The sequence below is a fragment of the Mus caroli genome, unplaced genomic scaffold (assembly GCF_978045245.1).
Source record: "Mus caroli unplaced genomic scaffold, Mus_caroli_1 scaffold_13, whole genome shotgun sequence".
NCBI classification, from domain to species: Eukaryota; Metazoa; Chordata; class Mammalia; order Rodentia; family Muridae; genus Mus; species Mus caroli.
In genome coordinates, this window is record NW_028227268.1 from 72813705 (window position 1) to 73097144 (window position 283440).

The 283440-nt window shown below is 46.1% G+C and overlaps 6 protein-coding genes across 12 annotated transcripts; 2 read left to right on the plus strand and 4 right to left on the minus strand.

Annotated features, from left to right (window-relative positions):
* Positions 1 to 20321: 20321 nt before the first annotated feature.
* Ltc4s (leukotriene C4 synthase) lies at positions 20322 to 22539 on the plus strand. Its single transcript, XM_021177736.2, has 5 exons — positions 20322 to 20618; positions 21561 to 21660; positions 21737 to 21807; positions 21903 to 21984; positions 22288 to 22539. The coding sequence occupies exons 1-5, from the start codon at positions 20561 to 20563 to the stop codon at positions 22427 to 22429; spliced, it is 453 nt and encodes a 150-aa protein (XP_021033395.1). The 5' UTR covers positions 20322 to 20560; the 3' UTR covers positions 22430 to 22539.
* Positions 22540 to 23886: 1347 nt separating this feature from the next.
* Mgat4b (alpha-1,3-mannosyl-glycoprotein 4-beta-N-acetylglucosaminyltransferase B) lies at positions 23887 to 33859 on the minus strand. Its single transcript, XM_021177541.2, has 15 exons — positions 33447 to 33859; positions 28301 to 28486; positions 28065 to 28205; positions 27842 to 27975; positions 27205 to 27251; positions 26853 to 26966; positions 26614 to 26689; positions 26318 to 26432; positions 25922 to 26052; positions 25608 to 25715; positions 25332 to 25525; positions 24822 to 24900; positions 24652 to 24739; positions 24465 to 24577; positions 23887 to 24384 (listed from the first exon to the last, which is right to left on the minus strand). The coding sequence occupies exons 1-15, from the start codon at positions 33541 to 33543 to the stop codon at positions 24361 to 24363; spliced, it is 1647 nt and encodes a 548-aa protein (XP_021033200.1). The 5' UTR covers positions 33544 to 33859; the 3' UTR covers positions 23887 to 24360.
* Positions 33860 to 49021: 15162 nt separating this feature from the next.
* Sqstm1 (sequestosome 1) lies at positions 49022 to 59185 on the plus strand. 2 transcript variants are annotated; one of them, XM_021175520.3, is made up of 8 exons: positions 49022 to 49277; positions 51746 to 51841; positions 52023 to 52252; positions 52354 to 52495; positions 53557 to 53637; positions 56286 to 56506; positions 56717 to 56912; positions 58396 to 59185. In XM_021175520.3, exons 1-8 carry the CDS (start codon positions 49073 to 49075, stop codon positions 58551 to 58553), a joined length of 1329 nt encoding a protein of 442 aa, XP_021031179.1. In that variant the 5' UTR covers positions 49022 to 49072; the 3' UTR covers positions 58554 to 59185. The 2 variants fall into 2 exon arrangements, with proteins under 2 accessions (XP_021031179.1, XP_021031180.1); XM_021175521.3 differs by having other exon boundaries at positions 56717 to 56798.
* Positions 59107 to 86211, minus strand: Mrnip (MRN complex interacting protein). Its single transcript, XM_021175523.3, has 7 exons — positions 86085 to 86211; positions 84050 to 84109; positions 76740 to 76828; positions 64936 to 65011; positions 62130 to 62278; positions 61483 to 61567; positions 59107 to 59806 (listed from the first exon to the last, which is right to left on the minus strand). Exons 1-7 carry the CDS (start codon positions 86148 to 86150, stop codon positions 59321 to 59323), a joined length of 1011 nt encoding a protein of 336 aa, XP_021031182.1. The 5' UTR covers positions 86151 to 86211; the 3' UTR covers positions 59107 to 59320.
* Positions 86212 to 89774: 3563 nt separating this feature from the next.
* Tbc1d9b (TBC1 domain family member 9B) lies at positions 89775 to 128563 on the minus strand. 2 transcript variants are annotated; one of them, XM_085830057.1, is made up of 22 exons: positions 128359 to 128563; positions 124344 to 124454; positions 119705 to 119823; positions 114897 to 115125; positions 113829 to 114087; positions 112702 to 112909; positions 111044 to 111256; positions 109462 to 109623; positions 108872 to 109022; positions 108089 to 108303; positions 105760 to 105877; positions 104307 to 104592; positions 102774 to 102903; positions 102560 to 102658; positions 101598 to 101666; positions 99642 to 99882; positions 99226 to 99291; positions 97402 to 97473; positions 97089 to 97139; positions 93552 to 93608; positions 92970 to 93076; positions 89775 to 91109 (listed from the first exon to the last, which is right to left on the minus strand). In XM_085830057.1, exons 1-22 carry the CDS (start codon positions 128474 to 128476, stop codon positions 90399 to 90401), a joined length of 3792 nt encoding a protein of 1263 aa, XP_085686183.1. In that variant the 5' UTR covers positions 128477 to 128563; the 3' UTR covers positions 89775 to 90398. The 2 variants fall into 2 exon arrangements, with proteins under 2 accessions (XP_085686183.1, XP_085686184.1); XM_085830058.1 differs by lacking the exon at positions 97089 to 97139.
* A 12164-nt stretch (positions 128564 to 140727) lies between these two features.
* On the minus strand, positions 140728 to 237521 carry Rnf130 (ring finger protein 130). 5 transcript variants are annotated; one of them, XM_029483902.2, is made up of 10 exons: positions 236854 to 237520; positions 210058 to 210252; positions 202130 to 202183; positions 189460 to 189710; positions 174076 to 174147; positions 172422 to 172504; positions 166896 to 166992; positions 164730 to 164934; positions 161112 to 161205; positions 155945 to 156154 (listed from the first exon to the last, which is right to left on the minus strand). In XM_029483902.2, exons 1-10 carry the CDS (start codon positions 237098 to 237100, stop codon positions 156139 to 156141), a joined length of 1314 nt encoding a protein of 437 aa, XP_029339762.1. In that variant the 5' UTR covers positions 237101 to 237520; the 3' UTR covers positions 155945 to 156138. The 5 variants fall into 5 exon arrangements, with proteins under 5 accessions (XP_029339763.1, XP_021032341.1, XP_029339762.1 ...); XM_029483903.2 differs by lacking the exons at positions 155945 to 156154; positions 161112 to 161205 and adding an exon at positions 140728 to 141001 and having other exon boundaries at positions 236854 to 237521; XM_029483904.2 differs by lacking the exon at positions 161112 to 161205 and having other exon boundaries at positions 236854 to 237521.
* Between the last annotated feature and the right edge of the window lie 45919 nt (positions 237522 to 283440).

The window sequence follows — 283440 nt, forward strand, 5'->3', positions numbered from 1 at the left end:
GCACTGGAAAAAAAAATAATTAGGAGCCAACTAGGACCCAGTATGAGATCCAAATGCTTTTTTGTTGTTGTTTTGTGAAGTCCTGGAACTTGCTCTGTAGATAGACCAGGCTGGCCTCAAATTCAGAGGTCTTGGGGGCCTCTGCCTCCCAAGAACACTGAGATTAAAAGTATATACTGTATTACACATACAACCCCAAAGCCTTCTTTACACACGATGAGAATGATCCTCCTACTCCAGCACTCCTAGGTGCTAAAATTACAGACACACACCGCTATGCCCAGATGATAATTGCCTCTCATAATTAAATTATTCAGCCACAAGCATTTTGTTACAGGAACAGAAAATGAACTAAGAATTCATAAGCCTAGAAACAGGAACGGGAACACAAGGCACTGCAGGACACTGCCTGTAGGAGCCCATCTGAATGACCACCATTGCTAGATTGGAGGGAGGGAGGGCTTAGAGACATAGTAGCCCTCTGCTCTGATACAAAATTTGCCACCTTGGCAGAGCCCCCAGCAAGAGGTAGCATCAGGCTTGGCTCGTGGAAGCTTTGAGAAAGCCACCATCCTTCCGGAGGAAAGTCACAATGCAGAAGTAACTGAGAAGTAGGGAGAGAAGGCAGACACCAGAGATGCAGATACTGTGGGAGGAGTGCGCAGTCTTGATGGGCCCAAATTCACCAGCCAGGTACATCCAAGAGGACTCATGGGAAGCCAGCCTGGGCCTCTGCAAAGCTGTGTGCCCCTCCTAGGACCAGCCTGCCAGTAGCAGTGGTGCCCTGATAGCAAGAAAGATTCTGGATCATAGAGGAATGGGGCCAGGAGGCAGCTCAAGGGCTCCCAGAAGCCAGACCAGTTCAATTATCCTAAGCCCATGGGAGGCTGAGCCAGAAGAATCCCTGCCAATTCTAGGTCAGCCTGGGCTACATAGAGCTTGTCTCAAAAACAAAAAGCAAACACAGGTACTCTGGTGAACTCATCATCCGGTGTGTGCAGGCTGGAGGGGTAGCCTGCAGTTCCTGCCCTGTGCAGGTCTGGGGAGATGTCAACGGCTGGGAGTGGGATACAGCTTGCTCCCATCTAAGATGCTCAATTTGTGACTGCTCTGCTCCTCCACAGTGTGAATGTGATGTGCAGAGGAGAGGCTGCTTCAGGATCTGAGCTTGGGTGTCTTCCCAGTCCACCCACACACAGCACTGCCTTCTCCCGATGCTCGGCACTGACGCAAGTGCAACTCACAGGTGCTGCAGCATCCACGGAAAGAGCCGCGGAGGCTTCGCATTTTTGCTGTCGCCGAGCTGGCTATGTGCATAATAAATACATGTCATAAAATTAAAAAAAAAAAAAAACCAAAATACTCAAAAAGGGACACGTGGAGTCTGACCCGTGCAGCACATATCTAGACTCTAGCACTCAAAAGGCTGAGGAGAGAGACTCGTGAGCGAGCCCAGGAGTCTGAGGCCAGTTTGAGACAGCACAAAGGAATGAAGGGAAGGAGGGAGGGAAGAAAAGGAAGAGTTTAAAAAGGAAACATGGGGAGTGGGTAGTTGGCTCAGCAATAGATAAAGATCACTGGCTGCTCTTTCAGAGAATCTGGTTTCAGTTCCCAGCACCCACATGGCAGCTCACAACCCTCTGTCACTCCAGTTCTAGGAGATCCAACACTCTTCTGACTGGTGGCATCTGGCACACACGTGATGCACATACATACATACATACATACATACATACATGGGAGCAAAACACTCAAATCTTAAGACAGAAAAGATGGCACTGGAGCAGTAACAGGAGTGGAGAGAGAATCCGGGAGAGTCGGGGGCAGCTGGAACACTACTGACCTGGTACCATGGCAACCTTGGAAGAGCTGCAGCTGCCACAGCCAGCTGCAAACACCATCACCACTGCTATGAGAAACAAGGCTGATACCAGGTAGCCACCAGCTAACACCAGTTCCAGTCTCAAGCCTACAGTGGGGAGCAGCACTGGCCCACATGTCCTGAAGTCTGCAGTGCCTGGTGACAGGGACAAAAGGTTATCTCAACAAGGTTTTATGAACAATAGAACTGTTTGAAGTAAGAAGCAGATATGAAGGTCACACATGATGCCACTCCCCTTTGATCCTAGCACTTAAGAGGCACAGGTAAGTGGATCTCTGCTAGTTCAGGCTGGCCTAGTCTACACAGTGAAACCGTGTCTCAAGAACAGCAAAACTGCCGGGCGTGGTGGCGCACGCCTTTAATCCCAGCACTCGGGAGGCAGAGGCAGGCGGATTTCTGAGTTCGAGGCCAGCCTGGTCTACAAAGTGAGTGCCAGGACAGCCAGGGCTACACAGAAAAACCCTGTCTCGAAAAACCAAAAAAAAAAAAAAAAAAAAAAAAGAACAGCAAAACCGACAGCCCCGCGAAGTACCTCCAAACTAAGGACTGGAAATGGATTCAGAGGCAGCCAGTGTTACAAGCCCTCACGGAGGGACACTCCACAGCTGTACACGCAGCAAAGAGAGCCACTGTAGACACTATCCTCTCCCTAGAGGCTCTTCACAAAGTCACCAGCAGACAGTTGGGGAGTGAAAGGCCCAACCAAGGTCAGCAGGCGCCTCAACCTCAGCATCCACAGCTTCGTCTGCCCACAAATCCCAGGGAACCCCAAACCACAAAGGGCAAAGACAGAAGCCGCTGACCCACCAGCTGAGAGTCCAACCCCTACCTGAGGCGGAGCAGGACGAGGCTGAGCAGAAGCTGGCCTAACACATACCTCAGCCATCATCTGATTTAGTGATCTAAGAAGAGATATGTGTGCAATCCCAGCTGTAAGAAATGAACAGAAGACTCGGGTAGAAAACCTTCGGTCCTTGCTTTTTGCCCCATGGACCAGATACGTGAGAACTACTTACATCTCTACACAGCATGAGGGTTTTATTATTTTTACCAAAGACATCTTATAGTGACAATATTGGAATTTTGGTTTTATTTTTTTAAAAAAGAAAGAAAACGGAAATATTACAAGAATATGTTTTTGTTTTAGTCCCAGGTGTAGGATATGGGGCTGCTTCAGACTGTCCATGCCAGCTGATTATGATTTGCCTCGGGCTCTAGCAGAGGCATGATTTTGCCGGCAGCAAATAATTTCTATCACTAAATGGTGTTTGGAATTCTGGGGACCATTAGAGGAGATATAAATGCTAGGGTCCTGAGAGGCAGGGTCGGTTGTTAAGTAGTTGTGGGCAAAGAAGAAACAAAGAGAAATTAGATATCCTGCCCCCAATCAGCAGGAAGTAGTCTAAGGATAATGTTGCCCTCCTTCCGCTCTTTTTTTCCTCTCCTATCTATCGTTAGGGGGTTAAAAGAGTTGGAAAGAGGGTGGAGAAGAGGAGAAGAAAGAAGAACCCACCAAGTAAGCAAAGTTTTGCTACAACATCTCTTTTTGGTGATGATGGCCTATTGCTTTCCTGTTGCTGTGTTACACACCATGACATACACATCTTGGAGTAGAGGGGGTTTACTTAACCTTTTAACTCACAAGTCATACTCCGCCAAACTGAGAGAAGTCGGGGAAGGAGCTCAAGGCAAGGACTGAAGCAAAGGTCACGGAGGGACTCCACTCAATGGCTTGTACCCATGTTTAGTTATCCACCCCACCCAGGACCACCTGCCCCGGGTAGCATGATATGCAGTGGGCTGGACCCTCTGTCATCAATCTCTCATCAAGAAAATGCTCCACACACATGTCCACTGGCTTATCTGATGAAGGCAATTCAATTGAGGTTCCTTCTTCCTAGGTGACTCTAGTTTTTAACCAAGCTAACAAACGTCACACACAAAGCATCACTGTTAGACCATGACATTTCTTTCCTTGCGTGTACCAAGATCATGTTAATATTAATATCAAACAGTATAATTTTAGAAGTCCCAGAGACTTTAAAAAATTCAAATATTTAGCTGGGTGGCACATGCCTTTAATCCCAACACTAAGGAGGCAGAGGCAGGTGGATCGCTGTGTGTTCCAGGATGGCCAGAGCTACACAGTGAAACACTGAGAAAAACAACAACAACAACAACAACAACAACAAAATCAGAAAAGTAACTAAGAGAACCCCCCATTGTACTCTCAAAAGCAGTCGCATGAGGGAGGCTCTTACACATTTCTGTTTCTGCTTCTGGCTTGAGATGCAGCCTTGCTCTCTCCTCCCTCGACTGGGCCACAGCTGAAATACTTCCCAGAGGATTTTACCTCAGTGATGCTGATTAACGCCATATCCACAGTCCCGGTGATCCTTAACCCAAGTCACCACATGAATGGCGGGCCCTGGTAGTCTTTGCGTCCCTGTAAAGCAGCGCTTCTCAGCCTGTAGGTCGAGACCCCCGCCCAACTTCTCCCTGAGAAAATATTTGCACTGTGCCTCTGACCAGCAGCAGAGTTACGGTTTTGAAAATAGCAACGAGAACAATCTTATGGCTGGGGAGGTCACAACAGGGAGAACTGCAGTAAAGGGTCCAGGCACTAGGGAGGTTGAGAACACTGCCCTTAGAGCCTCAGGGCCCCACTGTGCATTGCTCTCCTGCGTTCCTTCTACCAAGTTCTGCTCTAGTTTCTTTCCTGTTGCTGTGATGAACTCTGTGACCAAAGCCACTTGAGGAGGAAAGTGTTGATCTGAACTTACAAATCCCAAGTCAAACTCCACTGCAGGGACATCAGGGCAGAAACCTGGGGGCAGGAACTGAAGCAGAGCCCCAGAACGACGATGTTTATTGCCTTGATGAGTTGCTTGCCAGGCCAACCCAGGAGGCACCTGTGCAGTGGTGGCACCTCCCAGAGCGGGCTGGGTCCTCCCTCCCACATCAACCCCGATCAAGAAACGACTTGGCTGCTGACAAAAACTAACCAGCATAAATGATAAACATATCGTTCTGTTTTGCTTTGAGACAGAGTACGTAGCCCTTGCTGACCTTGAACTCACAGAGATCCATTTGTCTCTGTCTCCTGAGTGCCGCCATACCAAAGCAGATAAACATATATTTATTTTTTGAGGGGAGGTGGGGGTGGGGAGTGTCGGGTGAAGACAAGTTTTTTCTGTGTATCTGTGGCTGTCTTGGAACTTGCCCTGTAGACCAGGCTGGCCTGGAACTCACAGAGATTCTCCTGCCTATGCCTTCTGAGTACTGGGATTGATAAACATATTTTTTGAGGTACAATTTTTCTCAGTACACCTGTAAAGGTTTTTAAATTTTTTCATATCTGATCGAGATGTGCTTTTCTTTTAAAAACTCCATTTTTAATTTCTAGTAAAATTTTACAACTTGACTTTTCAAAAAAAGCCACTTTTAATAAAAGACCTTGAATGATTTTTCAGAAACAAAAATTAAGGCCGGGACTGGAGAGATGGCTCAGCGGTTATGAGCACTGTCAGGTCTTCCAGAAGTCCTGAGTTCAATTCCCAGCAACCACATGGTGACTCACAACCATCTATACTGAGATCTGATGCCCTCTTCTGGCATGCAGGTGTACATGCAGATAAAGCATATATATATATATATATATATATATATATATATATATATACACAAAATAAATAAATCTTTAACAAAAATAAAGGCTAAAAATTTTCCTTTAGCCACACATGCTGAGCTACAGGAAGGAAGATGCTGTGAGCACTAAAGACTTGGGTTCTGTTCAAAGAAATGTCCTACTATGAGAGCCATGATGTTACGGAGCATGCCCTTGGCGTTGTTGTAAACAAGTCAATGGTTTTTGTTGCTGTTTTGTTTGTTGTTTTGTTTTTTGAGACAGGGTTTCTCTGTGTAGCCCTGGCTGTCCTGGAAATTGACCCGTAAAGCAAGATGACATCAACCTCAAAGATCCACTTGCTCTGTCTCCTGAGTGCTGGGATTAAAGATGTGTGCCAGCTGGCTTCTTCCCCCATTTTTGATACCCAGTTCAGTGGGCAGGTAGGTCGGTATATTCATAGAGTTGAGGGCCATTGTACATCAGTTATAGAACGTTTTCATCTGGCATCAAGCATATGTTAAACATTCTACAAGAAGAAAATGATGACACAGGCTGTGATCTCAACATCCAGGAAGCAGGGGCAGGGGGATGGCTATAACTTCAAGACTAGCTTGGTCTACATGTCAAGTTCCAGGGCTATATAGCAAGATCCTGTCTCAAAAATAAAAGCAGAAGCCAGCAGGTAAAGACAAATGTGGTAACATCCGAGTTCCAGGACACATGTGAAGGTGGGAGAAACTGATTCCTCAAAGCTGTCCTTTAAGTGTCATACGCACTGAGGATAGCTGCTGAGAAGGCTGAGCTGACTCCACGACAGGCTTCACACTGGCAGTTCAGGAGACAAGGCCTAACTCTGTTTCCAAGAACTGAGCAAGTCCAGGCAAGTCCCAGGCCTCAGAAGCTGCTCTGGCCTGAGGCAAGGACAACGGGTCAGCAGCAGTTTCCAGACTTCCACAGAAACAGTTTTCCAGCCCCCATGGCCTGGTAATGGCTCTGGAATGTCCCTAGAGATGGAGCAAGATAAAGGTTGCTGGGATTCCCCTGATGTGCTTGAAATCAGGCCTGCGAGCTCACTTGGTTGTTTCTCTATCTTGATAATGGAGACTCAAGCATGCTGGACTTCTGCAGAATAAAACACTCTGCATTTATGTACTATTTGAGTCTGGGGTGTCATTCTTCTGTGAATCATGAACACTTATGCTATGTGCACACAACAACATCACCACCAACAACACTCTAAGGGTCCACACAGCTTCTCAAAGTGGTCAGAAAAAGGAGGAAGCCAAAGGGAAAGGTATCTGTCCAGCTGCAGCCAGCCTGCTCCATCTGGAGCAGCACACAGGCATCTGGGAAAGCAGCAGGGCCACAGACCCTATTCCCTGGGCTGATGGCACAACGGGATGCACTGTAGACTTATGTTACTTGACACACAAATTAGAGGTACCTGAGAAGCGGAAACCTCAACTGAGAAAATGTCCTCATAAGATCAGGCTACAGGCAAGTCTGTAGGACATTTTTTATAGTGACTGATGGGGAGGGACCAGTCTACTGTGGGCAGTGCTATCCCTGGGATGATGGTCCTGGGTTCTATATGAAAGCAGACTGAGCAAGCCATGTGAAGCAGGGACAGTAAGCAGCATCCCTCCATGGCCTCTGCACCAGCTTCTGCCTTCAGGATCCTGCACTGTTTCAGTTCCCGCTCTGATTTTCTTTTGGTGATGAACAGCAGCAATATGGAAGTGCAAGCCAATTTTGTTTCAACAACAGAAAACCTAACTAAGACGTGTGTGGGACAGTAGACTGCTCTACCAGACAGAAAAACAGGTTGTACCAAGTTCAGAAATCATAAAAATCTCATAATTAAGAATGCTAGGCCGGGGGGCTGGAAAGATGGCTCAGTGGTTAAGAGCACTGACTGCTCTTGCAGAGATCCTGAGTTCAATTCCCAGCAACCACATGGTGGCTCACAACCATCTGTTATGGGACCCAATGCCCTCTTCTGGGGTGTCTGAAGACAGGTACAGTATAGTCACAAACCTAAAGTTAAAAAAAAAAAAAAAAGAAAAGAAATAATGCCAGGCCGGGCGTGGTGGCTCACGCCTTTAATCCTAGCACTTGGGAGGCAGAGGCAGGAGGATTTCTGAGTTCAAGGCCAGCCTGGTCTACAAAGTGAGCTCCAGGACAGCCAGGGCTATACAGAGAAATCCTGACTTGAAAAAAAAAAAAAAAAAAGAATGCCAAGATGCCAGGAGTTCGAACTCCAGACCAGTTTCCTGTTCTAGAGCACGTGATCACAACACCCCACTCAGAGGACCATGGTAACCAGTCACATAGCACAGAACCTAGAGTTCTCCATGCTAATGAGGTACCTAGATAGGCCCCGTGTTTAGCCAATGAGTTTCCCTTTCTGGGCATCCCTCCCTGCAAACAATAATGAATCTCTGGCTCACCATGAGTAAGGCACACGCCTCCTCATCCTCCATGAATAAAACAATTTGTACAAGCAAGGACTGTCTCCTTCATCATACAGAACTGTGCCTAAGTCTCCCATAGACGGCCCCTCTTCAAACCCCTCTGCACTTCTGGCACTCCGAGCTAAGCCAGATTCTGCCCCATCCCAGGCTCATCAAGGGCCCTCAGAACCCTGTTCCTAATTCCTTGTGGTCCTCAGTGATGTCTGGGTGCACAGGAGTTTGAGAACCACACCTGTCTCAACCCTAGTTGTTTTCACCCAGAGAAACACAGGCTGGGGCCTCTAAGACTGTGTCTCACCTCTCCTTAGTGGCACATCAGTAGCAAGGCAGAAACACATAACCACAGACATGGGTAAATAAAAACACTGGATTGTAAAAAGTAAAAATAGGGCTGGGCAGTGGTGGCGCACGCCTTTAATCCCAGCACTTGGAAGGCAGAGGCAGGAGGATCGCTGAGTTCGAGGCCAGCCTGATCTACAGAGTGAGTCCCAGGACAGCTAGGGCTATACAGAGAAACCCTATCTTGAAAAAACAAAAACAAAAAAAAAAAAAAAAAAAAAAAAAGAAAGAAAGAAAGAAAGAAAGAAAGGGGGGGAGAGAAAGGAAGAAAGAAAGAAAGAAAGAAAGAAAGAAAGAAAGAAAGAAAGAAAGGAAGGAAGGAAGAAAGAAAAAGGAAGAAAGGAAGAAAGGAAGAAAGGAAGAAAGAAAGGAAGAAAGGAAGAAAGGAAGAAAGGAAGAAAGAAAGGAAGGAAGAAAGGAAGAAAGAAAGAAAGAAAGAAAGAAAGAAAGAAAGAAAGAAAGAAAGAAAGAAAGAAAGAAAAAGATGGAGAAACAGCTCAGTGTATAAGAGTGCTCACAGTTCTTGTAGAGGACCCCAGTTGGGTTTCCAGCATCTATATCAAAAGGCTCACAATTGCCGGGCGTGGTGGCGCACGCCTTTAATCCCAGCACTTGGGAGGCAGAGGCAGGCGGATTTCTGAGTTTGAGGCCAGCCTGGTCTACAAAGTGAGTTCCAGAACAGCCAGAGCTACACAGAGAAACCCTGTCTCGAACCCCCCCCCCCAAAAAAAAAAGACTCCTCTCACCGGGCGTGGTGGCACACAACTTTAATCCCAGCACTCTGGAGGCAGAGGCAGGTGGATTTCTGAGTTCGAGGCCAGCCTGGTCTACAAAGTGAGTTCGAAAAAACCAAAAGGCTCACAATTACCTGTAACTCTGAGCCCCAGGGAGATCCCACACCTCTGGCCGCTTCAGGCCTGTGCACTTCAGGCCTGTGAACTGAAAGCAGTGCGTGGCACAGGAGTTCCTTGCCCCCACAGCACAGTACTGGAGCAACCAGAACTGTCAGGCTGAGGTTTGTTAGTCAGAGTGTTGTCAGAGCCTCCAAATTATCCTAAAATGGTCGGGGGGGGGGGGAGGGAGTGGTGGGGGATGTTTGCAAGAACATGCCTGGAGATGGGGGACAGGATGGGTGTCAACTGTGGTAGGAAGATAAGAACTCCGGTTAAAGGGAGAGCGCACACTATGGGGGACTTTTGGGATAGCATTGGAAATGTAATTGAGGAAAATATGTAATAAAAATATTAAAAATTAAAAAAAAAGGGAGAGCACAATTCTTTGTCACGTTCCTACACATTTTAAGCTTAGAATTATGTTTTTAAATCTCTTGTAGGCTGGGGGTTCAGCTCAGGGTAGAGCATTTGCATGAAATGTACGATGTTCCATGTCCAGCACCAGCTGCCGCAGAGATCATGCTATGGTTAGGAGCATTTGTTGGTATTGCAGAAGCCCTAGATTTGATTCCCAGCACCTACATAGCATCTCTAAACCATCTCTACAAGTCCACTTACAGGGGATCTGACTCCCAGCTCAGGCCACAGGCGCCAAGGATGTGTGTGGTGCACATACAACATACATGCAGTTGAAACATTCACACACATGCAATCTAAAATGATTCCAAGTGTCTACTTCCACCCCACCCCACCCACAAGCCTTTGCTCAAAGTTTAGGGGGAAAAAATGCAACCTCAACCTGACACATAAGCAAAGTCCTTGTGAGTTACAGGCTCGAATGCGAAAGGCGAAATTACTGTTAACCTTTGGATCTTAAATCCTCCCCCTCCCCCAACCCCCCAGCCTATGCTAAAGGTTGGTCGCTAGCCTATGGTACAACTGGGAGGTGGCAGAACTGGAGGAGGAGGATCCTAATGGGAGGAAGTGACATCCTCCTTGTGGAATGTGACCTTGAAGAGGTCCCCAACTCTATGCTTCCTTTTAAAAATAATTAATTTAAAAAAAAATAATAATTAATTTTATTTTATTCTTCATATGTGTTTTATCTGCATGTGTGTCTGTGCACCATGTGTATGCCTGATGACCAGAAAAGAGCATCATATACCCTGGAAGAAGAGTTACAGATGGTTCTAAGCTCCGATGTGGGTTGAGAATTGAATGTGGGTCCTCTGGAAGAGAGTGCTGCTCTTCCACACCCTGTCTTTGTTTCTTGAGCACCATGGTGAAAGTAGCTCTGCTTCTCCCCCTTAAGGAAAGCAAGCATAGGAACTAGGTAACCTGGGACTCCATTGGCTGTGCTATGCACAGCTCTTTTCTTTCTTTTTTTAAAAACTTCTTTCTTTCTTTCTTTCTTTCTTTCTTTCTTTCTTTCTTTCTTTCTTTCTTTCTTTCATGTTTATGAGTACACTGTAGCTGTCTTCAGACACACCAGAAGAGGGCATCTGATCCCATTACAGATGGTTGTGAGCCACCATGTGGTTGCTGGGAATTGAACTCAGGACCTCTGGGAGAGCAGTCAGTGCTCTTAACCGCTGAGCCATCTCTCCAGCCCACCTATCTCTTTTCTAATAATTATTTGGGCAGCTTGAGGCACACTCCACCCATAACAATTCACCAGGTAACTTGCAAGCAGCAGAAGACCTCACCTGCATTGGGCTGTGCTTTATGGGAAGGGCCAGGCATAGCAGGAAAAAACAACTGTATGACCTAATACATCAATCAAAATAGAGAACCACCTAAGCTCCAACTCTCAGCAAGAAGCTCCCGGCAGTCAGTCGGGCCCTGGAACATCTCTCCTCTACCTTGCTGCACTCTTGCAGATTGTTCAGACATGTTTAATTGTTTTGCTTTTGAGTAAAACTCATTACTACTTTGCAATCTCTGTGAGCTTTAATTTTGATCTTGAATAAGAACCTGAGAACCTGGAAGTACCCAGCCGAGTCCCTGCCCTCAGGTAACACCATACTGATGACGTGCCTCACCATAGGCCGAAGCAACTGACCACGGACTGGGTCTCCCGAGGCAGCCCTGGCTGACCTAGAACTCACTCTATCGACTGCTCTGCCCTCAGACTTGAGGTGAATCTCATGTCTCTGCCTCCTGAGTGCTACAATTAGTCACATACATCAACCCTAGCACCTTTCTTCTTTTTTAATTTTTTAATTTATGTGTATGAATGCTTTGCCCGTATCTATAACGGTGTGTCATATGTGTGCCTAGTGCCTGTAGAGGTCAGAAGGTTTCAGATTTCATGGAACTGGGGTTACAGATGTTTATGAGCCACCATGTGGGTTCTGGGAATAGAACCTGGATCCTCTGCAAGAGCAGCCAGAGCCTTAACCTCTGAGCCATCGCTCCAATCCTTTATCTTATTTTGTTTTAGATTTATTATTATTATTATTATTATTATTATTACTTTTGAGACAGGGTTTCTCTGTGTAGCCCTGGCTTTCCTAGAATTCACTCTGTAGACCAGGCTGGTCTCAAACTCAGAGAGATCCACCTGCCTCTGCCTCCTGAGTGCTGGGATTTAAAATGTGCACCACCACCAGCTATGATTTTCATCATTTTGTGTGTCTGTGTCTGTACACCATTTGAGTGCTTGTTGCCTAAGGAGGTGATGAGCCTCCAGGCTGATTCAGGGAATTGAGTTCAGGCCTTTCACAAGAACAAGTGCCCTTAACCACTGAGCCAACTTTCTAGCCCCACCCCTTCCATTTCTTTCTTTCTTTCTTTCTTTCTTTCTTTCTTTCTTTCTTTCTTTCTTTCTTTCTTTTTCTTTCTCTCTTTCTCTCTCTCTCTCTCTCTCTCTCTCTCTTTCTTTCTTTCCTCTTTCTTTTTTTAAAATAAAGATAGCATCCCAGGTTTTCAGGCCTCTTTATGTTTGGACTGAGGATGGATTTAAACTTCTGATCCTTCAGCCTCCACTTTCCTCGTAGTAGAATTACAGGGATGTGCCGTCAGGATTGCCTGTGAAGTGTTAAGGGTCAAACCTAACGCTTCAAACGACTCTCAGCATATGGTGCACAGATACACGTGCACACAAAATACCTATATACATAAAAATAAATTAAAAAAAAAATCTACCCGCCTCTGCTCCCCAAGCGCACAATTAAAATTGTGCACCATCGCCTGGTGGTGGTGGTGGTGTACGCCTTTAATGCCAGCATGCACTCGGAAGGCAGAGGCAGGTGGATCTATGAGCTTGAGGCCAGCCTGGTCTACAGAGAGAGTTCCAGGATACACCATCATGCCTGACACAAAGCCCTTTCCTGCTGAGCCCCACTCACAGTTGGCTGCCTTCCCTCGTGTCTAAGTGGGTCATAGTGGGATTCCCATATGTGACCCCAGAGAGGCCAAGCCTTATGCTCCCTTTTTGGTTAAGAGGTAGCACAAAAAGCCCAGTAACTTATATCTCCTTTGAGGGGGCATCTGACACTGCAAGGTGGACCTCACTGAGACCCTAAATATGTGCAGGGCTCCTCACCTTCTGCAGTGTTTGTTCTTACCAAGCCTCCAGTGGATGCATGTGGCCTTGCTTGCCTATCCTCTCATTGATCATGATGTTATTAATGCAATGGCCCAAACAGATGGTCTTGAGCCATTTGTGGACACACACACACACGTGTAACCCAACACTCAGAGGCAGGATTGCCACAAGTTGGAGGCCAGCCTGGTCTTATATTGAGTTCCAGGGCAGTCAGGGCTATACAGATACACCGTGTCTCAAAAACAAAACAATCAAGGCTAGCCTGGTCTACAGAGTGAGTACCAGGACAGCCAGGGCTACACAGAGAAACCCTGCCTCGAAAAACAAAAACAAAAACAAACAAAAACCTGCACCCAAACAAAAAGGGAGTTGCAAAATAGGGTGTAACTGAGTTGATAGTGTGCTTTCCTGGCATGCATGAGTCTATGGGTTTGGTTGGTCATACCACCACATAAATCAGGACAGAAGAACCAGGAACTCAAGGCCATCCTCGGCTACATAGAAACCTCAAGGTCAGCACGGGCTTGACCCTGTCTTAAAACAAACAACATCAACCTAACATGAACAGTTGTCTGGCAAGACTGTAAATGTGGAAGGCCGTTCATTCTACAAGCTGGAGCACTGTCCAATGAGAAGTGGTTTTAGGTGAGAAGGGATGGGACCACATCAATAGCTGAAAATCACACTCCCAGACCACACACGGCCCTGCAGCTGGCACCCAGCCTCCAATTGGCTGAGTCTGCACGAACCCACTGATTATTAATAAAGGCCTCCTCCGGTTCTTACAGAGGTCAGATGGTGAAAGAACTGAGGTCATAATGGGAACCACCCTTCCTCTGCACTCTTCAAGGAAGGTCAAAACGGGAGCCACCCATCCCCTTCAAGGGTGATGCTAAGTCTTAGCTTCCTAGGTACAATAATGTTTTGAGGGTTTTGTCTTGTTTTGTTAATTTTGTTTTTATGGTGGTGAAGATCAAAACCAGGCCTTGTGGGTGCTAAACAAGAGCTCTGCCACTGACAAAGTCTCACCATGTAACCCAGGCTGGCCTTGAACACATGATCCTCTTGCCTTCATCCATATCCAGCTTACAATATGATTTTTGAAACTACTTTCTGTCCACACAGGTTCCAGCTATGAGAATCCAACCAATCTTGAATGACAGCTATTCAGAGAACAAAAACTTGCATCTGTACCAGACGTGCGCAAGAGTTCCTTCCCTGGTCATTGTTTCCCCAAACAGTAAAAGTATTTACATAATGTTGGTGCTGTATTAAAAATTACAAGCCATCTAGACGTGGTTTAAAGACATGGGAGGACGTGTGTAAGTTCTATGTAAACACTACCCCATTTTATATAAGATTAAATGTTTGCAGATTTTAACATGCTAAGGTGTCCTGGGACCAGTCCCTGGTGGATAGTTAGGGATGCTCAAACTCTTCCCATAGTGAGTAACAATTCTGATCCTTTTTGACTGTCCTCCTCTGATACTTCTTAGTCTGAAAGCCAAGGAGCCAAAGTGGGATTCTGCCTGTGTCAGGGAGATCCTAGCCATCCCTGGTGGAGTATCGTAGTGGGAGGATACTCAAGTTATGACTCATTGTGGTGAAATGATGGGGTGTGCTAGAGATGTAGCTCATCAGGAAGCATAGTTGCATCGGGGTTCAGTCCCCAGGATCGAATAAAAACCAGACACAATGGGAACACCCAGAATGCCAGCTTAGGAGGTAGAGGCAAAAAGACCAGAGTTCAAAGTCATCCTTGATTACAGAGTGAATTCCAGCCTGGAAGACCCTAACCAAAGGGAGGGGTGGAAGACCCTAACCAAAAGAGAGGGGGTGTGTGGAGGAGGGGCAAAGAGAGACACACACACATGAGAAAGATGAAACACACACACATACACACACACACACGAGTAAACCCACCGGTGGGTCCCTACAGAGGAAACCAGAGAAAATAATGAAGACAAAGTGTTGCTATAACAACAGTGCAGAGCCGGGCATGGTGGCACACCATTAATCCCAGCACTTGGGAGGCAGAGGCAGGCGGATTTCTGAGTTCGAGGCCAGCCTGGTCTACAAAGTGAGTTCCAGGACAGCCAGGGGCTATACAGAGAAACCCTGTTTCAAAAAACAAAACAAAACAAAACAAAACAAACAAACAAACAAAACCAGTGCATACTACCAAAAATAGGTTTTGAAGAAACAGCTGAGGGTCAGAAAGGGGAAGTTTGTATCCAGAGCCACATGAACCGGAATCTCAAGGTCCCCGGGTGAGAGACTTCCTTCAGAGCCTGTCAACTGTGAACACTGTGTCTAGACATGTGACATCATCACAGATTTCAAAACTGGAGTTTGGTTTGACATCACTAAACCACCTTTTACTAGGTGTCGATTCTCAGCTGGGATACAAGATTCAGCCATGACTGAAGTCCTCCAAGAGGGTTTCCAGCCAGGGTGGTTCACAAAATGGGACCCCCTCCTTCCTCCCACTGTGCACCCAGACCAGCACTCAAAGTTCCACCCCCAATCGGCTTCTTATTTTGTATTTTGAGACAGGGTTTCACTAAGTTACGGATTTAGGATTTGTGGTCCTCCTGCTTTTGTCTCACCAAGTGCCAGGACTTTAGGTGTACGCTCCTCGCCCAATTCAATATTGGCTTTATTTTAATGATGATGACATAAAATACATTTTAAAGATTTAAAGTATTGATAGTGTTCAACAAAGACTAATAAATGGAATCTGGAGGTATACAAAATAATTATACACCATGACCAAATAGCAACTACAGTAAAAAAGTTAAGTTGGTTTAACATTATTGAATGAATGAATGAATGAAATAAACCAAACCAATGTATATAGCCAGGCATGGTAACAAATGCCTGTAATCCCAATATTTGGGAGATAGAAGCAGAAGGTTGGGAGTTTAAGTCATACTCAGTATGGGGTCAGCTTAGGCTACATGAATATATGAGACCTTGCCTCATCCCCCCTCACCCAATATACATTATTGATTACAAAGACGCTATACAGCATTAAGATCGTGAAAAACAAAGGCCAGGTATGGTGGTGCACACCTGCAACCCCAGCACTTAAGTGGCAAGTAGATCTCTATGTGTTCAACGCCAAGCTGGTTTATATTTGGGGCTACAAAGTAACCCTACAAACTAAACTAAAACAAACAGCCAGAGTGAGGAACGACAGAATTGTGTCTTACTTAGGAGGAAATCAAGGAAGCTTTTCAGCTAAACAAAACAGACCAGAAAAAGATAACCAAATAGGGTCCATGTTCCCTCCATGAACTTTGAACACACACACACACACACACACACACACACACACACACACACACACCAGAAGCCTGCAGCCCTCAACGACCTGTACAGCAGCCTGCTATTTGGACTTTGCGTCCCTAACAAAAGCTCTTTTCTATATAAAATAGCTTGCCTCCAGTAATGAGACCTAGCAATGTAGAGATCAGCTCACATCCATTCGTGTTAATTTACTGGGGTAACTGGGATTGGTTTGTTTTTTCAAGACAAGGTTTCTTTGTGTAACCCTGGCTATCCTGGAACTCTGTAGACCAAGCTGGACTCAAACTCCACCTACCTCTGCCTCCTGAGTGCTGGAATTAAAGGCATGTGCCACCACGCCTGGCTGTTAAGTGCTTAATTTTCTTAAAGGTGGTATTTGGGGAAGAAGGTCTGAGTAAAAAGAATACATCCTTTGTAATACGTCAATTGATTAATTAATTTGTTTGTTTAATTTCTTGAGAAGAAGTTTTAGTCTGTAACTCAGAATGCCCTGGAACCCACTGTGCAGACCAAACTTCAAAGTTTTGTCTCAGGGGCCTGAATCCTGGGAATACACGCCTGGTCCACCACAAACGGCTGGTACTGCTTTTAAAAACAACTTTATAAACATACAATTAAATTATTTTTAGTGTTTACCTAAATGTGCAAACAAAACCATCAGTTACTTTTACACCTTAGCCAAAGGCCGAGAAGTGTTCATACACCACTTTAAAAACATTTTGGGGACTGAGGGCAGACGGCTCAGAGTAAAGAGCGATTGCTGTGTGATCACAAGGACCAGTGTTTGGGTTCCCAACACTCGCATTACAAGGTAGGAGTCCAGTTCGGGCTGCAATCCCAGCTCCAAGTCAGAGCTTGCTGAGTTTTAACCTGAGAAATTGTGAGCCCGAGGTTCAGGGAGAGAGCCTGCCTCAAAGGAATACAGAGACTGACCAAGGAGCCTGCAGATGTCCCCACCCACCCATACATGTACATACATATGCACAAATGAGTAAATACTTCAAAATGTTTTAGCAAGTAATGAAGACTTTTTTTTTAAGGTGGCCTGGAATTCACGATGTAGACCAGGGTGACCTAGAACTCACAGAGAACTGCCTGCCTCTGCTTGGCAAGTGCTGGGATTGAGGGCGTGTGCTACCGCACCTCCCTTGATCTTTTAAGATGGTCATGGGCTTTCTGGTACAAGCCAATAATCCCGGCTGAGGGGAAAAGCCCGGTGGCCTGGGGACATAGCTCAGTGGTAAAGCACCTGCTAAGGACGTATAAACCCCAAATTCAATCTCCAGTACCTCACACACTGAACATGGAGTCGCCCCAAGGCTCTCAGCACCAGCTAATCACAGAATGCATTTTTCACCTTCTATCGTACAATTTGCCTTTTCTGGCCACTTCGTGTTTATAGAATCAAACAATATGTGGCTTTGTGTGTCTGACACAATGTAGCATCTTTTTTGAGCCCTTGGTACTCTTATTTGAGGGGACAATTGGAAGATGAGTAAGATCTGTAAATGGCCGGATGACATTCTGTCTGTGCGAATGTGTGGGTTTGCAGGCCCATATTCTGGCTATACAAGATAATACTTTAACACTGGAGGAAGTTAACACTAGTTTAACACTAGGGATTGGCATGTGGGAAATGTACTTGACTGGTTTTTTGAGACAGGGTTTCTCTGTGTAGCCCTGGCTACTCTGGAACTTGCTCTGTAGACCAGGCTGGCCTTGAACTCAGAGCTCTGCCTGCCTCTGCCTCCCGAGTGCTGGGATTAAAGGCCTGTGCCACCACTGCCTGGCCCTATGGGAATTCTTCCCTGTGAGCACCCGTCTCGCCAGCAAGAAAGACGCCACAGCAGGATCCTTCTGCACACGTTTATTGGGCTGCGCATTGACTGTGTAGGCGAAAGACCCCGAGCCCTGGGCCTCTCACTCATATATACTATCAGTTCTCATCCACGCACAGCAGGCCACATCACTTCACCAGGTACACAGCTTCAGCTAATCAGGGCAGCAGGGGCATATCTCCACCAAAATGGCTTCGCCAGTAACCTGGTACACCTGCGCAGCTCTCACGATGTTTGTGGCTTATATGAGGAAGTCAGGTGCAAGTCATACGACTTAGCTGCAGTCCCTGGCACCTTTGGGACTGCCGCCACACCTGCTCCCCACACTTCCCTGCTGTTTTTTTTTTTTTTTAATGAGTCTAAAATAGAAGCAGGCCTCTTATGTAGCCCAGGCTGGCCTAAGACTCTCCATCCTCCTGCTCCAGCCTCCGATGTACAGGGATCATGGGCACACAATGTACCTTTTACTTACAGCTTAGAGTCAAGGGCCTGACAGTGCACTGTGGCTGATGTCCAGTACAGTAGCAATGATTTCTTTCTACCCTCATGGTCCACTGACCTTTCCACCGGTCAGAGGTTAACCACGAACTCAGCATCCAGAAGGTTCCTCAGAGCCATTTAAGGATTGAGCCAGCAAAGGTACACCATGCAGAGCTCACGGGAGAAGATGCTGGTGCCTGCAGGACTGGCTCTTTGGTCAGAGGGTGGGCAGGTCCAGTGGAGCCCTTAGAAGCTAGGCAAACCAAGTACAAGGAGAAGAATCAAAGGATGCAGGGAGGGAGGCAAAGACCAAGCCCCTTGTCCCTGCCCTGAACATCTGCTCAGGGACTTCCTGAGAAGTTGCTGATATCAAGCCTCTGTTTCCTGTGGCCAAGCCAGAGAGAATGAACTTTGATGGGAGGACACGTGGGCCTGAGAGGAAATGTAAGGTTGGCAGAGCAGAGCCTGAAGTAACACAAGACAGAGACTTGTCTGTAGCCTGCACCCACGAGCACCCATGCTCACCGCAGAGACACGCAGAGATGTTCATTTGCTGACGGGCACGCAGACAGGCACACTATCCATATGGGCATATAGGAGCATGGCCTGCCAGCACCATGCCAATGCCTGGGTTCCAAACTTCAGGAGGCTGCAGACGGGGCAGCTTCCGGGAGGGAAGGCATTGAAAAGGCAGAACATAAGGATACAGGCCCATCTTGCCCTGGAACGCCTGTATCCTGACCATTCCTCGAGTTCAGAGCACCAGCTACTGCTATTACACGTTGGTGTACTGCAAGGACCAGCGTTGACCCAACTGTGACCTTGAGAAACCTGCAGAGCCCCAGCAGGGAGGCCTCAGACCTTCTGAGGACAATAATGAACAAAGAGACCGAAGGGGTTCTGGGGAGTCCACAGGGACCAAGGCCTCGGGCAACGAGGACAGAGGCTGGCTGTGGGGAAGCAGAACAGCTCCCAAGGGTGACCCTGTCTTATGACACCCATGATATGGCCAAGCTGGCTGCAGGGACAGGAGTGTGGCCTAGGACCTGTCGATTAGGCAGTTAGTTCCCCAATACATGCCCCTCTCCTAGCCTGTGCTGGTTCACGCCCTTCACCTATGGCTCTGTCCACTCTTCCAGATCGATCTGGGTTTTGCCGCTGCTGACCAAATCTACCTCAAACCAGCTTCATTGGAAAAGAGAAGTGGCTATTTCACAAGGAAGAACAGTCCAGGAGCACACACCACACAAGGTGGCCCCCAGGGCTTGACAACAAGAGTTTCCCAGCTTCCGTACTCTTAAGCTTCCTTTCCCAGACTGCTAATGGAAGTTTCCAGAACTGGGTCTCTCTTGTCAACCTTGGCACACATGACTACACCACAAGTGTGGCAGTGGGGGGTGGGGGGTGGGGGGGTGGGGAGTTGTCAGCTTTGTCTGGTGTGGGAAGGACTAGGCTAAGGAAGGGAAGGGTCAGTGCCTGGAGCCAAGTAGGATGCTGGGCAAATACACCAGCCTAGAGACAAGTATTTCTCCATAACCAAGGATAAAAAATATCATTCATGAGCCTTTGGGGCTCTGAGGGGGATGGGCCTCAGGATGCCAAGGAGGAAGAAGAACATGGGTAGGTCCATTGTGGCTGAGGACACCTGGACATTATGAAGCCATAGGGAGCTGGGAAGGGTGTGTCAGCACTTGACATTACAGAGTAGCCCTGGATGGGAGTACAGATCCAGTCATCACTGGGGTAAGGGGAAGTCAAGGGTGGGAGTCCAGGAGCCCAGAGCCCAGGGTAAACCCTGGATGAAGGGAAGTCTGAAAGGCCAGTGGGAAACTACCAAGGGTGCAGGGTCTAGATGATATGGTAGCTGGAAACACACAAGGCTAGAGGGGGCCTGGGTGAGCAGCATGAGTTCCGCCATCACAGGACTAAGCACGGAAAGGCCAGGAACAACTGGAAGGAAGTGGTCAAGCTGTCCACAGCCCTGTCTACCTTCCCAGCCTGGCCAGGCTCCCTGCCTGTGTGGATACAGTCATATCCCCACCCCTCCCCGCCTCTACGGCAAAGGGGTGGAGAGCCCGAGGCTCTTCCTCTCCTGGGCCAGCGTCTGAGTAGCACACACTGGGCGATAAGAACGCCGAAGCTAATTCTGCCTGTGGCTGGCAACATGAAGGACGAAGTGGCTCTTCTGGCTACCGTCACCCTCGTGGGAGTTCTGTTGCAAGGTGGGCTGGCTCCTGTCTGGGAGGTGGGTGGATCTTACATCCTGTAGCCTGCTCTCTTCAGGCTCCTGGGGTAGGGAATTGGGGTGCTGGCAGGCCCAGGCTCAGAAGGACAGGAGGCTTCTAGGCTAGCCTCCTGGTACCAAGGTCCAAGTAATTCAAGAACTGTTGGAGGGCCAAAGTCCCAGCTGAGGAGCCCCCCACCCCCCACTTCCCTGGAGTGGGTATAGACACTCTCTAAGGAGTACAGGGGAGGACCAGGTGAAGGATGGCCACCCTGCTGAGGGGCCACTTGAGGTGCCTGCCTTGTGGTGGGAGCTGGTATCTGTTTGGGAGTACAGTACGGTGACCAGTGGAATAGCTATGGGCTTAGGTTGGGAGAGTCCCAACTCCACGCATCTGGAGCACAGTATCTGCCAGATTTAGAGCTGGGTCCATGATGTCTAAACAGAAACTGAGACAAGAATTTATGCTATTGTGTGGTGGTACTGAGACCCAAGCTAGACTGACTCTGGCTTGGGGCAGAGTGAGTCCCTTCTGGCTGATTCTGTAGAGGGGAAACCAGGGTCCCTTAGCCACAGAATGTGTGCTTCCTTGTTCCTTAAAGAATACAGCCAATTTTGTCCTGGTCCATTGCCTACACAGGGGCAATGGACTGGGGTCCAGACCTGCAGAACGGGAGGTGGGCATTTGCCTGTGCTTTGCAAGTCAAATCGTTCAGGAGTAAAGTCTTCTAAGGTTCCTCCCACCGGCAGGTGTTTCAGCCGCGCATCACCTTAGTCAATCAACCCTCAGGCCTACAGGGCCTCTCCATTGAACACCACTGATGGGGCAGGTGGAAGAAGGGCATTAGAAGGGAGAGGCAAGGAGAGGGGAACTAAGGGACGGATCCCGCCCCAGGTCTACGGAGCACCACACCTGACTCCCACACCCCCACGGCCGCAGCCTACTTCTCTCTACAGGTGATCTCTGCACGAAGGGCTTTCCACGTGTCGCCGCCGCTCACCTCTGGCCCTCCCGAGTTCGAGCGCATCTTCCGAGCCCAGTGAGCGCGGCGGGTCCGGGCGGGTTCGGGTGTCAGCCAAGGCGGGCCACGCGCTCACCCAGCCTACCCCTCGCAGGGTAAACTGCAGCGAGTACTTTCCGCTGTTCCTCGCCACACTCTGGGTCGCCGGCATCTTCTTCCACGAAGGTGCGGGACAGCGTGGGGGCACACTTCGGGGGTGGGGGAGATCCCGGATGGCGGGAACTCGTGCTCACCGCGCCGCCTCGCCTCGCCTCTCGCAGGAGCCGCAGCCCTGTGCGGACTGTTCTACCTGTTCGCGCGCCTCCGCTATTTCCAGGGATACGCGCGCTCAGCGCAGCTCAGGTAACTCTGGCCGGACTTCCGGGAAAGCACTGCAGGGGAGGGTCGCTCCCCGACGCGGCTCTAAGGGTGGGAGGCGGCGATCGGCCACAGGGGACCCATGGAAAGAGATCTGGGGACAGCGGGTGGGCGGACCTAGCCCTAACGAGCTGGTCTAGCCCGGAGTGGGAGGGGCTTGAGCCTGCGGGGCAGGCCGAGTCTGGAGGGGTAGGGCCTAGGCCTGGGGGCAGTCCTAGCATGGAGGGGGCGGGGCCTTGTGCGGGGGGGGGGGGGCTCGGCTCCGCTCCCGCTGAGCGCCACCCGCAGGCTGACTCCCCTTTACGCGAGCGCGCGCGCACTCTGGCTGCTGGTGGCGATGGCTGCACTGGGCTTGCTAGTCCACTTCCTCCCCGGCACGCTACGGACTGCGCTCTTCAGATGGCTCCAGATGCTCCTGCAGATGGCCTGAGGCGAAGGCCCTCCGAATCAGCAGAACTGGAGATCTTCAAACAAAACGCTGGGGTGCCCGCCCCTGAATCCCAGTTTTTAATTAAAGTTCCCACGACGGTTCCGTCTGCATTCTCTGTGTCTGAGAGGGTCGCTTACCGCAGCTTGGAGAGCCCAAACCCTAGACAGATGCAGCCAGGCTTTGGGAGGCTTGGATAAGCCAGCATTGGCAGGCTTGGATTCGTTCTTATCACTGTACTGTCTTCTAGACAACACCTTGCCTGCGCAGCTACCTCTGCCTTGACATTTCTTTCCAGAGATAGCCACCCTTCACCCACTTTTCTGTACTTGGGGCTCACCTTCCTCTCAGGCTGAGCCTCAGGTGTTGGATTCTAGCTTGTATGCCTTCTTGTCCCCCAACACCCAGCCCTGACTTCACAACTAGAACCAATCAGTCTTTTCCTAAGTGAGATCTGGGCCCCCTGTTTTTGATCAGTGCTGGATCTCCAAATAGAGGTTCAGGACACCCCAGCTAAGATCACACAGCAGTGAGTGTGGCCAAAGATGTAGTCAGTGATAGGTTCTCTCAAGTGGATCTCTGGATGCTTGAAGAGGACCGGACTTAGGTAGGCCTACTGACAATACACCTCAAAATGACTTTTAACCTACCCGGCCAGCAAAAATGCTTCTTAAACAGGCCTAAGATGTGTAGGAAAGCCCTCCGGTGGGTGGAGATGGCCCATTTATTTTAGAGAAGACCACCGTATGAGCCAGGTGTTGTGGTTCAGAGGTGCAATCCTAGTCCTTGGGAAGCCGAGGCACAAATTCAAGACCAGCTTGAGCTACCGTGAGTTCCAGGGCTCCCTGACTGTCTCAGTCCCTTTCCAACAGTGTGCCTTCCCCCTCATTCACACACACCAAGATCCTATTATATGAGACAAGCAGAGACAAAGATACTAAGGACTAGGGGCGGGATAGGGGAAGGGGAGGGGATGATGTCAATTGTGGACACCCCCTCCAACCCCCCCCCAGGCACTCAGGGGCTCAGGTCTGTACAATAGTTGCGCTGGGTTATGTGATGCTAGACCAAGAGGATCTGAGAACTCGTTGGAGAATTCCTATAGGATAAGTAGGCACAACTTTGGGTGCATGAAACCCCCAGTTACAGACTCAGTGGTCACGACCTTCCTGCTAAGTAAAGATGACGTTACGTTGAGGTATGCCAACAGACCCTTGACATGGTAAAGGAGGGTCTGGGACTTAGTCCTTGGCATGACAGAGGTCAAACCATCTTCACCAAGTTACCTGCCGGTAGCCAGCCAATTGTGGATAAGAGTCTCGCAGCACAGGCGAGCCAGCCTCCCCCTCCCTATCCCCACCACCAGCAAGTTTTGGGAACCCAAGATGATAGGCCAAATACAGGCAGGCAACATGCAAACGCCTGGCCAGAACTGGGAACATTCACCTCTGAGACACATACTTCATTAACCCTTTATTACAAGTCACGCTCTTATAGAAGTATATGCGAACTTACGTGAAAAAATCAAATGTATCCAAGAATAAAAAACACAGCACATAAAGTAGTGTATGCATTCCAGTGTTTGCGCCGCACACGGCGGGCACCCAAGATAAAAGCTCTTCTAACGGCCTGGCTCAAGACCACCGGCCAGGGGCAAACGGTTCGGTTCAGTTCTTTTTGGGCGGCAGCAGGCCGGCCCTCAGGCACAGTGTGGGGGCCGCCTGCCTCTCCCGCGGCCCGGCGGGCAGGAGCAGCACCAGCTTCTGGGGCCTCCGGGCCAGCGGTGAACCCCAGGCCAGCCCGAGCCGCCTGCCAGGCAGAACCCTCCAGGTGGGGTGGATATGCCTGGTCCTCTGGGGTTGCAGCAGCAGTAGCAGCGACACCCTCGGAACCGTGGGCTCCAGAGCCGGCCACAGAGCACCCTTGGAAGCCTTCTAGTCGGCCTTTTTCAGAAAGATCTGGAAGAGTTGGGCTCAGGATGAGCAGGAGTCTTGGGACTTATGGTCTAGATGCTTAGTCCCATCCCAGCTGATCTTACCTCACTCAAAATGACCCACACCGGGGAGTCAGTCTGAATGGAGAGACGTAGTGCTTCCAGGGGGCCAAAGGCAGGATCCACTTCTCCTTCAGCTACACCCTTGTAGAAGGAGCCTATGAGAGCGCGGTGCCGAGATGTAAACAGGAAAGCAACACCCAAAAGCCCCACACAGGCCCGCCCTACTCACCAATCTGGAGGTAGCCGTCTGGGCTCCTAGGGTACCGGAGAGTGGCTGAGCGGCCCTCCTGAAGGGCCTCCTTCTCTGACTGGGGGTTCTAAAGGGCAAAGCAGCAGGGTTGGAGTGTCTGGCCAGAAGGAGGCGCTGTCAGCTCCCACCCACAGCCCGCCCATACTCACATCAAAGGGCAGCACCTCCACAGAAGTGTTGAAGAGCTTATCTTCTGGGTGCTCGATGTTCCCACTTCGGAAGAAGAACCTACAGACGCCAAGCAGGCCCGTGAGCTGTTGTAAAGATGAGGTACTGCCCAGACCCACTGTCCAGGCCCAGCAGAGAGAAGGCTAACGCCTGGGCTAGAAATATATTAGATGGGTAACCAAGTGCTGGGAGAGGTGAGGCACTATCTTGGACAGTCCACGGGCAGTGCAAGGAAGCCAGGGTCTTACCCTGTGACTGTGGTAACAGGTGTCATTAAGTATTAAAGTATTAAAGCTCTACCTGCCTAAGTCCACACAAGGTAGGACTATTATGGGTAGTGTGCTGTTCAGTAAGGAAACCGAGGCATGGTGGGGTAAGATGGGGCAAATAGTTACCTTAGGGGTTACAGAAGGAGTACCTAAAGACCCAGGAATATATGCTGAGGCCTCTAATCGGTGTTCACCCTGTCCTCTTTCCCAGGGAGTACTGACCGCTCAAGGCGCAGTGGCTGGAAGAAGCGGAACCGGATAAAGTCTCCTGCGGCAGGCGTGAAAGCCCAGAAGAAATCCTCCCGCAAGTAGGCCTTCTCCAGGGTGAAATGCTGGTACGTCTTGAGGCTTGTGCTCACCTCCGCCGGCGGGTTCACATGCTCCTTCCGGAGAGCATGCTTTCCAAAGTCTTTATCCTGGGGAGGTACAACAGGCATGAGTGCCACCCTCCAGTCCTGCCTCCACCACGTTCTCGGTCCACACCGCACCACACCCCACCTTCAGTTTCTGGATTTTGCCTGCCAGTGACGAGTGAGTGCCCACATGCTGGAAAAGGGACGGCTTGAAGCGGATCCGAAGGTTGGCCTTCTGCCGATCACAATGTTTCTGTGAACAGATTGGCGCCTTAGGGTTCAGCTCAGCCCACACTCAAGGTTGTGGGCCTTTCCTTAGGATAACCGGGGGGAGGGGGGACTTCCTCAGCCAGCAGTGTCCTCTCCTTGCTATAGAGGCACAGCCAGGAACACAGTGTGAGCTGGCAGCTGGGGACCTGCCTTCCTTCCCTGTGCTGATTTCTAGTGTCCCCTGCTCACCGCATCCTTCTCAGGGTTGCAGACTTTCACCCACAGGATGTGGTCCAGGAGCCAGTCTATGGGCTTGTCTCGGTAGAACATGAGGATGAACTCCACAATCAGGCTCAGATCCAGTGACTTGAACATCTTCCCTGAAGAGGAAGCCAGGGAAGGGCTCTGAGTGGGGAGGACCACTAACCCTGTTCCTTCACCCCTGTGGGGACCCTGTGGAATGTCACACAACAAACCTAGTGGGGAGACTTTGGGCACGTGTAGACCAAGAAAACAGGGCAGGGCTGGGGTCCCTGGGATGTCCTCATACAGAGGGCACTTCCAGCAAGGCTCACTAGCAAGGTACTGGGGCTGAGAGACGGTAGACAGAGGGGTGCAGCTGGGGCCGGCACAGGAGTAGCCTACCAATGAAGCCCAACTGCGAGAACTCCAGGATCATCCAGTCCTCGGAGGGCTGCTGGAGGGCAAAGTTCTTCATAGTGCTCAAGTAGTTGGGCTTGGCTACAATGTCATCCTCCAGCTGCAGAGAGGGAACAGAAGGGAGCTGGGACTCAGGATTGGCCAAGAGCATTAGTGGGTCCCTCACCCAAGTGGGACCCCGTGCAGAGGAGGCCAGGGCGAGCAGCAGGTCAAGGCTCACTGCTCAGGTCAGACAGGGTTCGGGGTGGGGGTAGGGGGCACAAGAAAAGCTTCAGGCTGACCTGCACATAGTAGATGCCTTTGGACTGTGCATACATCATGAGGAAGCAGTAATCGAGGTTCTGTTTGGTCCTCCACCTGGGGGCCAGGAGGAGGAGCCTCAGAGGCAGAGACAATTCCACCTCCAGTGGTCTACCGCAGATTGGAGGCCCACTCTGCCCCCTCCCCACCCCACCCATCACACACAGACCTCCGAGGAGACAATGATGGTAGCCTCTTGAGGGCACAGAGTATTAAGTACCTGACTCTCTCCTTGGGGTCCCCAAAGGACTCTCGAAGGCGGGAGAAGTCAGGGTAGAAGTGAGGGGAAGGGGAGATGACTTCCAGGAGCCCAGAATGGATCTCTGTGGGGAACCTAGGTGTGGAGGAAGACCCAGTGGGTGTGCAGCCTCCAAGGGCAAAAGATGGGTGGGAGCTCTCCAGACCTGCCTCTAAGCAGATGGCCCTCTTCCATTTGCCTACTGAGGCCCTGGGGCTTCAGAAAGGGCAAGGCCCTTACCTCCTTTCCCTCTTTTCACCCAGAAGGGAAGCCCCTCCCCACACAAGACAGACCACCCTCCCTCCAACCACCTTTCCCAGTTGTCTGTACTCACAAGGCCTTGATGTTCTCTGTCACTGCCGAAGTGTACTGTGGGTCAGTCTGTGGGAAGACCCAGGACATTTAGCTTAGCTAGCACCCCAAATAGTCTGGAGGGGGGGGGATCGGGCAGGAGTTCGGACTTCAGATGTCCCCATATACGGGAGTAAGGCTCCCTGTCCTAAGTGCCCAGTGGGGTGGGGCTGGGGGCCGGGCCTAGCTGTGGTTACCTCAGAAAACAGCCTATTGAGGTACAAGCAGGTGTTGAAGGGAACCAGTTTCTCCACAAGAGGGCGCAAAGATGCATCTTTTTTTTTTTTTAAAGACTTATTTATTTATTATATGTAAGTACACTGTAGCTGTCTTCAGACACTCCAGGAGAGGGCGCCAGATCTCGTTACAGATGGTTGTGAGCCACCATGTGGTTGCTGGGATTTGAACTCTGGACCTTCGGAAGAGCAGTCGGGTGCTCTTACCCACTGAGCCATCTCACCAGCCCCGCATCTTTCTTTTTAACTTTTTGTCTTGATCCATTTGTGCATGAAACTTATGACTACAATTCTGATTGTCATCCCCCCCTCCGCGACTCCCTCTCCCCCCCAACTACGTCATTTTTTAAAAATTCATATATCCCCAGGCCCCGGACTACTCGCCTCGGCGATCAGCACCACGATGACTGAGTCTTCCTTCTCCTGCGGGCTCAGCTCCGAGATGAGCGAGTGCAATGTGTCAGTCAAGTACGAGTGCACCTCGCGCCGTACGCTCGGAATGCCCATCACCACGGACACTGCAGGGGCGCGGAGGAGTGACACTGGACAGAGCTCCGGGGGACAGCCTCTCTGCCCGCCACTCGCCCCTCCCGGGCCACGCCCATACCTCCGGTGCGGCCCTGGCCCACTCGCACTGCGGGCTGCAGACTGCTCTCCTTAGCCAGCAGGTGCGGCAGATGGTGGAAGACGGTGGGCAGATGAAGTACGTGCCTGTGCGAGACGTTCCACGGCTTCAGTCGCGGATCCTCTGGGTGGTTGAGAAATGCACAGGTGAGATTTTGCTGGGTCTGAAAACAGCACAATTCTGCAGCCTTCCATCCACCCCACCCCGCTGGAGCTCACCTGTTAGGCGGCCCCAAGTGCGATTGCCTTCTCCGTCCCGCAGTGCTTGCCTCTCGGACACTGCCCTCTTTATTTCTTCCAGCACCAGGTTTAGCTCCTTGGAGCGCTTCAGGCTCTCTTGCTCAGCTGCGTGCAAACGGTCTCGCAGAGCCAGGAACTCGCGCTGGTAAATGTCCACCACGTCACCTGTTGGAGAGTAGGGAGGTGGCACACACAGGTTAATATCAGGAAATAGCCCTTCCGAAAACCCAGTTCCTGTCATCACTGAACAGGTTTGCAAGAGCAAACCTGTAAGGGTATGCCTGCTACACCCCAACTTCCTCTAGGCACATACCAGTTCATGTGAAGTTACATTGATGCTCAGCCTGGGGCTGAAAAGCCCCCAGCAAGAGGATTATCTTTCCCTCCACCCTGTTATCTCATCCTTTAATGTGGATATATAGGAATAAGGATACCTTGTATAAGGTGAAAAGGGGATATGATCTCCCAGTCCTAAGCACAGGCTGGAACAGCCTGACTGAATCCTCTCCACCCACTGGCTCCCAAAATCCCCTCTTGCTTTTGCAGCCTGTGCCCCTTGCTGGGAATCAGACATCTAGAGTCGCATCCAGAGTACAAGGACACTGTCCTTCCTCAAGGAACACCCAAACCCCAGCCAGCCTTCTACTCCTCTCCTGTCCTCTTTCAAGGTTTGGAGAACAGACAACCCCATTCTTAAGGCCCCATAATCACAGTCAGCCTCCTCAGACTCTAGCCCTCAGGACTGAGCCTGGGCATAGGACCTGTGACTATGTGTTTGGGGGGGGGGGGGGGCTGCTCATCGATCATGGTTGTCACTAATTGCTCATTCGCTGAGTTCTTTCCATCTCACACCCACCCCCAGCCCACCTGCATGCTCAGATCAACAGATGAAGGTGACTAGCCCAGGAGCCTCTAACTAGCAGGTGCCCCAACCTCAAATGACTCTAGAGCTGGTAGTTGCTGGGCCCAGATATGAGTAGTGTAGAAGTACCTGGGTCCCTAAGTGGAGCTGTGAGTGTGGAGAAGAGTCCCCAGGGTGAGAACCACCTGGCATCATTGCTCTAGCAGGGATCAAGAACAAGAGGGATAAACCATATTTCGGTGGCAAGGGGCCAGCAGCTCCTGCCAGCCTGGGCATTCAAGGCCTTTGGCTGGTTGGCTGGCTGGCTTCTGCCCTCTTTATTAGCTCTCACATATGCCTCCCTCTCCTTTGTCCAATGTCTAGCTTGTGCACACGCTGTTTCTTCTGTCTGGATCCCACATCGTCTGACCTAGCCTTCAAGGCCTCGTCTGTTAGTCTAGGAAGCCTTTCTGACTCCCATCCCATCCCCAGGCACCAAATCCTTGGCTGGGCAAAACATCCCCAGAAAGGCCTTAGAGTGAGCTATCCCTAGTGTCTGTAGGCCAAAGGTGAAGCTCAAGGTAAGTTGAGTCACTTCAGGACACACTTCCTCCTGCAAGCAACACGGGCAAAGGTCTAAGTGTACTTAAGCCACAGGCAAGGAGCGCAGAGGAAGAGAGGCTCGGAGACAGGAGAGCCAAATGGATTCGGATTCGATTGAGGCATCCCTTACCTGAACAGCAAAACCCACCCCCAATCTTATACCCTGTCTTATCCAAGGCTAAAGTTCCAGGCCATACCCAGGTTTAGGGACAGACCCAAAGGAGGAAGAAGAGGGAATCAAGTTACAGGGTCTGTGAGACTCAGAGCTGGGCTCAAGGGGCCAAGTTACCCTGGAAACCTGACCCCTGGAACACTGAAAGCCGGCCCCAAGCTTGCTCTCCCAGCACTGGGCTACACCCACAGCTGACAGGGTTGAGGGCTAGAGGTACCCAGGCCATCAGAGCCAGCCAGGGAAATAGTTCACAGTGGCATAGACAGACAGGTGCCTTCCACAGCCTGGATGAGAAGTCCCTGCTCTGTCCTCATAGTGAAGCTAATGGGCAGCCTGTGCCACTGGCAGGGTCCCAAGCAGCACTGAGCTGAGGCCGAGGAAGAGAACGGGGGAAGTAACACTGGTCTAACAAGAGTGTATGTTTCCACCAGACCTACTCTGTTCTGGAAGTAAGCCGAGTCCCCAGTAAACGGCCTCAGGTAGGTCATGGTGGGTAGCAGGTCCCTGAATCTTCCTGATCATCCAGGCCTGGACATCGCTGGATCCCTATCCTGGCCTCCCTTCCTTCTCAGGCCTGTGCTGTCTGTTTACCAGCAGGCAATGGGCCCCTTGGGTTCCTGGGCCTAGCTACCACCCACACACCAATTCTGCTGTTGCTTCTCAGAACCCCACAGGCCCTTTCCCTTAGCAGCTTATCATACTCTTCTGGCCCTGTGCTGCCTGCTCTTGTTCCCTGTAAGAGCCCGGTGATCTTATTCCCAAGTCTACTGACTTGGGAGGTCCCCTCTTGTCCTCGTACCCTACAAATTCAGAAACTCAAGCTGTGTGATTACCCCCTAAGGGTTGTTCTTTTATTTCTTTTCTTTTTTTCTTTTGAGACAGGGTGGGTGTGTGTGTGTGTGTGTGTGTGTGTGTGTGTGTAAATCTGGGTGTTCAGGAACGCACACTGAAGACCAGGCTGGCCTCAAACTCGGAAATGCACCTGCCTCTGCCTCCCGTGTGCTGGAATTAAAGGTGTGTGCCACCACCACATGGTCATGGGTTGTTCTTAAAGCTAGACCATCCTGGTACCCCACATCTCTAGTGGGCGGGATAGTGAGGTAGGTCAGTGGTAAGGGCTTGGAGACTCTTTGGTCTCTCTGGGTACCTGGAGCATGTCAGGATAGGCCTTCCTAGGAAGCAGAGGATTTTGGCTTCCATACTTTCCAATCCCAGGAAAGCAGGATGGACTTAGCCCCAGGTGAGGACTGCAGCAGTGACCATGCCAGAACAGACTACACAGAGTGTGGAACGTATGATGCCCTACAAGCAGGATAATTAACACACCCTGAGGACTACGAACCACAGTGCTCCACCTGGCTCTCTCTTGGCATCGAAAACAGATTTTGGAGCCAAGCTGGGGTATAAACTTTGTACATGTACTTAGAGGAAATAGGCTCAGGGCCATAGGAAGACCGCAAGCCCAGCCCAAGGTCTGCTGTAAACCTGCAAGAGGGAAGGGAGTCGAGGTGGAGAGTGGCAGGTGTCCACTCTGTCTCTGGGTCGTGCGGTCCCCAAGGACTCTGGGAGAGCAAGGATCCAGTGAGAGCATGGCCCTGACACTGAGAAGGACTGTGTGGCTCTGTCTCCCTGAGGTCCAAGCTCTGCAGCTGTTTGGCTGAGGCTATAGTTTGATCCCTGAATGTCTGGCTGCTTCAACAGATAAAAGCCAAGGTTGGATTTGAACCTGAGTCCTGAACCCTAGGTGCATCTGGCCAAGTCTGAGTCTTTCCCATTCTTGACCCCTGCTTCTGCTGCCTCTTTCCTCTCTGGCTCCCCGCCTACATCCTCCCTTCCGGTTCTTTTGCTCTTCCCCTAAGTACTGGACCCTCCTCTCCTGAGCCCCATATCCGCTACAAAGTGGAAAGCAGCTTCAATCTAGTGGCTGACTGACTGAGTTTGCTTCTGAGTTATCTGCGTGGAAGAATGAGAAAGGCCCACAGTCAAGATTCCTGACTTCTAGTGAGCTGGCCTTGCTGGATACCCATGGAAACAGTACAGCCCTCAGGGTACACTCAGTCACTTCTCTCTCCATGCATACAGGCTCCTGGGCTTGTCCTCAGGAGGAAGAACTCTATCTGAGCCCTACTCTTCTCTGATCCTCTTGCTCCCCAGGCCCTCAGAATGCTAGTCTCCTGGCTTGCTCCCTCGGGAGGTAACCTAACATCAGATGGAGACATGTGATTGTCATAGGAAGCACATGGGAACCACTACCAAATGAGGATGAGACACAGTCTAATGGCCCTACCCACAATGGGACAACCTGATCCCAGTTCTTCCGACATGGCTCCACCACAGCCCTCATAGCTTTCCATGGCTACTCTCCCAAGGGCTCAAAACGTACCCTTCTGGATGCCACACCCTACCTTCAGAGAACAGTCCCCTGGCCATACCCCCCTCCCCCCCATAGCTCATTCCATCCCACACTCTCTCTGTGCCAGGCCCTATCGAATCTCTCCTTAGAGTTCCTGACTTGTGATTCTCTCAAAACCAGTCCAGACCTTCACTACCACTAAAATAGGGAAAGTGCTACAGGAGGCGAGGCTGGGCTGAGCAGGCAGGAGCCTGATGCCAGGAGTTAGACTTGCCACACGCCTCTTCCTGGACCTCCCCTGCCCCATTTAGCATAACCTTGGGGAACAGAGAGCCTGCCTGAGGGAGGGAGAGAGCTAGCCCACCTCAGCCTGATATGACAGGAAGAACAGAAGGCAGGCAGGAAGGAAGCAGCTCAGAGCCTCCTGTGTCCAGGCTGGGTGGATCATGGTCTCTGAAATCCTCAGCTCCCACTCAGTTTAAACCATTCAACCTAGCTCAGGGGGCTTCCTAGCAGTGCTAGGACCTGTGTCCTTCTACTCCCAAGACGGCTGGCCAGGCTGGGAGGCCATAGTGTGGACTGGTCAGCAAGCCCAAGCTTCGAAGCTGCACCAGGAAAGGCCAAGGAAACCCCACAAAGTGATCACATATCAGGGTTTCTGGGCTAGCTGTTCAAAAGGCCCTACAGAGGAACCCTGGGGCTCGGTGCCATGGAGGAGGCTGTAGGCCCCCTGGGAGCAGCGCCCACGGGAGCAGGGCTGATGCAGAGCACAACAGTGGATGGGGCAGGGGGATGGATACCTTGGCTCTATCTCCTCACCTGTCTCAACAATACTGTATCTGCTCTTGTCCAAGAGCCTGCACCAGGTTCTCTGGGTACACTACCTCTGTGACCTTGTGTCTCTGCCCCTCTGTGGGAACTCCATAGGTCCTTAACTTGCCAGTGGGAGCGCCCGCCCCTGGCATGGGATAACCGCAGGCAGAGGCCAGTCCTGAGCGCCACACGGAGGCGGGGATCTGGTAACCACACGCTCCCCTCGGCCAGGCCTGACCAGGGAATTTCGTGATGCCAAAAGCAAACAAGTGGGGCGAGCATGGGAGAGGCTCAGGTGCTCCCGGTGCGGGCCTGAGCAGGCGGCGGCGGGGTGGGGGCTCACCTTTCTGGCCGCTGAGCGCTGCGTACCAGGAGAGCGAGAGGAAGGCGCACAAGCAGAAGAGCAGCAGCGTCAGGAAGGTGCCATTGCGGAGCCTCATCTCCCCCGATGCGCGGCGGGCGCCGGCGGGGCCGAGGCCGCATGGCCCGGGGGACCGGGGCCGGGGCACGGGGGCCCGGAGGCGGCGGGGGCCCCGGCCCCGGAGCGCGGAGGAGCTGCGGGCCCGGGAGAGGCGGCTACGAGCAGGGCGGGAATGGGGACGGGGTTGGAGGGTGCGTGCGAGCTGCTCCTCCGCGGTGCGCGGCGCTGGCGGCCTCGATCTGAGGCTGGGCCGGGGCCGAGCAGGGTTGGGGCAAGGCGGCAAGAGCCGCGGCCGGGCTGGATCCGGGACCGCCGCCGAGTCGACGGGCGAAGGGCGGGGCGGCCGGGATTTAAAGGGGCCGCATCACTCGCCGCCGCTGGGAGCACCGCGAGGGGGCGGGGTAGGAGGCCAGCTCCCGGGATCCCGGCGGGCCCGCCTTGGGAAGGTGGCACGCGCGTGGAATAGCGCGCCCCAGGAAAGTCGCGGCTACAGTGGTGATGAATGAGGGTCAGCTATTGTGCAGCAGGGACAGACGGCGGAGATGCCTGTTCCCCCAAGTCTCCTTTCAGAAGATCCCATGAGCAAGTCCCTACACCTAGACCTTCAAGCCCTCCTCCGGACAGAGAGGATCTGGCATGGGAGGGGCCCGTTGTAGCCAAGCTGAGGTTATCTCTAGCTAGCAGGCTAGCCAGAAGTGCCCGCTGCTCTCTCTTGCGCCCACCAGTACTCCCTTCTCAGGGCATTCTCTGATGTGCCTCGGAGAGTATGCTGCGGACCGGGGGAGGCGCTCCTACTCTATCGAACAAGGACAATGGGCCGCTCTCAGGAGTAACAGAGCCGTTGTTTGTAGGTGTAGAGCACCCTCCGGAGCCCAGCCGACTAGCTTCCCGGTGCCAGGCATGCTGTGGGCGGGAGTCAGGCTCAACCTGTAGTTTAGGGGATCACGGGTCCGCAGGGTGACCGGGGGCGGGGACGGGGCGCCTCTGGCTCCTATTTGTACAGCGGCGCCTAAGACTTTATTGCTGTCTCTTCTTGCATCTTCATAGAAGAACTTATTACAGACTTCCCTCCATGCTTCTGCGGAACCAGGAACTGGACACACAATGAAAGGACTCACAGAGCCAAGGCAGCCTCGGGGCATGCATTTTGGAAGCGCCAAATCTACTTCCCTTCTTGAATCTCAACGCCATTCAAAATGGAACCAGAAGCTACTGTGTAAAATGGAGCTACTACCTAAGAGCAGAGTGGTGACGGCTACTAAGCCTGAGTTCAATCCTTCAGAATCCACAGGGTGGAAGGAGTGAAATGACTGCTGCAATTGGTTCTCCGATCTCTGTATGGTGTCTATGGCACGACAGTGCCATCCACGTATGATGTCCCGAAAGACCCTGCTTGGAATGACCGTGAGCGCGTGCGGGGGTGGGGTCGGGGGGGAGGTGTGATCACACCCTGGGTGGGTGATGGTCTCAGTAAAGTAGAAGCTGCAGTGGTGATCTCACACACACACACACAGACACACACACACAGGCTTGCGTGCACAATAAAGTGACCCATACCCAGGAGGCAGGAGGATCCTTATGAGTTTAAGGAAGGCTTGGTCTACATTTAGAATTCTTGGCTAGCCAAGTCTGCATACTGAGATTCTGGGGGCAGAGTTGGGGTGGGGAGCTACAGAAGGCAAGGCACAGTCCAAAAGTCACTGTTTTACAGTTTGGAGTGACTTAGGGCAGAGTACAGCCTGATTTCCACACCTGATCTTGTTGGAACCTTCTGAAGGGAAGTATCCTGGTGTGTTTTCCTGTTTTCATAGGAGTCTTCTCTGTGGTGCAAAAAAGTAGTAGGTCTTCATTTTAGTAATATAAAGTCTTAATTTTGTTTAAAAGACAAAACAACAACAACAACAAACAGTGGAGCCAGTATAGTGTGTAACATGCCTCCAATGCCAGCAGCCAGACAGCAAAGGCAGGAAGAGCTCTGTGAGTTCCAGGCCAGCCATACATAGTGAGCCCATGTTGTCATTCCCCAAACCCCCAAAACAGTTTGAGACCAGCTTGATATACATAGAAAATTTAAAATTCTGAGCCAAGGAGAGCTATACAGTGGAACTGTCCTACAAACAAATAAGGCTAGAGAGGTGGCTCAGTAGGCCCCCATCAGCTTTATCAGGTGGCTCACAGCTACCTGGAACTAAGGGAAATAGACACCTCTAAGCGCAGTGTGTGGGTGTGCACATACTTAAAAAGAAATCTAGAAATCAAGCAACAAAAAGTATATTAGAGCTGGAGGTGTAGCTGAGTGGTGAAGCACTCAACATCAACTGAAGTGGATGATTTAAGGAAGATGCTATAATGATTAAACCAGTGGATCTGAAGGAGATGGACTGTAGGTGAGTACATGGATCTCCCCTCTCCCATTGCTACCTTGGAGTAGGGGAACAGGAATAAGAGAAGGTCCCTGATGTCTAGGGAGCAGAGCCTCTGTAGAAACAGGAAATTGGGGTTAGGGAGAGCCCATGTCTCAGGAGCAGGACCTCATAGCAGCCTGTCTACCTCCAGCCTCCTCCTTTGAAAATGGCAGCATTGTCTGGCACGTGTCCTGTTTTCTACAGTCTTTGCCTTTGTAGTAATTAATTAATCCGGGCCTGCTTGCCACCTAAAGTCCCTTCAGACACTTCCTGGCTCTGCATGTTGCCTTGCAGCTGGCAATATACCTTCACCTGAGGTTCAGCATCAGGTCCTAGGGACCCACTCAGGGAAAATGGAGCCATATGGGCCCAGAGAAATCCTGCTTTCCTTTTGAAAGTCAGCTGTAGGCCTTTCCTCCTTTGTTCTAGATTTTCACACAGTGAAAACACAGTCACACACACACACACACACACACACCTTACTTTTTCAGAGTCAGTGACTCACTATGAAACCCTGACTGGCCTGTAACTCACCATGCAGACCAGCACTGGGATTAAAAGCCTGTAGACACCCAGCTGTTATGATCACAGCCTTCAGTCCATGTTCTAGGACAGCCTTTGGAAGTAGTCTAGGGGTTCAGCCTTGGGGGTAGTCAAGAATAGAGCTAAGAGCTGGGCGTGGTGGTGCACACCTTTAATTCCAGCACTCGGGAGGCAGAGGCAGGCGGATTTCTGAGTTCGAGGCCAGCCTGGTCTACAGAGTGAGTTCCAGGACAGCCAGGGCTACACAGAGAAACCCTGTCTCGAAAAAACCAAAAAAAAAAAAAAAAAAAGAATAGAGCTAAGAGAAATAGAAGATCCATACATGATTTCACTAGCCTTCAAGTGAAATGGGTCCTGCTCTCCATTTAAGAATGGGAACTGCATCCTGTAGATTTCCCAGGCTATGTGACTGTCACAACAGAAGTCAGGGATTTCATCTACCTCAACTAGAGGTGTAGTGGGGCACTTCAAAAGAATAGTTACACTCATGTTAGTGACTTCATTTTTTTTAATTTATTTTTTGTATATGAGTATACTGTCCCTCTCTTCAGACACAGCAGAAGAGGACATCAGATCCCATTGCAGATGGTTGTGAGCCACCACATGGTTGCTAGGATTTGAACTCAGGACCTCTGGAAGAGCAGTCAGTGCTCTTAACCACTGAGCCATCTCACCAGCCCAGTAACTTCATATTTTTGATATTAGTCCTGCTCTAGATATTAAAGTTTAGAAGACTCACGAGTAGTTACATATGGTTTAAAAAGTGTTTTTCTGACATCTGCATTTCAGTTGTTTGTTTAGAAGGCCTTGCCTTCTAAGGCATGGGCCTGTGATTATGATGGGATTGAGAGGAGAAGGTAAGAGGTTTAAGAGTCCAGACGAGAGTGAATAGCTCAGCTGTTAAGAGCACTTCTGCAAGAGGAAAAGGGTTTGATTCCCAGCACCCACTGGCAGCTCCCAAGGGAATCAGCTGCTCTCTTCTGGCCTCCCAGAGCACTGCACACATACATTCACTCAAGAAAAACACCCAAATACATTTTTTTTTTCTTAAGATGAAAAAAATTAAAAGACAGTTCAGGATCATCCTTGGCTACAAAGCCAGTTCAAGGCCAGCCAGGGCTTCATGAGATCTTACACTTACAAACACACACTAAATTGCCCAAGAATAAGTAAAAGAGCCAAGCAGTTGCAGCACACACCCTTAATCCCAGCATTCTGGATGCAGAAGCAGGCAGAGCTTTGAGTTCAAGGCCAGCCTGGTCTACAGAGTGAGTTCCACAAGATAGCCAGGAGTACTCAGAGAAACCTTGCCTTAAACAAACAAACAAACAAACAAACATACACAAAAAAAGAATAATTTTTTAAAAGATCTATTTTATTTAGTGTATGTGAGTGCACTGTAGCTGTACTGATGGTTGTGAGCTTCATGTGCTTGCTGGGAATTTGAATTCAGGACCTCTGCTGGCTCCGGCCTAAGGATTTATTTATTATTATATCTAAGTACACTGTAGCTGTCTTCAGACACATCAGAAGAGGGTATGAGGTCTCATTATGGATGGTTGTGAGCCCCTATATGGTTGCTGGGATTTGAACTCAGGACCTCTAGGAGAGCAGTCAGTGCTCTTAACCACTGAGCCATCTCTCCAGCCCAAATAAAAATTTTAAAATGGTGACATATGCTTATAGTCCCAGTACTAGGGAGACTTCAAGAGGATTGCTTCAAGTTCAAAACCAGGTTGGACTGTATAGTGCATACCAGCCCACCTGGTCTACAAAATTAAACATTGTCTCTCAAAACAAACATCAAATCAAACACAAAATACAAACATGAATGCTTTAATGTTGATCCTCCCACAACCATGTTAGAACCTGTCCACCTTGCCCAAGGCCACAGTGACAAGGTCCATGGAAGATGATCAAGAAGATCCAGGGAAGAAGAGGTGGGGGTCTCAGTGTAACTGTTCTCAACATACACGAATAATTCTTAAAGGGACATGGCTTCCCTTATACACATACATCCTTCCCCATCAGGGTAGATACAGAGCTCAGTGAGATCCTGGCTTACAGAAAAAAAGAGTTTCTCTGTGTAGCCCTGGCTGTCCTAGAACTCACTCTGAAGAGCAGGCTGGCCTGGAGCTCAGGAATCCACCAGCTTCTGCCTCCCGAGTGCTGGGACAGTAGTGTGTGTGCCACTACTGCCCGGCCACGGCCAGAAAAATCATCTTTACTTATCTTGTCAGGGATTTATTTAGTTTTCTTTGGTTTTGTTTTGATACAATGTAACCAAGGCTAGTCTTCAACTCCTGACTTTCTGGCCTCTACTTTCCAAGCTGTGATTGTGGTATTCGTTGGTTTGAGGGCTTTGTCTTGAGATCAGAAAGCAGGACAAGGAAAGGGACCTGGAGTTTATACTTAAGTCTCAGGATGAGCCTCCCAGCCAGCGAAGGGCGGGGTTGCAGGACAGAGAGGCAGCCAGGAGCCCAGCTACAGCGAGATGCAGTTGTAGGTGAAAGAGTCCGGAATGCACCATGAAACCATCGCTATCGAGAAATCATTCTGAACTGAGAGCATTTGAGAACAGGCTTTTATTATTATTATTATTATTATTATTATTATTATTATTATTTAATTACTTTATTTTTTTTAGACAAGGTCTCTCTCTATGTAGCCCTGGCTGTCCTGGAACTCAATATGCAGGCCAGGCTAGCCTTGAATTCACAGAGATCTGCCCTCCTATGGCTCTCCAAGTGCTGGAACTGAAAGCTGAGCCCAGCTGAGAACAGGCTCTGACCTAACCTTCTTCATGTGCTCCAAAACAATCTCCCAGAGTGCTCTCGGCTGGAATTAGCCAGAAAATGAATCTCAGAGTCATAACACCAGACAAACACAGCCACACCCACGGGAACATTCTCACAAAAGGATTTACATGTGGGGGGCTGGAGAGGTGGCTCAGCTGTTAAGAGCACTGACTGTTCTTCCAGAGGTCCTGAGTTCAATTCCCAGCAACCACATGGTGGCTCACAACCATCTGTAATGGATCTGATGCCCTCTTCTGGTGTGTCTGAAGATAGCAAAAACGTACTCACAAAAAGTAAATAAATAATTCTTTTAAAAAAAGAATTTACATGGCATCTTTCCTAAAAGACATTTATTTGCTTGTAATTCACCCTCATTAAGTCAATAAACAATGGTGAGGTGGCTCAGAGAGCAAAGGCAGTTTCATCCCAAGGACCACAGGTGAGATAAGAGACCGGAGTCTCACAAGTTGTCCTCTGACCTCCACTTGTGCACTGTGGTGTACACACACACACACACACACACACACACACACACACACAAATATAATTAAGCCAAAAAAGTAAATAAAGTTGATACCTGGGCTGAGCACGGTAGCCTATGCCTTTAATACAGGCATTCAAGAGACAAGGACAGGCAGCTCTGAGTCCCAGCCCAGTTTATATTATATTATATATAAAATGAGCTCCAAAATTCTAACTGCCAAATACTACAAGTAGATAAAAATCTCTTGCCAGTCTGTTGCCAGGCTCGAATTTTTTTCCCTGGGGTTTTATTGTCAAGTTCTTATCGCTGGCCTCAACCCAGGATCCTTTGCCTCTGTCTCCCACATGCTGGGCTTACAGGCTTAATTCACAGGCCTACAATGACACACACACACGTGCAATGTCCAGCAGAGGCTCACCATTCTGTACCCGTATTTCCAAGAACAGCAGCTACCACCAGGGCTGGCTAGATGACTCAGCAGGTATTGTGGCCAAGCCTAAGGACCTCAGTTTGATTTCCCCAGACCCACATGGTTTTAGGAGAGATAAAGACTCCTGTAAGTTGCCCTCTGACCTCCACATTCACACCAACTTGTACACACATACACAGATACAAAGTAAGTAAGTAAATATATGTAATTAAACTTTTCTTTAATTTCACAGTCCTCCCAAATAGACTCGGGAGGGTAGAGGTCCCTGGATAGACACCCAGGGAAATTGAATGGGTCCGGAATGGGTGGAGGGGTTTTAATGAAAGCATGCTTGTTAAAGCTGTTTGTCCATCAAGGACTCTGAGTGCTCTGCTCACTTCAGTTCCTGCCCAGGCTTCAGGGACAGCTACTGAGATAGTGCTTTCCTGGAAGAAGAGAGAAAGCTCTAGAAGTTCTGGCATTAGCAAATAAAGAAACATTTGCCTTGTCCTTGGTCTGTGGCTTTTACTGCTTCAGGTCCTTGGCTGGAGCTAATCACATGGTCTCACATCGAGAGAGCTGGCTGATTTTATAGATATATAAAACTGGGTTTCCTGGTGTAAAAGATACATGAAGTTATTACTGTTGCTATTAGGAATTATAATAAACAGAAATTGCTGGTGGTTTGAGGGTCAGGGTGTAGCCACAGGCTTCTAGCTTGATCACTATGGCTTTCTCTGGAACTCTGCAGCTTGGATACAATTGATCCAAACCAAACCTGAATCAGCTAAGGCGTCCCGCACCTCTAATGCCTGCATTCAGAAAACAGGAGCAGGAGGATTATTAAAAGTTTGAGGCCAGCCTAGTCTATACAGTAATTACAGTAATTTAAGATTCCATCTTTAAAAAAAAAAAAAAAAGGCTGGTGAGATGACTCAGTGTGTAAGGACACTTGCCACCAAGCCTGATGACCTGAGTTGTACCCCAGAGACCCACATGGTAGGAGAGAACTGACTCCCAAAAGCTGTCTTCTTGTAGGGGATGTGGAGATAAATCTGGTGGAGAAAGAGGTGGGGGAGAGAGGGAGAAGCCACAGGCTCCTGAATTGCCTTGAGGAGTCCTCCTGATCCACTGCACACTGTAGGATCTGATGTGGGCTTCTGTGGCTTCCAGCATCCCGCATAGTGAGACAGCACGGAAGGCCCAGAGGCCAGGGCGGTGAAGGCTTCTCCAGTCTGCATGGAAATTTCCATGGGGGATTGGCCCCTCCCCCATGGGCTCATGGACAGGCCAGTTAGATTCTGCTAAACAATATAGGTTGCACCCCAATTTGCCCTAATTGGCTGAAAAGCTATATATAAGCTCCTGTAATAATAAAGTTAGATCTGCACTCTGATGCTGGTCTCAGGAGTCTGAACTGCAGGCATAGGCTTGGACTCTGATTCCATTCACCCTGAACTTCCTGTTCCCTTCCCACCGCTTCCGACCCTCCACAGGGAGCTGACAGATTCCATTTTGATTTTTAGTCTGGTCTACTGGGCCTCATGGAAGAGCCTAGTCTAAAACAGTGGCTACCACAATAATACTTTCTATACCTTTACTGTGTGTGCGTGCATGTGTGTGTACACACATGTGTATGTGTTATTGAGGATTGTATCCAGAGCTGCCTGTATGCTAGGCAAGTGCTCTACCAGGGAGTTATATGCCACGACTTTCACTTGCTTTTTAATTTTGAGAAAGGATTTCACTAAGTCCTTGACATTGTGACCCTCCTGCCTCAGCCTCCTGAGTAGCTGGGATTTGGTGCCTAACTGCAACTTTGATTTTTTTATTTAATTGGAGTAACATTAGCTAAACACCCAGGCACTTCACAAATACTGGTAAAGGTTCCCCTTCGTGCCTGCTTGGGAACACTCGTCAAACAAAGGGGTACCCACAGCTGGAGTGAGGTGCGGGACACAGGACTGTGGAGGCCAAACAGGGAGGAGTTAGGTGAGGGACAACCTGAGGGCCAGAGCTCAGGAGAGCAGATGGCCCACAAAAGGCTGCATGCAGCAGGGGAACTGAAAGTCCTGAGGGGGACAGTGCTTCCCTGGCTTGGGGCACTGTCATTGTTTCGAGATCTCCCTAGCTAGGGAGACATTGACTGTTCTCCCATCCTTACCTGCCCAGACCCCATTTCTCCTTGAACGGTTTTTCACTGGGGCCCCTCCAGGCTCTTTTGAGCTGCCTAAAACAGACAGGGTTTCTGATTTCCTCACAGCTCCTCCACCCTGGCTCCACCTTTATCTTTCCAGAATCTTTCGAAACTGTAGCCTGGCCCCCAGCCTTGGGAGCCTCAACCACAAGGGCATACTGTCAGATTAAGGTGTAGAGTTAAGAAAAAACCCAGAAAGGGAATAAAGTCATCATCTCCCCACCCCTGTGTTTTTCTGAGCCTCTGCACCTAAGGGTGCAGCAGCACCCAGGAGAGGCTGGGCACAGGTTCCACTTCAGCATCAGAGAGGAGGCCTTGCTTGGAAACAAGACTGAAAACCGGGTCAGTTGGTATTTACAGTTGTGAAGGAGACCACTACAGAAGCACACACACTTGGGGACAGTAGAGGGCAGCTTCCCCCACGTGGTTTGCAGCCCTCCCTCCAGGGCTCCTTCTCTGCCCTTTGGGGGTTGGCTCCCAAGAGTGACTAGAGTTCATTGGGAGTTTTCTGTCAACCTGGGGCACCCAGCTTTGTGTCTGTGGACTCACTTTGGGCCTTGCTCTGCCTCCCTTTTCCCATTGGGTATAGCTAACATCTTCTCCACCAAGCCTGTGTATTGTCCTCTGGGTCCAGCCTCCTACCTTCCTCCTCCTCTTACTCCCCCACCCTGAGTGTGCAACCCCAGCCTAGGGGACCTCTTTCATCCCAGTGGGTGGTCCAACTCTAGAGAAACTGAAAGCTCCCTAGATTCTACTGCCCCAACAACTTGGCATTAAGTAACTCCCTCGGCTGTTTTTCTATTAGGATAATCTTAAAAGCCTTTGGGATGTGTTCCCCTTCCTGCTGCAGAGCCAGACACCTCATGATTGTGCTTCTGTAAAAAGAGAGGCTGGGGATGCAGAGTGCTTGCCTAATATGCACGAGGGGAGGCCCTGGGTTTTGTTCTTGATACCACCAAGAAACACAGAGGCTAACGCTGAAAAGCGCTCATCTGGACTCTTGATTCCACCCACACCCAAAGAGTATCAACCAAACTTAAGAAAAGCATTGCGAAGCCATGAAGGAACCTGAGAAGGAGGTGACAACATGCCAGTCAGCCATAAGCAAAATGATATCCAATACTTGGAGGTGTTTCCTAGGGAGGTGTGGCCAGGGGAGGCGCTCCTGAGGAGATAAACTGCCCACCGTTCAGACAGAGATGGGTGAAGGAATGGGATCCGGACAGGGTAATAGCCCGGGAGATGTACCAGCTGGAATGTGTTGCGCATATCTGGGAACTTGGGGTGTGCCACTCCAGTGTGGGTGAGAAGAGCGTGACCGCCCTTGCCCTGGCATCCCAGCCATAGATGAGCACTCTCACAGAGAAACACATCTCACTGGGCCTGGGTGGAGTGGGGATCTGGAGGGGCTGTGCCCCTGTGATCTCCAGTCTCTGTAAGAATGATCTGAGCGGGGGCTGGTGAGATGGCTCAGTCGGTAAGAGCACCCGAATGCTCTTCCGAAGGTCCAGAGTTCAAATCCCAGCAACCACATGATGGCTCACAACCATCCGAGATCTGGACACTCTTCCGGTGTGTCTGAAGACAGCTACAGTGTACTTACATATAATAAATAAATCTTAAAAAAAAAAAAAAGAATGATCTGAGCGGGCTGGTGAGATGGCTCAGTGGGTAAGAGCACCCGACTGCTCTTCTGAAGGTCCGAAGTTCAAATCCCAGCAACCACATGGTGGCTCACAACCACCTGTAATGAGACCTGATGCCCTCTTCTGGTGCATCTGAAGACAGCTACAGTGTACTTACATATAATAAATAATAAATAAATAAATCTTAAAAAAAAAAAGGAATGGTCTGAGCATCTCAGCCTGAATCCTCAGCGGCCTTAGCTTCAGCTGATGAGCGAGCGCCCATACGGACTCCTCATCCCACAACTCAAGAGATTGCCATGTGACTGCTCCATTATTAGGGGGAAGATTTTTATTGTAAAGGAGAGGGAGAAAATATGCAGAGGCATCGGGAAGCGTTCAGGGCAGAGGAAACCAGAAGCAGAGTTGACATGGCTGGGGCTAGGGAGGCAGGAGAGGGAGGGAGAACAGTGGAGATAGCCATGGTCAGAGATAGCAAGAGATGCAGAACACAGAGAAACCCTGTCTCGAAAAACAAAAAAAAAAAAAACAAAAAAAAAAAAACAAAAAAAAAAAACAAAAAAAAAAAAAGAAAAAGAAAAAGAGAAAAAGAAAAAGAAAAAAGAGATGCAGGGGTTGGGGCAGGGAGAATCCTTGGTGGGTTTTTGTTTGTTTGTTTTATTTTTAAGAATTATATATTTATTTTATGTATATGAGTACACTGTCGCTGTCTTCAGACACACCAGAAGAGGGCGTTGGATCCCAGTACAGATGGTCGTGAGCCACCATGTGGTTACAAGGAATTGAACTCAGGACCTATGGAAGAACAGTCAGTGCTCTTAACAGCTGAGCCATCTCTCTAGCCCAACCTTGCTGTTATATAGACTACAAAAGGGTATCTGGGAAAAGGGGCCCTGGGCAGGTGAGAGGGGCCAGGATGGGGGTCTTTGAAATGTCTAACAAGTACTTATGTGTAGGGAGCCTGGAGGCCAGCAAGGGCTTTGATATGGATGTATGTCACTGGAAAGCCATGACCCTTCAGCCATGACTGCTTTTAGGGAATGGCTCCCTTTTAGGGGTAAAACCCATTTCCTATGGAACGCTGGCTTTTATCTTAGCACCAGAAATCCTTCTACAGTCCAGCTCGAGCTCATTCCTTTCCTTCTCTTTCCTTCTCCTTCCTTCCTCCCTTCCTTCCTTCAAGATTTATTTATTTATTATGTGTAAGTACACTGCAGCTATCTTCAAACACTCCAAAAGAGGGCGTCAACTCTTGTTAGGGATGGTTGTGAGCCACCATGTAGTTGCTGGGATTTGAACTCAGGACCTTTAGAAGAGCAGTCAGTGCTCTTAACCGCTGAGCCATCTCTCCAGCCCCCTTTTTTTTGTTGTTTTTTAAAGATTTATTTATTTATTTTATGTATGAATACACTGTAGCTGTCTTCAGACACACCAGAAGAGGGCATTGGATTCCATTACAAATGGTTGTGAGCCACCATGTGGTTGCTGGGATTTGAACTCAGGACTTCTGGAAGAGTACTCAGTGCTCTTAACCATTGAGCCATCTCTCTAACCCGAGCTTTTTTCTTTTTGGTTTTTTGAGACAGGGTTTCTCTGTGTAGCCCTGGCTGTCCTGGAACTCACTCTGGTTTTTTTTTTTTTGTTTTTTTGTTTTTTTGGTTTTTCGAGACAGGGTTTCTCTGTGTAGCCCTGGCTGTCCTGGCACTCACTTTGTAGACCAGGCTGGCCTCGAACTCAGAAATCCGCCTGCCTCTGCCTCCCGAGTGCTGGGATTAAAGGCGTGCGCCACCATGCCCGGCCGGAACTCACTCTGTAGAGCAGGCTGCCAAGCTTATTCCTTGACATATGGACTACATGAGACTTAACAACATGAATCAAGGGGCAGGAGAGATGGCTCAGGGCTTAAAAGCACTGACTGCTCTTCCAGAGGTCCTGAGTTCAATTCCCAGCAACCACATGGTGGCTCACAACCGTATGTAACAGGATCTGACGCCCTCTTCTAGTGTGTCTGGAGCTAGCTTCAGTGAGGAGACCATTGCCAAGTCTTGGGGCGGGGGGGGGGGGGGGACCCAAGGAGACAGACAGCAGAGGTCCTGGGCCACTCCTGCTCCTGTCACAGAACCTACCTCTTAACTCAGGCAGGCCACTTAAGGCCTGCACACTTACATCCCTGGTAGCTTCTATTAGCACTCCTGTGGGGAATCCCCTAGGGAGGGGCTCAGGTCCTCCCACTCCTGACACATTTCAAAGATGTGGTTAGTCACCTGTCCAAAGTACTATCTCTTGATTCGGGTGACAAGCTTTTCCCTTTCCTTCTAGTCTATGCTTCAGTGGGTAAGGGACAGGTGGACTCATGAACAAGACATCAGACATTGGCAAGATGCCTGGTCTGACTTATCTTGGCAACCTTGGCCTCTGAAAGTTCACTTTGCTGTCGGGTCCTCCAGAGACCCCTCCCAAGACCCTTCTCCAGATATCACACCCTCAAGGACCTTCTCCATCCTGTCTGCTGGCACTGGACCGGATGGCAGCAGCTTGGGATCCCCCTGTTATGACCATGATCATGGGACTCTGACTCATAGCTGCCCAGGCCACCTGACCACAGCAAGCAGAGAGGGCCCTACCAGGGGGTTCCCCAGCCACCGCCTTGTTTACCTCCCTGGCTGGCCTGGGAACTCAGGACAGAGCCTGAGTCGCTGTAGGCTGCAGGGCATGCTGGCCTGGCCTGGAACGCAGGGCATCTCCCCATTTCTCTTTCTCCCACTGGTGACAGAGTAAAGGAGTTCCCCACGGTTCCCCATTGGCTCAGATGTTCCATAGGAAGTTTGGTCTGCCTGAAGCTTTAAGGCTGTCAGGCCACTAGACTGCTGAGTCACGCTTGGCCAGCAGCTGACATCAGGATACAGCCTTTGCGTCCCCACTGTCCTCTGCATTAGCAGAGGGTCCTGCAGGATCAGGGGCCTTTTCCTGGGCTAGCAACTGTTGGAGAGGAAAGCCTAAAATTGAGATTGTCCTCTGGGGCAATAGGTGTGTACCTTCCAGCCACTAGGGAAATGGCAGTCACACCTGTGTGGCAAATCACTGTCCATTGCTGAGTCTTCCTAAAATTACAGATTTTTCTGCTCGCACAAAACCAATTCTGAGAGAGGTCCAGGGAAGACATGATAACTGGGAGAGGGACCCCAGGAAGCTGGTGTGGAAACCCTGCCTCAGGGAGACGACTTGAGCTCCAATTCTGCCCTGCATGTCTTCTCCCATGACTTTGACCTAGCAGGTCTAGTCCTATTGACAGGACCATACCTAGAAGGCCTTACAGGATGACATCCCTCTCAGCCTCTGGATTTCCCAGGACTGGGTTCCTGCTTAGAGCTCATTTTGCTTTATTCATTTAATTTGTGGTTTGTTTTTATTTCCCCCCCCGAGACAGGGTTGCTCTGTGTAGCCCTGGCTGTCCTGGAACTCACTCTGTAGACCAGGCTGGCCTTGAACTCAGAAATCCACCTGCCTCTGCCTCCCAAGTGCTAGGGTTAAAGGCATGTGCCACCACTGCCCTGCTTAATTTGTTTTTTTTGAGAGTAGGACTTGCTATGCAAGCCTGGCCGAGCCTTGAATTAGAATTCCTCCTGACTCAGCTTCCCAAGGGCCAGGGTTACAGATGTGTGTCATCATGCTAGCTAACAGGTCACTCTGGCCACAGAAAGCAGCATTTCCTGGTTTTGGCGTTTGTATTGGGGGTTGAACCTAAGATGTAACACATACTAGGCAGGTGCTCTGTCACTGAGCTATATCCCTACGCACCAAATTCCCATTAATGGTATCCCCCGGGTATATCCCTACTAAGCTAAATCCTCATGACCTGTATCCCTACTAAGCTAAATCCCTATAAGCTGTATCCCTGCTAAGCTAAATCCCCTGTATCCTTACTAAACTGTATAGTCAGACTCTTTATTCCCGCCCCCAGCACCCGGCTTATTTATTTATTTTTTTTAGAAGCCTCATGTAGCCAAGGCTGGCTTTGAACTCTGGAACCTCTGGCCTCCCAAGTACTAGGATTGCTTTCTATTTTGAAACAGTTTCACCAAGTTGCTCAAGCAGAATACCTTGAACTTGGTCTTTTCCTGCCTCAGCACCTCAAACAGCTGGAATAACCAACCTGTGGCACAGGACTGGCTATAGCTTCTATTTTGGTTCCTAGTTGGAGGGCAGGTGGTCTGATTCCTTTGTGCTTTGAAGCCACTAAGGCCTGAGATACATGTCCCTTCCCACCGAGAGAGAGAGAGAGAGAGAGAGAGAGAGAGAGAGAGAGAGAGAGAGAGAGAGAGAGAGAGAGAGAATATGAACATGAATTTGTGTGTGTCTGGGCTGCAGTGAGGAATCTCTGGTTGCAATGAACAGGTTGTGACTACTGCTGCCTCTGGAGCCCTGGCTACCCCTCCTACAGGGTGGGTTTGTGAGAAGTCACCAGTGCTTGTCCAACACCTCTCAACCTGATCTTTGTTAAATTGGGTGAGGCCTAAGATGGTGGGTGATGTCCCTTTTATTCAGTGAGGGGCTGGTCATGGTGGATGCCTGGAAGGGGGTGGGAGTGGGGGCTACTACCGGGGACACTATGTTTAGGAGGGTTGGAATGGCATCCTGTGAGACAGCCTGTTTGGCTAAAAGAATGGCTACCTGACAGTAGACATCTGTGTCCTCCTAGCTTCTGGGCCGTACATCCCCCCTGGCTTGGGGACGACACTGCTGAGTCATAGGCAGGCCCAAGCCTGGGAGGCACCTAGGCTCCGATACTTACCGGTCCTTTTCCCAACGACTTGAGGCTGAGGCTGGTCTCTTGTGGTCACCCATGTATTCGGTGGGAAAGAAAAGAGTAGGCAGTGGGGGCGTCTCGCCCCTGTACCTTTCAAGGGTCCCATCAAGGGGGTTCGAGCGGCCGCCCCAGCCTGCGGGGAGGGGCGGGGCTCATAGAGGCTCCGCCCCCACGAGGCGGGGCTCCCCCGTTTTCTATAAAAGCTGGGCTCTCGGCGCCGCCGCTGCCCAGCTGTTTCGTCCGTACCTAGTCTGCGGTTATGGCGTCGTTCACGGTGAAGGCCTATCTTCTGGGCAAGGAGGAGGCGACCCGCGAGATCCGCCGCTTCAGCTTCTGCTTCAGCCCGGAGCCGGAGGCGGAAGCCCAGGCCGCGGCCGGCCCGGGGCCCTGCGAGAGGCTGCTGAGCCGAGTGGCTGTGCTGTTCCCCACGCTGAGGCCTGGCGGCTTCCAGGCGCATTACCGCGGTGAGGGTCTGGGGCGGGGAAGCCAACCTCCCCCGCCAGGGAGTAGCAGGTCTGGGCGAGGACGCGACGGCGCGTCCTCTGGCTCCCCGCGGGGACAGGGTGGTCAGGCGGCCGCTCAGGTTACATCTAACATTCAGCGGTTCGCTTGCTCCCCGTAACGCCCGGTGGTGGGTTCAGTTAAAGCCCCGGAAGACCTGGAACCAGGCAGACGTGGAGGAGGGGTGGAGAGGAGTGACGCGGATAAATAAGCAGCGGGGGCGGGGTGGGGCAGCCCGTGGGAAGGGAGGTAGGGGACCCCGGAACTAGCTCAGTCTCTTGCGTTGGAGTGGCTGGTAGCTGCATGGGGTGGAGCTAGAGGTTGTTGACAAGAGACGAGTGGCCAAGACCCTCCCTATGGGAGGGAACGGTTTTGAGATCTCTTTATGGAGGACTGTGGGTAGGCCAGGTTGGTTGGGCAGTCTCTCTTTTCTGAGATAAAGCCACGTAGCCTGATTGGCCTGGCATTCACGAGTGGTTTAGACCGGCCTCACTCGCTTCAATCCTCTTGTCTCAATTTTCCAGTGCAGGAATCACAGGGACTACTGTACAGAAAATTTTCAGTGTAACTGCGTTATAACCTAGGTCCTGTGCAATTCACCCAGTAAAAGTGTATAACGATTATTCTGTCGTATTAGCAGAGACAGGTCTTACTATATGGCCGGGATGGCCTGTATCTCCAAATTGTCCTTCTGAGTCATCTTTGTGCTAGGGATCCAGTCCAGGGCCTCATGCATGTTAGGCCCTCGAGCAACTGAGCTACCTCCCCAGCTCCTTGCATTTAAAAAAAAAAATGAGTTGTATAACTATTTTCACATTTGGCTTAGAATCTCTTTATTGTTTTATAAATTTTATTTATATATTACATAAAAATTATATAACAATTATTGTAATAATTATTATTTTATTATATAATTTTTTTTCCTGTTTGTCATCTTGTATCCTTTCCAGTTCCAGGCAATGGCTGGTCTACTTTAGTATTCATTTTACTATTAGGAATTAGAACACATTAAAATGGCTTTTTTTTTGCTTTTTTCAAGACAGGGTTTCTCTAGGTAGCCTTGGCTGGTCTGTAGACCAGGCTGGCACAGTGAAGTTTCGTTCATTCACTTATTAATATGTCTAAGGCCCATTTGTAGTGTAGCTCTCACTAATACATTTCCCCTCCAGTACTGGGGATTGAACCTAGGGCTTTGCATATGCTAGTCAAGGGCTCTATTTCTGTACCTGGGCGGTACTCAATTGCTTTTTGTGTATGAAGAATAGTCGTCTTCGGGTATGTCATGTTTAATTTATCTGCTCTGTAGTTTATGGACACTGGCTGCTGTTACTTTTGAGGCGATCTCTCATCTCCCTTATGGTAGCTGTTGCTAAGTGGTTGCTCAGAGGCTCAGTCTAGCCTGCAGGTGTGTGGTTTTGGCCGGTATAAGGTTTTTGTACTGTATCAGGTTTTATACAGACTATTTGTACTGACATAGAAGCATATGTCTGTGATATCAGTTATTGTGTGCAAACAAAATGAAGCCAGATGGGTTTGAGAAATGCGTCAATGGTTAAAGCCTTGGCTGCTTTTCTAGAGGACCCAAGTTCTGTCCCTAGCACTCATCACAGCTGCAGGTCCTGGGGACCCAACACCTCTTCTGGCTTTTGTGGCACACACACACACACACACATAAATGTGTGTGTGTGTGTGTGTGTGTGTGTGTGTACATACATATGTAAAAGTAAATATTAAAAAAAAAACCTGGAAGCCTGGTTGCATGTTTGTAATCCCAGCACGAAGGCGGCTCATCCACAAGTTGTAGGCTGTCCTGCTCTAAGTAGTGTCAGGCCAGGTAGGGCTACATACTAAGATCCTGCCCCTGAAAGCAGAAAACATAGAATTGACATATTTAACAAACAACAACCTCAGAACAACTTAGCTGGAGCCTGAATGCAGTGGTTTCTAGCTGTCTAGTTGAAGGGAGGGGACAGATGGACTTATGTCCTTTACTTCTGAAGCCTGAGGCCTTTGAAGGGCTGGGCCATCAGGACGAGGGTGGGATCTCCCAGGTGATGGACCCAGACCTGGTTAGGCGTGGCCTGAGGGCACAGGTGGCCCAGTGGTTAGTGGCAGGAAGCTGGACCCTTATACACATACACACATGACATATGTTCTGCCTTCTGCATGCACTAACCTAGGACCTAGGTTGGAGCACATACTCATCCCGTATCAGAATGAACGGCCACCTTGCTGCTTGGCCCAGCACCCAGGTTGAGTGTAGAGCCTTAGTAGATGTCCCTTTACCACTGGGCTCTGTACACTGCAGCAGATGCTGGGTGCTTCTGCTGCCTTTTGGCCTCTAGTTCTGGGAATGGAACCTAAGGCCTCTGCATGCTCCACCGCCGAGCTGTGTCCCTGGCTCTGATGTATCATTTCTTGAACAATCTAGATGAGGATGGGGACTTGGTTGCCTTTTCCAGTGATGAGGAGCTGACAATGGCTATGTCCTATGTGAAAGATGACATCTTCCGCATCTACATTAAAGGTAAAGACTGAATCCAGGCGCTTCCTGTGGGGCTTTCCTCCAAGGCTCAGGAGTCTGCGTGGTGATGCTGTGGGGTGGGCGTAGCGGGGCTGGGAGTTGTCAGAGGCACAGAGGTCCTGGCCTCCTAAGCAGTTGTCCTTAGCAACTAAGTTCTGGATGGACTCTTTGACTCTCCCTGCAGAGAAGAAGGAGTGCCGGCGGGAACATCGCCCACCATGTGCTCAGGAGGCACCCCGAAACATGGTGCACCCCAATGTGATTTGTGATGGTTGCAACGGGCCTGTGGTGGGAACTCGCTATAAGTGCAGTGTGTGCCCAGACTACGACCTGTGCAGCGTGTGCGAGGGGAAGGGCCTGCACAGGGAACACAGCAAGCTCATCTTTCCCAACCCCTTTGGCCACCTCTCTGATGTGAGCTGGGGCTCTGCCGTCCTGGGCGTGGGAGGTATACAGGGTGGTGGGAGCTGGAAGCCCTGACCCCTCACTCTCCTGTCTTGCTTCCTCCTATTCAGAGCTTCTCTCATAGCCGCTGGCTTCGGAAGCTGAAACATGGACACTTTGGCTGGCCTGGCTGGGAGATGGGCCCACCAGGGAACTGGAGCCCACGTCCTCCTCGCGCAGGGGATGGCCGTCCTTGCCCCACAACTGAGTCAGGTAAGGCTGGTATTTGAACCAGCTTTTGGGTGTCTTAAGTAGCCAGCTAGTTCAGGTAGGCCCTTGGCCAAGCCATCCCCATAGCCTGAAGTCCAGAAGTACCCACACTAAGTTGTACGTTACACATCCCTTTACCTTTTTTTGTCTTTTGGGGGAATGGAGGTTGAACCTAGGGCCTTGCACATAACACCTAGGGGTTCCTTTGTTGTGCTACACTCTGTCCTTATCCATGGTATCAAACCCTCTTAACCCCGAAGAGACAAAGCATTTCTCTTTTACAAGTGGGTAAACAGGTGGCTGAATGCCTGAGCCCACTAACTTCCCTAAATGGCCAACCGTCCCCTGCCAGGCCGCCCTTGTGAGGCATGGGTAGGTGGCTGGATTTCTAGAATGTATTTTCTTTTGTTTTGGGTTAACTTTGGAATATCAGGGCCATAGCTGCTGAAATCTTTAAACAAAAAACCCATGGTCCCAAAGCCAGGTGTGGCAGCATGTACACTGTAATCTCAGGCCTCGGCATGTAGAGGCTGGAGGACCAGGAAGTCAGAGCCAACCTTGGTATAAGTAAGATCCTGTCTCAAAATCCTGAAAGCAAAGAACTCACAAGTGGGCGGGCCCACATTTTAGATTTGGGGTTTCTGCCTTTTGATTTTTTTTTCCCCCTCTTGAATCTCTCTATGGCCCTGGTGAGCCTAGAACTCACTGTGTAGCCCAAGATGGCCTTAAACTTGAGATTTTGCTGCCTCAGCCTCTTGAGGCATGGATTATAGACATGTGCCAGCACAGCCAGCCAGGCTCTGTGGATTTTGAGTAAACAGCACATCTAGGACAGGGTCAGTATTTATATATGGGCTGTACTGAGCCAGAGAGGCCCAACATGTGACCCACTAGGGGACCAAGCTTGCAGAGGGGAGGGAAGAGGAAGAAGTACAAAGTATGGTCAGGCAATCCCAAGCCAGGAATTACCTAGGTGATAGGAACCTTGGAACCCATGTGCTGGGACTGTGGTAGGTGGCAGTCACAGAATTTGAGGTCATCTTTCTTCTTGTAAAACTCGACAGCTTCTGCTCCACCAGAAGATCCCAATGTCAATTTCCTGAAGAATGTGGGGGAGAGTGTGGCAGCTGCCCTCAGCCCTCTAGGTGAGTGAGCTTCCTTGCCATCCTGTGAGATACCCTAGTGGCTTGATGACTGTCTTAGTTTGGGTTTCTATTGCTGTGAAGAGATGCCATGACCTCAGCAACTCTTATAAAGACAGCATTTCACTGGGGCTGGCTTACAGTCTGAGAGGCTTAATCCATTATTGTTATGAAGCATAGCAGCACAAGGCACACATGGTGCCAGAGAGACGGAGCTGGGAGGCCACATCTGGCTTGAGATTCCGAGCCCTCAAAGCCCACCCTAGTGACTCACTTCCTCCAACAAAGCCACGCCTCCTGATAGTGCTACTCCCTATGAGCCTATGGGACCAATTTTATTCGAACTACCACAGTGGCTCAAAGTGCAAATAGCCTTTGGCAGCCTTTCCTGGCACGGTGCAGAGGCCAGGGCAGATATGTGTGCTTGACTCCAGCAAGGTTTTGTTGCGTAAAATTAGCCTTTGCTGCGGACTGGAATGGGCTCCTGAAGGTTGAGCTCCTGGCTGACTTTGAGCTTTCTTCACAAAGCAGAATGAACTAGTAGGGGGAGATAGATTGGCAGATGGGCCAGCTGATCACAGCTTTGGGGTCACAGCAGCCTGCTTTTTCTGAGCCAAGTGCGTTGTAATCGTTTAGACTTGAAAGCAGGCCGGTGATTTGTTCTTCTTTTCTTTAGACAAGGCTTCACTGTGGCCCAGGCTGACCTTGAGCTTGTGCAATTCTTCCTTGGCCGACCAAGTGCTGGGATTTGTTTCCTTCCTCATTGGAGAAGTCCAAGCCTCTCTGAGACAGGGAGAAGGTGCTAGAGTAGGGGCAAGTGCTTTGGGTTCCGACAGGCTCCATGCAAAGGACAGTGGGGGTCGTGGCCGGTGTCATCTCTATACTGTGATCCTAGGCACTGGCTCTTGGACACACTGGTGTGGTTTAGAAGGTGCTTGCCCACATCTGGTTACCCTGTTTGCAGTGTTAGTAGGTGGCCACAGGAGCCTGTGCAAAGGCTGTGTCAGTATCCAAAGGAATGCTGATGAAGAGTGTCTAAGCCCCACCAATCTCCACTTCATCTCGTATCAGGTGTGACCACCGCTCGCTGCAGGCAAGGCCATCTCTACTCATGCTGCCCCAGGGGCAGCTCTGAGGCAATAGGAACATCCTGGCCTGGCAGTTAAGTTGAGCAGCTGAGGATGAGCTGTGCTGGAGCTCTGCGTAGAGTGTTAAGACCGTGTGTTCAATTCCCAGCACCAACACCAAGCACAGCCAAGGCAGTTCAGTCAGACCACGGCCTTAGCACTGGAGGAAGAGGCTCTTGAGAGAGCCAGGGCCCCACACAGCCAGCTGATGGCTTTCATATCGGGTACTTGAAGCACCTGATCCTTTTGCTACATAAGTTAAGGCACCAATCTGGAAGTGGGCATCAGAAATAAGCAAAGGAATAGGTGGCCCAGCATTTCAGCCTCACTGGCCTGACAACAGCTGAAGAATCCTTGTTGAGGGGAGGCCAAATGCCTAACAGAACAGCAGCTCCTGGCAGCTGGGTTTTCTTGGTGCCTGCCTCTGGATGCTCTATATATGTGAAACTGACAGTGGTCCTGGTCATGCCAACAGTGTCTTGCTAGTGTCTTTAGGATCAGAAGCCATATATGACTATCTCAAAGGGTCATCTGGGGGCCAAATCCCATATGCGTTGGGGAGGGCCTGACTACTGAGTGTGCTCTCCAAGGAAAAGCCAAACCCGATGGGTGCCCGATAGCCATGAACCACAGCAAATGAAAAAGACTCTGGAAAGAATCGGGAAGTTATAATACAGAAGGGGAGATGCACTCCTCACAGTAGCGAGAAGACCTACAAGCCCAGTGCCAGCAACATTTACACAGTGGTAGTAGTGTAAATACTGTTTTTTTGCTTGGTTGGATTTTTTTCAGTCAAAGGTGGTCTCTTAAAAGGACAGGGAAAGGGAGGTCAATATTGACAAGGTAGGAAGTAAACAAATGAGCTGTGGGGGTTGAAAGGCCCCCAGTGGGACTCAGGGTCGGTTGGTGTGTGGTTGGGAAGGAACTGTTGAAGCTGTGGGTGCTGTCCTTTCACAAGTGAACCTGCTGGGTCCCTAAGCTCCTCCCACAAACATGGGCAGGCTGCTACACTGGTTGGGTGATCTCCAGCCTCAGGGCCACACGCTCAGCTGAACCTTGGAGTTCAGATGTATAGTTGTCACATCATGAGGCCTTGTGTGTCGTGGTCTCCAGCAGTCATGGCTAGACATTCTGCCCATGTATAGTACTGGCCTGGCCTCTGCAGTCTGGTTTCTATTGGGTTGGGAAAAACAAGGTTTCTCCTGGGGGGTACTTTGTGGTGATGGGTGTGTTACCAGGGCTGGGATTGGGAGAAAGAGCTCAGCTTTTTGTTTCTGGCCTGTGGGGGTTGTCACATGGTCTGTCATGTCACATAGTCACCTGGTCACCTAGAGCTATGCGGTTCTGGGGTTGAGGCCAGCTGCTACATCCTTATGCTGGCCGCCCGTGTCCTAATCTGTATGCTCTGTTGGCGACTGAGTCTGAAAGCCCTTCCTCACTTCCTCAGCCCACAGTGCCCACATCACCAAGACAGATGCAGGGAAGGCCTCTGGACTTGACAGTTCAATTCTTTCTCCTCTCTAGGCATTGAGGTTGACATTGATGTGGAACATGGAGGGAAGAGAAGCCGCCTGACACCCACCACCCCAGAAAGTTCCAGCACAGGCACAGAAGAAAAGAGTAACACTCAGCCAAGCAGCTGCTCTTCGGAAGTCAGCAAACCTGACGGGGCTGGGGAGGGCCCTGCTCAGTCTTTGACAGAGCAAATGAAAAAGATAGCCTTGGAGTCGGTGGGACAGCCAGAGGTAGGTCAGCCTGAGGAATCCTGTCCTTCTGCTATCACCCTGAGCCTCCTGGTAGAACTCTGTAGAGAAAATTTACTTAGCTCTGGAGCTGTAACTCATCATACAGCTGGCGCCCATGAGGTCCCAGGTTCAGTCCCTGGCTGGGAACAGATAGTGAGGTTAGAGTTGTCATTGCTTAGGCTCTGATGCTCACAGCAGGTTGTATTCCAGGAACAGATGGAGTCGGGAAACTGCTCAGGAGGAGACGATGACTGGACACATTTGTCTTCGAAAGAAGTGGACCCATCCACAGGTGAACTCCAGTCTCTACAGATGCCAGAATCGGAAGGGCCAAGCTCTCTAGACCCCTCACAGGAAGGACCCACAGGGCTGAAGGAAGCTGCCCTGTACCCACATCTCCCACCAGGCATGTGGTCACCAGAAGTTTCCTTTTCCTTCTTTGCTTGCAGAGGATCCTGTCCTGGCTGGTCTTGGCAACACAAAAGGGTTGCCTGGCTTGGGATTTTTTTAAAGGAAGTACCTTACTATTTTGTGTACTCCAGGTGGCCTGCCTGCAGTGACGGCTGTCACTGTTAGCTGACATTAGAGAAAACTAGAACATGGTTCACACTTCTGTCTACATCAAGCAATACTAACGTCATCTCATTTTTAGGAATTCCTAGATCTCAGTACCCAGGGATTCTGAGAAGGCAGATGGGACAGGGAAGGCAACACTAGCTTTGGGCAGCCGTGCACCATGAAGTGGACTCATACTCTCCACACCATTTCCTCAGGGGGTTGTAAATCTTACTGGCAGGTGCCACAGCCCAGGCCCCAGCCAGGCAGCAGTGTGTGTAAAGTGCTGGACAGGGATGGGCAGTCCCAAGTGTATACTGCAGAGGAGGCAGCCCAGCTACCCCAGAGCAACAGGGTTCAGGCGGATGGCTTATGTCTGGGCCAGATCTGCTGTTTGGACTTGAAAGGGTATTTTCTCTGCAAAGAGCAAAGGGGCAGTGAACGGCAGCATGGGTGAGAGTCTAGGGGAGGTGCTCTGTCATGAGTTCAAGGGCACCCTGGCTACATTGACCTTTGTACTTTGGTGACAGACTGTTTAGCTCAAATGTGCAAGGCTCTGGGATGGAGTCACAGCCTGGATTTAAAACAAAACAAAAAACAAAAGGCAGGTTATGGGAGCTGTAGAACTGGCTCATCGGATAAGGTACTTACACTGCAAATGAGGCCCAGAATTTTGAGTTTCCAGAAAGCCAAAAGGCTGAGCAGTTCTGGCAGCTGTCTATAGTCCCAGGCCTTAGGAGGCAGACAGACTTCCTCTACAAGTGGCTCAGTGGGATTGGTAAGCTATTGGCTCACAGAGACCCTAACTCAATCAAGTGGAGAGCAATAGAGGAAAAGCCTTACTTCAGCTCTGGGCCTCCACACCTTTACACATACATGTTCACCCACGTGGGAACATGAGTACACACAACACATATGCCAAGTAATAATAGAGGGTGAGGCAGTTAGAGATTTTTTTTTTTTTTTTTTTTTTTATCTATAAAGGGTTTTGTTTGGTTGGTTTTGAGATGGCATCTCACTGTTGCCCAGGATGTTCCTGCTTCCTGCTCTTGAGTGTTGGGATTACAGGGTTGAGCTATACGTCTGTCAATAAAACTTTATAGGAAAATAGCTGCACTTATTTGTCTACATATCTTCTGGCTGTTTTGTACTTCATTGGCAGAACTGAACAGTTGTGACCAGGACTGGAGAGTCTGCAAAGCAAGCTGTCTGATCCCTTAGCCTTTGAAGGTCCCTATAAGGCCTAAGCAGAGGGGTAGGGTCTTCCTGGCAGGCAGGAGCTGCTCTGCTGTGAGTACAGCAGGATGCCTTACTTTGCTGTCTTGTTTTGGCAGAGGCTGATCCCCGGCTGATTGAGTCCCTCTCCCAGATGCTGTCCATGGGTTTCTCGGATGAAGGCGGCTGGCTCACCAGGCTCCTACAGACCAAGAATTATGACATCGGGGCTGCTCTGGACACGATCCAGTATTCGAAGCACCCTCCACCATTGTGATAGTGCTGTGGCCAAACCCCACGACCCACCCCCTTTGTCTTGTAGTTGCATCACGTAGAGCAGCAGGGCTTCTATAGATAGGCCCAGTGTCTTGGCTTTCTTGTAGAATCTTCAGGTGGGAACGTGTGATGCCTTTTCAGGCAATAGGAAAGTGCATGCGGAGAGTTCTGAGTGTGCATATGCTGAAGCCTGAGAACAGACCCAGGTACCCGTGGCTGAGCTGAGCTTCCTCTGCTTTCCCTAGGCCTGGCCTCTGCAGGGAACTGCGGCACACACTGCACTCCCACCTGCTCTTGCCGCCAGCATTGCACCAGCAGTCCAGAATTCCTGCCTGATAACCCGTGTTTCCTTTATTAAAAGTGATTAGTACAACTGCTAGTTATTTTCAACAAATAAAGCCGTTATGTTAAGAGGGGACTGCCCATAGTGAGTGAAAGGTGGCAGGCAGGGGCCTACAGCTCCTAGGGAATGGAGAATTCATGTGAAGGATCTTACCATATACTGTCCCCCTTTCTAATGGCCACTCTTTAGTGTTTGTGTCTAATGTTAATGCTTAAAGTTCAAGACCCCCATGTAGCTTCCTCTGACTTGGTTTTTAAGTAACCTGTAATAAAATGGCATATGCACTTTAACCAGCCTGTCATCCTTACTAGTGTAGCAGCAAGAGGACTCTGTTGACAGGCATGTTTATTGTTGGGTTATTTGTTCCAGAGCACCCCAGTCTGTGACAAGGAGGACTGGCATCGAGGGACACAGGACAGTGAAGGCTACAGGTCGTCATCAAAGTCCTCTCCAGTTGTAAAGAGGTTGTGCAGTTGCAAGGGTGGAGCCTTCTGGGTCCCTTGAGCCAAAGGCCTACCATCTGCTCGAGGAGTCCCCATGGCCCTTGGCTGCTCTCGGGTCTTCCTGTCAGGTCTGTCCAGCTGTGGGGTGGTAGTGTGAATGGCTTGAGGAGGCCTAATGGCAGGGGCTCTGCTGAAGTGGCCTTCCACTGGAGTCTTGTTCTCAACAGTCCCTTGTGCCAGGTCAGCTAGCATGGTGCCCTCCTGCAGAGGACTTGATGGTTTCTCATCCACTTGAGGACTACTTCCAGGTGACAGGAGAAACCGTGCCCATTTAGAAGATGGGGCATTAACTTGTGTAACAGGACTTGGTAGTTTCCACCTAGGAAAACCGAGCTCCCTGGTGTGGTTCGCAGCACTGAGGGCAGGGCTGGTGCCTTGCTGCTCTGTTCCAAACAGGCCAGTGGAGTCCTGAAAGTAAGCAGAGAAAGCGCTCAGCTTGGCAGGATGCTCAGCAAACCCTGCTTTCTGCAAAACCACTGCCAATCCCTGCAGACCAGGAACATGCTGTCATTATGAGGTTTAACAAATCAGTCTTACAATGCTCCCCGCCTTACCCTGACCTGATAAGTCCCATGACCACATTTTCATATAAAGAAGACATCCTACCACTGAGTGAGCCTTCTCTTGGGAAGCTTTGGGAGATGTGAGCAGGAAGGGGCCTAGACACTGACCACCTAAAAAGCTGCAGTCTTGTCATGCCTGCACACTCCCAGCTTGGCCAGGACATCTCAAAGCTGGACTGTGGTGCAGGAGCCCAGGTGGCTCCACTGAGGTCTCGGGTGTGACATGGTGCTAGGCCTGGCTTTCCCAGCTCAGAAACCAGAGTTGCAGAGGACACGGTTTCACTGCTTCCAAAGGACAGTGTGACAGTAACACTGGGTCTTTGCACCACAAGTGCCCAGGTAATGCTGAAAAGACTATGATGCTGGCCGCTGAACTTGCTGTGAACTCAGACGCTTCCAAAGTCAGTTCCTCTAAAATAGCAGCCTGGTGATACTGGACACTGACTCAGTTATATGTTTGGTCTAGGATGTGGTCCATGGCAAAGTCTCTGTAACTTACAACCATGATTCTGAGTCAATATAATGGGACTATACCTACCAGATCACTAGGTAGTTCATGAAACATCAAAATTTAACTCTGTCTCTGGGCATTGTGCCCTGCTCAGCATGCAGTCTGAGGCTGAGCTGGCGGCCTTTCACCTCTTAGAGGAAGAACTCTCATTCCTAGGGCTTCCATCGCTGTGCTGAATATACAGTGGGCCCACTAGGTCTGAGCATCAGCATACTATAAGCAATGTGTTTCCACAGTCAGAAGCCCAGGCAACTCTGTGACCAGGCTAACAAAGTTCCTCCACTCTACAGGGTTAGTCTTGCCTCAAATCCTACTCACCAGCCTTGGTTGACTCCAAGGTCTCAAGCTGTCCTCTTGGCTGTGAAATAAAGGCATGAGATAACACCCATGACAATGTCTTGCTGTGTGTCTGAGTGGCCTTGAATTGAGCTCTTCCTGCCTCAGTCTCCTGAGGGCTGGGATTATGGGTGTATTCCACCTGGCTCACGAATTGGTCTTTTTGTGGGGTGGGAGGAAACAAGTGTTTGCTATGTACCCTGGAACTTGCTCAGTATACTAGACTGGCTTTGAATGCACAGAAACCCATCTATGTCTCCTAAGGCAGAGATTAAAGGTATGTGCCACCATGCTTAGCCTTAGGACATAGCTTTAAGGAGAAAAGACATGAATCTCATGTTACAAGTTGTACTTTTTAGTATATAAATCTCTTATTAACTGTGAAGAAATATAAGATATCTAAAGTTTCATGTCTGCAGTCTTAGTGCTCATGAGGCACAGAGAAGATATTATAACCTGGGCCCAAAAGTTTGAGGCCAGCCTAGGCAATGAGGCAAGGCCATGTCTCCAAGAACAAAAACCAAACAAATAAATTCCATGGGGCTGGGAGCATCGCTTAGTAATGATGTTTATGCCTATCACAAGGCCCTGGCTTAAAGCCCTAACACTGCACATGTGTGTTTCTGTGTATGCAAATATGCATGCAATCCTACGTTGGCCTCACGGTCACTGACCTGGTGTTCAAAGTTGTCCTCAACACTGTCCACACCCTGGCCATGCAGGCTGTGTGCAGGCTGCCCTGTGCGCCGATTCCATCTCCTGGAAAAGGAAAGAAGCAAGTAAGCTCTCATCTCATCCAATGATCTCACAGAAAGCAACTGAGATGATCGATCATCTGGGCTGACTGACGGAAGGGATCATGAACTCTTACAGGTTCCTACACCACCTCCAGAGCAGTCCAGCCAGGCCTCTTCTTTGGCTTGTAGTTGTTAGACTATTCTTACTTGAAGTTGTAACTTCAATCTCCTTTGTCCTCTGAGAGTCATGCAACATCCTGAGCTCAACACAGTTTCTCTGGAAACTTACTAAGACACATGGAGATCTGGAGAAAACTCCAGGCCCACTGATTACTTTGGCCACACTTCCATGGCCAGCCTTGAACTCATGGCACTCCTACTTCAGCCTCCTCCTCAGGAATGGAGCTGTAGGCATCCAGGCTAATGGCTTAGCTAGCCTTCTGCTCCCCTCTGCCAGACAGCACACTCTGATGGTTAGCAGTGATGGCTAAAGAGTCCCACTTAGTGACTTCTGGGGCTGCGCATCCACCCCCCTTCAGGAGTAGTGTGGGCATGGGGAAAGCCGGATGAGACCCGCTTGGCACCTCTTCCTGGGTTGGGCTGGACTGCTTGGCCGCTCAGCACTGGTTGAAAGCTGTGTCTTAAGAGCTGGTCTCCCTCTGTCCAGCTCCTGGTCCTCGCAGCCCTTGTCCAGATACTTCAACCAACGGGACTCGAGGGGCTTAGACGGTGCCTAAATGCCAGAGCAAAAGGCAGATCTCAGAGTTTAAAGCAGCCTAAGCCCACCCCATAATGCTTAGGTCAGAGTTCTTAGGACCCATGTCTCTCTCTCATCACTAGGAATCACTAGGAAAGACTTCTAGTAGAGCAAAATGTGGACACAGCTGCCTGCCCTGAGACTACAACACTGGAACACTGGTTCTCAACCTTTCTCATGCTGCGACCCTTTAATACAGTCAGTGCCTCATGTTGTGGTGACCCCAACCACAACATTATTTCCATTACTATTTCATAACTGTCATTTTGGTACTGTTTGTTTGTTTGGTTTTGGTTTTTCAAGACAGGGTTTCTCTGTATAGACCTGACTGTCCTGGAACTCACTCTGTAGACCAGGCTGGCCTTGAACTCAGAAATCCGCCTGCCTCTGCCTCCCAAGTGCTGGGATTAAAGGCGTGCGCCACCACTGCCTGGCAATTTTGGTACTCATGAATTGTAATAAGGTATCTGATATGCGGTACATGTGATATGCAACCCCTGTGAAATTGTTGTTCATTCCCAAAGGTGTCTTGACCCACAGGTTGAGGACCAGTGCTCTAGTAGGCTGGTGTACACAGGCTTGTCACGGACCTTCACAGTGTCAACATTCTCCCACTGCTCACTCATGATGCACAGTGAAGAGGGAACTGCAAATAGCAAATAATTAAGACATGAAATTGGTGTACCAAGACACTCCAGATTTCTGTTTATTTTTGTTTTTTTCTAGACAGGGTTTCTCTCTGTCTCCTTGGCTGTCCTGGAACTCCCTCTGTAGACCAGGCTGGCCTCAAACTCAGAGATCTGCCGACCTCTGCTTCCTGAATGCTGGAATTAAAGGCACGCACCAACTGCCTGTTGACACTCTAGAATCCTCAAACATGAAAATTCCTGAAGACTATACAGTTCCAGAGAGGAGTCAGTACTGTTGCTCAAACCTGGGGCTAGTCACACAGACACCAGGCAAGTGGTCTACCCTAGGCTGCATCCCAATCCCCAGCCCCAGGTATTACTTGTAGTAAGAATGGCATAAAATAATCTTTGTAAAGGCCCAAACAGGGCTAGGTGTGATGGCGCACACCTTTAGTGCCAGAACTCAGAGAAGCCAGGGCCATACAGAGAAACCGTGTATCAGAGAGAAAGAGGGGGGGAGAGGGAGAGAGAGAAGGGGAGGGGAGGAGAAGAGGGGGAGGGGAGGGGAGGGAAGGAGAGAGGAGAGGAGAGGAAAGGAGAGGAGAGAGAGAAGAGAAAGAGAGAGAAGAGAAGAGAGGAGAGAGGAGGAGAGAGGGAAGGGAGAGGAGAGAGGGAGAAGAAGAGGGAGGAGGAGGAGACTGAGCAGAAGTGTATATACATGGATACACACACATGTTATATACATGGATACACACACATGTTAGAAGGGCTTTTTGTGTGCTTCTAAGTGCTTCCTTTGTTTAAAATAAACTATGAAAGCTAAGTGCAGAGAGATGGTGGCTGATTTAAGTCATGAGCAGAGGAGGGTCATAGCTGCAGATGTGTCGCAGGAGTTTCTATACACCACACTGGTAGTCACAGTGCAGCATCCTGGTTTAATACTATGTCAGTCAAGTTAGTCACTAGCCAGGCGAGGCGGCGCACACCTTTAATTCCAGCATTCAGAAGGCAGAGACAGGCAGAACTTTGAGAGTTCGAGGCAAGCCTGATCTACAAAGTGAGTTCCAGGAAAGTCAGGACTATACAGAGAAACCCTGTCTCACAAACAAATCAAAAAAGAAGCCAGTCCCTACCCACCCAACAGTGCCTGACTGGCTGAGCACCTATTTTGTAAGCCTTCTTCAGGCTCTAGGGCTAGAGAACACAGCTTGCCATTCCTGCTCTTGAGGAGTGAGTGTGCAGCAAGGGAGGGGGAGGGTAGGTGCAGCAGGGTGGAAGGGAGGCTCAGGGAGTTCTGCAAGCAGATGAGGGAAGTCCAGGTCATAGAGCAGGCGAGGAGGTATGCACCGTTGCAAAAGGACATGGTCTTTCACCGTTGTGTCTCCTGCAGCGTCACTCCAGTGTCTGTCATTAGGATGCAACAATAAGCATTTGCTGAAGCAATGACTTTCGTTGTTGCTGGGCATTGATTCCCCAGCCTTGGGCGTACGAGGCAAACACGTGACTAATGAATACTGTTAATACTTACAGTTTTGGGCTAGCCTGCACAAGATTCCAACACACCAGACTCAAGTGAAAAATCAAGTCACATGTGGTAACTTGGCACTCTATCACTAACTTGGAACTGAAATTTGTCAATTCCTGGAAAGCAGGAGAGACGGTGGCCCAATGCCCTAAGAGGCCAGTGTCTACGGATACCGCAGCAGCCCTCTCTTAGATGATGTTTAGTCCCAAAAGGAAGCTGAACTGAGCCATCAGTCTTTCCTGTGGTTCTGTCTCCCTGTCAACTTACAAAGGAAGCCACCTGAGGTGTCAGTTTACCTTCTGTTCAGCTTCTCCCCCTCAGCTTGTCTACTCAGCTCACTGGAGCACTCCTTCTGGTTTATGGACTGAAGGTCCCGCCTGACTCTAACAGGCAAATGAAGCCAACTAAGACCTTTAAATGCCTTGTAATTTGTTCTTGGGCGGCCCAGGGGACAGGGTGGGGCAGTGGCACTGGCTTACCTGCTGACTCCCAGCCTCGGCCTGCAGAGGGCCTGCATTTTCTTCTTCACTGCCATTTACAGCTTCCTCCACAGACCTTAAGGGAAGATGTAGGACAGGGAAGGTGAAGCAAGTGGGTACGAGACCTGGCAAGGCTAGGGCTGTCCTGAGGTGTCACGGACATTCCTGCTGCCCTCATGGGAGGCACTCACTTCTCAGCACTTCAGGAGGTGTGGGCAGAGTAGTTTACTCCTTGTGACTGAGGGGTAGGACAGCCAGGTAAAACAGTTAAGTACAGGTACTTCAGGTCACAGAGACCTCTACCTGCCTCTGCCTTCCAGGTTCTGAGATTAAGGACTTATGCCACCACCACCTGGCTCTTAGGCAAATCTTAAAAAGAAACTTTACATACATATAAGTAAGTGTAATAAAACTCTACTTTTCCTGGAGAGGTGGCTCAGTTGTGAAGAGTATAGTTGCTTTTGCAGAGACTTGGGTTAAATTCCCAGTGTCCACAGATGGCTCATAAGCATCTATGACTCACGATCCAGGGGGTGATGCCTTCTGAGCTCTGCAGGCACTAGGCACACACCTAGTGCACATACATACAAGCAACAACACACAAAATAAATCTAAATAAAATTTAAAACCCTTTACTTTTAAATTTTTTAAAATTAACTAATTTGGATATAACATTTATACTTAGTAAACCTAGCTTCGTGTTTGTTGCTTTGTTTGAGGGTTTGTTGGTTGTTTTTGATATGGGGTCTCACTATGTAACTCTGGCTATCCTGGAACTCATGTAGACCAGGCTGGCCTGACTCACAGAGATCCTTTTGACTCTACCTCCCCAGTGCTGGAATTAGTGTCATCGCCACCAAAAGTTTTGTTGTTGTTGTTTTGTTTGTTTGTTTGTTTGGTTTTTTGTTTGTTTGTTTTTTTGAGACAGGGTTTCTCTGTGTAGCCCTGGCTGTCCTGGAACTCACTTTGTAGACCAGACTGGTCTTGAACTCAGAAGTCTGCCTGCCTCTGCCTCCCAAGTGCTGGGATTAAAGGTGTGTGCCACCACGCCCAGCTATAATTCTGTTTCTTATTTGAGATATTTTTATAGTTATCTATGTTCTATGTACGTGTGTGTGCACATGTGCCAGCATGAGAGAAATGAGGGAGGCCAAGACAACTTCCAGGGGTCACGTGTTTCCTCCTCCTGCGTGGGTCCCAGGGATCAAGGCTTAGCTTGTCAGGTGCCTTTACCATAACACTGAGCCATCTCACTGGTTCTGGTACTTGGTTTAAAAAATCAACATCCGCCGGGCAGTTGTGGCACATGCCTTTAATCCCAGCACTTGGGAGGCAGAGGCAGGCGGATTTCTGAGTTCGAGGCCAGCCTGGTCTACAGAGTGAGTTCTAGGACAGCCAGGGCTACACAGAGAAACCCTGTCTCGAAAAACCAAAAAAAAAAAAAAAAAAAAAATCAACCTCCCAAGAGTCCACTGAATTCACAGAAACACAGTTTCACTTTGTATGGTGACGTGGCTCTGCCATACTGGTGAACCAGCTGCATTTGGTAGTCTTGTTTCTCAGACAGAATTTCCCTGTTTGCAGACAGAACAACGGACTTATGTTTAGCATTTAAATGCTCTGCTCTTATCAGTTCATATACTGCTACACACACACACACACACACACACACACACACACACACACACACACACACACACACAGAGTACTCAGGACTAAACTTAGGGCCTCTCCTATGTTACACAAGACCACTAGGTTCTGACCCCTATCCTACTTAGTCTCTCCAGCTGCATTTAATCTCTTGTGGCACTATGATCGAGTTACTTGGTTTTTTACTTTTTTTTTTTTAAAGATTTTATTTATTATTTTATGTAAGTACACTGTAGCTGTCTTTAGACACACTAGAAGAGGGCCTCATCTTACTACGGGTGGTTGCTGGGATTTGAACTCAGGGCCTTGGGAAGAGCAGTCAGTGTTCTCACCCACTGAGTCATCTCGCCAGCCCGTTTTTTTGTTTTAACTTTTTTAACCCTTGCCCATCGACTCATATTCCTGAGGCAAGATTAAATGCAGGGAGTTCATCCGTCAGGTCCCAAGCCCTGGAAGCCTGACCTGTAAAGACATATGTCTAATAAAAACATCTGGAAACTAACTCCAAAATAGTACCGGAAAAGGAGGACCACCACGTGCTGTGCTCCATATAGGTGGGGCCACTCTCATCCTTCTGAGAGTCGCCTCACACCCTCTCCTCCTGTCCTCCTCTCTCTGCTGCTGGCGACCACTGCTTCCCTCCTAATTTGACATGCACATAGCTGACCAGGCTTTTGTTTCTCCACAACTTGTCCTTTCATGACTGATCTGTGGCCAAGTTTTAGGCTGAGTCCCCCTGTGAGGAGCCTGAATATTCTCTGGCTCCAGAATAATGAGTAGCTACAAAGTGAACCCAAGTTTTACTTTGAGGAGTGTGAGGGGTACTCTGTGGGGTCACAGTTAAGGGAACACAGGACTCTAGGGATGAAGTGTGGCTGCCCCTCTACAGGGTCCATGTTGTCTTGCACCCCTGTTCTTTCTAACAAACCTCTAGGATCTACACTCTCTGTACCACCTCCACTGCTGTGGAACCCTCATTTTCCTCTGCTCCGGCATGGAGGCTCTCCTGGCTCTACCTCCCCTTCTCTGCTGGTGTCTATAACCCTTGCGTAATCTCTGTAGCCAATGTTTCAGGACTAGTGGTGGGGCCTTGAGAGAACTGGCAGATGCTCAACTGTTTTTGAAAACAATGAAAATTTTGCTTGCTGTACATTTGGGATATAAGCAGATAGAACAGAAGCATTTCTGGAAAAAGCCAAATGCCCCAAGTAGTCACACCTACTCAGACACTCGACAATACATTGTCTTCCCCTTCTGGGGACTGTCAAGACCAGGTTCCCTCTCTCTGGTAGGGCTGTCTTAATTCCTGCTGAAAAGGGCACAAGGCGGGTGATCGAGCTCCGAGGGCCAAGGCACCTCCTGCCCAGTCTGACAACCTGAGGTTGATCCCCAGGCTCTACAGCATGGAAGGTGAGAAACAGCCCTTGCAAGTTATCCTCTGACCTCCACACGTGTGCTGTGGCCGTAAGCTAAAGACTTCCTGTTTGATAGGTGGCCCTGGTCATTATCATTCTTTGGTGGCCACAGAAATAAATGTTAAAACAGGTTTTCTTGTTGTGTAAAGAGCAAGATAACCATTCTGGCAGAACAATGGGGCTACTAAAGGAGACAGAGACAACAGTGAAGCCTAGAGGGCGGCACAGCAGCATCTTAAATCCAAGAAAGACCCGGTTCTCGGGGCCACAGCTTCATAGGCCCTCATTACCATTAACTAGCTTCCTTGTAAGAAGAAAGTTCTATAAGAATGCAAGTGTGCTTGGTCCAGCCTGCTGTCACCGGACTCACAGCGAAAGCCACCATCCAGCCTGCTGTCACTGGACTCACAGTGAGAGCCACCATCCAGCCTGCTGTCACCGGACTCACAGCGAAAGCCACCATTTACTGTCTCCCAGTTCTTCAGAACTGATGATGCCTTTGTTAATGTTTAAAAATCCTTTCTTTGGCTCTGTGTGTTCTGCCTTTTCTCCTAAGATAATGTCATTAACTGAAGGTCATTCCGTGCAGGACTTTTATCATCTTGGCTGGCTTTTACTGGAATGTAACATTCTGTAATTCTTGGACTTTTGTGCGACCAAGAAGAAAAAAATGTTTATAATTTTTTTTACATTCCAAATGACAGTGAAGTCTGCCTAAGAGCTAATCAAGAACAATGTGCAGACAGCTCATCCTCAATGATTACATCACGTCATATAGATTCGGACCCAGTTCTTTAACATCCTGGCAAGTTTATATGTTATGCTGCTTCACCTCTTAACTAAATCTTCAACATGAAGTATTTTAGTGCATCACGAAGAAACCAAACAAAGACCAGTAAATAAGAGAAAACAGCATACAGGATGTAAGCATGAAAGTAATTTGGGGATTTACTTAAATACGGATTTTTGCTTAGTAAAAGAAGATTTTGTCCTAAAGTAAAATAACTTTGTTTTTCAGAATGAAGAAAGAACAGTAAGAACAAACGCTGAGCTATACCATAGAAAGCCTGTGGAAGATGACCCTTAAAGGGGCTGGAGAGATGGCTCAGTGGTTAAGAGCACTGGCTGTTTTTTTCAAAGGACCGGGGTTCAATCCCCAGGACCCACAAGGCAGCTCACAGCTCTCTGTAATTCCAGTTCCAGGGAACCTGACACACAGACACACAGGCAAACAGCAACACACATAAAAAAAAAATTATATATATATATATATATATATATATATATATATCATTAAGTGAAAAGATGTATAACCAAGTTAAAATTACCTAGGTCAAATCTTAGTGATATAGAAATAAAATCTAGGCTTTTTAAAACTATAAATAAAACTCTATTAAAATATTGATCTGTTCTGATGATAGCTAAGGAATAAATATTTTATAATTTCTTTTTTCACGTGTATGTGTATTGTTTGTTTGTGGGAAGGGGCATGCATGTGGAGGTCAGAGGACAACTCCTGGGGTCTATTCTCTTGTTCTACCATGTGACTCCTAGGGACTGAGCTCAGATCATCAGGCTCGGTGGCACTGAGCCAGCTTGTAAGCCCAGATTTTATGTTTTATCAAAAAAAAAAAATCTGTCAGGCTTTTAACTACTTAAAAATGAGTTAATAAAATCAATTTTTATTTTAAAACTTGTTTTTTCTCTAAGTTTCAATTAAATGCTACACAAGTTTAATTAACTAAAGTCCATTCCTTCCTCTTTAAGACTGATAGCACTGTCCTGGGTGGAGGCTTGAGCCAAGGAGGATGAGGATAAAAGGGTCAAAAAAGGACAGGCAGTGTTGGGGCTCCCTTCCCGAGGCTGGCCAGGACTCAGGGAACAACAGGACCGCCCCTAAAGCTGCCCTACAAGGCCAGTGAGTCACCTGCCCTCTTCTTCAGAGAAGCCACGGAGAAACGTGAGGTGGGACTCCAACCAGTATTCATCCTTCAGTGAGGAGAGTTATTGGGGGGGGTGTTGGGAAGTGTGGGGGGAGGAGATATGTACCCTGTACTTCAGTAAGACCCCACCCCTTCCCAACAGCTGACATCACGGGAAGAGGAAACATTAACTACTCAAATCCCTAGGATATTTGACTTTCAGTTTTTTATTTTTGTTTTAAATAGCCAGAAACAGCAGAGGCACAGGGCTTTAATCCCAGAACTAGAGAGGCAGAAGCAGGTGGTCTCTGTAAGTTCAGGCCATCCAACATTACACAGTTTATACTTTGTCAAACAAACAAACAAACAAACAAACAAACAAACAGCTGAGAAGGGGCTGGAGAGAGAGCTCAGGAGGACCCGGGTTTGGCTCCCAGTACTCCCATGGCAGCCCACAACAGTCTGCAGCTCCACTTCTGGGGGATCAGCACCTTTGCAGACATACAGGCAGGCAGAACATTAACACAACATCAGTGCACAGAAAAACAAATACATTTTTTGAATATTTTAAAGGGATTTATTTTTTATTTTATGTGCATTGGTGTTTTGCCTGCATGTATGTCTATGTGAGGGTGCCAGATCCCCTGGAACTGGAGTTACAGACAGCTGTGAGCTGCCATGTAGATGCTGGGAATTGAACTCAGGTCCTTTGAAAGAGTAGCCAGTGCTCTTAACTGTGGAGCTATCTCTGCAGTCCCAATAAATCTTTTTTTTGTTTAAATTAGAATTAAAAAAATTAAAAAAGGTTAATTTCTAGCATGTACCTGGTCTTAAAAGCCAAAAGGGAAAGTATAACTCCAAAATAAAATAACTCACAATGTTATAAAGTCAAATTCTTCTGTCTCGTGACCAGGACTCTCAGCCTGACCTGGTTGAGCCAAGAGACCTACAGTAAGAGTCAGGTGACAGGCTTCCGTCCATTTTAAAGGACCCTAAAGGGCAACTTCAGGTGCAGACCATGAGCCACAGCTCCGGACTCTACAATTATCCACATGGGAAGAGTTGTTGTTGTTTTTAAGATTTATTTTTATTTTTAATTACGTGTATGTTGGGGAAGGATGCTGAAGTTACTAACGGATGCTTGTGAGCCACCTGATGTGGGAGCTGGGAATGGAACTCAGGTCCTCTGTAGGAGCAGTCAGAGCTCCTAACTGCAGAGCCATCTTTCCAGCCCCCTAGGAGGTGTGTGGACTGTGCTATGCTTACCCTTACTGTGCTCCACCAGGCAAACCCTTCTCGGCTGCCATAAATCCTTTCAGGGTGCTTATTTGTCCATCAGAATAAAAATGTCTGCCTCTGTAGAAATAATCCACCTCTGGGTTTCTTCTATTATTGTAAAACCACCACAATCAAACCCAATCAATCAAAAGCAGCCTCCACACAGCTGGGCTGTCTGCTCATCTTAAACACCCACACTTACTTGGCCTCTCTCGGCCGATAGAGCCTCAGGCACCGCAGAAGCTCTTGGGCATCCCTGGGCCCAAGGCACATTTACTGACCATATTGGTTGGCACGTGTCTCCTATCTCCATTCTCTCCGTCATCACAGGGCTGACAGGAGAGTAAGATGCAACCTCAAGTCTCTGCTCCCTGTGAACAGCAGGCTCTTGCCTTCCTGCTCTCTATGGAGTGGGCTTCCCCTCCACCCTGTGTTTCTTCCTCCTTCACTGACAGTTTTCCATGGTTTGAATAGACATGGCTGTGGTTTGTCCTTCTACCAAGTCTTTTTTTTTGGTTTTTCAAGACAGGTTTTCTCTTGCCCTGGCTGTCCTGGAACTCACTTTGTAGACCAGGCTGGCCTCGAACTCAGAAATCCGCCTGCCTCTGCCTCCCAAGTGCTGGGATTAAGATTTCTTTTAAAAATGTTTTAATTGGGGGCTGGTGAGATGGCTCAGTAGGTAAGAGCACCCGATTGCTCTTCCAAAGGTCTGAAGTTCAAATCCCAGCAACCACATGGTGGCTCACAACCACCCATAAAGAGATCTAATGCCCTCTTCTGGTGCATCTGAAGACAGCTACAGTGTACTTACATATAATAAATAAATAAATCTTTAAAAAAATGTTTTAATTGTTTAAAAAATGATATGAACATGATATGGAGAGGATCACATGGAACAGCAAACACGTCGTGGGTCTGGCTGTCTCCTCTGACCTCTGTGTAGCTTCCGGTGTGAGAGGTCCCCAAGTTCACACTGCAAACACCTTACCTCCTGAGCCATCCTGCCTGCCCTCTCATAGGACTTCTTACTGTGTCCCACATTTTCAGTTACTGACCCTTCCCACACCTAGCCATATTTGTTTTTGGCAAACTCCAGCAGCCCCTTGGGTAACTCTCCCGAGAGACCTGGGTAACTCCGCCACCTGCATTTGGGTTAGTTTTGGCTCCACTGTCTTTTTTATTTGTTTGTTGTTACTTGAGACAGGGTTTCTCTGTGTAGCCCTGGCTGTCCTGGAGCTCTGAGACTGCCTGCCTCTGCCTCCCGAGTGCTGGGACTAGAGGCCTGTGTCACTACTGCCCGGCTGCTCCATCACCTTTTTTAGTTTGTAATTCTGCTTTATGGTTGGACCGCACTTCAACCTTCTGGAATTTTTCAGATCAAGTTCCAGATGGCTTTGTCACAGAGACATTAACGATTAGTACCACCAGTGATGCCTGTCTCCTGCCACAGAGAACCTCTAGGTCTCCAAATGATGTCATACTCTAGCCTTATGATAGCTACTCCTCTCTGCAAAATGCCTCTCAAGTGTCTACATCCTAAGATCTTGGGACCCTTGGACGATGAGTCAGCAAAGCCAAGAGGCATCTCTACCCACTCCTCTCTGAAGACGCAGAAGCCTGTTCTCAATGACCCTGTTCATCAGTCAGGAAGGAAAAATAGACACAGAAGGCCAAAAGTAAACGTAAAATCCCCATTTCTAACAATACAGCCATGATCATCTGAAGGCTGATCCCTAGTGATCCCTAGAGTTTGCAGGAATACCTGGAGCCTGACCTCTTCCACAGTAACATTTACTACTTGGCAAAGTAACAAGACACCTGCCTGTCCACCTACTTAGAGAGCTCTCACATACATCTGTCCTCTCAACTGTCATAAAGGACGTTCAATTCCCTTTCAGTCCCATGATCCCACCCTGAAACTAACCCTCTACTTCAGTGTACTGCAATAAATTCTCTCTTTGTCTATTTTTGCCTTTGGTAAATTCTTTTACCTCCCACACCACCCAACTTCCAAATACAGTTTCACATATCAAGAACGAAAGAGAACATTAAGGCAACAAGAAGAGAATGAAGCCCCTCATCTGAGCCTGGTTGAATTTTCTCAGCAGCTGAGACCTGAGAATTTAGAGATAACTAAGAAAATTCACTGGATATTGCTTGTATAAATACAACATTCAATTTTTTTTTTTTTTTTTTTTTTTTTTTGGTTTTTTGAGACAGGGTTTCTCTGTGTAGCCCTGGCTGTCCTGGCACTCACTTTGTAGACCAGGCTGGCCTCGAACTCAGAAATCCGCCTGCCTCTGCCTCCCGAGTGCTGGGATTAAAGGCGTGCGCCACCACGCCCGGCACAACATTCAATTTTATAGAAATTTCAAACTAGGATGTTACAAGGTGTGCTGGCCTATGTTTTTAATCTCAATATGCATGTAAACTCCATGAGCTTGAGACTAGCCTGGTCTACTTGGTGAATTTCAAGCTACCTAGGGCCATATAGTGACAGCCTGTCTCAAAAACAAAAACAAAAAACAAAACAAACAAAAAACCCAAACCAGACCAAAACAACAACAATAACAACCAAGCAAAACAAATGAACAAAAATATTAAAAAAAAAAAAAGATTTATTTCATGTATGTGAGTACACTGTAGCTATCTTCAGAAACCCCAGAGAGGGCATCAGATCTTATTATGGATGGTTGTGAGCCACCATGTGGTTACTGGGATTTGAACTCAGGATCTTCGGAAGAGCAGTCAGTGCAGACTCCATGAACAAAAATCTTAAGACCAAAGTGTACCTTTGAGTTTACTTGTTTCCTGTAGAGTCACAGGCTGTAAACCTGTAACTTTCTGTGACTCTTACAAACAAGAGTATGAACTTTGTCTACAGTAAACACATGCCTTGAGGCTGGCATATTGTTTTAACCTTTTACTGTACACCATAGCTGCAGAGGTGGATCTCTGTGAGTTCCAGGCTAACCAGGGCATGCTCTGTGCAAACAAACAAACAGTCCCTGTGGCCTAGCACAGCTAGAATTTCTTCAACCCTTTTGACCTATTGTTCTATTAGAGGGAGGGCAGACCGTGGATGTTGAGAAAGGCTGTCCCAGAATTCACTATGTAGACCAGGTGGCCTCAAACTCACAGAGACACAACTACTTCTGCCTCTCAAGGTCTGGGATTAAAGGTGTGAGCCACCACCTGACTAAAACTTAAAAAACATACACACACACAGACACACACACACACACAGACACACACACAGACACAGACATACACAGACACACACACACACACACACAGACACACACACAGACACACACACACACACACACACAGACACACACACACACAGACACACACACAGACACACACACACACACACACAAACGTTCATACTGAGTTGTCCTGAGAGCCTCTCTGAGGCAAAGAACCGCATGCTTCAATGGGCATGGTGGCACAAGCCTTCAATCCTGACTCTTGGGTGGTAGGGGCAGGTGGCTCTCTATGAGTTCAAAGCCAGCCTGGTCTACATAGTGAGTTCAAGGACAGCCAGGGTTATAGAGAGAGACCCTGACTCAAAAAACAAAAACCAAGAAAGAATCCTATCTTCACCTGAGTAGAACTCAGGGCTGCAGTTAGGACGGCAGAGATGTGTCTCTTGTTTCTAGGAGACATTTCCATACAGACCATCCAAACCAGAATTTCCCTTCCCCAAGGTGAGTCACAGAAACTCGAATCTTGGTTTGTCTTTCTGGTTGTAGAACTATCAGTAAATTCTTTGTCCTACCCTTATCTAGTAGGTCACCATGGCCTCTTCATCCTACAGGGCTCACGGCCCCACGCACAGGGAGGGGAAGGCTACACAAGGCTCTGACAGGCGTGTCAGAGTGGACAGGTTGCTCTGGGCTTTCTTGCCAGCTTATCAGCAATCATGTCTATCTACAGAAAAACCCAAGAGGCAGCCTTCAGAGAGCTCCCAGAACAACCAAATGAGAGGAGGCCCCCAGGGAGGTGATGAGAACTCACGCATGTGCCAGGAGGGTGGCACATTCTAACTCCAAGGGAACAGAAACTCCAGCCACTTGTGAGCCTTCCAGACCTCAACCACACACCTGTCCATATGGATGCTTTATTTTGAGACAGGGTCTCACGTAGCTCAGGCTAGCTCTGAACTCACTATGCAGTCAAGGATGATCTTAAATCTGTGTTGCTCCAGTCTCCATCTCCTCGGTGCTGGGATTAGAGGCACCCATGTCACACCTAGCTTCCACTTGGTTTTTTTTCCCCCTCTCTCGAGACTGAGTTTCTCTGTGCAGCCTTAGTTGTCGTGGAACTAGCTTTGTAGACCAGACTGGCCTTGAACTCTGCTTCCTAAGTACTGGGATTAAAGGTGTCCCCGCCCCCAGTTCCTCTTGGCTGTCTGAATCTCAGATTGCCAGCCCTGCACACCCTGCCAGCCCTGCCTTGTTTGTGCTTGAGCACAGTAGGCACATAATACACACTTGTAAGTTTTCTGTGTCCCACTCCTCTGACTGCTGCTCGTGCTCACACAGTAGCACTCAGTAGACTTTAAAGTCTGCACAGTCGTTCCCTGATCCTTTTGTTTGTTGGGCTTCTCTAAGGGCAGGCTGAAGATAGGCTGTTCCAGAGGAGAGCTACCCTGACCTCCACTTCCTGAGATAAGTGGAAATAAACTCGAAGCATGAGGCTCTTCAGGGTAAGAATAAAGGCTGAAGCCCATGGGAAGGCTTCCCTGTGTGTCAGTCTTGGAGAGGGATTTCTTCAGACATGTCAAGGTCAATGCAGGGCAAGCATCCTGCTGCACCTCGGGTCTTTTTGTGGCCCACTGTATAACAGGGCAGAAGCCTCCGGACACTCAGCTGCTTACAAGGTCCTCAGAGAAAGGCACAGTGGCGCACCTCTGTCATCTCTGTCCACAGGCAGAGGAAAGAGGAGCTAGTGTTTGAGGCCAGTCTCAATAAAGCAAGGAGAAGTGTTATATCCACACAGAGGACCACGGAATGAGATTCCATCTCTACACACAAGTAGGGCAGTCTCCTGCTGAATCCAAGGCAGTTCAGGCCTTCTGTCTGCTGTTTCTTGTGCCCCTCAGACACCCACCGGTCAGCTTGAGTACAGTCCCCAGTCCCTCGGTCGTGCTTCTGTGGACTTTGACTTTCGCTTCAGTTTTGACCTCTTAAGGATCCCTATTTTCTTGCTAGGCAGGTTTACATGTGAACTATTATAGGCAAAGTCTGGGGAGATGACTCAGCAGGTAAAGGCACATGCCTCATGAGCCCGTGCCCACACACAGGAAGAGCCAGATTCACAACCTTGCCCTCTGGTGTGTGCATATGCACACACAGACACAAGAGCAATAAACAATACATTTAAAACTTCTAACCAGTAAAAAATTTTAGTTATTTCCATTGAGAGCACTGCTCAGGGTGTTTAACCTGTCATGTTGTTGCACATGTAAGGAATTTATCCATTGCAAACTTCCATCCCCTAATCAACATACAAACAAGCTAAAACACTGTACCTGAGTGACAGCTCTGACACTTGTCCTTGCAGCAGATTTAGCTTTTGGACATGGCGTCTGCAGTCAGCACCAGAGCCTTCACCGTAAGCCTGAGAGGAAAAAAAAAATATTTTAAGGTGACAGCAGAAGGGTGAGAAATATTAGGATGGTATCCCAAAACTTGAGGAGGTGTTAAGAACACACAGGTCTAGTCAGGTGGAGGTGGTGCCCACCTTTAGTCCCAGCATTCTGGAGGCAGAGGCAAATGGCTCCCTGAGTTCGAGGGCAGCCTAGTCTACAGAGAAACTCTATGTTCTGGAGAGATTTATAAACAAATGGCTCTGGAATGGTAGCTCATGTCTTTCTGACCATCCCACTAGCATGCAGAATTTACTAAAGCCAAACTCAGCCTGCATTGGGAATCCAAGCAACTGCGGATGGAAAGAGCTCAGGGGGAAGACTGTGTCTGCTGGACATGTATTTGTTTGTTTGTCATTATTCCCCAAACCATGTACCATAGCACTGTACACAGCACACACAGTAAGCATCACAAGTCACTCAGAGGTGATTTAAACTCTACTGGAAGATCTGGGAGCAGGGGCACAAGCCTCTAAAGCCAGCACTCGGGAGGCAGAGGTACGAGGATCTCTGTGAGATCAAGGACAGCCAATGATATGTAGAGAGACCCTGGGTCTAAACAACAGCAACAAGAAAAAACCAACGTCAGGCATGGTGGCGCACGCCTTTAATCCCAGCACTTGGGAGGCAGAGGCAGGTGGATTTCTGAGTTTGAGATCAGCCTCGTCTACAAAGTGAGTTCCAGGACAGCCAGGGCTACACAGAGAAACCCTGTCCCGAAAAACCAACCAACCAACCAACCAAACAAACAACGAAACAGTACAAGAAAGGTGGTAGCATGTGTAAGTCCCAGATACTTGGGAAGCTGAGGCAGGAGGATAGCATGAGCACCGACAGGGTAATAATCCCACTCGTCACTGCTCAAGAAAGAACGCTGCAGGACATGCAGCGGTTACATGACATTCTAGAGAGGGGCCTCCCTGGTTACTGAGGGACGGCAGTGATTTGCACATTGACCTTTTGGATACAGATGAAGTCCAACAGAACAAGATGGTGTGTTTGTGAGCAGAGATGTGCTCTACGTGTCTATTGTCCCCTGCCACCCTATCTGCAGACAGAGTTCTCCGTGCATGCTGAGCAGAGAACTCCTGTGGACTCTTGGTGTGTGAGAGAACAGCATGGCCAAGTGTACTTCATGTGTGATGTCCACACTGCGAGGTGGGTGGCACTGCAGCCCCGGAAGCCAGGCTTTTCATCCGGACTAGGAACCCAGGAGGTAAGAATGGCTGAGTGCAAACAGAGCATGGCAGCACATGATTTTAACTCCACCACTCAGAACCACAGACAGGAGGCCTGCTGCGGCTCTAAGGGTAGCCTGGAGTACACAGGAGGCTATGTAGTCTCAAACGAAACCAAATTTAAAGAAAAAAAACAACCTAGCTCCGAACGGCTGACTTGAATCTATTTCGCCTGTCTACTATTAGGCACAGATGAGCTGTGAGTGATGAACTGTGTAATTTTGATGATGTGTACTAAGTGTTTTCATTTGTTTCAAGTTGGCGCTGCACAATAGAAAGGCAAACAGCAAAATTCATGGCATTCACTGTGAATATGACTTTCATCTGCCCTATGTAATTGTTGTCTCTGAAGCTTCTTGTCTGTCTGCTAATCTAGGTCTAGTCCTGGAAGTTTCCAGCCTCCATACACGCTCATCTAGACCTGGGATGTTTCCAGCCTTTGAGGCATAGAGCTGAATAAGCTCACCCTTTCTAGTTCTTCAGAAAGAACTCTGGCTGGCTGGTTCAACTCAGCTGTTCTGGCTCAAACTCCTCTCCAGGCTGACTGATTCAAACTGGCTTCTCTCAGTTTCTCCTGAATTGCCATTTGACCTCTAACTCCAGCAATCTGCTCTAATCTGGCTCCTTTTTATTCTCTGGCTCGTTCTGCTTTTACCTGTGTCTAGCTTGTTTTCTCTTCAATCTGTCTCTGTAAAACTCTCCATGTAAAAGTGCCTCCTGCCTCTTGCTCTCTACACAGCTCTTTCCTCTCTGTTCTTGTGAGAGTTGGGCATATCCTATTCTGTCAAATTTTTCTGATTTGTCCCTTTGTCTGCCAATCAACCAGACATCACTTCCAAACACGTGTGCTTCCTTCTACAAACTAACTTTCCCTTCATTGTTTGGGATTAAAGGTGTGTACTAAAGGCGTGTCTTTATTCCACTTTTAAAGGTCTGTGTTAAGGGCTGAGCCAGACCACCCTTAGAAACAGTTTTGGTTTTTTTGTTTTTTGGGTTTTTTTCCCCTAGTAAATAACACAATCTTGGAATTCACAGTGTGACCAAATATCCTGCAACAAGTGATTTGGACTGTTGCCTTGGGAAGAAAACACAGCTTAAGGCTGAGTGCTGGTTCTGGGTGAAACATGTAGCATGTGCAAGACCCCGGGTTCATTTTCCATTAATCCATTCCTTCAGGAAAGAAAAACCATACAAAGTTTCTGCCTGTAGTGGTTTCTTCCCTTGCCATTTGAACCAGAGACTCCGTATTTTCAGTCTGCACTCTTCCTCACAGAAAAGAAACTCAGGCCATCTGGAGAGTTCTGAGCAGAGCAAGGACACAACCCAGCACCTTCTTCTTCTTGTTTGAAATAGACTCAGGTACTCTAGGCTGGCTCTGACCTTCTCCTGGCTGAGGGCGACCCTCTTCTGTCCACCTCCTGAGCACCAGAATGCAGCTGTGTGTCACCATGTCCTTTCTAAGACTGTTTTCAGAGGATCCCTGTAGTTGCAGTGTTGGGAAGAGACTTGATGACAGAAATAGGTGGGTGAGTTAGGACGCTACAGCAAACAGTATAGGAAAAGGCCGTCTCAGCCAGTGAGGCTGGCTTAGGCCACTCTCAGGATCTATCTGAAGGCAGATACGCTGCTGCTGAAGAATATAAATAGGCGTCCAAGGCTTCAGTGCAGAGAGAGACCCTTGACACTGAAAGCTTGGGGATGACTGTGAAGTCAATCAGCGGCTTCATGAGGTCAGAGGTCCCATTTTTCAAATTTGAGGTGCTGGGGAGTGAAGGAACCTGTGTCGAGCTATCCAGGAGACAGATGAGTGGGGAAGCCAGGAGCCTGAGGACAGGCCTGGGACCCTCAGGATACCTGGACTCTACGTACAAGGCTCTCCCACTGAGCTGCGCTCCAGTCTTGTGAATGCTCTCTCTAAGGGAGTACAGCTAAAGAACAGGACAAAGGCGTGCAGTGCAGTGTACTCCAGTGTTTGGAAGTTGTGTGTTTGTGTGTGTGTGTGTGTGTGTGTGTGTGGGGGGTGTTTAGGAAACCAGTGAGAAGACTGAAACAACAGCCAGGAAGCTAGGAGCAGACAAGCTGCAAATCCAAGAGGAAATGCTTTTTTTTTCCTTGTTTTGTTTTGTTTTGAGACAGGGTTTCTCTGTATAGCCCTGGCTGTCCTGGAACTCACTCTGTAGACCAGGCTGGCCTCGAACTCAGGAGGAAATGTTTTAAGGAGGTGGAAGTTACAACCCATGACAAATGCTGCCAATAAGTTGTCATGTGAGGACTGTGAACTCAGCTGTTTAGCGACATGGAGGTGACTGGCCACAGCAGTCTGGTCTAGTAGAGTGTGTGGTCCTGTCTGCCGTATGTTCAAGTGAGGGTAGTAGGAGTTGGGCACAGGAGATGGCAGAATTAAAGAAGACTGGTAAACTGCATCTGGTCTAACAGTGGGGGTAAGCTCTCTGCTGCATACTGAGGCACATCCTCCTCTATGGAGACATACAACTAGACTTCATTCTCTAGTCTGGGGTAAGTGAGGGTTTGACACTAGCTCTCTGTTGCAATGTCAGCTACTTCTGAGCCCAGCCCTAGAAGCCTCCTGGGAGCTCCCCAGTGTTCGTGCTCCTTTGGCTAGAGGCAGCTGGATAAGCCTTATGGAATAACAGAATGTCAGCAGCTCCTCCCACACACCTCAGTGTCCTCTCTAGAGGGACAGAAACAATTTCTTGATGTTAAGCTGTCTGACAACCATAAGCAAGCACCAGGCCACAGGCACCACAGGTGAAGTCTGTCCTCTTGAAGAGCTTAAGATGCACACAGTAGCAATCACTACACGGGCACTCAGGTCTACCCAGCTAAGACAGCTCCTATCTTGGGAGTCGAGTCCCAACTGACTGGCACAGAAATGGGTATGTGTTAATCACATTGCTTCTCCCAGGACTCCATGATTGGAACTGGCTAGCCCACCAGACTGAGGGTGTGGTTTTGTGGATCCCCTCAAGGATGTGATCCTGTGTGCTGAAGGGAAGAAACAGGAAAGGTCAACAGACACCCTGAGAGCTGGGGACAGGGTGATGCCAGGCTTTGTTTGGGTTGGTGGGGTGGGGAGGGGCACAGTGAGCATCAACAGAACATCTTGAACTTATAAATCTGCGTTAGTGTCCTGAATGCAGGATGGCAGGCACGTGTCATTGTGTATGGATGGATTCTCAATCACAAAGCCACTGGTCAAGGACTCAGGCAAAATTCTGTTCTTTCTGACATGGATCACCTTGCTGTCGTTCTTTTTCTCTTTGTTTTTTAAGAGGGTTTGCTGTCTGTCTGGAACTCACTCAGTAGTCCAGGCTGGTCTCAAACTCACAGAGATCCAATCATTTTAACTCTGCTGAAGTAATTCTAAAAGAACAACAACAACAACAACAACAACAACAAAACATTTTTTCCCTTTTATTGAAACAAGGTCTCATGTAGTCCAGGCTAACCTGAAACTTTCTATGTAGCTGGGAATGATCTTGAATCTTTTTTCCCCTAAAATGAAATTTACTCATTGTATTGTACATGTGAATGCTTTGCCTGCATGTGTGTCTATGAACCACATATGTGCCTGGTGCTCTCAGAGGTCAGAAGAAGGCATTAGATTCCCAGAGACTGCAGTTATGTTTTGTTTTGGTTTTTGTTTTTGTTTTTTTTTTTTTTTTTTGAGACAGGGTTTCTCTGTGTAGCCCTGGCTGTCCTAGAACTCACTTTGTAGACCAGGCTAGCCTCTGCCTCCCGAGTGCTGGGATTAAAGGCGTGCACTACCACGCCCGGCTCGAGACTGCAGTTGTGAATGACTGTGATCCACCATGCAGGTCCTGGGAATCAAACCTGGGTTCTCTGTAAGAAAAGCAAGTGCTTGCTCTCAACTGCAGCACCATCTCGGCTGCCCCTCCAGTCTCTGGCTCCTCAGTGCGGGGATGAGAGGGCTGCACCTCCACATCCACATTTCAACCGTTTGGAGGGCCTCCTGCATTCTAGGTGAGCACTCTTACATCCTCAGCCCCCAAGGTGTTTCTGCCTGTCACTTCAACTACGTGACTCTTCCCGGAAAGATAACCTCTAAAACAGCAATACAGCTTAGGACTCTGCCCTAAGGAAATAGTACACAGTTGGCCAAGTGAACAAAGAGGCAGTCCCCTGCAGGTGCAGGGGACAGAGCTGGAAATGTAACTTTTATCCTTATACTTCTCCAAGGCTTACTGCCTCTATCTGCTAATGTAGGCTTAGTCCTGGAAGCTGCTAGCCTCCATACAATCTAATCCAGGCCTGGAATGTTGTCAGCCTCTGAGACTCACTGCTGAATAAGCAGCTCACCCTTCCTAGTTCTGACTGATCTCTGGCTGGCTGTTCTGGCTCAAACGGCTCTCCAAGCTGACCGACTCAAACTGGCATCTCTCAGCTTCTGACTGAATTGCTGTACTTGGCCTCATAATAACTGTGGCAATCTGTTCTAATCTTCTGGCTCTTTCTCATTCTCTGTCTTGTTCTGTCTTCATCTTTGTCCAGCTTGTTCTCTCTGCAACCTGTCTCTGTACAACTGTCTCAGGAAAAGTGACTCCCTCCCTCCCTCCCTCCCTCCCTCCACGCTGCTCCTCTTATGCTGCCCGTCTCCTCTCTGTTCTTGGGAGAGTTGGGCAGAACCTGTCCTGTCAAGTCTTTCTCTGATTCATCACTTGGCCTCAAAATTAGACCTCAAACACCGGGGCTTCTGCCTACAAATCCGCTTCCCCTTCACTGTTTGGGATTAATGCTGTGTACTAGAAGTATGTCTGCATTCTGGCCAGATCACAGGTCTTTGGATGTTGTTGGGTTAAAATTCCTCTACATATATATAGCTTTGTGGCAGAGTGCTAGTCTAGCATGCACGAGGCCCTGGGTTCAACCTCAGCACTGAAGAAAAAGTATTGTAAATCACAATAAAAACGACAATCCTGTCTCACCAATGTGGGACTGGTTATCTATCCACGCAGCTAAAAGAAACTGATGTTGAGCCCTGTGGACAAGGCAGTGCACTGGGCACTGAAGGCCCATCGGTACACAAGACAAGGAAAGCTTTTATTCCCATGGAACTCTCAGTGTGGGCTGGATAGTACCCACAGGAATATTCAGCTTCCACCAGGAAATTGACTTGAGCCCCAACAATGAGCAAAGCTTCCTAGAGGAGAGGATTTGTTTCAAGGTCAGAAAGTCCCTGTGGCTGCAGGAGGGAGCCATGGGAGATGAGGAGTGCAGATTTAGGGAGGAGCAGGCAAGGGAAGGAGCCAAGACAGGGTGCGACTTGGGCAGTGTGTGCTATCAAACTCCTTAGTCGCTCAGTCTGTAGAGAGTTGAAGAAATGTGCTGCTGGCCACAGAAAAGTAAAGTGTTCCCACATGCCTCCACTTCTGAGGTTGCTCCCTCCCATACCCCTCACCTCAGCCTCTACCACCACACTGCTGCCCACCCCTAGTTAGGTTTGGCATTCTGTCACTACAGATGGTTGCACACTGCCCAGTGTGGGAGGATGCTGAGAAACACGCCCTGGTCCTCTGCAAGAGCAGCAAGCATTCCTAAGCACCGACAAAGCTCTCCAGGCAGCCCTGCTCCCTCCTGCACTCCCCCGTGTTTTCAAGATGCTCATCTCGTTTTGAATGATGGATGTACATGTGTGTGTGCACCCATGTGAATTATTTATCCTTCCACAGAAGCACATCTGTAAGCCCCACAGTTACAGTGTTCCTACTTCCTATTGTCTCCCTGTGCCCGGCATGCAGAAGGTACTGAAGAAACCCTTGCTGAACAAAGGAGTGAAGGACAGACCCTGTGTAGTCACTGCTCCACCCACTGACGATGCAGGAGGAACCAACCCAGGGTGCAGCAGCTCTCAAAGGTGAACTGAGAGAGAAAAGGATCCTGGCTGTAGAAAGAGAGGTTGGGCTCAGTACTTACCCGAACAAATGACTGTTTCTCTCCACAAGCCTTGCACGTCCATTTGAGACTCTTCTTCACCTACAATGAAATATTGGAAATTATAGTTCAAACAACTTCATATGACAGGTAGATGTGAATAAGAAATAACTTAGCTATACCCCCAGCCCTGAAGGTAGCATTTTAGGTGAGGAAGGACTGTACTATTTAATAGGTGGGTGCTGGGAAGATTGGCCATTTGTATGAAACAACAAACATCCAGTTGGAGTTTTGCCATCCCAGGATCCAAAAAAGGAATGCCAAAGGGTAAAAGTTTATTTGCTGAGTAAGCACGAGGGCCTGAGGTCAGATCTCCGTAGCCACGTGAAAAAGTGAACAGAACTTAGGTCCTTTACAAGGGCAGCCAATTCTCCTAACTGATGAACCGTATCTCCAATGTACTAGCTGCCACAGAGACATATCTCCAGCGCTGGAATTCCTGCCCCACTCTGTGCTCACAGGACTGTCGGAGGTGGGAATGGGGTCAATGGGGACTGCTGGCTGCCAGCCTAGCTCCAGGTTCAGTGATAGACCCTGTTCCAGAGAAATAAGGTGGGAAAACAGAGCAGAACTAATGTTCCTTTCTGGCCTCCATGTGCTTATCTGCATACAAGCATGCATATAAGACAGACAGACAGAGACACACACATACATGCACATGCGAGCACAGAGTGGGGCAGGAATTCCAGAGCTGGAGATATGTTTCTGTGGCAGCTAGTACATTGGAGATACGGTTCATCAGTTAAGAGAATTGGCTGCCCTTGTAAAGGACCTAAGTTCTGTTCCTAGCACCAATGTGGCAGCTCACAACTGTCTGTAACTCTTAACTCCAGGAGATTTAAGACCCTCTTCTTGTTTCTGTGGGCACCACATTTTATGGGGTGCAGACATACATGCAAGGCAAACCATACACATAAAATAAAAATATTTTTTTATATAGATACAAAAGTTCCTTTAAGAAATGTCATGAAAGATTATGCTTAACTATACAAAGAGATCTAGGCTGATTCATAAGGCTCCTGGGACTGATGTGGCATTAGAGATATATACTCTTAGATATTTAGGAAGCTGAGGTCAGGGATTAGGAATTAGAGGTCAATCTGAAGTAAATATTGAAATTATGTCTTGGCAACACCCTCAAAACCAAGCCAAATTCCACCCCTTAAAACAATAAAACCACTACCACCAAGACTAAGATTTGGGTTGGGGATCAGTTCTGAAGTTGACTAATAAGGTTGAGGCAGGAGATCTAGAGCCTGGAGCCAACTCGTGAAACAAAGCCTCTCAAACAAACACCAACCACTCCCCTTTAACCATTTATGGGTTGTGCTGGCTCTAATGAGCATGGGGGAAACTCTTACCATGCAGATAAGGCTGCAGGTAGAGGCACCAAGTGACATCCGGGCCCACCAAGGGGAATGTCAAAATGGAGTCCAAACTGCTTATACATTATTCAGTTTTGCTTGTTTTGAAACAGGGTCTCTGAAATCTCTGGTTGGCCTCAAACTCGCTAAGCCCTCCTACCTTCAGTCATTCATTGCCATGCCTGATCCTATTTTTAGGCTGTGTGAATGTTGGGCGAACACCCAACCCTAGGGCTTTTAAAGCTCTCCATTCACTGTAATAAACTGAGAAGAGACACTGAGTGTAGGGCTAGGTTCTGCGTAGAGGACGCTACTCCTCAACCTGGATTCCTGACCATTTTGCTAGAATCCAATGGAAGCCGCCTCAGAAGAAACAACTACTGTGGATTCTACAACAACCATGCAAAAAACCGACACACACTGGGCTGGGTGGTAGCTCAGTGGAAGAGCGCGCCCACAGCTCTGAGCAGAACCCTCAGCAGCAACAACAGATAAACACAAACAAAATGGCAGAGGCGTGTTGTGAAGTGACAGCAACGAAGCACAGCCTTCAGCCTCGTCACTGTCATTTCCCATGGCCATTTGAGACGCGGCCCTCCATATCTCGCCCACCGTCCTGCTAGGAAAGAGGGTGAGGCAGACGCCCACCCCACCTGATGCGCCTGAAAGATGTGGCAGCTGCAGCACCGTAGAACCCGAGACTGCTGAGCCGGCGCCATTCAGGACTCACTCTCCCGCCGTGAGCTCGGGCTCTGCAATCCCGCCCAGGCTCCGCCCAACCTGCGCCGGTTCCGGCCCCTCTAGGCCCAGCTCCACCTCGCATGCCCTGGTGCGTCTCTCCGTTCTTCTCTGACGGCTTCGGCCCCGCCCGAGAGCTCTTGAGCCGCTCTAGCCCACTGTCTCGGTAGTCACTGTTCTCCTCTCCGGCCTCCTAATCCCGCCCCCATCCTCTGCTAAGCATAAAAAAACAAATCAAATCAAACTAAACCAAATCAATTCAAATCAAAACAACAACAACACAACCCGAGCTGGTGTTCCTACGTGTTTGGTCCATCGCCTTTGGCTCTCTGACTCGGAGCAGGGACGATGCTTTTCTACAGCCAGGACATCTTTGCATGGCTGACATTATAAACTATCTTGGTTTTGTTTTGTTTTGAATTAAAACTGTCGTGTGACTGTGATCTCAGCATTTACAAGATGGAGGCAGGAAAATGACAAATTAAAGGTCCTCTTTCGCCGGGCGGTGGTGGCGCACACCTTTAATCCCAGCACTCGGGAGGCAGAGGCAGGCGGATTTCTGAGTTTGAGGCCAACCTGGTCTACAAAGTGAGTTCCAGGACAGCTAGGGCTACACAGAGAAACCCTGTCTCAAAACAAACAAACAAAACAAAACAAAACGGTCCTCTTTCCCTTCAGAGTCTGAGGCTAGTCTGGGATACATATAAGACAACATTGTAGGAAAATGGATGGATCTGGAAAGTATATTAAGTGAGGCGACCCAACTTCACAAAAGACAAACAGAATCCTGCATGTTCTCCCACATACATCGATATACGTGCCTATAATATGTGTAAAACAGTGTAATTGTTGAGTATGGTCTAAATTTAGAAAGAAGACTAAGATTAGATATAGATAGATAGATATTTCCTTTCTGTGGTAGATGTGTGAACTTAAAAGAGTATTGAAGTAGAAATAACCATTTTGGCATTCTAAACATTTCCTCCATGTGTCATTTCTTTGAGGCAGTCATTGTAAAGCTGGATTTTTCTCTTTAACCCAGTTGCCTATTCCTGAACTGAACTGAACAGGACTAATCGCTAAATTGCCATTTTGACCCACTTAGAAATTGATTTTTGTTTTGTTTTGTGGGGAGGAATTTCATCGTGTGGAATTTCCCCTATATAACTTTTGTTTAATGCTATATCAAATCAGTGGAATGTGGTGGGGCATAGCATACCTTTAATCCCAGCACTTGAGAGGCAGAGGCAGGCAGATCTCTGTGAGTGTGAGACAGACAGAGCTGCACAGAGAGATCCTGTCTCGAAAAAAAAAAAAAAAAACCAAACCAAACCAAACCAAACCAACAGCAAAACTATATCAAATCCTTCTAGTGTTGGAGAAATAGCGTAGCAGTTGAAAGTACTTGCTGCTGCTCTTGCAAAGGACTTGAACTGGTTTTCTAGCACCCATGTCTAGCACCTTACAAAACACCCATGGCTTCAGGGAATCTGACACCCTCTTCTGGCCTCCTTGGGCACCCCACACATGGAATATGGAATACACTTATACAGATGTATGAAGACTTTTTTTTTTTTTTAAGAGACTGGATCTTACTATGTAGCTGTAGCTCGCTGGCTTTAACTGCTCTTGCAGAGGACCCATATTCAGCTCCTAGCACCTACATGGCAGCTCACGAGTATCTGTAACTCTGTGGGTGCTAGGCATGAACATGGTAAATATACATACATGCAGGCAAACGTTCATACTTATAAAATTAGTAAATATTTCAAAAATAAACAAAGCCATTCTAGAGCTCAGTTGTTAAGTCACAAGAGTCCTGTCTCTTTCCCCTGAAACCTAAGATTAAAGCATTCCCCCAGGCTGGCTTCTTTTCTTTCTTCTTTTTATTTTTCTTCCCTCTCTGTGTAGCCCTGGCTATTCTAGAATTCCCTCTGTAGACCAGGCTGGCCTCAAAACCCACAGAAATCTGCCAATTCTGGCCACGTAAGTGCTGCGATTAAAGGCATGCTCCACCACCACCTGGCTTAACTGGTATTTTGAAACCATAAACTTTACAAGATTGGTATTGAAGGATCATACTGTGAACCCCAAGAGTGTATACTGGGAAAAAACCTGTCTCTAGTCATGGTGTGGCTTAGCCCTAGTTCACACCTTTAACCCAAGAGTTTTGAAAGATATTTGATCACACTATTAAGATTGTATACTGGAAAAATCTGTTCCTAGTTGTGGTGTGGCTTAGCTCTAGCACACACCTTTAATCCAAGAGCTGTTACTTGTAAACAAGATTGAATAAAGTCAACCATAGGTAAGGAGGCTGAACAAGCAACCAGTTGACAGGGAGTGAACACAGGAATAAAACCATAGAAATTAAGAGGAAGTCAGGAGGATGGATAGAGAGACACACAAGAAATAGGAAGGAGGGACATTCGGTTGGAAAGGTTTTTAAGACAGTGTGGAGAAAGAAATTTTATTTTTCCCTCTGGGATGTGGGTTGAAGAGGTCAGTTGGGCACGTTCTCTTCCTTTTCTGAGCTAGTAGACTTTCACCACCATGTCTGGCTCCTGAGTCTTCACTTGGTAAAATCAAATGTTTGGGATTTTGTTTTACAAAGAACAGACTAGTGGTTGCCTGACGCTGGGAGTGGGAGCAAGAATTTACTGTAAGTGGATCTTCCTGGGCTGATAGAGACGATCCAGAAGGGAACAGGAATCTACTGTAAGTTGACCTAAGGGATCTTCCTGGGCTGATAGAGACGATCCAGAATTGTGTTCAGATGTTAACTCAGCAGGTTTACTAGAAATCACCGTTTTGTACTTTAAACAAAGTAATTTAAAAAAATATTTTATTTAGTATTTGTGTGGTGGTGTGGGCAGAGACCAGCATGTCCCATTTCATCGCTCTGCGTTATTCCATTAAGGCAGGGTCTCTCACTGAACCTGAAGCTGGCTATCTGGTTAGGCTGCCCATCTCTGATCACCAGCACTGGGGCACAGGTGGGCATGACTATGCCCAGCTTTTACATTCGTGCTGGGAATCAGCAAAGTTTAAAGTATTTTTGTAAATAATACCTAATGTCTTATTTATTTTGGCTTTTTGAGACAGGATCTCCACATGTAGCTTAGGGTTGGCCTCAAACAAGACAATTGTCTTACTTTATCCTCAATGGCAGGATTATAGACATGCCACCGCACTTGGCATTATCACATTTTTAAAAGGTCCCAGGATCCATTTGTTAGTAGAAGCAAAAGCAGCTCTTGAGCAAATGGATGCCTCTGCTCCTGCTAAACAAGCCAGGGCTAACTCATGGCTGAGTCCTGCTCTGGCCATGTCTGCTTCCTGAACCAAAGGGCTGACAACTTGGTGTGACTCAGGCCTGAGGATGTATCTACTATATTCATACATCTTTGGACACTGAGCCTAAGACCTGTGACTACAGTTACTGTGTACCATGGAAAGTCTAGCAATCCCCCACCTACTACGGGCAGCCAAGTGTCCTGAAATCCCCACAATGCTTTCTGGGCCATATACCTGACTTGGGATGAAAGTATACACAGACTGAGGTGGTGGTTCAAAGCCACAGGAAAGCACTGCACACAGTGTGCTTTTTCGTTCTTTCAGGGATTTATTAAGGCATTGAGCACAGTGTGGTTTTTAACCAACTAAAATGAAGGCAGGGTTCTAGAGGAGGACCTGAGGGGTGCACTTTCCAAGTTAATGATGCAGAGGAATGGAGACCTCGTAAGTTAGGAGTGCAGTGCAAGGCTCCTACCCATGCAACAGACATTCCCCTGTGTTCCTCAGTCCGAAGACGCAGGTTCAGGCTGAAGAACTTCAGAGGGCGTCTAGAAGGTTGCATCCTTTGGGGCCCAAGCACATGGCAAAGTGACAATTGGTGGCCAGGCCACATGGCTGTAGGTCTTTCCATAGATGGCGCAACCAGTGTAGTGTGTGCACAGCACAGGGTGCAGGGGCAAGAAGCAGGCAGGGGCAGATCCAAAAGCCTCTAATGCTATGGGAACAGGAGGCTCAAAGCAGGTCCTCCAGGTAACCAAGAGCAGGGAGGAAGAGGTTGCCCTGGCTTAGGGAATCCCTGTAAGGCAACTGGGTCTGCGTGGACCTGACCTTTTTTGCTTCCGTGACACCCTGCTCCAAGAACAGGTGTGTCTGTGAGGAGAAAACAGCGAGGGAGAAAGGAAAGAGACAGAGACCGACTTCCATTTCACAGTTCAGCCCAAGACCCCAGGGGGCTCCTGGTCACTGGAGGTGCTAAACTGCCTTTCTACTTTCTTTTGGTCCTTGATCTTGAGTCCAATGTCTGCCCTCTTCTCAAAGAAGTTCACTAGCACAGACTCTGTTAGGATGGAGGCCAGGATCTGCTCGAAGGAAATGCACCAGTCCGTGTCCACAGTGCCCCCCGTCCGTGAGGTGGTGGTGGGGCTACAGGCTCCTCCTCCCACCAGCACCGTGTCTTCCGTGAGGTCCTCACACTGCAGCGAGCCCGTGCTGACTACTGAGTAGGAGGACATGGACATGTCATCTTTGGCTTCATCATCAGACAAAAGCAGGGAAGGAGAGCCCTGCCCCTCACCACTGCCTCCCTCCACTATCACATGACTGTCCTGCAGTGCTTTCCCAAGATGCATGTCACCGCTGGCTTTGGCCTGCCGGTCCCCTGCAGCTGGTGGCTGACACTCCTGTGTTGGGTCCTGATGGAGTTTGGGTGTGGGTGGCTCATCCTCTTCTGTGGCCCTGTTGGGATCCCCACTGTGGGCACCATCCCTGGGCTTCTTGGTTGTCAGGGCCGAAAACTTCTTCCCCACCTCACCAATTTGGAGGAGAAGGCTGGCCACAGTGGCGATGGCATGATACAAGTCCTGTTCCATAGGGTCTTCGCTAAACATGTTGTAAAATGTTTTACACAGCTCGATGAATTGCTCCTTAGGGAGAAAGCAAGAAAGAAGCAAAACAAAACAAAACAAAGGTGGTTATAGGTGGTTGGTACACTCCCCTATAGCCAATGGAAGATACAGGCCACTCAAGTCGTGTTGGGATTTTGGTGATACAAACCCGGGCCGTGTCATTTCCAGGCTAGGAAACTGAGGTTTGGGGAAGGGTACTGTAAGGTAAGGCCTTTGTCACATAGTCCTTTGAAAGTCTTTCTTCCCAGTTGTTTGTTCGTCTGTCTGTCTGTCTGTCTGTCTCCCTCCCTCTCCCTCCCTCTCTCTCCCTCTCTCTCCCTACCTACCTATCCATCCACCCACCCACTCACCCATTTACTCCATATGTGGACCAGGCTGACCTCGGAACCTACAGAAGTCCACCTGCCTCTGCCTTCCAGGTGTTGGGAATAAATGTGGGTGCTGCCACACCTGTACCTTTAGCTTTTTATGAGAGAGGAGCAGGGAGAGGTGAGTGTGAGTTCATGTGTGTGTGGACACGAAAGGGGTGGAGGGGAGGGAGAGAAAAAAGCACACACACACACACACTCACACACGGAGATCAAAGGATAACATAATTTTTGGGAGTATCCTTGTCTTAGCAATTTGTTTTTGGGGTAGTCTCTTGCTTTTTTGACTAGCTAGCCCATGAACTTCTAGACATTTGCCATGGGAGCACTGGGATTACGGATGTGAGAACTGCAGTCATTTTTGTCTGTCTTAGTTATGGGTTTTGAGACAGGGTTTCTCACATATCCCTGGCTGTCTTAACACTCACTATGTAGACTAGGCTGGCTTAGACCTCACAGAGGTCCTCCTGCCTCTGTCTCCTGAGTGCTGGGATTAAAGGTGTGTGTAGCCCCAAGTGTTTGAATGCTTGACACACAGGAAGTGGTACTATTAGGAGGTGTGGCCTTGTTGGAGGAAGTGTATCATTGAGGGGGTTGGTCTTATGCTCAAGCTCTGCCCAGTGTGAAATTTCAGAGTCCCCTTCTGCAGCCTTCGGATTAAGATGTAGAACTCTTGGCTCCTCCAGCACCATGTCTGCCTGAATGCCATGATTCCCACTATGATGATAATGGACTGAACCTCTGAAACTATACGCTAGCTTCAATCAAATGCTTTCTTTTATGAGAGTTGCCTTGGTCATGGTGTCTCTTCACAGCAATGAAACCCTAACGAAGACACACGGGTTCCAGGGATCATGCTCAGGTCATCTGGCTTGCAAGCGCCTTTCCCCTTAGCCATCTCTGCGGCCCAGCTTTTTATAACAGTAACAGAAGTAACTTTGCCTATTTCTATGGAGCTCCAGAGGGTGATGTCAAGATAAGTGCATGCTGGGTCAGTTGGGTGTAAGTTAGAGGGAGTCCAAGATAAAGTCCCGTTCCATGGGCCCATTCTTCACGTCTGTGTGGAAAAGTGAGTGAAATCCAGGGCCTTCTCTGGGCACAGCTAGGGTAAGGCCCAGTCTGAGAGTTGGCTGGGTATTTGTGACAACATCATGACTGCTTTGGGTCCAGGAGGAACTGGAGTGTGGTGAATGTCCTCTTCTCAAAGGTTGTGAGTGTCTTTAGCTATTGGAGATTAACCTTCCCCAGTGCTTCTGCGCTTTATGGATACTGATTCAACCTAAGCAGGTAGTTACCATGGAAACACCATCCTGTCCAAGAAGCAGCTTTTCATCTTTCTGAAATCATCACTCACAGCCATTCAAGACTAAGAGGCTCTGGAGAGAGGGAAGAAAATCTCTCCCCCCCTCCAGGAAACTGCCAGAGTACAATGACCATGAAGCTGACCAAGCCCAGACAGACACAGGCAGAATTCTCTAGAAACATTCTAGATTCTGACTGCTGGTCCTACCTGGTTCATCTTGGGAAGGTCCTTAATGGTTTCCTTCTGAGCCTCTTTCTCCTTAGCCCACATTCGAAGGTAGTGTCGGTAGTCAGGAGGGCTGGTCCCCTTCTCCTCTGTGAGTTGAGAGAGAGAGAGAGAGAGAGAGAGAGAGAGAGAGAGAGAGAGAGAGAGAGAGAGATTAGTCTCCATCTGTCAAATGAGAGAAAGCAGGCTGTGGCTGGTAGCAGGGTGCACTGCTCTGTGACCTGAGGTTACTTGGGCACTATTACACAGTGATCTGGCACTTAGGGAGTGATTAGAAACACCCTCAAATTCCCACACATTTCTCCTAAGTTAGTGGAAGTAGGCTGGACCTAAGTTGATGAAAAGCCCAAACCTGACTTCTCCAAGATTGGAGAGAGGCTGCTGTGAGTCTGGAGCCCTGGTTGCACACTACGAGGGCAGCAGATTAGCCAGGTTATGCACGGAGGCATCAGCCCCTGTCAGAGCACACATGTGCCATTCCAGTGACCGGAGAGGGAATGTAACAAGCAAGGGTGGGCACAAGGTCCCACCGCCCCTGGGATCACCAATTGGAATGGCTTGTACCTCTTCTTTCTGGGGAGTCCTCATTTCCACTTCCTTCCTGCTGCTCCTGTAGCAGGGCTTCCATACACCAGAAAAAAGCAGAGAACATTCTTTTGACTACAAACCACGAGTCCTTACAGGTCGTACCCATGCTTCTGTAGAACCAGCCCCTACAGGGCCCCATGCTGCCCTCCTGCTTCGGTGGGCTCTGCCCTGTAACACTGTGGCAAGGGAGAGCTGGTCATGTCTTCACTTGGTTCCAGTTAAGGAAAGCCAATTGCTGGGGACTCAGCTCAGGGGCAGAGTCCATGGTGAGCAAGCTTTAAGTGCTGGGCTCCATCCCCAGCACCACACACGAAGGGGTACTCTCTCATTTTCAAAAGGAAAAGAGACGCTGGGCGTGGTGGCACACGCCTTTAATCCCAGCACTCGGGAGGCAGAGGCAGGCGGATTTCTGAGTTCGAGGCCAGCCTGGTCTACAAAGTGAGTTCCAGGACAGCCAGGGCTACACAGAGAAACCCTGTCTTGAAAAACCAAAAAAAAGAAAAAAAGAGAAAAAAGACTCACACACTGCCTCCCTCAGAATGATGATATGCATTGTAGGACAAACATGACAACTAATGAATTCTGCTGCAAAGAAAGGTCAAACTTGAGCAGGCAAGATGGCTCAGTGGTAAGAGCATAGACTGCTCTTCTGAAGGTCCTGAGTTCAAATTCCAGCAAACACAAGGTGATTCATAACCACCTGTAATGAGATCTGACGCCCTCTTCTGGGGAGTCTGAAGACAGCTACAATGTACTTATGTATAATAATAAATAAATCTTTGGGCCAGAGCGAGCAGGGTTGACAGGAGCTAGCAGAGGTCCTAAAAATTCAATTCTCAACAACCACATGAAGGCTCACAACCATCTGTTCAGCTACAGTGTACCCATATACATAAAAAAGGTTAAACTTAAGGGAGTCCCTTCTCTCTGAGCCTGTCACACGAGCAGGGGAGTTTCTGTGTAGGGCTCTGTGTTCAGCCTACCACCTTCTGTTTGTTCTTTACATTACTTAATGAGTTATCTGTGTGAATACACGTGCCACCACAGCACATGGAGCTCAGAGGTCAACTGTGGGAACCGGGTCTTTCTTTCTACCATGGTCCTAGGGACTGATTGGCAGCAAGTGCCCTTCAAGTTCTCCAAAAGCCAATGGTCTTCTCAGGCAGTGTGGCTGCTGGGGTTCCTCAAGAGATGACACCAGGCAGATCCCAGCTCTGGACCGTCCTCCTGGACGGTGCCGGTAGAAAGCAAGGACAGGTATTCCCCTGCTCAGGCTCCCAGTGTGGATCAAGCACAGCCCTGTTGTCTCAGGGCTCCGTGGGCCCAGGGACAGCTTTGTGTACCCAAGGCCTTTCCTAGGAGTAGGTGGGACATGCTTAGGGCACCCTCGTTTGCCCAGAGTTTGAGTGTAATGGAAGGTGCACTGGCTTCTGTAACTTGCATTTTCTTTTCTCTTCTTTTCTTTTCTTCTCTTTTCCTTCCTTTTCTTTTCTTTTCTTTTCCTTCCTTTTCTTTCCTTTTCCCTTTATTTTTTTCTCATTTTTCTTTTTTTTGTTTGTTTTTCGAGACAGAGTGTCTCTGTGCAGACCTGGCTGTCCTCAAACTCAGAAATCCACCTGCCTCTATCTCCCAAGTGCTGGGACTAAAGGTGTGTGACACCACTGCCTGGCTTTTCTTTTTTACATATGTTTTACTGAACTCAGTGAACCTGTCACATAGACCAAGCTGTTTTCAAAGTCACAGAGATATGCTGGCCTCTGCCTCCCAAGTGCCATGGTAAAAGGGCACATTACTACTCCTGGCATATTTTTTTTTTTTTGGTTTTTCAAGACAGGATTTCTCTGTGTAGCCCTGGCTGTCCTGGAACTCACTCTGTAGACCAGGCTGGCCTCAAACTCAGAAATTCGCCGCCTTTGCCTCCTAAGTGCTGGGATTAAAGGCATGTGCCACCACTGCCCAACCTGTATTTTTTTTAAACATTAAAAAAAATAATTTTCCTGGTATGGGTGTTTTGCCTGCATGTACATATGTATGCCTTGTGCATACCTGGTGCCCATGGAGCCAGAAGAAGGCATCAGACCTGCGGGAACTGCAGTTGCAGATGATGTGAACGGCCATGTGGCTGTCCTCTGGAAGAACAGCCAGTGCTCTTAACTACTGAGCCACGCTCTAAACTCTCTAATTTAATTCTTGACATTAAGGTCATGTTCAAGTTCCAGTCAGGCTTCAACACTGTCCACAGGACAGTGGTGACTTAGGACACTGTTTAGTGTCCCTTCAGTGTCACTTTCTGATGTATATCACCCACCTGGGAAAATGATTTTTTTGTTGTTGTTGTTGATTTTTGTTTTATATTTACTTGGACCAGAACCTGGGGCTGTATCTAACCTAGACATGAGTGCTACCATCAAGCTACATCCCCAGACCTTATTCTTGAAATTAATTAAATAAATTAACTCTTGTTGTTGTTGTTTTGTTTTTTTGAGACAGTATCTCAGTATGTAGCCCTGGTTGGCCTGGAACTCTTTGTAGACCAGGCTGGCCTTCAATTCATAAGATCCACCTGTTGCTACCTCCTTAATGCTCAGACTAAAGGTGTGAGCTTTTACACACTGGCTTAAGAAGTTTTGTGTGCATGTGTATATGGCATGTGTATGTGGCATATGTATATAGCATGTATATATGGTTCTCTTCTTCTACCATGTGGATTCTGGAAATCAAATTCTGGTCATGAGGGTTGGCAGCATGTGCCTTTACCCACAGAACCCTCTTTCCAGACCATTTATTTAAAAAAAAAATCACCATGAAACTAGGCTGACCTTGAGCCCCAGTTCCTCTTGCCACCTTGGCCTCTATTTAGAGTACTGGGATTAGGGGAATGCATCACCATACTCCAAATTCCATTCCCAGCCGCTCACGACAGAACCCTGGATCCCACATGCAAACCAAGTGCTCGAACACCGAGCTACACTCCCAGCTGTTATGGTCAGTTTTGTATCATACATGACCAGCTCACTTGCCAAACCCAGGGCCCAGAATGGCCTTCACCGTGTCAGACATTCCCAATGAGCATTGCATGCAGCAAAGGTTGAGTCCCACCAGGCACTCTGCATACGTATTTTCTGTGATGAAAAAAATCCTGTGAGGCTTGAAGAGGTTTCCCAAGGGGAAACATCTACCATCTCTCCACTCCTCCATCCCGTACCTGTCTCACAGTCACAATGACAGCACTCTGCATTCCTTTCCTACAAACGTGAGCTTTTTGCATGTGGGTGGGGAGGTGATGCCCTGGGCTTGCTCCGTGTCTCGTGTGCCATGCATGCATCCTCCTCACTGACCATCTACAGCAGATTGCCCCCACCAGAAGCATCTTGGGCTCTGGGTGTTCTCAGGATTTATCCCCACAGGAAAAAGTTCCGAAGAGTCCCTGGGGCATGAAAGCATCCAGGCTTCTGAGTAAAGGAAGATGAAGCCCAGAGGCAAAAGGGTCACCCTTGCCCTCTAGGGACTGACCTTGAGCCTCCCAGGGCAGGAAAAGATCCAGATCTGAGGCCAGAGGAGATGCTGGAAGGGACAGCAGAGGATGTGTAGAGGGCAGAGGGAGAAGCCCACGTCCAGGGAGACAGAGATGCAAGAGAAACAACAGTTGAGAATGTCTACAGGGGTCAGCCTGGCCCAGGAAGTGTGGGGCCCTCCCAGGGAGCACCCCAGGGTGGCATGCTCCCGAAGCCCACAGTGGGACTGCTGGCTCCTACACAGGCCCCATGGGAAGACGGAGAGCTGCAGAGCGCAGCTGGCTGTGCTGGCTGTCTCAGGAGTGGCTCACCTTCCGAGGAGCTATCCTCTGTGAAGTAATGGGCGGCCTCCAGGGCTGACTCCGCTTCCTCTGGGATCAGAGCTGTGTTCCAAGAGAAGCAACAGTGAGGACAGGGGAAAACTTCCAGTTCTAGTCAAAGAGGAAAAGGCCATCCTCGCCCAATCATGTCCCACCAGGCTGAACCCCATTCACTGTAACTCCGGACAGTTTTAGTAGAGTTGGTGACATACTTGTCGGTGAGGCAGGACCTCACGCTGTAGTACAGACAGCCTCTAACGCTGCACCCTCCTGCCTCAGCCTCCCGAGTGTGGGGTTACAGATGTGTTTGACTTGCTACCTTGATTTTGGCAATGTGGGGGTGTGTGCTGGGGACTGAACCCCAGATTATCTTGTATGGTAAGCACTTGCTCTATGGTTGAGCTAAGTCCCTGATAACTGTTTTGGGAGTTGCAGTACATGTGCTGAGTTAAGAAAATAATCCATCTGTCCAGGGCCTGGTGAACTTAGCTATCCTCCCACACAGGATGACCTGGCTCAGCGGATTCCTTTGGGACATTTTACATGCCTATGCGCGAGTTCCTGCGCACACACACACACACACACACACACACACACACATCGCTTGACTCATCTTACTTTATATTGTGGCAACTGTACCACATTAATATACCCCAGCCTGTCCCACACTCTACTTGTGCTGGTAGTGGCTGACTGCAACCTGAGGTTTCAGATCCCCAAGGCTGTGTGTCCATGTGACCTTACCATTCCTGCTGTATGGAGGGGATGTGGTAGGGCTTGGGGAGCAGGGCAAGGCACAGATGGGTGGTCGGACCCAAGCAGTCCAGTACCTAGATGAAGCATTGGGTGGTGGGCACAAACCCAGTTCTCTGATGCAACCCAGGCCTTTGGCTCTCAGCAGCTGCAAGGCAGCCTCGCTTGAGAGTTGTGCTCCAAGAGCCCCTTCAGCTCTACGCATAGAGCCATCACTGGGGGCTCTGATTAGTGAACTGAGCACACTGCACACAGTGAGACATGGGGTGCAAGGTGAGTGGCGGTTGCAGCCTTACAACCCCAGACTCACTCTGGGCCGACTCTGAAGGCAGAGTCTGTATGGGAATTACTCAGGGGGAGGCCCCAGACAAGAGGATTGGGAACCTAGGGTGGTTCCACCAGAGGAAGCGTGGTACCCTGGGCCATCACTGTCATCTTTCTGGATCTGGTTCCTGCTAAGGGAAAGCTCCTTTTTAGGGGCTATCCTGAGCTCTGGCCACACATGAAGGATGCTGGAGCCATGTGCTGGCTAGCTTCATAGAGCCTCTCAGCTTGGCTCACACCAGCTGCCCACAGGAAACTTCCCACCCTAACAACAGCTCCATTACTGAGAGGAAGGAAGTGGGGCCTCTGAGGACATGTGACAGAACCTGCAGGTGGCCTAGGCAGTGTCCCAGGCTGTCTTGGGACAAACAGGAACCTTTGGTTAACAATTACTTTAAGAACAGACAGTTTAGGACCCTGTGTCTCACTGGTACCTCCTTCATAGCCTCCTGCCCTGATGTGGATTCTGGGTCATGTTGCCCTGCTTGATGGGCTGAGGAGCTCAACTGGAATCTCCTCTCATGCCCTTTCCCTATCCTGGGCCTGTGCTCAGAACACCAGGGTGAACTTCAGCCCCAGACCCTCACCCCCACTGGGCCCTGGAGCCTCCCTTCCACTTAACTCTCTCCCTCTTGGCCACAACCATCCAGTGGCGTGTTGGCAGTTCCGTGGTATACATCCAGCTCTGGACAGTCTAGGGACAGAGAGGCCCACAGCAGGAAGTCTGAGGTCACTCACCTGGGGGCAGGTGCAGCTTGTAGAGCGCCTTGAGCTTCTCTGTGAGGTCTCCATGGTACATCCCACCTGTGGAGCAAGGTCAGGGAGGGACATGCTTGGCAAGGAGACTCCAGGAACACACTGCAGGCCATATCCCCAGACCCTTCCTGTGGGCTCTAATGGAGACTCCACACTCTGGGAAGGCTTGGGTCTTCCCTAGCCAGGTCTCTAGGAAAGATCAAATGAGCCCTGGGCCTCCTGCTTCCCTAAGACCCTATGGAAAAGCTTAACCTTCTTTGGGGCCAGAGCCCCAAGGAGAGGGACAGTAGAACAGTCTGCTGAGGTCTGGCATAGGCAAGGGCTCAAGGTCGCCCCCTGCTGGCCTCAGGAAGGACAGCTGCACTGACTGGTGCTTGAAAGATGGGTGAGACACTCACTCATCCCTGTCACAAACTCCTTGAAGTTGATCAGTGAGTCCTTGTTTTGATCCAGGAGTCGGAACATGCGGCCTGCCAACACAGGCGTGTGAGAGCCACAGGCCCAAGGCGTCAGGCTGGCAAAGAGCTCCCGAAACTGGCTGGCATCGATCCGGTACTGCTCCAGGTAGGGCAGGCTGGGGTCTCGGTGGACGGCTGCTGAGCGGTTACCACCCCAGTACTGGCTTGCCAGATGCTTGGCCTGCAGGGGACACCGTCTGGTGAGATGGCTTTTGGGGCCCTGGCTCTCAGGATTACCAGGGTGCCTTCCCTGATCTGTCCATATTCTTAGGGTAATGAGCTCTGGCCTGGTACCTCAGCTTTCACGGGATCCCTCACTCTAGTGCACAGCAGAGGAACTGAACAGGGCCTTGTGGACTTGACTGTTCTGACACAGTGTGGCCACCTCGGCAACTGAACCTAAGGTAGCTGTAAAGGACTGCAGGAACTGGCAATGTGGACCCACAGTCTCAGTACTCAAGAAACTGAGGCAGGAGGATCACTGGACCTCCAGAGCTCAGTGTGAAGCAAGTCTGGGCAATGCAGAGAAAACCCAGCCCCAAACCAAACAGAACAAATACCCACCCAACTACTCACTTGCTCCATCAGTCAACTAACCAACCCCACACCACCAAAACCAACCCAAACCAACCCCACACCAAACCAAACCAAACCAAACAGAGGGAGTGTGGACTTTCGTCTTTGCCCCCACGCCCCTCCATGCCCTTCCCTCTCCGTTTGATGCACCTGAATTTTGTGTGCAGACTCACCCTTGGGCTAGCGGTTATCCATCATCACTGGGTTGTTGCAGCCCAAACCACCCCTTAGCTACAGCACCTAGGTTGACTCATCCCAATGCCTGATGTGTCTTTTGCTAAAACTACTTAGAAAGAAAATTCTGTTTCCACCGGGGTCCCTGAGAGCCTGACCCAGGAGCTGCTCAGGACAGTCCTACAGGAAAAGCAGCCCAGAGGTTAACAGGGATGGAGGAGTGTCACAGCCAGTTTCAGTACCCTGACTCAGCCATGCCTGAAGCTGTATAACTTTCCAGTTAAATGAGTAGGTGTGTTCCCTCTTCTGTGTGAGTTGGGTTGAATTTTTGTTGTTGTTGTCTTTGGTTTTTTTCCCCCCTGCTATTTAGGAGTGCTCTGTTAGAGTACAGTCAGGAAACTGCTTGTCATGCAAGCATGAGAACCTAACTTTGGTCCCCAGAACCAACATGAAAAAGCTGGGGGTGTGGGACTGGCAACACAGCTCAGGGAATAAAGATGCTTGCAGCCAAATGGAATGCCATGAGTTTGATCCCCGGAACACACAGTAAAAGGAGAGAATCCACACTCACAAGTTGTCCTCTGATTTCTATACATGCACCACCATAAGTACATGTAACCATGAGATCTAAAAAAATAAAAGGTACACCAAGCAGTGGTGGTGCTCGCCTTTAATCCCAGCACTTGGGAGGCAGAGGCAGGCGGATCCCTATGAGTTAGAGGCCAGAGACTCTGTAGTGACTCTTTAGACTCACTCTGTCTACAGAGTGAGTTCTAGGACAGTAAAAGCTACATAGAGAAACCCTGTCTCGAAACACAAAACAACAATGGTGCTTGTGCCTTTAGAATCACACGCTGTGAGGCAGAAGCAGGGGGCTGGGGATCACGGGCCAGCCAGCCTAGCTTACTTGGTAAGCTCTTGGCAATGAGGGACCCTGTCTTTATAAGCAGCGGCTTCAGGAGTGACACCTGAGGTGCTCATGTGCACACTCTGTTCACTAATTGCCAAGAAAGATTAAATTCTGCCATACATGGTTCACAGGAACTGCAACTGGGGACAAGGAGTTTCCTGACTAGGAGCTGCTGTTTGAGGACAGACTTAACAGACTAGGTGTGGAACTCCACCCACCCCTGTGTTCACTGTCACCTTAAACACCATGTAAAGATCCTCCAGCTCTTCAATGGAGAAGCCGATGTCCCCTGGTATGGCTCGGACCTACAAGGAAAGATGAAATGTTGGTAGTGGAGGGCCCAAGTTCCTGCCAAAGTCCAGACAAGTGCTTGTTCTGGGAGACTTCTCATGAAAACAGTGTCAAAGGGCAGCAAGGGTGTGGCTGCCCTTTGCTGTCACCAGTGGCCAAGCACACGAGAGTGGGTCTACTCAGGAGAGGGAACCTGTGTGCTCACCCTTCACCACTACCTGCCAGGCAGTTCCCTTCCCTGGAACTCTTCCTGGGGTGGGTGCTTAGATGGGCTCTTTCTCTCCTGACGGACCCACTGAGGGACATGCGGTGATAGATGGCATCTTTGCTCCAGCTACCTGGAAGGGGTTCTATAATTTGCCAGGCAGGTCTTTTTACTTCAATTAGCAAAATGCCCTGAGTGCCTTGGAACCCTGACGGGAGGGTTGAGAATGTGGAGGCCGAGGGCAGAGACCAAGAACAGATTTAAACAGTGCATGGGATGGCAAAAGGTCCATCCCTTGAACAGCCTACGACAAGGGCTTCAGGCAGGGGCTTATGGTACAGGCTAGCCAGAGTGGCAGAGTGGCACTGTCCAGGACAGAAGTGAAGCTTACACCAAAACCAGCCCAGGAGGACTTAGTCCAGAAGACCTGTGGCTTAGATGTGCACGGTGAAAAAATTTCCACTAAGTGACCAGGGCCTCTTCCTATCTCCCCACACTAGTACCTGTGCTGTGGGTTTCCACACAGCATCCTGGCCATGACACAGACACCAAGGCAGTGCAGGGATAGGGTACAAATTGGATCCTGTACTCTGCTCAGGGAAGGATGGGGCTGAAGAGGGTACTAGGAAAAGCCATCCACTAAGGCTAGCCCTGAGGACCCTCACTGCCAGAGGTTACCACTGTCTGCACCAGTGATCATACCACGCTTCTCTTGGCCGTGTCTTCCAAGGACTGGATCACCTTCAGCCTCTGTTTAAACCGCATCTGTTCAATGTCGTCAGCCCTCAGGCTGCTGAACTTCTACAGGCCAAAGGAGAATCAGTAAGACAAAGGCAGAGGGTAAAGTCCCTGTGATCATCCAAAACCACAGGCCCTGGGGAACAGGCTGGCCAGGCTAATCCTGCAGGAAGCTGACCTCATAGGATACTCTCAGGAGGTCAAAGATGTCCACCTCCACAGGAGGGTCATCTCCACTGGTCAGCAGAGCATGGAGGTGTGGGATAGGTGGAGAAATGCTCTGCTTGTTGACCACATTGTCCAGGTACCTGCAAGATCAAAGGACAGCAGTAAAGGATCCACAGCCACAGCCAAGTACTGGGCCAGAGTTCAGGCTTGGGAGTCCTATAGGAAGGTAGTAGTGTGTCCACTGGGGCCTGTATTAGGCTGGGAGCTCCCATCAGAGTAATAGCAGAGAACAGATCTTGCTGCCCACTGACACCTGAGCACTAACTCTGAGAATGTCAGGCTGTCTTCTAGGAGCCTGTGGATTCCAGAGCCTACCTAGTTTAGGGACAATGTGCTTCCTCTCTACTAGGTTACCAAGAACTGGGCCAAGAATCATGCAGTGGACAGTTTCTCCATGTCCAGTGGACACGGACTTGCTTTGGCTGGCTAGTTTGGGTCAACCAGGCCTTTCCATCCTCCTAGGCTCTCCAGGATGAGCCTAACATTCAAGGCAGAAGAGGCTTTCTGGTTCCAGTCATCCCAGCGGGCACCCTGGTCAGGTGCCTACCCCACTGTAGGACATACACATGAAACTCAGGTAGAACCATGGTCACAACTAAGTGTCTTGAATATCAGAGGACCAAGAATCATATTATTTAGGAGGCAGACCACAACCTGGCCAATTCTGCAGGGTCCCACCAGCCCTGGGCTGGCTCAACAGGCAGGCGCAGCGTTCCAGGTTGGGCTATAAGGGATTCAGGGTTAAGTAAGAGGGTGAGGGAGTGAGTGAGCTGAAAGCCAGGTTTGGGACTTGGAAAGCTCCTTTGTGCAGAGGAAAACCATGAGAGGGGGGATGTCCCCATGCCCAGGGGAGGGGCAGGGTCAGATCTGACCAGAGTCCTGTGGGGTATGAAAGAGACTAGAGTGGAGACCCACATGATCACCTGTAGCAGGCCCTGGCCCAGAAAGGTTTAGCTGTGCACTGAGACAGCAGGGGTGCTGGGAGAACCTGGGTGGGACGAGCTTGAAGAAGCCAGGGGAAGTGTGAGCTTGGTGATAGGCTCCATTATCACCAAGGCATTTGTTCCATGCCACAAGCCTGGTGTGGGGTCTGCTCTGTCAGGGGATGGGCACTGAGCTTGGAGGAGATGACCAGGCCAGCTTTGTGAAACAAGCGCTTCCCTGCCTTGGCTAGAGGTTGGAGGTCTTGCTGTGCCACTGTCCCCTGACATGAACATGAGTGTCACCACTGGACGTCTGCTTGGGGTCAGTTCCTGCGACTACAGCTGAGTGGCAGCCTGCAGCTCAGTACACTCAGGCCCACCAGCTCTCCTGTTTGCTTCCAGCATCTTGAATTCCACCAGTACAGTTGTGCCCTGCTCCTGGCTCATCTCTCGACCTCGTCTAGTACTTGGCACATAGCATAGGATGTTGGCTGAGGGCTGGGGAGGGGAGGGCTCTCTGCCAGCTTCCTGGAAGCAGAAGCCGCCCCCAGCATGGTCACCTGCCCAGCACGGTCATGGCCTCGCCCTCGTCATTGCAGTCCAGCAGCTGCTCCACGTTGGCGTCCAGCACAGCCAGGGCCACCTGCAGGATCACCTTGATGCCCTCATAGAAGAAGCAGTCGACAATGACCACGGCGCTCTCAAAGGGCATGACGCTGAGGAAGAGGGTCAGGAACCAGGACAGCGAGATGCTGGAGATCACCCCCAGCTCTTGCATCTTCTCTGAGAGCCGGGGCAGGACATCTCTCGTGAGCTCTTCAAAGATGCCCTGGTCTACGAGGGCTCCTGAGGAGGACAAGAGGCCAAATATGAGCACCGCTCCAGGGGCCTGAGCAGGCACCCTGTAGAATCCCAGGGCCTGGGGTATAGGAACACTATGTGGTTCCTGTCCAAACTCAACCCTGCCATCTCAGCTTATAGTGAGGCCCTGAGAGGTGTGCATATGCAGAAAACAGAAAGAAACACATTACTTTGCAATCATTCTTTCTATAGCTTCCACGCCATTGTGTGAAAAGGAACACTTGCTCAATGCACAGTGGTCCCTTGGCACCCATGAGGATACACACAGGGGTATATAGTAGCGTCAGGGAGCCTAGGCACACACTGTGGTATACTGTAAGTTACTTCTGGATGACTCATAATACCTACTATGGTGTAATGCTACGAAAAGCCATACAGCTATTATACCCTATCTGGAGAAGAACAAGGGGACAAATCTGGGTGTGTTCAGTACAGATGGAATTTCTTCTGAGCATTTCTGTTCAGTGCTTGGCTGAATCCATGGACATAGAGCCTATGGCTACAGATGTCTGACTTTTGGGAAATGTTGACTTTACCCCCTAGAAACAACAGAAGTAAGCAGTGGCTTCCCTCCCCTCTCCCAATGCTCTGAACATATACAAAGCTGAAGGCCCCCACGAGTGGTGACCCTGGACACCAAACAGCAGAGGACAGCTGAGAGCTAAACACAGATGTGCTGAGACAGTCTGTAAGCCATTTCCTTTTGACGACATGGGTTTTACTGGATATGAGTGCCTGAGAGTAGAACTGGACCACTGACCGGGACACGGGTAGACTACATGCTCTAGTTCTGGAACTTGAAATGTCTGAGGCAAAGAGACCTAGGAAACATGGATGGAGATTTGGGCTCTAGATGGCTTTTAAAACCCACTGAATATGAGATGTCCTCTGACTCAGTCCAGTCATCCTGGGAACGACCTCACAAGGTCTAGGTGGGAGCTGGACCCTGGAGGCAGAGGGCTGGTTGTCTGTGCTTCTTTCATTTCTGGCAAGATCCTTTTTTAGCTTCTAGTCTGTAAGGTGGGAGCCTGCATGGTGGCCGTGAGGTGCAGGGAAGCCTCAGTGGGAACTGCTTAGGGTGGAGTGGCCAGGGGAAGGTCAGCCACACCGGCGTGGAGCTTCTGAGCTCCTGGAATACCTATGGACACTCACCCACTACCCTGGTGTTGTAGTAGTCGGGCAGCATGCGCTCACACAGGGCCACCAGCAGCCAGAAGGCTTCCTCCTCACTGCCGTAGAGCAGGAGCACGGAAGTCACGATGTTCATTGCCTGCCAGGAAGAGACAGTACAAGTGTGTCTCAGTGTGTCTGTCTCACTCTGCTGGCCACAGAGCAAAATGGCCTGCCCCTTCAGAGAGGTCCAGCACCCAGCAACAAGAAACAGCCCCTGACCAAGCCTGGGAAATCTGCCAATAAGCCGATTTGCAAGAAATCAATGAGACAGAGACAGACAGACAGCTCGGTAAAAGTGGGTCAGAAGGCATTAAGAAAACAGAGACAAGACATCAGCCAACACTTCCACTTAGTGGGCTGGGTCAAGCTGATGTGTGGGTGTGTAGCCAGGGCCCTGCAGCGGGGGAAGAGGGTTTACACAACATTAGCTGGTAACAAAGAGAAGCATAAAAGGGGGCAAGTTATTTTAAAAAGTTATTTCAAGCCAATCTGCTGGCCTCTATGAATTGGTAGCGTGATGCAGAACACTGGTCTTACAACAACTACGTTTTAGGAAGCCAGTTTCCTTGAAATCCAGAGACAAGCTAAGGCTGACAGAAAACCCTTTGACGTGGCTAGGAAAAGTCTACTAGATTCACAGACAAAAGCCACCAGAAACGTAAATCGAAATCTTAGTGAGATAGTCTACCACTCCTGTGTGTATAAAACCAGCAAGCGTTAAGAGGAACAGGACCCTTGTGACCAACTGGTGACAAAGCAGAGGCAACAGCTGCTGTGGGAATGAGGAAGTGTCCTAGAAGGCGCACAGATCGCCATGCAGCAATCTGACCTCTGGGGTCACAGCCAGTGGCCTGAAGGCAGAGACACTCATGCACTGAGCTTCACAGCAGCCTGAGGTGCAACAGTCCAGTGGTCAAGTGACCCAGGTGTCCATCAAGAGCCGGGGAGAGAAATCATATACAGCTACAGCGGAATAACATCCAGCTTTAAAAATAGAGAATTCTGATTCTTGCTGAAATGTGATGGCTCTTGGGGACAGTAGGTAAACAGCCAGATGCAAAAGGATAAATGATGGTCTCAAGGGACGCCGGGTCAAGTCTCACTCAGCATCTGTGGCTTTTCTCAGCATTTCTTGCCCCACCCATGCACTGAACCTCTCCAGCCAAGGGGCTGGGCTTCCCTTCCTTCCCTTCCCGAAGCTTCTGACCCCACCTCAGCCATTTGGCTTGGCAGTGTCTCTCCATCCTCTCAGCTCCTCTCTTTGCTCCCTCCCTCCCCTTCCTTTCTCAGTCTTCCCTGGCTCTCTCCTCTCACGGCCAGGCTTATTCTGCTGGCCCAGGTCAGGCTGGGCCCTTCCAGACGCCTCTGGCTGTGCTCTCCCCCTGTCTACAGTAAACACCCTCCTCCGTACACAGGAACAGTCCTGTCCCCGCTTTCATTCAGTACAATTACACTCACATGAGATAACACTGAACGATCAGATCCAGAGACAAACGGAGAATGGTACAGGGGAGTTAAGACAGTGGGACTGAGGAGTGGTGTGTGTTTGCTAGTACAGCCTTTGTGTGGGGAGATGGCTACCTAACAGTGTGTATGTACTTAACGCCACTGAGCCACACACTTAAGAGAGAATAAAATGATAAATTTTATATTATGTATGCTTTACTATATATACAGAAATAGAAAGCTCTGTCCAGTCTCAGACAAGGAACACACAGATGACAACTTTGGCACTGGGCTGAGGGGAACAGTCACCATTATCTCACTCTTGTTTAAAGATTATGTGTGTGGGTGTCCATGTGCGGGTGTGCTTGCGAGCACAGTGCCTTCGGAGGCCAAAGACATCAAATGTCCTGGAGCTGTTGTTATAGGCTGTCGGATGCGGGTGCTGGGAATTGAACTCGGGTCCTCTAGAAGAGCAGCGCACTCTTAACCTTAAGCCATCTCTACAGCCCCTTTAAAAACAAACTGGCAAGCAAAAACCAAGGTTTTGTGCCGCTCAAACTGGCCTCAAAACTCTCTGTGTGGCTTTGGTGACCTGATCCTCCTGCCTGGATTTCCCAGGTGCCCAGAGTCTAGGCACCAGGTCTGTTTTTGAGACAAGGTCTGGAAACCTTGAACTTGCAGCAATCCTCCTGCCTCAGCCCCCCAAGTGTAAGGATTACAGGCACTTGGCTAAGTTACATCTTGTGGGAGGTTAGGTTCTTCCTCCTGGATATGGACAGGACCGAGTGTATAGGCTCCCAGCACCTGCCCCTGGGAGGCTACGGTACATGATTCTCGCAGGGCCCCTGCTAAGGTCCCTTACCTGGCAGTAGCCAATAGTAGGGTTTCGGAAGGCATAGGCAGTCAGCACCCGCCGGAGCGCAGCGATCCCGAGCTCATTCTGGAAAGCAGGGTGCTCGGGCATGGAGCGATGGAGGTCCCGCTCTATCTCCTCGGTGGCCAAGCTGTACTTCCCCAGGGACTTCTCCACTAGCTCAGCGTAGTAGCCGGGATGGGTCACCATCTCGTTCCAGGCCCCTGGGGAGACACAGGTGGGAGCTGTCTTTCTCTTCTTCCTCCTGGGACTTGGGCAACAGGGATAGGGCTGACTGGAGACACAGATAGCCCATGGAGGAGAGAGAACTTTGCACTCAGTTACAAGGTGTGAGGCCGAGTTTCCCTGGTGACTCCTCGGAGAAATTCAGAAGGCCTGTCTCTTGAAATGCTCCAAGTGGCCAAAGGTATGAATGCTGTCAGAGCGTGTCCCAAGGAACACAGCCTTTAAGGGGATCTTCCTGCCTCTGATAGTGCTGACACCCACTGACAACACCCGGGCTGGCATCTGCTGTTCTGGGCCCTGTAGCTGTAGTCCTTACTCCCAGTTCTCTGAGAAATCTGGCAGCTCTTCCTCCACCTGGCTGACTGCAGGAGGCTGGCTCAGGGACCAGAGGAACTCACCTGAGGTGAGTTTCCTTTTGGTACTAGGGATAGAACCCAAGGCCTCGGGAAAGGTCAGGACATGCTCACTCAGGGCATCAGACACAGAAAACTTTGAGGGAGGGCTAAGGCTGGCCAATCCAAGGCTGGGGGCAATGGGGCCACTCACCAGAGAAGAGGAGCCAAAGCTCCCCTCGGAGGCTCTCAGGGATGCCTTTCAGGACCAGCTCCCGGGTTTTGGCTGTTCGGTACATGCACATGCCACGCCCGTACTCAAAGAAGTGGATGTTCCAGGATTCCTCCTTCATCTTCTCCTTGGCCTGAGAGAGGGAACATGGAGTGGGAAGCTGAGGAGAGTCTTGGTGGCGGGGCCTTGGTGGGCAGGCCTTCCACCTCTCTGGGCAAGGCTAGTAGTCTGCTGTGGAAATCACCCGTAGAATGAGGATACAAAGCTCGGGGTTCAGAGCCATGACTATAAAGGAGTTGAGGGCTTATCCTGGCCCCCAAGCTTTTCAGCAGTAGATGGCCCTTCCCGTTAGAGGCCCCGGGCACCCCCAACACAGGCCAGGCAGGGTGTTTGTCCCTAATCCTTGGCCGGGTCCACCTGACACTGCCCAGTGCAGATCAAGGGGCACATACACCCTGACAAAGCCATGAGGGATGGTGCTGGCCACAAAGGCCCAGCCCAGAGGTGGCTCCAGCCTTCCTCCTGAGGTCTCAACTCAGGCATGAGCTGAAGTGAGAGTGCTCAGGCCTTACCCCTTTGGCGCCAAGGTCCTCCATGGGTGAGTTCTTCTGGAAGACTTTGAGCAGGCCCTGGGAAGTAGTAGGAATTTCCTGCGTACTGAAACTTGGAGGGCTGCTGAGGGGAGAGGATGGGTTGGCGGGTGGCTCCGATGCCTCCTGAGGAGTTGGGAGAGACTAGAAAATAGAACAGGAGGGGAAAGTGCCTAAAGGAGCTGCCCAGGGGTCAGCGGGGCCAAGTACAAGGCTGCAGATAGGGCCCAGTCTGCATTTCCTCTCTGGCTGGCTGAAACCAAAGCCACCTATGAGAACCAGTGAGTGACTTTCACAAGCATCTGGCTCTCCCTCCTGGTGCTGCCCAGGTCTTCTCATGGTCATGTCCTGCTGCAGTAAGCATGCGGGAGGTGGGGTCCACACTTAGTGTGTGTGTGCAGTGCCATAGCACTTGTATGCAGGTCAGAGGACAACCTATGGGCGGCAGTTCTCTCCTTCCACCATGTGGACTCAAGGGACCAAACTACAGTCACCAGGCTTAGTAGCAAGCACTTTAACTGCTGAGGCATCTCACAGCCCTGAGAGTTTCTTTTAGAAACAGAAAATACACCCTCAAATTCTTACAGAATTTCAAGGGATCCCGTTTTTGTTTGTTTGTTTGTTTGTTTGTTTTTTTCAATCAATAATCCTAGAATATAACAAAGTCCACAAGCATATGAGGTTTTTGGTTTTGGGCCTTTTAAAGTATTTTTAAATTTAGTTTTTATTTAAGGTGTAGACATGCACTGTGGGTGCCTGGAGCTGGGGTTACAGGTGGCTGTGAGCTGCCTGAGGGGTGCTGGGAACCAGAAGAGCTCTTAATGACACAGCATCTCTTCAGTCCCCTTCATTTTTGCTTTTTGAGACAGGGTCTCCCTATGTAGTCATGGCTGTTCTGGAACTTGCTATATATTTCAAGCTATCCTTGAACTTGTAGGGATTCCCTTGTGTCTGCCTTCCTGGTTCTGGGATCACTAATCCATGGCCATGCTAATCATAAGAGCATGTGTTTTATCTAGCCTGGTTGTTGTTCTATTCTTGGTCCTTGGATAGACAGCTGTATCCAACAGAAATAAAGTAACATGCTGGATTAGGCAATGACCAGTGTTCTGGACAGAATGCCTGATGATAATTCTAGGCCTGTCATTGAGACATTGGGCCTGGTGAAGGTGGGCAGTGTCACTATCATGTCCCTTCCTTCCTTTTTAGTGATAACAGGAATGGAAGCCAGGGCTGTGTGCATGCTCTATCCCTAGCCCTTGGTTTTCCAGACAGGGTCTTACCAGTTCTCTGAGCTGGCCTTGAACCTGTAACTGCCCTATCTCAGACTGTCAAGTGTTAGAATCACAGAGACATGTCACTGTATTTGACTCAGTAATTCTTTGTAGTAGGACTGTTCTGTGCTCTACAAGATGCTCAGGTGCACCCCTGGTCTGTATCCTAGGCCATGCGTCACCCTCCAGCATGCGCCACGGGGTCAGGTTCAGCAGTAGCAGATGGCTGCACCTGGAGGCTCTTTATCTAGTCTTGCCCACCCCCTTCTGTTCCTAAGTGGCTTCCTCACCTCTGGGGCTGGGTCTGAAACACTGGCCTTTGTTCCCCCAACGCTGCTGCCCGTCTGCTTGGACGGTGTTTTCTGGAGGAAGTCAGAGATCCTCTGAACCAGGAAGTCACGGTCTTTCAGGTTGGCAAACAGGAAGGTCATTTTACTCTTGGTGCTGATAGACAGAGGGCTGGGGAGGACGCTGGAGCTGTCGGCTTTTTCAACAATGGTCACCTGAGGGGGCAAAAGAATGCTTTGGGGTGTTTGCATCTTATTTAGGATGTAGATAGAGCTGGGTGTGGGCTCTCATGGGCACAAGGCAGTGAAGCACTGAGTGGCCCAGCTGGACTGATGTCCTGCCACTTGTGTGTGAGCTGCACATGTGTGTCATGCAGGGGTGAGGGTGTGCAGTGGCCTTGGGCAGGCTCTGGGAAGATGATGTAAAGTGTAAATCCAGCTGCTCCTGCTGACTTTTCAAAATATGACCCGTCTATGTCATGTGTCCTCTACACCATGTGAGTAGCCCTTCAACTGCAAGGCATCCAAGGCTTCTGTCCCCAGGGAACTGTTTGAGGCAGCTCCTCCCAAAGCTTGGCTCCATTTGCAACATGTGGGAAGAGTGACATCGCCCCAGCTCCAGCAGGGGACAAACAATGGGCATCAGGCTAGGCCTAGTTATGAGGGGTGAGAGTTGGCAACAAGGAAGCCCAGGAAGTCATTGACTATTTGTTACTGAAGAACTGATCTGTGACCTGGCCTTACCTGGGCAAGAGACAGGACGGAGGGCATAAAAACCGCTCTGAGGTGTGCATGAGACTGAATGGAGGCATTTGTAGGCGCTGGAGCAGACTGGGCAGGGCTGGATGTATCTTTATCTAAGTGGGGTGAATTTATGTGTGATGAATAAACATATGGGTGTATACACCTGCATACATAGGTGTTTGCACACCTATGGGACATATGTGGATATGGGTATTTAGATGTGTGAAGGTATGTATAGAGTACATATGTGAATGTGTAGTGGATGCATGTGTATATGTAGGAACAGGTCTGTGTCGTATAAATGATGTGTGTGTGTGTGTGTGTGTGTGTGCATGCATATATGTGAATGATTGTACATGTGGTCATGTGCATGGTTGGTGTGTGGAAGCCTCAGGTGGTCAGATGGTGTACTGATGGTCTCAAGAGATCTCAAGAGGCAGTGGGGGTTTCCTGCACACAGGGAGGAGATGATGCACAGAGAGAAGATCCTAGGCCCCACACTCTGCCTGCCACCTTCAGTTCTGCTGGCTGCACTGGGGCATGTGTCCCTAATGGGTTAGATGTGGTTGGAACTTTCCTGAGGAGGCCTGAAGACAGTGGTGTCCTGTCTGGTGGCTGTGGAGAGGAAGGGACAGACTCCTGTCAGGACATCTCTGATTAGGATGATGCAGCTAACCAAGAAGCAGCTAAGACCAAGGATGACTCCAGGTCTACCTGGGCAATGGATGTCGGACTGTCACTTAGCCAAGGAAAGGCATGAAGGACATGTCTGGGAGTGAGACCTAAAGGCCAATCATGGAGCTCTCCTGAGTAAGAAGGCCTGGAACCACCTGGCTGTGGTGTGGAGGACTGGCCAGCTTCCATACTAAGCAGCTGTAGAGTTCTGCCCCAAGAGCAGCTAGAGCAGAGATGCTCACCTCCCTCAGGGGTATGATGAGGCGGCAGGCATCTTCCTCCTTGCTGGCAAAGCAGATGTAGTTATTGGAGATGAACATCTGGCCGGGGATGTGTAGCTTGTTAAATGGCGTCCATAGGGTGCAGCCTGTGTGGCCATCCAGCCGCTCGTCTTTGGGCAGCCGGAACGTGGCCCTGTAGCACTCATTCTTGGCTCGGGCATCTAGGTCTCTGAGGAAACAAAGTGGAAATTCAGGGTAAGGCAAGAATTTTCTGTTTCCTCACTAGATCCCAGATCCTTGGGGTCTTCCACTGAGCAACTCATGCCTGGGAACTGGAGCTCAAGAAAAGATATGGTTTTTATACACCAAGCATTAGGGAGGGACAGAACATAATGTTCCCTTGAGGCTGGATGCTTTGAAAGGCCATCCAGAGGCTCTGCCACTTGGTACTGAAGGACAGGCAGTCCTTGGAGCTGCTTGTGTCCTGCCTGGCTCAGGGCCAGCATGACATGGGCCCCGAGCTTCTTCCCCACACAGGGAAGAGCTAACACCACCTTGAAACCCAGACAAGACGCCCCAGCAGGGAGCAGTCGAGCTAAATCAAATTGTATGCTGGTTCTTGCAGAGAAATGCAGTCTGCTCTCTGTGGGTTGCAGCCTGATCATTCCTGTTCTGGGTCTATGACCAGAGACGGATCTTCCTAGCTCCCAGGACAGCTTCTCATCTGCCCTGCGCTGCTGGCACCCTAACCAGAGCCTGAACATGTACCCAGACGTACAGCTTTGAACACTGCCTGCCAAGCACTGCTGCTTATCTTTCTGCACGGTCACACTCCCATCAAGAGAGTGTTGCACAACATCCTGATTTAGAAGGTGCACGGTGGGCCTGCAACCTGGCCACTGCTTCTTAATGAGGGACTTCTCTGTCACTCAGCACCCTGATGTGAGACCAAGAGATGGTAAGACTCCCTCCTTATATGTGGCTCTCCCTACACAATACTGTCATGGTTGTCTAATTGCTGGCTTCCTTCCCAGGTAGTGGGCTTGTGAGGGCACGCGCTGGACACCTGGCAGGGTTTGTGGACCCAGCCCCAAAGTGACCATTCTCACTGCTGTGGGACCTCCCCACTCCTCGGGAGGTTGGCGTACCGCTTTAGAGCTGAGATGTTCTTATGTGGCCGGATAGGCCTGGGTAGGGCCTTGTCCTCCAGGAAGCCCTCGCTGTCCAGCAGTTGCCGCATGGCCAGGTTGGCCAGCTGCTCCATAAGCTTGAAGGTCTCACCAATGTTTAGGAACATGGAGAAAAACAGCTCCTGGTCCCGTGTGTCCACACGGATGCTCTCGGGGAAGAGTAAAGTGGCATTCTTCTCCAGGCGTGTGACGTCCACCCACTGTACCACCAGGCTCACTGATAACCACAGGGACAAACACACCATCCATTACAAGCCGGCAAGGAGAGACCCACCACTTGCTCTCAGAAGCTCCCTAAGGATACCGCTTCCTTCCACCCCTCCACGTCTGAGCCTAGTCACACTAGGACAAGAGATCCACAAAGAGGTACAGCTCGTCGGGTTCACTGCTGCTCCAAGCCTAACCTTCCTCAGTGAATGCCTTACCTGAGTGGATAAGGCCTGAAAGGGACAGATATGCAGAGACCTAGCTCAGATCCTGGCTGTGAGGAGCCCCACTGGGGTATGGACTGAGTCACAATATGGTAGGACTGGCACAGAACAGGATACCAGCCTCCACAGAGGTGGTGACTGGCCATTGCGGTCTGACAGGTAAACAGTAAGGGCAGGAGGAGGAGGGTACGGAGGGCTCAGGAACTAGTGTTGATACCTGCCACCTGGGCCGGCTACAGGAAGCTCCTTTTGGGGTGACAGCAGCAGAGGGAGCTGCCAGATATGCTGGGAGTGTGACTTGCCTCCCAAGGCCAGGGTATTCTACAGGAAAGGGCCATGAGCAGGTGACAGTGCTATGTACCTGAGGCTCTACAAAACCTACTGAAGAAAGATGTGTCAATGTGCACAACACTGGCAGCTTCAGCTACTGTGGAAGCCACTGTGGGCTGCTGGGTACAGGTGTTGCCTGGGTGCTCCCACCACAGGGAGACGGGGGCATAGGAATGTGGGTGCTTTGGATCAGCAGTGAGGTCAGGGAGGCTGAGGCGTGGGGGAGCTGGGCACGAGGTAAGGGGTGCCCTCTGCCCCACCTCACCTTCCTTCCCCAGCAGAAAGGAGTAGAAGCACAGGTGGTTGACGGTCAGGTAGAGCCAGCCCTGGCGTGGCACACGGCCCTTCCAGAAGCTACAGGAGTAGTAGTTGACCAGCTTCTCGCCCTCTGGCATGCCGAACTGCTTCCGCATCTTTAGCTCTGCCTCCTTGAATTTCCCTGGGTCCTCGTCCCCCTGGGGCTGCAGGTTCTTGTTCTCTTCTGCAATGATGCCCTAGAGGGACAACACAGTTTGGGCCACTGAGCATATTGGAGCAGTCTCAGAAAGGAGCAGAGGCCAGGAACCCAGAATCTAGGACTTTTTAAATTAAAAAACAAAACAAAACAAACAAACAAACAAACAAACAAAAACCCAACCAAAAAAAAAGGGAGGAGCTAGGAGTCTCTCATAGCCTAGGCTGACTTCAAACTCTCTGTAGCCAAACCTTGTCTTTTTTCTTAATTCCCAAATGCTGAGATCACAGGCACTCGCTGTCACACTGGTGGTTTATATGGTACCAGGATGCACAGCCAGCACGTACTCTAACATCAGAGCTACATTCCTCGCCCTCAATTAACTTACTTACTTACTTTCTTTCTTTCTTTCTTTCTTCCTTTCTTAGACATTTTCATTTATATTTCAAATGCTATCCCCAAAGCCCCCTATACCCTCCCCCTGCCCTGTTCCCCAACCCACCCACTCCTGCTTCCTGGCCCTGGCATTCCCCTGTACTGGGGCATATGATCTTCACAAGACCAAGGGCCTCTCCTCCCATTGATGGCCGACTAGGCCATCCTCTGCTGCATATGCAGCTAGAGACTCAACTCTGGGAGTACTGGTGAGTTCATACTGTTGTTCCTCCTATAGGGTTGCAGATCCCTTTAGCTCCTTGGGTACTTTCTCTAGTTCCTTCATTAAGGGCCCTGTGTTCCATCTAATAGATGACTGTGAGCATCCACTTCTGTATTTGCCAGGCACTGGCATAGCCTCACAAGAGACAGCTATATTAGGGTCCTGTCAGCAAAATCTTTCTGGCATATGCAATAGTGTCTGGTCGATTAAGTTTCTAAATTAGCATACAAAGGAGTGGTTTCAGGCCAGTCAGTGGTGGTGCACGCCTTTAATCCCAGCTCTTGGGATTAAAGGCAGAAGGATTTCATCATAGCCTAGTCTACGGAGTGAGTTCCAGGACAGCCAGGGCTATACAGAGAAACCATCTCGAAAAACAAAACAAAACAAGAAGTGGGTTTCATTATGACATTTCCTTTTGTTAAAGATGTATTTTTAAATTTGTGTGTGAATGTAAGGTATGTGTAAAAGCAATGCCCATGAAGGCCAAAAGAGGTTGGTGGCCTCCCTGGAGCTGGAATCACAGGTGGTCCTGCCCTTCAGGTGCCTTTCCTAGGTTCTGGCTGGTAGCGCTCAGTCTCTGACAGTTGAGGGGCCCCTGGGAGACCTAAAGGCAGGGAGCAGGGAGGTGCTCTCCCCGATGGCCTCAGTTGTCAGCCTTTAGGTGTCCTTACCTGTCAGCATCACAGGGTGGATTATGCGTTTGTGCGTGCATGCGCATGTGAGAGCGACTGAGCCAAGCCGGCTCTTCCCTCCCCTACGTGGGTTCTCAGAGCAGAACTTGGGCTGTGGGACTCACAGTTGTGCCTTTCCCGCTGCTTCCTCTCACAAGGCCTAAGCCTCCTTTCTTTTCCATTCTCAAGTAAGTCACATTAGAGGGTAGGGCAGAAAATGGCTCCCGCAGCTGGTTATGCCCATCTGTCCCTCTTTTCACCAGGCCTGCTCTACAGTTTCCACTTCCGTCTCCGTGGCCTTACTAAAGGCTCCTTGCCTCAGGCCCCATCTGCTTCTGGATCCACCAGCCTACCTTTCTATCCCTTGTTTTTTCTTAAGATATTAGCTTTTGCCTAAGAATTTCTACTTCCTTTGTCTAATTACCTGGTTTCTCTGGAGTTTCTAACTTACTAAATGGGACATTACTGCCACCCTCCTTTCTTTCTTAACATTTACAGGTCCCTTCTGTGAACTGCTGCTGCCAATTCCAACATAGAGCATTTCAACTATCATCCACACAGGTGTTTCCTGGTGTGTGTTCACAGGTGTGAACGTGTACTTGTGTGCACATGTGTGGAGGCAGGAGGCTGCTGCCACGTGCCTTCCCTGATTGCTTCCCACTTTACACATCAAGACTGGGTCTGTTACTTGGGCCCAGAGCCATTGTTTGGCTAGCCTCACTAGGCTGCTCCATCCTTCTGGTGTTGCGATTTCCAGAGCGCTGCCACGGGCCACTCAGCATTTACATGGGTACTGGGGATTTGAATCTCAGTCCTGGTGCTTGTAAGGTGAGTGTTTTACCTGCTCAGCCACCTCCAATTTTATGTTTCCTAATTTCCATGGGCTGTCTTGTGATCCCCAGAGGTTGAGAGACCTCATCCTTGTCACAGCATTATTATGGGTTGATGTGGTGGACCCGTAAGAGGGGGGACCAAGTGGGAGGTCATCCTGTCATTGGGGACATGCCTTTAAGAGCATACTAGGGCAACTGGGCATGGTGGCACTCAGGAGGCAAGGCAGGCAGATGGCTATGAGTTTGAAGCTAGTGTGGTCGTCGTCCTGAGCTTGAGTGTTCTTCTGATGTGTTTGTTAGGGCAAGCATTTAGGAGACACATGCTAAGGCTGCTTCATTACTACTACCCAACAGAAGAGGAACAGCTTGGCTTTGCCTGTTTCCCTGTAGCTATAAGACGACCAGGTCCTGCCTTGAACTCCAGTGTGTGCAAAGAAGAGCTCAGAAACTCAGTCCAATCTGCCCTGGTCTATGGTGTTCCAATACAGTGACTTCACAAGGCTTGCTGAAAGAAACTGCACAGTAAAACTCTGTACACCAAGGGTCCTCCTGGGAATCTCGATGTAGCCCAGGCTGGCCGGGAGCTCACAAGCTTCTATTTGCCTCCTGAGTGTTCGGATCACAGGTGTGTGCTATTATGCTTGGCTTCATAATCATTATTTGGCTATAAAATATTCCATTAAGTATACTACACATGACTTAATAACTCCCCTGAAGATAATGCACATAGCAAAATAAGGACTTAGAAAGTACTGGAAAACTCAAGTAAGACTGTTGTTCTCATACTACAGAGGAAGGAGACGCGTTTCCCTCCTACGGGTCTGGGAGGCACTGCTCCCAGTGTTTGAGGTAATCAAGGCTCCAGGGAGCATAGGAGTAACACATGTCAGTCACTCTGCATCTATCAATACGCCACAAAGCACACCCCAAGAATATCAGCATAAAAAGGTATGTATCTTTTAACTTGTAAGATACTTTTTTATTTGGTCTGGGTATAGTGGTGCATGTCTTGTTTCCAGCACTTGGATCAAGAGTTCAAGGTTACCCTTGACTACATAGTAAGTTCAGGATGAACTTGAACTATCTAAGCTTGTATCTCAAAAAACCCAGGAGAGGGGCTGGTGAGATGGCTCAGTGGGTAAGAGCACCCGACTGCTCTTCCGAAGGTCCAGAGTTCAAATCCCAGCAACCACATGGTGGCTCACAACCATCCGTAACGAGATCTGGCGCCCTCTTCTGGAGTGTCTGAAGACAGCTACAGTGTACTTACATATAATAAATAAATAAATCTTTAAAAAAAAAAAAAAAAAAACCCAGGAGAGTTGGGCATGGTGGTACATACCTTTAATCCTAGTACTGTCAGGGGGCAGGCAGGGGGCTGACCTTAAGTTCAAGGTCAGCCTGGTCTACATGGTCTAAATAGGGACTTTCACACCAACCAGGGCTATACAGAGAGGCCTTGTTTCAAACAAACAAACAAACAAACAAACAAACAAACCACCAAGAAAAAAAGAGATTTCCAAATGTCTTTCCCTGTTGGTCAAGGCTCCGGCAAACGCAATTACATATCTGCATATGGATAAGGCATTTCAGAAGTAATACACACTCCCAGCTAACCTTCAGACCCCAGAGGTCAGCTACGGCGGGGGCTCTGCAGGTGTGTGGGTCAGCTTTCTGTTAGCCTGACAACTCAGTGAAAAAGGAAAGCAGGCTTATTTTTATTTGGTCTGATGGATCCAAAGTTTTCAGTTCATGGCTGCAGCATCTTGTTGCTTTGAGCCTGTGATGACACAGCATACCATGGTGGAAAGTGTGTGGCCTAAGAGGCCTGTCCACCTTGTAGTGGCCAAAGGGACCAGGGTCCCAATATCCCCATTCAAGGGCACCTCTCCATGCACCTCACTGCCCTCCATGAGTTCCCACCCCCTAAAGGGTCCAGCATCTTCCAATAAGACCACAGGCTGAGAACCAACCATGGGCCTTTGGGGATATTCAAGATCCCAACAATCATGTCCATGGCCCTTTCACCCATCAGAAATGAGAGAAGACCTCAGTTTTCATCCTGTGAAATGGGAACAAAACCTACACCAGGTTGTTTAAAGATGTGACTGGATAGACAAAACAGCCAAGTCTTGGAGTCTGCAGGGCACTGGTTCTAGGACCCCCAGAGATATATAAATCTATGTATGTTGATAGTTTGCCTGTCTACCTTCCTGCATGTTTCAGCTCATCTTACAACTCGCACCACAGCAGGGATGCTCTGCTCTTCTGTATTGCCTAGGAAAGACTGACAATGTTCAGTAAATCTATAATCCTTTTCCCCAAATATTTTCAACACACAGTTGGTTGAATCCATGGAATTCATTGTATCCCACAGATATGGAGCAACAACTGTGTGTGGCCGCTAGCACTTCACAAAGGGAGCAGGGTTGGTTGTTAGTGGGACATGGGCCTTACATGTATCTTGCCCTTGACGAAGGTAGTGATGTCCTCCTCGTTGTCGAAGATGGACAGCGTCTGAAGCAAGTTGTTTTCCAGCCATTCCCAGTGTTTGGTGATCTCTTTTCGGGAAGAACCTAGTTCATTGAGAGCGGATAAAATCAGAGCTCAGACTCAAGCAGAGGGCTGGGTCCCCAGTGCTCTCTCTCTCTTCAAGTGACCACCTCTTCCCAAGGCCAGGATGAACCTTTCCTGTTTACACTTTCTATTACAGTGAGAGTCCTCTCTCCCCTACCAAGAGGACCTTCTGGCTCTGTACTCCTGTTCTTCTAGAGACAATCTACAAGGCAGCTGTAAACAGGTAAATTTATCAGATTTCTTTGTCCCGTTGTTGACAGATTCCCTGCAGGGCAGGCAAACCGCTACTGTCTCCAGCTGGCCTCCCCCACTCCCCAGCATCTGTCTGAGCAGTGCACGGAGAGTGGAAACGGAAGCACAGTGTTCTTCCCACAGGCGGGGGGGGGGGGGGGGCGCTGTCTGCTTCCATCAAGGGTCTAGATGAGTAGCCCTGGGAGGTGAAGCAAGAAACCTAGACTGGAAACCTTTTGAAATGGATGCCTAAAAATGATGGGAGGAGGGAGCAACCTGTGGTCTTAACTGTGCTGGGGTGGAGCAGTTCATGGGTCCTGGCTGGAAAAGCAGCCACGTGTCACGGCCAGGCCCACATACTATGACCTATGAACCAAAGGTCAGAGCATAGGGTGTTCTGGGAAAATTCTTCACCACTGAGGGAGACACCCTTCTCTGATTGGAACACTCTTGTACCAGCTGTGCTGGTGGCCTTGATTCCTTCCTGGCTAGGCCTAGTGGTCGCCACCACCTCCTCCCACCCATGGCTCTGCTCATGGCCGTGCTGTAGCCTGGCTGGCCCTCACTAGGGACGCTTTGTTTGTTTCTTACTCCAGCAGTTCCTCAGACAAGCGACTTCACAGCACGGAGCCCCTCCTGGGGAAGGAGACAGGAGCCAAGCCTGAAGCACTAGATACCTCAGTGACTCACGCAGTCTCAGTCTCCCTGTAAGCTCCTTCAGCCACCCAGGTCCCCTTCCTGGCTTTTCTCTGTGCTTTTGTCTTATGGCTGCCTCCTCCTGCTGCACAGGGTTCCGGTTGGTAGAGAGGGATTTATTTCTGGCCAAGAACCCACCATCACATTCAGAAGTTAAGCTGACATATAATGCAACTCTCAGGATCATTTCATTTTTTTTTTTAAATTTAGATTTATGCACATAAAATGTTTTATCTTCATGCATGTGCACCACTTGTGTGCCCTCAGGAGTCAGAAGAGGAGGTTAGATCTCCCGGGGCTGGTTATGAGCCACCATAGGTTCGGGGAACCAAACCTGGGTCCTCTGCAAGGTGGCAAGTGCTCTAACTACTGAGCCACCTCTCTAGCCCCCAGGGGCATTCTCTTTTATATGCACATTCCCAGCAACTGTAGATGGATCAAGTTGTCATTCTGTCTGTCTGCACCTGTTCCTGTTTTGATTATTGATGTTTACGTGTACATCTCTTAGTTAAAAGTAAGTCACTTATTTAATATTAAGGACACAAACTATACCATCTCTGTCAGGTACTGGGGATGAAAAAGATGCAGTAACTGCTTAGATTACTGAGTGTCACTCCTGTTCTCAGAATTGTCCACAGAGCTCACTTCATCCAGGACACCTCAGATACCTTACAGTATAACACCGGGGCACAGAGAAGTTCAGTCAGTTATCCAAAGCCACCTAGCAAGGAAGTGACAAAGTGAGAATGCAGGCCCAGCTGCCTGGTGCACCCGGCTCTCATCTTCCCTCTTCCTGATGGGGCAGCCAGGCCACGCCCAGGGGAGGAGAAGAGTGGGAAGTGGATGTGTGGGTCTGAGGAATCCGCGGAGGTGACATCTGGTGAGTATCAACAGAGAAGGGACACTCTGCACAGAAAGCAGCAGAGGGTTGTGGGAAATCACAAACACTGCAGGTGTGCTCCTTGTGTGACTACCAGGACACAGCTAGGGAGGAGTCTGGGGATGGAGGTGGGCAGATCCCAGACATCCTGAATACCAAGGTGTGAGACTGATTTACCCGGCACACTCCAGCAGGACATTTGGTGTTGGCAAGCTGCTTCTGAGCCAGTGCCCAGACTGTTGGGAAGGTAGGCGCAGGCGAGGCTGGGGCAGGGATGGCATCTGGTGCAAGAGGACAGGTAAAGGAGAAACACAAGGAACCACGGCCACTAAAGGGGCTGCCACCTGTCACTCCCTCCACTCTCTGACCCTCCCTGAGAGAGGACACTAAGGCAGAGAAGATACTCTTCAAGGCCCATCTTAAGTAACTTGCTGGGTGGGAAGATGGCTCGGTGGGTGAGCAGGCTGGATGACCTAAGTTGGATCCCCTGGAGCCCTGTAAAGAGCTATGTTTGATGGCCTGGATCTGTCAACCTAGGACTCCTTCAGAGAGGAGAGAGGCAGAGAAGGGAAAATCACCTAAAAACTCCTGGGACAGTCAGTCTGGTGTACACAGCACGCGTGCACACACACATGTGAGCACACACACTGAATTAATTTTTTTTAAAGTAACTTGCCTCCCTGTGTGTGACCAAGGCTCATAAAGTTCCCAGATCCTACTGGGATGGATCACACCTTCAAAGAACCCCTATCTCCTAAACTAATCCTTGTAGTCTCCTGGTGACCTCCGTGGGTCTGAAAACCAGGAGCTCTAGGGTCCTGCTGGGTTTCTCTACTTGGCCTCAGGCACAGTGACCTCTCCAAGTTTACTTGCTGACAAAGACACAGTCATTACTGTTAAGGGTGCCAAGGAGGAAGGGATATAACACTTAGGGCAGAAAGTCTATGTCCAGGTTACCACCTGCCTGTGCTTTTAATCCCTTGACCAGCTAACCTCCACCCTGAAGCTGGGGTCCAACTGCAAGGGCTACGTATTTCCTTCTGTGCTGAACCTCCCAGTGTCTCACACATGCTAGGCAAGCGCCGGACCATATAACTATACTTCTAGTCATTTATATGATTTTATTTATTTATTTACTTATTGTTTTTTGAGGGTTTCTGTGTATGTAGCCTTGGCTGTCCTGAAACTCTGTAGACCAGGCTGTCCTTGAACTCAGAGACCGGCCTCTCCATCCCAAGTGCTGGGATGAAAGGTGTCGCCACCACTGCCTGGCTTTTTTTTTTTTTTTTTTTTTAAATAAGGTCTCATGTTGCCCAGGCTGGCCTTGAACTTGCCATAGGACCAAGGATGGCACAGAATTCCTGAACCTCTTAAGCTCTTAAGTGCTGGGATTATAGGTACACACCTCCATGCCCAGTTGTTGTGGTGCTAGAGACTGAATGCAGGGATTCATGATGCTAGACAGCCATTCCTCCATGCTATACCCTTAGCTTCTATTTATTTATTTTGAGATGGAGGTGTGCTAAGTCGCCCAGACTGGTCTCAAATTCATGATCCTCATTCCTCAGCCTGAGATTGTAGGCATACACAGCTGTGGCTGGCTGAGGTCCACAAACTCCAGAGACCTGTCCTCTTACCTCAGGCCACCGAGGGATAGCAGGATCCTGCAGGGATGTTAAGAGCCTGGCTTGTAACCAGAGAGGTGTCTGCTGATACAAGAGCAGGTGCCTTGGGCCTGCAACTCTGTAATGCTAGGCAGGCTACTGAATTGCTCTGGACCACTGTTTTACTCATCTTCAAAACCAAGAGGGCTGAAGTATCCGTGTGGAGTTCAGCTGCTCCTCAGGAAGTGCTGTCTGCACACTGAGCCTGACCAGCACGCACTGATCATTCTCCTGCTCTGGCGTAGACGGGCTCACCTCATCGACAGCAGACTCCCATCACTCATGAAGAATATATGCTACAAGGTCCCTCAAACACTGACGACTCGACCATTATCCCAGGCCCAATACAAGCAAGGAGGCGAAGGTCTCAATGTTCCAGCCACCCATCAATATATGACTTTCTCTCATGGGCTTTCCTATTTAGTGAGGCTTTGCACTGAACAGGATGGATAGCACTGGGGTTCATTTCTGAGCGAGCGTCTCTGAGGCCCTCTTTCTGTGAGGGGTATCCAGAGGGCTGCTCTGGCGTAGACGGGCTCACCTCATCGACAGCAGACTCCCATCACTCATGGAGAATATATGCTACAAGGTCCCAGGAGAGAAGGCAGCTCTAGTCTAGCACTCTCCATGGGACCCATTGTCATCAGTGAAATCAACAGAGCAGAAAGAAGGGAAAATATGTCACCTCGTTGATTAAAAAGGACCTCATTCCTAGTAAAAGCCAAAATAAGAAGGCCAAGAGCTGCCTTGACCCACCTCAGCTGGGGACCCAGGCTGCCAAATGAACCAGATTTCTTACCACATGTGCAAGAGTGTCCAGATGCTGGGCATCTCAGTGAGGGGGCTATTGGTGAATATGAGAAATGGACCTATGAGGTCCAACCACATCTCCCTTGAGACAAGGGAGACTGAGAGAACAGGGGTTCTGGTGAAGTCCAGGCCTAAGTCCCCAGGAGCTTCTTATCATGGGGTTCTGGTAGACATCACCCCATCAAGAATGCAGGTTTCCTGTCCCTCCCAGTGTAACTTCATGATTCAGGGTACTTACCACATGCCACTGTCCAGTAGACCTGTGAGTCCTGGGTCTGGTGCAGGATGCGGTAAGGGGCCACACGGGCGCTGGAGTCTAGCACCACATCCAGGGTGCCCACAAGAAGACCTGTGGGTGGACAGAGAGGTGGAAGGTGAGAGCCCTGGGGGCCAAGCCTCACCTCAGTCAGCTTACATGGGACCAAGTCAGGAAGGCCTGGTGTAGGCAAGGCTGCACAGCACTGCCAGACTTCCTACTACTCACAGGCTTCCAGCCAGGGTCTCTCAAAACTTCTCTTGTTTCTTCTAGAGGCATCTATTTATTTTCTTGGTTCAGAAATACTCACAGTAAAGGACTTTTGACACAGGCCCTCACTATGTAGCCTCAGCTGGCCTGGGACTTAAGTAGATCAGGCTGGCCTTGAACATATAAAGATCTGTCTGTCTCTGTTTCCTGAGTGCTGGGGTTAAAGGTTTTTGTCACCATGCCTGGCTGCAGTAGATGTTTGCTTCATGGGACTCAAAGCTCAAAGAATTTTGGGAGGCTCTTTTTGCAGAAAAATTAAAATTAGGTTTGATTGATTGATTGATATGGTCTCACGAGTCCTGGGATGGCTTCAAACTCAGTAGCCAAGGACGACTCCGAGCTGATCGTCCTGCCATTACCCTCCCTGGTGCTGGCATTATACAAATGTGCCACTACGCCTGGTTTATGTGGTGCTGGGGATGGAACAGGAGCATGTGTGTATGCTGGCCGGCCCCCAAATTAGGTGTTAGGTCAAGCCTCTCTTTAATGTGTGTGTCTCAGACCCAGGGTTTATATAAGGCAGGCAGGCATCTTGGCGGACCTCTATCCCCAGCTAAATATTTTCCTTAAAGTGAGAAAATGTTATAAATTAAAATAATAAAACACCACAGTGCCTCTTCTTTTACTTTTCTTTTCTTTTCTTTTTTTTTTTTTTTTTGATAGGGTCAAACTGTGCCACCCAGGCTAGTCTTGAACTTATGACCCCCTCCCTGTCTGTGGGATCACAAGTAGGTCAGTATACTTGGCTTATACACTTTATCTTTCATAACTATTTTGTTTATTTTTATCATAGTGGCACACACAGGAGGTCAGAAGACAACTCCCAGGAGCTATTGTTCTCTTTCCACCATGGACTCTGGGAACTGAATTAACATCTGCGGGCCCGTGCAGCAAGCCCCTCTACCCTCTGATCCATCTTGCTGGCCCCACACTATCTTTTAAGTGACTGCCAGATCATCTCTTAAGAATGTCCCCTCCTTCTGGCACTGCTGGCTGAGAACTTGGGTTCCTCAGAGAGCGAGGACATTGTAACACCCTCAGTATCAAACCCAGGAAGTCATGTGCAATTCTGCACCCTGCAATTCTGGAAAACTGGGGCAGCCTTCAAAGTCATGGCTGAACAGGGTAAGGAAACATGTTCAGGATCATCAGATTTTAAAAAACAGTTTGTTTGTTTTTCTTTCTCAGAACTAAAGCATTTTAGGGCATTTCGAGTTCTCCTGACCCATGCCACTTAACCTTTGGCCTGATGACAGTTTGTGGCAGTGCTCTTTGTCAATATCATCATTTCCTGGCAAATGGGCAGGAAACCCCTATCTCTTACCACCGTCCACCGATCCTCTTCTTGATTACTTAAATAAATGACGTAATCGAAACCCCCTGCCTGTTGTTCCTGTTTGAAACGTATTCCTTCCTTCTGAAGGAAGTGGCTGTGTCTGGTGGGATCTGAAAATATGCCGCGGCTGTCTCTCGGCCCACAGAACCACTCTATCTCTTATTCACTTTTAATGCTTTTTGCTAACCTACCATTTTTCATCTGATCCCCCATCTTTAATAAATACAATGAACAGTTACAAAATAGATACATCCAAACAAACGATTTTTCATTTGTTTTACTAAAATGTTAAAAAAAAAATAGTCACTTTAAATTGCAGTTAGAGATCTAGAGAGTGGCTCAGCAACAAAATGCCTATCATGCAAGCAGGAGGATCTGAGTTCGAATCCCCAGCACCCATATGATGATGGATATGGCTACTTGTGTCTGTAACCTGAGTGCTGGGAGAAGAGCAGAGACGAACTCTGGAGTTCACTGGCCAATAAACCACCCCCCCCCCCCCCGCTCACACAGGCATGGGCTCCTGCATACACACCAGGAAGGTGGGCCTCTGTGAATTTAAGACTAACTTGGTCTATGTAATGAGTTCCAGGCCTGCCAAAGCTTAAAATCGTGAGACTACCTCATAAACAAAAGAAAAATGTGTGTTCAAGCCTTACTACGGTTCAGAGTCAACTTCTCAACGTTCACAGTGAGGTTTTCCTTTGGGTCTTGAAACCACCTTAACCTGATGACCCTCTCCTCACACCCACTCTTTAATGAGAAGTTCAGGCTACCAAACTATTATTATTATTAATAATTATTTTTTGTCTTTTCAAGACAGAGGATTTCTCTGTGTAGCCCTGGCTGTCCTGGACTCACTCTATAGACCAGGCTGGCCTCGAATTCAAGAGATCCACCTGCCTCTGCCTCCCAAGCACCACCACGGCTGACTTATTATTTTTTGTGTGTGTGTATGGGTGTTGGTGTCTACATGTATATCTGTGCACATGTTTGTGTCTGGTGGCCATGGGTGCCTGAAGAGGGTACTGGGTTCTCTATAACCAAAGTTACAGATGGTTGTGAGCCACCATATGGGTGCTGGGATTTGAACCTTGGTCTTGCAGCCCTTAAGCCCACTTCTCCAGGCCAGGCTGGTCAGTTTTGAAAAGAGGCTCGAAGGAACCTGCGTTCCTGATGAGTCTCTTAGGGATACAGTGCTCAGGAGGCTGTGACGGCCCAATGGCCATGGCAGGCTGCACAAACCTGGCTCAATGCGATTTGGAATTCACAGAATGGCTGGCACCATAGTCTGGACGCTCAGCCTTGAGAGGCAGGAGGCGGTTGGACACAGATGAATGATAGAACAAAAGGGACTTGTCCCACGGTGCCCTGTGTTCCTCAGTGGCCTTATGGTAGCTTCCAAGGTTGATCACTGGGCTGTTCAGGAGGGCTGCTACCTAACTCTCAATAAACATTGTGGTCCTGGAGCCAGGCCTAGCATCAACTCCAGTCATTTCTTGGCCCTCCGGGAAGGAGCCTGCACAAACTGTACAAATTGTGGAAGGGAACATTGAGTTTTCTTGGAGAAGGTACAGTCCCTTCCACATTAAGAAGTGTAGCTCACGAGATGCTGGCAGCTGATGTCACCTAGGTGAGGCCACCAACTGCATCTGCAGGACTGTCAGCTGCCACCCTGCAAAACCAGGGCATTCACAGAAAATTCACTTTCCATATTGAAAGATCTGGCACCCAGAAGGGTCCATGTACGGGGGTCTGCTGCAGGGCCGTGCAAGGCCCGGACCTGGAGTACTTGACAAGCCCGGGGACACACGGGGCTTCCAACACATCCTGCTGAATAGATTCCCACAATGCCACATGTCACACAAAGTCAGAGGCTCCCACTCCAGCTGCTTCTGTGTGAGTGGTAGTGCTCAGATACCCGAGAGGTACCCGGGGTAGCTCTGAGGGACACTTCATATATACCGATAAATATGCAAAAACAAGCTTTGAATTGGGAGCTCTAACGGCATCAAGTGAGGAGAGGCCGGAGGAAGGGGAGGTCAGAGCATCTTTGGTCTTCGCCAAGAGGCAACTCTTCAGTGAACTAGGAGTAAAGGGGGCAAAAGAAAACGTGTGCTTATGCCACTTAGTCCCTCAGAGGCAGCTGGAGAAACTGAGGCAGAGGGCGAGCTGGGGAACCCTGCTGGCTTCTGGTTGCTATGTGACTTTACAGAACTGTGCACACGTCCGGGCGGAGGCCACTGGTGTCCTTCCCCTGCTGCCCGCCCCGGGATCGTCCTCCCCACCCGCCTTCCGACCCCGCTGTGCCGCTGCGCGTGCCCGCGGGTCGCGTCCTGCTGCCCCGCCAGGCCCGGTGCGCACAGGCCCGGCCGCCCGCGCCCCGCTCACCCGTGAGGCCTCCGCCCTTGCCGTGGCCTCGGCGCCGCTGCAGCACGAAGAAGGGGTTGGCCCGCTCCGTCACCCATAGCGCGTTAGCCACCAGCACCTCCTCGGGCCCGAGCCACATCCCGCGGCCGCTCGCACCGGGCCAGAGCCCGTGAGGCGGAAGCGCGCGCCGCCGTCGCTGCGCCCGAGCCGAGCCGAGCCGAGCGGAGCCGAGAGGCTGGGGCGGGGTCGAGACGTCGGCCCGAAGGGTGGCTCCCCCTAGCGGCCGCGCTGGCTCACCGCGCCGCCCTCCTCGACCTCTCCTGGCCTGGCAGTCCCCTCCAGCCCCGCTGCCGCTGTCCAGTTTGGAGGGGATCGCATGCTCTCTGCCTACTGTGTAGCCCAGGCGAGTTAATGTGGCAAAAAGCGTCTGGAGAAGGGTGCAGCAGCGCCTGGTCAGCCTCGGGATTTTGACTCAAGTCTAAGGTTGGAATCCTCAAGAGCCCAGTTGTCAGGAAGCGCAGCTGGTGTCCTTTGAAATAAGTGCGTTCACCCCATCTGACAGATGGACTGGGGTGGCCTTGAGGTTGGGGTCACAGATGAGCACTTAATTTTTTTCATAAGCTTACAGCAATATGATCTAGGGGCGCAGTCCCCTGCTCTTACCTCTCCTGGCCTGAAGGCGGCAGTCTCTGACAGTACAAATTCACCTTCAGATCCCAGCCCAGGGCTTCTGCCACTGAACCATGAAGCAAAATTAGATACTGTGGGCTCTGTGAACTAGAAACAATTAGGAACAAGATAGTTTCTGACTCAAAGGTGCAAACGACTCCGCCTGGACAAAAGGTGCGGACCATATTTATTTTGGTAAAGGCTAGGGAGACAGCTGTATGAGCTGTCCCCATGCCACCTGGACATGGCAGGAGGGTAAAAGGAAGGAGAGGTAGATTCATTCTGGGAGGTTTGAGCAGATGTAATGGGTGACAGCCAGAGTGAGCCAAAACCTTCTGAAACGCGGCTTGTGACTCAGCTTTCAAGACATGGCTTTCCTTACAACTTTGAAGTACAATATACTCCGGTTATCCTGACAGAGTACACAGCAGCCAGGCAGTCTGGTTGTCCATCATCTTACTCCATGAGGGAGTAAGTATGACATCCATGTATGAAACATAACTAAACTCATCATCTCTCATATACTGGATTCTCAGCCCATTGTATTAATGTGTTCTAATAGTAAGTCCTCAACGAGGACTTTGGACGTGCAGACGAATGTTGCTGTGCTCTCTAGAGAATTCTACCCTCAAGATTTCGGAAGTAAGCCAGGCATGGTGGTAGACACCTTTACCCCAGGACTTGGGAGGCAGAGGCAGGCATATCTCTGTGAAGTTGAGACCAGCATGGTTTACCTAGTGAGTTCTAGACCACAAATAATTTAGAAGTAGTGGATTGAGGGATGGCTCAGCAAAAGATGGAGGGGGGTTTACAGCTCCAGGGGATCTGATACTCTCATCTGGCTGCTGAAAGTAACAGCAATAGCATTCACTTATGGATGCACACACACATATACACAGAGATAGAGATAGATAGATAGATAGATAGATAGATAGATAGATAGATAAATAGATAGAAAGAAATCTACAAAAAATTTAATTTGAAAGAATGATAATAATTTTATAAAAAGCATTTGGAAATACCCGAGAACCAGTGAGATGCCTGACTTTGTTCTCAGAGCCCACATGGTAGGAGAAAAACAGCTCCTGCAAGTTCCTTTGACTTCTAAATAAAATAAAATAAAATAATAACTAACTAAATAAATGTAATTTAAGAACTGCAAGTATTTGATCCACCTTGGAGCACAATAAAGGATCATCTATCCTTATTTCAAATTTGAGTGTACTTTAGTGTACTCAAGAGTCAAGAGACTGACGTGTCCATCAGCTGATGGTAACAGAAGTGGCATATCCCTCCATGCAACATCCAGCCATAAGATATTAGCCACTGACGTGCTAAGACATGGCTGGACCTCGGACATCTGAGGCTGACACATAGACTGTTGGCATTGCCTATGTCTCTGCATATCTACCACACTCCTAGGTGCTGCAGCTGACCCAGAGGCCAATCTGTAAGGACCAGTTTTTATAAGGAAAATAATATTTATTGAGCACTCAGTCTGTGCTAAGCCTATGTCTTTTTTTCTTTTTCTTTTTTTGTGAATTTATTTTATAAAATTCACTTGATTGATAAAAGTGCAAAATTCAGGTTCTGAGACCATCACAGGGCTTAGCAGTCAACCACATTATCTAGTACTTCAGCTCCTTTCCATCCTCTGGAATGGTAACCCTGTCCACATCACAGCTACTGCCCAGCCTTCTCCTCTTCAGCCCCTAATAACCACGCCTCTGCTTTTGCCTCTATGGCTGCCTGTTCCGGGTTATTTAGTGTGAACGAAGTAATCTGTCCTGTTGTGCTTGGCTTCTTCACTCACCATCACCTGTCCAAGGTCCATCCATGCCGTAGCATGACCGTGGCTTACATTTTATGGCTGAATATGGCATGGAGGGATATGCCACATCTTGTTATCCACCAGTGGATGGATATTTCAGCCTTTTGGCTCTTAATAATCATAAGCACTGTGGACATTTTAAAAGATTTTTACCTCCCTGTGTGCCTGAGTATGTGGCATATTTGTGCCCCGGTGTGCATGACCATACATACATATGTGTGTGGAAGTCAGGGACTGGGTCCTCTCTGCTATCACACTCTACCTACTTCCTAGAGACAAGGTCTTTTTCCTTGAATCCAGGGCTTCTGTTTTCTCAGCTAAGCTGGAAATCCGAGGCCCCATAGTCCTCTTGTTCTCTGATCCCTCCAGCTGTGGGTACGGGTGTGCCCAGTGTGCCTGGCTTGTTAAATAGGGTCTGGGGCTCCAGAGATACCCACGAGCAGCCAATGCTCTCACTGCTGAGTCGCCTCTCCAGTCCTTGTGTACAAATTTGAATGAAAGTTTTTTTTTTAAATTACTTTGGATATGATGAGAACCAATAAAATAATGTTATTAAGAATAGCTGGGCAGTGGTGGTGCACGCCTTTAATCCCAGCACTTGGGAGGCAGAGGCAGGGGAATTTCTGAGTTTGAGGCCAGCCTGGTCTACAGAGTGAGTTATAGGACAGCCAGAGCTACACAGAGAAACCCTGTCTCGAAAAACCAACCAACCAACCAACCAACCAAACAAACAAACAAACAAACAAAAACCCAAACAAACAAACAAACAAACAAGAATTAAGAGCCGCTCTTCCTCTCGGTACCCTATTGAACTAGAGTGGGAAGAGGTGAGTTCGGTCTCAAAATGGAGGTAAAACCGCCACCCAGTCTCCCCCAGCCTGTCTCTGGTGGTGCAGCCATCACCCCTGCCAGGGGGTTGGGGTTGGGGTTGGGAGCCATGATCCAAAGGAACCAGAGCAGCGGAGGAAGCTGTTTATTGGTGGTCTGAGCTTTGAAACCACAGGTGATAGCTTAAGAGAACATTTTGAGAAATGGGCACACTTACAGACTGTGTGGTAATGAGAGATTCCCAAACAAAACGTTCCAGAGGCTTTGGTTTGTGACCTACTCTCGTGTTGAAGAGGTGGATGCTGCACTGTGTGCACAGCCACACAAGGTTGATGGGTGTGTAGTGTAATGGAAAAGAGTTGTTTCTAGAGAGGACTCTGTAAAGCCTGGTGCCCGTTCAATGGTGAAGAAAATTTTTACTGGTGGTATTAGAGAGGATATGGAAGAATATAACCTGAGAGACGACTTTGGAGAGTATGGCAAGACTTAAACCATAGACATTATGGAAGACAGGCAGAGTGGGAAAAAGGTTTGCTTTTGTAACTTTTGATGATCAGGACACAGTTGATAAAATTGTTGTTCAGAAATACCACACTATTAATGGGCATAATTGTGAGGTGAAAAGGGCCCTTTCTAAACAAGAGATGCAGTCTGCTGGATCCCAGAGAGGTCGTGGAGGTGGATCTGGCAACTTTATGGGTCATGGAGGAAACTTTGGTGGAAGAGGTGGCTATGGTGGTGGAGGTGGTGGCAGCAGAGGTAGCTATGGAGGTGGTGATGGTGAATATAATGGATTTGGAGGGGGAGGTTATGGAGGTGGTGGACCAGAATATGGAAACGAGGGTTGTGGGAAGCCACATGTGCCGTTGCAGAGTGGCACAGGCTTCTGCTGGCCACCACGCATACATAGGCAGGAAAGTTTTTTGCCAAGATGAGGTTTTGAGAATTGACCAAAATTGACCAATCAGAAGAGAGAGAAATTGACCAATCAGAAGAGAGAGAAAGTAACCAATCAGATAAGAGAGAAAGTAACCAATCAGATGTAAGAATGCAAATGAGGTTGTAAGCATCAACCAAACACAACACAATCCGGGTGTGAGACACGCCTCTCCTAGGCCTATATAAAGCAGCACCAGGGCTGGGCTGAGGGTCTTTTCGCCTCTGCAATCAAGCTCTCCCAATAAACTCGTGCAGAAGGATCCTGTTGCAGCGTCGTTCTTGCTGGTCAAGTCGGACACGTGCAAGAGAGGGTGATGGATGTGGTGGTGGAGGAGGAGGATACGACGGTTACAATGAAGGAGGAGACTTTGGTGGAGGTGACTATCGTGGTGGTGGGAACTATACTGACTTTGGAAATTATAATGGACAGCAACAGTCAAATTATGGATCCATGAAGGGGGGCAGTTTTGGTGGAAGAAGCTCAGGCAGTCCCTGTGGCAGCAGCTGTGGATCTGGAGGTGGAAGTGGACCTGTTGGATATGGTAGCGGAAGGTTTTAAAATAAAACAGAAGCCTTTAATCCCAGCACTCGGGAGGCAGAGGCAGGCGGATTTCTGGGTTCGAGGCCAGCCTGGTTTACAGAGTGAGCTCTAGGACAGCCAGGGCTATACAGAAGAAAAGAAAAAAAAAATGACTACAGTTCTTAGCAGGAGAGAGAGCGAGGAGTTGTCAGGAAAGCTGCAGGTTACTTTGAGACAGTCGTCCCCGATGCATTAGAGGAACTGTAAAAATTGCCACAGAAGGAACGATGATCCATAGTCAGAAAAGTTACTGCAGCTTAAACAGGAAACCCTTCTTATTCAGGACTGTCATAGCCACAGTTTGCAAAAAGTGCAGCTATTGATTAATGCAATGTAGGGTCAATTAGATGTACGTTCCTGAGGTCTTTTATCTGTTGTGCTTTTTCTTTCTTTTTCTTTTCATTATATCAGGCATATTGCCCTGTAAATTGTGGTAGTGGTACCAGGAATAAAAAATTAAGGAATTTTTAACTTAAAAAAAAAAGAATTAAGAGCCACACTCTGTCTCTTTCTGCCTCTGTCTCTTTGTCTCTGTCTCTGCCTCTTTTTCCCCTTGAGATAGTCTCTCTATATGGAGCCCTGGCTCTCCTGGAACTGTGTAGGCCAGGCTGGTCTTGAACTCACAGAAATCTACCTGCCTCTGCTTTCTGAGTAGAGGGATTAAAGGTGTACACTACCATGCCTAGCCTTGACTTTTTCTTTTAATTAAAAAAGTGTTTATATTTACTTATTTTTGTTTTATGTGTATGGGTATTTTGCCTGCACGTAAGTCTATATGTCATATGAGTACCTAGTATCTTTGGAGGCCAAGAGATAGTTGGATCCCCTGAAACGGGAGTTACAGGTGGCTGTAAACCACCATCTGGGTGCTGGGAATCAAACCCAGTTTTCTGGAAGAGCAGCTAGCGCTCTTAGCTACTGCGCTGTCTCCCTAACCCTGAAAGGTTCAAGCCAGGCTCAACCCCTGTCTAGCTGTCTCTGGAACATGTGAGGCGGTACCACTGTGGTTTGGATTTGTGTTTTTCTACCATGTCCCCTTTAAGGAGCACGTGCTTTTTGTCACCTGCGACCGCAGAGAGTACTCCACGGGACACAAACAGCGTTCTCAACAGAGTTTTATTGAAACGGTTATATTAGCAAATTCCACACATACAGGTGTACACTATTGGCATAGAGGTTCATGCCAGACAATTTCACTACTTAATTATACTTACATCAACCATGTGGACCTAGGAGTTGTGCTGCCCACTTCCAGGGGGTTGACACATCTGACCGTCAAGAAGTCGGCTCACACTGTACGTGCAGGTGTCTGCATTCTTGACAGGGGAACCCCTAAGGTGAAGTCGCACATTGCATCAATGAGCAATCTTGCGATCTGAATACTTGATGTGTGCTCCTTCTGCCACAAACCACCCACTGGTGAGAGGAAGTCCAGTGCACAGCATCCCTCTCATCCCTCCAGGTGTCCCACCTTGCCGTCTGCCTAAGGCGTGTTCTGAGCTTCCTCACCCCAAGTTACCTGTGCTTAGGTTAGAAAAATAGTTTTGTATGCCGTCCGCTGAAATGTTGTGCATAGTCAACAGGAACCTGGAGTGAGTGGGGCTCTTTGAATGATCCAGATGTGAAAGGGGTGACTTCAGTGTTTTCTACGAGTGTCTGTAAAAGCTACTGAGGGTCAAAAACAACTGCGACACATGGGGCCTAGAATGTAAACTGATTTCTCTCTTACCGAGTGGCATGTCTAGGGGCAATGGTTTTCCCCACCTCACGCCCACATCTCCTCTCAGCTTGGAATCTTTTCTGTCCCCGTAAACAACATTGGTGCAGTTTGCTTGGGTGAGGTATGGCCACTCAAGAGTCCATCATACTTCCCATGCTAGGCTGAAGATACCAGATTCCATCCTTAGCACCAGACAAGAGAGCTGTATTCTAGCTGGGTCAGCAAGCCAGCCAGGGCTGTCAGGGCGGTGGCATGTGCTGTGGTTGCCCCTAAAAGGTCTAGGTGTAGAACCAGGCCAAACCTACTGATGGAGGCATAAAGCATAGGTGGCAGTTAGCAGGCGCAGCTTGCTTACCTGAAGGAAAAAATGAGTTGGGATGTCACATTTTACCAGACCCTCCCACATTTTTTTTTTTTTAAAGAACAAATATCTTGGTTTAGTACCTTCCAGTCATTAGAAAAGTCCATTAATATCATAATGCAAGTACACTTAGACTTATTTGTGGATGAAGGATAATTCCAAAAGCAGGCTAGAATCCACTCTCTGTTGGGTTAAATTTGTAAAAATGTAGCTCAGTACAATGTTAACTGTTGCCAGTCTGGGAGGAGGGTCTAAGATGGCAGCTGTGGGCTTGTGGGTGGCCAACATGTTCCTTCCAGGTGCATGGAGCTGCTCAGAAAGTGGAGTTGAGATGGAGAGAAGTGACATATGTCAGCATCAGATGTTTTGGGGATGCTGGAAGGGGAGGAGATGGAGGGCCACGACTGGGGGAGACGCTGCTTGCTGTTCAGCCTTTCCTCTGGAGAGGAGTGAGGATGCGAGTGAGGTGCTAACGGCTGGGTGAGGGCTCCACCAAGGCCTCTGAGAAAGATTCTACTTTTAGGCTGTGGAATGGGGTCCTGGCCACCTCAAGCCTGTCTTAAAGAGTCAATAGGAGGGGCCCAATGGATCCCAGGGTGGAGGCCCAAGTTACTCTGGAGGCCGTGAGTCCTCCTGGAATATCAGTGCTTGGGTTGCACAGGGTTTAAAGGCTGTTCTGCCCTTTGCTGTGTGTTTCTTCTTCCTTCCCCAAGTCAGAGTGAAGAAAGCAGGGAGGAAAGTATATCGAGCCTAGGACTGCAGGAGGGAATCACGGGAGGGGCCGCTTCCACGGGGCCGAGCTAGGTCCTCAGAACCACGTCTGTAAGGCAGAAATATCACCCTTTTAGCAGCCAAGGCTGACAGCTCTCTCTGCCTCTGTGGTCAATACAGACTGACGGGGGTCACAGCTCTGGAGAACACAGGTGACTGTTTTTATCCCAGGGCTCACCTGGCCTGTCCTCATCAAAGGTCAGCTTTCTGGGAATGCCCATAAAGAAGAGAGGAGCCCATCAACCCTGCCAGAGCCCAGAAGGAGTTCCTTGGTTACAAAGGGGCTTCCTGACCACAAACTTCAGCCCTCACGCTCAGGCTTTAGGAGGCTGATGCGACCTGTGAATACTGTAATCTGCAGAGAGCCAAGGGGACAGCCAGCCAGATAGATACAAGGAGTCTGCAAGAGCAGCTTTTCCATCTACTTTGCCCCCCCACCCTGCTGTTTCCAGGAACACCAGGCAAGCAAGGTCCCGTGCTACTAATACAGGCACCTCAGTCCCAGCATTCCTTCTGGTCCTTTTCTGACACCACACTTACAGCTTGTAAGCCATCTTTCAGAGTCTGGCCATAATCTCAACCACATCTAAGCATCTTAAACAATTCCCTCTTTCCAGACAGGTTAAAAATGATGCACCCACAGGGCTCAAACCCCATGCCCTGTTTGTAAGCACTGAGTGGATCTGCATGGAAAGGTGCTTGTTTTAAGCTGTGGGTATCAAGATGGTCGCCCTGTGTGAATGATTCCTTATTCTCACCTCCTCACGCTGCCTCTGAGTTTAAGGGCACAGCCCTCCCATTCTGAACACTGCAGGATGAGAGCTGCCAGGCCCACCTTTCTTGAGTGGGGAAACCTCACACAATCATTTCTCTACATCAGAGTCTCCAATAGCCTTTTCTGTGTGCTGTACATCCCGGCCAGTGGTGCCTAGCCCAGTTTCTCTCTGGCTGGCACCATCATTGGCACTGAGCATCTACTTCTGTCAGGGTGTGCATGCGTGCCCAGTGCACACACCTCTGCACAGGGCTGGGGAGGGGAAGACACAGGGCCTCCCAGGATGTGGGATCCGGTAGACATCACTGGGGCTGAGTTACGGGTTCTCCTGGGTCCTGTTAATATTCACTCAATCACCGAGGTTGGAAATCTGCCTTCTACTTCTATCTCACAGCTCACTCACCCCCTTTTTCCTAAGTTTAGTCAGCTCAGTCTGGGGTCCCATGGTCCCAAGCCAACCGCTAGGACACCAGCCCCAGCAGGGCCCATCTGCCTTCTGCCTCTCACACAACCTGCAGCTTATAGTGTTCTTTTCCCAAGCAGACCCTAGAGCTTCCCCGGGCCCAGAAGCGGAGATGGTGACTTCAGCCCAAGGAACCTGCCTTACTCCTGTTGCTCCTCATGACCCATCTCTACCCAGACGCAGTAAACTGCACTCTACCCTTCCACCCGTGCCCAGGGAACTGTCCCCTTGAGGCTCACCCTCATCTCACCTGCTCTCACTCCGCAGAGTGCTGCCAACATGCCAGTTTCCAGAACGGTCAAATATGCCCAACCACTGAAGGGCTTGAGTGCTGAGATGCACCCCCAGCCTCTCAAGTCTTCATGACTACTCCGTCTTCACTTCAGGTGCACCAGTCAGATACACAGTGAGAACTTTGTAAAAAGACGGTCAACAGGCTAGGCGTGGGGGCACATGCTTTTCAAACTAGCACTCGGGAGGCAGAGGCAGGTGGATCTCTGAGTTTGAGGCCAGCCTGGTCTACAGAGTGAGTCCTAGGGCAGCCAGGGCTACACAGAAAATCCCCATTTTGAAAACCAAAAAAGAAAAAGACAAAAAGGGCTGGTGACAAAACTGACCCCACGGTCTTGCCTTTCCCTTCGAAATGCCAGTTTTAAATTCAGCCGTTTTCTTCTTGACATTTATGAGCAGTGAGCCCTTGTTAGGAAGACCCCTGAGCCCTTGTTAGGAAGACCCCTGATGTGAAATCACAGTCTTGTTTTCTTGCAGCAGGACGAGGACCCCCAGAGCGAAGGTGAACAGCAAACAGCAAAGGGACAGTGGCTTTCCCCCCTCAGTTTGGTGTCCTTTAGTGCATAGACGAGGGAGAATATGGAGGTGAAGGGCAGGAAGAGCAGGAAGGCTTACAAAGCCCACCAGACAAGCCAGTTAATAAGGGTCAGTAACCTTTGCTTTAATGCCTTTCTGACCACATATTTTGGCATCTCAGTCTGTCGTGTCTCAGAGCAGATGAGAAGTAGAGGCTCAGCTTCATGATGGATTTGCTTTCAGGGATGTTTCTTATGAGGGAACAACCAGAAGGTCCAGGAGATGGAGGCTGATTCAAAAGCAAGGCTTAGTGGGCCTTGGGAGTTTTAAACTGTTGATGGTAGAGCCTGGTTTTCCCAAGAGGGGAGCAAAGGTGGGACTCTGGATGGGTACATTCATTACTTCTGGAGATACTCTGGGGACTTTATACCTGGATGTCCAGGCCAGTCATCTGTCCTTTCTCCCTGAAGTAATGGGACCAGAGTGGCCCCTCCACAAGGAAGCGAAATATCTCAAAAGCTTAAACCTCTGTATTCAAGTTCACAGCTAATGTTGCCTGTGTCTGTAGATCCTGATAGGCATATGCTCTATGGCATATGCCAGTAATGGCTGTGCACCCAGCTCCACCTGGGTATCCAGGGTGACTCCGTGGCATGTCCCCTTATCATAGCCCCTGGTAGGAAGCTGCTATCCTCTGTACTCCCAAAGCACATGGCCCCCAACAAAGACGCCAATGACCTTCTGGACAAAGACAGGACATCTGGATCTGAGTTGAAGGTGGCCCCAATTTTCAGGAGAAGGGGGTCAACCTGGATATCTGGAGAGCTATTCTGAGTGAATCCCTTCACAGGAACTGCCTCCTTGGATGTTCTAAAATGACCACGTGTCCCAGTTTTTCCAGGGATTCAAACACTGTCTCAGTAGATTTTAGAGGACTCAATTTAATTTTTTTCCCCAAACAATTCTGTTTCTTTTTTAAGTAAAGTAACTGTCTAGACTGTAACTTAATGTATATGCCTTTATAAGACAGATTAGACATGAAGAAAATGATAGCTGGGATCTGAGTTTTGGTTATGGAGAAGACGAGGCCGGGCTTCAGACAACATGGCAATTCCAGCATCCTGCTGGTCCGCCACACCAAACACTTCCACCTGAGCCTGTGACCCTGGCAGTCTAGTCTCCTGTTGAAACGCTCTCACTGAGAACCTGTCTTTCAGAACGATAATCTATTGAAACTTTATCAAAAATATTTTTATAGTACAAAGACTATAAAAAAGAAAGACGAAAGCCCTTGGTAAGCAGTAAAAGTGAAAGCAGGTAAGACCTTAGACGTCGGTCCTGGTCCAGCCTCGAGTACTCAAGCCAAGCGCGGGGGCTCACCTTGCCACCACGTTCTCACAGGCTGTCAGCACTCAGGCTCTCTGAGGGTCTGCTTCAGGAACAGGGGCGCCTGAGGGATCTTAGGATCTTGAGGGATGTTACAAGATGCTGTAACAGAGAAGCCACATGTAGGAAGATGAAATGTATGTGCCTCAAACTTATGACCCATAGAGCCAATAAAAGTGTCATGATGGGAGCCTGTCCCCCTCCGTCTGTTGTGTTGTCACGCACACGGCTAGACACTGGTGTTGCGTTCTCCTAACAAGGGTCTGGACATCTTCCCAGCTCTGATGAGAAGCAGGCTGACCGTGGCACAGACTTCTGCAGAAAGGAGGTGTTCTGCTGATCCTGGTCCCACAAGTTCCTCATATGTTAACTTGATGTCATTCTGGATGTATGGGAAGAGCACACATGTCCCCAGTGTCCACCATGCTGGCCACAGCATCCTCTTCTGTAAGTCTGGTTGCCAGCGCTCCAGAGTTTCTTCATGTTGGTGCTGAGGCTGGCAGGATAGCACTGGATTGGACAATCAAGATGGAGAAGGAGGAGGCCCCATTTGGTATTTAATAGTAGGATGTTGGTTTGCACTTCCCAATAAAACATTCAAAATTATTTTGGTGTTGATGACTGTTAACCTTATCGATACTGTGCGGTCATCGTGCTAGACTCCTGGTGTCACCTCCCCATAGATACCACAGACAGCAGGGACAGATGCCTCCCATGTCCAGTGCCTATGTAAATCCTTGTCATCTGATGTCATGCCCATCACAGATGCAGGAAAAGGACAAAGCAGAGGACTGTCTGATCCTGTGACGGCAGACTCTGGGCCCCATGGCCTGTGTCCTCCTAGCTCTGGGGGACAACAGGAGGTCGGAGTTTCACAGGGAGAAAGGAAGGTGAAGCGTCTCCTGAAGGACTCTCTATGGGAAGAGGCCTTTTACCAGAACATACAGTAAGAGACAGAGGACAAAGGGAAGCAGGGGGAGGAGCCGTGATTTATACTCTGCACTGGTGGGACTGTTCATCTACAGGCTTTCCTGTGCATGTGAGGACCACAAAATGTATTTTACAAAACCCCCATGCCACCCTGACACAGAACAGCGTGCGATTATTTGGGGACACGGACACATTTGCAACAAACGCATCATTAACCGCTGGCCCCACCTCTTCTCTGGAAACAGCCAGGCTCCTGAGGTGCCCATGCTCAGTGGTCAGCTCTGGGTGATACCACGAGGCTCACTCGCGCAATAATGCTGCCATCAAACCTCACCTTGGGGGAACACTGTAATTTAACCCTGAACCCCAACTTGTGCCCAGAGGTACTGCCATTCTTCCCAGATGGACGATGACAGAGGAATACAAAGTAAGAAAGGTGACCGTAAATCAAATCTCAAAAGGAGAGACCCCCAATAACCCATTTTTTAAAAAAATCAGGTTTTGTTCTCGTCATACATGTCCAAAGAAGGTTCAATTGTGGAGAATTCACTTTCATACACCAGGCTGCGCGGCGACAGGGAGTTCTGGTGAAAGACGTGCCCACCTGAAAGAGGAACAAGAAAAACAGAGTTAGTATGGCCTTAGCCTCGGTCGCTAGGACCTTGGAGAATGTTGATCATCTTTGAAACACTGTCTCTTATCACTAGAAGGAAAATAACGTAGGGATTGTGTTCCCAAGAGCTGGGGCTGGAACGCAGGGCCTCTGGCATGCCAAAGAAGCGCTGCACCTTTGAGCTGCCTCTGTGCCTTACAAGCATGATGGATGTGGTTTTCAATTTTGTTTTTTGTTTTTTGTTTTTTTTTGGGGGGGGGATAGGGTTTCATGTAGACAAGACTAGCCTTGAACTCAATATAGCTGGCCTTGAACTTCTGGTCCCCCTGTTTCTATTTCCTGAGTCCTGGGATCACAAGCACGTGTGACTTTGTCCGGTTTATGAGATGCACAAACCTGGGACCTTGTGCGTGCTAGGCAAGCACTCTGCCAACCGAGTCACACCCACAGCCATTTGTAGGTTATTTCAAATACGTGCAGTCCCAGGGCTGGAGAAATGGCTCAACAGTTAAGAACACTCGCTGCTCTGGCAGGGGTCTGGAGTTCACTTCCCATAACCCACATCAGGACTCATAACCATCCAAAACTCCAATTCCAGGGGACCCAACGTCATCTCCTGGCCTTCATGGGTGTGGCACATGTGGCACTCGCACACACATAAAACAAAAATAAGTAAATATTTTTAAAAATCTTCCAAGATATGTATAGTGCCCGGTTAGGATCCCCGAAAGCATCACTGTCACTTCAAACAGCTGCCTGAGGCTTCTGAAAGGGTAGGCGCCATTGATAAACCTGAGGACTTCTTATGGACACAATCCTATGGAGAACTCCATATCCTTTCTTCCTCTGAACATCCGTCCTGCAGATGTGGGTACGCAGCAGCACTCCAGCAGCTGGGAAACCCTAGGGGTTCTGGTTGGTGAGTTTTGAGGATCTGATAACACAATGAAAAGTTCTGGACTGAAGAAGGTGGTAGAAGGGCTTGTCGTCGAATCTGGTGACTTGAGTTTGATCCCTGAGACCAGAAAACTAACTCCTGCAAGCCATCAGAACTCTCCATGTGTGTTATAGCAGGTATGTGCTTGAAAACATAGACTAAGTTAAATTTAACAAAACAGTTTTTTAAATTAAAGTTTAAAGCCGGGCATGGTGGCGCATGCCTTTAATCCCAGCACTTGGGAGGCAGAGGCAGGCAGATTTCTGAGTTTGAAGCCAGCCTGGTCTACAAAGTGAGTTCCAGGACAGCCAGGGCTATACAGAAAAACCCTGTCTCGAAAAAACCAAAAAAAAAAAAAAAAAAAAAAAATTAAAGTTTTAATTTAGGACTAAATAGGCAAAAGTGCTCCAGAGCCTAAGGGCCATGATAAGGTAAGAAGCTGAGTGTAACCCCCGGGTCTGGGAAGACACACTCAGACCTGCAGATCCATGGGCTCCCTGCCAGACAGTCTAGTCTAAGACTCGAGCTCCAGGTCAAAGCAAGGGGGATGACTCCTAAGAAATGACTAAGGAACACTGCCTTTGCTGACCTGTGGCCTCCTCAACACACTCTCCTGCACATCTGCCCACACAAGCATGCAAACACCCCAACAAATGAAAAAGTCTTAATTTATATTAAAGCTATACCTTCACATGGTTTGGTTAATCACTAATGAAATCTGAGGTGTGTGTGTGTGTGCAGTATATCTTTATGTAGTGTAACCATGCTGGTCTTGAACTTGCAATCATCTTTAATTTTTAAACTAATTTTCTTGTTTTTGTTTTTTCAAGTCAGGGTTTCTCTGTATAGCTCTGGCTGTCCTGGAACTTGCTCTGTAGACCAGGCTGGCCTTGAACTCAGAGATCCACCTGCTTCTGCCTCTCAAGTGCTGGGATTAAAGGCGTGTGCCACCACCAGCAGCTTTAAAATTAATGTTATTTTATGCATGTGTTTGCCTGCATGGTTCCTAGAAACTGGAGGAGTTACAGACAGTTGCGAGGGACCCCGTGAATGCTCGGGATTGCAGTGGGAGCCTCAGGAAGAGCAGCAAGTTCCCCTAACCACTGAGCCACCTTTCCTGCTTCTGAACCTACAGTTCTCTTGCCTCCATTTCCCAAGTGCTGGGATTCCAGGCCTGAGGTCCAGGGTTCCATTTGGGATCCCTCCCACTCCCTCTGCCTCAGTGGCTGAGCACAGATCTACACAACCAGCTGACACCAGGTGTTTTGAAGGGCAGTCTCCAACTTCACTTTTTCAGAGTGTGCAATTTTTAGTGACTCTTGTAAAAATTATGCTTTAAATAACATACTTAACTTTTTTCACTTTTAAAATTTATTTTGTGCCAGGTGGTGGTGGTGACACACACCTTTAGTCCCAGCATGCCTAAGAAAAGATCCCAGGCAGATCTCTGACTTCAGGGCCAGCCTGGTCTACAGAGCAAGTTCCAGGAAAGTCAAAGATATATAGAGAGACCCTGTCTTAAAACACACACACACACACACACACACACACACACACACACACACTATTTTCTTTTGTGTGGGTGCTGGGGGTGGTGCTCACACGCCATTCAGCTTGCATGGAAGTCAGAAGATAACTTTCAGGAGTAGATCCCACCTTGTGGGTCCCAGAAGTTGAAACCCAGGCTGTCAAGCTTGGTGGCAGGTGGCTTTATCTCTGAGTCATCTTGCCAGCCTAAAGGTACTGATTTTGAGATGCAAATTCTCAATTGAATTCCCACTAAGGAACATTAGGATTCCCGCCCCCCCATCTTTGTCCCTTCCTTCTCCCATATACAATGATCCAAGTCATTATTTTTTTTTGCAAGTTTTATACATTTAGTGTTTTATACATTTATTGCTTATACTATGTGACCGTGCTGCTCAGAACTAAGTCACGGTCCTGTTTTCTTCTCTGCATGGCTCCTGTTTTGTTGCTGTGGTTTTAATAAGGTAACAGGGAAATAAAGTAAAATGAACATGATTAAACTTTGCAACTTCAAGGGCTTCTGTGGGGGCGGGGTTCAGTGGTTACACGTGCACTGCACACTCACGAGGACCAGAGTTCAGAGCCCAGTACCCATGCAGCAAGCCAGGCTTCCCATGACAGCCATAACTCCAGTTCTGAGGGGCTGCATGGGCTCTTCTGGCCTCTGCATCTGCACAAACAAGCACACCAGCACATATCTATACATACTCTCTCTTGCAAAAATGAATATGATAAATCTATAAAAACAGATTTTACGAATATTCCTACCAACATAGCCAGACTATAGAAAACGAACATGTCTAACACTTGCCAAAATTTCCTGGAATCTTTTAGTAATCCCTTCTTCTCTTACCAGCCTATTCCTATCACCATGGAAACAGGTCATCTTGTATCTTTCTAGAATGTTGAATCATTGAAAGCTGCTATGAGCATTAATGTCCAAGCTCTGTGTGAGAACACGAGTTCCTGTCTCCTGGGTTAAAGGCCAGGACTGGGGTGCCTGGGGAGATTCCGGCCTGGTCTATGCACCGTGTTCACGCTGCCTTTCAGCCCTTTGAGCGCTGTACAAGGAAGCCAGTGCCTCTCGCCAACCCCATGTCAGCCTTTTGCATCTTAGTCCTTCTAGTGTGAGTGGTTTCTTCTTGAAGCGTTTTCTTGCCCTTCTCTCTATTCCTCCTTCCTCCCCCTCTCTCCCTCCGTCCTTCCCTCTCTTCCTTTGAGTCAGAGTCTCAGTAGCTCAGGTTGGCCTGGAACTTGCTATGTAGCTGAGGATAACCTTGAACTCCAGATTCTTCTGCCTACGCTTCCCAAATGCTGGGATCACAGGTGTGCACTGCCCCCCTCCCCCGCCCCCAGCTCTCCTCTTAGTTTTTTTTTTTTCCTCTTAGTTTTTAAGATTCTGTTTTCATCGCTTGTGTATGAGTGTTTATCTGCATATGTGTGTATCATGTATCCATGTGTCTGGTACCTACGAAGATCAGACCAAAGCCTTGGGTCCCCTGGAATTGTAGTTACAGATGGTTTGAGTCACCATGTGGGTGCTGTGAACTGAACCTAGGTCCTCTGTAGGAGCAGCAAGTGCTCTTCACTGCGGTGCCATCTTTCTAGCCCCTCCTTTGCTGGTGATTACTGATACCAGGCATTCTACCATGCTTGTGCCAACAATTCTATCTCTTTTCTAGGGGTGGGTGCTGGGGCTTGAACCCAGGGCACTGAGCACACTAGACCAGAGCCACTCCTCCGATCTCCTTCTTCTTGACAGGGAGATCTGTTACCCTGGGTAGCCTGGAAACTGCTACATAGACTAGGCTGGCCCAGACTCCTAGAGATCTGCCTGCTTCGGCCTTGAGAGCTGGCATGAGCCACCTGCTTTTGTTTTTTGAAATACACACACACACACACACACACACACACACACACACACATATACACACAAGCCCTTCTTCAGAATTATTTTGAAAATACTTTTCTAAAAGAAGCTTTTCATTTTAATAACATGGATTTTGAAGAGTAAGCTCCAAATTTTGGTAAAATCTAATTTACTGACTGTTTCCCTTTCTTAGCCTGCACTTTTGAGTCAGATTAAAGAAATCTTCCCCAGTTCCAAGGTTACTGAGATTCTTCTCCTATGATGTCATCGAGAAAGACATCAAACATCTTAGGAATTACGGTTGAAGTTCCATTTTATGAACACAGCCATCCTACTGTGACAACTGACAGATGCCGCAGCAGCTAAGAGAATGGAGGTTCACAACCACCTGAACCTCTAGCTTCAGTCTGGTGCCCTCTTGTGGCCTCTTTGGGCCCTGCATGCACATGGTGCAGGGGCATAGATGGGAGCAAACTACTCATACACATAAAAAAATATATAAAAATATTGTGTTTTTAAAACCAGAATAAATCCAAAGGTACTTACTGACTGTACAAAGTGGCCCTCTTAGAGTCAGGTCCCAGACAGAAAATAAGTTACTTGATTTTTGACAACTGAATCTTGGTTTCCAGTTCAACCTGTATAATCTAACAGTATTGAGTAGTAAAGCATTTTTTTTAAAGATTTATATTTTTTTATGTATATGGGTACACTGTAACTGTTCTGATGGTTGTGAGTCATCATGTGGTTGCTAGGAATGAAGGTTGCTCACTCCGGTCAGCCAGCCCCGCTCCCTTTGGCCTTAAAGATTTATTTATTATACATAAGAACACTGTAGCTGTCTTCAGACACACCATAAGAGAGAGTCAGATCTCATTACAGATGGTTGTGAGCCACCATGTGGTTGCTAGGATTTGAACTCAGGACCTTCAGAAGAGCAGTCAGTGCTCTTAACCACTGAGCCATCTCTCCAGCCCATAAAACATGTTTTAAAGGTGGGAAGAGCTAATACTTTCTGTTAGGGTCAGCTGACACCATCTGACCTGCTCTCCTCCCTGGCTGGTCAGAGCAGGGATCAGTGGTAGAGTGCAAGCTTATTACGCTGAGGCCCTGGGTTCAAACTTTAGCACCAAATAAGAGTAGACACTAAGAATGTCCACACTTAGTTCATTAACCTGGCTTCATTGAACACACACACACACACACACACACACACACACACACACACACACACACATTTCAGGGAGAGGCAGGAGGTTGCTTTTGCCAAGGAAGTAAAGAATGTGGATCAACTTGTCTATTACATCACCTGCTGTGTCCTTTTTTACATTTTTATTCATTGATTTTTTTTTAATTTTTTTTTTTTTTTTACACAGACTCTTTCCACTTAGCCCTGACTGTTCTGGAACTTTACATAGTAGACCATGCTGGCATCAAACTTACAGAGATCTGTCTGCCTCTGCTTTCTGAATGCTGATAGCAAGCTGTTCATTACCTGCCTGGCTCAGTGTATGTGTGTGTGTGTTTAAAGAGATTTATTTATATGAGGACACTGTAGCTGTCTTCAAACATACCAGCAGAGAACACTGGATCCCACTACTGAAGGCTGTGGGAACTAAACTCAGGACCCCTGGAAGGGCAGTCAGTGCTCTTAACTGCTGAGCCATCTCTCCAGCCCTCGGTCTGTATATCTTTTAAAGTCATGATTACTTCTTTGCTTCTTAGCCAAAACCCATAGTTTTGAAGATACTCAATTCTACCTTCTGGAAATTGCGTTGTTCATGTAGCCTTTCACATTTGGGCCCAAATTTTCAAGTATGGCAGGAATTTTGATTCCTTTTTCACCTGTGCAGACACAGCAGACATGGTGCCATCCTGCACAGGCCCTGCTGGTCTCTTGCTGCAAAGCGTCCCTAGATGCAGTGTTCGGGAGTTAACCCCGTGATGCTCCTGGTCAGTATTGCATGGGCTTAGCAGCTCTCAGTTAATGCAGTCTCTGTAAGTCCTCTGCTTGTCGTCTAGAAATTAGCAAGTTTGTCAAGTTATGCCTCTTCACACTTGCCTCCTAGAATCTTATGGAACTGTCAGGGGATCTGCAGATTAATATGAGACAACACTGAGTTTGTCCTTCCTCCAACTTGTGACAATCCTTCTATTACATCACCTTGACTGTCCCGGCAGTGCACAGTAGCTCTCTGTGTAGAAGCCCTGTGTCTCTTTCAGATTTATTCCTTCACAGGCTGTCTACTTGATACTCTTGTAAGCAGTATCTTTTTTAAAATTTCATTTTTAATTGCTAACTGTTGATATATTATTTTAAATAAGACAGGATCTTGCTGACTGGGTCCAGAGCTGCTGGGTCAGATGGCCCTCCTCCCTCAGTCTGGGTAGCTGGTTCATGCCACTGGGCCTGGCTTGGTACCTCAATGTGACTGATTCTGCCAAATTTGCGTATTCATTTTAAGAGCTGGTTTGTAGGCGCTGAGGATTTTCTCCTCAGGTTGTCTGTGGACAGCGGTAGTTTTAGTCATCTTACTTTTTACTTACACCGTTCATTTCTTTTTCTTGCCTTACTATAGTAGCTAACACTGCTACTGACGGTGTGGTAGGAGACTCACAGTAGGCCTACTTCCGTACAGTTGGGAAGGAGCATGTTCTTATGCTTGTGGTCATTTTAAAAACGCATTATAGTCAAGATCTAGCATCTGTAATAGACATTTCCTTAGTAAATTGCTGTGTGCTATGTAAGCTCAGGGAAACACTGGCTCTGGAGGCGGGGCTGCTCCACACACCGCCCCATTGCCCAGCACAAAGCGTAAAGACGCAGTTACTGTTTATTTCTTGATGCAAGAGCACCAAAGGTGGGAAGAAATGACTGAAAGTCTCACGCAGGAGAGGGCACTTTGCCTAGGACCCTCCTTATTTGTCAGTCACCCCGGTGGACTGCTTGGTGCCAGGCTTTTCCAGTCAGGCCTAGTAGATAGTGGAAGTGTCAGATCTAACACTCTACTGTCTTTCTGATATACACTGTTCGCTTCTTTCCCTCAATCCTGCTGTATATTCAACACATTCATTTGGAATGGAAGCCATGGTTTTGTGGGTCATTCTCTTTATGAAATATCTTGGAATTTTAGCATTTTCTCCTATAATTATTAAGAAAAAAAATCACAACCTTTCGCTCCCCCTGCTCCCGTCAATTATTTCAAACGTACTCATTTTCAAAGAAACAAAGCCACAGATGGCCAGAGTCAGGTATGTAGTACTCAGCTGTAATCCCAGCACTTGGGAGGCTGAGACAGGGCTGTCCTAAATTCAAAGCAAGCCTGGGATAACAACAGAACCTGTTTCAGAAGAAACACACAGACACACACTCAGATACACATATTGTCACACATACTGACATACACACACCCAGACAGACAGGCACAGGCAGACAGGCAGGCACACACACACACACACATGCACCTGTACAGATATAGACACACAAACAAACTCTTAGGTTTTCCTATTTACATGCTATCAAAACTCTTTCCACTAATAATTTTGTTTAAAACCCCCGGATCTTTGGAACTGGATTTAATTTCCCACCCACAGGGCAGCACATAAACCACCTGAGGACCCAGTGCCTCCTTCTGTCCTCTTGGGCACCAGGCATGCAGGCAAAACACCCATAGATAGATAGATAGATAGATAGATAGATAGATAGATAGATAGATAGATAGATAGACAGTCAGATAAGATAGATAGATTGATTAAAACAAAACCAAATATTCACATCTATATTTGCAAAATAACCTATCCCCCCTTCTTTCCTTTCAGCTGTGGTTACTGGCCCTGATGCTATGTGGATCACAGAAATACTTGGGAAGCTTTTCCCTTTCCTACTCTCCCTTAAATGTCACAAAGAGCTCTCCAGTAGAAGCCATTGGAAAACACAGACATTTACAATTCTTAACAGTCGCACAATTGCAGTTAGGAAGGAGCAGTTCTATGGTTGGGGGTCACAGCATGGAGAACTGAAGCGAAGTGTGGCAGCATTAGGAAGGTTGAGAACCACTCTGACCATAGGGGTTTCTTTGAAGAATGATTTTAACTTAAGGGTCCAATGTATTATTTAGATGTTGGTGAACTTAATTTCCTAATTCTCATATCAATTTTAAATCGAAAGACATTTATCAACATTTAGTCTTCAGAATTTATTGACAAAATTCCAGTATTTTTATCATTACTTTAAAAATTTTTTATTTTTATTAATGCGTTTGGGTCTGTATGAGAGTATGCCACATTAAGTGCAGATGCCCAAAGAAGCCAGAGAGGCCACTGGATTTCCTGAAGTTGGAGTTACAGGCAGTCGTGAGGCACCTAACATGGCTGCTGGGAACTGAACTCGGGGCCTCAGGATGAACAGCAAGTGCTGTAAGCTGCTGCTCCAGCCCCCATGGCTACTTTAAAAAAAATCATGGTATAAAGTTCTAACAGCATTTGGTGTCTTTATCATTTAGAAACCTGTTTGTACATCTTGAGCATTTTTATGTATGTTTCATTGTGAAGGAAGTTTCCAGGACTTTTTCAGCCTGCAAGCCTGGAGCTCTAAAGCCATCAAACAGCTCTCCGTCTCCCTCCCTAGAACTCTGCATCTCACCACCTCTCCTGTGTTTCTTTGTAGTTTCTGACGTGTGCATTCATGATGTGTCTTCATTCTTAGTATTGGGTGTTGGTGTCTCCTTGATCAGGAAATGATGTTAATTTCATTTTCTTTTTAAAGAAATGCCTTTGCACTTGATTGACTTGGCTGTGCGTTTGTCCTCCATTCATGACAGTCTATAGTTCCTTGAATTCAGTTTGATGCTCTTGAGAGAAATGCCTAGAGCACTGGCTTCTAGCGTTTCTAGACTCATGATCACAGATGTCTACCATAACAAAGGCGCCATACAAGTGGTAAGACACTTTAGTATTTTAATCATCACTTAGAATTACCCACTATTGCCCTTTCTGTGGTCTATTTCCTCTTGGATTGCCATTTGTTATTATTTTCCTTATGTGTAAATATTTGTCTTTGATGAGGTTTCACTATATAGCCAGGATCTTCCTACCGCAGCTTCCCAAATGCTGGTTGCCTACCCCACTGTGCCTAACTCAGCCTAAGCCAAAACTGTTTCTACACTGTAAGTCTAGTGACCTAGTAACCTTCTGAGACAATCAAAATTTAATTGCATTTCAACAGCTTTCTAGGGTCGTTAGATGAAGCAGATGCAAACATTGTTATCGTCTTTTGATGAAACTAAAAAAAAAAAAAAAAAAAAAAAAAAAAAACCATTGCAAAGTGAAGGCAGTCTTGTGCTCAGTGGTATCCAATAAGCCCTCTAAATAACTCAGATTTGACAAAATGTAAGAATTAGTTAGGAAAGGCGGGGGAGAGTAAGCTGTTGCTAAGTGCGGAACTAGCACGCATGGAGCCCTGGGTTTGAGCACCATCACTGGGAGGAAGTGGACAGGAGTTTAAGAGGTCAAGCTCACCCTCGTCTACATGCGAAAGCTGAGGCTAACTTGGACTACCGGAGGCCTTGTCTCAAAACAACAAAAACAGCCCCCAAACTCTTCACCATGGAAACCACAGCCCCCAAACTCTTCACCATGGAAACCTGTGTGCTGAGGTTTATCTTCAATCTTCTTTTAAAAGAAAAAGTAATGTTCAAAATCTGCTTTTTCTCATGTTTTAAAGGCTTGGATACTGGTCCAGGCCCTGCTTCCAGGTCAGGTGACAGAAGGTTCATGAAGTCAGAAGGCTGTTGCGTCACTGTGTCTTAGGGTTCGTGGTTCCTGCTTGTGGGGGGAAGCAGCACGGATTTCCACAGAAAGCTTTCCTCATATAAAGCAGTGGAGGCAAGAATGAGCCTTTCGGAGATTCTAAGCATTGGCTGTGTGTTCTCCCCGAAAGAGTGACCTTTTGTACCTTCGTGGTGAACACAGCTCGGCCTACCCAGTGTTCACTTTGTGAACAGGAAGGAAATGAAGATGAGCTGTTAGACCTTAGTGGCCCAGAGACTTTCTCAGGCTGCATCATGTGCCTGACAAGGCTTTCCCCTTTTCAATGCCAGGAAAGACTTTGCAGGATCAGCTTTTTTTTTTTTTTTTTTTTTAAATGAAGGAAATGCAGAAACTACTGAGCCAGGCACCTTCACTAACACGATTTTTCAAATCTCCCAAGCCCTATATGCTGCTACAGTAGCCTATATACATTGGTGAGGAGACTGGGGCTGCAGGAAGTCAGGCAGGGGTCTCATGCTTGCCTGCTGCACATTCTAATGCAGATCAAATCAACAGAAAGTCGACACTGGGTCACAGGCCAGCTTTAGCTGTGGCGCAGGGAAAGAGCTCAGGAGAGATGGTGCAGACTCAGTTTACTTTGCCTGGACAGGAACCTAGTGCCACAGGCTTCTGCTGCTTGTCCCCGACCCAAGCCGGGCTGCAGCACATTCACACCCAGCATAAGCAGAGTGAGAAGACAGTCAAGGCTTAGTTTCTGAGTTGTCTGCTGCTGTTAAGTCCAATTCTTAAACTCTAGATAAGGAATTTACTACAGTAAAACCAAACAGCTGGAAAGGAAAAAAGGGAAGGGCACTGGGGAATCTTTTCTCTGCTATTTAAAAAGTCTAAAGCTTGCTGGCCAAAGGGAAATGAGGCTTGCTTTCCAGGCTTAGTGGCTGCAGGACCAGGAGACTCTGCAAGTTCCTCTTTAGACACACCTCCCAACTCAGAATCCACTGATGCCAGGGCTTCTGTGACACCAAGTAGTCTTAAAAACATTTATTTTTGGTTCAAAAAAAGAAAAAAAAAAAAAAAACAAACCCTAAAGTGAAAACAACTGTATGTTCTTTCCCAAGGATTTAGAGCTGAAATACCCACATCAGCCTAGATATGGTCACATTCTAAGTTTTAAAATACTAGGTGAAAAAATTATTCAATTTTATATATTAACTCTATGCATATCCTGACTACTAAAAAAATAAACAGCCGGGCATGGTGGCGCACGCCTTTAATCCTAGCACTTGGGAGGCAGAGGCAGGCGGATCTCTGAGTTCGAGGCCAGCCTGGTCTACAGAGTGAGTTCCAGGACAGCTGGGCTACACAGAGAAACCCTGTCTCAAAAAACCAAAAAAAAAAAAAAAACAAAAAAACAATTTCATTTTGATGCTAATTCTGTATTGGGCCCAAAGGAACAGAAAACACATTTTAATATACAACACACACACACACACACACACACACACAACACTTTCTTGGTTACTGAGATCACAATTAGAACGTCAGTTAAATATCTAAGATACAAAATACCACATTCTTATCTCAGTTACTGATGACCTACACTTCTAGTTGTAACCTATAACTTTATTCCTTTTTATCTTTTAGTTCTTGCCAAAAATTATGCTTTATTTCTTGCAAAAATATTTAATAGTACTAATTTTTAGAGAAGCAGTATATGATGCTAAAGACGGAGACTCTGGAGAGAGGAGATACACTAAACAAGCAGAAACAGCAACACTGCTGTTTGACTTCCTCCATCTTCTGATGACTATTTTGAAAGCAACAGCTGATCACAAATAAGAGGGAATAGCGGAGGCAGAATCACTTTGATTCCTCTGGAATAAGATGAGGTGGCAGGGACCATGCTACTAATTCACCAAACTGTACTGAGGAAGCTATCAAAGGTCAGCTGACAGCTGTGCCACCAAGGGTCCCCAACCAGTGAAGCTCAGTGTGTAGGAATGTAAAGAGCAAACTGTGGCTTAAACATTTCTCCGATTCCATGTGCATGGCATGACCCAATATGCAAACCTATGTATGTAAAACCTACACATAGGGAGAAGCAGAGGACTTAACAACAGTCGGTGAAGAGTCAGTGCTCACAGTCTGTGACAGGCAGAAGGGACAGAAGAGAAGCAAGGAAAAGAGAACTGAACACATTAACCAGCTCGACACAGCAGACACTCACACAGCACTGTGCCTAGCAACAGCAGCATCCTCCCTGGTGCGCGCTGCGCACCCTCTGCGACAGATGGGCTGTGCTAGTAAAGAAGCTTTGGTACAGTAAACAGGGTGAAAGGCACGGAAGCTCTCCACCGATTTCAACCAACCAACCAAGGTATCTGGAAGAATTTAAAACAAAATTGGAAATTTGCAACAGATTGGGAAAAAAAAACCTATAAATATATAGGGTTTAAAGACTATAACTGCCAGATTATCAGTGTGTTGAAGAAATCACAGGGGGAAGAAGAAATCAGTAAATAGAAAGAAGTATGGCTAGAAGAGACAGAACACAGAGGGAGACTTTTGGCTATAAGCACCTATACTTTAAAAAGAAGTCAAGGACTGGTGAGATGGCTCAGTGGGTAAGAGCACCCGACTGCTCTTCCGAAGGTCCAGAGTTCAAATCCCAGCAACCACATGGTGGCTCACAACCATCCGCAACGAGATCTGGCGCCCTCTTCTGGAGTGTCTGAAGACAGCTACAGTGTACTTACATATAATAAATAAATCTTTAAAAAATAAATAAATAAATAAATAAAAAGAAGTCAAGCATGCATACCGTGCCTACTGAGGACACTGAGTGTAAGGTTCACTGAGCTCATGAGTTCAAGTCCAGCTTGGCACATACAGACTGTTTCCAGATAAAACAACAACAAAAAACCCAAAATACCAAAAACTCCCCAAAGACCTCAGATCAATATCCTAATCTTTCACTTTAGAGAGGAAAACAGCCAGCTGTGTGCAGCAGGTGGTGCACATCTGTAGTGGAGCATTCAGAGGCTGCAGGTGGGGGTTCAGCCTGGTCGCGTTCACAGTGCCAGGACCACCAGAGCCATGTGAGAGGATGAGAGGTTGAGGGGGTGAGCAAGTGAGCCCCAACAAATGCAGGAACCCTAACAAGTGCAGGAGCACACTAGAGAAACTAGAAACTTCCTAGGAAGAGGAGCCTGGACCACGTGGGTTCTCAGCATCTGAAGGACCATCGGCCCTTGTGCTCTTCCTAACACAGAGGTCAGAGCTGGTGAGATCAGCGTTAACAACGATGCCAAAGTGGAGCAAAGAGCCAAGCATCTCTTACAAACTAAAGAAGTTGTCAGACAGTCCTAGCACACTGAAACGACACACTCTGTGAGTGGGACTACCCTAGGAATGGGAGGCTGGTTCAGAACATGGAAAAAGTGTAATCATTGGGATTTGCCTTGGCTGCAACAGCACTTGAGAGAATTGTAGGTCTGAGGTCATTCTGAACTGCATTGCCAAATCCTGTCTCAAAAAAAAAAAAAAATCAATATATACTATGTTAATATGGTACAAAATGCCACAAGATCACTGCAATAGGTACAGGGAAACGTTGACGCCATCTAAAAGTTTTGGGGTAAAAGCATCCCGTAACCTCCGGACATATTACTTTCTCAAGTTGATGGAGAGTAAGAAAATCCTATAGCTAACTTCCCACTCAATGCTGACCAACTGAATTCTCCCTTCTACCACGGAGATTGTAATAAAACATGAAAGTTAGTTTATATCTTTTATATTCACTGCCTACCTAAGGATGAACAAGCAAGAAAGTAAAACAGACTATAAGGAGACATAAAAGACCCCTAGACTCAAAGGACATGATCGTGTACATAGAAAATCCTAAAGAATTCTAAAGGTTAGTAAAATTCAGCAAACTTGCAAAAATAGCATACAAAAATAAACCATACTACTACAGGAATAAAGTATTACTACATGACACAACATAGATGATCCTTGAACACACGATGAGGGCCACGATGTAAAAGATTACACATTGTAAGACTACATTCATTGGAAGTGCTCAGAATGGGTACAGAGAAACATGCGGTTTTATAGTTCCCAGGGCTGGCACGAGTGGGAAGTTCTGTTAGTGGATGTGTGGTTTCCTTGTGGAGTGACAAACTGTTTTGCAATTAAGAGACCTGTGACAGTTACGTTGCCTATGAAGACCCGCAGAAACATGACAGTTCAGATACCTTAATGTAAAAGGCCAAGAATTGACTACTCTACAGTTTACAAATGTTGACCATCCTTTAAGCATGCAATATGACAAAATAGCTCAACAATTTCTTCAATAATATTTCATTTACACATGTCAAAATGGTTCTTGGCTAATTCTTTTGTGTTCACTTTTTAAAAAATATGTAATATATACACTAAGTAAAAGGATTATCTTGGTTTGCAAGTCTTAACACCTCATTCCTTCCTCCTACAATTAATTTATTGAGCACTTACTACATGCAAAGCACACTCCCAGGTATGGGAGACACAGTGGGGAGCAACACCTGCAAGTTATGGGTGTGAAGCTAGCATCCCAGTGAAGGCGCAAGGAGAGGTTGCCAGGTGAACAGGCATCCTTGAAAGGAAAACAAAGTCAATCAGCTGAGCACTGAGGGAGCAGTGCCTGCCACACAGGATGTCCCTGCTCTGCTATACCAGTCAATGCAGGAGTCCATGGTAAAGACGAGCAGCCCCACTGCCCCTATCCTCTTATGTAGTCATGAGCACATTATACATGTGGTATCAAAATCAGCCTCTGAAACACACGCTGGCGAAGGATACTTAGCAACACGGTACTTTTATTTTATTATTTATTTATTTTAATACAAAGCTTTGGCATTAGCAATTTTATGAAAAAATAAAATGTACTAAAAATAAACGCTTGTGTGGCATGATTGGTAAATGATGCACAAAAATAGGTTCTTTTTTCCTTCAAGGCAATCAGTCAGAAAGCAGTGTTTTCCTTCTTCAAAACCATTCTACCCTAAGGAATAAAAGGGAAAACAGAGGTCATTAATCAGTTAAAGGGAGGTTGTCAGCATTCTAACACAACAGAGATGGATCCTAACTGCAGGACGGCCTGAGACTGCCCCGCCCAAGTACCTGTCTTGTCTGAGACAGCGGCTTCTCTCTCACTGGTGGTCAAGCCGCTCACCCTCTCACAGTGCTTTAATATTCCCAGAGTGAAAGATGGCTTAACAGTGCCTTGTTTATTGCATTGGGATAGTGTTATCCAAGCTGGCTTGCGGCTGCCTTTGTTGTGCATGCTCCTCTTATCACCCTGGACTACTAGGGCTTATTTGGAAGAGCTAAAGAGCAGAGTTCAGGGATGTGTGGAGCTGTTTCAGACCTTGCTCAGATTCTGGGTGTATGGAGTGTGACCTTAGTGCCTCTCTAACAGGAGCTGAAAAGTGCCTACAGTCCTTTGGGAAGTTTTCTGGTGCCCCAGGATCCTGTTTGTCCTTTGTGTTCCTGACACTATCTAGTTTCCTGAACCTTTGGACTTGGCTTCTTCCCTAAGCAGGGTCTCCCTACCACCATGTATACTTCATTTCTACTGTCCCAAATCTGATTTTTTCCTCTGTGTTGAGGATCCATGCTTCAAAACCCTGGACCTTTGGCTATGCATCATCAAAGAAAACAGCCACCATGCAAAGCCTTGGGCACTCCCAGCGCTGCCCCTCCAGTGGAGGCACCGGAGCACGAACTCCTGAGCCTGCCCTGCTTCCGCTCACCCTGCAACCCTCTCTCCAGTGAGACTCCTCAGTGCAAGAGCAGCAAAGTGCACAGTGCTCCCTCCCTCGTTCCTTTCCTCACTTCTAACTCCCAGAGAAGGCCTGGTCTCTAAGCTCATCCCTGTTCCCATGGGGTTGGTGCCAGTGAGCACTGACTGGGACATGGCATAAAATGAGGAAGGGAGGGAGCTAGCTAACGGTCTCTGGGAAAGGCTGACGTGAACAGCAGTCACTTTTCATAAGCACTTCTGCTCATCTTTCATAGGCCCAACTGAAGGCACCACATCTCCCCTGTAGTATCTCCTCAGAAAAACTGGGCATTACGATACAGAAGGGCTTTTTAGGACCACCACACTAGACACTCTGGGAAAAAGGAAAATGGCTACTGCCAAAGACCAATGGCAACTATTGCTTTGTTTAGGACTCCTTTTCCAAACCATCTTCTCAGAAACTACTTTCTCCTCTGATCACAACTGAATACGTCAGTGTTCTTTCGAGCAGTCAGAGCCAAGCAGTATAAAGAAAGGAGCTGGAGTCAGAGGCAGAGGCCTGAATGCCACTGTCAATCCCTCCCTCTGAGCCTCACTGTCCAACTGTGTGGCTAAAAGAATCAATATGACAAGAAGGGAATAGACTTATTCTCTACATACACCTCAGAAAGTAACATTAAGTCTTTGTGTTCACAAGAAAGGTATTCATGGTAACATGAAAAAACAAAGATAAATATTGGTCTGACCAAGAGTGTTTGACTGAAAAAGTAGACATCTAAAATTCTTGACAAGTGTTTCTCAAACTGCCCCTGAAGTCCATTTAGAGCTTGCACTGCAGGGAAATAAAGTGCAAGACAGTTTACATCACAGGATGTGGCAGGCAGTGAGAGCTACTCTTGTGAACTTTTGTTTTAGTCATGTATGAGAAAGTACTATAAGGTCGCAAAGTAAAACGGCTTTCATTCTGGGAGATGGCAAAAAAGATGCCTGGTAACTTTGTTTTTGAAATTCAGTCTTGCAAGAGGGAACTAGCAAGCAACTCCAATCCTTGTCACACAGGTTCTGATCCCACCCAGCAGCATGTGACTCAAAGGGTGACCTGCCCTAACAACCTGGTGAATAGCCAGGCAACAACTGGCCAACTCATTAGCTTACCAGTTGTCCATAGAGACAACTCTGCCTGATACAAAGTTACCGTCTTCCATAAAACCCATTTCTCAAGGCTCTAGAAAGCTCTGCCCTCTTCTGTACCAGCTGTGCAGTGTGAGATCCCTGTGCACACAGAGGGGCACTCAGTCCACAGCAAGTCCTCTCTTTCCTGCCAGTCCTTGGGAGCCCTTGAGACACTCTCACCTCCTCTTTCCTCCTTTCTAAGCAAAGCATCCGCAAGATATCAATGACTCAGTTTCAGAGCCTTTTATATCAACACTCTGCTCATCTGTCAATATTCTTCTCAAACAGAAGCCTAATGAGCTGGCTGTGGTGATGCACTCCACATCTTGGCTGTAAATTTATTGGTAGATAAAGGCAAAATGAGTAGGTAGATTAAAAAGAAATCCACAAATGAAGAATTATAAAATTGTTTTTAAAAACCTTTTATCCAGAATAAAATCATTTAGGAATTTTAACCAACCTGTTAGAAAGACACTGGCAGAGTGACTGATCTTTCTCTTTCATGATAAACGGTTTTAAAAAAACAACAACAACTAAGTAACTCATGCTTGCAAAACCAAAACCCCAAGTTACAGAAGCTCACACTGGGAAGGAAATAGTACCCTAGCCATAGAACCTAAGATACCCACCACCAGTATTGTGGTGACCCTGAGGTGTGTACACACACATGTGCACATGCACACACGCACTCACTCAATTTTCTCTCTGAATGGGATTATGAATACTGTCCTTTAGGATGGTTTTGAAGGCAAGGAAGTAACAGTCAAACGAACAATTGCAAATCAACCATCTACAAAGTCTAATGGGAGAAGGGTTGACTAAAACATGCTCGTGAAGACCCATAACTCAAGTTGTGAGTAATGCACTGATGCATGCAACTGAAGTCTATGACCCCAGTACTTGGGCTCCTATTTAGCATTCTCTAAAGTATCTGATGTATAGACTGAGCAACTGGGACGATTCTGAGTAAGAGGACCATTAAACTGTCTGGTAATTCTATCCAAGGGCCAGAGCATCACTATTGATTTGTACTGGTTGTTACATATAGTTGAATTCTTTAAAATATTTAATTAGGTTTACTTATTTTATGTTCAGGGGTGTGTGTGTGTGTGTGTGTGTGTAATGGCATGTGTGTGGAGGTGAGAGGACAACTTGCAGGAACCTTTATTTTTTTTCTTCCATGAGGTAGATTCTGTGACTGAACTCCAGTCAGGCTTGGCAGCAAGTGCCTTTACTAACTGAATCATCTCACCAGGCCCCTCATTGGTAAAATCTTAAGAACTGGGTTTCTATTATTATCTAGCTTGATTTAGAATGGTCAAGACAATTGGCTACAGACCAAACAATGACATCACTTTAAATGAAAGTGTTTTTGAAATCCTGGGCACCTACAGTTCCTATGCTCTGTATCTAATTTCATGGATAAAATTAAATTGGCTTTATAAAGGTCATATCTCAATTTTTAAATTATATTTATCTATTTATTTTTTGCCTGTGTGTCTGTTTGTGAGCATATGTACATGTCCCATGGTGTGTGTGTGTGTCTGTGTCCCATGGTGTTTGTATGTATGTGTGAAGGTCAGAGGATAACTTGTGAATATTGGATTGAAGTCAGGTTGTTAGGCTTGGCAGCAAGTGGCTTCCCTGTTGAGACACCCCACTGGCCCCAGATGGCCATCTTTTTCACAGAACTGTAGCAGAACCTCAGCAGAATTTGGCTAACATTTATTGAGCACTTATTACAAACTAGGCACTGTGCTAAGTCAAGAGCCCTATGACACATACTATTCATTATCTGTTTATTTTGATGATTAAAATAATATTCAGAAAATTTAAATGCCCAAATCCTACAACTGGAAAAGAGGAACCAAATCTATGTGTCTGACTCTACAGTAAGACACTAAGGACTGACGAAAAATTGCATCTAGTAGCATCAACAGAGGTAGCTAGCTGCTGACCAACCTAATACATAGGTGAAGCGTATTCATCTCCAGGGTGAAGAATGACAGGGTACCACAATAGCCTCTCAATACATATGGGGTCATGGATGCCACAAGGTATTCCCTGTAAGTATTTGTCAACAGGTAAGATTAGAGGTAACAGTCAGCAGAAGTCAAAAGTTTTTTGTTTCCTCAGCTGAAGTATATTAATTATTCCAGGAGACTGGTTATTGTTGGCAACTTAAAATGCTAGGTCATACCCCAAGACAGAGAGCACACGATATGCACCGGTGGCAATGTGGGCTGGAATGTGGGTACTGGCCCAGGGTTGCATCCATCTCAGAGGTGTATGACTACTCCAGTAAAGAGAGGACTGAAGAGTAAATGGCAACACTCAGAACAAAAGCACACAAGGCCCTGCCAGTGTCACGTCACCAGGGAATGCGACTTCTGGAAAATCACTGCATCAAAATGATCAAAAGGTTTCCCCTATGACGACATGCAGCATCTGCTGACATTCCCAGCCCTGAGCCTTCCTTGGGGGCAGGGCCATCTATCTCACCATTAAGAAGCCTGACTGGTGATTCCTGGAGGTCAAATCTGACTTTCTGTATCCAGTCCTGGCCTCTGTCTGCCCTCTGAGAGACTGTCTATTCTGCTATCTCTACTCCCAACTGTGTTCTGAAGCAGTGATTTCCTTCCCATTTCTTTCCTGTCTTTGATCATAGGCAAAGGTTTCAGTGTTCTCCTGGTATAGTCCTATGAGCACACACCTAGTGGAGTTATTCCTGTCAATGCTGAGGCCACTGACATTCTTCACATACGAAGATCGTTCTGGTGGCCTAGCATCTGCATGACACTGTGGATCCAGCTTTGTACTAAAGGGAGCCTCCAGAGCTTCGCTCATGTGTGCTGGCCTTACTCAACTCCCATTCTGTGTGACTGAAAAGAGATGCTCAGGAAATCAATTATTTTGCTAACTATGATCCCACTGAGATCGGCAGGGAACAGGTGGGAAGCTAAATCTCACCACCTTCATGAAAATTACATGTTTTCTTGGGATCGTCTGGCACATGCAATCCAAAAAACAATTTGTTACTTACTCATTAGCATTCAAGCTAGCTGTGGCTCTGATGATCATGTAGCAGAGTGTGAGAGCACTGAGGAGGCCAAAACTGGCAATAATAAACCATTCTTCTGTTGACAAAGGAAAGGGAGGAAATCACTCTGGGGAGAAGGTTTAAGTCAAATCGATGTCAACACTTCCCTCAAATACGAAGCAGACGTCAACGGAGGTGTAAGCCAAGGCTGGCTCAAGGAAGTCAAGCAGGAGGAAGTTTGCCAGAAAGCTACTAACTAGAGAAGGTTAGTGGAAGTACTGGGAAAAGCTGCAAGGAGAAAGGAAAGCATGGCTCAACCATCTCTTTAAGTGTAGATCCAGAAGCACACGAGGAGTGGGGCCACCAACGGGCACAGGGAAGTAATGGAGAAGGGCTCTACGTGGGCACACGTGTCACTGTGAATTTAGAGGATAGAACAACCATACTTATAACCATTTTCCAAATTTCCTTTTGCTATTTCTGCATGATTCTAACATTCAGTCTTAGATAAGGGTTAGGAACATAGAGTGGGGTTCTTGAAAGTCTTGTGGGTATGCTAAGCAGAAAGCTACTCCTCCAAGCCACTCATGTCTGCCCTGTTTTCTCTTACTTATCAGTATACTTAGAATATTCATATTAAAAGGACACATCACAGTTGTGCCAAGAAAATAGGTTCACAACTCCTGCTGGGAAACAAAGCTGGTCCTCTGTCTTTGTAGAAAAGTAGGAGGGCTGGTGACCTAGAAGGCACTTGGCTCATCAAAGAGTTGGAACTCAAGTCAAAATCAAAGTTATATATGCATGGGGAGGAGGGGAGACGAACCTGGGGCCTTAGAACCGATCCACAGTGTTAACTATAAAATAGTCCCACAATAAACTAAATAGGGATGGCTTAACAAGGTAACTCTATAAAGTTCCTCTACATTTGTATCAAGGCATGACAAATGTTCATATGCAAAACTGTGCCTAAAAGGAGAATTTCTTTTTTTTTTTTAAAGATTTATTTATTTATTTATTTATTTATTTATTTATTTATTTATTTATTATATGTAAGTACACTGTAGCTGACTTCAGACACACCAGAAGAGGGCGCCAGATCTCATTATGGGTGGTTGTGAGCCGCCATGTGGTTGCTGGGATATGAACTCTGGACCTTCGGAAGAGCAGTCGGTGCTCTTAACCACTGAGCCATCTCACCAGCCCGAGAATTTCTTCATTTAACCATTTTAAAATTAGTATACAAAATAATGGCTTCCATATGACTTCATATATGAAGTATATGGACATGAGTATTTTTTCAGGAAATATTTTAAATTATGTGTACATGTATCTATACTTATGTATGTACCTGTGTATTATAAATGTATGTGAGCACAGGTGCCCATGGAGGCCAGGGGTGTGGGACCCCACTTGGAGCTGAAGTTGTACGTGGGTGTAAGGAGCCCCATGTGGGTGTTGGGAACCAAACTTAAGTCCTCTGGAAGAACATCAAATGTTCCTGACAACCCCACCTTGGATATTTCTTAGTCTGGGTTTCCTGAATCCTAAAGCCACATAAACTGTGTGTGCACATGCTTTTTTTTTGCTCCCTAGGAAAGGCTTAGAGAACTTGTTCTCTAGGCTCTCAGGATGCTGATTTGATCCACGAGCTAATCTTTGCAGGCCTGATTGGTTTATATGATTAAAATTCCTAGCAAACTCTTTTCATATGACACGGCAACAACTGCTTCTTGGATTACAGATTTCCATAGCATTAGATTTAAGCTTTTTATTGAAGTCAAGACGAACACACAAGAGTCTATGTAAAATCACTGTTTTAACCTATGTATTTTTTTTTTAAGTTGGGTATAACATATACTGGAATTTTTAAAAAAATCAAGAGATGAATAGCTATCAACAGCAAGGAGCTTAACACAATATTCATTTGCTTTCTTCTTCTTTTTAGCTATAGCTGAGGCTGGTCTTGAACTTCTAATCCTTTTGCCTTTCCTCCTAAGTGCTAGGAGTGCTGGGATTGCAAGCATAGTCCACTGTGCCTGTTTCTTCCTTGTCTTCCTCCACACTGGGAGTGAACCGAGATCCTTACAGAGTGTATCCGAGCACTAAGCTGACACCCAACCCACGTTCTAACAAACCTTTGTTCATGATACGCAGACCTATATTTAGAAACTTTAATTACATCTGTATTTTGGAAATCTGAACACATAAATCTGTTTGTGTGTCTTTGCATATGGGAAATACCACCAGAGCCCTACCTGCACTCCAGGAGTACTTCAGCACCATCTGCTGCTGCTGGGCCACCCTCTGACCTCCCACTGCTAACTTAGCACAGTGCCTCCCTTGTACACAGTGGGTGCTGGCTGGACAGACTGCACTTGCTTAGGGCAATACAGGGATTTGGAAGGAAAAGAAGTACTTTGGGTCTAGAAAAATCACATGAATTTTCTTTACCAGCATTATGTGTAAATTCTGATAAAAATGTTTTATTTGGTATGTGAATTATTTTTATCATCAAAAGATTTTATTATCAAGATTTTGAAGACATTTCCACATAAAAATGATAAGATGTGTGCTTAATGTAGTAGGTGCTCAATAAATGCCCAATTAATGAAGGACTTATAAAAGCACAATTTTAAATTACCTTTATCTTCTTTCATACTACTAGACCAGTGAACTCTAGACCATAAAACCTGAATGCCAAAGAAGGAAAACCATGAAATGTTGCTAAGACAGGCATTGGGAAATGGTAAGAAACAAGCCAAACTATATCAAAGAATAGTTTTACTCCTAAAGGAATGAAGGCTCTTGGCATTCAGACAAATGGCAATCTTTAGATGGTTTAAAACCATGCATTTCACCAAAACAGACCACAGAATTCTTAACATGTAAAGAGCAAGCTAGTCCACAGACTGCTCCCCAGGTTTGTTACTGACTCCCAGAGTAAGTGGAACCCCATCAACTCCAGGCCTGAAGTCCTGGGCAAGCGGCAGCATAATTAGAAAAGGCAGCACCAGAGTGGCGACGAGAGATGGTGAAAGGCTGTTAGATGGAAACTGCATGGAAAGGATGAAAACGGAGAAAAGACTTTGCTTGTTAAAAGATGAATGCCCACAACAGCCACACATGCCACCGACCCACTCACACTGTACACAGCCGGGCACTGCCCTCGATAGATTTTTGCTTATTAACAGTTCAACAATTAAAACATTCATAACTATCTCAGAATGTTTTTTAGATTCGAATTCTACATTAGTTTTTCCCTAAGTTGCTGATAACCCAGGAGACCTTGGGCAGCAGTGCTCAGCATGTAGCACACCAACATTGCTGCCTGCCAGCCCACACTGCTCAGTGCCTCCCTTAACATGACTATATGCAACGCAACGATCTCAAAACACCAAACAGCCATTACAGCAAAGCTTTAAACAACTAACACATCATCACCAGCATACACATTCCCTATTATAAAGTAAGTTTGTTTTTCCAAACGTGTTTAAATGTACACATTATCCTTTACAAAACTGCTGGACCACGTGGCTGCAACTTTCTTCTTGACAGTCATCAGGTACTACTCAATACAAGCAGCAAGGCTCTCTGGTGCCTGGAAAAAGGGTCCCCACTTACTTGTTACTGCAATGTTGATTTCACCCGTGCGAGGAGTGAGCTCCCCATCTTGAGGAAGAGGCGATATCCCCGAAGTTCTCAGTGGCTCAAGGCCAAGGGAGCTGTCACCGGCAAGGTCACCAAGGGCTGCTCTCCGGTTAACCGCTTGAGTTCTGGTCAGCCTTTCCATATCAAAGGCTACATTATCAGTACATGGCAGATTTGGCTGCAAAAGCATCATAAGAACAAGTTCATAAGAACATGTTCACCCCTCTGCGGAGACTCCGCCATGCTTCCCACTTACCTTCCCAGCCACCTTCCCTACTGTCACCTAAGAAACTTCCCTCAAACAATTAGCTGATCCCACACCCCCCAAATGGTACAAAGGAAAACCCAAAATCCATAGCTCCAAACTGGCCACTGTAGCTTGGCAAAAGAAACTATTGTGAACACTCACACAGGCAGAGGGAGGCTAATATCATGTACAAAACTAGAAAACTTGCAGTTTGAAAATTTAGTTCATTATCTTAGTTTAACATTGAATGCTATTGTTGAGGGGTAGCAGATAACAGAATACCTTGTTTATTCTGTAACTTCTCTAAAATGCTCCATTTACTTGGTACCTAGTTAAAAAAATCAAAACAAAACAAAACTTCTACCTTTAAAAACAAAGCACAGACCAAGAGCAGATCAAAGCTCAGGTTGTAAACTGTAAGAAAACCACCTGCTGCCAAGCCTAAGTACCCAGCTCCAGCCAGCGTCTACCTGTGTGCAGTGGGTGTGACACTAACACAAGAGGAAGAGGCTGCTCCTGCCTGCAGTAGACAGCACAGGAAAGGCAGAGTTCAGAAAGATGGCTCACACCAGGGACAGCCATGACCCAGAACCTATGGCTTCTAGAGCAAAAAAATTCTGTTTTAGAGCCTCCCAAAGTTCTATCTAAAACAAAATAAAAAACACAATCTAAGAGTTGATGCTTATAGTAGTGTCATATCCAAAGAACCATAACAGCTATCATTTATTCCAGAAGGCTCCAATAAAAATGGACACAGGAGGGCTGGAGAGATGGCTCAGTGGTTAAGAGCACTGGCTGCCCTTCAAGAATTTCCAAGTTTAATTTCCAGCAACCACATAGTGGCTCATGGTGGATCTGTAATGGGATACAGTGCCCTCTTCTGGTGTGTCTGCAGACAGCTACAGTGTACTCATATAAATAAAAATAAATAAAACTTAGAAAAATGGACAGAGGACAAGTTAATACTTCCATGTGTTAGCCATGTGAGAGAGTTTCTGTTAAACTAGTCTCACAAGGAGGATGACTTGACTTTTAGAGAACAGTTAGCAATGTTGAAAGAATTAATTTTTTTATTATTATTAAAAGTATACCATAGATTTATACTTCTGTTGACATTTTTGTTGTAAGCCTCAACCTTTAATGGCTGAGCTATCTCTCCACTCCTAAATACCTTCCTTTCCTTTCCTTTCTTTTCTTTTCCTTTTCTTTTTTCTTTTTCCCAAGACAGGGTTTCTCTGTGCAGCCCTGTCTGTCCTGGAATTCTCTCTGTAAACTAGGCTGACCTTGAACTCACAAAGATCCACCCGCCTTTGCCTACTCAGTGCTGGGCTTAGAGGAGTGCACCACCACCACCTGGCTCCTGCAAGCCTTTCTTAAGGAATGCAAGAAAGTCATCAACACTCTCACCACACTACTCAGGCACCTGTCACGCTGACCTCACTGAAGCACACTTGGCTGACACACCTGTCAAGGTGTCAAGGGTCTCTAGGGGCTTTTTGGTCACCATCTGCTTTCACTGCCTGCTAGTTACTGACACCCAAAGATATGGAAGGCAAGCTTAAGAGAGCAGAATGTGACATCATTTTATATTATGCCAAATCTGAGAAAAGTTACCACTGAACCACAGGTCTCTATGCCTTTTGTGCACCCTCAGCCAGAAGCACACTTTTCAAAGTAGACTAGTACAGTTACTTATATTCTCTTCCAGCACTCCCAAAGGTAGCTTAGAACTTGGAAGTCATCTGGAACAAGGGCACTGTTGCACCAACAGGGTCTATGTGGTGAAGAGAGGTAGTGTATTCTAACGAAATCTGGTCATGGCTTCTGTCAGTTGTATTATATTATACATGGATATGATATTGCACAAAATTAGTGACAATCAGAGAACATACCACAATTCCTAGGGCTTTCAAAATATTAAGTTTGCACATAGGACAGGTACAGTGTTCACTGAGCCAGGGATCCACACAGGATTTGTGGAAAACATGCCTAGAAAGGAACAGAGGATTACATCATAAACTACACAGGGAGGAACTCCTACAGCAACGTGGGAAGATTTACAATGTTTAGGTTTTTTTCTGCTTTAAGAGATTTTCAACACTGAAGAGATAAATAGTGGGGGCAAATAAAACACAATTTACAGAAACTCTCCTGTACCCAATAAAAGTAATGTTTTGTTACTGTTTAAAAATGCAGTTTTGATTTTAAAAGATGGTCTAGAAAACTTTACTAGGATGAATATGACAATTTCAGCCAATAGGATATACTGATCCAGTTTCCACTCAATGGTCTTATACCCATTTCTTTGAAGCCCAGAATAAAGATCTTGAGGTCTGTAGACTCATCAGTCTATTCCAAACCTTTCAGACGGGCACTCTCAGCCTTGAATGTCTCTTTTGAGGGGTTTTAGGCCAGAAAATCATCAATTGTAGGGAGACCTAAATTTATAGAATACAAGGTATTGTGTCTGCCTGTTATTACTTGTGTGGACAAAAGAGTGCGTTCCAGAGAAGGACAAGGGGTTTCTGAGGTCTTAGCCCTTATGAGGGCCATCCACAGCTACTGCTCAGCAGGCCTCAGCTGTGCCAAGGTGGGCTATAATCGAACACAAAACAGAACAGAACAGAACAAAGCTGTTGCTGTTTCTCTTAAAAAACCGTTGTTGTTGTTGTTGTTATTATTATTATATCCTTCCCCTTCTGGTTTTTCAAGACAAAGTTTCGCTGGGCAAAGCTTGGCTACTAAGCTTCCGGAGCCTTGGCCCACCCACCACTGTTTCTACCTCTTAGCTCTCTCCCCTAAAGGACCATGGGGTGGGAGAGTAGGGAAGGCAGGTCTGATCACCTTACAAGGCTGTCTGAAGCACAAGAAAAACTGTCCCTGAAAGGTGGAGAGATGAAAGCTTTAGTAAACCAGCAAAGTGACCTCAATGATCACACAGCATCCCAGTAAATGGCAAAGAACACTCTTATAATGAGCCTCAGGCACCAGCACATCCATCCTGGTGCCCTCCAACTAGCCAGAGGGTGCACCACAGGGGCCAGAACTTGAAAAGCAGCCCTTCCTCACTACCTTGAAAAACTTTTGTAATAAAAATACACTCAGTAGCAGAGAAGGGTGAAGTGGTGGACTGAGATGTGTAGAGAACAGTGAACTGATGTAGCAGAGCTTCCACCATGCCCTTTATTTCTGCAAGAAATGCTGTGAGATACAAAATAAGAAATGAGAATATGGAAGGAACGAAGCCTGCAACACTAAAACGCAGGGCCTCCTCCCCCTACTCCTCAGGGACCAGAATAGAGAGGCCAAAAACCAGCAGGGCTGGGGGTGGGGAGTGGCGCGTACACTGGAGGTGAGTTATTTTCACAGCTCTACAGACCCCGGGTGCCCTGTTAAGGACCTGGCAAACATAAAAGGATCTAAGATTATTAAAGGTCAGAGTCAAGAAGTCCTTCCCCAGCCAGGACTGGCTGACACTGTTTAAGCCAACCTCCCTCTGTGGTGGGGGTGGCCGCAGCAACTCCCCAGCCAGCAACCAGCCAGCATCCTGCCTGTTTTAGCTCCAGCAGACCTCTTCAGCTGTAGCACTCTCCTTCTTGGTATTTTTACCTCCTCAAATCTTGTGGCTAACCTTTAAATAAGGTGACTTTTTCAGTTTTGAAGCCATGATGGCTAACATCCAAAAGATGATCAACTGTAATCAACTGACACAAGCAGGAGGTCCCCAAAGCAATGCCGACTGCCATCTGTCCACAATGAATTAGTGCAGCAGAGGAGAAAAGGAAAAGGTCATGTGACAAAGCAATTCACAAGAGGTTTGGTGTCTATAGAGAAAGCTCTGGTTCAGAATAGGCTTGTTAAAAATGAAGGACAGACAGACATAAGCATCTGGCTGTCTTCCTCCAACTGAGGAGAGACAGTGAACATAGATTCTATTAAAAGTTGGCTGCAGGGCAGTGTGGGTAAGGGATGGATTTAAAATAAACTAGAGTCTCAAAGGCTTGCGTATGATTAAATGCTGATGAACAGAGACAGACGGAACAAAGCTGAGGGAACAGTCAGTCAATAGAGCAAGGTCCCCTCAGAAGGGAAAGAGCTGGTAGACAAAGACCCAGGTAGAAACAGCAGCACTGGACCAGAACTGAGCTGCCTCTTCCATCCTAGGAGGTGCCAAGGGGGGACACAGAGGCTGACATGCTGGAGGCCTAGTGATAGAAAGTTGGGGAATTTCATCTACTCTTCTCTCTATGAAGCTCACTAGGCCAAGAATGAGAACAGTTAGGGAGTTAGGGAGGTGTTTAAGGAGACCCTGCTGTGATAAATAGGAAAGGCCAATCAGGATAGGAGAAGGGCTCTGGTTAGCACTTGGCATCCAGCCAGGGGTGAAACTGTTGTCTGTCCAGTCTGTTCAAAGACCAGGTGGAAGATAGTGAGGAGAAAAAGTGCTTAGCCACATGAGATGAAGAGATCCATGGAAGGCTCAGAGTCAAAGAACAGAAAGAAAATAGGCAGGGTATTCCAAGTGGAAAGACACTGAGCCTTACAGGTGAAATTACCACCGGCAACAGAGACACTGACAGGAAACAAGAAGCGTGGGGAAGATCTGGGGTAAGAACCTCCTGGGTGGACATACTCTAGGTTAGTGATTCTCATCAGGAGATATTCTGGGTGGTCAAAATGTGTGGCTTATGTGCTTTCAGGGAGTAGTAGATGGGTTAAGGACAATGCTAAATGTCCAGTGATGTACAGAACAGCTCTCCATACCTTCAAACAAACACTTATCTGATCTAAATGTCAGCAGTGCCAAGGCTGAGAAACCCCACACAGGTCAAAGGTTGTCACAAAAGCTTGCTCAATGGGAAAAGTTAATTTTTACTGCACCTGGGGATGGGACTGTTGTTATGTATGGTAGGGCGTCAGCATGTTCCAACCAGGCAGAACACTAACATTTAGAGAAAGTTGCAACTTGCTGAGATGTAAGAGAGCAGCTGGCTGTGAAGTAACATGGAGAATGGACACAGGCAGTGGTTGCACATCTGGCATAAAGTAAGGACAGACAGTGAAAGAGAAGGTGCTACAACTGGACTGTAAAGAAATTCCCTCAAGTTTGCCAAAATTGTACTCTTTTAAAAAAAGCTCACAAACACAAAGGCTAAGCTGCTGTCTCCTTTTGCAGTAACAGTTAAGGGCCCACAAGATGTAGACCTCAGCAGGGAGTATGACCCTGTGGTATCAAGATCACTCAGTGATGTATGGTGGGGCTCCACTTTGGATCTTTATAAAAATCTCTCGGTGATCTGATAGGGAGTCAGGTTGGAAAAGCTCTGTGTTAAACTAGAGATGGGGGAGGAGGAGTGAGGGGTGGGGGAGGGGAGAGAAGAGAACAAGCACACGCAGAATGAATCTGGAAAAACCAAGGCTTTAGGGATGGCAAGAATGAGAGCAAGCAGCCCAGAGTCATCTATTTTAGGATCAGACTCCCTTGAGGAAGACACTTTCCTTTTAGTAATAACCACGAATGACTCTTTTTTTTTTCCTACTTCAGGTACCAGCTAGGTCCAGGGGTTCCTGGGCAGGGATAGGAAAACAAGCAATGTCTTATTGCTCAGCTTCTTGATCAAAAGCAGACAACTGCTGACTGACTTCTAATGCAACCCACAGATTCTTTTCCTGACTTTCTTTGTAAATGTATTTTCTTCAGCCTTACACACTTAGATTTTAAATAACTGAATGAAGAAAACTGGTCAGTACATAATTTTCCACAGGGTTGCTTATACTGAGTTGGTAAGATTTTCCTTTATATAACCTAGAATTAAAATGCTTACTCCAGAATCTTGGATTTCTATTTCTGTATACGGGAATCTTCTAGAGATCCAGGATTTAAAAAACAAAACAAAACAAAAACAAAGTAATCTATTTTGTATGTATTTCCTAAGGCACAAAATGTTATTTTCTGAGTAAGGAGAAGAGGACTGTTAGCTTCATGGAGACACACCTGTTTACAAGTATTTTATCCAGTCACAAGTTCACAAGGCAGAACCATGTGAGGATGTTTTTGTGAGATAAGAAAAGAAAGTAAATCTTTGGGTTAGGCTTCTTAGTAGGTGATTTTACATTTTACACCCGGAACAGTGCCCCTTGGTGTTTCACATCCCCTAGCTTTGTACAGAACCATGGTAGAAACCACCACGCTTATGAAGGAAATTCACATAGCCCAGTCTGATGGTGAGTCTGTAACTATAACTACACTGGGAAGCTGAGGCATGAGTTTGGCAAGTTCAAGCAGCCTGGGCAATGTAATGAGATCCTGTCTTACAGTGAAAAGAATGCCGGGGATATATCTCAAAGAAAGGGAGGAAGAGCGAGAAAAGGAGAAGGGAGGGAGAGAAGGAGCGAGCTAGCTTGCTAGAGATTATGTAAGGAATGATAATATTAAGGAAGAGTCTCTTTTACTGGCTCTGCCATATTTGATTTTATAAAGCTAAAATCTACTGCTGGCTTCACTATCCTTCACTGGGCAATTCTGAGTATGGCTTGAGTATAGTCTGAGTGTTGCTTCCAGGTCTACTGTGGAGAAACTCTGGTCATCAGGGTGGTACTGTCGTAGGCTGCAGAACTCCTGGGGAAGGGGACCTAGGGAGGTCCTAAGGACACTGCAGTGTATAGGTCTTTCCTCGGGTGGTTCGCTTGAGGCTGATATAAAAGCAGCATGTACGCTGTTGCCTATCATCCTCCCCAGAGCTTAAACCAACAGGAGATCACACGGAGAACTTCCAAGACTACCAAACAAACCTTCTCTTCAGTAGCCATGTCAGATACTTTGCCACAGTATAAAAAACTAGCCAACGTAAATAAGAGGAAACAATCACTCCGATCGCTGTGGGAATCAGAAAAAGAGTAAATGCTATCGGCACAGAGTAGTTTACTGGCTCTGAGCAGCCACGAGACAAATGGCAGTTCTTCCATTCTGCATAACTCAGGTCCCTCCCACTGTGGAACCCAGAGCAAGTGGAGGATGACTCATGAAAGGGCTTTGTAAGGAACTCTGTCTTGAGATGAAAAGAAACAAGAAATGGTGTTTGGTTTCTTTTGCGTCTTTCTTGGCTGTACTAGGGATTGCATCCACAACTGGGACATGCTAGGTAGGCAATTGCTCTACCTCCGAGCTACAGCCTAGCCCGGGAGGGTTACTGAATACAGACTCTTAGGTTATAATATGCCTGAACGTTGTCATGTTTTCTTATACAAACAATTCTTTCATATGCAAACAATTCTTGAGAGGAACTCTGGTCAGAGTTGATTCCATTGTCAGCATTTGGTCCTTAGCCTTGTCAGGCAGTTTTTCAGGAGCAAGCAGATACTCCCTCTGGAAGGGAAACATTAACACCATTCCTTTCAAACAAAGAAAGCTGACATACTTGCAGGGGAGAACCCGAACAACATCATTCTGCTTATAGCTTTCTATGCAGACTGCACAGTGATCGAAGTCTGGGTCTGTTTCCTGAAACAAAAGCACAAGAGCTGAGGAACATGGACACACAAGAGCTACAGACAGCCCAGCTAAGGACACTCTACCATGAGCAGGAGGCTATAAAGGGAAAGGAACTAAAAATACAAGTTTTCATTTGCTTAAGGATGTTGATCCAAATTACATATGAGTCAATCATATAATTCATACTAACTCTATTTATGATGTGTCTTACAATAAGCCGGAGCTCTAATTTTTCAATAGTTCATAATGGATCATCTTGGATTATCATGTGTGTACCCTATTTCTTCTATAACTACCTACTCTCAATAGGTTCCACTGTTACAATCTAAAAAAAAAAATCTAGGTCCTCATCAGGATGCTCATGTAGCCGATCAATTCCGAAAGCTGTTACAAATGACGTGGAGTGTCAGTGGACTCCTATGTTACAGTCCTAACTCAGGTATAAGAATTGCACTATGGTCACAGACTTGGGGCAGTTAGTAGTTTAACTCAGTCATGGGTATTTATCAAGAATCAGGAAAGGCCAACCAGTTGTTTGGTCACCAGATTAATTAACTTCCTTCATTCTCTGGCCTGAGCAGGGTTCCACTAGAGTTGTCTTAAGACAAAGTATGCCAATAACCTAAGCCATGGCCATATGGTCAACCTTTGGCAGATGGAGGGGCACAAAAAATGTATTAGTTTTAATAATCACAGGAAAGATTATTTGATAGGTAGAAATAATACAGTAGGCTGTACCAAATCCAGGAAATATCTAATTAATAGCAGCTGGCCAAGCCACGAAAACGTTTTTACCAGGGACTGGTCTAGGTTAAATGCAGCTGTCTTGATGCAGCCTCTATTTTCTGCAAGTATCTTTTCCTTTCCTAGTGTGCAATGACACCCAGTGAGAATGTTTCTGCCTCTGGAGCTGTTTAAAGACAACAGGCTCCAGTTCTAAAAGGCATGGGAATAAAAATAGTAAAAAAAAAGAATGTGTCAAAACAAAGAAAATAGAGAATCACACAAAGTCCTCCTACAGAGCTCTCTGCTAAAATATCAGCACAGGGCGTGGGGTGGCAAAGTCGAGTCTGGGTTCTTGCCTTTAGAGCTTTCTTTCTTTCTTTTTTTTTTTTTAATTCATGGCAAGTTTGAATATACTGAATGTAGAAACTAACACTAAGATGCGATTTGGGATTTGAGTTCTGACAGAAATGTTGACGAAAGGCTTCAGCTGTTATTTGTTATCATCTCTTTGACTTGGTCCCCTTAAGTTTTAGGTCCAACACAGATAAAATGTTCTTTCTAATCCTTGTTAACTGAGACACCCTAGAAATGAAGGTTTTAAAGTCTTCACTTAGCTGGGAAGAAACAAACCCCAAAACAGATGTGGCAGTCTTAAGAAGCAGAAGAGAAGGTACCTCTGTTGGCTACTTATGTGTAATTTGTCTCCATTAGGAGTCTTGGAAGATGTGCACTAGGCCTTGCTAGCATTCAGAGGACCTCCTCAAGCGCAGGCAGCCGAGAGACTGCCCGAAGGCTTTCCAGACGGGTAGAGCGGGAATAAGACTTCCAAGAGGAAATTAATTTTATTACTGTACCTTATCGCCCTTTTTCACCGTTCTAGTTGTCAATTTACTGATGGCTTTCTTGGCTGCGTCTCCAAGACGACGCTAAGAAAATGAAAAATAAAAAGACATTAAATGGAAGATCTCTGAATAGCCCTTATTTTAGTATGTGATGCTAAAGTAGTACATGATCTTTATTTTAAATAATTAAAGGTATGACATCTATTATTCTAGACCACTTCTGCCATATTATGTAAGTGCCTTCTGAAAAAGCTGTAAAAATTCAGTAAACTGGCAGCTATACCATCGATTTTGCATTCTAGTTGAATAAAAAGTGCATTTGGTGAGAGGAATCTGTGAGGCCATGTTACTAGGGTCCCTTAGGTATTCTCGCCCTGAGGCTTTCCCAGAGTACTCGAACAGCAAAAGAAACCTCCAAATCCCCACTAAGTTATCACTACTGCACTGGAAACAGACACAGCATCACGTCTACTTCTGGCTCAGTCCATAATATACTCTTAGTTAGCAAAGGGTGAATGCTAAGTTGAACTCAGATAATTTCTAAAATTGTACTTATCCAACATTGACAGGCACAAACAGCAACAACAACCCAAGGACAACAGTGAATCTGCAGCCGTAAGAAGCCACCTGAACATAGGAAATGACCAAAGACTACACCTCATGTGGTGGTGGGAGACGGGTCAGTAACAGGAAAGCATGCCCCAGAAGGCTTTGAGGAAGGGATGCCAGAGCTAAGGCTTGGAAAACGAGGATAGGAGAAGTTAGTAAGGACCAAGGGACAGGAGAATCAGAATGTTTTGGCAGTCTGAGTTCACATGGAATGAGATACAAACTGAGACTGTCTCAGACAGCCACTCTAAATACAACTGTATTTTAAACTGAGCAGAGGCACATTAAAAAAACAAAAACAAAAACAAAACCCTGAAGGAATGGGGAGGGGAAAGAAAACCAAGGGAGACCTCACACTGTTTTGTAAGGACTGACAAAGAAACCAAAAACAGGAGAGCATGAGAGTAAAATACAAAATAAAATAATCTAATGAACATTTTCGTATCTATCAGAGTGGTTTAACTATCAATATTTTGCTTGTAAGTTCATATAACATCCCCCTGTATTTTAAGGATTTCAAAGTGTCTTATATCAACTTGTCATTTCATCTGGGTTTCATTATGCATCTCTGACAGAGGCTTTTGTTTGATGGTACTGTCCTACTTTATAATTAACAACCCTTCATCAATACTGTCTCCTACTGAAACTATATGCTTCAAATGTCTACAGAATATCTTCTCTTTAAAATGTTTTTAAGATTTACTTAATTTTTTTATTTATATATGTGTCTGTGTCTGTGTGAATGTATGCTGGGTGTCTATGCTTTCCGAGACCAGAACCACGTTCAACAGAGTTGCAGGAGGCTGTGAGTCTCCCCATATGGGTTTTCAGAATCAAACTTTGGTCCTTTGGAAGAGCAGCAAGTACTCTTAATTGTCAAACCATCTCTTAAGTCCTCAGAATGTCTTTTGATAGTTGGCTTGTATGAATCAGGATATAAAGTCTAAATAGTATTTAGCTGCTATGTTTTTCAAGTTTCTTTTGGCCCAACTCTCATCTATCATACTTGAAAAATAAAAGCAGTCCTTTTAGAGTTATAATGGGTTTAAACTGTATACATACAAGGGTCACATCTGATATTCATTTAAAAACACACTGAAAACCATGGACACAGGCTGGCGAGATGGCTCAGAGGTTAAGAGTGCCGACTGCTCTTCCGAAGGTCCCGAGTTCAAATCCCAGCAACCACATGGTGGCTCACAACCATCCCTAATGAAATCTGATGCCCTCTTTTGGAGTGTCTGAAGACAGCTACAGTGTACTTACATATAATAAATAAATAAATCTTAAAAAAAAAAAAAGAAAACCCATGGACAAAATTTAGTATATTTTCATGCACTGCTTTAATTTTCAGGGACTGTCTTTCATTTTCTCTTTTGATTTCCCAAGACCATGGGTTAATTTTCACATATTTGAGGGTTCCTGAGATTCCTGCTATCGATTTATTTAATTTCAAGCACTCAGTGAACACATTCTGTTCTGTGTAAATTGACTCTTTGGTTCTATGGCCTAAAATGCTCATTCTGCTTTTGTTGGATGGAGTTCTCTATGAATGTGAACCAGGCTGAATTTGCTGGCATGTAAGTACTTGGCATGTAATTGGCTGTTCTTTGGCTGTCTGTCCTTCAGTCACTGAGAAGCCTCTGGGGTCTTCCCTCAGTGCAGGTCACCACTTCTCACCTCCCATTTGTAAATTTTGGTTACTAAGCATTTAAGATTGTTACATCTTCTTGTTTAAGTGACTGCTTTATTAAGAATAACTTTGATCTCCAGGGTGATGGCTATTTCTGGTTGTCAACTTGACTACATCTGGAATGAACTACAATCTAGAAATGGAAGACACACCTGTGATCCAGATCTTAAGGCTGGAAGACATAGGCTTCTGACCTGGATCTTGACATGGAGATCTTGAGACATAGTAGCCATGAAACTCTTAGGTCCAGGCAAGGTAGTAAGCACCTTTAATCCCAAGAGTCTGAAGCAAGCAGATTTCTGAAAGGTCAACTTGGGACAAACCAAGTCCCAAGAAAGCATGGTACAAGAGGAGCTGAGAGTTCTACATCTTCATCTGAAGGCCTCTAGGAGAAGACTGGCTTCCAGGCAGTTAGTTAGGACCAGGGTCTTAAAGCCTACACCCACAGTGACACACTTCCTCTAACAAGGCCATACCTATTCCAACAAGGCTACACCTCCAAATAGTGCCACTCACTAGGCCAAACATATACAAACCATCATACCCAGTGACAGCTCTGCTTTGAATTTTACACTGGCATTAATGTAATTTAATGCCAGTTAAATTACATTAACTTAACCACTTAAGGTTTATTTTCATTTGTGTTCTAAGATATGGCTCTTTTTATATATTTGCATTTTCTCACTTACTTATACAAGCCATGCTTCTGAAATACCTCCTTAGCCCATGTATTTTTATATTTAAATTTTTTAGTAGGCAGCACATAGATGGTTCTTGCTTTTAAAAAAAATCCATTATCTTAATCTCTGCTTTCAACTGATGTGTTTACCCCAAGTATTTCAGATCCCAGGATTTTTGGATCTTTTTTTAATCTGTAAGTCTATCTATCCACCTGAAACTTGCTTCCTACTCCATGTCCTTTCCTTCTCCTCTACTGGACACTGTTATAACACTTACAGTTCTTACTTTGATTAACTTTGTGTATGTATACATGGGACTGAACTCCAGGCGTCAGGCTTGTACAGCAAATGCCTTTAAGGACTGAGCCTCCTCAATGACCTCAGTTACGTAATTCTTTATCCTATTATTCTAGTAGCTGTTTTAGAGTTAATGCATATTTTTAACCAGTTAAATCACTGTGCTTTTTAAAAAGCATATATAGTTCCGGGTCTCTCACAATCACATTTGAGAGAAGGTCTCACTCTATATTCAAGGCTGACATGAAATTTACAAGTAGCCAGCCTGGCCTTAATAACATGAAATCATTTGGCCTCAGCCTCCCAGCCACTAAGATCCTGGTGTGAACCACCATGCTGTCAGTGCACTGTTATTCTTCCTCTTTTGTGCTATCGGCACCACTCCTTCTGCTTCTTCAAATTCTATAAAATCAACAAAATACAGTAATCTCATTTCACAGTTTTTAAAGATTAAAAATTGTGATTAACATGTATGCAGCATTAAATTTACCATCTTAAACATTTGTGGCTCAGTGAATTAAGTATATTTGTGGTTGCATCCAATCTCACTCCCATAGCTCTTGGTAATCACTACTATGATTTTCTGTATTCCAAGTAGCTTACAGAAGAACCACACGGTATTTGTGACCAGCATACTTCATTCTGCACAGCACTCCCCAAGGCTCACTACTGTGGCAGCATGCCTCAGAATTTCTCTCCTTTCTGAAGCTGAATGATGCTCCACTTGTGTGTGTGTATACATTTTCTTGACAAAGGCTCTTGCTACATAGCCTATGTGGGTATCACATTTGACAGTCTCTGCCTAAGCTTTGCAAGTGCTGGAGTTACAGATAATGTGCTCATATCACATTTTATTCATCTTTTCATGTGCAGATAAATTCTGGAGCTGCCTCAACTTTCTAACTAATGTTTATTATGTTGCTACCAAAAATATATCTGAATTCCTGCTAATGTCTATCATTTGTAGAAACATTATACACATTTCCATAGTATATCCACTACTTATTTATTAATTTACTTATTTACTGGCAATGCACCAGTTTCATTCCTTGTACCCATGCCAGCAGTGATTTTCTGCTGTTCTTATAACTCTCTCCCTCTCTCTGTCTTAAGCATCCTGATAGGTATGAAGTGATTCTTCAACATGACTTTTTCATTTGTACTTTCCTAATTAATGATGGCTGAGCATCTTTCATCTGTCTATTGACCATTTTCATATTCTCTTTGGCGAAATCTGTTTTCATCTTTTGCCTTTTTTAAAATCATTTTTTTGTTAATGAAATGTAGGAGTTCTTCATTTATAGTGCTTTAATGCTTTATAAAATCTACCTTACAATTTCATTACATTTCCAGGATGCCTTTCTAGTTTGTTCGTTGTATCCTTTGTTGTGGAGGAATCTTTGATTTTGACATAATCTAACAGTATCACTTTTACTTTTATTATCTGGGCTTCTGGTTATATCCAAGAATCAAAGTCAAATCAAAGACCCTGCTGTCCTGCTATTAAAGTCTTTATGGATCTTATGTTTAAAGCTTGGTTCATTTTAATTTTCATTGTACAGTTCAAGAATCTCATGCTTTTGTTTGTGGACCTCAGATTTCTTTAGCACCACGATTGAGGATCAAGCAACCTCAGTGCTCATGCTGAACGTCATCTGGCCAAACTCCCACAGGTTCTCATGTCATACGAATTACAACACAGTAATATACCTTTTATATTTTATACCAGCATCACACAGATTTAGCTCTGCAACAAGTTTCAAATCACAAAGTTGGAGGAGACCTTTGATCTTTTTTAAAAATTACTGTTTTGGATATCTAGGATCTCTTGATATTTTGTATGAATATTATAGTGGATTTCTCTGGCCATTTCAGACAGGACTGACATTTGGGAGTTTAATAGGGATTCCTTTAAATCTGAAGATCATTTTGGGTAGTGCAGATAGATGTCTGAGCTACCTCAAATCTTTAGCACTATGAACGTCTTTCTGTGTCACTAATTAAAAAAACCTGAAACCAAAAGGATTCTGAAATCATGTGCTCTAAAACATTTCAGACTTGGACTCATTTTAGATGTCAGATTTTTACACTAGGGTTGTCCAGAAAGTAAGGTCTAAACAAGTATCTCAAAATCCCAAAATTTGAAATCGAAAATCATTCTGGTCCTGAATTTCAGATAAGGAGCACCCAGCTTACGTTTGTGCCTGTCTCATTTCTCTTAATCTCTCTCCCTCCCTTCTCCCCTGCCCTTCTTTCATCTCTACACACTACAGAATGTGTCCTTTCAGACAGGCACATTCTGTGGTTTCAGGGTTCCAGTCTTGATGCTTCCCTGGCCGTGCTCATCACTACAGATGCCAACATTTTGCTCTTTCTGATGCTACTGCAACTGGAACAGCCTTTCGTTTTTGTCTGCTTTTCTTTCATCTCTTTAAACTCTATTTACTTGTATTTTCAGTCAGGGCTCTCATACACACACACACACACACGTGTGTATATATATATATATATATATATATATATATATATATATATATATATGTTTACATGTATGCATGTGTGTGTGATATATCTGCATTTATTCTATGTGTGTGCATATGCTGTGGCATACATGTAGAAACGAGAAGACCGATCTGTGAAGTCAGTTCTCTCCTACATTTATCAATTCCAAGGATTGAACTCTGGTCAACAGGCCTTTATGCTGAGCTATCTTGCTAGCACCTGGAAGAGGTTTTTAAAATCCTTCTTAGAATGTACAGTTAGGATTCATTTTTCTGAGAAAACTCCTGGGTTAGGCATGAGGCAGGGTTGGGTGATCCTGTGACTTAGAGCCTGGGCAGCTTAGAGAAGAAAACCTAATCAGCACGTGATGTCATGAAGATGTAGGGAAGCAGGCACTGGGGAGAAAGTGATCATTTAGTTCTGGGTAGGGACCATTCCCAGAAGTCTACTTAAGTCACTCCCACATTCCTGTCCTGCTCAGCCTATCAGAACCCCTTCTGTATGCAGCATGCTGGGACCAGGTCGGCTCTCAGGGCTTTTCTCCCTAGGCATACCCATTTCATTGCTGTCTTGCATGAATGCTGGCCATCCTCTTCTCCCTGGCCTATTAGCTCAGCCTTCTCAAATGAGGAAGCCTACCTCATTCCACTGAGGCCCTCTCAGTAGTGTGTCCTGGGAACCATTATTTCTCAGTTTCCATAATTTTTATTTCTCTTTTATTCCAAAATTCTCACAGGCTTTGCTCTCTCTGTGTCTGTGTATGCCTGCGTGTAGGCCAGAGGTTGATGCTGGAAGTCTTCTTTCACTCTTTGTTTTGGGAAGAGGGTCTCACAGAACTTGGAGCTCACTAACTGCCTAGACGGGCTAGCCAGTGAGCTAGGGGATCTACCTGTCTCTTCTCAGTGCTAGGTTACAGGCATTTTATGTAGGTGCTCTGGATCCCAAGACAGTCCTCATCATGCACAGCATGCACTTTTCCACTGAGTCATTTCCTGAGCCCTGAAAACCCTGAATCCCAATCATCATCATCATCATCATCATCATCTTTTCTGTGTAGCCCTGGCTGTCCTGGAACTCACTCTGTAGACCAGACTGGCCTCAAACTCAGAAACCTGCCTGTCTCTGCCTCCCAAGAATGGGGATTAAAGGTGTGTGCTACCACCACCTAGCTTACAATTCTGATTTTTAATTTAATTAATTGTGGTTTTTTCCCACTACTGCTAACAATTAAGACTACAGAAACTTAAGACTTTAAAATAAATCTTTAGATTATACTCCAAAAGAAACGTACTACTAAAAAAAAGTTCCATTGGATCATCAGAGACAGGCCATTAGTTAAGAATACTTGCTGCTCTTGCAGAAGAGCCCAGTTAATTCCTAGCACTCACACAGTGGTTTACAGTCATCAATAACCGTGGTCCCAGGGTGTTTATCACTCTTACCAGCTTCAGACTTCTGAGGGCACCAAACATGCAAATGGTGCAGACACAAACACATGTGCAAGCGCGCACGCGTGTGCACACACTCACTGACAGACAGACATATATACAAACATTCCTATACATAAAATGAAAAGAAATAAATCTTTTTTTAAAAGTTCCTTGAAGTAAAATAGTGTCTTCTGGGCATGACAGGATTCACATCCATGAATTCGCAGCAGCTATGGTTGTTTGTACAAGATCAAGGCAGCCAATGTTTGAGCATGGAGAGGATGGAGAGGGAAAGGGTTCATGGTCCCTCACTCCTGGCGGAGGAGATACTAACAAGCTGCTGGCTCTAGGTGAAGGAGAGTCAGTTTTCATAAGGCTGTGGTCCCTGGTAAGTCAACCATGCTCTGCTGGATGGCTCTAACAGGGTAATTTAGAGGATATGAAGTTGCAAGTGGGAGGGTGGATCTAAATGGGACTATGGGGTCAATATGATCAGAATAAATTGTATAAAATTCCCAGAGAATGAATTATTATATTGATACAGATTCTCTGAATAACTTCTCTCTGCAATTTTGCCACCATTTCAAATAGAGGATTTGTTCACATTTATTTTTAATTTTTACTTATAGTGTCTTCCATACTGTTTCCTTTTGTCCCCAAATAATATTTACTGTTTTATCCTTAAATAATTTCATTTTGAAATTAAACATACATGTTAAATATATATACATGTAGATATATGTTATGTATATCCATATATATGAATGCATTTTCTTTTTTTTTTTTTAGGTAAGCTTCTTCACTTTTAATGGTCCACATTTTTTTCTAGTTTCTTTTCCAGGTTTTATTTCTTTTGTTTCATTATGGCCTTTTCTTTCAAAGATCCATGAAACAATTCTGATCTGTCTTTTATTCCATATGATTTTATATTGCTGTTTTTTTTATTTTTTATTACATATTTTCCTCAATTACATTTCCAATGCTATCCCAAAAGTCCCCCATACCCTCCCCCCCACTTCCCTACCCACCCATTCCCATTTTTTTGGCCCTGGCATTCCCCTGTACTGGGGCATATAAAGTTTGCGTGTCCAATGGGCCTCTCTTTCCAGTGATGGCCGACTAGGCCATCTTTTGATACATATGCAGCTAGAGACAAGAGCTCCAGGGTACTGGTTAGTTCATAATGTTGTTCCACCTATAGGGTTGCAGATCCCTTTAGCTCCTTGGGTACTTTCTCTAGCTCCTCCATTGGGAGCCCTGTGATCCATCCACTAGCTGACTGTGAGCATCCACTTCTGTGTTTGCTAGGCCCCGGCATAGTCTCACAAGAGATATATATGAATATGAATATATATGCATTCATATATATCTTATATATCATATATATATATCATATATTCTTATGAATATATATATAAATGCATTTTCATAGCCCCTCTCTATCTACAACTACATATGTCAAGTCTCTGTAGCTTGCTTTTACCTTAACAATACACCCAAGAGATCACTCTAGAAACACACAGTGACCATCAGTGCTCTTTTCACATTTACAGCAATGGATGAGTCAAAAATCACTCAATATTGACTATGCAGGGCACTACTTTAGCAACCAGATCTCTACTGCTGGAGATTTGATCATTTCAAGTTTTGTTACCATAAGCAACACTAGAATGATCAGACTAGTTACAGCTACTTTTTTTGTTTGTTTCTTTTGTTTTTTCCTGAGACAGGGTTTCTCTGTGTAGCCCTGGATGTCCTGGAACTCAGAGATCTGTATGTCTCTGCCTCCTGAGTGCCACTACCACCTGGCACAGCTACCATTTTTATCTTCTGTAAATTTATCATCCTGTTAGACTACTAGTCTGGTGTGAGGTTAAGACAAAGGATAATCACTTATGTAATTAGACTAGACATTATAAATTGCCTCCTCACAAGAACCATTATCAACCTACAAGAATTTTCTCTATAACACTGCCACAAAAGTATGTCATCAAATTTTAGATTTCTTTGGCAAATGGCACAATAAAAAGTGCTATTTCAATATCGTCTTATCATATAACTTAGCTATGAAGGAGGCCGATTATCATTTTAAATATATGCATTTCATTTTAAGATGCTCTCTGTTTTACTTATTTATCATGTATGTAATTTGTGTATGGTATATACATGTGTGCAGATGTGCTTGTGTATGTATGTATATTCATGTAGAGGTCAGAGGTGACAATAGGCAACTTGTCTTACTCTCCATCTTGAGACAAGGTCTCTCACTGCACCTGGGCCTCACCATTCTGGTTTAGTATTACTGTACCTTTAGAAAAGCTTGACTGACCCCTTACTCCTTAGAGGATAAAACCCAAACTCCTAAGCCTGTGCTTGAACCCCACCATTATCTATTTACCCACCTACACTGTTACAGGCCTCACTTTCCTTTCCTCCACTCTTAATGTCCTGCTATTCAACTCTTCTGTTCTCTGTGGAAAATGATCGCTTCCCTTCAATCTGTCTGATGGGGTTCTTAAGCCTTATTCTCTCTCTGAAGTGAAATTCAGCTCAAACGTCACTCCGTCCTCTGTGAAGTGTCTATGACTCACCAAGAACAACTGCCTCCAAACCGCGTTTCTATCATGCAGGCCCTGGATTACACCTGTCTGCCTTCTCACAAGGACAGAAGCTCACTCTATTTGCACTGACTCAGTGTGACACTCCAAGCAAGCTCTTTGCTAAATCATAAGGATTTACAATGAATGTCTTCAAAACACCTTGATCTTAAAGGCAGAAAAAAGAAATGAAATCTTAAACTGTTGTATAACATCTGAAAAGGTATGCATGCGGACTCTCTATGGACAGTGCTATTTATTTACATGCACTGATCATTAATAAAAGAAGGAGTCTGAGTATTTGCAGTATCTAAAACAAATGACATAACACTGTTTAGCTCAAAATATGTACTGTTCCAGTTTTTCAGGAATTGTTAACCCCTGGAAAACATAATAAACAAAATTCACTTTACCATGTGAAAATGATAAAATAAGTCGTGCCTTTTTTTGACTATAGACTTCTTCACTGGAGAAAAATCTCTCTCTGTCTCTGTCTCTCTCTCTCTGTGTCTGTCTCTGTCTCTGTCTCTCTCTCTCTGTATGTTCCCATCTATCACACTTTAGGAAGCAGTAACCCTGTCATTTTAAAGACTAACTGTGTAAGTGTAAAGCATTAGCTTTCTTGATGCAGGGAAATTCAATATATATACAATTTTTAGGGTTTTTTTGTGTTTTGTTTTTGAAGACAGGATTTCCCTGTGTAGTCTTGGCTGTCCTGGAACTTACTTTGTAGACCAGGCTGGCCTTGGATTCAAAGAGCCAACTGCCTCTATTTTTTGAGTGCTGGAATTAAAGATGTGCACTACCACGCCCAGCTTAATTCTATATATTTCTACATCAGGCATGCAAATACATTCTTAACTTGATACTAAGGTAAAACTGGTCAATAAAAAATTATTTCAGAAACTATAAGGCATTGATAAAACCAGAAATACTGTACATACATATTAAAGAAGCTTTACAAGTTTAAATATTTTATAATTTATGTGCATGTTATAAAAAATTTTCCTAAGAAGATATTTTAAACTTTAGGAGGCTATTAACTTGTAAAAAAAAACCAAACAGTTATACCTGGCATATTACAACTTATTTCTGCTTTAGGAATCAAATTTAACTGCTTTTGGATCAAGACTGCTGTTTAATCTTGACAACTTGAGAGGACTGAGAGAAGCCTAGAAAATTAGTACTGCAAGCTCTGTTGCCTGTCCTATGGTGGCCTCTCTACAGAGGATGAGGTTATCAGGCTCTGACCCAGTCAGTGGTTTAAGCAGTGCACTGATGAAAGGACTCTCACAGACTCCTGAGAGATAGTGAGTGTACAAGGCAGGGCTTAACTGGAGAAAGGAGGCACTAGGAGGTGACGGGTATCTTTTTCTCTCTTCTTCTGAGATAAAGTCTCACACCGCTCAGGTTGGTCTCGAACTCATTATGTAGACAAGGATAACCTTAAATAACTGCTTCTTCTTTCTCCCTGCATATACAACCACACCTGGCTGGAAGGGCAGCATGTCCATGCCCTGCCTGTCTCTCCTCTTTGCTTCCTGCTTGCCATGATGAAAGTGGCTCTCCCTGTCATGTTCTTCCTCCATGTTTCTTCTTTATTACAGACAGGCATAAAGGCAATGGAACCTGGTGACCATGGGACTTAAATCTCTGGAGCTGTGAGACAAAAATCTTTCTCTGTTTTTATCAGTTATTTTGTTACAGTGACTAAAGGTCTAATACAAAGATACAATATTAATCTTATTTTAAAAAATTTACATCTCTCAAAAAATATCCATGAAACTTTCAATATAAAAGCACCAGATATCTACAATTAGGTATAAAATAAACTCTCCCTGAAGGAATCAAAGGTTTAAGTCAAGCCTGCAAGTTAGTGGGTAAAGGTGTTCTTGTGCAAGCCTGATATGAGATCAATGCCTAAAACTGAGAGCTGTGCTCTGACTTCCACATGCATGTAGGAGGGTGTGTGTGTACAGATACACACAAAAAGTAAGTAGGTCGAAATATGCATATCATCTTGTTATTAACACAATCCTTAAGTTTGTGATGGTTTATCAGGAAGACACACTATAGACTCAGCAGTAAACTCAAAAGAAAACCACTTGATTTTCAAGCCACATGCGAAATGATCTTCAGTGTAACTACTACCCAATGTTGGGACGCTACTCAGAATATGTGGTCCTTCTGAGCAGCCAGCATAAAGATGGCATTCTGTGAGGTTTTCCTTTCAACCCAGGTTTTTCTTTGCTAATACCTCAGGCTTCTTTTTTAAAATAGCCTAAGATTCCAACCAGTTGAGCTATTGCCACCTTCACATTAAACTTTAATAAGCTAAGCTTTTTAAGCCACATAAAAATTTCATCAAGCATTTTTCAACCTTAGGGAAAACAGAAAGAGGAAAAAAGGTCAGAACATCACTTTCTACAAAGGATCGTCTGGAGAGGGATGCTTTGAAAGGAGCTGCAACAAATGCTAGGGAACAAGTGCCCGCTGTGGCCTGTGCCGGATGGTGAGCTTTTACTCCTTCATCACATGCAGGACCTACCGAGGGCGTTAATTAAAGCACAATCATCAAGTACCAGGCTCCTAGGACTACCATGAGTTTTTCAAAGGCCTTTGGATATGCCTCATTTAGTTCTAATATTATCATTGGACTTCTGATTAAAATGTTTTCAGAAGAACTCCTGATTGTCCTACCTTTGGTGTTCCATATGATATATTATAATAAAATTATTTATTATTCATATGGTATTTAATAATAATAAATCCAAATCTTCGATTTCTTTGTAAGCTAGCACAGACTACCATTCCTGATAAAGAGGAAGGCCTGTCTACGGCTTTGGCCTTGAATCGATGCCAGTGCTGAGGTCTCTAGTTTCCTTTCTGCCCCACGGATTCCCAACTCTGTGCTGCACAAGTCTTCAGCCCGGAACTACCTACAGGAACAGCCACAGCCAAGAGAAGCCCGATACCCGGAAGAGTGGACTCATATCAGGAAACCTCCAGAGCCGTGTCTGCTCCATTTTAGTCAGGTGCCAAAGAGGAAATTGTGCTCATCCTCCCTATCTGGCACTGCTCTCACTCAGTGGGAAGGACAGCAATCTCCTGACCCTTGCTGCCCACACGAGCAAGCTGAGTGCACTGGTCGGACATCTCTAGTACGTACCCCCATTGACACAACACACATATTCTTCTGTATACATAAAACACCAAGATTAAACTACACCTTTGGTCATAAGCAAGTTAAAAATTAGAAAGAACTAAAACCAGAATTTCTCTGATCATAGCACAAGCAAATTAAGCACCATTAGCTCTACCTCACAGCAGACTCTAAATTGGAAACGAGGCAGTTCTTAATACACAGGTTGAAGAAGTGTTAAATGAAAAAATATACCAGGCTGACTGAGCATGCTGGTGCACGCTATCATCCTGGTACTTGGGGGCCTGAGGCAGGAGAACACACAACTGAATGAAAGCATGTGCCAAAACCTGTTAGGGAGAGCTAAAACAGTGCAGAGAGAAATGTATAGCACAAAATGTGTGCATTAGAAGAGAAACCACTTCAGCCAAATGACCTGTTGACTTGATCTAAAATGTAATGCTTTAAACATTTAAAGAAAATCTTTGTGTGATAAAGAGCTTTTTACAATTGATACAAAACATACAGTTTCAAGGAAAAATTCACATATTAAACTTTACCAAAATTAGAAAATTCTTAACAATTTGTTTTTCAAGACTATTAAAGTGACTGAATAGACAAACTGGGAAGAAAGTATTTGAAAGCACATTATCGAACATAGCAAATATCATATCTAAATAAATAAAGCGTCCAAAAACTCAATGGTAAGGAGTGGTTAAGAGCACTGGCTGCTCTTCCAGAGAACCTGGGTTCAATTCCTAGCATCCATACGGTGGTTCACAACTGCCTGTATCTCTACCCCAGGATATCTAACACTCTCCCTATTTTCCAAGGTCACTGTATACATGTGGTGCAGAGAGACAAGGATTTAAAATCCTCAACAGTAAAAGACAAAGAATCCAGGAAGAAAACAGGGAAGAGACTCAAGACATTTCACTGAAGCACTTGAAAATATGCTCAGGGTAGGGAGATGGCTGTCAGCATGGTGCCTGCTATACAAGTATGAAGACATGAAACTACACCACAAACTTGGGTGCAGTGGACATAATACACACACACACACACACACAGAGAGAGAGAGAGAGAGAGAGAGAGAGAGAGAGAGAGAGAGAGAGATGCTCATATAGGTGACAATGGGAGAAATGCACATTATAATCACAAAAGAAGTGTTATTCTATCAAATCATGTCAAGATGTGGAGAAACTGGAACAGCCACACACTGGAAAAGGGCACACTTTAAAAACAACAACAACAACAACAACAACAAACCTGAATTAAACATTTATTTATTCAGTATTATACTTTTATTCCAGGAAAATGAAAACTCATGGTCAGACAAAAACCAGTACATGAACATCATAGCTGACTTATTAGACTCCCTAGCTGAATATTATTCAGCTATCCTTCAGTGAGTAAATACTTAAGTAAATTAGAGTACATCCATACCATGGAATACTACTCAGCAATAAAAAGAAAATTACTGATGTGTACAGCTTGGAACTCTGCTGAACAAAGAAGAAACACAGCTCTCCAGGTGAAGTACACTCTGTCTATTCAACACTCTTGAAATGGCACTAGATGAGGATTAAGTTAGTAGTGCTGAAAGGTTAGGGGAAGGGAGAGTCTCTGGCTATGAGAGAATATTGGACCCTTTCCTTACAAAAAAACCCTATCCTACAGCTTTTGTGCTGAGTACATGAATCTGCATGTAATGGAGTTGAACAGAAGCACACATGTCCATGAGCACAGATTAAACAGGACAGCTCTAAAGACATCAGTGGACCCAGTGCAGCCGTGGATCTGTGCTGTGATATTCACTACATTTGGGCAAGATGCAACCACTCGGGAAATGGATCTCTAGTGCTTCAATAAATAAGAGCAAGGTTACCACTACCCTAATACTTAAAGGAGCTGGTGATGCTGACAAAATGCAAACAACCTGACTGAAACCACAACACAGGATACAGACCTGTGCTCTTCTGAGATGCCAGTATCAGGAAGCAGTAAAGAGACACCACAACTAAATGTAACACACATTCTGGCCTAACTAATCTGGGGTTTTTGTTGCCCTTAAGGATACTTCTAAGAAGTTCTGGAGAACCTGAGAGAGCCTATAGGTCAGGAAATGTATTGAAGAACATTCATTTTCTGACTTTGATAGCTACAGTGTGATTATGTAAAACAACGTTTTCTTTCATTTCTTTTTCTTTTTAAAACTGAGATAGAATATGGCTATAATCTGGTCTGTAAAGCTCAGAGCAGCCTGGGACTCCTGCTTAGTCCAACTGGCCTCAAAACCCTGAGTGCAGGTATTACAGGGTACAGCACCATACTTGGCATGTTTTTATCTTGTTGTTGTTGGTCTTGTTTTTAAATACATGATATAAAGAAGTATTACCACAAGATCCTCATGGATTATAGCTGGTTAGAGTACTGGTTAGCTCACCTGGTTCCTGTCCCGAGCATTTGTGTACCTGATCTTCTGAATGAAGTAGAATATGAGCCACGCTGAAGAAATAATCATCAAAACAATAAAGGAGATTGACACGAAGACTAGAGAGCCACGGCTGAAGTTCTTTGGCGGCATTCGAGTTCCAACAGCTATTGTCATTTGTACAGAGATGTTTTTCTCCAGATAACTCAAAATATCCTTACCCCTCAATTCTGTTATCATGACAGCAATAATATCTCCCGTGCCTGTAATGTAAAACAAATACACATACTCAAGTGACATCTGAAATTCATAGACACATCAAATAAATATACACATATGCTCCATAGAGAAATTACGATAATTTTCGCTAAGGTTTACAGATTCCAGTTCAACTGACATGAAGCTGCAGTTGTGCAAACTGACAGGCACGAGAACATGTACAGTACTCCAAACAGGTAACGCATAAAGCAACTGTGGTGTTAACAATGCACAAATTGCCTTACTGGTGCATTAGAAGCATTGTGAAAGCAGCCACCTGTGACTAAATCAGGTTAAGTCTACAGTAGAAAACCTTTCTCTAGCAAACAATCTTGAACGTTCTAACAGAAAAGCACTGTCATTTATGAATAGTCTGAGCAGGTGGTCCTTGCACTACTCATCCTCACACGCACTGCTGAGCAAAGGACTGGTCTAAGAAACAGAAAGAAGGGTACTTACTTCTTAGGGCACACACTTGGCTATGTAGTGACAAGTGCCAAACGGCAACATCTTTTACTGACAACCTTTGAAACTAACTTTGGTCTTCTGTCTACAGTAAAGCTCCTTCCAGAGCACTTCGGATCTCAAACTCAACAATTTCCCTACCCAATTTGGAGACAGTATCACGTTGCCTAGGCTGGTCTCAAACTTGAGTTTTATGTTACAGTTTTCCACCTTGTTTTACCATGCCCAGCACACTCAAATCCTCTAGGCAGGCCCAAGTTTCAACTTTCTGGACTACTACCCATAATGATACCTAAAGCCTTCAGTTCCTAAAAGCTGTTCAGAGTTCTGCCCGATGGTTCACTTGTTTTTTCAAGTCCTTTTCTCACAAAGTTTCAAGGGCCTATTTTAAGTCAAAGTGAGCAGCTACTCACCAAAGGTCAGCACGGACCACTATCCCATCTGTCCTCTAATAGGGAACAGCTTTTCAGTTTATTTTAAGGTGACGGGGAGCTTCTCTACCACATTCAGCTGTTGGCAGCTGTCCTTTCTTAAGGGAAAGTTAAGTGTGACAACATGCAACCTTTACAATCCATCTTTTCCAAAGTCCTGGAGGCTTAGGCTTCCCATATTATCTTGAGGAAGATAAAATTATAATCACTTTTGTGAGTATGAAGGAGGATTGTGCATCCAAACACAAAATACCCTCTCAAAACAGCAAGCAGAGACCCCAGACCTGACCTTTTGAAGGCTCTGTCAACAAATATTAAAACACTTGTTTTGATGTCTTGTTACCTTTAGCAGTCAAGATGAGATGCAACAGAAACTCAGTAACAGAAGTTTTGAGAAAAAGATAGCTCAACGGAATATATATTTGCATAATACTGTATTCAAAACGGCTTATTCACTTTATTAGAGTAGTAGTTTATCAGTTTATTTTTGCTTAAAAAATCTATAAACAAAAAGGAGACAACAAAATTAAAACTACCATTATTAAGTTAACATCTGCCTCTGGTGAGTGAGTTAAAAAGAATCATAAAAGAATGCTAAACCAGTTTAAATTTCCATTTAGAAACCTTAAGTATGTGCTTTTATAATGTTGATCAACAGGCATGATCTGTGGTGTTAAGATACCAGGTATGGCTATAAAGTAACTGAGACGGATCCCACAAACGACATATGACAATCAGTCTCATTGCTTTATAATCACACCAAGTACAATTGGTTTTAGAAATCAGTTCTGAGGCTCCCTCTTGAAGACTCAAGTTGGTAGTGGGGAGAGCTGCACAGGTAGTCAAGGGAACCAATCCAGTAATTTCCTTAACCGAACACTAAATGGGCGCGTCAACTAATCTCAACAGGAAAGCTGTTTGGGAAAGAAAAATTTAATTAGTTCAACGCTTGTCAATATTCATTGTTAGGAGGACAAGAGTGAATAAATCTCACTGTAGCTTTATCATCCTAGCAAAAAGAGGAGACTGGACAATGTTGCCAAAGGAGACTGAAAATGATCAAATAAAAAAGTACAGCAGCACATCTGATGTTAGTGAGGCAGTGGTCTCTTACAGAAGGTGATGGAGCATGCATACTACAAACCCTCCTAGGAAAAAAGTCCCTTTCTCCCCAACATCTAGAGCTGGGCTGGGTTCAAAGAACCTAACAAGACGGCTCAGACATTTACACATGGGGATGGGACTAAAGAGATGGCTAAGAGCACTGGTTGATCTTGCAGAGGACGAGGTTTGGTTCCCAGCATCAATATGGCAGCTCATAACTACTGCAACTCCAATTCTAGAGGGAACAGACACTCTCTTCTGGCCTTCGAGGGCTCTTGTACACATGGTGCACATAGACTCATGCAGGTATACACATACACACACACACACACACACACACAAACACAAAATAAAAAAGTAAATAAACCTTAAAAACAAAACAAAACTCTTGGGAGAGTTGGTGCAGATTCAGGAGGGATGATGACAACAGAGGAAACTTAACCCTCAGGATAAAACTAGGATTAGAGTAGCAGTAACTGGTAGGAGAGAAGGGTTAATTAGACTGAAGTAATGGAAACATTAAACAGATACAAAGAACGTGACAAGATCACCCCTATGCCTGTGTTCTGAAACACCAAGACATGGCTTTGGAGTTCAACAATCATGCAGCTATGTGTTCCTTTTCTACTGCTGTGGTTAAACATCATAGCCAAGGTAACATATACAAGGAGGGGCTTGTTTGGCTTATAGTTCCATCATGGTGGGGAAGAATGGCAGCAAACTGTAGGTAGGAAGTGGATGCCAAGAACTCACATCTTTTTAAAAACACTGTTAATTTTAATTTCAATTACGTGTTTATGTGTGTAGCTTTGTGCATGCAAGTTATAGTTGCCTGTAGAGACCAGGAGCCACAGACCCCCCTGGAAGGGGGGATACGGGCAGTTGTGAGAGACCTGTTGTGGGTGCTGGGAATTGAACTCAGGTTCTCTCCATGAGCAGAATGCACTGGAAACCTGAGTCATCTCTCCAGTCTCACATTTTGAACCATAAGCACTAAGCTGAGAGAACAGCAGTAAATTTTGGGAATCTTTAAACTTTCAAAGCTGGACTCTAATAATATACTCCTCTTCCAACAAGGCCACACCTCCAACACATCCCCAAATGGTACCATGCACCTGAGACCAAGTGTTCAAATACGGGCACCTATGGAAGACTTTCTCACTTACACCACCACAGCTAGTATTAATTCTTAGAGATGACAGTGAAATAAAGAATATTATGAGTCTTTTAATCCCAGCACTCTGGAGGCAGAGGCAGGTAGACTGTGAGTTGGAGGCTAGCCTGGTCTATATATAGAGCGAGTTCCAGGACAGTCAGGGCCACACAGAGAAACTGTGTTTTGAAAAACAACAACAACAAAAAAGTTATTACTTAAGCTCATGTTTATATGTATATGCGAGTGTATCTACCTGTCACTGACTCCCTGGACAGTACTGTTGTTACAGGTGACTGTGAACTGTCCCATATGAGTTCTGAGAACAGCAAGCACTCACAACTACTGGACCATCTCACTAGCCTGCCAATTTATTCTGTAGTAGGAATTTATGTTGTTTTAGTAACTTAGCATGGCTACTTAAATTTGCAATTCTCCCCTGTAATTCTTCCCTTTTTATTCTGAGAATTTTCTTTTCTTTTTTTTTTTCTTCATAATTTACTTATTTTTATTCTATGTGTATTGGTATCATGCCTGCATATATAGACGTTCGTGTGTGAGAGTGCCTGGAACTGAAGTTATAGACAGTTGGGAGCTACCATGTGGGTGCTGGGAATTGAACTCTGGTCTTCAGGAAGAGCAGCCAATACTCCTAACTGCTGAGCTATCTCCCCAGCCCCAGTATTTTAGGAATTTTCAAATGGAACAGTTTCCATACTATGGGAGCTTTCAGATAATCTTTGTTTAGATTTGCAAACAGGAAACACTTCTGCCTTTCTACACGAATTTTTTTTTTTTTTTGCTGGACCAACTGAGAGCAGATTGTAACCAACAGGACATTTCAATCTTTAATAATTCAACAGTATCTCCTAAGAACAAGGTTATTTCAGATACACACAATTTATTAATTATATTAAACTTTTACTTCTGATAAAATGTATTTAGTATTTAATATACTTCACATTCAGCTATTCTGACTCAGCCTAACAATTCAACCAAGGACTATGGACCCTGTACCTGGTTGTCTTGTCTTTTCTGAAGGGCTCTAGCATGCCCATATTTGGCAAACATGGCACTGCCAGGCCTTGCCCTTTTCCCTCCCTCTCCCCTGTAAACCACAGATTATATCCCTAAAGCTAGGCATAAAGACCTATTCCCTCATTTGGGCATTTCCTCATGCAGACTCATTCCTGAGGCTACCAAGGTCCACCAATCAAACCCCCCTTTTGGTAACGTTATTAACATGACCAACAAAACTTATCACTACATCCTAGCTCACTGTAACACAGCCCCCCCTTTTTTTCTCTTCTCAAAAATTACACCTGCAAAGTCACTTGCTGCTATTTTTCTGCCTAAGTTAGAGAGCAACCATTTTTACCTTTATTATCAGCTTAATAAGGGATTTCTCTGTGAAAATGGTGTTTGTGTGTGGTTTGTGCTTAATCTGGGCTCTGGGAGGGAGCCTAGCACTGTGAGGGAGTTCCCTTCATTTCTTTTGATCTAAAATAGTTTCTTAGTCATTTTTAGTCCACTGTTCATGATACTGACTTTAAAAAAACCCACAGATTTTATTTATTTGTTTATTGTTTATTTTGTGTGTGAGTGTGCACGTGCTCATGTACCATGATGCATTTGGGGTCAGAGGAAAACTTACAGGAGTTAGTTCTCTCCTTCCATCAAGTGGCCTCCAGGGACTGAATTTAGGTTGTCCAGGTTGGTGGGAAATGTCTTTATTTGCCTCGTCACCTTGCCAGTCCTGTTTTTGTTTTTCAAGACTTGGTATTACACAGTCCAGGCTGGCCTCAAAACTTGCTATAGCTGAAGACAACCGTGCTCCGGATACTCTTGCCCTCACCTCAAGTAAGGGGGCAACAGCTGTGAACCACCAAGTTGCAAGAAGCTGCCCTTTTTGAACACACCTTTCTATCTGGAGCCCCTGGCTCCGTTCCCGATGGATGTTTTCTTATTGTTGTTAGGAGAGCTATGAGGTAATCTCTTCCTTCCTCTCCGTCCTCCCTCTCCAGGGAATCACCTCAGGAAGCAAAGGGTGTTTACTTTCATTATTGATGGCAAACTTTATGACTTGAATAACTAATACCTGCCAGATTTCATTATAAATAAATGTATTTCTATTAATTAATAAGCAATCCGTAGAGTAATACTTTATCATCCTGTGAATAGTTAGAGCCTCAAAAAGCTTTTACTCAATGCTCTCAGTGTCCATTGATGAAATAATTACTATAATGGCATCTACAAAACTGTTATTTTCTAATCTCCAGAAGTGATTCTGTCATGAGAGCCATTAACAATGTTTTCTATTCATCTTTATTCCCATGAAAACAGAATGAAGCTGGGCCTAGTGCTATACCGTTGTAATCACAGCTCTCAGGAGGCAGAGGCAAGAGGATAGCAAGTTCATAGGAAGCCTAGTTAAGTCAACGAAACAGTTTCTAAATGAATAAAAATAAAAAAGGAGAGCTAAGGTGTGGCTCAGTGGGTAGAGTGCTTGCCTAGTATGCACAAAGCCCAAGGTTTGATCCCCAGCACCACACAAATTCAAGCATGATGGCACATGTAAACCCCATACTTAGGAGGTGGAAGAGTCAGAAATTCAAGGTCATCCTCACTTATACAGCAATTTTGAGGCCAGACTGAATACACAAGACTCTGTCTCTAAAAGCAATGATAAAATAATTAAAAAGAGGCTTGGTAGCCAGGTGTGGTGGCGCACGCCTTTAATCCCAGCACTCGGGAGGCAGAGGCAGGCAGATTTCTGAGTTTGAGGCCAGCCTGGTCTACAAAGTGAGTTCTAGGACAGCCAGGGCTATACAGAGAAACCCTGTCTCAAAAAACCAAAAAACAAAACAAACAAACAAAAAAAGAGGCTGGATAAGGTGGCTCATGTTTATAATTGCAGCACTGGAGAAGCCGAGGCAGGAGGATTTCATTGAATTCCAGGACAATCTGAGCTACAGAGTAAGACACTGTCTGAAAAACAACAAACACAGTAAGAAAATTAAAAGGAATTGGGGGCACAGCTCAGTGGCAGTGGGCTAGTGCAGCAAGTGTAAGGTTCTAAGTATAAGGCCAATGCCCAGTACCAGGCTACCACCACAGGCCACAGAGCTGCTGGGGTCATCTGCCTTTCTGAAAACAAACAAGCAAGCAAGCAACCCAACGCAGCACTGACTACCAGATATTCTATATTTCAATGAAAAAGGCTGAGTGGGAGAAATATAATGACACTGCAATCATGCTTACAATAAAATCAACTTTGAGGTGCCAAATTAGGAACCTTAGAAGTGGCCTCTTTTGGGGCTCTGGACTCAGAAGGTCTAAGATTCAAATCGGTGCAAACTGTATTACCCTTCTGAATGTCAGTTTCTCTTTTCTAATAGGTACTGACTCCAAATTTCATGGCAGATGTTAATACTACAGCTAATGTTGTTAATCACAGACAATAGTAAACGGGACTCAAAAAGCTTACAGAATGGAGAGCTCCATCCCTTCTCAGCTGTTCCTACTAACTCAGGAGGCACTCAGCTTCCTGCAGGCAACAGGACCCTCCCTCCTTGATGCCATCATGACTCAGGCCTCAGCTCAAGAGTCTTACCAGCTGGGAAGAAGCAGCAATTCTTTCCCTTACCTCACCCTGGAATAAGTCTTGTGCCCAGCACAGTGCAGCGGGGATGCTGGCAAAAGAAGAGTGAGAAAGGTGTTGGGGGTGGAGAGACAAGCTACCTGAGGTCCCACCTGTGTCAGTCTCGTCAGCTCTCCGATGGCTCCACTGACTCAAGTCCTTAATTGTGTATCTACAGTTTTTCCTTTTTTCATGTTTGGCAGATGTTTCAGTTACTTTTTTATTGCTATAGCAAAACACTATGAGCAAGGTGACTTATAAAAGAAAGCTTTTAATTGGGTTTATGGTTTCAGAGGGTTAGAGTCTTAGATGGCAGAGCACAGGCACACTGAGAGCTTACAATAGATCCACAAGTAGGAGGCAGACGGCACACTGGGAATATGCAAGTCTTTTGAAACCTCAAAGCCCTCTCTCAATGACACACCCTCTCCAAGAAGGCCATACCTCCTAACTTCCAGAACAGTAGGGACCCACTGGTGGGAGGCTTCTCATTCAAACCATTAAGGCAGGGGTGTGGTTCAGTGGTAGAGCACTTGCCCAGCAAGCTTGAGGCCATAGGTTTTCTCCAGCACTAGAGAGGAGCAGAGCAGTAACTCTGATAGATACAAGGTATGATGTTCCAATTATAAATTTCTTGCTGAGATTTATTACTAGTTTCTTAAAACACAGATTTGTCCTGTCACTTTTCTGTTCAAATGCCTTTGCTGTTTCCTTCCTGTAAAATTAAAGCCCAAATTCCTCAGCCCAATGTTCAAGGCAGTTGGGGACCCAAATGGTTCTGAGGCTATCTGGTGAGCCATATTTTAGACAATCTTTGCTCCAGTGAAACTGCTACTCAAAGAAATTGGTTGTGGGGCTGGAGAAATGGCTCAGCCGTTAAGAGCACTGACTGCTCTTAACAGGACCCAGTTTGGTTCCCAGCACTCATATAGTGGCTCAGAACAGCCAATTTCTAGTTTCAGGGGACCTATCACCTTTTCCTGGACTCTGAAGGCACCAAGAACACATGTGTGTGTACATACATGAAGATAAAACACATGTATACTGTTTTTAAGAAGGCTTACAAGTGACTGGTAATGGCTGAAGAAAAATAAAATAGTGGAGTTAGAAGGAAAACTAGGAAAAGATGGAAAATGTGTCTAAGAAAAGCAAAATGAAAGGAGAGGGGACAATAGGCAGAGACAGTGATCAGAAAGCAGAAAACCCTGGGGAACATCGATGGGATCAAAGTAAACTGACAGGAAAGCAGCTGCAGTGGAATCAGCAATGTCAGCATTTACATACATACATACATACATACATACATACATATATATATATATAAAACATCCACCCAATCCACAGAAATCTCCCGGCACCAACTGAAGACTGGACTCTCCTGCTCACCGTGAGACCATAGGGGAGCCAACTGCGGCTGCTATCAAGTGAGGCCTTAGTCATTGATGGTCATTAGAGTACTGGACTAGGTTATCTTCAAAAAGAGCAAGGGTCTTCTAAATCCATGTTCTGTTATACTTCAATCTCACACAAGTGAAGCTAAGGGACAATATACAGTGCTGGATAGTTTTATGTCAACTTGACACAAGCTGTAGTCATCTGAGAGGAGGGAATCTCAATTGAGAAAATGTTTCCAGAAGATTGGTCTGCCAGCAAGCCTGTAAGGTATTTTCTTAAAGACTGATGTGAGAGGGCCCAGGCCATTGTGGATGGGTCCACCCCTAGGCTGATGGTCCTGGGTTCTATAAGAAAGCAGGCTGAGCAAGCCAAGAGTGCAAGCCAGTGAGCAACACTCTTCTATGGCCTCTGCATCAATCAGCTCCTGTCTCCACGTTTCTGCCATGGTGGAGTTCTTGGCCCAACTTTCTTCAATGGTGAGCAGTGATATGGAAATGGAAAGCAAGTCAGGCTTTTCTTCCCCCGGTTGTTTTACGGCCATGGTGTTCATCACAGCAATAGTAATCCTAGAAGGTGCGTACTTAGGTGCAACTTTCCCCTTTCTCACACTACCTCTTGGTTGGGAGCTCACCTGGAAATCTTGTTCTAGACCTTTCTTTGTCATTAAAAAAAAAAAAAAAAAAAGACACGCTAGGAATAAAGAGCTCTATAAATCTCAGTTTCTGGCTGAAAGTTTGGAGTGGTTACCCAACTCCAACAGATTGTAAGTACCCTAGAGATTATACCAGTCCTTTCAAAGTAACCAGCTTTAGTCAGAAGTCGTTAGTATAAAGGAAGTCTTCTTTACCCAACTAAGGACTTCCAAATGCCCACCCATGGCTAAATGTCATCCATGACTCTGGGCTCTGTACTTAGGAAAAGCAGCACCAAGAAAATTATCTCATCTACTGATTGTACAAATACCATTAGCTGTTAAGGTGCAACATTGTATAACATGATTTATGGACATATAAATCACGAAGTGGCACTAACTATAAGGAACACTCCAATTTCAGGCTATGCATTCCAAAATCAATGAAAACTCCTTTTCCACATGATAGTCTTTCAACTATTCAAAAACATCTTCCCTGGAGTCCTTTTTCTGACATTTTCTCCCCATAGGAACTATTCCTAGAACTCTCAAATCATTCCCTCTGAGTTCCAGACTGGCAGGGCTACATAAGTGAGACCCTGTCTCAAAACAAAGCAAGATGACAAAACTCCCAAAAAAGCTCTAATGTGGGTATACAGCACACTTTCCACCCACTCAGCTGCCAGTGGATGTCTGCACTGACTGTGCAGTGGGCCACTGTGACCGCTGTGAAGTAGCATGCTGACTTAGATCCCCTCAGATACACTCACAGGAGTGGTACAACTGGATCATATGCTACTTCTAGTTTTAGTTTTTGAGGAACTGCTCTGCTGATTTCCATAGTGGCTGGACATATCTGCATCTCCACTGGTGTACCATAAAGGTTCCTTGTCATTCTACCTACCACAGGAAACTCACCAGCACCTGTTTATTCAGTTTCGGGGCGGGGGGTGGGGGCCGGTGAGATGGACTCTCAATGTAGTTTTCATATATATTTTCCAATTCACTAATTTAAAAAAACAAACTTTCAGAAAAGTTGTACCTATTTATTTAGAACCTAAAATCTTTGAGGGTGAGTTGGTGGCCTGATGCCTCACCTCATTGTTCCATACACATACATACATACATACATACATACATACATACATACATATATACATATATATATACACATACATATATAATTTTCCTATAATTAATCTCAATCTCTGTCTGTCTGTCTGTCTGTCTGTCTCTCTCACACACACATACACACACACATATACACACACACACACACACGAGAGATGGAGGAGAGGGAAACAACCCCTTCAAATTAAGCATGATTCTGAATGGATAAATTATATCATGTCACTTCAGAATCCTTTCTTTCTTTTTTTTGTCATTACTTTTCTTTTTTTTATTAAAATTTTTTTATTACGTGTTTTCCTCAATTACATTTCCAGTGCTATCCCAAAAGTCCCCCATACCTTCCCCCCCACTTCCCTACCCACCCATTCCCATTTTTTGGCCCTGGTGTTCCCCTGTACTGGGGCATATAAAGTTTGCGTGTCCAATGGGCCTCTCTTTCCAGTGATGGCTGACTAGGCCATCTTTTGATACATATGCAGCAACAGAATCCTTTTCATATCTCCCCAGTTTCCCCAGAAAGGTTCTTTGTAGTCATGTAGACCACAGTTGTCTAAAATGCTTAGCCATCAGGTTTTTTAAGAGTCTGTCAGCCGAGCGTGGTGGCAGAAGATCCCAGAACTCGGGAGGCAGAGGCAGGCGGATTTCTGAGTTCGAGGCCAGCCTGGTCTACAAAGTGAGTTCCAGGACAGCCAGGGCTGTACAGAGAAACCTTGTCTCAAAAAACCAAAAAAAAAAAAAAAAGAGTCTGTCAGTTTCAAACAGTCCCTCCATCTTTCCTTGCTGGTGATGACCTTGAGAGCTCGAAGCTCTGCTGCTCTATAGAAGACTTCATTTCCTCGCATCGAGGCCCAGGTCCCGCTCCTCTGGCAGGACCAACACATAAGCCGTACTGTGCTTCCCACTGCCAGATGGTGCAGGCCTGATCCATCCATTACTGCTGTTTGCTTTGATCATCGGTGCAAGTGACGTCCCCCAGGCATCTGAACCACGAAGCTACTCTTTTCCCCTGTGTCATCAGTAAATATTCTGTGAGGAAGCACTTTGAGACCAGGCAAATACTCCACTTATCATGAAATTTCCATTTTCTTTTGCCTTTTATGAGTATGGAGTCATAGGTTAAAATAGTTACTATCAATGTTCATTCTGACATTCAAATTTCAAGTATGCTCATTAAGAAAAACAGTTTACAGTTTTTCCATCTTGTTCTTTTCTGGACAGCTGTATTTTGAGTGTCTTGCTAAAAGAAAATGCTAAAAATGAAGATACTATCTTTAATGTCAAGAGTATCGTAAGGTTACTACTTCCTCACACTAGATTATGCTCACAAGGGCACAGCTAGGTGTTTTCCTAGTAATCTGGCACAAATTAGCCAATAATAATGATCTCCCAAAATTAAGAGTCCAAGGATTTTTCCACTTGAACTTTTCCTTAAACCAGATACCTTTACAAACCTTTGTTACTGATTTTAAAAAATCCAATTTGCATGTCATCTTAATACCTTCTTATTTATTATTTGTGTTTCAAGATTCTATCTTCCTAGTGTTGTGTCCTTGTCAGTAAAACTCTTACATTTATGCTTTGTTATAACTGTCCTATAAAATACTTTTAAGTAGGTGGAGGAGAGTGGCCTACAGGCTAGCTTTCACACCAGGCATCAGAACACTATACATCTGTTAGTCTTCTAACCTGTGACCTATAAAATGGATTTCTATTTTGTGTGTAAATGTAGGGGTGTGCATGCATATATATATATGTATGGTTGTCTTTCTCTACCACTCTCTACTTTTTAAAAAATCATCTAATTTGTTAACGTTTGGGGACATCCATATGTCACTGAACACATATAGAGTTGAATTTAGGTTATGTCAGGAGTGCCTTTTACGGCGAGCACTTTACCTGCTGAGCTATCTCACAGGGCCTCTGGCTAACTCTGGGGCTCACCGACTTTGTTAGGCTGACGAGCCAATAAGCTCCAGAGATCTGCCTGTCTCCACAGCCTTAGTGCATAGACCACAGTGCCTGGCTTCTCTACAAGTGCTGTGGGTCTGAACTCAGGCCCTGCTACTTCTAACAGCAGCTACTTCACCTCCTGAGCCATCTCTTCAACCCCATGAAATCTATTTCTAAACCAGCATTCCAAACCTACGTGGATTCCTAATACAGTTTTACCTTCTTCCTCTTCTGTGGTCAGTGGGAAAAAAGATAAAGCACAGGACAGACAAAAAAAGTACATCAAGTGATGGACTCAAACAAGAAGGGAAATAGACCAGGTTGTACTCAAATACCCAGAAACTTATTAGGGATTCTCCATCTACTTAACATATGTAAATTAAGGAAAAGTTAAGAACCCATTGGGAAGTGTTAAAATGGATTTACTACATTTATTTTATGAAGTCGTTATTTAAACTATTGCTTTAGGGGAAAAATGGCTTAGCAGATAAAGGCTGCTCTCTTCCAACTCTTAGAGCACTTACTCTGTGTGGTTCTCAAGCACCTGGAACTCCAGCAGCAGGGAATCTGGCTCTCTTCTGGCCTCCACCAGCATCAGTACAGATGTGACATACATTTACAGACACAGACACAGGCATACAAATAAAAACAGATCTTAGGGACAAAAAACCTATTTGTTTCAGTGTTTCAGGTTTACATTTTTTTAATTGTATTTTTGGGTCTGGGGAGCAGAGACAGAGATTCTATGTAGCTCTGATGTCCTGGAATTCACTATGCAGACCAGGCTAGCTTTGAATTCAGTCATCTACCTGCCTCTGCCTCTTCAGTGCTGAGATTAAAAGTGTGTGCCACTACACATAGCATTTTTTTAATGTTTTAAGAAATATATGTGTACTTCATAGAAAATATAGGAGCAATATTAAAAATATAGACAAATGTGAACATTCAATTTAAACTTTGCCTATCATAGCAGTGCAGTTAAAACTACAGGCTCAATATTTTCTGAGGTAATTAAACCCATATTCAGGGAGAAGTTAAAAAACAAACAGACAAATAAAAAAAAAATCAAACTCCTTAAGTGCTAATATAGCAGCATGACTATATTCTTCGTTCCCGTTCATGGTAAGTGGCCCAAATTACTACTCTGTAATGGTATTTTTGCAGTATATTTGTGGCTGTTTTAAACTAATTTTTGTATGTTTCTATATTCAAAGTAAGTTTTCTGTATTTTTATAAAGTATGTTTTCTACTGTTAATAAGTATTATTCCCCAAGAACTTGATAGAAAAAGGAGAAGAGCTAGCCAACTGCTTCTGTTCTAGAGATGTAAAACTGCTACTCACAGGGGGATTAGAAAAACCACTATTTGGTTAGGAATGTCCACACATTCCTAACGACATAAAGACCTATATAGAGATTCCAATTAAACAATGATCTGATAAGATTTCATTCAGACCACTAAAGAGGGGCAGTAAAGTCTACATAAAAATAAACCCTAAGTCTTAGTTTTCAGACAAATGTGTTTTATTTCTACTACCCAAGCCCGTACCTCCCTTATACCACCACATACATCCACAGGCCACACAACACAGAGCTCATCCTGCTAACTGGAGTTAACAAGTAAAACCACATATTGAACAGTCTTTCCTGTTACTGATATCACAGTGACACACCTTCCCTGCATTGGGAAGATGTCCCTCAACCACCAGGTGAAGGGCATTCCCAAGGAGAAGACCATCAGCAAGCTCTAGAAACATGGCCAAGGCAAGAAAAACAGTGCTTCACTTAAAATGTGGAATTTTAAGATCTGTTTTAAGCAATATGAGTAGAAAAGTCAAATATCAAAACTAAACAGGTCAATGGAATCAAAGCTACATGGTTACTCTGTTCAAAGCACACTGCCGAGTGATATAGAGAAGAGGAAGGAAAGAAAAAAATCTCAGAGACTCAGGATCCTTTCCATACTGCCAGTCGATTAAGAATGGGGCAGCATGACAGAAGAGGGACAGTGCTGTCAGGAACAAAGACAGTCTCTGAAGATGGCAAGGCCTGAACTGTAAACTTGCCAAGGAAAGGCATCTGTTTCTCTGTTCTTGGCCATCAGTTCATGTTAATTTATCTTCAAATGTGTGGCAACGAGAAAGATCGATCTAATGTTGAAGTGAAGGGCTGAAGACAGATGACATAAAAACAAGAGTGGGCTCCACATGGATCTCAGTGTCCATCCCTTAAGAATCTGACTTACAGGTCTAGGGGGAAGAAGGAGTCCTGGCATTAATATCTTTATGATTTTATAAGTTGCACCACAAATAATTCTGACACAAGGTCCTTGAACAAGAAGTGCTGCTGCCCTACAGCGTGAGAATGGCATCTGGCAAGGGCTAGAGCAGACTGCCTCGTCTGGAAGATGAAGAGCAAGAAATCGCTAGAGGAAGACCACAGTCTGAAGACTCATCATCAAGAAATGCCTCCTTGAAAGAATGGGAGCCAGAGGGCTTCAGATGACCTGTACATACATTTGTTCTACTTCACCATTACTCAGAGGTTAATAGGCTTCTGGTCTAGGTCACGAGACTGAAATACATAACCTTTTTATAACCAAATTTCAACTGGTATCAGTCAGATCTTTTCCCTGGGCTCTCTTAATACTCTTCCTCATAGCATTTCATTTACCTTGGGGAACTGTGTTTTGTGGGTCTTGTTTTTGCCACGCAAGGCCTACCTAATACTTCTTTTAGGATTTTCCAAGTACTCAAGTATTAGATGTTAGGGTAGAAGCCAGGTACTCTATGTGGGCTGCTCAGCTCCCTTGCTGAAGGGAGGCTTTACACCTATGGAGAACACCTCATACCAACTGGGACAACGCAGTATACAATAAATGGTATCAACCTCACTGACTTAGAGAACACTACCTCCCTTTTTTCAAAATCCCCACGCACTGTTACTGAATAATAGTTGTTGCTTTTGGCATACTCTGCCTGTAATTACCTCGCCCATCCCTCCATGGCCAGCCACTCTGGTTTCTTCAACCTCTGTTCCTATCCATACCCATCTTTAGCCCAGACTTACAGCCACTTTTGCTTTGCTCCTTTCCATACAGATCCTTTGCTTAGGAGGCACTTACTGCCTAGGGTAGTTTTCCTCAAACATTTGGGCTTCTACACAAAAGTTATTTTATCAAGGGAACCCCTCAGATCCCTTCAACTTAAAGTCTTCTTGAAATCATAATTCAATGTTTATTTTCTATACATGACTGAAGTCTGTAAAAAGATGTGCCATGTGTGCCAAGTTTATGTGTACAGGTCTGATAAAAGCACACAAAAAAGATCTAATTAACAAGGCTTCTTTTAGCTGGTTCATCCTAGTTTTCTCCCATTTATTCTCAGACTCCCTCCACAACAGTCACTGTTTGTACTGACGTAGTTCCTCTAACGAGAGTATCTCTTTCTCTGGTAACATCTTAAATCATCTTAACTATTTAGAGCCCGGCACAATGAAGCCTTCTCAGTCAAGTCTTCTGGTAATCCCTTACATTTCATGGTCAGAAGCCTTTATGTCTAAAGGTCCCCTCATCATGAAATGTCACACATATGTGTCTCTCCAATGGTGGACATGTGCTTCAGGAAAATACTCAGAATCCTACAGTGTATTTCACAGAATGCTCAATATATAGTGTACAACTTCATATCATGAATACAGTTAAAAAATAATTAGCTGTATAGAAAATCGCGTCAGAAAAACAAGGAAAGAGATGCTTAGGAATAAAATAAGTACCAACCTCAAACTTAAAGAAATACATACCTTAGTTTCATAATTTTGTAAGAGATGCTGTCATCGGAGGCACAAAAGTTGTATAACTTTTAAAAACCCATTACATCAATAAATTTCACATTCACTCTAATGGGTAGATAAAGCAGGCAGACAATTTTCAGGTGTTTTACAAAGATAGATATAAAGAGTTACTTGTCTAAACTCACAAGCCTTGTAATAAGATTCAAACTCTAATATTCAAACTCCATGTCAAAATTTCCCACAACTTTAAAGATGTTCCATCATTTGATAGAAACCTAATTTTGTTTCTACAACCAATGTGACAAATTTTAAGTCTATAACAAACTTTTAGAAGTGTGTGTGTGTGTGTGTGTGTGTATGAGAGAGAGAGAGAGAGAGAGAGAGAGAGAGAGAGAGAGAGAGAGAGAGAGAATATGTCAGTGTACATGAGTGCAGGCATTCAGGGCAGGGCAGATGTGAAGGTTAGAGCACTAGAGAGACAGGCCCTCTCCTGTTCACTGCTGCCTACATCAGGCTATCTGGCCCATGAGCTCCTAAGTCATGGTGCCCTGCTTTTATGTGGGTTCTGGAGATCTGAGCTCAGGTTATCAGGCTTGTAACATGAGCACTTTACCCACTGAGCAATGACAAACTCTCAGCCCTCAGCACTTGATAAACTCTGGGATATGATTCTGAGACTAGAACAAAACAGAAGAGGCTGCAACAGCTATAAAAGTGGAGATCTGTAAGCTGGACAAAGAGCACTGTCTTGTTTTTCTGACAGCGAATATATAACAAATGGCATAATACCTACTAAGAACAGGCTGGGACAAAGAATTTATTCTGTTTGCGAAAACAGGAAACAATGAGCAACAGCCTAGGAGTTCAAAGAAAGCAGGGCAAAAGCTCTTCTGGAGAAAGAACCTAGAGGCCTCCCCGCATGCAGAGATGAGCCTCCTTACAGATAATTCCAAAATAAAATGGCATATTATTGTCAAATCTTTTAAAATGTAAAATTATGCTGCAGAAATCTTTTCAATGGATAGATTTAGTCTACTGCTTTTTATTAAGACACTACCAATGCCTTTTATCTAAATAATCACATAACTTTTGTTTAAATATCACACTAATAGTCTTATAGTTTTAATTTTTGGCTTATATCTGACCAAAAAGCAGATTCAGGATCTATGGCTGATCTTTCAGTTTAACCCTCAAAGGCACCTGGTGCATCCCCACTAGTCTGGAGGCAACACACTTCTCTCTTTACACCTGCCCACTTAAGTACTGGTTCTATCCTTACAGACTCTTAATTTCTACTCTGAACATTTAAAATGGAAATAGAAGTAATAAGAGACTATCTCATGAACAATCAATGGTGTATCAAAGTAAGAGTAATTGAAGAAACAGAATTGTTTCAGTTAAAGAATCTTATTTTGTCAACTGTCCCCAGTTACGTCTTTTAAAGCAAAAGGAAGCAGGCTAAGCATCCCTGTGACTGCATTCTCTCTTACTGAGTTTGCTTTGCTTTGTCTCATGTTCCCCAGTAGAATAAAATGACAAGTTCTTAGCTGAAGTTTATTTTATGTTGTTTATCTTTAGTCTGCATTTAAAAATATTTTAATCAAATAATTTACATTGTATACATATACTTATATATTTATTTTTATATAATACATTTTAATTTTAATTATATATTAAACACTATTATAGTATTTATCATAATCTAATTTTATATATTATTTTTCTTGTTTGTTTTTTTGAGATACAGTATATCTGGGAAGCCTTGGCTGTCCTGGAACTTACTTTGTACACCAGGCTGGCCTCGAACTCGGAGATCCTCCTGCCTTTACCTCCTGAGTGCTGGGATTAAAGTTATGTGCCACTATGACACCAAGCTTATCTTTCTATCTTTCTATCTTCCTTCCTTCCTTCCTTCCTTCCTTCCTTCCTTCCTTCCTTCCTTCCTTCCTTCCTTTTTAGGTTAAAAAAAAGTATGTGCTTGTATATGGGTATGCTCACATGAGTACAGATATATTCAGAAGCTAGGGAGCTGGGCTGGAGACATGGTTCAGTGGTTCAGAGCACTGACTGCTCTACCAGAGGTCCTGAATTCAATTCCCAGCAACCACATGGTGGCTCACAGCCATCTATAATGGGATCCAGTGCCCTCTTCTGGTATGTCTCAAGACAGAAACAGTAAACTCACATAATAAATAAATCTTAAAAAGAGGCTAGGGGCTGGCTGTCCTCTGGATCTACAGGCACAGATGGTAAATTCAGTCAGCCACTGAGCCATCTCTCCAGCCCAGATTTGCCTTTTGTAAGTGCACAATTCAGTAAGTTTATAGAGATGTACAACGATCACCACAATCCAACTTGAAAAAATTTCTATCATGCCCAGAAAGCTCTCCCACACTCAATTAATTGTCTCCTTCATGTTTATTAATCCTGCTTTCCATGTCTCTAAATCTGATTTCTTAGATATTTTATATAAATTGGAACTAGGCAATAGTTGCTTTTATGTCTGGCTTCTGAGGTTTATCCATGTATCTGTAGGGTTTTTAGACAAGGTCTCACTTTGTAGCCCAGGTTGGTCTGAAACTCAATATATAGCCTAGTCTGATCCTTAACTCACAGCAATCTTTCTGCAGCCCGGTTAATCCTATTTAGTTGATAAACTAAATTTTACTCTATGGACATATACTGGTTTTTTTTCTACTCATGAGTTGTTAGGTATTCAGGTTGTTTCAAGTTTGGTTATTGGAAATACTCTACTAAGACATTTAAATGTACATCTCTGTGGACATTTCCCCTCTTGTTCACTTTTATTTTTCCTGCTTCTCTTGTAATGGCTCTCTTGTAAAGGGAGAAGACAGCTTGCTCATATGTTAAATCTGCACTTAACTTGAGAGAAACTGTTTCCAAACCTGTGCTACACTCCCAACAACAGGCACATTTACCCCAGTGGGTGTGAAACTATCTTATTGTTTAGACTGCATTTTTTCTAATGACTAATAAAATGTCCAGTCACTAAATCCTTTATCCATTGTACTATTAGGCTTACCTCCATACTGATTTATGAGGTTTCTCACAGTGGGACTGACATATTTCTAGACACAGTGTAGTGCATCTCGCTACCTCTGCCCTTATGTATACCTCCATTTTGTGTGCTTTAGAAAAATTGTAATTCTTTTGGAATCCACCAAACTATTATCTGAACCTTTTTATTTCTGCTGTTACTACAATCGATGATAAAGAATAAATGGATGTTGTGAGTAATGCAGATTAGAAATCTGCACCACCTGACAAACCTCCAGCTCTTCACCTATGTGTGTATGTGTGTGTGTGTGTGTGCGCGCGCGAGCGCGCATGCCTGCGATTATGCAGGCACATGGGTGCAGGAGGTCAGGAATCTTTCTCTACTGCTTTCCACCTTCCTGCCTTCAGTCTCACTGAACCAGAAGTTTGTTGTTTCAGCTAGGCTGGCTGGCCACCTAGCTCTTGGAATCTACCTGTTGAACACCCATCATGTGGAAGGTGAGAATCTGCTCCCTCTAGCTGTTCTCTAATCTCCACACACACATAGAAATAAATAAGTGTAAAAAACCAAAACAAAACAAAAACAAGGGTGTTTCTCTTAAACAAAAAAAAAAAAAGGCAAGCTCTTAAGAAAGACATTATACTATAAAATCTTCAGGGATGTAAAACTAACTAAACCCAGTACCTCAGAGCCAGGCTCAGGAAACTAAGGCAGGCTCTTAGCAGTTTCAGTCTTCCGTTCTGTAAAACAAGGACTTCCCTAACTATGTGTGTGTGCGTGCGTGTGTGCGTGTGTGTGTGTGTGTGTGTGTGTGTGTGTGTGTGTGTACACGGGATCTCTTGGAGTTAAGAGTTACAGGTAGTTGTGAGTCACCTGACACAGGTGCTTATAAACAAATTTAGGTCTTCTGCAAGAATACCGAATGTTCCTAAGAACCTACAGCAAAGTGGTGGGCTCATACATGCATCCATCCATCCATCCATCCATCCATCCATACATACATACATACATACATAATGTAAATGCTCAATAAATTGCAACTATTGTTATACAAACAATTATCCTAAATGCTTCTCACAAGAAATTAAGAAATGGTATCTCACTGCTGTATGTATTCATCACTGAGGCAGCTTCAACATTTATGCTAATGTCATAGAAAGAATCCTTCCTGGAGAGGTAATCCTTGAGAACCCAAAGCAGTCTGGGAAAAGAACCCCGTATCAAGTACATGATAACTAAAGTCATCATACAAAAAGCAGAAGAGCAAAACTACTGTGAACTCCATCCTGAGCAGCCAGGAGGAAGCTTTACAGACTGCTTTGGTCACTATTAAAGAAAAACCACAGGAAAAAAAGACATGGATCTTCACAAGTGACAATACCAAAGTTAGCGCGATCACAGAATTACATCGGAGATTATGACTTCACCAAAGGTAGAAGAATGCTCAAAGTAGTAATTTCAAGAAAGAAAGACTCGGGAGGCAGAGGCAGGCGGATTTCTGAGTTCGAGGCCAGCCTGGTCTACAAAGTGAGTTCCAGGACAGCCAGGGCTACACAGAGAAACCCTGTCTCGAAAAACAAAAAAAAAAAAAAAAAAAAAACAAAGAAAGAAAGAGAAATCTAAAGCCCCTTTTCCTGTGTACCTGGATGAGTCATGGTGACCGGCTCCTCTTTGGATTTATTATTGTAGATGACTACAGCAACCGCATTGTGAAAAGCAGCCCGTGATATTTTCTCTTTAAAGGTGCAATTTCCTCTTTGTAGCAAGGCAATCCACTGTTTGATATTAGGAGGGACAAAGAACCGTGTTTGAGGATCACAGCCCAGATGATCAGCAACTAGACAACAGAAAGAAAAGCACATTAAAGATAAGTCAATAAATCTTTATTGAAGTGTCCTTCTGTTCCCTGAATACGACGCATATCTGCAGCTCACTGCAGCAGGGCTGTATGGATTTCCACAAAGGGCGACACAATGCATCCGATTAATGGTTGGAGAAAGAAGAGACTCCACAAGGATTTCACTTGTACTGCAAATAAAACAATGGGGATTTATTTTTTTACTTTACAGATTGATAAAATAAAAAAGGAAGTAACAACCAGGATAGATACAAGGAGAAGACAAGACAAACACAGACACGGAGGTGACAGTTTGCCCTGCCTTCTAGTTTATTCATCTGCACTTCCAACTTTAAGCACATGGCTGCCGCCGCTACCACCAGGATGAAACAGATAATTTTGCTTGGAGTAAGTGAAGAGGCCAAAGTAATTCAACTACCAACCAAGTAATCACACTGAACCACAAACATGGCAAACAAACTTCCTAACAGATGCCAAAGGAAATCACAAAATTAAAATTTGGGCCTATATTTATATGTAAGTACACTGTAGCTGTCTTCAGACACTCCAGAAGAGGGCGCCAGATCTCGTTACGGATGGTTGTTAGCCACCATGTGGTTGCTGGGATTTGAACTCTGGACCTTTGGAAGAGCAGTCAGGTGCTCTTACCCACTGAGCCATCTCACCAGCCCCTGGGCCTATATTTAATAGTGAAAACAATGTGAATAATAAACACCATTCTAATTTACATTTACTGGAAAAATAACTCCACAAATCTACATTAAGAAATATAACATAGGTTACAGGTAAACACCAAGACTATCCCCTGGTCCTACAAACTACATAACCACAGTTCTAGATTTTTGGAGAGACTTTGTTCCAAATATAAACACATTTGCGTTGGTCAAACTAAGTTCCTTGATCTTTGATCACACATTTGGTACTTTCTGCAAAACTACAAAGGAGCCCTCGCTTCTCCTGTCCATTTAGAACAAGTCAAAATGAGAGAAAAGGGTGATCTATAAGGAGAAAGGTGATCTATGAAAAGCCACCAAAGGCAGGGAAGCAAGTAGGAACATGGAGCAGGGGGTGGAGAGCAGAGGGCAGGCAGCCCTCCCCCTCCTGTCACCCATCATGTCTGTCTGTCCTGTGTGTGCTATGGAGAAAAAAGGAAGGGACCACACACACAGCAAGCACACTGACACCAAACGGTAACTTCACAGGTAAACCAATCATGACTCAGTATTGAGTGCTAGTAATAAAGTAAAACCATAATATAGAGAGAATAGTAGTAGGAAAATGTTTTTCTGTAAGCATGTTGCCAAGCAAAAGAAACCAGATGGTTATAGTATTTGTCTACTAAAAAATAAAGATGTCACTAGTATGAAAAGTCACACCTACCACTCCCATTTAAATTTTGTTCCTCAATTTTTTCTTATGGGGGGGGGGGAGAGGGGAGGGAAGGAGGAAGGAAAGGAGGGAGGGAAAGAGAGGTGAGAAAGGAGGAGGGTCACAATAAAAACATTTTCTATGAAAGGACTTTAGATATATAGAAAGTAGGAGGTACATGTTTCTACAATGCGTTATGATAGGTACTGCCTACAATTTCTGCTGCTTAACACACTACACCTTCTTTAATGGAATAAAGTGGTATGTGCGAGTGTGTGGAAAGGGAGGATAACACAGTACATGTAAATTGCCAGGGATGTAACTCATTTGAATAACACATGTAAGGTCCTGGGTTCTAGTCCCAGTATCAGAGAAAACTTAAATTGAAAAAGGCCTGCCACACAATGTTCCTCAACTAGTGACAGAGACAGCCATTACATTATGAAGCTTTAAAATCCAGGGCAGGCTGTCTACCTTCCAGCAGTACCTGCTACACAGATAATTATGCAATTACGCTGTTCTAAAATACAAGCACTGAAAAGGTGTGTTAATAACTAATGTAAATCTTAGAAAATTATTCAACACTATATTAAATGGAGTAACCAAAGAGAGAGAGGGAGAAAGGGAGAGGGAGAGGGAGAGGGAGAGGGAGAGGGGGAGGGAGAGGGAGAGGGAGAGAAACCAAACAGGGTTTTAAGTGTTTCATTTGATATTTTTCAAAATGAATTGGCAGAAAATGCAGATTAAGGAATGCCCAAAGGATGCCAAGAGGCGGTGGCACACACCTTTAATACCAGCACTCGGGAGGCAGAGAGAGAAACCCTGTCTCAAAAACAAACAATCAAAACAAAACAAACAAAACAACAGCAAGAGAGTATCCAAAAGGATCTGCACATTTGTTCCATATAAAACTTAAATTTTCTGTGATGTCCTTTCTCTCTGTGGCTTCACACAGTTTTACAACACAGTCAAGAGGAAACTGTGATTACTGCATCAGCAATACCAGGGGTACAAAGTCTAAACCAACTACTTACCAGCTGAGCAGCTCTGATAGGTTTCTTAATCTCGGATTTTTAGTTTTTACAAAACTGAACTTATTTGCTGGTGGTGAGAGAACATCCCTAGTGTTCTCAGGCTACAAAGAACAGCAAAGCTATGCCCAACAAAATCCAGCAAACCTACTGAAGACAACTGTGAAATTCTACAGGAGTCCCCACCCACTAAGAACAGATTCTAGAACAACTGCTGGATCCAAATGAACTCTAACAATAGACTGTATATGTTTACTCCTACTCCATAGAATTCACCCAAATGCAAATGGTTCCAAAAGCATTTACATCAGTAAGAATGCAATGTATAACTACAAGAATGAGACATGTGGGCTCCTGTTTCAGGAAGCAGTATTTATTATTCAGGAGAAGAAAATGAGGTTTCACAACCACTTAATACTGTAGTGTATGTATCCTACCTCATTATTCCTTCTAATTATAAAAATAAATGAACAATGAAATGGTATTAATAGCTCTGAAGAGCTGCCCATTGTGAATAAGAGGTTCTACTGCAGATTTAATGCCATTTGTTTGTATTTAAACAATTTATTTTGTGAAAACATATTGAAGCATGGATTATCTATATAATTATGAACTATTAAAATATGTCATTAGCAATTTTGTTCAAATTCAGAGCCACTTTACTTTCATGTTCTTCAAATTTCTTAAGAGAGAACTGCCTAATTTCTTTGCATTCATTAGTTGCAGAACTGAGCAAACAAATCATAATGAAAATCTGAAATTACAGACATTACAAAATATTACACTATATAAGAACTTAAGGCCTGGGGATAGCACAGCAGTAAAGTGTTTGCCTAGCATGTGTTGAAGACCTGCTATAAAGCCTCAGCACTATAAAAATAGTAAGGAAAACCCAATGGTCTTAAATCTTGTTTCCTGCATACATTTTCCTGTTGAATGCAGAAACAATAAGGAGGCTTTCATTTCCTTCTTGATAAGCACCAAACAAGTATGGGATCCTCACCTTGATAAACCTTTTAATGCATGTGTGTGCATGTCCATGTGCATGTGCGAAGTGTGTGCATGTGCATATGGAGGCCAGAGGACACCCTCAGGTGTGAACACTCAGGAACAGTTTTTTTCATCTTCTTTGAGACGGGCTCACCGATTAGGCTAGACTGGCTGGTCAGTAAGTTCCAAGGATCTTCCTGACTTCACCTCCAGTTCTGGGATTACAAATACATCCTATTATGCCTGGCATTTTTAAAGTGGATTCTGGGGATCCAACTCAGGTCCTCTTGTTTGCAAGGCGAGTACTTTACCAATTAAGCCATCTTCCCAGCTTAACAAGTACATTTTATAACTTATGTCCTCAGAAGCAAAACAAATATCAAAGAAAAAATGTGATAACCACTATTCTTAAAATTTATAGTCCTTGGCAGGAGAAATGGCTCAGTGGTTAAGAGCACTTGACTGTTGTGCAGAGGACTAAGGTTCAATTCCTAGCACACAGATATTGGCTCACAGCCTTGGAACTCTAGTTCCAAGGGTTCTGAACTTCTCTTCTATAATGCTTGTGTACAAGGCATGTATGTGGTGCACAGACATACATGCAGGAAGAACTCCTGCATAGATAAAATTTGAAAACTAAAATAATATTAATAATAAATAAAAAAGAAAGAATTTATGGGACCTCTAAGCTCACTGAGGTGTATGATTGACACAGTATCCGCACAATGAGAAAACACTAGGAAGCAGAGTGTTTAGAAAGGCAGGAAAGGAAAAGAACATATGGTACAGGGTCAGTGAAAGGTAAACAGAACCCTTGAAAAGTTGTCCAAGCAGAAAGGATGGGCATGGAAATATCCAAAATACAGGCTGGGGCTGGGGCTGGGGCTGGGGCTGGGGCTGGGGCTGGGGCTGGGGCTGGGGCTGGGGCTGGGGCTGGGGCTGGGGCTGGAGCTGGGGCTGGGGCTTCAGCTGAAGAATCCTTGCTAGTATGCATGAGGCCTTAGGACTGATTCCTAGTAGTAAAACAACACAGTGAACCTTAGATCTACCAGAAAGTGGAGTACAAATTTAAGGTGACAGAGTTCTGGAAAGATTTTATTTGGAATGGGAGAAGGAAAATATTCCAGTATGAAGAAAAATGTAGATATTTAAGGATTTTACTTTATTCGTATTATTTGTGGTGCTGGAGATCCAACCTGGGCATGTCAGATCAAGTGTTTTACCACTGACCAGTACTTCTGCCCTAGAGATATAAATATTTTACAGGCTGTAGAGCAGTGAGCTGGCTCAGCTGGTAAAGGCACTTGCTGTCAAGCCTGATGACCTCAGCTCGATCCCCAGGATATACACAGTTCAAGTAGAGGATTGGTTTCCACAGCTGTCCCGAATCCCACATGTATACCATGTCACACACTAGTCAACACAGTCACAAACATAAGATAAATAAAGCATTAAATAAGCAATGCAAAATTTTAAGGTTACTCATCTAAACTAATGGATAAAAATCCATTCTCACATTCTACTAGTCTGAAACTTGGCACATGATTAATGTAACAGGATTTTACCTAATAAAAGTTAAATTTCTCACACATGGAGCAGTTACCCTGTTCTGTGTGGGTTAATGGTTCCCTCCCAAGCCACAAGAACCTTCAATTTGCTCTTGGGGTGAGGGTGGTACAGAAGCAAGAACCCAGCCAAGTGCTTTTCTGCTGGTACGGTTAAAACAGGTTATAGGCTGCTCTAGGCTCACATGGCCTCTTACTTTCAGCCTGTATGTCTTATTTCCTCTTCCTAAAATGCTAATCACACCGCACCCTTGGCCAACCACTTTCTGAGCTTTTGAATTCTGCTTAAAATGTCTTCTCCAGCATGCTTTCCTTCTTCCAGAGACTGATTTGGGTAGACTTTAAAGTTGCCATGGTACCCTAGAACTGCATCCCTTTTGGCATTCATTGTACTGTATCAGTAACCGGCTGTTTATTTTTGGCTCTTTTCTTTTAGAAGGTGAGATCCAGCATCTCCTCCAATATGTCTGGCACATGGAAAACACTTGACTGATCTGATGTAAGGAGGGGCTAGGGATGTAGCTTTGTCTCCTGTAGTTTTGTCATCTCCTGGCCAAGGTTGAAGCCCTAGCTTCATTTCTTAGTTAAAAAATAAAAGTAAAAAACATACTTGATAAAAAAAAAGAGTGATCAAGTGAAATTAAAAAAAAAAAAGAAGCCGGGCGTGGTGGCGCACGCCTTTAATCCCAGCACTTGGGAGGCAGAGGCAGGCGGATTTCTGAGTTCGAGGCCAGCCTGGTCTACAAAGTGAGTTCCAGGACAGCCAGAGCTAAAAGAGAAACCCTGTCTCGAAAAACCAAAAAAAAAAAAAAAAAAAAAAAAAAAAGACACTAAAACGTTTGTGTTAAATATCTTTTTTGGCATATGTGTTGTATGACAGCAACTGTATTCACATGGGATTAGGTAGACACAAATGTGTACATGTGAAGGCCTGGGGCTGATGGCCAGCATCTCCTTCGATCGATTTCCATCTTCCATGCCGAGACAGGATCCCGCTCCTGCCATGCCACCCAGCTTTCCCTGGGCAGCAGGGATCCCAACAGTGGTCCTCATGTTTGTGCAGCACGCATTCCACCTGGGGAGCTATCGCCCTAGTCTCTGTGTCAGTGGTCTTTGATGGTTCATGTTTTATGAGTTGAATCCTATAAACAGGGAAGATTAAACGCACCAGGGTTGAAGGCTTCCATTGGCAGAAGTGTTCTCATTGGTTTCCCTTTTCTAGTCTGAAAGATTATAATCTCTAGTCTGCAAATTTCCTCTTTCTAACTTTTCTCTTTCCTTGTATTGATTTCATTGCTACTTTCTAACTGTAATTTTGCTACTATTATGAATTGTAATGTAAATATCTGATATGAAGGGTGGTCTTAGGTGATTGAAAAGTTCTAGCCTTTATGACTTAAAAACAGAAAAAAAAGTCTTATGAAGAAAAACCAATATCCTCTATTTTTGTTCCTAATTTCAAAAATCTTACTTTTAGTGGCCAGCCACTAAAGTTATGTGTAGCTTTCATTCTTTTGTCCACTTGTACAGACAGGACCTGTGCTATGTTTCTATACTTTCACAGAGCCAGTGGTTCTCAACCTTTGTAACAAGGAGGATGGGAGCAGAACCGCTGCTCTTCTTACTTTTACTGGGTATTAAGTGTTGCTGAAAATATTTTATATTTCCTTTGTATTTCCTTTTCTCTTTTCTGTTCATTTCTGTTCTCTCTTAACCTTGTACATATGATCATGCATTGCTTAATGACAGGGACCTGTGCTGAGAACTGTGTGGTTAGGAGATAATCCTTGCAGTATGGATATTATAGGGTATGCTCAGACAAGTTAATAAGGTGATGACATCACTAAGTGATACAATCTTATGGGACCACCTGAGTACACACACCCACTGTTGACAAAATGTCCTGTATGGTACTTAAGTGTGTTTTATTCCTCTAATCCCTTTTTTCTGGTTCAGTTTAGTATTATAATAGAGTAACAAAGAGCCACTCTAGCCATTACACAGGAACTTTCTATCAATGATTATTCCTGCTTTTGCCTGCCCTCTGCTTAAACCTGCTGGTCCTGTCGATTTCAAAGAAGTAACACTAGGACCTTAAAACCACTCTTTACCGCTGCTATTTCAGGAGTGGTCTGTACCTACCACCATGCTGATGTCCATTTGTCCCATCAACATTTCACTTTTAACTTTGCTGCCTCCAGCCACTCCAGTGAAACCACTGACTTCCACTCATCTTAAGACACTCTCTTCCAAATTGACCTCTAAGCAAGTAGTTCTCAACCTGTGGGTCATGACCCCTTTGGGCATGGCTGTGGGTGTGTGTTTAATGATCCTTTCACAGGGGTCACCCAAGACCACCCTTCATATCAGATATTTACATTACAATTCATAATAGTAGCAAAATTACAGTTATAAAGTAGCAATGAAAATAATGTTATGGTTTACCATGACATGAGAAACTGTATTAAATAAAGGGTCACAGTTTAGGAAGGTTGAAAACCACTGCTATAAGCAATCGCATCCTAGCTATGACCTGCTCCAAACTGCAGCTCTTCATAGGGTCCTGAGTATTGCTGTCTTTATTTCTTCTTCTTCTACCTGCCCCCTAGACATAGTCTAGGGTTTGTCATACTTTATGCTTTTTCTTAGCAGAATAATGATATACAAAGCAGCCATATTTTTAAAATGTGCTTCCCATTCTTTCATTTTGATGAATCTGAGTACCCATCATGCACAGCAGATCAAGTCAACAGCAAGCCAAGAATCAGGAGAGGACCATGGGAAATGTTTATACAGGAGAGGACCATGGGAAATGTTTATACAGGAGAGGACCATGGGAAATGTTTATACAGGGAAAGGGGTTTGTTTCTTCTCATTCCAAGAAAGCTCTAGTCTTGATTTTGATGAGCTAACAGTACTTCTTGAGTATTTCTACCCAGCTCCAGGAAAGGAGGCCTGGAAGACGTCTTTGTAGGTCCATCTATGTCAAATCATTCTGGTTTTTAATTTATTCACTTGCAGGCTCCTTTCCCTCACTTCCTAGGCAAGACCATAGGACCACACATAGCCTTTCAGCTACCAGGAGGCCACTTCTAAAAGAATATGGGAGGCAAGGGAAAAAGGCTTATTTATCCTTGTGATGACAACTAGAGAGAGGAGAGTTCTTAGCTTCTCTCTTCCTGCAGCAGAGTTGTAGTTTTACAGAAAAGATGGAACAAAAGCCTGGGAATGTGCAGACGCAGCCTCCCTGAGAGGGGTTATCAGAATGCTGGGAATCCCTTATTAAGAGGTGAGTTCCTTTTGGATCAGCCAAAGCTTTCCTGATTCTAATTGTCTTATATTTCTCTCGCTGCTTAGGATCTCCTCAGAAAACTAATTCATCACAGTCTATTCCCTCACTAGTACATTAATGTACTAGTAACTAGTGGACTAGTTAACACTTGGAGCTGTCTTCCAGCATCTTATTTAAATGAACAAAACACCAGAAATCATATTGAACACAGACCCCTAGATATGCTGGGAAAGTACTCTATTCTGAGCTAAACCACGAACCCCTAGACATCCTATTTAATTGAGCCATCTACTTCCAGGCACCATGAGCTTTAATGTGACATCTAGTCAAGGGGTAGAGGGTGAGAGAAGAGATGAACACCGAGTAAGCAACACAGAAGGAAGGAACCTACGTGATATATTTGAGGGAAGGGTTTTTTCTATATCTCACTGACCCAGAGATTCAGACTGAAGTAGGTTGAAGCCAAAAGCAGATAAGGAGGCAAGCATGCAGAAGGCAGGTAAGAAGAACGCTCTTACCAGAGTGACTTAGTCAGGGTTTCTATTCCTACACAAACATCATGACCAAGAAGCAAGTTGGGGAGGAAAGGGTTTATTCAGCTTACACTTCCATACTGCTGTTCATCACCAAGGAAGTCAGGACTGGAACTCAAGCAGGCCAGAAAGCAGGAGCTGATGCAGAGGCCATGGAGGGATGTTCTTTACTGGCTTCCTTCCCCTGGCTTGCTCAGCCTGCTCTCTCATAGAACCAAGACTACCAGCCCAGAGATGGCACCACTCACAAGGGGACCTCCCCCCTTGACCACTAATTGAGAAAATGCCTTACAGTTGTATCTCGTGGAGGCATTTCCCCAACTGAAGCTCCTTTCTCTGTGATGACTCCAGCTGGGTCAAGTTGACACAAAACTAGCATACATAGGGAGAAGGTAGACTTTTCTGTTCTTTACAAGCCTGCAGAAGAACTATCAGTTTTACTAATTTGGGAGTTCAGGTGTTAACATCATCCAAAAACACTCACACAGAAATGCTGGTAACAATGTAAAACCAGTATTTCAGCACCCCTGCACCCAGGAAGTAGATGGATGGATGGATGGGTGGGTGAATGGATGGATATACACCCTCCTCACATCTCACCTTCCATCAGTAGTCTCCATCCCTAGAAATTCTTCTAAGGAAAATGTTATAGTAAAGTTGCATTTTCATATCTAAGAACATTTCTGTTATTCCCATTCTTGAATATGTATCAGTTTAAATGTTAAATAAAACTAATTAAAAATTCAAAGCTCCTTTCAATTATCCTCTAGCTTTATTTTTAAGAAAATATTCAAACTATGTAGTCTCTTGAATATTATTCTACTCACTTTTTACTTTTGAATATAATGTTTTAAAAAGTACATACATTTATTTTCCTAAATGGCAATTTTTACTTTTTTGGCCATGTCCTAAAGAAATATGTCAAAAGTTACTTCCTTTGTATTCAGGATTTTAAAGGAGGCAACATAATATCTTCTGCACACTTACGGTGCTAGCTGTATGGGACAGCACTGCAAGAAGAGTCATGCGCAGCCGACTGTCAGCAGTTGAGCTGTCAATAGCTATCCATTATCATTTGTCTTCTGTACTTAGTTACTGAACATCTCAAATGGACTTTGATTATTTTTCACATCCTTAGAACTCAAACATATTTGTTGGATGTTCTCCATGGCATAATAAAAAGCATCTTAAAAGCAATTTTAAATGATGGCTAATACAAATCACTTTACATGAAAAGTCATGTTCAAAAATAATTTTTATTACAACTGATGTAACAAATATCTCATTCAAGAGCAATGCTATAAATCCAAGCAAGTAAAAATGGTAGCTCAGTCTCAGACGAAAGTGGTACCAGAGCACAACAGAAGTGTTAAGTATTTAAACTACCTTACTGCCTATTCCAAGAAAGGATTTCAGTATTGAATATGACTCCTTCAGGCCCTTTCTATACTTGGCTCCTATTCATCAAGCTTTCTGCTTGCCTCTCACCACTCCTCATTTTCCAAGGTTCTGTCCACTGCTCACTTTTCTCAGCAAGCAGTCACCTACATGACAATAATATGTAAGTCTAAACCTCTCTTGAAATTTAGCACTTATCATTCAACTGCTGCTAGATATTTCTCTATGAATTTCTACTTCCTCTTGGGTTATCTTCTGGCACTGAGTTCCTAGTCAACCGAATCATCTACTTAAACACATGGGATTGAATTCCCTGTTAAAAGTCAGGAAGTGAATATCTAGAGACCCAGCTCAGTCAACAGAGCCTTCTGGCTTTGTCTGCCACAAGACCAACCAAAGTTAATGACTGACTCAATAATGCTGATGCACACAGGGATCTAGGACACCACCAAGAATCCAGAGCAAAGCTAGGCAGTGACAGGTGTTAGGAGTCAAAGCACTAAGCAGGCTGAGAGAGATTTGTCAAATTTTAGTCAGCCTGGGCTACATGGTGAGGCTCTGTCTAAACAACAGTTATAATACAATTCAGAGGAAGCTGAGTGCAGCTTAGTAAGACTGCAGACCCAGAATCTCTGGATAGTAAGGCAAGAGAATCATCTGAACCCAGGAGTCAAAGCTAGCTTGGGCTACATAACAAGACCCTATCGCCATAATTCAGAACAGTATCCAAGACATTAACCCTTGGGCAGACATATAAAGAATATGGGTGCATTTTTGCTTTATTTATTTATTTTTTATTAGTTTTATTTTGATTTTATTTATTTATTTATTTAGGTTTTTCGAGACAGGGTTTCTCTGTATAGCCCTAGCTGTCCTGGAACTCACTTTGTAGACCAGGCTGGCCTCCAACTCAGAACTGGGATTAAAGGCGTGTGCCACCACACCCAGCTAAAAATTTTTTTCTTTTCTTTTTTCTTTTCTTGTTTTTCGAGGCAGGGTTTCTCTGTGTTGCCCTGGCTGTCCTGGAACTCACTTTGTAGACCAGGCTGGCCTCAAACTCAGAAATCCGCCTGCCTCTGCCTCCCAAGTGCTGGGATTAAAGGCGTGTGCCACCACCGCCCGGCCTTTGTTTTATTTTTAAATCATCTCTTTATTCTAGTACCATTAGTCCTAGAACTTGACCAGACTGACAAAGACTAGACTATCGGGTCCAATAACATCAGGTACAAGAAACAAGCTAGGAGCTGTATAGCTGACCCTAACAAGGCTGAAGACACTTGTTAAGAAATGTTTAAACTGAGTAGCTAAGATAGGAGGTAGGGAAGAAACAGGGAAAGAGAACAGCCATAAACTCAGTCACAGTAGAGGAAATCATACAAGAGGCAGTTTCAAGTTTTCATAATCCGAGCTGTCTATATAGCAATGAACACGGAAAAAAAGGCAAGCATTTATGTACAAAATGATCAAAGACACTTGTTGCGGTAGGTCTTAATTTATCTCTGAAAGTACCTCTCAAAGAGGGGGGAAACATACTTTTATATCAGTGTCTTAAAGTCTAGCACAAGGCCCACCCTCTGCATGGCCCACCCACAGCAGGAGCCACTACACTGTGCAGCAGATGCTACTGCAAGCCCATAGCCCATAACTTTTTTGTTCTTTTTCAAGAATTTTTTATTATGTCCCTTATGCTATCATGTGAGTTTTAGGGGCCATTTATCAATCTCTCTAAAACGAAGAAGAAGAAGAAGAAGAGGAGGAGGAGGAGGAGGAGGAGGAGCAGCAGCAGCAGCAGCAGCAAACAAGAACACCACGTAATGTTTATAGGGTTGTATAGGTCAATTCAGAGTAGTGCTATATTAAGAATACTCTCTGCTCTGCTGCTGGGCAGTGGTGGCGCACGCCTTTGATCCCAGCACTTGGGAGGCAGAGGCAGGCAGATTTCTTCTGAGTTTCAGGCTAGTCTGGTCTACATAGCACTTCCTTCCCAGAACAGTCGCTACTAGAGAAACCTTGTGTTTAAAAAAAAAAAAATCAATAAATAAATAGAATACTGTCTCTGAATCCATGAATATGAAAAACATTGTTTACTTCATCTCCTTTCTTACAAAATGGTTTGTAGTTTTTACCACCAATACTATGTTTTTAAATGGTATTTTAAAATTTTCATTGTCTAACTGATCCTAGCATACAAAAAGTACAACTGCCTTTTTGGTTTTGCTTTTGATATATTGACAGGAAGTGACCTTCTCTGTCTTCCTCTTTAGTATCTGCTTGTGCTCAGGCTTCTGCCTCAGCTTAAATACCATTTCTTTAGGGAAGTGAGGGTGAACTGTTAGTATCACAATGTTTTAGAATAGTCAGAGAGTTAGTAACAATTACTTTACATATTTTATTTCATGTCTCTTTTCTCCATTATACCGTACATGTTACACTGACCTTACCTTCCCCACCAAGAGCATACAGGCACAGTATGTACTTAAATACTTGACAAATGATACTTATAGCAACTGCCACCACCTGGATATAGGATTTTTAGTTTCATGAGTTAGTCTGGTGACAATAGAAACAAGAAACTCCATCACTAGTAAGACTTTTGAGGAAGCCAGGCAGTGGTGGCACTTGGGAGGCAGAGGCAGGCAGATTTCTGAGTTCAAGGCCAGCCAGGGCTACACAGAGAAACCCTGTCTCGAAAAACCAAACCAAACCAAACCAAACCAAACCAAACCAAACCAAATCAAAACAAAACAAAAAGACTTTTGAGGAATTACGGAAAAGAGACAGTAAGAAATAATCAGTACTCCAACACTTACAAATAAAAATGTAGAACTGTCCAAATGTAGGGCCAGTTAGGCCACTACTAACCATTAGTAAAGCTAAGTACTGATCATAAAGAAATAATGTGTAGACACTGTGAGAGAGAGCTGTAATCACAGGGTGTCAGTGCTGATGCATTATGTACAGGAGACAGAATAATGACTTCTCCAAAGATGGCCAGGTCTTCTCTCTAGACCCTGTGACAATGTTCTTCATAAACCCAGGAGAAATCTATATGGTTATAGATCGGAGAATGCGCTAATCAATTGGTCTCATGAAGAAGGGACCATCTTGGACTAGCCAAGTGAGCTTACTGCAACCGCAAAGTTATTTGTGTGGGGGGAAAGGTCAGAATCAGTGGGGGGTTTGAAGATGGAGAAGGGCTATGTGCTAAGGAATGCATGGCTACCTCTGCACGCTAAAAAAGGAAAGAATCTTTTTTAGAGCTTCCAGAAGCAGTGCAATGTAAATACCTTAACTCTAGCCCACTAACACTCAATGCAAACTGGGGGTGACGGTGGCTGGTTTCTGTTGTTTGTTTTTTCAGGCAGGGTCTCACTAGTGAAGGTTGCCCACAAACTCAGGATCCTCCAGCCTCAGTCTCACAAGTGCTGGGATTATAAATGTGAACTGCCATGCCAGCCTAGAGTAAGGATTCTTAACTCCAGATCCATAAACCATGTGAGACTTCAAAATATAATCCACCTGCCTATGCCTTCTTACATATTCTGTGTCCATCTATATATATATTATATTTTCCTGTAGAAAGGGCCACAGCTTTTGTCAAGGGCCACTGATTTTGCCAAGATCTATAAGCCCAAAATTTATAAGATCTATAAGCACACAATATGTTCATGACACTGAATAGTGATAAAAGTCTACTAGAAACAGTAAGACTAGTGACAAATCAGGATTCAAAAATTGTTTTTACAGGCTGAATGAACAAAATTATATGGCTTAAGATGAGACTCTGAAAAAAGACCTCGGGTGTAACCAAGAGTGAGCCAAGGCTGAGTCAGTGTTCAGATCACCAATGCCATCTGTAGAACTTCAGGCCCGGATCCAGTAATAGAAAGAGCTGCACTTCTACACTGCCAAACCAAACCTGTGAGACTGTTCAATTTTGGACTTTCCTTTTTATTAGTTTCCTGTGGCTATTATAAAAATATCATCACAAATTTGTTGGATTACAACAACTAAAGTCTGTTCTTTCAGAACTCTGGAAGCCACAAGTCTAAGCTCAGGCTTCTTTCCCAGTTTCTGCTGACAATTTTTGCTTGCTGGCTGTGGGAGAATCACTGCAATCTCTGACTGGCTCCTCCCACAGGTTCTTTCATGAGCGAGCTCTGTACCCTCCTGCTACTCATTGGTCAATAGATTTTGGTTTATGCTAATTAGTAAAATGTCATCTTAATCGGTAACTATTAACACACTCAAAAGTTCTACTTCCAAATCAGGTCACACTGCAGTTCTAGGTGGCTATGACATTTCCTTCAGCCTCTTTTATAAGAGCACTAATTCTACTTATGAGGGTTCCACTCTCATTATCTGGTCACCTCCAAAAGGTACCACCTCTAAATATTGTCAGTACAGGGGAGAGGGGAGCAAAGTCCAGCGCAGTAATTTGGTGGGGAGGGGACACTAACATTCATCATAGATTCACACAAGACCCTCTGGGTAGAATATTCATAGACAGATGGATGCATTCTGAGGCCCAAGATGCCAAATTCCTAAGAATGGTCAAAACCAAACCAAACCAAATCAAACCAAACCAAACCAGGAAAAACCCCCACAGGAATATGAAGTTCAAAGGTTAGAGGACTTGAGTCAGATAAGGAAATTTTCTACTATGTAGGAACATTTAAACCAACTTTTCTTTAAGAAAGAACATTTTGGGGTTTTTTGGGTTTTTTTAATAGTTTTTTTTAAAGATTTATTTATTTATTATATGTAAATACACTGTGACTGTCTTCAGACACACCAGAAGAGGGCGTCAGATCTTGTTACGGGTGGTTGTAAGCCACCATGTGGTTGCTGGGATTTGAACTCATGACCTTCAAAAGAGTAGTCGGTGCTTTTACCTGTTGAGCCATCTCACCAGCCCGAAAGAACATTTTGTAATACTCAGTTTTCAAAGGATGAAGGTGGTAGTTCTTTGTCTCTCACTGTCCTTATTAAAGTATCTGTTAGGTAAGACTCAGGCTTGATGGAATAGTTAGACTTGTGGATCACTGATGAGTCTATAACTCATTACATTCTGAGTCTATAACTACTTCCCTTGTCTGTCTCTTTAAGGCAAGTGTATAAAACTATAACCCTCTACCAAGAATGCAAATACTGTGTGTGTGTGTGTGTGTGTGTGTGTGTGTGTGTGTGTGTGTGTTCCTGTAGTAAGGGATTTGCATTGGTGAGACACCAGCCAGAAGGTCACAGGTAAACAGAATTTGGAAGTCCTAAGAACCAAAGGGGTATCAAGGTTTAGCATGTAAACTGCTACTGGTATGAGCGGCATGTGGGAGAGTGGGGTTAGGGCTAGATCAGAGTCCAGGCTCCCATTCTAGGGTTGAGAAGCTACTGAAGGAGTTTAAACAAAGAGTGACATGGCTGTGTGAAATTACCAGAAAATTCTGGATACTGCAACAGACTGATAGAAGAAAAAAAAAATCAGAGACCAAGAAAACAAAAAGGGTAAGGGGATAACAGCTATCTCCTGAGGCCCAGGAAGTGGCAAGGACACAGTCAACAGGATAAACTGAGGAGCAGATAACAGGTGGACTCCAGGAAAACAAGCAAGTATGTCTCCTGTGCTGTCTAAAAACGTGGAGAATAAGGGTACTTAGACTAGAGAGCAATGGTAGTAGATTGGGAGGTGAAAACCGAACTAAAGCTCCACTTGGAACTGACTAAACTGGAAAGACTTTAGGGTACTTAAGTAAAGATACCAGGGGCTGGTGAGATGGCTCAGTGGGTAAGAGCACCCGACTGCTCTTCCGAAGGTCCAGAGTTCAAATCCCAGCAACCACATGGTGGCTCACAACCATCCGTAACAAGATCTGGCGCCCTCTTCTGGAGTGTCTGAAGACAGCTACAGTGTACTTACATATAATAAATAAATAAATCTTTAAAAAAAAAAAAAGTAAGCCGGGCGTGGTGGCGCACGCCTTTAATCCCAGCACTCGGGAGGCAGAGGCAGGCGGATTTCTGAGTTCGAGGCCAGCCTGGTCTACAAAGTGAGTGCCAGGACAGCCAGGGCTACACAGAGAAACCCTGTCTCGAAAAAAACCAAAAAAAAAAAAAAAAAAAAAAAAAAAAAAAAAGTAAAGATATCAGGTAAGCAATTAAATGTATGAATCTAGAGCCAAGAGGACTGACTGAGGTCATGTCTAACTACATGAGAGGGGATTCTAGGAAGAGCACAGGGAGGAAAAGGAACTGTCTTCAGAGTTTTAATTAGTCATGCTGGAGATCAAAACTAAAGTTATCTGTGCTATACAGATGCTCTACACTGAGGGCTACATTCCTAGCCCTACTTTTGGAGACAAAGGAAATTGCCCAGGCTAGTCTTGAACTTGCAGTTCTCCTGAATTAGCTTTTTGAGTAGTTGAGATTAATCACACATATGTGCTACATACTTGATTTTCTTTACAAGAAAGCATTTTTTTAATTACTGTATATTCTTAAGTGTCCATTGAGTTTTGCTTCAAGTTTTTGATGTCAAACTTCAGCTGGGTTATAAGATTCCTTACCACCTACCCCACCCCAGCATTTAGCTGCTTGGTAATAGGAAACCTGGAAATGGTATTTTGGTTTTTTTTAAAGGTTTATGGTTCATCCATGATATGATTTTGCCAAGATGATATGAAATAGAGGAACAAGGGATGACTATGCAGGAAAAAAATCATGTTAGAAGTCAGGAAGAGGCAGAAACTCACTATCCATGAAAAAAGATTAGGGCCATGGAAAAAGTTCAATACTGTTGAGTGGGAACATAACTGAGTGGTAAGAAAAACATCTACTAGAGAACAAAAAAAGACTAGAAAGAGAATTTGGTGGCTACAATATTAAGTTATTTTATGCCTAGGAGCCTAGATCTGTCTATGAAAACAATGCACTGTTTTGTTTTGTTTTTGGTTTTTCGAGACAGGGTTTCTCTGTGTAGCCCTGGCTATCCTGGAACTCACTCTGTAGACCAGGCTGGCCTCGAACTCAGAAATCCGCCTGCCTCTGCCTCCCAAGTGCTGGGATTAAAGGCGTGCGCCACCACCGCCTGGCTTGGCACTGTTATATCTCCTGATCTCACAGTTCAAGTAGACCCTGAGAAGCTGCTTAGTCTTTACAGACTCCTAAACTCCACCGCAAGTCACTGGATCTGGCAAGGACCTCAGATATTGAGATAATAGGGAAGCTCTTCAAAGGAGGAAAGGAAATATAGGAAACAGATTTTTTTGCTGTGCCAGAGGGGAAAGGGTGGGATTTTATATTAAGAAAAGGCAAATTTACCCAACAGTTCACAAGCCATCATAGCTATGCCTCATCCCTCTGGTACCCAAAGACAACTAAGTTCTGCTTTTAGCTCTTTAGCTGGCCAGTCTTCACAGTTCTAAAAAAGATAAGAGCCATTATTTCTTGGTTTGTCAGCTTTACACAGCATCTGTGGATTTATAATTGTCACAAAACAGGGTTCAATTTACTTATTCTTCTAAATTTGTTTTGATTTTGTGTTTTCTTTGTTCTCCTGTGTGGTTAAACCTTTATGCCATCTGCAATTACTGACAACCTCTTGGGTCTCACCCTGTGTGATGATCGTACTGGCTCCCCTGGCTGTATCTAACATGTGTTTCTCTCATCATTTCTTCAGCTTTGTCATCTACTTATATATCCTTAAGTCATGAACTTTCTGCTCTGAAATTGTAATTAGTCCCCCATGCTTAATTTCCAGGTTGTTTTTACACAGTGAAAAAACAACATAACTAACACAAATGTCACCACCACCCTATAAACACACAGAACGCTTGAGTCCTTGTGCTTGCAACTCTTTCCCTTTCCAGGACTTGCTACTCAAAATCATATCATAGATTCTGTGCTTTAAATCTGGGCCAATAAATCACAGCTGGTCCTAGAGTACTTTTTTTCTTCTCCCCAAGACAAAGTCTCTTTGTGTAGTCTTGGTTGTGGTGTAGCCTTGGCTGTCCTGGAACTCACTCTGTTAAAAAGGTTGGCTTTGAACTCATAGCAATCCACCTGCCTCTGCTTCCCAAGTGCTGGGATTAAAGGCGTGCATCACCAACACCCAGAGAGAATACTTCTTAAAGAAAAGCAGACTCCTTTAACATATTTTTGGAGTGAGTGTCTAGTTTCCTGCTCATGCTAATCAAATTGTGAAGTCATCCTGCTCGTACTTAAGGTACAGAATAAACTTAAGAGTATAAAGGGATGGGGGTATAATTCAGTCCTACTTGTCTAACATGAGCATGGCCCTGGGCTCGAGATCAAATGCTACAAACAAACAAGTTTCCAGTTGCTTCTTCCTTAGTCATCACCTTCAGGCAGTGAGTAACCCCGCTTTGCCCTCATGAACACTTGCCCCCACGTTTTCTTATAAATTCAGTATTGTGTGTCACAGTATTCACATGAAGGTGACAACTGTGTGGCATCGTCTCTCCTACTACTTTTATGTGGGGCCTAGGGATCAAGCTGGAGTTGTCAAGTCTGCACAGCAGGAGCTTTCACTCACCAGCATACTTTCTCCCCCTTTCAATGAAAACTAGTAATCAAATTGAGGGTGGAAACACACATATCACTGATCTCTACCCATAGCCCTGCAGCAATTTGTTTTAATCCAGAGAAATGCCATTGATGATCTAATCAATACAAAACCCTTTTTATTTTACATATTACTTTGAGCCCTTTGAGTCCACTGTAAACAAACTTAACACAGTCACAGTTCAAACAGTTTGTATTTATTTTTGTAGCACATACAGAGCTTTAATGATGTCCTCTTTTATGGCTGTATAACATTCAACTGAGTGGCTATATCATAATTTATTAAACTCACTTGGGAAGCAACACAAAGAGGTGGTTAGAGTATGGGTACTGCCATCAGGCAGGCCTACCTCAAGCCCTAGCCCTACCCAACTTCCAAGGCCACAGTGTGCTACCTCACTCTTTAATTCACCTCACATTAATTGCTCAGCACCACTCTTCTATGTTCCAAATACCATATGCATCACTGAATATACAAGAGTGGACACAAGAGACAGGCTCTCAGCCCTGAGAAACAAAGAAAATAGATACATTTCAGTTATGTTAAGTGCTATAAAGAAAACAAGCACCAAATGAAAGACTGGAGTGCCTTGAATTCCCCAAGCACCAAGAGAGACTAAGAGTACCACCTGCGGCTTTTAGGAAACATGGGTACCACTTGTGGGACACTGCACGTGCCCAATAAGTGTTACCTACATTATTGCTCCAGACAAACTGAGAACACTGAAGACACAGGACCCTCTCCTACCCCCACTCACCAATCAGTGTAACTTGTGCATTTTCAAGGTTAGTACTCTATAAAGAATTTTGATCAATAATGTTTTTAATGTCCATTTCCTCTCCTCATGCTCATGTTTCCTTTTCCATTCCCAAACACACAGTATATTTCTAAAGACTGGCTGAACATTCCCATATGCAATCCTGTCATCTGGTTTTTGGCCATTTTCCTGCTTGTTCATAGGCCTGGTGATTCTGGACTTGGTCAGTTTCAGATTTTATGGTTTGGGGAGATACATATTAAGGCATTCCTTTAAATATCACCTAGACATTTTGGAACAGATTACACAGCCTCAGTCAGATCCTTTAAAGTTTTGCTTCTAAGTGTCTGTGGGGAGAGGGTCCCAGAGCAGCACTGTTTAGGAGTAATCCGCTTCACACATGCTCCTGCTCACCAGGTTTCCTATTCTGATGAAAGAGAACCTCACAGATTCCCCACTTCCCGTGGACTCCTGGAACCATCTGCTACCTTTTGACAGTTCTTCTCCCAGCATTGTCAGTGCCCAGACTGGAGGACAGTCCCCTGCAGCAGTCCCACTGGCTCTCTGCAGCCCCCTCCTCTGCTTCAGTGCTGCTTCACCTGAGTTCTGTCACCAGCTCATGAGACTATGGGCTTGCATCTGAGCTGCCTGTCTCTCTACACTGCAGCCTATAAATTCCCAGACAGTAGGAGGCAATGGTGGGACTCTTCTCTCAGGGATCCCCATCCCATGCTGCCAACTGACCTTATCTAAAGCTGCTACTCATAGGCTGTCTGGTTTTCTGGTTAGTTACAACTGGGAGGGAACCAGTACCAGTGAACCTACTACAGCCATAAGTTGAAGTTCTCATGACTGACTTCAAGTCATCCCCTTTAATGGGGATAAGATAATTCTTTCTGAATCTCTGGCCGGTCTGGAACTTGCAATGTAGACCAGGTAGGCCTTGAATTCACAAAGAACTGCCATCTAAGTGCTAAAAATTTAAAAATTAAAATCCTGTGTCAATACACCCAGTTAAACAAATCTCATTTTTAAAAATGAAACCTTTTGAGCCGGGCGTGGTGTGCACGCCTTTGATCCCAGCACTCGGGAGGCAGAGGCAGGCGGATTTCTGAGTTCGAGGCCAGCCTGGTCTACAGAGTGAGTTCCAGGACAGCCAGGGCTACACAGAGAAACCCTGTCTTGAAAAACAAAACAACAACAACAACAAAAAAAAACTTTCTAGACTACAAGTACAATAATATTTTTCATTTTTTTGGTCTCCATACTATTTTAAGTTCAAATCCCCTATCCCCTCCCCTCTATCCCTGCTCCCCAACCCACCCACTCCTGCTTCCTGACCCTGGCATTTCCCTACACTGGGGCATGGAACCTTCACAGGACTAAGGGCCTCTCTTCCCATTGATGACCAACTAGGCCATCCTCTGCTACATATACAGCTAGAGCCAAGAGTGCCACCATGGCAGCTAGAGCCAAGAGTGCCACCATGTATCTTCTCTGATTGGTGGTTTAGTCCCCGGGAGCTCTGGGGTACTGGTTAGGTCATATTGTTGCTCCTCCTATGGGGTTGCAGACCCCTTCAGCTCCTTGGTACTTTCTCTAGCTCCTCCACTGGGGACCCTGTGCTCCGTCCAATGGATCATGCCACTGACACTGACATGACTGAACCATTAAACCTCCTCATAAATTATATAAAGGGTGAAATATACAGCATAAAACAGTTCCTTTCTTTTTCGTTTATTTTATATATTTCAAGTTCATATAGTATATGAACTTAGAATATGTATCAAAAATATTTTGTTATGGAACAAGCTGGCTTGAAACTTATTTTATATATTTTAAGTTAATATAATATGAACTTATAATATGCTATATATCAAAAATATTTTGTTATGGGACAAGCTGGCTCTGAACCTTTGATCCTCTTGTCACAGCCACTTGAGTATGGGCTTCCACTACCTATCTGATTTTCTGCCCCAATCCTTTAAAAATAATTATAAACTACATGTAGGGCATGTACACATAACTGCAGTTGCCCATGGAACTGCAGTCACAGATAGTTGTGAGCAGCCCAACATCAAACTCAGGTCAGCTGCAACACTCCTTTAACCACTGAACCATCTCTCTAGTTCCACTGCCTCTATTTTAAATAAAACTTACCTACTCCCAACTGCCTACAAGTAATTTCTGATTGGCAAAATTCAAATTTATCTAGAATTTAAAGATTTTGTATATTGAACATTTTTAAATTGTTCAATAAAACACAATGTAAATATTAACAATGTTGAATGATCTGTTGCTTTAAATGTGCATATATATGTACACACAGTCTTCCATTGTGACTGGCTCAAAAGAACAATATTCTTGGGCAAGGATATAGCTCAGTGACACAGTGCTTGGCGAGCATGTATGAAGCCATGGGTTTGGCTTCTAGTACGACAGAAAGAAAACTGAGCAATATTATCTTTAATGAGTATGCATATTTTAGCAGGTTTCTTAAAGATTTGTCATATTTCAGTCACTTCTTGTTCTAGGCAAGAGGATCTCAGAAGACATTAGTCTATTCTTAGCAGTGAAGAATTTCTTTTGTAATATTCAAAATGAAGTTCTGCAGCTTGTCTGTCTCTTACAACTTGTAATCAGAATTAACCATACATTAAAGGTGTGTATGGCCTCTACAAAGTATGACAGCTGCCCTGCATCCAGATGCAACCCAGTACTGGGTTGGGCGAAGTCAGGAGAATTTACCAGCTGTAGCATATGGGTAAGCCTAATCTCCATTCACAATTCTCAAACAAGGCAATGCTTTTAACCCAAGGACTATACATTTGTCTTTAATAAAAAGGTACAACTTTTTATTTTAATTTGGCCCATCACTCTATACATCAAGACTTTAGGAATCCTGAGCAAGTCATCCAACATATCTGTTAAACTTGTTGTTTTAGCCGGGCGTGGTGGCGCACACCTTTAATCCCAGCACTCGGGAGGCAGAGGCAGGTGGATTTCTGAGTTCGAGGCCAGCCTGGTCTACAGAGTGAGTTCCAGGACAGCCAGGGCTACACAGAGAAACCCTGTCTCAACAAACAAACAAACAAACAAACCTGTTGTTTTTATCAAAACCACCAGCACAGCAATCAAAGACTGTCACTGTGTAAGGAAGAGCAGGAGGAAAAGGTGAAGGCAGCAATTAAAGAAACATCTCACACTTTGACAGAAACAGAAATAAGAAGGTAGCAGGTTGGGAGCCTGGTAAGGAGAGTGGGTAGTTCTACGTTTTTTGGGTAACATTTATATGCTAATAGAAATCAACCAAAGGTGGCAGGGAAAACATACCATGTAAAATATTGTCTACACTGTAAAGTTCAATACGAATGTAACAGCCACAGCCACAGTTTCTTCTTGCCCAGCTACTTCATTATCTCAGCACTGTTTTCAAAGCCTCCAGCTTTTCTTGAGTTCTCTTCCTGAATGGTCAGAATCCCCGCTCCCAGGATCATATTGAACTCTATGTCTAGTGTCCTCTGCTATTATCAACTGTAACATTATGAGATCTCTTTCACCTTCTGTTTATGTCAGTTTCCTTCACTGTTCATGAAAATTCCCAAAGCCAACTTCAGATTTGTTAAATGGAGAATCAGGGTTTCAACAGGACTACAATTTCAAACATAAAAAAAAAAAAAAACCCTAAGATTAAACCTTTTAAAAATTATTTTGCAACTCTACAATCAGCAAGGTATCAGTAAGGCTTATTACTTGGCAAAGCTGTTCTCTACGGTTTTAACACCTCATCCTGAAGTTTCTGTACACAGCATAAAGTGGCCAATGCCAAACTCTTGCTGCCAGCAATCTGCATACATACTAATTACATCACCACCATAGGGCTTTCTCCTTCCCCAACCCCCACTCTGGGCTCAAACAAAAAGCCAGTGTGCATGCACATAAAGCACATTTACAATGTCTGTGCCACACACTAGCTAGGTCTGCTCTGCAAAGGGATTAGGGTGTTCCTAATTCAAAGCTGATCATTGCAGCAAGCAGCCAGAAAGCAGCTATGATCTGTTCAGAAACTTACAACACACTCCTTCAAAACTCCCTTTCTAAAAATGAACATTTGTATCAGGTAACATATAAATGTTAGTCCAGAACAAAGAGCATCTCCACTCAGTGATATATTCTGTTTAATGAAAAATATTTGTTTCAAAGTATACTTGGTTAGGAAGTATTTTCACAACTAGAATGGTAACACTTTTCAAAGTGTACTTTTAAAATAACAACCCTTTATGGGAAAATAGAGTCAATCAGACCTTTATAAAGATAGGTCAAGTAAGACTCAGTAATTCACACATGCCTAGCTGTGCAACTCATACTGGCCTGAGAAGAGCACTGTAAAATCAACAAGGGTTTCTAACTTCACAGATCAAGCCATAAATATAGAATTTCATTATGAAAACTCTAAATTTCTTGTATCTTTTCCAATAGATATTATTGTTTTTTGTTTTGGGGAAGAGGGTCTCACACCATAGGCCAGGCTGTCCTGGGATGCACTATGGAGAACCAATCCTCCAGCAATTCCACTGCTGGGATGACAGGTGTCTGCTACCCCACCTAGCTTCAAATGGTTTTCTTAAACACAAAGAATTTTACCAGACTTCTACCTCTACCAGTCTTCTTTTTTTTTTTTTACTTTTTTTTGTTTGTTTGTTTGTTTGTTTGTTTTTTTCGAGACAGGGTTTCTCTGTGTAGCCCTGGCTGTCCTGGCACTCACTTTGTAGACCAGGCTGGCCTCGAACTCAGAAATCCGCCTGCCTCTGCCTCCCGAGTGCTGGGATTAAAGGCGTGCGCCACCACGCCCCAGTCTTCTTTTTAAAATACATTCTTGAGTTTCTTATACACAAGCAGAATGTCACCTTGAAGTTCTTATAAACCCACAGGTGTAGAAACATTTATAGGCAGACGTCCTGGGGAGAGAGCCCCTCTGAATGGGAGCTTCAGAAAGACTCCTTCAACAGCTCTACTCCAGGCTACTGCCTTTCCTTTCTGTCAGCACTTTTAATGGTGCTTGGCAAAGTGGGTTTCAATCAGCACTTGCTGGACTGAAAGACCATATGGGTAAAGGCCATTTGTCCAGAACTTGACCCCTACAGGGTCCCACCATTGACATCCTGAGAAATCCTGACACAATTCTCATGTGGTATAAGCTGGCGAGATGGCTCAGCATTTAAGAGTGGTTGTTGCTTTTGCAGAGGACATGGGCTTGGTTGTCAGCACCCACAGGATGGCTGTGTAACTCCAATTCCAGCCTCTTCTGGTCTCCGTGGGCTCTACACGGTATACATACATCCAACAAAACATCCATACATAAAATAAGTAATATTTTTTTAAGGACACGATAATGACACCACTTCTTCACAGGAGAGGTGAATTCTCCATCAGTTATTTTTTTTTAAATAAGAAATGAAGCCACCAGACCAAATTATTTTGCCAGTATCAAACAGTGTGTATTTGCAGCAGAGGTCTAATATGCAGCCTTCAACCAGTGACAGGTTAAGACAACTGACTTTTAGTTCCCCAAAGCTTTCTGCTGGACTCATACAAGCACTATCCAAGATGGGACTTAATTTGGGGGTGAAGACAAGCAACAGATAGTGGCACTCAAAACACTTTGGAGTACAGCATCTTAAGTGAGGGTGGTGGTCTGGGTTGCCTGGGGAGAACCAAGCCCCAAGAGCAAACCACAGATTTCATAACACTTTCTGCAGAGTAGCTTGCCTCTCTCTTCCTCTTCCTTCTCTTCCACATGACCCTCACGGTTCTTTTCCCCACCAGAAAATAGTGTAGCATTGTTACTGCCATAGTTTGGCAACATTACATGTCCCAACCACAGTGACTGGCACAGAGCAGGCAGCAAATATTTATTGAATGGAGCAAAGAAAAAAAAAAAACTGTTCCTATGGTCAAATAGGGACCTTAAGTACTGCTTCTAACCTAGTGGAATAAGAAATACACTGGTGTAAAAATGATCGTTTAAGAGCCCAGTCTAAGTTGAAGAAAGACAACAGTAAAACCTTATGCCCCAAGCCAGTATGCCTCAACAACAACTGCTTAATATATGTTATACAAATACCGAGCTCAGAGAGCATATTTTAATATTTTAGAACTATAAAAGCAAACACTAGTGCCTAGATTAGGTCATCTGAACACGAATAGCAATTTTGGTTTTTAATCCTCTCAACATTGTAAGGTGAGAACGGGAGGATGTAGAAGATAGGAGACATCTCCCCAAAGTCCAGCCTGCCAAAGCCCCCAAATGTCACACTCCACGGAGAAATGTCCTTTAAAACACGGCCAGTAATTAACAGATACCAGTTTACACCAAATCATTAAGAATTCACAGCCAGCATACACAAAGGGAACGCCAAGGCTAAATCAAATGGCTTCAAAGACGATTTCTGATCATTTTACCTTTTTTCCTTCTGGATGGGCACCCGTGACCAAAGACTTGGCTACTAGTTCAGCTACTCTCACATTCTTTATAATGTGAAAATCTCTAGCGTTTCATGACAGCACAACTATTGGGGCCAGAGAAAACCAAAAGCAACAGGGACCCTCTCCCCTTAGCCACTACTGGGGGAAGGGGGAGGGGGAGAGTAGATGGGGGGGGGGCTCTCATCCCTAGAGATTCACTGCAGTGTTAAATCCGTGGAATTTCAGGAACAAACCTTCCGATTCCAAAAAACAGGTTAAGCATCTCGTCCACCATGAACTAGTTCTGCGCCCCTGCACCACCTCCTTTGTCTCAACTGTCCCTGAAAACTCGCATTCCAGTGCCCTCCAGTAAACAAGCTAACTAAATGAAAAAGAGGAGGACGTTTTAAGTCTCGCTCTCTTTTAGTTTTAGGGGGAAATGCAGCAGGGTTTCTGGAGCCTCTTTCCTCAGCGGGGAGCAGGCCAGGCTCCACAGCGCGGGGACCTCGAGCCCCCTGGGCCGGCGGCCGAACGGCGCGCAGACCCCCGGCCACGCCGCCCCCGCGACCCCCGCCCGGCCTCGGGCTTCGGCTCCGGCCTCACCTCCGTGGATGGGCAGCGGTGCCAGCACCTGGCCGCGGACCTCGGCCTTGGGTGAGTCGAGCCCGTAGCGCCCGCGGTCGATGCGGAACGTGAGCGGGGTGCCGCGGCCGGGCTCCTGCACCGTCACGTTGATGAGAGCCGTGTAGTACTCCTGGCTCGCGTTGTCCGCTCGCGTCGGCCACAGGCTGCAAGTCAGCAGGGCCAGCGCCGCGAGCCGGGCCGGGCCCGCTCGCGCCGCGCCGCTCATGGTCCCTCCGGCCACCGCCGCCGCCGCCGCCGCCGCTCGCGGACCGGGCTCCGGGGCCGGTGGCTGAGAGGCGGGGCGGGCGCGGCCCGGGCTGCGGCGGGAGCGCGCGCGCGCCTCGCGACAAGCCGAGCACGAGCACGGCCCTCCTCGGCGCCTCGGCTCCGCCGTTCGCCGCCCTCACGTCCGCGGCCGGCGCGCAAGTGCGCGCCCGTGGGTCTCTCAGGGGAAGGACGGCGCGTCAGGCCGTGTGCTGTCAGGGCACCTGGAATGCCCAGGGACCAGGCCTGTGGACAGGGCCCCTGAGAGGACTCGGAGTGGATGGGAAGGAGTGGTTCCCACTGCTCGGGGAGGGTCGGCAACGCCGCCTCAGGCGCGTGCCCGCCGCCGCCCCATTCCCTCCAGCAGAGAGGCAACGCGCAAGCCCGATGCGCAAACCCGTCCGCTGCGCGTGCGCACTAGGCGCTGCCTGCTCCCGCCCTCCCGCACGAGGGCCAGGGGCGGTCCAGTCACCTGCTTGCTGGCACTGGGTTCAGTGAACTGCCCCGGGCTTCATACCCCGCTATGACCTGGATCTGTGAAGCTTTCCAAGAACCTATAGAGATGTTGGAGATACCACTAAAAGAAACTAAGCTAATCGTTAAGGTTTTAAATTAAATGTCTGTAAGAGCTAACAGTGGAAACTGGGTTGGTTGCATGCTGTATAATAATTGACATCAGTCGGGAGGGTGTCTTTGCGTTTGGGGCCCAGTACACTTGGACCCAATAAGGCATCTGAGTGGTTAGCAAGGTCTGTTAGAGACGGATGTAAACTTCATCAGATTGGTATGGTCGGTCCTCTTCCCCACTCCCCAGTCCCCACCCCCAGAATACCCAGAGCCACAGACCTTCACTTCCTTTTTGTAAAATGGCATAGTAATGCGGCATTTAACAAAGACTCTGCTCTGTTTCTTCAGTAATTGGGCCTCTCCTCACTGGGTGAAATGGACCACAGTACCCATTCTCAGGATGAGACCCCGGAGGTGCCTGCCAAAGAGTCACAGGCTATGTTTGAAGCCTGCATCAGACTATCTCTAATATGAATCTCCTTTCCCCCTCCCATTTGTTGGTCTAATCTTCCCTTTGCTAAAAATGTGTATGGTATTAGCAAGGGTTTTTAGTGTGTGGGGTGCTGATGCCCCTGACGAGAAGTCATAGAAGTCCACACACACCTGATACAAAACCAGGGCAGAGGAAGGAGTAAACAACGAAAATAATTTTATGGTTGGGGTCAACATAAAGAACTGTATTAAAGGGTCACAGCATTAGGAAGGTTGAGAACCACTGGTGTAACAGTATATGGGAAATGAGAATGTAGTGTTTAGGGTACTTGGGTGTGGGGGGGTCTCCTGGAGGATGTGGGCTGAAGTCTGAATAGAGCCCTCAGTTGCCTGTCAGTGAGCTGCCCTCGTGCCCACCTTGACAGGGCCATTTCTCTATCTCTACAACTTTCTTTGTCTCTTCAACCTCTTTACCTGCCTCTCTTCCCATTTCTTAGTTCATAAGAATGCCTAGATCACCTGTTTGTCCCATGTCAAATTCCCTTCTTCCCGAACTCCACTAAGATCTCAGCTACCACCTTTGCAGGTCCCAGAGTCTATTAAGAGCTTTTGTCTGTTGGGATCTGATCTGCTTGCTACCTCTAGGTGTATAAGGACAAGTATGTGAGGCTCATGGAACAATGCTTGGGGGACTCCAGGGGTCAAAGCCTAAGCATGGTCCCATGGGCAGTGCTGAAACTCTCAGAGGGTTGTCCAGATTTCCAAAGCCTGTCTCCTCCTCTCCTCCCACTCTCCCTCCTCCTCCTCTTTCTCTTCCTCCATAGCCTCTTAACTTCTCTTCGTCCTCTTGTGCTTCCTCGTTTGTGTTCTTAAAATTTCTAAATGACCCCAACTGGTTGTACAAAGCCCTTCTCTCATTTCACCAAAAGCAGCAGTTTGCTTTTACCACAATTCCTAGTCTGATTTTCCGCCCCCACAGACACCACTCTAATGTACTTAATGTGTCTTTTCTTTGTGTTCTTGCAACGTTTGTATTGTCTAGTATTTTGTACTTTTTAATTATTAAATCATGGAGGCAGAGAAAGGTAGATTTCTGAGTTCGAGGCCAGCCTGGTCTACAGAGTGAGTCCAGGACATCCAGGGCTACACAGAGAAACCCTGTCTTGAAAAACCAAAAAAACAATTATTAAATCCTACTGGGTTGTGAATGTCTTCTGTCTTTCATTCTCTTCATTCACTAGTACACTGGGTTTTTAGAGTTACTGTTACTGAGGTTGATGTTGAAATGTAACATCTGGGGGCTCGGGAGGTGACTCTGGGGTAAAGTGATCACTGTGCAAACATGAGAACCTACGTTCTGAACCCCAGAACTCACATAAAGCCACATATGGTAACATGTGTCTGTAACCCCACAGTTTCTGTGCAAATATGCCAAGTAGAGATAGGAGAATAACCAGGAAAGACCTTGCCTCAAACAACATAGAAGGCAAGGACAGCCACTTATGGTTGTCTTCTGACCTCCACATGTGTACCATGGCTTGAACACATCCATATAGACAGTGAACAAGCACACACACACACACACACTTCCTAAGGAACGTAACATCTGTAGGAAAGTGCAGAAATCTTGTGTGTACACCGGGCAAATATTTCCAAGGTGAAAGCCATTTTATAACAACTGGAACAAAACAAAAAGCAAAAAAGCAGCACTAAAACCCTGAAAGTCTCCCTCGCCACCTGTGACAAACACCCAGGTATTCTTATTCCTGAGGCTATAGATTAGTTTGATTTACATAAATGGAACCACACAGCACCTACTCACTGGTGTCTGGTTAATGTTATGTCTGAAATTAATTTTCTGTCATTTTAATTTAGTCATGGTTCTTTTTTATTTCCTGTGTAGTATTCCATGATTGATTTATCCATTTTCCTATTCATGAGCACTGTTATTGATTTTTCTCTTGGGACTATGGAAAACAGGGGTGTTGGGAAATCTGTTTTGTTTCTATGCTGCCACGCCTCCTTGTTGTCCTCCTCTCCTCGGGCTGTTGACCTTTGAGCATGCGGCCTTACTCATGCAGGACAATTGCTCTGCCACCAAGCTTTAGGCTACAACCTGTTTGCTACAGCTTGAATATTTATTCCCAAGCATTTGTGTGTAGTGACCTAATCTCTAAAGTCATATGGTGATGGCATTTAGAGGTCATTGGGTCAGGAGGGTGCTGGCTTTTGAATAGATCGATCTGTTGATGGATTTGTGGAGTAATGGACCAGTAAGTTACTGAGGAATGACTTAGTTATAAAAGCAAAGTAGAGGTCACTGGACAACCATGATTGTCTGCCCTTGCCTTCTATGTTGTTGGAGGCAAGATCTTTTCTGGTTATTCTCCTAGCTCTGATCTTCCTTCTACCATGATAAGATACAGTAAGAAAGCCCTCCACAGGGCTGGTGAGATGGCTCAGTGGGTAAGAGCACCCGACTGCTCTTCCAAAGGTCCAGAGTTCAAATCCCAGCAACCACATGGTGGCTAACAACCATCTGTAACAAGATCTGACTCCCTCTTCTGGAGTGTCTGAAGACAGCTACAGTGTACTTACATATAATAAATAAATAAATCTTTAAAAAAAAAAAAAAAGAAAGCCCTCCACAAATGGTGCCATGATCTTAGACCGCCAAGCCTTCAGAACCATAAACCAGACACATATCCAGCCTTTATCAGTTACCCAATTTCAGGTAATATAGCCACAGAAAATGCACTGTGTCAGCAGGGTTGGGCGTTGCTGTCTTGCATCCCTGAGACTGTGCTTTAGAGTTGCAGGGCAGGCGTATACTTAGCTCTGGAAGAAGCGCCACTACCTTTGCTTAGCTATCCTCTCTTTACCCCAACTCGAATCCCTCTTCTCGGTCTCTGTGTTTGAGGCCTTCACTGTTGTTATCGATCACATTCCATCCCCAAACCATGACCAAGGATAAATTATTACAGAAACTGGTCCAATACTATAATGCAGGCTTGTTTGAGTTGTGTCCTGTGGATCCTCCAATCCTCAGGGTGCCACAGGTGGCCTATACCCCTAACACAGAGCCATGTAGGAACTGCTTCTAATGCTAGCATATTCACCCCAGATTCACTCCCTCCTCCTAGGGAATGATGTGAACAGGTGTGTCCTGTTCCTATAATGGTTTCACAGAGATAGGCTCTAGGGTCCCAGAGTCATCAGTTCCAACACATAGTGTCTTAGTTACTTTTCAACTGTTGTGATAAAACACCAAGATCAAGGACCCCATTATGTAGCTAAAGATGACCTTGAACTTCCGACCCTCTTGCTTCTACTTCCCAAATGCTGGGATTACAGGTTTGCCACCACTTCTGGTTTTCAATAGCCCACTTCAATGTTATCTTCCCCTTTGCCGTGAGTGATTTGGTTTTCAATGGCAGCCTTATCACCTGTCTTTAGGTATCACCCACTTGGCCAGCATGGAAGAGACTCTAGATTCCATCCCCAACCATACAGGAAAAGGATGCATGTGGGGGAGGGTAGTAAAAAGAAGAGAGAAGGGAGGGAGGATTCTTGAAGAAAATTATTTGAGTAATAATTAAATAGGACCTGAACATAGTAAAATTCTGAAATTGATTTTTTTTTAAAGTCAAAATCTAGAACAACTGATAGAAAAGAGTGGGGATATGAGAGAGGCACTCAGACCTGGGCTCACATCAGGAGTGCACTGGAGCCATTGTTAAGTGTTCAGGAATTAGAGAGACAGTTGTTAAATCGTTGGTACCCTGAAATTAACCATGATATCAGGGCAACATTTACACCATGGAAACTGACAGTCCCTAGGAACTAGGATGTTCTCAGGATGCTGCGTGCTCCTTTTTCCCCTCTCCCTCTATTTCTTCCTTATTTTTCGGGGTGATTTATATAAAAGCCAGTGTTTCACATATGTGTTTGGCCACAGGTCAACTGGATGGAATCTGCTTGTCCCATTGACTCAAAGTCAGCATCCCTCTATGAAATAAGGTTCCTGGCACCTCTAGTTTTAACAGGCTCTAATCTGATGATGAGTACCTGCAACTGGTAACCACTAGCCAGCACGTTTCCTCATGAGTTGCTGCTAGAAAGACAAGGACTAGAAAGATCTAGGTCGTGGTCAGGTGAGTCTGAAGTCCCAGAACAAGCCAACCTGAGTACATAGAGTACATGAGCACTTGGGTACTAGGAGCCACCCTGTTAACCAGGGGACAATTAGAGAAAACCCACAATGTATTTGTGTGATCTGTTGTTGTGGAATGCTGTCCTCCAAGTATAACAGCCATTACCGTCTTAATTAGAGCAGCTGTGATCACCAGAAGAGGCCAAGGTGGCATCTGTTGACTTCCCTCCCAGAAGGAATGTGGGGGTCTTTGTAACTGTCAAAGCCAGCAGAATAGTAATCCACAGGAGGCAAAGGTAGTTCAGTTCAATACAACCAACTAGTGTTGGTTCAAACTCGGAGAGACTGGCCCCAAGTCCTTTACTTTAGGCATATTTAAGCACAGTATATTTTGGTGAAATTCTTCCTGGTGATAACTAACTCAAATCCTGCGTGCACAATAAAGCTTAAGATGTGACCACATCAAAACTCTTGTATGTAATTCTGCCACAGCTGTACATGGCCTCGGAAGATGCTGGAGTTTATAGAGTGGGAAGTTAACTTAAGGGGACTTCATCACCTTAGCTATAAGGCCATTATCCATGTTTCAATGAGACTTCCTTAACACTGATATTTTGGGGTCACGCACACTCCGGTGAGTAAGCCCTCACTGCAGCTCCTGTGAGCAAGCTCGGGAAACACATTACTTCACCACGCTAGACTCCTGGGCAATTGTTTCTTTGGTTTGTTGTTGTTGTTGATCGATATGGTAAGCTGTATTGATCAATTTTTGTGTATGCCTTTCCAAGAAAAATTCACACAGCAGTGATTCCCTCTAAAATTTAATGTTACTTAATAAAAAAAAATTGCCAGTATCTGAAGGCTTTTAAAATGGCACCTCTCTGCTTGCTACTTTAATTTAGCCATTGTCATTACTATTTGGTTATAAATGCTCTATCTTTTCCTGGTTTTCATTTTTGCCTGAATTGTTTGATGGCAGCTTAATCTATGGGAGATCCTGTGTCAAAAAAAAAAAAAAAATGGGTGCCTTCTGAAGAATAAGACCTGATGTTGATCTTTGGCTGTGTACACGGGTCCCCACCACACACAAGAGTGTGTACTCACACCCATGCACACACACACACACACACACAAGTTGAGGCTTTAAGCTTGTTTTCTGCCAAGGACTGTACCACTCAAAGTTTACCAAGAAACATATTGAGTTCTGCAATTACTTTGCCAACAAATAAGTGCTTTGTATTTTTTTTTCTGTTTAAACACTGATATCATAATTACTATAACCTTCTATATCTTTTCATATGCTGGGAACCTCAGAAAAAAAAAAAAAAGGAAATGGCCCAGACTCCTCTTACCTCTAAGTGGATGGCCTAGAGGAAGGAAGCTGGCCTCCTGCTAGATTCTTTTTAGGGAAGCCACATGGTGGATGCATAGAGGGAAGGCCTGTCACATTGACCTATCAAGCCACAAGCTCAGGACTCATAGGCCATACTGGCCACTATGGCTTTGTGGTCAGTTGAGATGTAACATCTGTATAAGCAGATGGACTTGGATGTAGCTCACTTGGTAGAGTGCTCACCCAGCATGTGGGGAGCCCTAGGCTTGATCACTAGCACCTCATAAATTAGACATGGTGGTACAACACCTCAATCCCAGCACTTGAGAGGTAGTAGCCAAAGATCAAGAGGTCAAGGTGGGCAGAGGAAGATTGAGGTCAGATCTGGAGCCCGTTGTGTGTAGCAGAGCAGAATTTAATTCTCCGGAGGCTAGCCAGATGAGGAAATCGAAGCTCAGTGAAGTAACTTCTTTTCCCAGTAGATGAGGCCGAAGCAAAGGCCAGGGATGTCAGACCTAATCCTGGCTGGTCCCAGGGCCCTCCCGCATCTCTGCACGAGCTTGGCGCCAGGCTCAAGATTCAGATGAACTGTATTTCCTTGCATTTGGCTCAGTCCAGGAAGCCAGAGACTTGACACTGAGCTCTGTCCAGGAACTTGAGTGGGTCCCGGGCCTGATCCCTCCCCTGGGACGCTGAGCTGGGATGAGCTGCCAGGGTGGCTGCCCTTTTAGTAGAATCGAAGGTATCACTTTGCCCTTTGTCAAGATCCCTTTAGTCGGAATGATGAATGATTGAGCCACAAAGAGCTGAGAGAGCAAGTAGGTGACAGCTGGCTGGAGCCAGCCTGGACCAGCCGGCCTTCTCGTCTGACCATTGGCACTCAGGCTGACTTGAAGCGGGCATCCTTAGGGTTCTGATGGCTCCTCCACCAGGGAATTTATTGTACCCGAGGGGCCTTCAGCACATAAACAACAGAAACAGATTTGGTCAGCATGTACAGAAAAAGATTGTTTGGGGAGGCTACTCAGCTGCTCTTCTGCTTAAAAGGGAAGGTGGCAGGACTGGCCTCAGAGAGGACAGGGCCCTGCAACCTGTCCCTGGGGATCTGAGCAGCTGGAATCTGGGGGCAGTTTCATGAGGATGCTGCTGCTCAGGTAAGTCATCAGTGCGTTCCTCCAGGTTGCCCATCAACTTTCTCTGTTTGACCACCAACCAGCCTTGCCCAGGGAGGATGTGATGGCAGAAAAGTAGCCCCACCAGGGCCAGCATGACTCAATAGGCACAGGACAAACAATGGTAGCCTTTATCTGATGCAGGCTGATGCCCGCCTGGTCTCCCTGACCTCACTTCCTGCCAGGTGAAATCCGGCTGCTTTCCTCCAGAAATAGAGGTGGGGTTGTGAGCCTCTCTCTTCGAGCGTGTCATCTGTCATGTTTAGGGCTCACTCCCACAGACTCATTCAGAAACTTAATCTCCAAAGTCAGATATTGATGATACTTGGCGCGTTGTGGGGTAATTTGGGAATGGCTCTGGTGATTGCATTGGTAACTTCATGAGAAAGACACCTAAGCTAGCAGGCTTCTGGCTTCCCGTGTGACATCCAATGCTGTCTGAGGATTCTGTGGAGTCTTAACAGCAAGGCCCTCCACAGATACTAAGCTGGTACACGGAACTTCCGGGCATCGGTCCGTTCAATCAAACGCAGGTCTTCATGCTTTCATAGTGAGTCATCTCCCCGGGCTCGGACTTTAGTTTTTGAAACAGGGTCGTGTGTAGCTCAGGCTGTCTTTGAACTCGCTAAGTAGTCAAACCTGATCCTAAACCCCTGTTCTTCCTGCATCCATCTCCCACATGCTGGGATTCCAGGTTTATGTCACCTTACCTGGCTACAAATCATTCGTTATACACTTCCGAGTGTGTACTATTCAGCTATAGCATCAGAAACCATACTAAGATATCATCCAGGAAGGGGACCACATAATTTCCAGGTCACTTATGGTCATTGGAGGGTCTGATAGTTGGGACCAAGAGCTTTTCCCTAACCAGCAGCCTGGAGACTTAGGAGGAAGAAGACAGTGTGAGCTGCCAGCCCCAGCTGATGCCAGAGTCCAGGCTACCACCAGACTAACTTGCCAATACAAGAACAAACAAACAAACATACTCAGTGCACAAGCATGTTGATCATGGCATTTGCTATAGGGACAAAAAGTTGGAATAAATAAGCTCGTTTGTCTGTTAGGAAAATTATGGTGCAACAAATTTGAGGATGATTACAGGCTATTAATATATCACGAAGCTGGGGCAACATGGGGAGCTTCTGACGTTCTGTTGAGTGCAAAAGTGGAATGCAAAATATCTGGTTGCCACTGCATCAAGTAAGTCCGCACGTGTGAACGATCACTGGAAGGAAACCAGCGAATAAAAATAGTACTGCTTATTTGGGGGGGTTGTGGGTGAGTTTTTAGGTGCCTTGTTTTCATCTTTTCAAAATAAGTTCTGTTTGGTAATGATGAAAAGTGCTCCTCTGATGAAATACCAAGAAGCACCAAGGAGCCTATGACAACAGCCAGATTGCAGAAGGGAGAACGGAAGGTAGGGGGAATGTATGGATATTGTTAAGTCTGAGGCTGGCAGAGTCGGGTGGTGGCCCCCAAATGACCCTTGGTAGTATACAGGCCCCAATAGACCTGCATTCTAGTCTGCTACACCACTCTAACAAGCTCCTCTAAATTGGGTGGCCTAATGACAGATGTTTTATCTTTTTATGTGTGCATGAGTCTGGGTATATGCATGCCTCAGATGTGAAGGTCAGAGGGGCAACCTCAGGTGTGGGGCCTTGCAATCCTAGTCAGAGTTCTCTAAATATATTTTTATCTGTATTGTGTTTGGCTGCAAGTATGTCTGTTCGTAGGTGTGCCTGGTGCCTAAATATGACAGAAGAGAGCATTGAATCCCCTGGAACTGGAGTTAAAGATGGTTGTAAACTGTCATGTAGGTGCTTGGAATTGATCCTGGGTCTGCGGGGAGAGCAGTTAGGGCTTTTCATTGCTGGGCCACCTCTCCAGTCTCTATAGAATTCTCTAAAGGAGCAGAACTGATAGAATGAATGCACATATTAAAAGAGGATTAACTAGTTTATCTCCCAGGCTGTGATGCATGTAGTCTAGCAATGGCTATCTCACACCGCACAGGCCAAGAACCAACAGCGGCTCAGTCTACGAGGCTCATGGGGTCACACCCTGGTACTGGAGGCCTGGATGGTTCCTGAAGAACTGCTGGTCTGAAATCTATGTTGGAATCCTGGAGAAGATGCTAACATCAGTGGAGGGATGTCCCAGCAATAGGATAGATGAATTTGCCAGTGAGACTGAGCTCAGGCTGGCAAAATACAATTTCTATCTTCCACGTTCTTTACTATGAGTTTCCACTGGAAGGAGCCACCCAGATGTAGGGTGCTCAAAAATCGGTCAGGAAAAACCTTTCACAGGACTTCCCAGAAGCAAGGGTAAGGGCTGATTCCAGGCTCAACCAAGTTGATAACCAAGGCTAGCCATCACATCTTCCAACTTGTTTGGGTAGAGTCTCCTTTTTTCTTGCTCTCTGCTGTGTAGGCCAGACTCGCCAGCCTATAACATCCATGGAGTCTCCCATCTCACTGTAGGTGCACAGGATCACCTATGTGCTACAATGCTCAGCTTTCCATGGGTTCTGGGGATTTGAACTCAGGTCTTCAAGCTTGCATATTAAGTGCTTTAGCCACTGAGCCATTTATCCAGCTCCTAAATGACAAATGTTTATTTCTCAATAGTTCTGGAGCCTAGAAGCCCAAGATCATGTGTTGGCTAAGTGGGACCTGCTGAGGGTTTTTTTCTCTGGATTTTAGATGGCCATCTTCTCACTGTCTCTTTACTTGACAAGAGTACAACTGTCTTCTCTCTTAATTAAAAATTATTATTATGGTACCCATAGGGGGCTTCCCCTTCTCTGAATGAAGGAAAGTGGTAATGGAGGAGGGGGCTGGGAGGTGGGGTTGGGAGGAGAGAATGAGGGGGGCTGCCATCATGTAAAATAGATTAATTAATGAAAACAATTTATTATTGTTGGTGTGTGTGTGTGATATGTACGCAGGCAGTTGAGTGCTACAGTATGCATGTGAAAGTCAGAACACAACTTTATGGAGTTAATCATCTCCTTCCATCTTTATGTGTGCTTTGGGGATTAAACCCAGCTCATCAGGCATGCATAACAAGCCCTTCACCGTTGATCCATCTCCTGAGTGAGCCCCCCTTTCTCTCCTTACCAACCCCTAATTCTGTCTTAAGAGCTTCATCTTCATGATCCCACCCAATCCAAATGACTTCCAAAGAACCTAGTTTTCAGAGACCCTGCCATTGGGGGCTAGGGATTTGGTTAGTGCATGTAGGGTCAGAAGGCACACTTCAGCCCACAGCACCTAGGAGGCCTCTCTGATATTCTCCATGTCTTGGTTGATTCTACCTACATCTCTTCAAGGGAAAAAAGAAACATGAATTTGGTTTGACTGTCCATACTTCTGTTAAAGGAAAATCTGCCATTTTTTTTTTCTCTCCATGGAATAGAAAAGTATCTGTGTCATAACCCTGGAGAAAACTGTATCAGTTTCATGTTCACTATCATTGCTAAACGCAGAAGGAGACAGGCCAGGGCATCTGCTCTAGTTGTGATTGGATAGTAATTCTGCCAGTAGTTTTGACCTGGAAGAACTTGTAAGGACTGGAGGACACCTCTTCCCAGGGAACGCCCGTGCTTTGGAGAGTGAGCATCTCCTACCAAAGGTGAGTGGGACAATCTAATTCCCCTGATTAGATGCAGGGGAATATCTCTCAAGAAACTTTTGGGAAGGGTAAAGGCCCACAAGGGGTGTCAAGAGATCACTTGTCTAACTATCTGGGAACCAAGGTATCAGACATCGCTAGAGTCACCTTGTGCTCATCATAGTTCTTTCTCCAAAACTGACTCTACTCTGCAGGCTATAGGAGATGAAAATTCCACTCTATCTTCCTAAATAAGCATCCACCTACCCATTCACCCACCATAGTAGCTTTGGGACTTAGAGCGTGTCAGCAAACAATCAAAGAGTCCCACCCTCATGCATGGCAATTTGGTCCCTATGAAGTTCTACCTCACATAGAGTTGGGAGGGGAGCTGCTGCCTCAACTCCTCCTTTCTCCAGACCACGTGGAACCTGAGCATCATGATCAGCAACTTGTTGTCTGGAGAAGCAGCTGGGAGGGTAGCAAAGCTTCCCCTCGGTGTTATCTGTCAAGGTGTCTCCATAGAGACGTACCTAAGGGGAAAACTTGCTCTGGATGCGGGCAGTATCAACCCACAGGCTGTAGGCCTGGATGAAGTAAGCAGGACAGAAGAAAGGCTACAGGGTAGGCTCGCTCTCTCCCACCCCTCCCCTGCTCTCTCTCCTTGTCCCCCCTTTCTTCATTTCCTGCTTGCTCTACCACCTCCTTTCCACCCACCATAAACTGACAACTCTGAAGCCATGAGCCAAGATAAATCTTTTCTCCTCTGCGTTGCTTCTTGAGTGTTTTCCTCACAGTGCTGAAAGTCTTGCTAACACAGACGGGTGCAGAAGCGAGGGAGAAGATGCATGGGCAGAGAAGACTTCTCTTAGAATACATGTTGAACCAGCCTTCCCCCACACACAACCCTCCCCCCACACACACACACTTTGTACTTCTCTAACTCAATCACTCTGTGAAAGATTTCCTGCTAATTGCATCAAAATGCAGTCCTGACTGATATAAGTGGATTAAAAGCAAACGAATTAAAAGGAGAGAGAGCCTCTAAGGCTGGAATCTGGTTTCTGTCATTCAGAGGTTTCCCATGCTGTTTGAGACACCCAGATTAAGCCTAGCCTAGAGAAAGGAGCCAGTTTTGATTTAGCTAAGAAGGACCTGAGGTCTCTGGCTATATAGTGAGGAGGGTATCTGGGAGAACCTCAGAGCAGGATTGCAGCCTGCACACTGAGTGGCAGGCCATCCTTGGGCCCATTTTAGTTGCTCGAATTCCAGCTTGATCAGGAGGAAAATTTATTGGGACCTTTATGTAAAGTCTGGGGCTTATTCTTACCTCAGGCACAACCACAATGGAGAATAGGAACTGGGTGGGAAAAAAAAGACATGGAGATTAACATGTAAGACAAGCCAGTTTACAGAGGAAGACTGGAAGCCTTTCCCTTCCTTTGGCATCATCTAATGAACAGAGCAGCCTCATTAAAAATAAATAAATAAATAAGCCCAAAACAAAGGGCAGGGGATTTAAAAGACCGAAGCTTGAGGCTTCAGGCTCTTTCCTCAGCACCTTTGCCCACTTTTATTCTTGGGATTGCTTTTTCCTTTTTTTTTTTTTTTTTCTTTTTTTTGGTTTTCGAGACAGGGTTTCTCTGTATAGCCCTGGCTGTCCTGGAACTTACTTTGTAGACCAGGCTGGCCTCGAACTCAGAAATCCACCTGCCTCTGCCTCCGGAGTGCTGGGATTAAAGGTGTGCGCCACCACTCCTGGCACTTTTTCCTTTCTTAAATTGTTCTGTATTCCATCCTGTTCTGTCAGGTCCAACCCCATTCCCAAGTCCACGCCCAATCCCGGGGTGGTGACAACTACTAAACAGAAGGACTCTGGCTAGGTAAACAGAAGGATTGTCTTTGGGTAAACAAGCCCGAAGGTGGGTTTCTGCTTACTAAAAAAGCAGGAGTCTTCCAGGAACCTTCTTTAACCTTCACCCAAAGGTCAGTTATCTTTGCTGAGTGCTAGCAGTTCATTCAGGTCTGGGCAGCCTGTATCAGCGCAGATCCTCACTCTGCTGACTGTGGCAAAAAACCGTTGCTGGCTTTTCTGTCATTTTGCTCTTCTCTTTGCCCCACCATCAAAGATGGCCTTGGCAGTGAGTGATCCCCAGTAAATCTTTCATTCTGCCTATGGTGTGGTCTAGCTCAATAGTTTCTTTCTACCAGAGCTTATATTGTGCCAAAACCCAGGAGGGTTACTGGACCCCACCAAAGGTAGGGCCTTCATAACTGAACCAAACTGTGAATGTTTGACCCTCCTGTGTGCAGACAATTTGTTCCTGCTGGCTCCTGCCACACACCATCTTTGACATCAAATTCTAGAGTCTGCCTCACTGGTCACTGCTCCTCTGCCTGCTTTAACAACTAACTAGTCTCCTCTTCTACTTGGTAAGTGCCTCTCTCAGAGCTGCCTTCTCTGTTTTTCTTGGTGCCTGGAGCCTAGCACAAAATCACACCAGTGTATCAAGTAGCCTTCCTATGTCCTATTGGGTTGCTCCATCATGTGAAGGAGAGAAGTCTCTCTACTGATGCTAGACATCTCTCCAACAAGTCTCTCAGTCAGCTTAGGGACACCCTGGATAGAAATCCCTGACCCGCAGTGGTTACCCTTCAATGTGTCACCTTCTCTGTTTCTGACACTACACCTACATTGGAATTCTCCTGATGGAATTCCTGCTTACAGTTCCTCTAAGTTTCAGCCATCCCCTTACTCTCTCTGCTTCTGGCTGCCCTCCCACTCCGTCTCCTCCTCGCCCTGTGTCTCACTCCCTTCTGGAACCTGCTCTCTAAACCATGGCAGACCACTTCTCTCACGCCTCACTTCTCTTTAGGAGCCACCTGCTCAGTCTCTGTCCCTCTCACTGGCTTGCTGGAGCCTACCCTACAGAAGTCCTGCAGGCACAGCAGGCAGATTCTTTATGCCCTCCTGGGCCTCTGTGTATTGCTGTCTTCCCTCTGGCAGCGCTCCTGTTCATGATCCCTTTCCCTAAACCTTCCCTGCCTCAGCTCTACTCTGTCTCCAAAGTATGTCTCCCGCACACCCTCTCTCTTGGTTCCCCCCTGTCTTTAACTCATCGAACTCTTCCCTCAGCTGCCTTCTCTAACTTCTTTTCCTCTTCAGACTCAGAGAATCCATTAAGGCACACTGTCTTACAGCAAACAGCTTGACTTCAGTATAATCCAGACAACCATTCTCAATGACCAGGAAATGGCACACTGTGAATTCCAAATTCACAGATTGTAACAACTGCCACCATGCATGCCAAGGTCCAAAAGCACTCTCCTCGCCTCTAAGTTCTTTTATTTGCTCTCAAATGTCTCATATCTCCAAGCCTTCTCTGCTCTCTACTTGCTCTCACCTTTCCCCTAACTGCTAACTTCAATCTTACAGAGCTTCAAATGGTTTTGTTTTGGGGATTTTTTTGGGGGGTGGGGAGTACAGAGGATATTGAAAACTTGTCTCATACTGCTTTACTCACTAAAAAGCTGGCTCTGAAGTTTGCTTATGGCCCCATGTCTGCAGAACCAAGCATGCTTGTTTAAGTTTCCTCTAAAATCTGTGTTCTGGGTCAGGCTGGCCACCTGACTCTGTGACAGGGATAAAGAGAACAAAATAGAACAGCCCAGAAAAAGACACTATGTGCTTTAAAATAGCTAAAAAGTGAACTCTTCCCCAAATTGATTACACCGCTAGCTCACCTCACACCTGTTTCCCGTCTTATTTAACTCTCTAAGTACTCCCCTCTCCTAGAGCTCTAAAACTTTTGCTGTATAATCATTCTCAAGATTTGTGAGACCTCTGTGTAAACTTTCTGTATCTCAGGATTTATAAGTTCATTGGGTATAGTATTTTTTTTTAAATCTGTAACATTTGTAACAAAAAGTTTGTTACAGAAAGAGCTGATAGGCTTTAAAACAAACAAACAAAAACCCTATAGGTAGGATTTCTTAATTTGCTGCGGCAAGATTGTATGTAACTGGTTTCAACAATGTTACCAGCGCTGCCCTATTTTGGAAGTGGAGGGGGGCGGGGGTCTTTGGACCTGACAGCGCCTGACTTAAAAGGCCTGATGTTTTCTGGCTTGCCTCAAGCCTGCTGGATGTCACCAACCTGTATTGTTTAATTGCTGTTTTATGAAACGCTAATAAAATTGTCCTTGAATCTCCTTCTGAGTCTATATCTAATTTTCTTTTTTTATCACTGAGACTAAAAATGCACCCCAAAGAACCTCAATTTCCCCAGGAACACACTATCTAGGAAGTCAAAGATAATATCAGAGTTGGGCTCTGGCTCTGGCTGTCTCTGTCTCAGCCTTGATCTCTTTTGGGTTGACTTGGCATATTCTCAGATGGGGTTCATCTCACAGACTCAAACTGTGGGCGTAAAAAGGACTGTATCTGAGCTCTAAGGAATGGTGATTCAGGAAACACAGTTTCAGATAGCTCTGAAATAAATATTTTAAGGAAGGCTGGCAATGGGCTGAGGCTGTAGCTCAGTTAGAGCCCTCGCTTGCATCAATCCCTGGGTTTGAGCCCAGCATTATATAAAACCAATGTGATCCCAGCTGTCAGGAGGTGGACTGGGATTAGAAGTTAGATCATCCTCAGCTAAGTTTGAGGCTAGCCTGGGCTAAATGAGGACCTATCTCAGGAACAAAACAAAACCCAAGGCAGAAGAAATTCGAGATCAAATGGGGAAAGGTATAAACAATAAAAATTTCTTTGGGAGGCAATATTTTGCCCCGTCAAGGTCAATCTCAAAGTCAGCTGGCTCCCAGAGCATTGTGGAGCATCTATTAAAACGTTCTGTAACTCTGGTGGGCCATCTGTCATCTTGTTCAGGGAAGCCATAGAGTAGGGTAGACTCTAACCTGCGTTCAGCCTACTAGTAATTGACCCTGCTAATCAACACAGTAAAAAAAAATCTCCTTACTGCTTCCAAGCAAAGTCAGTGTCAAACCAGGGCATTGGCTCTTCCTCACCCAGATGGAACCACTGGTAAAAGGAAGGCTAACAGAGACAGAGGTTCCCCCAAGCTCAAGTGACCCTGAGGACCAGATCCTCGGGAAAACAAAAGAGAAGAAAATGGTTAATTTTGGGCCACCTAACAGGCCACCTAAAACCCAACAGGAAAGTAGGAGCAAAGATAAGAATGATGCGTGTTTCTTTAACAGTCCAAGGGGGATCCCACATCCAGACAGTAGACTTAAGAGGCATTATTTAGACAACCATTTCTCACCAATGATTTTCTTCCTGATAAGGAAAATGCTGCCCAAGATTTAGGACATCATGACCTTGGTTTCTTTCCTTCAACACTGCAGGGCTTATTTGAAGCCAAGAAAATCAGGCTTCTTATCCTTTTAAACTAAAAATCAAATAATGGCTAAACTCTCTCTCTCTCTCTCTCTCTCTCTCTCTCTCTCTCTCTCTCTCTCTCTCTCTCTCTCTCTCCTTCTTTCGAAGTCATCTGGGAGGGACCACACACTGATTCTAGGAACTCAAGGGCTGGGAATGTCCTGGTGCATGGGGCGTGGGGGGTGGGGTGGGGGAGAAATAAAAAGGAAAAGAAAGAAAACATGACTGTTCCTAGGTATGGCGGAGGAGAAAGTTTATTGTAGATATGTGGGAGAGTGTAGTTAGTAAAAGGGACATCTGGAAGAGTTCAGAGTGTTCTTGGCCAGACTGGGCTGTGCAATGGGGAGAGAGGGGGAGGGGAAGAGAAAGCAGAGAGAGGGGGACCAAGGTACAGCGTCCCGGAGGCCCAAATGTACAAAAGGAGCAGGTAACCAAAGTGGTAAGATTATATAAGAGGAGCAGCCCAGCTCCCTGGGCTGAGTTCAGGGTAGGGAGTGGGGTATGCCAGGTAGAAGGGCCCTGTAACAGATAGGGACAGAGGGATGCAGGGAGAACCTGATAGCCGGTGTCTGCTTTGATATGTTAAATAGGCACCGCAGCCATTCCTCCGGGGTACATCCAGTTGCTTTTCTCCAATGGACCTAGGCCCTCATGAGCTCCTCAAAAGATTCTAATGGACTGATTTTTAGAAACGCTCTCTGTTCTGGCTTCTCCTGGCCCCCCCCCCCCCCCCCCCCCCGGCTAGGACTTGTTTTTTTTTTTTTTTTTTTTTGGTTTTACGAGACAGGGTTTCTCTGTATAGCCCTGGCTGTCCTGGAGCTCACTTTGTAGACCAGGCTGGCCTCGAACTCAGAAATCCGCCTGCCTCTGCCTCCCGAGTGCTGGGATTAAAGGCGTGCGCCACCACGCCCGGCTTCGGCTAGGACTTGTAATGCTAATCACTTTTTTACTTCTTCATAATTCTGTGCAGGCACTAGTCAAGGACTTCCCTTCCTTCCTACACCTGGCTGTTACTCAATGGAGCTACCGATACACCATCGATACTCCGGGGGTCTTTAGACAGGCCCACTGCAGGGGTACCCTCACTACCACATCTGATACCCCCATTCAGCTGGAAGAAGCCTGATACACCATCTCTGCAATTTTATAATGGCAGTCAGGGTTCAGAGGGCGGGGCATGTTGACGACAAAGTCAGAATAATGAGGAAGTTCGGAGTAAAAAGCCCCCAAAGAAAAGGAATCGTTTCTGCCTTGGTTAAAAGCCAGAAATGGCTCTGAGCCTCTTGGCAACCTCATCCTTGCCACAGGGCACAGATGCCAAATCTGTCTGGGAGCTCTGAATCCTGATCTTGTTCACATATGATTTTAGGGTTACTTCTTCAGGGAAAATGTTAGCATAACAATGAAGGTTCTTTAAGAAAAGGAGCGGGGCGTGGTGGCGCACGCCTTTAATCCCAGCACTCGGGAGGCAGAGGCAGGCGGATTTCTGAGTTCAAGGCCAGCCTGGTCTACAAAGTGAGTTCCAGGACAGCCAGGGCTACACAGAGAAACCCTGTCTCGAAAAAACCAAAAAAAAAAAAAAAAAAAAAAAAAAAAGAAAAGAAGAAAAGGATTCCTTTTTGGTCAGGAGATAGGATCTAAGCCTAGGTGGAACTTGACATTCCAGTTGGGTATTCCAGTCCCCACTAGGAAGGTTTTGCTAAACAGGCAGACAGAATACTTTTTCCTGTAATGAGATACTTTTTCCTCCTACAATTCTTTTTTTTTTTTTTTTGGTTTTTTTTTTTTTTTTTTTGAGACAGGGTTTCCCTGTATAGTCCTGGCTGTCCTGGAACTCACTCTGTAGACCAGGCTGGCCTCGAACTCAGAAATCAGCCTGCCTCTGCCTCCCAAGTGCTGGGATTAAAGGCGTGCGCCACCACCGCCCGGCCCTCCTACAATTCTTAAGGTCCCTACCTTGAGGTTCGGCTGGGTCTCCCCACCTTTCTGAGGCTGAGACTGGAGTCAGAGGTCTAACTTTTCCTTCTTCTTCATTCTTGAATTCTTTTTATTAATGAGACTAAGATCCCAAGAAGGGACCCCAGATTCCGATGTATCAGCACCAGCAAGTGGGGCCCCACCCTGAAACACATGGCCTGTGGTGTACATTTAAGATTCAAACCATAACAAAGCTCTGTGGTCAATTTACTTTTATTAGAATTTGATCTATACATTTGAAAGCTCCATTAAATATAGCTATTTTTTTTAATTAGGTATTTTCCTCAATTACATTTCCAATGCTATCCAAAAAGACCCCAATACACTCCCCCCCCAGACCCCCACCCACCCACCCCCACCCCTTGGCCCTGGCATTCCCCTGTACTGGGGCATATAAATTTGGCAAGTCCAATGGGCCTCTCTTTCCAGTGATGGCCGACTAGGCCATCTTTTGATACAAATGCAGCTAGAGTCAAGAGCTCTGGGGTACTGGTTAGTTCATAATAATGTTCCACCTATGGGGTTGCAGTTCCCTTTAGCTCCTTGGGTACTTTCTCTAGCTTCTCCATTGGGGGCCCTGTGATCCATCCAATAGCTGACTGTGAGCATCCACTTCTGTGTTTGCTAGGCCCTGGCATTGTCTCACAAGAGACAGCTATATCTGGGTCCTTTCAGCAAAATCTTGCTAGTGTATGCAATGATGTCAGCGTTTGGAAGCTGATTATGGGATGGATCCCTGGATATGGCAGTCTTTAGATAAATATAGCTATTTTAATAAGCAAGTGACTCTTTGTCAGGCCCAAAGGAAACAACAGAAATTCCTTTGTCATGTCAGGTGTCATGGCACTTGCCTATATCCATGCACCCAGAAGGCTTGTTTTCAACGTTAGTCTGGACTGCATGATGAGAACCTGAGTGGAAACTTCTGGGTTCTTTGGAAAATCAGTTATGTCATTGATGTTTTGCTGGGGCAGACACAGGTAAAAGGATGTTTTGCTATATACGCAGGCACATAAAAGGACATGTGCTGTTTAGAAGGGATGTAAACATGTCCCCACATTCAGTGGGAGCTTGAACATTGGTGTCAGGAATGGGTTCTAACGCTTTGTCTTAATTCAGCTCCCAAAAGCTGAGCTTCCAGACCCTCAGGGTCCCTGATCCCAGCTGGCTTTGATTGGTAATAAAGAATTGCTGAACAGCAAATGGCTAGGCAGAGATATGGAGGCGGGACTTTTAGGTTGTTCAGGCAAGGGCCAAGGGGGAAGAACAGACAGAAGGGCCATGATGGGGAAGCAGAAAGATCAGACTAAAAGGCCTGCCTACATGTAAGAATCAGGATAAGTGGCCACAGGGACCACTCCCCTGACTGGGTCTGGGGCAGCAGAGATAAAATATAGAGTTAGCAAATATTAACTCAGGAATACTGGAGGGGAGTGTATGCTAGCTGCAGGGAGGTTTAGAAGTGCCCAACCATTGAGCTAGTTAGGCATATTAAAATTTAAACTAAGTTGGGCGTGGTGGTGCACACCTTTAATCCTAGCACTTGGGAGGCAGAGGCAGGTGGATTTCTGAGTTCGAGGCCAGCCTGGTCTACAGAGTGAGTTCCAGGACAGCCAGGACTACACAGAGAAACCCTGTCTCAAACAACAACAACAACAACAAAAATTTAAGCTGGTGTGTGTGTGTGTGTGTCTTTCATTCGCAAATCCAAAGAACTCTGGAGGATGGCTAGAGTCTTGATCATCTGCTGCGAGGGAGCTCAAAGGAGATTAACTGTTCACCACTACACATTGGTTCACTTTGCTCCACCTCGATATTCTTCACCCATGTGTTGGTTCACCTTATATCGCGTTATTGAGCGTTGCTTGTGGTGACTTCATAAGAGAGAAACTCATCAAAGAACTTCTTGTGGGATTCTTGCAGCTTCTTGCGGCTTCCTCAGACTCAGGCAGGTTGGGAAGCCTGGGGGTTTCTTCTGGATTGAACTGCAATTGCTGGTTTGTGTGTGGTGTCTGCTGAGTGGACTGGGGAACAATGAAGATTGGAATCACTCCAAAGAACTATGTCTAAACAGGTCTACTTCCTTCATATCTTAATAACCTTTATTTTCCACTACCTCTGGTGGGTGGTAGGCTAGAAGGGAGGTTGAACCCATATTAAAGTAGGTTGAGAAGAATTTGTGCCTAGAAGAGCCTGGCTTTTTTGTTTGTTTTTGTTTTTGTTTTATTGTTGTTTTTAAGGGAAAGAAAAGAGAAAATAATCTGATGTAGTAATTTTGGGAGTGTAGCTCAATGATAGAGCATTTGTTTACTAAGTGTTGGAAAAGAATATCCCGGTTTGGTGTCGTACAAAGGAACACAAACAAATTCAAAGTAATGGTAAGAAAATTTCCTATTGCAAAAAGGGTATACCACAACCCAGATTGTGTGAGCAAGAGCACTGGGTGGGAGTCTGATTTCTTTTTAACAAGGGTGATAATTTTGTTTCATTCTGTTGGTGGGAACTCAATCTCACAACCTCACAACCTCACACCATTGGCTAATTCATAATCTGCATGTAGGAAATCGTGAGATAGTCAAATCTCACAAGTGTCCAGGGGTTGGACAAACAGGCATGTACTCAGAGTTCCATAAGATGGAGAGCTTCATGCCTTACTGACCATCAGCATGAACCATTCGGTTTCTCACATATGTGACACCTTAGGTTTGATACCCAGCACAACAACCCCAGAAACAACAAAATTGCTTTATAGGGAACCTCTATTGAAATTCAAGATTGAGAAGGAACAGGGCCACATGGCATGGGCTGATTAACAAGGCAGAGGTAAGACTATATTAAAAACTCAGCTGTCTAGGACTTCTGGTTATGCACCCCGAGTCTCTAGACACTGTGCAACCCTCTGTTCTAGATGTCTACAATCAGAAAGGATCCCAAGCTCACATTCCCAGCCAGCAGCTGGAAGCATGCTAAGTCCCTCAGTGGCCTCCCCGCTCCACATCTTTTTTTCCTTTTTAAATTTTGTTTTTAAATTTTAATTTTTAATTTTTGTGGTTTTTGTTTTTGTTTTGTTTTGTTTTGTTTTTTTCTAGACAGGGTGTCTCTGTGTATCCCTGGCTGTCCTGGAACTCACTCTGTAGACCAGGCTGGCCTCAAACTCAGAAATCTGCCTGCCTGTGCCTCCCAAGTGCTAGGATTAAAGGTGTGCACCACCACTGCCTGGCTATCTTTCTTTCCTTACCTTTAAACTTCTGACCCGCCAGTCGTGGTGGCACATGCCTTTAATCCCAGCACTCAGGAGGCAGAGGCAGGCAGATTTCTGAGTTTGAGGCCAGCCTGGTCTACAGAGTGAGTTCCAAGACAGCCAGGGCTATACAGAGAAACCCTATCTCAAACAAACAAACAAACAAACAAACAAACAAAAACCTGTGCTGGGATTTTGTGTGCACTACCTCTCCCATGTTTCTATAGGAGACATGCTTACTCTACAAAGTAAGACACAGCTCTATGAAGTGAGACTGAATGGTGTAATTGCCTTAAAGAAAACAAAACAAACTTAAAACTATGTGTCTGGTCTTTGTTCTCAGGGCACAACTCTTAAAACCCTGGAGATTTCAGATACTAGTGTCTTTTGTGCGCTAATTAGATAAGTAGCAGATAGCCTTGCAGACAATTTTATATGGGAGTTGTTCAGCAAAGGAACTGTGTGACTACGTGAACTAGACTGTTCAACACTATGGCCAAAGCACTCAAGGAAAGGAGAGAGGCTGGACACTGAGTTATTCATCAGTGTCAATGATTTAATCATTCAAGCCCATGCAAGGAAACTGCCTTAAAAATTCTTAACTTGAGCCGGGCGTGGTGGCGCATGCCTTTAATCCCAGCACTTGGGAGGCAGAGGCAGGTGGATTTCTGAGTTCAAGGCCAGCCTGGTCTACAAAGTGAGTGCCAGGACAGCCAGGGCTACACAGAGAAACCCTGTCTCGAAAAACCAAAAAAAAAAAAAAAAAAAATTCTTAACTTGAATAGACCTCAGCTATACACAAAGACTACGGGCACCTATGGGATCCTGGAATAGTCTTCCCCAGGGAAGAGCACACCAATTGGCTGTCCCATAGCAAATGATCATCCCTAAACACATACATACAAATAACATGATCTAGACTGATCAGGGTATAGTTAAAATATATGTATATAAGTATACATGTATGCATATAATAACAAGTAATGAAAGGAAAGGCCATGAATTGAAAGAAAGCAAGGTAGGGTATATGGGAGGGTTTGGAAGGAGGCAAGGGAAAAGAAATGTTTTATTATAATCTCAAAAACAATAATAAAATAAAATAAAATAATCCTTAAATTGCAGGTGCAGAGCTTACGGGTTGGTGAACACATCGACAAACCTGGTAGGAGACATCCACAGAAGGGGCGGTGGTGGCACACGCCTTTGATCCCAGCACTTGAGAAGCAGAGGGAGATGGATTTCTGAGTTGAAGGCCAGCCTGGTCTACAGAGTGAGTTCTAGGACAGCCAGGGCTACACAGAGAAACCCTGTCTCGAAAAACCAAAAAAAAGAGAGAGAGAGAGAGAAATTCTAAATTTCTGTCCCAAGACTTCTACCTAGCTACACATCTCTTCCATTTGACTGGTTTATAATAATCTTCTAATGGTTGTGCTATAGTTTGAATGCCTCTTCCAAAACTCATATTGAAATTTAACTGTTACTCTGATGGCACAGGGGATTGGTCCTTTAAGAAATGACAGCATAAGGTCCTTATCTCCTGGAGTAGGCTGCATACCTTGGGAGTGAATAATCAGAAAAGTGAGGTCAGCTACTTTGCTGTTCTATTGTTTTTACCCTGTTGCTATCTTTCTGTGCATCTATTGTTATCTTCTCTGTTATGACCCAGCAAGAAGTCTTGCCGGATGTTGGCCCCTAAATATTGGACTTGGCCTCCTTAACCATGAGAAATGAATTTCTCTTCTTTGTAAATGATCCATTCTGTGGTATTCTGTTATAGTAACAAACACCAGACTAAACCACTCTGTTTCCAGAGCCCTGTGAAGTGTGCCAAGTACAGAACAAAAGAGTTAAAGTGAGGTTGTGGGAACTCTTGACTTTGTGGCCGAGTAGGACAGAAGTGTTTGTATTTGGAGAGTTGGAGGAATCAGGTGTGTGTGTGTGTGTAGCATCAGAAGGGTTTCCTAAGGAATTTGGGGTGTCCCTGTAAGCATAACGGGTGTAGATATGAGTACAGGAAAATAACAAACACACCTGGACTCCCTCCCTGTGTCTAGAGGTGGTTCGCTCTGATCGTAAGCTCAGCTTTAGGAACCTCTCCAACACCCACACACTGGGGAAAAGACCTTAGAACACTCCCCAGGAGCAACTTAGGCTGGAAGGAGATTTATTACCGTGTCTTAGGATGCTTGGGGCTAATAGTAACCAAAGACCTGCCTTGGAGAGGCTCGCCTGAGAAGGAAACCCAGCAGCAGGAGAGGCTCCAGACTGGCAGCTGCGTATCCAGTTCACACACTGGCTTTTGGCCCCAGGCTTTTCCCTCCCACTGCTGTGAGCCAGGCACCAGCCACCACTCATCCTTGTTCCTGCTAGAGAGGTAGAGAGAAAGCCTTCTCTCTTCTGTATAACAGAAATGACCTTCAGCCAGTTTTGATACCTACCCAGCAATCCCAGACTGAACGGGTCAACAAGGAAATGCCAAGGCTAACTAGGTTAACCTGGGTCCCTGGCTGGAAGACGGAGAGAAGCACCCTTTGCTTACATTGGCGAATGTGCCCACGTTTATCTTATGAAGGAACAGGCTGCATGCACTCAGGCTGGGCTCTGGGTAGACATTCTCATTGAACCGTGACCAGTGCCTAGTGCTATCCCGGGCCATGAGGAAGGCCTCTCCCCTTCTCTATTGCCTCTTCTCCTTGTTTCTTCCCACTCTCACCCATTATACCCTCTTTCTGCTTCACTGCTCTGATCTTCCATATCTTGTTTTCCTTCTTGTCCTTTCCTGATTTCTGGAAAATATTAACGGTGCGTATATATCATACGTCAGCTATTCTGGCAGACAGTTTTGGCTCACGTGTGTACACAATGCACAGCTGTCTCCGGTCTCTTAGTGCATCTACTTTAGAATATCGCAGACCAGCTGTCTTGTGAACACAGAGTTTTATCCACTCTTGCAGCTCTGGAGAAGGGTCCAAGACCCAGGTGTTGAGAGTTTGGCATTTGGTGGATATGTTTTATATACCCCAGCTACCCAGAGCTGGAGAATGTGACAATAGGGCAGGCTGCAGCCTTCTCAGCCTCATCTATCCCAAACCACCTGTGGCCACCTGTGGTTTGCCTGCCCAAGACTCTTCTCAGTCCCACAGTTAAGGACCTGCAGAATGATTTTCAGGTGGCCAAAATTATGAACACAATCACAAAATTACAACTGGAAGCCAGGCAGTGGTGGCATATACCTTTAATCCCTGTACTTGGAAGGCAGAGGTAGTTGGATCTCTGTGAGTTCAAAGCCAGCCTGGTCTAGAGAGTGGGTTTCAGGACAGCCAGGGCTACACAGCAAGACCCTGTTTCAAAACAAACAAACAAACAAAAACAAACAAAAAAGAAATCAAATCAAAACAAAACACAGTGCACAAAACAAACAATCCCCTCAAAGACACATGGAGTCTATTTTGTTTTGGCCAAACTACTTCTGGGCATGGGGCTTGACCTAGAGTGTGGTTGAAATCCCCAGTGATAGTCCATTAGAGAAAAGTGATTTTCTCAGCAGGTATCAATTGCAAATAGCTTCTCAGTTAGGGATGGGACCTGTGTCTATTTTTCCCAGTGCTGGGACCTAATTTGCCAGGCCCAGCTTTTTTCTGTGTGTGTGTGGGTTTCCAGAAAGGGTTTCTCTGTGTAGCCCTGGCTATCCTGGAACTCACTCTGTAGTCCAGGCTGGCCTCAAACTCACAGAGATCCGCCTGCCTCTGCCTCCTGAGTGCTGGGATTAAAGGCGTGCGCCACCACCGCCAGATGTCTCATGCTCAGAGTTTATGTGGATGTTAGGATCTGAACTTTGGTTCTCAGAGTTGTGCAGCAAGTACTTTACCAACAGAGCCATCTCTTTAGCCCACGTGTATTTCTTCTTGTATAAAAAATGTTTGCTGCGAAGCAGTATGCCAGCCGCAGCTCATACATCTTGGGTTGGAGGGTGGACCTTGACCATCTGTTTTTGTGTGAGTATGAGACACAGTGAGAAATCCCCTGAGGAAACATTTCTCAGAATGTACTCTGACTGCTGGGAACACACTCATACCTTCTTTGATGAAAAACTTGATTTTTCTTTGTGAACATTGTGTTCCCTCTCTTGGGTCACAGGATTCCTTAGGTTCGCAGTGGGCGTGTGATCACCAGACTGCCCCCCACAGGCGGCTCTGACTCGTCTGTTAGGATCAGTAGATATGGTACCTTAGGCCATAAGACTGTTAGGGACTCAGGAGATGTTGCCTTAAGATACAAGTGAAAAGCTCTTTTAGTCAAAGATTTATATTGGTCTTTCAAACCGACACAGTCATAAAAATAGATCTCGAGCCGGGCGTGGTGGCGCATGCCTTTAATCCCAGCACTTGGGAGGCAGAGCCAGGCGGATTTCTGAGTTCGAGGCCAGCCTGGTCTACAAAGTGAGTTCCAGACAGCCAGGACTATACAGAGAAACCCTGTCTCAAAAAAAAAAAAAAAAAAAAAAAAAAAGATCTCGTGAGGGAGGGCTCGGGGATGGCTAATAGGTGAATGCTTGAAGGCCTGAGTATGGATTTCCAGCACTCATGGGAGAGCTGGGGACAACTGGGGACAGCAACCATTCTGTAACCCACGTGCTGAGGGGAGTGGGTGGTAACAGGCTGAGCCCTGGGCCTTTCCTCAGCCAGTTTATCTATATCAGTGAGCTCCAGGTTCGGTGAGAGACTGTCGATCAAACTAAGGTGGAGAGTGACAGAAGAAAACCACCAATATCTACCTCTGGCCTCCAGATGCATACACATACCACCACCATCACCACCACCACCAAAAACAAAACAAAACAAAACCCACAAATAGATCATTTGTTATATTGTATTATATATATTTAGTTTTTTTCTATGTATTTAGGTATTTTAGAATCTTTTTTGAAACTTTATTTATTTATGAGTGCTCTATCTGTATGTACACCTGCATGCCAGAAGATGGCATCAGATCCCATTATAGATGGTTGTATACTGCCCTGTGGTTGCTGGGAACAAAACTCAGGACCTCCGGAAGAGCAGCCAGTGCTCTTAACTGCCAAACAATCCCTCCAACCCCTATTTTAGCATCTTAAAACAATTCTTTCTTGCTGAAGTGTTTAACTCTCCAAGAGCTGGCCAATTCTTTTTTTTTTTTTTTTTTTGTTTTTCGAGACAGGGTTTCTCTGTATAGCCCTTGCTGTCCTGGGACTCACTTTTGTAGACCAGGCTGGCCTCGAACTCAGAAATCCACCTGCCTCTGCCTCCTGAGTGCTGGGATTAAAGGCGTGCACCACCACACCCCGCTTGAGCTGGCCAATTCTTAAGAGACTGGGCAGGCTTTGATAGAGGCATCCCTGAGATAAACAAATTGACCATGCAGAGACACACTTTCCCTAGCTGGCCCCAACACCCCAGTAAGCTCTAGGACTGCGCCTTAATGACCTCCCAAAACTAGGTACGATGGGCTGGGGGGAGCACCTGTCTTATGTTGCTGTAACAGAGCACCACAGCCTGGGTTCATTAAAAAAAAAAAAAATAGATGTTTATTTGGCTCATGGTTCTGGAGATTGCAAAGTCCAAGACTGAGGAGCCAGTGGTGGTCAGGACTCGCAAGCAGCACCGTCTCCATGGCTAGAGTGTGAGAGAAAGAGCAAGAAGAGGCCATCTCTTATGACAAATTCTCTCAGTGGCAACACAGTCTAGCAGTCATGGTACTTACCCTGTCACGCAAAGCATGGCACTCACCACCTAGCCAGTTCCTATGGGGCCTTCCTGACATTGCATATTGAGAGTCCAACACCAGAGCTCTATAGGCCACTCAGCTACAGCCCTGCCCTGCCCTAGTGTAGACCTCAAAGAAACTGTTTAAACCAAGCCATCCTAAATCATCTGCCAACCCCATTGTTTCTTTCACGAGGAAACCATAATAAAAATACTGGTACAAACCCGCTCTTTTTTTTTTTTTTTTTTTTTTTTTTAATTTTTGAGACAGAGTTTCTCTGTGTAGCTTTGGCTGTCCTGGAACTCACTTTGTAGACCAGGCTGGCCTCGAACTCACAGAGATCCACCTCCTTCTGCCTCCCAAGGTCTAGAGTTTAAAGGTGTCTGACCACCACGGCTCAGCTGGTTTGCTCCTTTCATTTTCTTTTCTCTTCTTTCCTTTCCTTTTCTTTCTTTTTTTCTTTCTAAGATTTATTTATTTATTTATTAAATATAATACACTCTAGTTGTCTTCAGATACACCAGAAGAGGGCATCAGATCTCATTACAGATGGTTGTGAGCCACCATGTGGTTGCTGGGATTTGAACTCAGGACCTATGGAATAGCAGTCTGTGCTCTTAACCGCTGAGCCATCTCTCCAGCCCACAAACCTTTACTCTTTACTCTTGTCTTTTGCCTCTTGAATGCCCTGGTGTCATTTTTCATATGCCTGCCTCCTCTGTCTGTGACCCATGAATATATCCACTTTGTTTCCTGGAGACTGGTCTGAGTGACCCAGCCCCGCACCCCCAGAACTATCTCATTGGTCAAAGGCCAATGGAAGCTTGGACTTCTAGTGTTCAACCCCCCAAGTCTCACACTCTAGAAGAAAAGAACAGACTCCCCAAAGCTGTCCCCTAGCCTCCAAGTGTGTGTCCTCTTCCCAACACATAAGTAGATAAAAGTAATAAGAAATAACTAGGGGATGGCGAGATGGCTCAGTGGGTAAGAGCACTGATTGCTCTTCTGAAGGTCCTAAGTTCAACTCCCAGCAACCACATGGTGGCTCACAACCACCCGTAATGAGATCTGATGCCCTCTTCTGGTGTGTCTGAAGTCAGCTACAGTGTACTTACATTTAATAATAAATAAATCTTTTTTTTAAAGAAATAACTAGAAAAGTATAAATACACAGTGTGTTTCTTATGGAGGAAGGGTTCCATGGAGGGAAGGATGCCAAGAGCCCAAAGCCATCACAGTGCAGCCCTGCCTACAGGTGGGCAGAGAGCCCAGTGTGGGTGTGAGCTGCAGCTGTGGTATGCGTGTTGTTATGGTTAAATATTAAATGTCTTCCAAAGGCACCTATGTGGACAGCTTGGTCCTGAGCTGGAGGCACTATTTCAGGCAATGAAAACTTTAAGAGGTGAGACCTAGGCGGAGGAAGTGGGTCACTGGTAGCTTGTGTTAGGGAACTGTATCCTATTTTGGCTCCTTCCTGTCTCTGCTTCCTGCCCCATCATAAGGCGATTAGCTTTGACCTACCACCCGCTCTCCACCATGATTCATGTGACTCTGCTTCTGATGTAGATACAATGGAGCCAAGTGACTATGGGCTAAAATGGCTAAAATAAAACTGGCTTCCTTTAAGTCAGTGGTTCTCAACCTGACCCCTTGGGTGGGTCAAACGATCCTTTCACAGGAGTTGCCTAAGACCATCAGAAACCACAGATATTTACATCATGATTTGTAACAGTAACAAAATTACAGTTATGAAGTAGCAACAAAGTAATTTTATGATTGGGGGGGATTGTCACCACAGCAAGAGGGACTGTATTAAGGGTCACAGCATTAGGAAGCATGAGACTCACTTCTTTAGGTTTTCTCAAGTATTTACCGCAGTGACAACAAAAACAAACAAACAAACAAACTCCAGACTAATGCAACACTGCTATGTTCTAAAAGCCTTCCTGGAACTTCTGTGCAGGGGCTCTGGCAAATGCATGGGCTGCCCGAGAGCGGAGCCAGGCCAAGAGGGAAGAGCCAGTTCTGACCACTCCGCAGGTACATCTGGCTCTCAAGCCACAGCTCAGCTGACTTTCCAGTTTCGCGAGGCAAAGACTGAAATTTTGCTGGGATCCGTTTGCACTGAGTTCCTGTATGCAAACCAAGAGTCCTGGCCAGAGTTCCTGTGGGGAAATACTTTTTCCCCTCCTTCATGAAGCTATTGGAACGCTTTAGGATTACTGTACTCTCACTTTTGGCAAGCCCTCTTTATCTGGGCCACGCCTGTGGTTGTTTTGCTGTTGTTGGTTTGCACCTGAATCCTTGACCTTGCTGGGTGAGCAAGCCAACAGTGACCTGAAACACATACCGTTGTTGTTTTTTTCCTACATGAAATCTTGGTCATATCTCTCTTTCCTCAGAGACTTTTTACTCATTGTTTTCTCTTTTCATTGTAAACCTGATTGTGGTTGGTAATTTACTTTATTAAACTCATTTCTTTTTTTTTTTAATACTTTTTATTAGGTATTTTCCTCATTTACATTTCCAATGCTATCCCAAAAGTCCCCCATGCCTTCATTTCTGTCTATTAAGCTTTTACTGTTCAAATTAGTCCATGGGGCTAGGAACCACGGGTCACGCTGTAATTCTCGCACCAGGGAGGCAGAGGCAGGTGGACCTCCGAAACTCTGAGGCCAGCCTGGTCTACAGAGTGAGACATTGTTTCAAAACAGGAACAAAACAAAATAAAACGACTTGGTGATTCTTTATCTGGACGGACGAGACCCACGTGTGTTTGTTCAGCTTGTGTTCTTCTGTACTTACAGATGTGGAGACCAGAGGGCAAATTCAATTATTGTTTCTCAGGTTCAATGCACACACACACACATACACACACACACACACACACACACCACTGCTCTTGAGTCAGGGCCTCTCACTGGCCTAAAGCTCATCAGGTGGGCTAGGCTTGCTGCTAAGCACACCCCAGGGATCTGCCTGCTCTGTCTTTATCAGTTCTGGAGATTCTAAGTGGACACCACCACAGCTGGGATTTTTCATGAAGTCTGAGGGTTGAACCCAGGTCTTTGTGCTTGCTTCATTCTTGCAAGGAAAGTACATTTACTGAGTAAAGCCATTTCCCAGCCGCCGGGGAAATTTTATAATTTATGTTTTTGTTGTTGTTGTTGTTGTTTTAAAAGTTAGGTTTAGGGCTGGAGAGATGGCTCAGTGGTTAAAGGCTAGGCTCACAACCAAAAAAGATATATTTATTTTTATGTGTATATTTTACCTGCATGTATATGTGTGTGCACAGTGTGTGTGTGTGTTGAATGCTGAAGTCTTGCTGGATTTTGAACCTTGATTATGCTCCATGCCCAGACCCAGCTATCAGCAACTTTGCTCTGTGTACTGGCTATTTTTGTGTCAACTTGACACAGCTGGAGTTATCACAGAGAAAGGAGCTTCAGTTGAGGAAATGCCTCCATGAGATCCAACTGTAAGGCATTTTCTCAATTAGTGATCAAGGGGGAAAGGCCCCTTGTGGGTGGGACCATCCCTGGGCTGGTAGTCTTGGGTTCTATAAGAGAGTAGGCTGAGCAAGCCAGAGGAGGCAAGCCAGTAAAGAACATCCCTCCATGGCCTCTGCATCAGCTCCTGCTCCCTGACTGGTTTGAGTTCCAGTCTTGACTTCCTTTGGTGGTGAACAGCAGCATGGAAGTGTAAGCCGAATAAACCCTTTCCTCCCCAACTTGCTTCTTGGTCATGATGTTTGTGCAGGAATAGAAACCCTGACTAAGACAAATTGGTACCAGCAGAGTGGGCAGTATTCCTGTGACAACCTGACCATGTTTTGGGGAGGACTGTGGAAGGACTTTGGAACTTTGGGCTTGAAGATCCATTCGTTGTTAAGAGCTCTGTCAGATGTTGTATAGGAGCTTGGTAGATAATGTTGAGAACAGTGCAGAAGATGGAGGTCTGGTTTGAGAAATTTCAGAGGGAAAATTAAAGACTCTTTTCAGGGCCATTGCTGTTTTGATTGTGAAGATTTTGTAGTTCTGGTTATCTGGGGCTGAAGAATCAGCTCTGATTAACAAGATACCAGAACTACGAAAGCAAAAACTTTGCATTACTGGGACTATTGATGCTGGTTAGCTGGAGCTAAGAAATTAGCGGTGATTAAGACGAGACCAGCATCGTTGAGGTGACATCTTCTGGGAAGTGTTTTCTGAAAGCACAAAGAGGCTGTGTTCCAGAGATAGGCAAGATTGTACTCCTTCTACAGCGGGACTTGGTAATGTGTAAGGGTCACCCAGGTGGTACTGGTTTTTGAAGGCATGAAGGGGTCATGCAGAGCAGCTGAGGCTCGGCACTGTGAGAGCCATGGAAGGCCATTGGTGAAGGTGCAGCCTCAGTTGTAATTGAAGGCCCAGGACTGAAGGGGTCATGCAGTGTTTTGGAGATGCCAGTACCATGAGATGACCACCAAGAGCAGCAGCAGCAGTGGAGTACAGGCATCTGGAGCCCAGAGGACAACGTGTGTGCTACAAAGGGCATGGCTGGAGAAGTGACCCAAGCCCTTGGAGGAGCCCAGAAGATCGTGAGTTGGATCCCAGACGTTGGACGGTTGGAGATTGATTTTTGCTTTGATTGTGACTGTGCCCTGATATTTTCCCTCTTGAAGGAAGAAACTTTTAGTGGAGCCCACAGTTAAGAGACTTTTAATTGTAAAAAGACTTTGGATTTCAAAAGAGATAGATATTTTAAAGAGATTGAAATTTTAAGAATATGTAAAGACTGTGGGACTTTTAAAGTTATTTAGATCTTGGGGATGAATAAGAATGTAAGGGTTGAGGCTTACTAGTGATGTGTTTGTGTGTCAAGTTGACAAGGGGTCAATTGTACTGGCTATTTTTGTGTCAACTTGACACAGCTGGAGTTATCACAGAGAAAGGAGCTTCAGTTGAGGAAATGCCTCCATGAGATCCAACTGTAAGGCATTTTCTCAATTAGTGATCAAGGGGGAAAGGCCCCTTGTGGGTGGGAACATCCCTGGGCTTGGTAGTCTTGGGTTCTATAAGAGAGTAGGCTGAGCAAGCCAGGGGAGGCAAGCCAGTAAAGAACATCCCTCCATGGCCTCTGCATCAGCTCCTGCTCCCTGACCGGTTTGAGTTCCAGTCCTGACTTCCTTTGGTGGTGAACAGCAGCATGGAAGTGTAAGCCGAATAAACCCTTTCCTCCCCAACTTGCTTCTTGGTCATGATGTTTGTGCAGGAATAGAAACCCTGACTAAGACACTCTGTATAAACAATTCTTCCTCATGGATCCCATAGACAGAGTCTCATTGCTTGAAAACCACTGTTCTTTGTGGGTAACGGGAAGAATATTGTATCTACCAATTCTGTTTGCATTTCACGGACTGAGACGCCAAATCACCTGACTGACTGCAGGTAGGTGGGCAAGGAGCCCAGGGTGGGCATGAGCTGCAGCTGCGGGGTGGGCCTGTTGTTATGGGTGAGCATGAAATGTTGTTCAAAGGTGTCTGGAATTCAGAAGACAGAAGAGTATAATCAAGCCACAGGCCTAGGAGGAGAAAAAAGAAAAAGAAAAAAAAAAAAACCCAGACATTTCAGTGATCAGCATTAATGGTCACCAGAATAATCTATCACACTGTTATGCTCACACAGGATGCATCTATGCAGAACATAGCCGCATGGATAACACAGACACACAGACACACACACACGGCACACATGCTCTTCAGCCTATTCTGTAGTTATATCCTAAAACACTCATTCTAAGTCAAAAGTACAGCAAATAACACATGCATCCTAAATACTATATATATCTAACCGACCAAACATCGTCTAATGGCTTGGGTGTGCGCTGTTTATTGTTCTTTACAAAAGCTCAGGTTTAAGGTCTGTTTGCTTCCTGATGCAATCTTCAGAGGCAGGGCTTGGGGAAGTGGTCAGGTCCTGAGGGCTCTGACTTCATCAGTGTGTGGCAGATTTATAGAGTCATAGTTTGACATTACTGGGAGGAGATAGATTAACCAGGAAGAGGGCCTGGTTAGAGGAAGTAAATTTCTGGGTGTCTGCCTTGTCTCCCCTCCCCCTCTCCTCCTCCCATCTCCCTCCTCTCTCCTCCTGGCTGCCATGGGGTGAGTAACTTTCCCATCTTCTTCTGCTGTGGTGCACCACCTCACATCAGGCCCAGAAACACAGAGTCAATCAACACAGCGGAACCTTCTCAAACCAACAGCCGAAATAGCTTTCTTTATAAAGCTTTATTTATCTGTCTTTTATGTGTGAATGTTTGCCTACATATATGTGTGTACGTCATGTGCATTCTTGTACCTGCAGAAGCCAGAAGAGGGCATGAGCTCCCTAAAGGCTGGGAACTGAATCTCAGTTCTCTACAAGATTAATTGTTCTTAACTGCTGAGCCATTTCTCCAGTCAATAAGTATGCTGGCTAGTTTTTGATGTTGTTGTTGTTGTTTGGGGGGGGGTTGTTTGTTTGTTTTGTCAACTTAACACAAGCTAGTTATCTTGGATGAGTGAGTTGAATTGAGAAAGTAACTCCATTGGACAGAGTGTCTGAAGGCAAGTTGATTGATGTGGAAGAGCCCAGCCCACTAGGGGCAGTGACACCACTGGGCGAATTGTCTTAGGTGGTATAAAAAAGCAGACTGAACAAGACATGAGGAGCAAGCCAGCAGGCAGCATTTCTCTGTGATTTCTGTTCCTGCCTCTAGGTTCTTGCCTCAAGTTCTTGCTTTAACTTCTAATAGAGGACTATACCCAGAAACTAAACAAACCCTTTCCACCCCAAGTTGCTTTTGATCATGGTCCTTATCACAGCAATAGAAAGCAAACCGAGGCACTACGTTTTCCATCTTAGCTGTCTTTGTCTCAGGGATGGAAAACTGACCGATACACTGAATAACAAACACAGCTGTGTAGAGAACAGGCCCTTCTCCATGCAGTGACATGGCCACCAGCGAGCTGTTGCTCCTGCCTAGACCATAAGGGAGGGGATCAGACTGCATGGAACAGACCAGTAACTCCAGAATGTGAAGTATGCTGTCTACTGAATGCATATTGTAAAAGAAAACAAAAACAAAAACAAAAAAACCCTTAAGCCATTGAAGTTGCACGTATCTGTATAAGCACATGGAGATGGTGCTATGGGATGTATTCATCTGAAACGTGTCTGAACAGGTTCAGGGATGGGTTCAGCCCTCCCCATCAGACACATAAGCACCTCCTCTGGCTTTGTTAGTAAGAATGTAATAGCTATATGTAGGAATGCTTGTCACAGCATTGCTTTTTGAGGTATCTCTTTCAACAACCAAGAGCAAAATAAACACACTCCAATAATAGATTGGCTGTATCAGTTAGTTAGGGTGATATCTATCATGGGATACCACAGTCATTAAAATAACGATGGTGGAAAGTTTTTCTGTAGTTTGGATGGATTTCAAGGCTCTCTGGAGGCGGAGAAACAAGATGTGGTAAAGGAGAGAGGAAAGCCAATGTTTTTGTATTAGAATTCTATTTTTACAAATGATTCAAATCCACTCTATATAAAAATTATACAGAAAATATATATGAGAAGCCGGGCGTGGTGGCGCACGCCTTTAATCCCAGCACTCGGGAGGCAGAGGCAGGCGGATTTCTGAGTTCGAGGCCAGCCTGGTCTACAGAGTGAGTTCCAGGACAGCCAGGGCTATACAGAGAAACCCTGTCTCGAAAAACCAAAAAAAAAAAAAAAAGAAAATATATATGAGAAAAAATATATATGGATGGATATGTGTTAGGTTACTTCGGTGGAGTGATTGGGGGAGGGGAGGGGGAAGGGAGGCCAAGTGATAAAAGAAGAAGATCATTAAGATGAGGTCAACGTGTAGACATGATTTGGTCTCGAGACAAATTGAACACTTTTGAAAGGATGTGTTTAGGAAGTTAGCAGTGGCTCTGTTTGGATAGAGCTTTCCATTGATTTGTTCCCCCACTTTTCCTTCATGTTAAAGTGCTTTAGATGAAAGTGAGTGATACTAATAACCCAGAGGGTTCCTACCTTAGATCTCACAACTTAAGGCGCCTTGATTTCATGACACTTCAAAAGTGACTTGTGTTCAGTAGAAGGTTTGTACACTGAAGCCAGATCCACAGTGGGATGGAGTCTGTTCTTCTTGCGTCACTATAGTGGATTATCACAGGCGAATGAAAGAAGAGGTATGTAGTTCTCACTGTTCTACATGGTGAGGACCATCCTGCTGTATCCATGGCGAGGCAGGAGGCATCACATGGGGAGAAAGCAGCAGGTATATTGCTCAGATCTCTGCTCTTACAAAGCCAGCAACTCCATCATGGAGAGCCTACCTGTGACCTCATCTAACGCCCACTTATGACTTCACTTATGACTTACCTACCTTATGGCGTCATACAACCTTCCTGATGACCTCATCTAATCCACCCTATGACCTCATCTAACCCTACCTCATGGCCTCATCCCACCTTTACCCCATGACCTCATGTAACTCTCCTTCTAACCTCATCTCACCTAGTCTTAGGGCCTCATCTAATGTTCACCTCATGACCTCCTTATCACTGTAGTCACAGCCTCATGGAGCATCCCAAAACCTAATCCCACCTCCCTCTTGGCCTCATTTAATACCCGCTTCATGACCTCACCTCCAGCCCACTTTCAAATACCATCAGCATCTTGGAAGAATAGTTTTTTTAACTATGAAGTTTGGGAGGGCGGTGGTCATATTGAAAGCATAGTGTGGGGTAGCTGAAAGTGATGCGTGGGAAGTGTCATTATGGTCATGAATGTAAGGCCCTCATAACAGATTATTGCTATTACTAAAGAGACCCGAGGGCACTATGTGTATATTACAGTGCAGGTCTATAATCCCAGCACTCCAGAGGCCTCTGAGGCCAGAGGTTGAAAGCTCAAAGCTAGTTTGTGCTAAATAGGGAGACCCTGTCTTAATAAAAATAAATGCAAATAAAAATAACTAAGAACAAAAGAGATCTAAGAGGACTCCCCCACACCTTCTGTGACACGAGGACAGTGAGCAGGCACCTCTCCATGGACCAGGAAGTGGGTCTTCACTCCATATTAACTATGCCTGCACCTTGATGGAGGGGCATGGGGATTCTTTCTTTGGGCATCCAGAATGGAGAAGGGTGGTCTGTTGTCTCTCACCCTGCCAGTCTGTAGTGCTAAAGGAGCCCGGACTGACCACAGCCCAGGTGTGTCGCACAGACACGGGAGAGACCACAAGTGTAACATTGATAGATAGCCAGGCAGGGGCTGGAAGACAGGGAAACCTTTCAGGAGTGGTTAGAAGCCCAAGTTCTGCATAATTATCCCATTCTAAATGTTTGCCAGCAGTCAACTAAATTGCACCCGTTGTGCTTGCCAGGCTAAAGGGGCTCGCCTGCTGTCTGTGTTCAGCGCTTCATGCTTTTACATGGTCATTGGCTTGAGTGCTGTGTGCGAAAACCTGGGCAGCTGTGTTGTTAGTGTGGGGGCCCTGCCAGCACTTGCATTGGTTAAGATCTCGACTTCTGGGCCTGCCTTGGATTCCTGAGCCGACATTCTGAGTATGGGATCAGAGCCCCTGCCTTTGCCAGAGAGCCACAGTGGTGGTTCCTTCGAGCTGAATTAGAGAATTCTGGCACAGCAGACCCTTCAGCCATTCAGAACGTTGAATGGCAACAATGTGCTTAACTAATTTTGGTTTCGGGATGCCTGTGTACGCTAGTCCTCATAATGATCTGCACCGTGATTTATCATTTAAATATATGAATGTAGCAAAGACTCAAGTTTCATAGCCCTGGGCTCTGGGCATTTACAGGCTGCCAGCCCACTCAAATCAGGCAAACAGACGTATAAGCAATTAAGGAGCTCCACACCGCATCCATGCTTCCTATGCATAAATGCTACCTGACCATGTTGCAGGCAGTTTTCCCAAACTTGTCTATGTTTTGTGGACTCCCCCAATTCACCAGATATTGTTTGCTTAATTAAAGTCTGTTAAACGAACCTTTTCTGAAGTGGTTTTGTTTGTTTCTTTGTTTGCTTGCTTGCAATAAATTGTCATATGTGGATTTCCACGACACAAGAAGATATCCTTCTTGTATATTGAGTCAGGGTCTCACACAGCCTGGCTTGGCCTGGTATTTGTTCTGTAGCCCAATCTGGTTTTGAATTCATAGCAATCCTCCGGCCTCAGTCCCCTGAGTGCTGGAATCATGAGCAAGCACAAACTGTTATGTCCAACTTAACCTTACCTCCTCAATAAAGTTAGCTGCCAGTGTAAAGGGTGAGGCTATTTAATCCATAGCAGTCAGGACATCTTGCTCTTTGGGGGGAGATGATCCAGTTGTGAAGTTTGTTTGTTTCCTGCCCTAGCAGGTCACAGCAGGTCCTTGCTCACAATCACTTGTAAAGAGGGGAGGGGAGGGAGGGGAGTGGGAGGGGAGAAGGCAGAGTGGAGGTTGGAAGTGGAGGTGGAGGTAGGATTAGGGAGGGGGAGTTGGGGATAGGGAGTGGGAGATTGGGGGCTAGGGAGGGAAGTTTGGGGGTAGGGATTTGGGGATAGGTAGTGGGGGCTGGGGGTATGGAGTGAGGGGTGCTAGTAGTCACCTAGAGGATGTCAGGGCTTGTTCCCTCCCTGGAACAAAGAATGCAAGTCCAGAGACAGACAAGAGCCCCAGAGAAAGAGAAAGTAGCTAGCAGGTTTTTCCCTTTTGGATGGGAGTGGCCCCAAGGCTGCTAAGCTCAACTGTCGCTGGTTTGGGTAGTTTACAGGGCCTTTGGGTCCTCTTGTTTTCCTTGCTGGTCCTGTTTAGATACACTTTAACCGTTTTTTCTGGACATGTCTTCTGGGAACCAGAAGCAGTCATTAGTGGTGGGGGTGGTCTTGCTTTCACTTTCCTTGTTGACAATATCCCTCTAACCCTCCTTCACTGTTCCCATCCACAGAGGCCCAGGCCCTTGCTGCTTTATCCTCCATCCATCTGTACTGCTACTCCTAGCATTCCGTTTCACTGTTCCCAATCCCAGCATTCCCCTTCCCTTTTTCCAATCCCAGCATTCCCCTTCCCTTTTTCCAACCCCAGCATTCCCCTTTCCTTGTTGCTCAAACATCATTACTTCAGGGAAATTTCCCTAGAACCTTGACAGAGCTCCTCTACCCCCGACTCTTCACCGGCCCTACTTTGTTTTCTTTCTTAGCATAACTTTTTAAAAAAACACAATGCCAAAACTTATAACATGTTTTGTTCCTGATCTATTCTGAAACATTGTACCCAGCACTCTCAACCTTCCTAACACTGCCACCCTCTAATACAGTTCCTCATGTTCTGCTGACCCCTACCATAAAGTTATTTTGTTGCTACTTCCATAACTGTAATTTTGCCATGGTTATGAACCGTAATATAAATATGCAGGCTATCTGGTATGTGACCCCGCCCACATTGAGAAATGCTGGCTTTGGTTGAATAGTATTTGTAGAGTGAACGGATGATGTCTGAGCAGGTGCGGTCAGCTCTGGGCCTTTGCAGGGGCTAGGGCCTTAGCTTAGAATGTCCTTTTCTTCAGTACAACCCCTATGTGCCCCCTTCTTGTCACTCGGGCCCCATCAAGTGTCTTTACCACAGAGATTTCGTAAATAGTTTATCCTCCAACACATTATTTGGTTTTCCCTTAAATTGAGATCTCATTCTTATGACATCTTATGCAACATAAAACTTTAACATACATAGTCAGGGCTTTCTTGTGCAATGATCAATGGTGTCACATTCCTGAGCATGTCCATCACTGCCTGTGGCGGTTTGAATAGGTTTGGCCCCCATAGACTCCTGTGTTTGAATGCTGGACCCACAGGGAATGGCACTGCTAGGAGGTGTGGCCTTGTGGAGGGAGTGTGCCCATGCCAGTGCCAGTGTCAGTGTTGGGCTTTGAGACCTCCTAGGCTTAAGCTCTCCCTGGTGTACAGGTCCAGTTTCCTCCTGGCTGCCTACAGAACAGAGTCTCCTCTGGCTGCCTTTGGATCAAGGTGTAGAACTCTTGGCTCCTCCAGCCCCATGTCTGCCTGCACTCTGCCATGCTTCCATCTAAGGTGATAACGGACTGAACTTCTGAAGCTGGAAACCAGCCCCAATTCAATGTTTTCCTTTATAAGAGTTGCCTTGGCCATGATGTCTCTTCACAGCAATGAAACCCTAACTAAGACACCGCCCAAAGAAACCTCATGCCTGTTAACAGTCATGCCTCATCCTCCTGCCTCAGTTCCTGGCAAAAAGATGAGATTATTCTGTTTCCCCGTGGATTAGCCTGCTCCAGATACTTCTTATAAGTGGAATCCACAGTGCGCAGCCTTTTGTGTCTGGCTTCCTTCATTCAGTGCCATGTTTTCAAGGTTCATTTCATGGCGTCAAGTTGATCAGAGCGTCTTTCTTTTTGTTCCGGCTGAAACACATTCCATTGTACAGATGCAACACACTGTGTCCAGCTAATCACTAATAATCCATATTCCACCCTCACACTTTGTATATTATGGGTTAATGCTGCAATGGACATTTATATACAAGTTTTTGCATAAACGTATGTTTTCATTTGGGGGGAGTATATATTTGTAAGTTTGGGTTGTTGGGTCATATGGTAACATTAACTCTTAGTTTCTGAAGCTAATGTTGGGATTCTCACAGTCTCTGCTGGGGCTAGCACTCAAGTGCAGTGAGGGATGTACTTGCTTCAGGTGCAATCAAAGCAAGCTAAAATATCTCAACTTCCAGATAAACAATATTTAAACAATTTAGGACCAGGGCTGAAGAGATGGCTCAGAGGACCCAAGTTCCATTCCCAGCATCTACAGGGAACAGCTTACAAAACATGTAACGCCATTACCAGATAATCTGATGATCTTTATTGGTCTCCATGGGCATTGGACTCATGGCGAATTCACACACACACACACACACAATAAGTTTAAAGAATTAGAGCCTCAAGATGCTTCAGCTGGTAAAGGCTCTACCTCTGAGCCTGCTGACCGGAGCTCCATCCTCTGGACCCGTATGGTAGAAGGCGAGAACTGACTCCCACAAGTTAGCAGCTTGTCCTCTGACCTCTACACTGGCACTGTGACATGAGTGTACCACCTTCGTACACACTAAATACAATTTAATATGTAAAAACAAAATTTAACAAGTTAATTGGGATACACTTGTACATTTTTATGGAGTACAGGATGAGAATTTGATGTTCTTGTAAAATGTGGAATGTCAGAGTCAGGATAATTAGCATTTCAACTGCAAGGCCATAGAACTGGAGCCCGAGACAAAGGAAATGTGTGACCCTGGCTAGAAAATATTGATCCCTGGGCCATCAAGATGGCTCAGGGGGTATGAGTGATTCACATACAAGTTGGTAGCTAGAATTTGACCCCTGGACCCCATGGCCGAGAGAGGTCAGACTCCAGAAATTTGCTCTCTGGTCTCTGGTCTGTAATACTGCTGGCTCTCTCTCATAGCATAATAATTTAAAAAATGGTACTATGTGGATTCACTCTACATTAACTTTTTCTTTTTAAATTGCATGTCATGGTAGCCCAGACCTGTGATCCCAGCATTCTTAAGGCCCAAACACTCAGATTGAACTCACAGCAAGATTCTATTTTGTTTTGTAAAAAATATTTCACTAAGCTGGGCATAGTGGCTCATGCCTGTGACCCCAGCATTCCAGAAACAAGAGGATAATTTCAAGTTCCAGGCCAGCCTGCTCTTTATAGCAGGTTGTAGACCAGTTAGGGCTACATAGGAAGAACGTATCTTTAAATTAAAAAAAAAATCGTATTAATCTGAGTCGTGGGCACTCTATTAAATTTTGCACCAGGCTTGTGACAGGCCCAGTCACCCAAGTCCCTTCTGGAACATAAGCCTCAGGCAGACATCATAGTCTCCACACATTCAGCACCCCTCACACACACATACACACACACATACACTCCCTGCAGAAAGTTCAGGAAAGAAGTTAGTGTGCAAGGAGTACTTCCATCAGCTGTCACTGTTTAGCCTTCATTTTACAGCGGGCCCTCCAGCTGTGAAGCCAAATCTAAAAGCAAGCAGGGAGAAAGATCTCCCCAGGAGATTGGGCAGTAAGACCAGGTCTCAGGAAGGGCAAGGTAGGAAGGAGGGAATAGATTCCAGGACATTGTGGGGGCGCGCGCGGGGGGTGGGGGGGGTGGGGGGGGCGGTTAGGTTTGGGCCCAGTGTGGAGCTACTGTCTGGTCATGTCCCAAGCTTGTGCTGGAGCTGTGTAGGGGGCGATGGGGAGAGGGCGCCTCCTGGTGGCTCCACGTAGGACTGCTCACTCTGCAAGCCTCCATAGCAAATAACCATAGTTTAAAAAAATAAAAAATAAAAATAAAAAAGAAGGGGCATAGACTTGGTGAAGCCACACAGACCTCAGCAATCAGGATATCATTTTAATGCAATGCAAAAAAAAAAAAAGAAAAGAAAAAAGAAAATCAATCTGTAAGCTACCGCTTATGGGTTGGCCTCTTTATTGGAAATTTGGCAAAAAAAAAAAAAAAAAAAAAAAAAAAACCAACAACAGAGGGCATATGTCTCTGGTGCCTGAGACATTCCACAGAAAAGCACCAATAAGGGATTGGTTGGAGAGGTAGCTATTTGGGAAAGCTATTTGCAGTATCTCTTCACATCTAAAACCTTGGTCCTAGCATCCACACTGAGGCAATTAACAGCAGCCTGTAACTCCAGCTCTAGGGGATATGTCACCCTCTTTTGGCCTCTGTGGGTACTGCACTCATATACCCACCATATTTCAACTAAAAATAAAATATTAATAATTAAGGCCATGCTGTCTCCTTCTCATGCAGCTGTCTCCTGCTGGCTTCACCATGTTCACCTGACACACTGACCACCTTTCTACAAAATAACAGAATTGTCAGAAACTATGACTCTTCAATGGCCCCTGAGGTACTTTTCCTATATCCTCGCTACAAAATATGGAACAGAAGTGACTTACATAAAGAAAGACTTATTCTTTTTTTTTTTTTTTTTTTTAGGTTTTTCGAGACAGGGTTTCTCTGTATAGCCCTGGCTGTCCTGGCACTCACTTTGTAGACCAGGCTGGCCTCGAACTCAGAAATCCGCCTGCCTCTGCCTCTCGAGTGCTGGGATTAAAGGCGTGCGCCACCACGCCCGGCAAGAAAGACTTATTCTGACCATCGTCTTATTCCATCCTACTGGGGAAGACATGGTAAAGTTCACGGTGATGACAGCAGAGGCTCAGGCAGAGATCCCGTTCAGTGTTCAAGGTTTGTCTCCAAGGATTCACTTCTAAAGGTTCTATATCCTCACGAACTAGGACCACCAGCCGGTGACCAAGTGTTCAAACACATGAGCCCAGGAGGGACGCTTCACACTCAAATCGTGATAGCTCTCAAAGACCCACAAGGTGAGAGCCGAGTCCTCTGCACACACCAGCTACCTGTCTGGCTTCCATCACTGGGATAAATACCTGAACGAAATATCTAAATAGAAGAAGGATTTTGGCTTGCGGTTTGAGAGGATACTGACCACCATGACGGGGAGGGCATGGTATTGGGGTGGCCAGAACACAGTAGGAACACAGAGGGATCCAGAGCAGGGCCAAGCTATGAGCCTCAAAGCCGGTCCCCCAGTGACTCACCTCCACCTGCTAGGCCCCACCTCCTAAAGATCTCACAACCCCCACAACATCTCACCAACAGGGAACCATGTGAGTCTACAGGGGATATTTCCTACAAGCCACAATATCCTCCCAGAGGCCCAAAGGCTTGGCTGCCAGCCTGTAGTGTTCTTGGAGGTGGCAGAACCTCTAGGAGGTAGGGCCAACTTGGAAGGAACTTATGCCTGTGAGTTTTTGCATATTGCGTGCTTTTGCTGCGACCCTGTCTTTTTACAGGAGCCAAGGAGCCATATCTGAATCTCGGAGGCAAACCAAAGTAAGGCTTCACTCCTGATGGCTGGTTTAGTTCAGGCATGTTGTCACAGTGACAGACAGCCGAGGAGCACACCCTCACACTGTCACACGTTTGACCAGAGGCCACTCCCCAACTCCAGCATCTTCCAGCCTGTCTCTCTGGCCATACAGCCTCTAATATGATTATATCACAGCCATCCATATTATTGGAGTCCTCCTGTAGATGGTAAGTCGCTTTTATCTTGCTTCATTTGAAACCTTTCTTTTTCTGTTTAGTACTTTTGCTACAGTGTGTATGTGCACGCACGCACACACACATGAATGTGCATGTGTGTTCCTGTATGTATCTGTATGTGCTCTGTGTGTTCTCTCTCTCTCTCTCTCTCTCTCTCTTTCCCCCCTCTATGTGTATGTATGCATGTGTCCCTGTGTGATCTGTTCTCTCTCTGTCTTCTGTGTGTGTCTGTCTGTCTATCTGTCTGCCTGTGTTGTGTCTTATGCCTTTTGGGTCTATCCTGGGTGGAGTTTGTTGAATCTTTTAGACATGTGCATCGATGTTGTCAGTTTCAGGCTATTATTTCATCTATGATATAATTTTCCTGCTATTTGCTATCCCTTTCTGCTATTCCCATTATGTTTATCCCAGTGAAGTGAAGAATGGTGTCACATGTTGTTATGAGAGTCTGTTCATTATTCTTGATTTTTTCCCCCTGTTTCTCAAATAGTATGCTCGGTACCCTTCTATTTTTCCAACTCCAGGATTTCTGATTCTTTCTCTCACCAATTCAGCTCTGCTATAAAGTAACCATCCAATCTCCAGTAACATTTGTTTTAATTTAAAATTTTAGTTTATGTGTATGGGTGTTTTTACCTGTGTACCACCTAAATGCAGTGAGAAGCCAGAAGAGGGCATCTGATTTCCTGAAACTAGAATTAAACTCAGTTGTTAGCCACCATGGGAGTAGTGGGAATCAAACCAGGGTCCTCTGGAAAATCAGCAAGTTAAGTGCTCTTACCCTCCGAGCCATGTCTCCAGCCCACCTCCAACAACATTTAAAGAAATCTCCTTTAGGCCGGGCATGGTGGTGCACACCTTTAATCCCAGCACTTGGGAGGCAGAGACAGGCAGATTTCTGAGTTCAAGGACAGCCTGGTCTACAGAGTGAGTTCCAGGACAACCAGGGCTACACAGAGAAACCCTGTCTCGGAAAAACCAAAACCGAAACCAAAACCAAACCAAACCAAACAAAAAAGAAATCTTTATTGCTACCAGACTTTCCGTTATTTCTCAAGTATGATCTCCAGTGGCTATTTCAACATATACATGACAGCTGGCACCTTCCTCTCAGTGGTTTCTGTTGCTTTCTCCACCCCACCCCACCCCACCCCACCCATACATGTCATGGGATTTCTGTTCTGTTTTATTTTGAACTCATGTCTTTTAACTTTAACTTGGGCACTGGGCATTTAGAGTATGGCCCTGGGCATGTATGTGGTCAGTCTGAAAGGACAATGGCTTGCCCAGTGAGCCCTGTGACTGTCTCCCATCCCTCCATTAGCTGTCTGCCTTTGCTGGTATCGCATCTAGCTGCTACACTCCAGCTCACTGAAGTCTAACAGGTCTAGTGTTCACAACAATGTCCGGGGGCGTGGATTGCTGCAAAGGCTGACAGCTGAAGTGCAGGCTCTGTCCCAGGGGCAGGCTGTTCTGATCCCAGGAGGGCTCCCTGTGGCTTACATTGTTTTTCAGTGATTTGCTTTGGTAAGCTGTTTGCCTTACAGCTTAGCTTATTGGGATTTTGTAGCTGTGGCCTTCTATTAATTTCTTGCTACTGAGATCTTTAGTGGTTTTGAAATTATCCTTAGGTTTGAAGTAGTCTTTGAAGAGTTTAAGAGACGTCTGTCTTACAGCTTGCCCATGGTCCCCTTTCTCAGGGTGACACCCTTGCTTTTTGCGTTGAGTACTAGATGGGACATCTTTCTGTCTCTTTCCTTCCTTCCTTCCTTCCTTCCTTCCTTCCTTCCTTCCTTCCTTCCTTCCTTCCTTCCTCCCTCCCTCCCTCCCTCCCTCCCTCCCTCTCTTCCTTCCTTTCTCCACAGCAAGGTATTTCCACCACATGGGTGAGCTACTGTGAGTGTGAGCAGGGCCCCTGACACTCCCAGAGGAAGCAGCGAGGACCATCTCCTCTCTGTGCATGGGGCTGTGTGCAGGAAGGGCTCCTTACCTCTCTGCTGTGCTCAGTCGAGGCTGCACCTTAGTGACACAGAGCTGGACCCCCAGTGGGAGAGCCTGGCAGCCTCTCTTCTTTGTAGGGCTGAATCCTGTCGGGCCTGTGTGTTCTTGGCTGTGCCCTTTGGAGTTGACTTGTATTGTTCCTCGTGAGAGGAAGTGGTCACGGTTCAAATGTCACAAGACTCATAGTTTACACAGTTTTAGTAAATTTTCTTGTCTCTTTTGTTTTGATGTGTGTGTGTGTGTGTGTGAGCGTGGTGTATGCATGTGGATGCATATGTGTGTTTGGGTGTACTTGTACATGAGAATGGAGTGCAGATGTCAACATTTGATGTCTTCTGTTAGTCTCTGCTTTGTTCATATTTGTTTGTTTGTCTATTTATATATTTTGGTTTTTAGAGACAGGGTTTTTTATTTGTTTGTTCATTTTGACTTTCTGAGA

What these genes read in the sequence shown, in the direction of transcription:
- Ltc4s (XM_021177736.2), top strand. Translation starts at nt 20,561, where the DNA reads ATGAAGGACGAAGTGGCTCTTCTGGCTACCGTCACCCTCGTGGGAGTT. An exon ending in CGTGGGAGTTCTGTTGCAAG is followed by an intron (nt 20,619 to 21,560) that starts GTGGGCTGGCTC and finishes CCACGGCCGCAG; the next exon opens with CCTACTTCTCTCTACAGGTG. An exon ending in GCGCGCTCAGCGCAGCTCAG is followed by an intron (nt 21,985 to 22,287) that starts GTAACTCTGGCC and finishes CGCCACCCGCAG; the next exon opens with GCTGACTCCCCTTTACGCGA.
- Mgat4b (XM_021177541.2), bottom strand. Translation starts at nt 33,543, where the DNA reads ATGAGGCTCCGCAATGGCACCTTCCTGACGCTGCTGCTCTTCTGCTTG. An exon ending in TCGTGGTGCTGATCGCCGAG is followed by an intron (nt 27,252 to 27,841) that starts GCGAGTAGTCCG and finishes GTCTTCCCACAG; the next exon opens with ACTGACCCACAGTACACTTC. An exon ending in GCAACCCTGAGAAGGATGCG is followed by an intron (nt 25,716 to 25,921) that starts GTGAGCAGGGGA and finishes ATCTGTTCACAG; the next exon opens with AAACATTGTGATCGGCAGAA.
- Sqstm1 (XM_021175520.3), top strand. Translation starts at nt 49,073, where the DNA reads ATGGCGTCGTTCACGGTGAAGGCCTATCTTCTGGGCAAGGAGGAGGCG. An exon ending in CTTCCAGGCGCATTACCGCG is followed by an intron (nt 49,278 to 51,745) that starts GTGAGGGTCTGG and finishes TGAACAATCTAG; the next exon opens with ATGAGGATGGGGACTTGGTT. An exon ending in TTGCCCCACAACTGAGTCAG is followed by an intron (nt 52,496 to 53,556) that starts GTAAGGCTGGTA and finishes AAAACTCGACAG; the next exon opens with CTTCTGCTCCACCAGAAGAT.
- Mrnip (XM_021175523.3), bottom strand. Translation starts at nt 86,150, where the DNA reads ATGGCGCCGGCTCAGCAGTCTCGGGTTCTACGGTGCTGCAGCTGCCAC. An exon ending in CCGAGGCTGGGAGTCAGCAG is followed by an intron (nt 62,279 to 64,935) that starts GTAAGCCAGTGC and finishes TCTGGCATTTAG; the next exon opens with GCACCGTCTAAGCCCCTCGA. An exon ending in CCAGCCCAACCCAGGAAGAG is followed by an intron (nt 61,568 to 62,129) that starts GTGCCAAGCGGG and finishes TTCCTTTTCCAG; the next exon opens with GAGATGGAATCGGCGCACAG.
- Tbc1d9b (XM_085830057.1), bottom strand. Translation starts at nt 128,476, where the DNA reads ATGTGGCTCGGGCCCGAGGAGGTGCTGGTGGCTAACGCGCTATGGGTG. An exon ending in AGGACCTTGGCGCCAAAGGG is followed by an intron (nt 109,023 to 109,461) that starts GTAAGGCCTGAG and finishes TCCCTCTCTCAG; the next exon opens with GCCAAGGAGAAGATGAAGGA. An exon ending in ACCTTCCCAAGATGAACCAG is followed by an intron (nt 91,110 to 92,969) that starts GTAGGACCAGCA and finishes TTTCTCCCTAAG; the next exon opens with GAGCAATTCATCGAGCTGTG.
- Rnf130 (XM_029483903.2), bottom strand. Translation starts at nt 237,100, where the DNA reads ATGAGCGGCGCGGCGCGAGCGGGCCCGGCCCGGCTCGCGGCGCTGGCC. An exon ending in GTGCTTGAGAACCACACAGA is followed by an intron (nt 189,711 to 202,129) that starts GTAAGTGCTCTA and finishes TTTACATTACAG; the next exon opens with GCACGGGAGATATTATTGCT. An exon ending in GTTCGGGTTCTCCCCTGCAA is followed by an intron (nt 166,993 to 172,421) that starts GTATGTCAGCTT and finishes GTTCCTTTCTAG; the next exon opens with GCATGTTTTCCACAAATCCT.